The sequence below is a fragment of the Symphalangus syndactylus genome, chromosome 8, assembly GCF_028878055.3.
Source record: "Symphalangus syndactylus isolate Jambi chromosome 8, NHGRI_mSymSyn1-v2.1_pri, whole genome shotgun sequence".
Lineage (NCBI taxonomy): Eukaryota > Metazoa > Chordata > Mammalia > Primates > Hylobatidae > Symphalangus > Symphalangus syndactylus.
Genome location: NC_072430.2, coordinates 135,065,650 through 135,354,007, shown reverse-complemented (window position 1 = coordinate 135,354,007; position 288,358 = coordinate 135,065,650). Strand labels below are relative to the sequence as shown.

At 42.5% G+C, this 288,358-nt stretch overlaps 2 protein-coding genes and 1 non-coding gene across 52 annotated transcripts; 1 reads left to right on the top strand and 2 right to left on the bottom strand.

Annotated features, from left to right (window-relative positions):
- The first annotated feature begins 36,771 nt into the window (after positions 1 to 36,771).
- LOC129488549 (nuclear body protein SP140-like protein) lies at positions 36,772 to 116,657 on the top strand. The gene is made up of 9 exons (XM_063645248.1): positions 36,772 to 37,320; positions 45,089 to 45,162; positions 100,934 to 101,090; positions 101,328 to 101,453; positions 102,676 to 102,844; positions 103,997 to 104,071; positions 107,591 to 107,731; positions 108,387 to 108,470; positions 114,590 to 116,657. The coding sequence occupies exons 1-9, from the start codon at positions 37,234 to 37,236 to the stop codon at positions 114,595 to 114,597; spliced, it is 921 nt and encodes a 306-aa protein (XP_063501318.1). The 5' UTR covers positions 36,772 to 37,233; the 3' UTR covers positions 114,598 to 116,657.
- LOC129488922 (U6 spliceosomal RNA) lies at positions 100,429 to 100,532 on the bottom strand. The gene has a single exon (XR_008659766.1). It is a non-coding gene; the product is annotated as a U6 spliceosomal RNA (small nuclear RNA).
- Positions 116,658 to 150,577: 33,920 nt separating the features above from the next.
- SP100 (SP100 nuclear antigen) lies at positions 150,578 to 282,638 on the bottom strand. Of its 50 annotated transcripts, none has more exons than XM_063645178.1 (30): positions 282,430 to 282,638; positions 281,088 to 281,162; positions 255,812 to 255,974; positions 254,573 to 254,741; positions 252,092 to 252,175; positions 249,833 to 249,895; positions 249,273 to 249,422; positions 248,727 to 248,810; positions 236,153 to 236,305; positions 235,057 to 235,140; positions 233,452 to 233,535; positions 231,202 to 231,255; positions 230,340 to 230,456; positions 228,483 to 228,536; positions 227,789 to 227,872; positions 224,487 to 224,603; positions 223,504 to 223,557; positions 204,259 to 204,312; positions 203,232 to 203,276; positions 199,179 to 199,253; positions 193,329 to 193,373; positions 192,145 to 192,249; positions 190,034 to 190,176; positions 188,455 to 188,493; positions 185,382 to 185,423; positions 157,343 to 157,458; positions 155,729 to 155,849; positions 155,353 to 155,424; positions 154,692 to 154,835; positions 150,578 to 153,366 (listed from the first exon to the last, which is right to left on the bottom strand). In XM_063645178.1, exons 1-30 carry the CDS (start codon positions 282,459 to 282,461, stop codon positions 153,256 to 153,258), a joined length of 2,733 nt encoding a protein of 910 aa, XP_063501248.1. In that variant the 5' UTR covers positions 282,462 to 282,638; the 3' UTR covers positions 150,578 to 153,255. The 50 variants fall into 50 exon arrangements, with proteins under 50 accessions (XP_063501248.1, XP_063501253.1, XP_063501249.1 ...); XM_063645183.1 differs by having other exon boundaries at positions 224,487 to 224,543; XM_063645179.1 differs by having other exon boundaries at positions 230,349 to 230,456.
- Positions 282,639 to 288,358: the final 5,720 nt, after the last annotated feature.

The following is a 288,358-nucleotide window of genomic DNA, read 5'->3' as shown; positions in this document are numbered from 1 at the left end:
CCAGCATTTCAAGGGACCAAGAGTATTACAGAGTCCAGTTTTTCGGAGGCTCTGGCATCAGAAATGAGTAAAGGAGCCTTCATTGTCTTCCCAGGCCTGACCTTGACCTGAGCATGTCTTGCCAGAAGACCTGACATCTGCGTCCCTCTACGTTGATGTCATGGCAGAATACACACCCATATTCTGGCTTTTTCCCCAAGGAACATGCTGGAGGGGTCAAAATGGCAGAGCTAGCCCCCCGCCCCGTTCTCTGCACTTTTGGAATCCCTGCAGAATGGGTGTGGGACCTTGTCTAGGGACGGATGTGGTAGGCATTGGCTTACAGCTGGTATCTGGTTATGCTGGTGGATTTTAAGATTGCTCAGCGATAGCTGTTTCAGGATGGAGAATCTTCTTCAAGTCAGGGTGGTCTTGGCTGACTCCTATTATTTGGGCTTGTATAACAAGGTTTTAACCAAGTGGTTGTCTAGAACCTGGTTGTTTGAAAATTCCAATCGTTCAAAGTTAAGTGCCTACTCTAAGTGGCCAAGACTAAGTTTTCCTGGCTCAAAGTGGTGTCAAGCTGCAGTGGCCATTCCTCAGGGACCTCTGATGCCACGTTTCATCTCTCTAAGCCTTAAAGCCTATTTTTATGTAATTCATGTGCTTGGAGTTGACTTTGAACAGGACTGGTCTTTTAAAAATAAGCAGAAGAACAAAAGTCCTCTAGCAATATCATGGCCCCATGTGCATGGCTGAGAGGTTCCCAAGTCGGCAGGCATGGGTGAGCTGGGTTAGCGTAGGCTTGGAAGAGGGCAAAAGAGAGCAGGTCCTTGGTTTTCTGGGAATTTTTTTCTCACTTTGGGGTCCAAAGTATATTCCTTCTATTTTGAGGAGGCCCATTGACAAGGTGATGATGGAAAAGTACATTTTTGAATATTTATGGTGACTAGAGAAGTTTGATTCTTCCTGGCATTATAAAGGTTTGCTACTTGACTGCAGATATCTGGCCAAGTCAGCCTCACATATTTTTTTGTTTTTTTGTTTGTTTGTTTGTTTTCAAGACAATATCCCTCCGTCATCCAGGCTGGAGTGCAGTGGTGTGATCTCAGCTCACTGCAACCTCTGCCTCCTGGATTCAAGTGATTCTTGTGCCTCAGCCTCCCCAGTAGCTGGGACTATAGGTGTGCACCACCACACCCAGCTACTCTTTTGTATTTTTGTATTTTTAGTAGAGATGGGGTTTCACCATGTTGGCCAGGCTGAACTCCTGGCCTCAAACGATCTCCCCACCTCGACCTCCCAAAGTGCTGGGATTACAGGCATGAGCCACTGCACCCAACCCCAACCTCACGTATTTTGAATATGTATATTGGGCAAAGGATGGGTGAGGCACTAGTCCACATGTGTGCTAAAGACAGCGCCCAGGAAAAAACCATGAGTCAGGACACCAGCTCCTCTGAGTTGGCTCTGTGAGTTGAAATTGATCAGAAGTGAGTGAAGGTCTCTAGTGATGACCGTGATTAGGGCCACCAAGACAAGGTCTGGGCCCTGGCAAGAAAAAGTAGGGAATGGCTAAAAGCATTCACATGGGATTCGCGTGGATGTGAAACACAGGCAGATCCTAGTTCCTCTTCCGGACTTCTCTTGTCTTGCTGGCCCCTGCCTCATTCTAGGCAGTCCTGTTTTAACTCGAGTTCCCTATTTTCCTTCTTTACAAAGGCACCAGTCCCTGGTGGGTGTGATCAAATACCAGCTAACTCCCATAGTGAGTATCTTCCAGATTGTTCTGGATGGAAGACCTGCACTTCAAAAGAGGAACATAACCATTTAGCTGTGCTTCTGGTATAATCTGGATGAAGGACACCTATCTAGGATAGTGTTGGTTGCAAGAAGCTGGATGAAGCTCCATGTCCAACTACCTAAGTAAGGATGAAACCAAAGTCTTCCAGTTAGGGGGCCCAGGAGCAGTTGGGTGTCCAGCAAGGGTTACAAGGAGCAGTCAAGACCTCTGTGGTTATGCTCTTGACACCAATGGGGCACCCTAGAAGCAGGGACTCATCTGTGCTGTCTGTGCATACTGGTGTGTTCCTGAGTTCAGAAGACTCCCTGACATCCTGTAATCTGATGTGACAAGCATTACAGTAACTCGCAGTTCCATAGGTAGTCAGATCCTTTCTGCCCTAGGTCTTAGGGCAGAGGGTTGAGTTTGGATTCCTGGTGGATGACATCATTCTTGATGGTTGGGAGGGGAATAGGAAAGGAGCATCTATTAAGCAGAGGAATGTGCTGTGGTTCCCTTGGGTGATTTGCCCATTTGACTGGTGAGTATGTGTGCTCGGGGGAGGTGCACATAGGTGAATGTGTGGGTGTGTGTGACTGGGTATGATGTGTAAATGTGGGGGAGGTTCAATGAGGGGTGGCCCAGAGCACTTGTATAGGAAGCCTACTGACCACCCCAGGCAGTGCCTGCTGGCTGGGCTGGTCAGGAAATCAAGAAGAGGTAGAGCCCTATTAACCTGGCATCTTCTGCCCTGTTCATCTACGGATTAAAAAAAAAAAAAAAAGTGGGCTGGGTCTGCCGGGTGGGACAAGCACCAATACAGACACACCTGACCCCCCACTAGAGGACAACCAGTGACCTCTGCCAGCATGTGCACTGGCTCACCTTCTTGGATAAGAAGGATCTAGGGGTCAGGGCCATGCAGGAAATGGGATGGAGGCATCAGACCCATACACTCAAGCAGCAGCCATGGCTGGAAGCCAGCCTTCTCAAGATTCTGCTACAGTGGAAGAGAGCCCGGGGAAGCTGCCAGCTACTTGGTTTAGTCCCACTGCTTCCAAAAGGAATTGTTCAGCTGCTCCTGGAGTGATGCAGAAGATGGGCTCTTTCTGGTCCAGGCATGGTCTAGGTGACCATGCATGGACTGCTGCAGCCATGATGCAGCTGATGGGCTTGGCAACTGGCCTCCACTTGCCAGCAGGGCCCCCAAGAAGGAGCTGCGATATCTCCAGCTATTTTAGGACCAATGCAGAAGATTGCCACGGTGTCTGAGGAACAGTACATCACAGTACATAAGGTACATAAAGTGTGTTGGAGATGGCCCAGATCAAATTCATCAAACTGAAACTTGATTTCTTTCAGGCTGAAGATCTCTGTGTACAGTCACAATCTTGGTGCAGCTTCTGCAGACCCTGGTGCATCCAGTCATACCAATTCCACATCCACAAAGGGAAATGCTGTATTTCATCGAATCTAAGATACATTGATTGTAACACTTGCCATTATTTTATGCCATATGAAGAGAAAAGCCCTACCAACTATATTGTAGCCTGCCATTGATCGCTAATTACATCCTCATTTCCACAGCACATGCTACTAGCCACCTCCAGGATCATTAAAATACATTTCTGGCCATTTCTGGACCCAGTCCAAAGACAGAGACTGACTATGCAACAAACAAATGACAGATTAAAAGAGACAAAAATTACTTTCACAATGTATAAAGTACCAACAATGTAACATGTTATTAAATGTGTCTGTAGTCTGCATATCTGATTGACTATCTGTGTTCAGTGGCCCAGGCCTATTTTACAGTGATTATACCACAAACCACCCCACACCCCAAAGCACAAGGCTACATTATGGGTGGACGAGATACCTCTAATAACATAAAATCCCAATGAATTCAATAATCATTTGCATGCCCCTGGTTAAAATTACCAAGCAAATTAACCCTAACACCATGGGATGTTTCTAATTAAAATTACACTGAAACAGGCTGGGTGTGGTGGCTCATGTCTGTGATTCCAGCACTTTGGGAGGCCAAGGCAGGCGGATCACTTGAGACCAGGGGTTTGAGATGAACCTGGCCAACATGGTGAAACCCCATCTTTACTAAAAATACAAAAATTAATTGGACACAGTGGCACAAGCCTGTAATCCTATCTTCTTGGGAGGCTGAGGCAAGAGAATTGTTCAAACCCGGGAGGCATGGGTTGCAGTGAGCCAAGATTGCACCACTGCACTCCAGCCTGGATGACAGAGCAACACTCTGTTTCAAAAAACAAAAACAAACAAACAAACAAAAAAATAAAAACAAAGAAAAGAAAAGAAATAAAAACTGCATTAAAACAGCCCAGGCTGGGTGTAGTGGCTCACGCTTATAATCCCAGCACTTTGGGAGGCCGAAGTGGGCGGATCACTTGAGGTCAGGAGTTCGAGACCAGCCTGGCCAACATGGAGAAACCCTGTCTCTACTAAAACTAAAAAAAATTAGCCAGGCATGGTGGCGGGCACCTGTAATCTCAGCTACTTGGGAGGCTGAGGCAGGAGAATCACTTGAACCTGGGAGGTGGAGGCTGCAGTGAGCCGAGATCCCACCACTGCACTCCAGCCTGGGCAACAGAGGGAGACTCCATCAAAACAAACAAACAAACAAAAAAACCCCACAGCCCAGTTTCTTTAATTTTATTTTTACTTATTTTACGGTTGGAATTGCTTTTATTGGGGTGGATGCCCATGGTCAGGTTAGTGTTCTGCCCTCGAAGAGATGCCAGCAGCCTGACACCTCCACCTGCCACCCGCCCGGGTTAGTGGAACATGCAAAGCTCGGAGGGTGGAGGCAGGGGTGGAAACAGCCCAATTTGTAACCAGCATTTCAGATTAACCCATTTATGCCTGAGGTTGCAATTTTTTGAATTTTTGCAATCAGACCTTGGCAATGACCTTGAGCGGTAGAATACAAATAACTCCCACATATTTAGTGTTCCAATAATGGAACACTAGTCATAAATGGGCTAAGTTCTTTCACTGACTACTTTAACAAATATTATCTCTAAAGACATCTTGATTAAGTCATAGGACAAATTATGTCACAGAAAATATTTATAAACATGTGGCTATTTGCCAAGCTATCTTGGGACCAAAAAATTAGTTCTGCATTTTTGTATTATTTGTATTTTCTGAATAAAACTGTCATGGGACTTTATGCTTAGCAGAATTGGTCACACATATGCAATCATATGCTGAATTATATACAAAACTGAGCATTTGCACATTTGATTTATTTTGTCATAAAAGTGACATAAAATTGGCAATTATACCCCTGAAGTAATTTATTAATAATTCCCTTCTCATAAAATAATGAATGCCCTGAGTCACTACTAACACCATCTCTGCATAAGCTTTTTTATCTTTTTGTTTTTGATGCCCTTCTGATTCTTGTAATTGGGACCTGCAAAACCATAAACATTTGATATACTGCAGAACTTCTCCAGATCAATACAGATTGGACCTTGATTTTACTTTTAAAAATTACTTCACTTCATTAAGTAACGAAATACTTTTATAAAAAGCATTTCAAAAAGCAAATTAAGCCCTCAAATATTAAACTCAAGTACACATACCCAGATATTCACGCACGAACAAAATTTTAACACGTTTTGTGAAAGTCAAATGGGTGCAATTAAAATGGAACAAATCACTTGTGGTGGAGGGTGGGGAGGAGGAACAGTAAGAGGGGAAGGGGCTGGATTCTAAGCCCCAAGCTAAATCCACGAATTCTTTCCAGACCCCCACCTGCTTAACAGTATTCGTTTCTTTCTTTAAAAATCAGTAGAGAGATTTGCACCAAATGACAGTCTCTATCTTTCCAAAAGAAAACATTTTACGTGTACAACTTCCAAGTTTACAATAATCAAGATTCCTGATTTATCAGTTCTTTCAGGTCTCTGCTGCTCTGAGGCTAAGGAATATTTATGTCTTCTTCTGAATGCCCTCTTTGCTCCTGGCTGAGTCATCCGTGAGGCTGGATCACTTTGCCCTTTTCCCAGGCTTGGAACCAGTGTCTCTTACATTTCAGTCACCACTGTAAAGTTCCAAAGAGGCGGTGGATTCATATTTCACCTTTAATTTTTCCTCCTCCTAACCTCTGTGTTCTCTCCGTCTCTCTCTCTGTGTTTTCTCTCTCTTTCTCTCTCTGTCTTCTCTCTCTGTCTTCCGTCATCTAGCCTTTACCCCAGTCCCACCTGCAAAGTCAGTGGGGGACTGGGATAAAGACTTTGCCCAAGTCTTACAAGGGCACCTCCTCATCCTGTAATGACAGTTGTGTAGAATCTGAGGGTAGAAGCCAAACAACTCACAAAGATTTTTATTTATTTATTTATTTATGTTTGAAATGGAGTCTCGCTCTTTCATTCAGGCTGGAGTGCAGTGGCACGATCTCAGCTCACTGCAACCTCCGCCCCCACCCCGGTTTAAGCAATTCTCCTGCCTCAGCCTCCTGAGTAGCTGGGATTATAGGCGCACACCACCAAGCCCAGCTAATTTTTGTTATTTTAGTGGAGCTGGTCTCGAACTCCTGACTTCAAGTGATCCACTTGCCTCAGTCTCCCAAAGTGCTAGGTTCACAGGCATGAGCCACCATAGCCAGCCTATTTTTATTTTTTAAACTTTTATTTGAAGTTCAGGGTTGCACGTGCAGCTTTATTTCATAGGTAAACTTGTGTCATGGGGTTTGTTGTATGGATTATTTCATCCCCCAGGTATGAAGCCTGGTACCCATTAGTTGTTTTTCTTGATCCTCTCCCTCCTCCCAGCCTCCACCCTCCAAAAGGCCCCAGTGCGTGTTGCCGTCCTCTACGTGTTCATGTGTTCTCATCATTTAGCCCCCACTTATAAGTGAGGATGTGCAGTATTTGGTTTTCTGTTCCTGTGTTAGTTAGCTAAGGATGATGTCACAAAGACTTTTCTTAAAAAATTAATTTTATTGTGTGTATTTGAGGTTTATAACAAATGTTATGGGATACATATAAATAGTAAAGTGGTTACCATAGCGAAGCATATTAACATAGCCATCATCTCACATAGTTACTTTCTTTTTTTGGTGACAAGAGCAGCTGAAATCTACTAACGTAACAGAAATCTCTAATACAATAAAGTTTTATTAACTTTAGTTTTTTTTTGTTTTTGTTTTGTTTTGTTTTGTTTTTTTTGAGACAGAGTCTTGCTCTGTTGCCCAGGCTGGAGTGCAGTGGCGCAGTCTCGGCTCACTGCAAGCTCTGCCTCCCAGGTTCACACCATTCTCCTGCCTCAGCCTCCCGAGTAGCTGGGACTACAGGTGCCTGCCACCACGCCTGGCTAATTTTTTGTATTTTTAGTAGAGATGGGGTTTCCCTGTGTTAGCCAGGATGGTCTCGATCTCCTGACCTCATGATCCACCTGCCTCGGCCTCTCAAAGTGCTGGGATTACAGGCGTGAGCCACAGCGCCCAGCCAACTTTAGTTCTGATGTTGCACATTACGTTTCTAACCTTGTTCATGCTACATATCCCACAGAGACTGAAGTTTGGTTTGTTTTTGTTTTTGAGATGGAGTCTCGCTCTGTCACCCAGGCTGGAGTGCAGTAGCATGATCTTGGCTCACTGCAACTTCTGCCTCCCGGGTTCAAGAGGTTCTCCTGCCTCAGTCTCCCGAATACCTGGGATTATAGGCGTGTGCCACCACGCCCAGCTAATTTTTGTATTTTTAGTAGAGATGGGGTTTTGCCATGTTGGCCAGGTTGGCTTGAACTCCTGACCTCAGGTGATCTGCCCGCTTCAGCCTCCCAAAGTGCTGGGATTACAGGCATAAGCCACCGTGCTCAGCCTGAAGATTTTTTTTATATCTTGAAGTAATAAGGTTAAAATTGTGATTTTTCTGAGAATCTACTATGTATAATTCCGTATATTATCTGGCACCGGTTCGCCTATATTATTTCTGATCCTAAAACCAAAGGGAAATGCTGTATTTCATCGAATCTAAGATACATTGATTGTAACACTTGCCATTATTTTATGCCATATGAAGAGAAAAGCCCTACCAACTATTTTGTAGCCTGCCATTGATTGCTAATCACATCCTAATTTCAGTGATGTTAAAATGTTAAGAAAAAAGGTGTGTCTTAGAACTGATGAAGAGGAATTTTACAGGTGAGGAAGCTGGAGCTTAGAGAAGCTGGGTAATGTGGCCAGAACCACAGAGCTAAGAAGAAGCAGAGATTTTAGACCGCTCACTGCCTCTCCAGAGGTTTGAAGGCTTTTCTTTTCCTGAATGGTTTCTTCTTTCCTGCCTGCCTTTTGTCAGGAACCGATGTTAAGCCATCTGTCTGGAAAACACGTTCTCCCCTTTAAACTACCCAGACTTCTACCAGAGCTAAAACAGCAGGCTTTTTGAGACGGCTTCCCCTCTTCACGGAGCCTAATTATAGAAACTGTGCATTCTGCTGTTGCTGCATTATTTTTCACAGCGGTAGGGTCACAGGGGAAGCAGTGGGAGCTAGTGATGGCTGCGAAACCTTCCCCTTCTTCCCCACAGCTCTTTGTGTCTGTGGCACCCAGGGACAGCCACAGTACCAAGGAGTGGTTTAATAAAAGCGGATTTAGGGAGCTGGGCCTGTGGGAAAATCCCCCCATGCCTCTCCTCATCAGATCTTGCTTTTCTCTGTCAAAGTTAGCTGTCCCTGTGATCCCTAACTCAATTTCACTCCTTAGACTTTGAAGTTTTGTTTCCCTCTGAAATGATGCTCTTTGTGGCCTGAAGTGAACTCTCAATTGCTAAGCCCACTGCCCACTTATGCGGTTTATTTATTTAGTGATTCACTCAATATTTCCTGGACACCGATGACACACAGGTAGTCGGCTAGACCCTGAGGGGGAACCGTGAGCCAACACATGCAATTCTTGTCCTCATTGGGGCTCACAACCCTCGGGAGAGAGACAGACACCATCCAAGAAGCTCATAAATAAATGTAAAGTGACAACTGTGATAAGAGGCTTTTACAAAAAGCTGTGGCAGAGACAAGTAGAGCTTCCTAAATATTCATGAGCTGGGCATGGTGGCAAACACCTGTCATCCCAGCTACTCAGGAGGCGCAGGCAGGAGGATTGCTTGAACCCAAGAGTTTGAGACCAACCAGGGCAACAACCGAGACCCCATCTCTTAAAAATAACTAACTATTCCACGTACACCCCACTATTCCCAATCCCTTTTACAGTTGAATTTGGGGCATGTGATCAATTCTGGCAAGGACCTTGAGTGGGTGTGATTTGTGTCACCTCCAAGGATGCACTTTAAGAGCTGGTGTGCTTCCTTCTCATGCTCCGCATTGGTGACATTGGGCGTGGTGTATTGCCAGGTGGCCGGCATAACTACAAGTGAAGGAGGCCTCCCCAAGCCACGTGGAAGTCAGGAGAAATCAGCTTCTGTTGTGCTTGCTCCCTGGGATTGCAGGTTTGACTCAGTGGTTGGTGGTAATGATCTGAAATAATACAGAATCACATATTACTAGGAAGGAAAACAGGGAAAGAACGAACCAGGCAAAAGGCCAAGAAAGGCGTCTTCAGAGAAATGATGTCTAAACTGGGGTGCAAAGGAAGAGTGGGAGCCAACCTGGAGAGCAGGGTGGGGAGGAGCGTTCCAGGCAGACTGATGGCATGAGCAAAGGCCCTGCGATCTGAGGGTGCAGGGCATGCTTGATGGAGTGGACGAAGGGCAGAAAGATGCGGGAGTGCAGCCTGAGGGGCTTCTCTACTCTCTGGCTCATCTGAGACAAAACCTGGTGTCCAGGCCACACACTGGGATGCCATCTTTAAACCATGAGGAAATGGCTAACAGAGGCCACCTTGTCCCCCAAAAGGCTATTGAACCATCACTGCTGCCCAAGTCCCACTGTACAGCTGTAGGCTGCTGGATGGGTCACCTAGGCTTAGCGTGGGGAGTCAGCTTTGCCCTCCTCCTTTCTTACCGCCTCACAACCAGCCAGCAGTGGGCTCTGTGTAGCTCATGATCTGCCCTTGTGTTGCCCTGTCTGGTTCTGCTCATAATAGAGGGCCCTGGGGAGGGGCCAGGAGTCCTGGGAAGCTCTTACCCAGCATTGCTGGGGATGGAACCTGAATGCTGTGGGAGGAGCCAGGGGATAGCTGGGCAAGAGGACTGGGATCAAATGAGAGGACCACGATGAGGACCACAGGGTATAAGGAGGAGACTTGGGGCGGTAGTCTTGAGGTTTCTGGAGGGCCAGTCTGACCTGAGTCCCCTTCTCAAAGGGTGCCACACTTTACGCCTGTGAATGCGGAGCCTGGGTTGCCCAGTTCACGTTTCTGAGGTGCCCAGAGGCCCAAAGGGGGTGCTGGAGGCTGGGCAGGCACTTGCTGCGTCCCAAACTGTGGCTGTGGTCTGCACCTGCCCCTTAGTTTGGCCAGGCCTGCCTCTTCCATCTCCCCGAAGACAGCTCTGCCTATTTCACAGCTGCTCAAGACCCCGCGGAGAGCTCCCCTCTTAGCACAAACACAGGCTGGTGTCCAGGGACTCAGTTCTGGCCTTTGACTACCTTCCCATCACTCCTCTTCCCAGTCCTACCCTCAGCTGGACCTAATAACTATTTCCATCCTTCATTGGCCCGAATATCAACCCTCTAGAGCAGGACAAGACTTTGTTCACCACACAGAGGATGTATCACAGCAGATCTCATGTTGGCCTAATCAATATCCAGCCCCATTTCTGCCTTCATACGAGGACCCTGATTTAGTTCCATGCAGCGGTGTGCCTAGCAGAAGGTGCTGACTTCATCTACCATGGCAGTCCTGTTCCCAGTTCTCTCAGCTCTCTTGCAGCCAAGGGAAGGCCAAGGGACATGGTTCTCTCAACAAGACCCAGTGGGAATATGCTGAAGAGAGGGACTGTTTTCCAGAAAAGCATTTGCTTTCCTGGTAATAAGGGAGTTACACAGCTGGTGCATCCTTTTCTCCTTCTTCCTTCCTTGACTGTAGATGCGATGGCTGGAGCAGGGACAGCCATCTTTCAACCATGAGGAAATGGCTAGCAGAGTCCACCTTGTCCTCAAAAGGCTATTGAACCATCACCATCATCTGTCTGCCTCTAGACTTCTTATCCTGTATATCCCCTACTTATTTAAGCCACTGCAGCCATGTTGCTGTTGCTTGCAGCAAAACTGGGTTCCTATCTGATACACCTATCCAAGAACCTAGCCTTGCATGATTTCTCTGATCTCCTTAATCCCAGTGACCCTCACCTCTGCTCCATTTCAGCTCCGTACCACATTCAAATCCCGGAACTTGTCATCACCTAGAGCTACTCCACACCTGAAATATCTGATACAAGCAGCTCATTTCCCTTCCTTCCTTCTTTTCTTTCGACAGAGTTTCACTCGTGTCACCCACTGCTGGAGGGCAATGGCATGATCTCGGTTCACTCCAACCTCTGCCTCCCAGGTTCAAGCGATTCTCCTGTCTCAGCCTCCCAAGTAGCTGGGATTACAGGCACCTACCGCCACACCCAGCTAATTTTTGTATGTTTAGTAGAGACAGGGTTTCACCATGTTGGCCAGGCTGGTTTCAAACTCCTGACCTCAGGCGATCCACCCGCCTCAGCCTCCCAAAGTGCTGGGATTACAGGTGTGAGCCACTGCATCTGGCCAAGCAGCTCATTTTCTGACTCACACTCTGATCCTTCCTTATCCCTGGGGTGATTATAAGAGGGTGCTATTCTTTGCGAATTGGAAAGTTAGTGTGCACTCCCTTTACAAAGGGTCAGGATCTGCAGAAAGCTCTCATTAATATTTCTTTCTGGTGTTCATCCTGTACTGAACACTGTACGGCTCCCGCCACCCTGCTTTTCCAGTGTGTCACACCCACCCACCCACCCTCCCTTGTCTCTGAGGACGAGGTATTCTTCCTCATGGTCAGGTCCAGCCCCTCACGCTGCCTCAGTTTTGTCCCTCTTGCTCCAATTTGCTCACAACTTGCTGCATTCACTCCTATCTCCCTCTGACCCTCAAGGTACAAACATGCTCAAGTTCTTTCCCTTCCTTTTGCCCTGAGCTTATAAGGGCCATCTTCATTGGGTAATCCTAGCCCTCGTTGCTCTATCATTCCCCGCCACAGTACCCTGGTTCTGTCCCTACCATGCCACTGTAACTGTTTACCAAAGTCTCTGGTGACTTCCAGATTATCAAACCCACGGGATACATTTCAGTCCTTATCTTTCTGGGCCTCTTTGTTGCATTTGAAATGGCAACCACATTCTCCTCCTGGAAACTTTCCACTTCCTTGATTTCCAAGACAGCCTCTGGCCTGCAGCTCTTCCCACATGTCGAGCAATTCTTCTGAGACTGCTTGGTGGAGACGCGGGGTCTTGAGACCTGAGTCTTGCTCCTAGGCTCCCACGCTCAGCTTAGTGCTCTTCTCTGTCTCACACTGTGCCTGTCATTTCTCATCTGTGTTAGAATTTCTATCACCTCTATGCTGTCAACACTCTAATACATACCTTCAGCCCTTATATGGCTTCTAAGGTTCAAAAAATTGCTCTGCAAACTGTGGCTTGCATCTCTAGCTGCCCCATGAACACTGCCATGTGGCGGACCACCAAGTTCAAGTTCCTCAGGATGACTTATGTGCCCTCGGGTCCTGGCTTCTGCTCGTTTCAGTCTGACACCCAGTCTACTCACTCCAGAGGCACGGGACTTCCCACGGCACGCCACGATGCCTCATCCCTCTGAGTTGTGAGGCATACGGCCTGAAACCCCCTTCCACTCCTTTCTTCTCTGCCTCATTCTTACTCAGCCTCAGTGCCCAGCACAGGTATCACCTCTGCCAGGAAGCTTTACCTGCCTGTTGTCCTCGGGCAGAGCCGGCTGCCCCTCTTCTGGGCAACACCTGTGTCACAGCACGTATCACAGCACATTGACTCCAAGGCATCTATTCACGTGTTTCTCTCCTCTGACACTGTCCTTGAGCATAGGGACCAAGTCTGGGTACCTCAAGCCCTTACCTAGCACAGTGCCTGGGGCACGGGGGCTATACCCCTCTGGACTCCTCCTTGTGGTGACATGATGCAGCTCCTGGCTGCTCAGCCAGTTATGTAGGGTTTTCTATTGCTCACAACCAAAAGTATCCTAGTTGATGCATTTAATAAAGGTGTTTGAGTTAAACTGAGCTGCGCACCATCTTAAGATATTTGAAGACAACTTCCTGGCATTCTGAGTTTATATTCCTCCATGTAGACATCCCTGTCTACACCCCACCAGCCACCTCCCAAGCTCTTTATTTTTATTCAACTGAACAAATGAATATTGATCAAGTTGAATTGAATTTGTACATTTCACATGAGGAACTGAGCATTCACTGTGCAGTCAAACCTACTCCTTCCTCGGGAGCTTTGACAAAAATCTCTTGGTTGGGAGAGGGGCTCACAGCATGTTCTCAAAGGAAGCTCTGAGGACCTTCTACTGCCAAATCATCTGGGTGATATTAAAAGTACAGATTCCCAGGCCTATCCCAGAATTAATGGGTCAGAATCTCTGGGAGCCAGGCCCAGTACTCTGCATTTTTATAAGAACATTAGGATATTATAGCGAACACTCGAATTTGAGAACCACTGGTAGAAGAAAGTAAAGATGAGGTCCATGAACCTCTGATTCTCTCTGAGCTCTGGAGCCTGTGCTGATCTCTGTGTTCTGGGTTTATTCATATTGCAGATGATGACAGTACTGGAACCTTCTGCCTATTGAGGTTCCAGTGGGATAGCATAAGGACACTTTACAAAGTACCAACTAATCTTTGCATGCCATCTGTTGGTATTGCTCTAAGGTAAGTTCTGCTTACTTAGGTCTGTTTTTTTCTTAGATGTACTCCCTGAGAGCCCAGAACAATTTATATGACATAGCAGATGCTCAATAAATATTTGTGAATGAAGTAATTTTTCACTGTGTATTCCCAGCACAACGTCAGGCACATGGTAGATGCTTAAAAATACCTGTTGAATGGATACTCCTCAGGCCAACACACCTGCTTATAATCCCCTTAACAGTTTGGGCTGAAGGCTGATACTTTGCCTAACACATCACATGCTGAACTCTTTCTCTTGCAATTTAAGTCCCAGGTCAATTAGGGTTATATCTGTATTAGAAATGGTAGCTTTTGGCTGGGCACAGTGGCTTATGCCTGTAATCCCAGCACTTTGGGAGGCTGAGGTGGGCGGATCACCTGAGGTCAGGAGTTAGAGACCAGCCTGGCCAACATGGTGAAACCCTGTCTCTACTAAAAGCTACAAAAATTAGCCAGGCATGGTAGCGGGCACCTGTAGTCCCAGCTACTTGGGAGGCTGAGGCAGGAGAATAGCTTGGACCCAGGAGGTGGAGGTTGCAGTGAGCCAAGATCGTGCAATTGCACTCCAGCCTGGGTGACAGAGCAAAACTCCGTCTCAAAAAAAAAAAAAAAAAAAAAAAAGAAATGGTAGCTTTTGGTGTATTTGCTGTCAAGAAGTAATATGTTTCCTTAGACCTTCTTGTTTTCTCCCCCTTTCCCCCTCCCTACCACCTTCCCTCCCTTCTTCCTTATTCATAAGCACCGTTTGTCTCTCTCACTGTCTCTACCTACTCTTGTGTGTTTCTCTCTCCCCAGCCTCTCCTGGGAATTTTATTGCTGGAATTGCAGGGAAAGACATGCCATGTAGCTTGTATATTTCATGTATTATCAGTGTCCGTCCCACATACTGTAGGATCTATGTCCCATAAGGGCAGGGTTTATTTTTTCTTTCATCTCTTTTATTCTTTTAGTGACACACCAACATAATTAAGTTACATTGGCTTAAGAACTTTATGGGTCACAGGCATGGTGGTGCATGCCTGTAGTCCCAGCTACTCAGGAGGCTGAGGAAGGAAGATCCTTCGAGCCCAGGAGGTTGACACTGCAGTGAGCTGCAATTGCACCTCTGTACTGCAGCCTGGGTAGCAGAGCAAGACTCTCTCTAAAAACAAAAACAGAAAGAAAAACAAAACCAGATTACTTTAGAACTTAAAGGATCTTCTTGGAATTGTGGACAAGGCTAGGTTTCCATCTGTGGTAGGGCCTTCCTTAAATGTCTTTTTCATGTAATCTTGTGGTTTTTCTAGTTCAGGGGTGTGGCCAGCAGCTTCTGACACGGCCCCCAGTAATTCTCCTCTCCTGGTATTCATGTCCTTGTGAAATACTTTCCCCTTGTTTGTGGACTAGACCTAGCTAATTGCTTTAATTAATAGAATATGGCAAAGGTGATAGGCTAACAATTCTAAGAGTAGGTTATAAAAGATTGTGACTTCTATCTTGTTGCACTCTCTCTGGCTCTTCTCACACACTTGCTCTGATGAAGAGAGCTGTAGAGACCCATGTAATAAGAAGTTGAGGGCAGCCTCAGCCTAACAGCCCTGCCAACAACCCTGTGAGTGAGGCTAGAAGTAGCTCCTTCCCCAGCTGAACCTTCTGATGAGACCACAACCCCAACTGACACCTTGTGTTTTTTGTTGTTGTTGTTTCTTTTTGTTTTTGTTGTTGTTGTTGTTTTTGAAACAGGGTCTCACTCTGTTGTCCAGGTGCCACTCAGCCAATCAAAGTGCTGGGATTATAGGCATGAGCCACTGCACCTGGCCAACACTTTGATTCCAGTCTTCTGAGACGCCCTGAAACTGAGGACCACCTAGGCCACGTGAGGTCTTCTGACCCACAGAAACTATAAGATTAAAAATGTGGCCAGGCGTGGTGGCTCACACTTGTAATCCCAGCACTCTGGGAGGCCAAGGCTGGTGGATCACCTGAGGTCAGGAATTCAAGACCAGCCTGGGCAACATGGTGAAATCCTGTCTCTGCTAAAACTACAAAAATTAGCCTGGGGTGGTGGCGGGCGCCTGTAATCCCAGCTACTTGGAGGCTGAGACAGGAGAATCACCTGGAGCAGGGAGGCAGAGGTTGCAGTGAGCCAAGATTGCGCCACAGCATTCCAGCCTGAGCAACAGAAAAAAACTCCGTCTGAAAAAAAAAGAAAAAGAAAAAGAAAAAAAAGAAATCCATAAAATTAGCTCAAGTTACAAGAAGGAAGGGTTGTCATAAGGATGAGGCACCTCTGAGACAGCCACAAGCAGGACACATTCTGGCCAGTCCCAGCCTCTCTTTCTCTCTTCCAACTCTCTCTCTTGCCTCCCTCTCTGTCTCTCTCTTTCTGCCTCTTGGCCTGCAGCATCACAGCCTCTCCCTCCCTGCATTTGTCCCAGTCTCCTCTTGGCAGCAGGGGAGCTTGGCCCTGCATGCGGTGCTGACTCCACTCCACATCACCTTCTAACTGCACCACCCACAAGTTGGATTTCAAGCATCAGCAGCTTCGCCTCTCAAACTGCACTCACTTCCACATCCCAAGAAGAAAGTGACTGGCCCACTTTGGGTCAGGGCTAATCCACGGGCAGATGGGGTGTGGGCACAGTTGAGGGATCTTCTGGGACACAGGGTTGCCTATCTAAGCTGAGTCAGGAAGGAGGAGAGCATACCCACCTCCAGTATAACTGATTAAAAAATAGGCCAGGTGTGGTGGCTCATGCCTGTAATCCCAGCACTTTGGGAGGCTGAGGCAGGTGGATCACCTGAGGTCAGGAGTTTGAGACCAGCCTGGCCAACATGATAAAACTCCGTCTCTACTAAAAATACAAGAATTAGCCAGGTGTGGTGGCACATGCCTGTAATCCCAGCTACTTGGGAGGCTGAGGCAGAAGAATTGCTTGAACCTGGGAGACAGAGGTTGCAGTGAGGCGAGATTGTGCCACTGCACTTCAGCCCAGGCAACAGAGCGAGAAAATAAAATAAAATAAAAATAAACCCAGTACACTTCTATAAAGCAGCACTAAAGCTGAGCCCTCTTCCTCATGCCCAGAGCCAGCCTCCCTGAGTAAACTGTGGTTCCTATGAAACCATCAGGGCAGCGCTGTCTTCCAGTGCCTCTGTCATTAATGCTATGTTGCAATTCACACATTTGTTGAAAATTAGAATGCTGCATTCGTTGATTTGTTTTCTGAAGTGTTCTTCCTTAGGGCTTATGGCTCTACAAATGATATTGGCTTGACCCCCAGAATTAATTTCAAGAAGGCCTGAGCTGGTAGGTGTTGCTTGCTTAGTCCTGGGAGCCTATCCAAGCCCTGCCTTGCCCTTCTTGGACCCTCCCTCCTTGGTGACCTGTTGGGTGCTCTGGGGAGAAATAGGTGCAGACAGCCCAGGGATCTCTGGGCTGTAAAGGGCAAGTGGTTAAGTATGTGGCAGCACTAGTGAAGAAGACTACTCAGCAGGGTGCCTGGCTAGGCGTGGGGACCCAGAGAGAAACACAATCCCGTGCTTGTTCTGAAGGAGTACGCCGAGCTGTGAGAGAGGCACACACATACGTGACCTCCCCACCATCCCACGTGCCTCACCCCCGTTGCTGCTTTCTTTGTTGTTACAGAATTTTGATTTTGACATGCCATGTAGCTTGTTTATTTCATGTATTATCAGTCTCTGTCCCACATACTGTAGGATCTATGTCCCATAAGGGCAGGGTTTTTTTTTTTTTTCCTTTCATCTCTTTTATTCATGGTGGCATCCCTAGTGCCTAGGACAGGTACAGAGTAGGTACTTAAGTATTTGTTGAATGAATGAATGAAATACTAGGAGCAAGGTCTTTGCAGGGTGCTGGAGAAGCTGGAGGATTCAGAGACAGCTTTCTGCAGCCAGTGTGCCTAAACTGCCTCTCGGAGCCTCAGCCAGGTGAATCCAGGTAGGCAGAGGAAAGAGGCCCGCACAAACAAAGGCATAGAGGGAAGGAACAGCCTGCTGCGTATATGTCTGGTCCCAGCTGGCTGTCCTCAGAGCAGAAGGCTTCATGATATGGCTACAGCCATGATTAACTGGGGGAAAGGGACCCAGGTGGATAGATGCTAATGGAGTGAAAGGAGAGCCTGAGCTACAGGCATCCCCTCTTTGGGTGGTTAAGGCTGGGTGACACACAGGTTCCCATCCCTGTGTTGGGGCTTAGCATAGGATCAGGAGGAGGGCATCTATGTGGGAGCCTCTTCCTATAACTGAACAGCCAAGCCCCTCTGCAGCCAGTCACACTGGACCACAGAACTCAGGTGGCACTTGGCCTAGGATCTTGGTTAGCAGAGGGAGAGCTGGGCCCAGGACTTGGTGACAAGTATCTTAGATGGCACAGCATTCCAAAAGCCAGGGGGACAAGGAACGGATGGAAGCCTCAATCCAACTCCTGGTTTTGGCTGCCTCTGCTCCTCCCCTGCCACACGGAGTTGGTGTTGGGAAGGGTCCTGTGTGGAAGAAGAGATTCCTGTCCTCTGTTGGGATGAGGCCCTGGCTGCTCTACTTTTAGCGCAGATGGCAGAGGAGCCCCTCCCTCGGTTTCCTGAGGCGTGAATGCTCGGTTTACATTTTCATGCTCAGCTGTGGTGTCTGAAGGCCACTCCCTGGGCCCATCCACGGGCTAAGCCCCACCTTCTGAGCCCTAGTGTTGGGCCTTGGCTTGGAGTCCTGTCGCAGGGAGGAGTCCGCACAAGGAGTTTCCTTCTGAGGCCCTTCCTGCCGTCAGTCATCACTGCAACAGTCTCAGTGAATCAGAGATGTTCTTATGATGTCAAAGGTTAAAAGGCCTGGGGCCATGGTCTGGCTTGCTTTGTTCTGGGACACTTCTTGGCCCCTATGCCAAAGTGGCACTTCTTCCCCAGGGCCAGCTCTGCAGAGCAAGGGTACAGCAAGGTGAACTCTGTGGCTGTTGTACCCTCGGGGTCCATTCTGTGTCCCTGGTGATGCTTCGGCAGGGATGCACCACGGCTCACTCCACCCCAGCTCCTACTGGGGCTGGAGACCCCTCTGAGGTCTGCCTGGAGCTTGTGCTTGGTTCCAACCTTAGCAGTTTGCTTACACCCTAACTGTCCTGCTACGATGGACCCCTCTGGAAGCTTCCCATTTAGACTTGCATCTCCTCCAAAGTCTGGCTCATGCTGCCAAAGGTCTAAGGGTGGCTTAGCAGAGCTCAGTTGTTGGCAGCATCCTGCCTAACCAAGACACACTGATGAGGCTGCATCCCAGGCAGGTGCAGGCAGCCTCTCAGCAACCTTCTCCCAGAGGCCTGAGTAGGGAGTAGGGTGGGCTGGGGTGAGGAGGAGAAGGAGTTCCCGCTACCCTCCACCTTGTTTATATCCTATCTGTCCCTCTGACTGGGACATACCTGGCATTGCTTTCCTTCCCCTACCCCCTTCCTCTGTCTTGGCTACTATTTTCAGGGCTGGAGGGGCCAGCTCTTCTCTAACTTCCCCTGTGTAGCAGGACGAGTCACAGACAAAACTCCTCAGACACTGAGTTAAAGAAGGAAGGGGTTTATTCGGTCAGGAGCATCGGCAAGACTTCTGTCTCAAGAGCCGAGCTCCCTAAGTGAGCAATTCCTGTCCTTTTTAAGAGCTCACAACTCTAAGGGGGTGCACGTGAGAGGCTCGTGATTGATTGAGCAAGCATGGGGTGCATGACTGGGGTCTGCATGCACTGGTAATTAGATGGGAACAAAACAGGATGGAGATTTTCTATACGATGTCTGTAATCTATAGATAACCGATTAGGTCAGGGTTCGATCTTTAACTACCAGGCCCAGGGTGTGGCACCGGGCTGTCTGCTTGTGGATTTCATTTCTGCCTTTTAGTTTTTACTTTTTCTTTCTTTGGAGGCAGAAATTGGGCATAAGGCAATATAAGGGGTGGTCTCCTCCCTTACCCGCAGGACAGGGAGAGCACATTTTGTTGAAAAACTTACTTGGGAGGGGGTTTGGATAAAGTAATCTTTATTATATTTTATTTTTTGTGATGAAGTTTCACTCTTGTTGCCCAGGCTGGAGTGCAATGGCGCGATCTCGGCTCACCACAACCTCCGCCTCCTGGGTTCAAACGTTTCTCCTGCCTCCGGATTACAGGCATGTGCCACCATGCCCAGCTAATTTTGTATTTTTAGTAGAGATGGGGTTTCTCCATGTTGGTCAGGCTGGTCTCGGGCTTCCAACCTCAGGTGATCCACCCGCCTTGGCCTCCCAAAGTGCTGAGATTACAGGGGTGAACCACCGTGCCCAGCCTTAAGTAATCTTTAATTATCTTTTGCTTTCAAGGCAATAGGCTGGCCTGCAAGGCTGTTTTGTTTGTTTTTATTTTTGTTTTTGTTGTTGTTGTTCGTTTGTTTTTTCCTATAGAAGTTGAGTTGTACCTAGATTTTTTTCGTAATTTAACATCTGTAACAAATCCTAAAATTTCCCCAAGCCAATGGAACCCAGGCTAAGGTGGAAGTTCAAGATCTCAATAATATTTTTCAAACTCACTGCACACTGTTCTCATCTATTCTTCATGTATGAGTACAAAGTTCTTGCTCAAAAAACAACGACAAAAGGTCTTCTTTGGCTGTTTGAGAAAAAGAACTGAGATCCCCTCTTTATTCCTTCCTTCATGTGTTCTGGATAATGAACCGGTCAAACAATGAAGGCATCTGTTAAGGGCAGCCCTTTGTTTCTTCTTTGTCTCGAGTTCCACTATCCCTGCTTCATTTCTGGCCTTCCCTGTAACCCACACAGCTGTCCTCCGTATTACGGAAGAATGTGGGGTATCTTCCTCTGGTCGTCTGCAGTGGAAAAAATATTCCCCTGAAGACCATGCCAGGATCTCAGGATACAACCTGAGCAACCCAGAGCACAAGCCCTCTCCGCGCAGTTGCTCCCGGGTCAGCAGCAGGAAGGTCAATGGGATACAAATGGGTGGGTCGCAGCATTCCCTTGGACTCCGCCATCTGGACATCTGCTCAGGGGGATGGATAAAGGAGAAATAAATTACATTTCTTCATACCTGACTGGATTCACTGAGTATTTATGGAGCACCTGTTGTGTGAAATCCGAGGAGAAGGCTAGAACAGAAAATAGACTCTCGGCCACGCGCTGTGGCTCACACCTGTAATCCCAACACTTCGGGAGGTCAAGGTAGTAGGAGAGCTTGAACTCAGGAGTTAGAGACCAGCCTGGGCAACATGGTGAAACCCCATCTCTACAAAAAATACAAAAATCATCCAGGCGTGGTGGCGTGTGCCTGTAATCCCAGCTACTTCGGATGCTGAGGTAGTAAGAGTGATTGAACCGGGGAGGTTGAGGCTGCAGTGAGCCATGATGGTGCCACTGAAGTCTTTTTTTTTTAGATGGAGTCTCGCTCTGTCGCCCAGGCTGGAGTGCAGTGGCGCGATCTCTGCTCACTGCAAGCTCCGCCTCCCGGGTTCACGCCGTTCTCCTGCCTCAGCCTCCCGAGTAGCTGGGACTACAGGTGCCCGCCACCATACCCGGCTGATTTTTTTTGTATTTTTAGTAGAGACAGGGTTTCACCATGTTAGCCAGGATGGTCTCAATCTCGTGACCTTGTGATCCATCCGCCTCAGCCTCCCAAAGTGCTGGGATTACAGGCGTGAGCCACCGAGCCCGGCCCGCCACTGAAGTCTGAAATCTTGCCTGGGCAACAGAGGGAGACCCTGTCTCAAAAAAAACCTGTGGGAGTCCATAGGAGGATACAAAGTTCATGCATGAAATAGAACTCTAGGAATGCCGATGTAATGTGCTCCATGTATGGGAGCCTGAAGCATCTTCTCCTTGGCCCCCACCCACCCAATATGCATGGAAAACCACAAAGGGCCCTTGCCCTATAGTCTGGCATCTTAGTGCCTTGAGATTTTTAACCCAGGTTAAAAATTAACCTGTCTTACTTGTTAACTTGTCTACTGAGAGACCAGTTCAGGTCACTACAAATCACCTCTGCTACTTGGTGGCTGTGTGACTTCTGTTAATCTCCGAGAGTCTTAATTTCCTCATCTCTAAATTAGGAGCTATACTAGTTCTCATACAATAGAGTTTTGTGAAGATTAAATGAGACCTTGTTTGGAAGGTGCTTAGCTCAGTTCCTGACACACCAGGGACTGGCATTCTCTGCCCAATCTTAGTGGGCTGGAGTCAACCAAGAAACTCTGACTGCAAGTTCTGAGCCACAGTGGAGAGGAAGACAGTCTTAGGCTAGTATTAGGGAAATAAGACTAACCCACAGGGAAAAATAGAGGACAAATTAACAGCTAACTTGTGACAGTGGTCATAAATGAACTAGAGATTTATATAAGGAAAGCTGGGAGGACTTGGGTGGCTAAGGAGGTCTTCTCAGAGCAGCTAAAGCAGGTGTTTGATGGGATCAGAGAGATCATCTTGTGGTCAGCTAAAGGCCATTCCTGTGAGGCAGAGTCAGGGCTCATTCAGTTTGAGCCATCCCCATTGTATTAGTATTCACACTGCCACAAAGACACTAACTGAGAATGGAGATGGGGTAATTTATAAACAAAGGAGGTTTAATTTATGACTCACAGTTCTGCATAGCTGGGGAGGCCTCAGGAAACTTACAATCATGGCAGAAGGGGAAATAGGCACCTTCACAAGGCAGCAGGAAAGAAAAGAACAAAGGAAGGAGGAATTTCTAAACATGTATAAAACAATCAGATCTCGTGAGAACTCACTATCATGAGAACAGCATGGGGGAAACTGCCCCCTTGATCCAATCACAGATCTCTCCCTCAATACATGGGAATTGTAATTCGAGATGAGATTTGTGTGGGGACACAAAACCAAACTATGTCACCCACGTAGGCTCAGATGGTGGGCTTTGAAGACTTTCTACTTCCCCAGAGGCAAAGTTTGCATTTGAACTTATTAAGCACTTACTATGTGATAAGCATAAATATAGAACAGCTCCAGTTTCTCAAAACATCATTTGGGAAGTATAAATATATGATTTGGAGACTTGCTGTTAAATATGCATCTAGAGACTTCTTGCATAGATGTTTGGCAGAGCTGAACGCTTACTTGTTTTTCTGTAATGAGAACCCAATTTAGATTTCTTTTCTCTTTCTTTCTTTCTTTCTTTCTTTCTTTCTTTCTTTCTTTCTTTTTTTCTTTCTTTTTTCTTTCTCTTTCTTTTCTTTCTTTCTTTTTTGAGATGGAGTTTTGATCTTGTTTCCCAGGCTGGTGTGCAATGGTGCCATCTCGGCTCACTGCAACCTCCACCTCCCGGATTCAAGCAATTCTCCTGCCTCAGCCTCCCAAGTAGCTGGGATTGCAGGCATGCATCACCATGCCCGGCTAATTTTGTATTTTTAGTAGAGACAGGGCTTCACCATGTTGGTCAGGCTGGTTTCAAATTCCTGACCTCAGGTGATCCACCCACCTCAGCCTCCCAAAGTGTTGGAATTACAGGCGTGAGACACCACGCCCGGCCTGAGAACCCAATTTAGAAATTTATCAGAACAAATCTAAGCTTGGTCTGGTATAATTTTTCTCTGGAATCCCTGACCCTCCCTTATTTTTTTAGTCAAGCAAAGCTTCTTTATTAAAAAAAAAAAAAAAAAAGTTGGGTTTTTTTTTTTTTCACTCAGTTACCCTTAAACTTGGTCTTGTGGTTATGCAGGAGAATGCACAATTCTTACGAGATGCAGCTGAAATATTTGGGGCTGATGTGTCATGATTTATGTAACTCACTCTCAAATGTTTCAAATACAGGTAGATAGAGAACAAGGCAAAATCTAAACAGTCGCTGAACACAGATGAAGGGCTCGTGAGTGTTTGTTGTACTATTCTTTCCATATTTTCCATATGTTTGGAAATTCTCAAATAAAACAATAGGAAAAACTCATTGAAACATAGGGAGGAAAATGGGGTAAGAGGAGAAAGCCCCCTCCCCTGCTGGCCTTTTCAGGCTTTAGCCTGGGGCATGTCTCATTTTATGCCTGGAGCTGACGAGTTTCCCCTTTTTCTAGTTATTGGCATACTTCAGGGAGTTCTTCAAAACTTGGTCATTCTGGCTGTTACCAAAGGCCTCTGATTTCCACTGTCTGCGTGGGGTCCCCTCTCTACCACTGGTTGACTTCATTCTCAGCCTGTCGGACTTTCCGAGGCTCCACTAGACTCTGTCCTGGCTGTCATGACAACAGAGGCACAGTCCCTGAGAAGGCTGATGGGGGATGGGAAGGCTCTTACGTCTAAGAGTTCTAGATGTATGTTTTTTTGGAGGCACGTCCCATAAACCTCGGGAATTCCTGAGCAAGGGCGTGTGTTGGGCCAAGGGCTGGAGAGCTGGGCCAGCGGTCCAGGTCCCTCTCCTCAACAAAAGGAAATGTATTTGTACTGGACGTACTGAGGAGATTTAATGTCAATCCCAATAAGCTGTCTTCCTGATGGAGTTGCAAGGGTAATTTAAACTCTGAACTCTTTTAACCTTATTTGCTAACTTTAGATCTAACCTCCATGTAGCATGCTTTCACTGTGTAATAAAATGCTCATTCATTCATTCCACCCACACTTACCAAGGGCTTATTTTGAGCTAAGCACTGTGCCAGGGCTGGGGACACAGGGCTGTACTGTGGTTTCCAACCACAGTTACCCCACACACTGAGAAAGGGAGAGCTCTCTTTGTGAGGTGGTGGTCAGGGCAGATTCCCTGGGATGGGTGGACCTGGGGCAGGTAAAAGAGAAATTGAAATTGAACAGAAAAAGGAGCTTTTTGGAGGGATGAGGGGGCATCATGAGTGAAGACGGCCTCGTCCATGTGCATTCTCTGGCATGGTGGAGATTAGCAGGCCTCAATCAGGCTGAGAAAAACCTAAAATTAGCCTGACCAGCTGGGCCTGGGCTGTGTGGGACTCCCCCTCATCCCCCTTGCCTCCTCAGGTTTCAGAAAGCCCGAGTATGTGCAGGAACGGCATGCTTTGCCCAGGTCATGGCAGGCAGATCAGGGCACCTGGGGCCGTGCCGAGCAGAGGGTGCAGCTCCCAGCAGGATGTTGTTTCCTATACGGGTTCCCCAATTCTGCAGACCTGGCAAGAGGGAAGGGGGAGACTGCCCTTCCCATCTTCTTCTTGATGCCACTTCCTCTTTGACTTGTTCCTTCCCCTTCCAGATCTGCAAAGCCTGGCAGTGTGGCACTGCCCAGGCCAGCAAACCAGAGACACAGCACGGCAAGCCCCACCAGGGGAGAGAGGCTTGGATGGGCAACTTCCTGGACACTGGGGAGGAGCAACCAGAAAGCCTCATTCTCACCCACTTTACCCTGTTCCACCTTCCTTTCTGACCTAGCCTGAAATTCCCTCCATTAGTCACCATCAGCAAAACCGCAGAGCAGGTGCTATGATCAAGACTTAGAAGTTGCTTGAGAAGCTAATCTCACCTTCGAAGGTGCTGGAGCTGGTCTCAGTGGGTGAGGAGCAGCGGTGCATGGCGCCGTGTGCATGGTGGTGGGGAAGGTGGGAAAGAGATGGCCAGCCTGGTGGTGCTGGCAGTGGTGGGGGCTGGGCAGCAGGGCGGCCTTTCCCACGTAGTGTCCGTCCCGTCCCTGTATCAGATATTCATGACTTGTTTCTTCTCCCTAGAAAGCACTGTCTGGTACTCTCTGCCTTGTCATCTTCCTCTAGTCTGGGGTCCCTCCTTCTGGGTCACCAACTCCAAGACAGTTTGCAAATGCCAGCCTCCCTATCTGAAACAGTGCTGGAAGCTTCTGGAGCCAGAAGCATTGCTGAGCATGGGTAGTAGGGGCCCAGGAAGGCTTCCAAAGAGATGGGGCTGATGCAGGGCCCCAGAACAAGTTGCCCGGCCTGAGCTCATGGCCACAATTGCTATTATTTGCAGTTTTCAGAGTCTTACCGTTTGCCCTGCCATGCTAGGCAATGGGTGACCACTGGCCACTTGCAGGCTAGATACCCTCAGATGAGGCCACACAGGATTTTAAAATTTGTCGAATTAGATGCCCATTCAAAAACTGGGAGATTTCACATGAAGTCAGAGCTTCTGACTTCTCTTGAAACATAAGAAGATAGGGCCCCATTTGAGGTGACTAACCATGCTGGTTTCCTGGGACTCACTCAGTTTGGGCACAGAAAGTACCTTGTCAGGAAACCCTGGACAGGCTCCCAGAACCCTGCAGGGCAACAGTGAACTGGGGTGGACTCGCTCACCCTCGAGGGCTCGCCAGCCCTGTTAGGGGCTAAATTGTACCCTCTTCAAATATGCATGTTGAAGTTCTAACTGCCAGTATCTCAGAATGTGACCTTATTTGGAAAGAGGGTCATGGCAGATGTAATTAGTTAAGATGAGGTCATACTGGAGTAGGGTGGGCCCCGATCTGACTTCTGTCCTTGAAAAAGGGGAAATGGGAACACAGACATACACAGGGAGGATACCACGTGCCGAAGGCAGAGACTGGGTGACGTGTCTTCAAGCCAAGGAATGCCAAAAACGGCCAGCAACCCCCAGAAACTCAGGGAGAGGCCTGGAGTGGATCCTTCCCAGTGCCTTTGGAGGGAGCATGGTGCTGCCAACACCTTGATTTCAGGCTTCTGGCTTCCAGACCTGTGAGTTTGTGTGTACTTCGTTACGGCGCCCTAGAAAACCAGTACACGCTCCTACCATGCCCTGCAGTTTGGTCATACATTCACCTGGCCTGCCTGGCCCCAGAGGCATTTGCCTTCTCACCTGCAGAAAATCCCCTGATGAATTAAGCCAGATGTTGATGAGATCACTCCAGGGGTCCTGAGAGGGAAGGAGAAAGGTGGGTCTGGAGAGCATATGCCCCAGCCCTCAGGGGAAAGAGGGTTGGTGTCTTCAAGTAGCAAGTTCTCCAGTACTCACAGTATCCAGGAGGTGACCAGAGACCTGGGGGTGGGAGACAGGTGGGGCATCTGGGCTGGTACCAGGTGGTCAGCCTTGGCAGAGATCTCCCAAACTGTCAGGGACATGAGGAAACCACACCAGTGAGCTTGGGCAGCAAAGAAGCCGGGGCGACTTTGATGTACAAAAGATTAGGAGCCCTTCTGTGTGTTCAAGGCATCAAAGCCTCCTGGGTTCTGGTGGGTGAAAGGGGAGGTCCCAGTGGAGATGGGAAAGGAAATCTAGGTCAACCTTTCCAAATGATGTTGGCTTTGGAATTCGGTTGATTCAAGGGCAATAAAGAAAGTGTGTTAGGGCTGGGCGTGGTGGCTCACACCTGTAATTCCAGCACTTTGGAAGGCCGAGGTGGGCAGATCACTTGAGGTCAGGAGTTCGATACCAGCCTGGCCAACATGGTGAAACCCCGTCTCTACCCAAAATACAAAAATTAGCTGGGCGTAGTGGCGTGTGTCTGTAATCCTAGCTACTGGGGAGGCTGAGGCGGGGGAATTGCTTGAACCAGGGAGTCGGAGGTTGCAGATATTGCCAAGATAGTGCCACTGCACTCCAGCCTGGGCAACAGATTGAGACTCCATCTCAAAAAAAAAAAAAAAAAAAGTGTGTTATTTATCCCCATTATACAAGTAAGGAAACTGAAGCTTGGAGCAGGTAAGGCGCCCAAGCTCACAGTGCTGGAAAGTAGCAGAGCCAAATCTACCCCAGCCTTGGGCCACTGGAGCGGCTAGTTTAACAAGGTCACACTGCTGCCCCCCGACTGCAGCTCCCTGTGGGCCGTCATGAGTCTTCTTGGTGAGAACTCACTGTCTGCTGGCTCTGCAAACCTCATTCTCAACCTGCATTTGAACTGGAAGCTTTCGCTCTGATTCTCTCCCTGTTTCCAGGGTGGGTTATTTTTTTTTTTTTTTTTTTTTTTTTTTTGAGATGGAGTCTCATTCTGTCACCCAGGCTGGAGTGCAGTGGTGCAGTCTTGGCTCACTGCAACCTCTGTCTCCAGGGTTCAAGCAATTCTCCTTCCTCAGACTCCCAAGTAGCTGGGAGGCAAAATTTTTTTGTATTTTTAGTAGAGATGGGGTTTCACCATGTTGGCCAGGCTGGTTTTGAACTCCTGACTTCAAGTGATCAGCCCACCTCGGCCTCCCAAAGTGCTAGGATTACAGGCACGAGCCACCGTGCCCGGCCTCCAGGGTGGTTTTAAGAAGGCAAGTCTGCGGGATCTGCCAAGTCATCTCATGCAGAGTGTTCAGGAAGATCATGGTCCCCTTGCCAGTTCCTCTGGTCTTCTTGAGGTCAAATAATATTCTTGTGGTTCGCTCATTCATTCATTCATTCACTCACTCACTCCGCAAGCACTGAGGGAGTACATGAGGGACTGTGGATATGGCAGTGAACTATAGACCTGGTCCCTCGCTCCAGGAGCTTGTAGCACTTTTGTCTGGTGGCAACATGTGGTGTGGAGAAAAGAAAGCTGATCAGCATGTTAGGGTGTGCAGCAGGGTGGAGAGCCGTTGTCATTAACACAGGGAGATCAGAGGAAGGCTCTGGTAGATGCTAGTGAAATTCTGAAGGGTAAGGGAGGCAGCCCAGGGCTCCAGGGGGAAGGGCCTCCGAGGCAGAAGGTACCAGAAATGAAAAGGCCCTGAGTCAGGAGCACACTTCCCTGTGGCTGAAGTGATCCTGGGAGTCCACAGGAATCCATGGGACCCTGTGAGCCATCATGGAGATTTGGGAAACACGAGAGGGCTGGTCTGGCTGTGTGATAAGGGTGGATGGGGCGGCTGGACGTGCAGGAAGGAGAGAGATGTCATGATCTACGTGAGTTGGGACAAAGGATGGACCAGGGTGGTGGCTGTGGAGGGGGGAGGAGCGGTCAGACTCTGGATGTATGTCTAAGGAGGATGAGGGCTTGGATATGGGGAGGAAGAAGGGAGGAAGAGGGGGAGCCCTAGGTTTTTGGCATTCATCTTCTGGCAGCCTTTCCTTGACTTTCCACCACTAGGGCCGGTCTCTGAGTTCATCCTCACCAGGTTGCTGCGACAGGCAGGGCAGGCTCTGTGTCCTCACGTTTGCCTTTTGCCTTAATCCTCACTCACCTTTACTTGCTTTAGCTCATGGGCTCTGGAATGAGGGGCCCTTGGAGCCCCCCACTTCTGATCCTGAGGTGGGGCGCAGGCAGTGGATGCTGGAAGGAGAGCCTTCCTTAGCACACAGCCCCACACCCCACTTCCTATCCCTTCTTTTGAAGAGTGGAGGGGGATCCTCTGAGAAGCAGCGATGAGGAGTGGTCCCCATCCCCACCCCATTTGCACTGTGCTCCAGCCAAGCCCTGAGAAAGCAGCACAATGTCAGGGAGACCCAAGGGGCGGTGTGGCAGAGGGTGAGAGAAATAAGACAGCACCTCAGCCTGTGAAAGTGGAGGCTGCGTGGATGCCGGTGCACGTGAGTGAGTGGGGAGGAGGAGGGAGAAAATCTTCCCACCACTAGACTACCCATACCATGCAGACTCAGAGACCTGCAGCCCAGGCTCTGCCCCTCTCAGCTCTGGGCTCTCCTCCCGGTCCTGGGGGTGGCCCTGGGCCAGGGCTGTGATGCACCACCCACCCTCACTGCACTTGAGCTCAGCTGAGAGCATATGCTGGGCACCTACCCAGTATCTAGCTTCCTCTTCTTCCTTACTAATAGCATCCTACCTTTGTGGGGTGGCAAGGTGTCCAGCTCAACTACTTCCTTGGATCCTTTGTATGTAGTAGTGGACATGTTGACCCAGTTCTGCCCAATGGAATAAGCGCAGGAGTCAGCAGCTGGAAATTTACTTGAAACAGATTCAACTGGCATGCTCTTTAGCCCTTTCTCTTTGATCTTTGACTTCATCGTTTTCTCCTTCTAACTTTTTGGGAGACAGTTTGGATGCCTGGAGGTGCAGCAGCCATATTCAACCACGAGGGGAAAAAGCCAGCTGCTAAGTGTGGTGGAGGAGAACAGGAGGAGTCCTGATGTCGGCTGACCCCTAAGCAATGGCACCAGCCCTTGACTGCCAACTCTAAACTTCCTTTTCTGTATGAGACGAAAGAAAAAACAAATCCCTGTTACTCTAGTTTTCAGTTACATGCAGCTGATCACAGTCCTAATTGATACCCAGGTCATCTCATGCGAAATCTGGTAGCTACTTCTGAAAGCCCAGCACCCATCCCAGCTAGCCTAGGGCAGCCCAGCCCATGGGTGTCTGACCTCGGGCCATGCCTCTACCCTGACCCCACTGCACAGAGGTGATGGCCCACAGGAGTACAGTGTGTGGGGCACAGACTCAGAGAGGTTGAGTAACTTGCTCAGCATGGCACTGCTAATAAGGAGCAGAGTCAAACGTCAATGTCAGATCTTGTGTCTCAGAGGCACTGTCTCTTCTCTGATACCAGTGTGGGTGGAGGTGGGCAGGGAAACGGGAGTTCAAAGCCCAACAATTCTGATACGATTCCCTAGGAAGAACCATAATAGACCATAGAGCATCTCCTTGAAGGCTTTGCCAAATGTTGCCTCGATGAGGCCTGCTCTGACTACCCTATTCAAAATGCTGGCCCTAGCTCCAGATTCCCCTTACTCTACTCTGTTATTTATTTATTTTTATAGAACATACCACCTTTTAGCACACTACATAACTTACTTTTTAGTATGTCTGACATATGATGTCTCTTGCCCCTTCCTCTACCCCCAAAATGTAAACCCCACAGGGACAAAGAATTGCGCTGCTTTGCTCATAATGTATTCCAAGGGCCTAGAATAATGCTGGCAGAAAGAAGGTATTTGTTGCACTGAATTAAATAGTAATGTTTCCTGAGCACCAACTATTAGGGGCTCAGGAAACATTGCTATTTAGTTCAGTGCAACAAATACCTTCTTCCTGCCACCACTATTTGATGACATTAGGGACATTAGGGTGTCCCCTAAAATTCTTATGTTGGAATCCTAGCCCCTGTACCTCACATTGTGACTGTATTTGGAGATAGGTCTTAAAGAGAAAATTAAGTTAAAATCAGGTCTTTAGGATGGACCCTGATTCAATATGATTGATGTCCTTATAAAAAGAGGAGATTGGCTGGGTGTGGAGGCTCACGCCTGTAATCCCAGCACTTTGGGAGGTTAAGGTGGGCAGATCACAAGGCCAGGAGATCGAGACCATCCCGGCCAACATGGTGAAACCCCGCCTCTACTAAAAATACAAAAATTAGCTGTTCATGGTGGTGTGCACCTGTAGGCCAAGCTACTCGGGAGGCTGAGACAGGAGAATCGCTTGAACCCAGGAGGCGGAAGTTGCAGTGAGCTGAGATCACACCACTGTACTCTAGCCTGGGTGACAGCGTGAGACTCCATTTCAAAAGAAATAAAAAAGGGGGAGATTAGGACACAAACGCAGAGCCGACCATGTGAAGACAGAAGGAGAAGATGGCAGTCTACAAGCCAAGGAGAGAGCTCTTAGAAGTCAACCCTGTCAACACCTGGATCTCAGACTTCCAGCCTCCAGAATCATGAGGAAGTATACTGTTGTTTAAGGCACCGGGTCTGTGGTTCTAGGTAATGGCAGCCCTATCAAACTAATACCACACCTATGTCTAGCTCGGTTCAAAGGGTTTTGCATGGGTTGCTCGTTTGAGCCTAACCACAACCCTAGTACGATACTCATTTCTCAGATGCAGAAGCTGGGTGCCAGGAAGTGATGATGAGGGGGCTGGGGAAAGGAAGAAAGGCTAGATCTTGGGGTTCTGGACCTTGTGAGGTTAGGGAAAGGAGCTTTGGTTGCCTGATCTGCCAGGCCTCTTCTACATCTGAGCTCTGTGGGGAATCAGGCCTATGGGGAATTGGGGTGCTCAAATCACACCCCTAAGCCAGCCCATGCTATAGCCCTCCATGCCCCCAGTATAGCAGTGCCCCTGTGTCTCTATTTGGAACCCTGGGATCTGAGTCGCTGCCTAGCACTACCCAAAGGAACTCATCTCTATGGTGCAGTTCCAGATACTGAGGCCAACAGGGGTGGGGGAGAGAAGACAGCCCTGGGCAGGACACATTTCCCCCGTGTGCCTCGAAGGATTTAGTCATCATGCACTGACTCTCAGGACTGCCTGGAGAGTCAGATTCTCTAATATGAGATTGTGTGGAGCCCACTGGTTCTTCAACTACCATTCTCAGTCAACTTGATAGTATGGCTAATATTTATTGAGGTCCTACTATGTGCCAGGCCCTGTCCTAAGTGCATTCTATGGAGATTCTCAGTAATTATCTTAGCATCCCTGTGAGATGGTCATGAATGTTATCACCATTTTACAGATGAGGAAACCGAGGCTTAGAGAGTTCAAGTGTGGAGCTGGGATCCTGTCTGACTCCTATGCTGGCTGTCTTTTTTTTTTTTTTTTTTTTTTTTTTTTTATGACAGAGTCTCATTCTGTTGCCCAGGCTGGAGTACAGTGGTGCAATCTCGGCTCACTGCAATGCCTGATATGCTGGCTCTTAACCATTAACTGGCACTGACTGTATACCTTGCCCTGTGCTGCCTTTGGCTATAGTTGGCTGGACATGTTCCCCAATCCCCTTGTGCTGGGCAGAGAATCAGGAAGGAAGCTGGGGTGTAAGAAAACAGAAACTGCCAACCAGTACCACAAAGATCTGAACTCTTATTCACGTGGTCTGTAACCTCCTGCCCGCTCTCCCTCCCCCACTCATTGTCTCTGCCTGGGAGCTGAGATTGTCCCCTTCTGTTTTTTTTTTTTTTTTTTTTGGAGACGGAGTCTCGCTCTGTCACCCAGGCTGGAGTGCAGTGGCGCGATCTCGGCTCACTGCAAGCTCCGCCTCCCGGGTTCACGCCATTCTCCTGCCTCAGCCTCTCTGAGTAGCTGGGACTACAGGCGCCTGCCACCACGCCCGGCTAATTTTTTGTATTTTTAGTAGAGACGGGGTTTCACCATGGTCTCGATCTCCTGACCTCGTGATCCGCCCGCCTCGGCCTCCCAAAGTGCTGGGATTACAAGCGTGAGCCACCGCGCCCAGCCGTCCCCTTCTGTTTAACTTGGTGTTTGACCCCGGCCATCTGGTGTTCATTTCATCCAGTTTCACAGGGACACCCAGACCAGGGCACAGGAGGTGGCCCTGTTACCAGTTCTTTGTCATCTGTAGCTGGTTGTGAAATGCCCTGGCTGACCCACACCAGAGGAAGGAGAGAAAATTTCCCTGGGGTTGGAATTGCTGGGGCCCTTCCTAGAGGAACAAGCACAGCCCAGAGACAAATCTGAAGCCACGGCCTGTATGCATGGGTTGGGAACTGCCTGTCCAGGACACCTCCTGCAGAAGACTGGCCCAAGGCCTTGTCCTTTCCTTGGCAGGGACAGTGCGGGGACAAGAGAGTCTCAGGGGGTCATGTGAGCTCTGTTTCCGGAGTCTATCTGGGAACCTCTTCCTTCCCTGCTGGTCCACATTCCCGGAGCTCTGCGAGTCAGCATCGAGGTGAAGGTGGGCCAGCGCAGGCCCTTCCTTGTGGCCTCTGAGTCTGGGGGGGGTGCCATCCTCTGGGTCTGACGTGCCCTCCTTATGTGCAGGGTGGGGGGCTGTAGAAGTAGAGTAAGTGGGCCGGGTGTGGTGGCTCACGCCTGTAATCCCAGCACTTTGGGAGGCCAAGGCGGTGGATCACGAGGTCACGAGATCGAGACCAGCCTGACCAACATGGTGAAACCCCGTCTCTACTAAAAATACAAAAAAATTAGCTGGGCGCAGTAGCACGTGCCTGTAATCCCAGCTACTCGGGTGGCTGTGGCAGGAGAATTGCTTGAACCTGGGAAGCGGAGGTTGCAGTGAGCTGAGATCATGCCACTGCACTCCGGCCTGGTGACGGAGCGAGACTCTGTCTCAAAAAAAAAAAAAAAAAAAGTAGAGTAAGTGTGCCTGGGAGCCCAATTCATGTCTGTTAGGAGCCTGCTTCCTGCCACCGGTCCCTGGGTGGCACACTGGAAGGTGCCTGGCATAGAACGAGGGCAGTGGTGTGTCAGCAGGCCGGACACAGAGGCAGATGGACTGGGGGCCTTGTTGAGAAGCCAGAGGCCATGTGGAGGCTGCACAAAGCCGAGACTGCCTGCTTGAGTCTGGGGAAGCTGCAGGGCTCCTGTTCCAGGTGCCCGCCAGCCACTGCGCCAGGGGAAACGCCTCTGGGCGCACATCAGGGGCTTCTCAAGCTGCAGCCACAGGGGCTGGGCTTGGCACAGAGTGACGGAGGAGGGCCGCCAGGGAGGGGGCTGTTCCTGCAGGTTTAGGTAAGGCGCTGCCTCCTAACCACAGCTGATCCTATGTATGGGCTGATGTCTGGGCTCTTCTTTAGAAAAATTAGCATAACTGTCTTCCCTTCCACCCCTCCCCGCCCCACGACCTGCAATCCCTCTGAGCCCTTATCTTCACTTATCAGACGCCCAACACTCTGCTTCTCATTTTCTGAATGACTCCACAGTTCTAGAAATTAAAGCCTGCTGTATTCTGAGAAGGTGGTTTCTGTTTCCCCCGGCGAGTGGGCAGCACATACTTTGAGACTCCACAGGGTAGAATTAGAGGGCCCAGGTACTGAAATTGACTCACTAGGTGGGGGTGGGGGGCACTGAGACCATCTTGGGTGCTTGGAGAAAAGCTGGACAGGCAGGTGGCACAGGGGCAACAGTGGGGTCTGGAAGGGGAGCACTGGTGTATTCCTGACTGGGGGGATGGAGGAGAGTGGTAGAAGAAAGACTGGAAACCAGGGAGGGCATGGGCAGCCCTGGGAAGACTGCAGAAGTTGAAGATGTGCAGGACACACCAGGGTGGGCGGAGCGGTGCTCAGCGGGCACTAGATAGTGAGGCAGGTTATCAAAGCAGGGACTGTCCCAGGGATGTGGTCACCATGATTGTGGTCAAGGGGCCTGAAGGCATAGCTTAGCCTGCCTGGGCTCAGGCAGAGTGAAGGTACAGGCCCTGACTGCTCCTGCTCCTGCTCTAGAGACTGTTCCAGGGATCACCAGAGGCCTGGCAGGAAGCTGGTGGCTCGTGTGCAGGTCAGGCAGGGCCAGAGGCAGGCGGATGGGGCACTTTCTTCGGGAAGAGCTTGAAGAGGGCTGATGCCTCCACCCCAGGCTGTGATGAGCACTGTACCCAGTGGGGGGCTGGTGGCTGGAGGAGGGAGCATGTCCAGGAAAGGATTTCTGCAGGGCATCTAGCCATCCTCTCACTGCAGGGCTGTGATGGAGACCTGTGGACACATGACCACTGAGCGGACTGCTGCCCCAGTTTATTTATTTTGTTTATTTTATTTACTTATTTTTATTGTTTTGGAGACAGAGTCTTGCTCTGTTGCCCAGGCTGGAGTGCAGTGGCGTGATCTCAGCTTACTGCAACCTCTGCCTCCTGGGTTAAAGCAATTCTCCCGCCTCAGCCTCCTGAGGAACTGGGACTATAGGTGCACGTCGCCACACCTGGTTAATTTTTTTGTATTTTAGTAGAGACGGAGTTTTACCACGTTGCCCAGGCTGGTCTCGAACCCCTGAGCTCAGGTAATCAGCCTGCCTCGGTGCCTCAAAGTGCTAGGATTACAAGCTTGAGCCACCGTGCCCAGCCTGCTGCCCCAGTTTAGGACGTAGACAGAGGCTACTGTTCCTGCAGGGACCAGGGGAGCCCCATACCACTGAATGGCTGGTTTCTTCCCTTCATGAAGCAGTTCCTTCCAGCCACCCACGGGGACCCTGGCATGTGCAGGGCACCTCAGGAGAGAAAGGCAGAGCCCCGTGTTCAACTCAACACAGAAGAAGAACCCGCATTTCTCAGAGCAGCAAAGACTCAGATGGGAGCATCAGGAGGAGAGGCCATCCGGGTGGTCTGGGGCTGTGGAGCCAGGCTCTGAGGGCTCAGTGGGCCACTGACTTTGGGGTGGGGAGAGCAAGGGCTAGCCAGGCAGAGCCACAATAAAAATGATGACAGCTAATGGTAATTAGGGGTTGAAATTTGTACCTCCTTCTCTATGAGCATAAAATGAGATGCTCCGAGACAGTGCGCAGGGCCTGGCACCTGAGCGCACCTGCAGTTGTAGCTGTGATTATGACTCTACTCAGGCAGCCACAGCAAACTGATCACTGTGCCCTGTACCCTGGGTGCCCTTTCTGACTTTCCCTGCCCCCTCACTGCCCGGTCCTTCAGCGCTGGCGAGAGGTGACAGCACGCTGGCAGTCCTCACAGCCCTCGCTCGCTCTCGGCACCTCCTCTGCCTGGGCTCCCACTTTGGCGGCACTTGAGGAGCCCACTGCTGCACTGTGGGAGCCCCTTTCTGGGCTGGCCAAGGCGGGAGCCGGCTCCCTCAGCTTGCAGGGAGTGTGGAGGGAGAGGCGCGAGCGGGAACCGGGGCTGCATGCGGCGCTTGCGGGCCAGCTGGAGTTCCGGGTGGGCGTGGGCTTGGCAGGCCCCTCACTCAGAGCAGCCAGCCGGCCCCGCCGGCACCGGGCAATGAGGAGCTTAGCACCCAGGCCAGTGGCTGCGGAGGGTGTACTGGGTCCTCCAGCAGTGCCAACCCACCGGCACTGTGCTCGATTTCTCACCGGACCTTAGCTGCCTTCCCGCGGGGCAGGGCTCGGGACCTGCAGCCCGCCATGCCTGAGCCTCCCACCCCCTCCATGGGCTCCTGTGCCGCCCTAGCCTCCCTGACGAGCGCCACCCCCTGCTCCACGGCGCCCAGTCCCATCGACCACCCAAGGGCTGAGGAGTGCGAGCGCACGGCGCGGGACTGGCAGGCAGCTCCACCTGCAGCCCTGGTGCGGGATCCACTGGGTGAAGCCAGCTGGGCTCCTGAGTCTGGTGGAGATGTGGAGAACCTTTATGTCTAGCTCAGGGATTGTAAATACAGCAGTCGGCACTCTGTGTCTAGCTCAAGGTTTGTGAACACACCAATCAGCACCCTGTGTCTAGCTCGAGGTTTGTGGATGCACCAATTGACACTCTGTATCTAGCTGCTCTAGTGGGGCCTTGGAGAACCTTTGTGTTCATACTCTGTATCTAACTGATCTGATGGGGACGTGGAGAACTTTTATGTCTAGCTCAGGGATGGTAAACGCACCAATCAGCACCCTGTCAAAACAGACCACTCGGCTCTACCAATCAGCAGGATGTGGGTGGGGCCGGATAAGAGAATAAAAGCAGGCTGCCCGAGCTAGCAGTGGCAACCCGCTCGGGTCCCCTTCCACACTGTGGGAGCTTTGTTCTTTCGCTTTTGGTGATAAATCTTGCTACTGCTCACTCTGGGTCCACACTGCTTTTATGAGCTGTAACACTCACCGTGAAGGTCTGCAGCTTCACTCCTGAAGCCAGCGAGACCACAGCCCACCGGAAGGAATAAACAACTCCAGACGTGCCGCCTTAAGAGCTGTAACACTCACTGCGAAGGTCTGCAGCTTCACTCCTGAGCCAGCGAGACCACGAACCCACCAGGAGGAAGAAACTCCGAACACATCCCAACATCAGAAGGAACAAACTCCAGACATGCCACCTTTAGAACTGTAACACTCACCTCGAGGGTCCGCGGCTTCATTCTTGAAGTCAGTGAGACCAAGAACCCACCAATTCCGGACACACTGGGACCCTGCATGACAGTGTGGCAGCTCTACACCTGTGTGGCTTGTCATGGATTCTGCCACACCACACAGTGGATTAGGATGCCTTGTTCCTTCACGTTCACTGGGCCATTTCTACCAGGGGACAATTAGCAAAGTGAGTGCTGTTCTATGGTACCGGGAGAGGGTCGGGGACGACGGGCTCCCCAAAACACCGGGGCTCTGCTGAGGCCTCTGGAGAGATGTCTTCGCTGTCCAGGAGGGGGTCCTGGGTGTCCTTTCGGTTATTTTTGGGCAGCCCTGAGGCACTTTGGAGAATGCTCCAGAACCCAGGTGAGGAAACTCCACCCATCCCCAATCCAGGGAAGGAGGAACCTGATTCAAATGATCTCTATGCCTCAAAACCTGTTCCTTATCTGGAGGTAACCAGTTATTAATAGCCGTATTGGTTATTCATCTCCTCACCACCTTCGTGACTCCCCAACCACCCACGTGTGCATCCACCTGACCACTGGTCCACTCTGATGCTCCCGTGTCTCCCCTCCTGCCCCCACCCACCCACGGCGTGTCCCCCCAACCACAGGTCCACTCCGATGCTCCCACGTCTTCCCTCCTGCTCGGGCCCTCACCTGCTCCCACCAGTTACTGCCTTAGCCCCTCACTGGCTGGCTCCTTCCAGGAACCCCCTCCAGGCCACTCCCACTGAGCTACACAAGAGGCTTTTAGAAATGCAGGTCCCACAGGCTTGTTTCCCTTAATGGCTTTCAATTACCTTCAAGATAAAACCCAACTTCCTGGGCTGGGCCAGCAAGGCCCCCTCCTCTTGCAGACAGGTTGTTACCTCCTACTCAGTCCTTGAAGCCCCCCACCTCTGAGCCCACTCCCGCTACCTGGAACTGCTTCCTACCCCAAAGCTTTTTATCCCCCGGATTCCTACTCATCCTTAATTTTATTTTCAATGTTGATGTCACTGTCATATCTAGTTTTTTTCTTTCTTTTTTTTTTTTTTTTTTTTTTTTTGAGACGGAGTCTTGCTCTGTCGCCCAGGCTGGAGTGCAGTGGCGCAATCTCGGCTCACTGCAAGCTCCGCCTCCCGGGTTCACGATTTTTTTTTTTAGTAGAGACGGGGTTTCACCGTGGTCTCGATCTCCTGACCTCGTGATCCGCCCGCCTCGGCCTCCCAAAGTGCTGGGATTATAAGTGTGAGCCACCGCGCCCGGCCAGTTTTTTTCTTTTTTTTTTTTTTTTCCACGCCCTCTGCTCACTGCAACGTCCGCCTCTCAGGTTCAAATGTTTCTCTTGCCTCAGCCTCCAGAGTAGCTGGGATTACAGGAGCCCAACATCATGCCCGGCCAATTTTTTGTATTTTTAGTATAGACGGGGTTTCACCATTTTGGCCAGGCTGGTCTCGAACTCCTGACCTCAGGTGATCCACCCGCCTCAGCCTCCCAAAGTGTTGGGATTACAGGCGTGAGCCATCACGCCTGGCCCACTTTCTTATATCTAGGTTTTTAAGTGTTAAATAAAAATGTCTATCGTGTTTGCTGGCTTATAGGAGGAATGCAGGATTCTGCAGCTCAAACGTCGCTGGCTCCGGGTGCCTCCTCAACTCCCCTATTCTGGGTGGCCCTCAAGGGTGAGCACCAGGTGGCGTGTATGGGGTTGCTCATGGCTGCCTCCACCACAGGACCCTATGCTCCTTAGAACACATTTTTAAACATTTAATCCTCAATGCCCAGCACAGTTCCTGAATTATATTAGGTGCTGAATGCACGGGTAGCAGCAAGTTCTATTTCCAAGCTACAGATTCGACTTTGAATCAAAAAAGACCTTAATTATTCCACACCTCAGTCTCTATCTAAGGCCCCATTTCTGTCTCATGGTGGAATCCCACAGTCAGTTCCAAGTTCCAGTTAATCCACCACTTCTGAGACCCCTGCCCCACAATCCACTTTACACTCGATTTATTCCGTTTTCCTTTTCCTCACTTTTATAGCAGAGTCCAAGTTGGGGGGCCTCTGTGAGGAGTCCAGGCATCCTGGGGGGTGTTCAAGGCTTGCTGGCCTGGGCTCCTTCCTTTGTGTCGCAGTCGGCACCATCCTGCGGCCTTTGCTGAGATGCATTTGCCACAGCAAGAAAGGGGACAAGCTCTGGAAGCAGGGTCAGGTGGCTTTATTACAGGAAAGGGGCCCCAATCCAGAGCCCAAGAGAGGGTTCTTGGATCTCATGCAAGAAAGAATTCAGGGTGAGTCCATAAAATGAAAGCAAGTTTATCAAGAAAGTAAAGGGCCAAGTTCAGTGGCTCATGGTTGTAACCCCAGCACTTTGGGAGGCTGAGGAGGGTAGATCACCTGAGGTCAGGAGTTCGAGACCAGCCCGGTCAACATGGTGAAATCCCCTCTCTACTAAAAATACAAAAATTAGCCAGGCGAGGTGGCAGGCGCCTGTAATCCTAGGTACTCGTGAGGCTGAGGTGGGAGAATTGCTTGAACTCAGGAGGCGGAGGTTGTAGTGAACCGAGATTGCGCCATTGCACTCCAGTTTGGGCGATAGAGTGAGACTCCCTCTCAAAAAAAAAAAAAAATAAATAAAAAATAAAGGAATAAAAGAATGGCTACTCCATAAACAGAGCAGCCCTGCTTGTTGCCCATTTTTATGGTTATTTCTTGAAGATATACTAAACAAGGAGTGGATTATTTATGCCTCCCCTTTTAGACCATGTAGGGTAACTTCCTGACATTGGCAAGGCATTTGTAAACTGTCATGGCGCTGGTGGGAGTGTAGCAGTGAGGATGATCACAAGTCACTCTTATGGCCATCTTGGTTTTGGTGGGTTTTAGCTGGCTTCTTTACTGCAACCTGTTTATCAGCAAGGTTTTTATGATGACCTGTATTTTGTACTGACCTCCTATCTCATCCTGTGACTTAGAATGCCTTACCATCTGGGAATGCAGGCCAGTAGGTCTCAGCCTCATTTTAGCCAGCTCCTAATCAAGATGGAGTTGCTGTGGTTCAAACGCCTTTGACAGCTTCATTCATATCAAAGAGCCCCTTTTCTTTGCCAATCCTCAACCTCAACATCCTACCTGAAAAAACAGAGTTGTGAGTAGGAGGTGGTGATGAAGCAGGAGAATAGGGCCTGGAGGCAGGGAACCTGGAAACACTTCAGTGATGACAGCAAATATCTTCTTCGTTCACAAAGGGTGTACATCTAGTAAATGACTTTGTAACTTTACTTCATCCTCTTCATTTACACAGTAACCAGTGGAAACCTCTAGAGGGTATTTAAACCCCAGAAAATTCTGTAACTGGGCCTTAAGGCCGCTGGCTTGGGCCGCTCCCACCCTGTGGAGTGTGCTTTCATTTTCAATAAATCTCTGCTTTTGTTTTTTATTCTTTCCTTGCATTTTTTGTGGGTTTTGTCCAATTCATTGTTCAAAACGCCAAGAACCTGGTAACAGTGACAGGCAGTCAAGTCCCCAGCTCCATCTCCTGCCTCACAGGTGGGGAGAGCAGGAAGAGCACCTTCTCCCAGCTTTGAATATGCAGAAAGGCCTCCTAGGTTTGGGCTGGAGTGGGAAGCAAAGCGGGTGGTTTTTGTAGGTGTCTGCTCGTCATGCTAAAGTGGGGAGGATGTTTAGGTGGTTGGGGGCAGGGGTCGCGGCACCCACCAAGGGGTAGAGCAACTGTGTGGGAGGCTGGCAGAATGGCGGAGAGGCTCAGTAAGAAAAGGAACATCTATTTTGCCACTGTGGGTGGGCTGGGACCTGTCTGTCTTCCCAAGATTTCAATAATGTTGCCTACACCCAAGTTGGAGTGCTCCCCTGGGGAAGGAAGGGAGGTTCTTTCTATCCCAGGTTTGAAACATTTCCCACCCCCTTGCCTTTGGGGAGGCTCTGGGAAAGGCAGCTGCATATACCCCAAGACTTTGGTCCTGGTGTGACCAGCAGCCAGGTGACCAGTGGCCTCCGTGGAGCAGATGGTTCTGGGAAGGGGTCACCTTTGAGGAGCAGAGTCACCTGTTAGGCCTGAGATATGGAGGAGGCAACCACTTCACCCTCCTTTATGAACACATTAGCGTTTTCAATAAGCACCTAGGGTGATTTTTATGTACACTAACAATCTGTAAAAGAAAAACTGGGCAGGTGCCGTGGCTCACGCCTGTAATCCCAGCACTTTAGGAGGCCGAGGCAGGCAGATCACTTGAGTTCAGGAGTTCGAGACCAGCCTGGCCAACATGGTGAAACCCTGTCTCTACTAAGAATACAAAAATTAGCCGGCCATGGTGGCGGGTGCCTGTAATTCCAAATACTCGGGAGGCTGAGGCAGGAGAATAGCTTGAACCTGGGAGGCAGAGGTTGCAGTGGGCTGAGGTTGTGCCACTGCACTCCTGCCTGGGCGACAGAGAGTGAGACTTTTTCAAAAAAAGAAAAGAAAAAAAGAAAAAGAAAAAGGAAAGGAAAAGAAAAAAATTGTCCCCAAAATGGTCTGGGACAAAATGTTTTGTGTGTGATGCAATTAACAACTTCCTTCTGGGAAAAAATAATCAACATTCCTGGGGAAATGCATAAGCCATTTTCTGATCTACTTTAATGGAATTAAAGCTGATTCTGGGAAACCAGTGCCCCTCCCATCTAGCTGCCTTGAAGAAAGGCGGGCTAGTGGACATTTATACGTATAAGGACCTGGAAATGGCTCTTTCTCACCTCCCTCCACAAAGAGTCTATGATACTGTTATATATAAAGTTTCGGTGCTGCAAAAGAAATAGCACTCAAATATAAAATCTTCTTTTTAATTCTCAGCAAGGCAAGTTACTTCTATAGAAGGGTGCGCCCTTACAGATGAAGCAATGGTGAGTGCACACCTGGACAAGGGAGGGGAAGGGGTTCTTATCCCTGACGCACGTGGCCCCTGCTGCTGTGTCGTTCCCCTACTGGCTAGGGTTAGACTGCACAGGCTAAACTAATTCCAAATGGCTAATTTGAAAAGAATGACGGAGTGAGTCCTTTGGCGGGAGTCAAGGCAGAGCAGGTAGCAGGTAATAGGAATGAGTTAGGGTGGAGCAGGTGATCAGAATGAGTTAGGGTGGAGTAGGTAATTGAAAAAGGTTGCTTTATGAGGAAGTTTAAAAGTAGAAGGCAAAGAATTGAACATACTGACATATTCTTTGAAAAGAAATTTACAACTCATATCTAACAATACAAAAAGTATTTGCTGCAATAACAATAAAACACATGGTAGAAGGCCAGCCAGAGTTGAAGCTGAGATAGACAGAAATGGGCATGCGGTGATCTATGTGCTCAGGTGGGGCCTGGAAGGGAATGCCACATCCTGAGGAGTGGGGGAGCCCAACACCAGGAGCCTGGCCCTCGGTTTCCATGTCCATATGGATGCCAGTTGCCTTGCCTCCCCTGCAGGCTGTGAAAATCAAATGAGGGAAGGATTCGATGGGAACATCCTTGGAAAAGTAGAAGGCAGCTTGCAAGTCAGGGATTATTACTACTGCCATCTTATTCAGAAATAACCTGCCCCATGCCAAAAAAGCCCAGGATGACTTCTGGGTATACACCCAAAAGAACTGAAGCAAGGATTCAAAGAGATACCTGTACACTCATGTTCACAGCAGCACTTTTCTCAACAGCTAAAACGTGGAAGCTATCCAAGTGCCCATTGATGGATGAATGGATAAGCAAAGTGTGGTCTCTCCATAGAATAGAATATTATTCAGCCTTAAAAAGGAAGAAGCTTTTGACAGATGGTACAACAGGGATGAGCCTTGAGGACATTATGCTAAGTGAAATAAGCCAGTCACAAAAAGACAAATACCTTATGATTCCACTTATGGGGGTACCTAGAGTAGTCAAAATCATAGAGGCAGAAAGTACAATGGTGGTGCCAGGGGCTGGGGGAGGGGGAGAATGAGGAGTTACTATTTAATGGGTGCAGAGTTTCAGTTTTACAGGATGAAAAGTGTTCTGGAGATGGATGGTGGTGATGGGTGTGAGGCAGGAGAACAGGGTCTGGAGGCAGGGAGCATAAGTCCGATTCATGCTGATTTCCTAGAATGAAATCAAATGGAAACACTTCAGCTATGACAGGAAATAGGGCGTACACCAAGTAACCAGTGGAAACCTCTGGAGAGTACTTTTTGTTTTTTTAATTGAGATGGAGTCTTGCTCTGTTGCCCAGGCTGGAGTGCAGTGGCACGATCTCCGCTCACTGCAAGCTCTGCCTCCTGGGTTCACGCCATTCTCCTGCCTCAGTCTCCCGTGTAGCTGGGACTACAGGCGCCTGCCACCATGCCCAGCTAATTTTTTTTGTATTTTTAGTAAAGACAGAGTTTCACCGTGTTTGCCAGGATGGTCTCGATCTCCTGACCTCGTGATCAGCCCGCCTCGGCCTCCCAAAGTGCTGGGATTACAGGCACGAGCCACCGCGCCCGGCTAGAGAGTACTTAAACCCCAGAAAATTCTGTAACCGAGGCTCTTGAGTCCCTATGCTTGGGCGCTCCCACCCTGTGGAGTGTGCTTTCATTTTCAATAAATCTCTGCTTTTGTTGCTTTATTCTTTCCTTGCTTTGTTTATGCATGTTGTCCGATTCTTTGTTCAAGATTCCAAGAACTTGGACACCTTCCGCTGGTCTCAGTTGCACAACAAGATGAACGTAATTAACACCCACTGAACATTACACTCAAAAATTGTTAAGACGGTACATTTTATGTTCTGTGTATTTTGCCACAATAAAAAAAAAAAAAAAACTTTTTAAAAAGCAAAGAAAGAAAAACTCAGGATGCATGTTTTATGCTGATTTCCCTAAAACAGGCCTTCATTTCAAGAGCATGTGATGCCCCTATCACCTGCTTCAAGATGCGTACATCTTGCCCTCTGCATTTTCTCTATTAATTCTGTCTGCTCCTGCTTGAAGAACTCTGAATCACATAGGCTTCTCCGTCTTCCTGACTTTCCTCCTTGTGGCCTCGCACCCAGAATCTCCACCATTCAGGCCACCGCTGCATCAATTTCAGCAAAGCCTGAGCCACAAGAGCTACTGTTCCCTGTAAGCCCTCTGCAGCCTCTCCTCCGCCTGTCCCCACCCCCAGCACAGGCACCATGTCTGTCTCTCTGCTGATTATGAGATAGCACATGGCTGTTAGGTCTGCTTGAATAAGCTCTTTTGTCCCCGAGAATTTTCCCATGTCAAACATTTAGTTTGTTGTGTTATGGGTCAGTGAACAAGGAGATAAGTCTGAATTCTTAAATAACCTTGTGGACACAAGACATCTGTCTGGAAGGCAATCAAACAACATCTGTCACACTGCCCCCAACTTTTAAATCCCTTTCTTAAAAAATAGACCATTATTTTATGCTTTCAATCCTAAAGAAATATGAAAGTCTCTCAATCTCCCCACTCAACCCCCTTTTCCAGCACCTATTTTTTTTTTTTTTTTTGAGACGGAGTCTCGTTCTGTCGCCCAGGCTGGAGTGCAGTAGCGCGATCTCAGCTACTGCAACCTCCGCCTCCTGAGTTCAAGCAATTCTCCTGCCTCAGCCTCCTGAGTAGCTGGGATTACAGGCGCCCACCACCACCCCCAGTTAATTTTTGTATTTTTAGTAGAAATGGGGTTTCACTATGTTGGTCAGGCTGGTCTCGAACCCCTGACCTCATGATCCACCCACTTCTGCTTCCCAAAGTGCTGGGATTATAGGCATAAGCCACCGTGCCCGGCCCTTCCAGCACCTATTAACTATTGTTAGTAATTTGGTGTCTATTGCTCGGATTTTTTTATCTGCATCTGCTAACATAGTATTATTACTATCATCATCCTTATTATCATGTTACTATAGATATTGTTTTGCAACTTGCTTTTTGACTTAACATATCTTGAACTTTTTTTAGTATTAAGATCTCATTCTTTTTTTTTAGATGGAGTCTCGCACTGTTGCCCAGGCTGGAGTGCAGTGGTGTGATCTCGGCTCACTGCAACCTCCGCCTCCCAAGTTAAGTGATTCTCCTGCCTCAGCCTCCTGAGTAGCTGGGATTACAGGCATGTGCCAGCATGCCCAGCTAATTTTTTATGTTTTTAGTAGAGACAGGTTTCACCATGTTAGCAAGGATGGTCTCGATCTCCTGACCTGGTGATCTGCCTGCCTCAGCCTCCCAAAGTGCTGGGATTACAGGCTTGAGCCACCACACCCAACCTTGGATCTCATTCTTTTAACAGTTATATAATGTTCCATTGTGTCTATTAAGATGTGTTTATTTAATGAGTTCCCTATTGATTGGTATTTGAAATTCCACCTACCCCCTCCCAATTTTTATAATCCTTTATGTAAACAATATTGCAATGGATATCCTTGAATATATATTTGTATACTTGTGATAATATTTGTGGGTATAGGATATATTTCTAGAAACAGAAATATTGGGTCAAAGGTATATATTTAAAATTTAGTAGGGGCCAGGCACTGTGGTTCACGCCTACAATCCCAGTACTTTGGGAGGTCAAGGTGGGCAGATCACCAGAGCTCAGGGGACCAGCCTGGGCCACGTGGTGAGACCCCATCTCTACAAAAAAATGCAAAAATTAGCCAAGCATAGTGGTGCACACTTGTGATCCCAGCTACTCTGGAGGCTGAGATGGGAGAATCACTTGAGCCTGGGAGGTGGGGTTGCAGTCAGCTGAGGTTGCACCACTGCACTCCAGCCTGGGTGACAGAGCGAGCAAGACCCCTTCTCAAACAAAACAAAACAAAGCAAAGCAAAGCAAAACAAAACAAAACAAAAAATTCAGTAGGCATTGCCAAATTGACAAGGCAAGTATAGTTACGGGTCAACTTGTAGATTATTTGAAGCTTGAAAATGCCACTGGACACCTGGAGGAGGAACTGGTACCAGCAATGAGAAGGAAACCATGGTGTACCCTGGGTACATCTGATGGTGTTTCTTTTTTCTTTTTTGAGATGGAGTTTTGCTCTTGTTTCCCAGGCTGGAGTGCAGTGGTGCAATCTCGGCTCATTGCAACCTCTGCCTCCTGGGTTCAAGTGATTCTCCTGCCTCAGCCTCCTGAGTAGCTGGGTGTACAGGCGTGCGCCATCATGCCCAGCTGATTTTTTGTATTTTTAGTAGAGACAGGGTTTCATCATGTTTGGCCAGGCTGTTCTCAAACTCCTGACCTCAGGTTATCCACCTGCCTCGGCCTCCCAAAGTGCTGGGATTACAGGGGTGAGCCATCAAGCCCGGCTTCCTCCAGCTGCTTGTAAGATTTTGTGTGAGTGGACCAATCTAGGAGAGGACCGGGGCATGAACTGTTGGTCTGGGAAGGAAGAAGGCATCAGTTGAATGAATTCCAAGAAGCTGGATCTGAATGGTGTGGATATCTATGAGCTTGTCTGATTAGCACCCATCCATCTTTTGGAAACAGCACATCCCATTGGAGAGGCCTTCTTTGGGAGACCTCTCCCCACCTCCAACTCCAACCACAGGGGCCTCATGGGAGCTGCCTATTCTATTGTTGGCCAGACAAGCCAGGGGTCAGTATTTATAATCTCTGGCTACCCAGAGCGAGACTCCGTCTCAAAAAAAAAAAAAGAAGCCTTCCTTAGCAATCTTTGAATGGGAAGTAAATGAAAAGAGGTCTTGTTCCAAATGAGGGGACTGGAAATACGTGTGTCCAGAGTCTGCCACAGGCCATGGAGTGTAGAAAAAGACATTTGGAATTAGCTGGGCATGGTGGCTCACACCTGTAATCCCAGCTACTCAGGTGGCTGAGGCAGGAGAATCGCTTGAACTTGGAACGGGGAGGCTGCAGTGAGCCAAGACTGCACCACTGCACTCCAGCCTGGGGAACAGAGGAAGACTCTGTCACAAAAAAAGAAAAAAAAAGAAAGAAAGAACGAACGAACGAAAGAAAAAGACATTAGGAGAGACTGAAGCTAACTTCTAAACAGAAGCTGAGACAAAAAGCGAAGAAAATTCCAGAGCCCAGGTGGTGAGTGAGGCCCTAATTCTTGCCATCTCCAAGGCCAACGATTTCTGGTTCCTTTCTATCCTCTTGACATCGGTCAAAAAATTAGCTTTGTCTATTTTTGACTTTCATGTAATGGAATCATACAATTTCTACTCATTTCTCCTAGCTTCTTTCACTCAACAGTAGGTGAATGAGATTTTATCGAAGTTGTCACACATAGTAGGAGACTTTCATTTTTTTTTTGAGAAGGAGTCTTGCTCTGTCGACCAGGCTAGAGTGCAGTGGTGTGATCTTTGCTCACTGCAACCTCTGCCTCCTGGGTTCAAGCGATTCTCTTGACTCAGCCTCCTGAGCAGCTGGGATTACAGGCACCCACCACCGCACCCAGCTATTTTTTTTTTTCTTTTTGTATTTTTAGTAGAGACGGGGTTTCACCATCTTGGCCAGGCTGGTCTTGAACTCCCGACCTCGTGATCCACTCACCTTGGCCTCCCAAAGTGCTGGGATTATAGGCGTGAGCCACCACGCCCGGCCAAGTCTTTCATTTTAATTGCTTCATAGTATTCCAATTATCTTGGGTAGAATTTTGGGGGCCACATGGTAACTCTGTGAACCTTTTGAAGAACTGCCAAACTGTTTTCCAAAGTAGCTGCACCAGTTTAAGCTCCTACCATCAAAATACGAAGGTTTCAATTTCTCCACAACCACACCAATACGCGTTATTGTCTGTCTTTGATTATAGTTATCCTAGTGGGTGTGGTTTTGATTTGCATTTCCCTAATGACTAATGATGTTGAGCATCTTCTCATGTGCTTGTTGGCCATTTGTATGTCTTTTTTGGAGAAATGTCTATTCAAGTCCTTTGTCCATTTTAAAACTGGGTTACTTGTTTCTTTTATTGAGTTGTAGTAGTTCTTTAAATATTCTGGATGCTAGACCCCCCTCCCTCTTTTTTTTTCTTTGAGACAGAGTCTCACTCTGTCACCCAGGCTGGAGTGCAGTGTCCCGATCTCAGCTCACTGCAACCTCCACCACCTGGGTTCAAGCGATTTTGTGTCTCAGCCTCTCAAGTAGCTGGGACTACAGGCACGTGGCACGATGCCTGGCTAATTTTTTGTATTTTAGTAGAGAGGAGGTTTCACTATGTTGGCCAGGCTTGTCTTGAACTCCCAGCTTCAGGATGTTACAGGAAAGGGGTCAGGATTCAGACCCCAAGAGAGAGTTCTTGGATCTTGTGCAAGAAAGAATTCAGGGTGCGTCCATAAAGTAAACTGAAAGCAAGTTTATTAGGAAAGTAAAGGAATAAAAGTATGGCTACTCCATAGCAGAGCAGCCCCGAGGGCTGCTGGTTGCTTATTTTTTATGGTTATTTCTTGATTATATGCAAACAATGGGTGGGTTATTCATGCTTCCCCTTTTAGACCATATAGGGTAACTTCCTGACGTTGCCATGGCATCTGTAAACTGTCATGGCGCTGGTGGGAGTGTAGCAGTGAGGACCACCAGAGGTCACTCTCTTGGTCATCTTAGTTTGGGTGGGTTTTAGCTGGCTTCTTTACTGCAACCTGTTTTATCAGCAAGGTCTTTATGACCTGTATTTTGTGCTGACCTTCTATCTCATCCAGTGACTTAGAAGGGCTGGCCGGGCGTGGTGGCTCACGCTTGTAATCCCAGCACTTTGGGAGGCCGAGGCGGGTGGATCACGAGGTCAGGAGATCGAGACTACGGTGAAACCCCGTCTCTACTAAAAAAAATACAAAAAATTAGCCGGGCGTGGTGGCGGGCGCCTGTAGTCCCAGCTACTCGGAGAGGCTGAGGCAGGAGAATGGCGTGAACCCGGGAGGCGGAGCTTGCAGTGAGCCGAGATTGCGCCACTGCACTCCAGCCTGGGCGACAGAGCGAGACTCTGTCTCAAAAAAAAAAAAAAAAAAAAAAAAAAAAAAGAAGGGCTAACCATCTGGGGATGCAGCCCAGTAGGTTTCAGCCTTATTTTACCCAGCTCCTAATCAAGACAGAGTTGCTCTGGTTCAAACACCTCAGACAAGGTGATCCACTCACCTTGGCCTCCCAGAGTGCTGGGATTGTCACTGCCCTGACACTTCAATACTATCTTGTTTTTTTTTTCTTATTAATATAAGAAGACAGGAATGTCAGGCCTCTGAGCCCAAGCTAAGCCATCATATCCCCCGTGACCTGCATGTATACATCCAGATGGCCTGGAGCAACTGAAGAATCACAAAAGAGGTGAAAATGGCCGGTTCCTGCCTTAACTGATGACATTCCACCATTGTGATTTGTTCCTGCCCCACCTTAACTGATCGATAAACCTTGTGAAATTCCTTAGAAGCTCCCCCACTGAGCACCTTGTGACCCCCGCCCCTGCCCGCAAGAGAAAAACCCCCTTTGACTATAATTTTCCACTACCTACCCAAATCCTATAAAACTGCGCCACCCCTATCTCCCTTCGCTGACTCTTTTTGGACTCAGCCACCCTGCACCCAGGTGATTACAAAGCTTTATTGCTCACACAAAGCCTGTTTGGTGGTCTCTTTACACGAACGCGCGTGACAGGGATTACAGGCATGACCCACCGCACCCAGCCTAGGCTAGACTCTTAATCACACGTGGCTTGCAGATATTTTCTCCCATTCTGGAGCCGATTTGTGTTTTAAAAAGATCTCTCTGGCTGCTAGTTGGACAGTAGATTGTGCAGAGGAAGCAGAGCTAGAAGCCGGGTGAACAGAGAGGAGTGAATGCAGTCATCTAGAGGAGAGATGACGGTGGTCAGAATACGTTTCGACCCTCTAAGTTGTGAGGCACAGCCTTGGGTCTGCTTTAACATCTGGGTCTGCTTCTGGCCCTGGCACTGCCTTTGACCCTGGCTTCTCCAAACCCCTAGACTCTGATGGGTTTTTCCATCCATAGTTTTACTCACCCAAGCCTGATTTCAGTTTATGTCTGTGTCCCCATTTTCCCTTCAATTTCCTTATATATTAGTTTTTTTTTTTTTACAGGGTCTCGTTCTGTTACCCAAGCTGGAGTGCAGTGGCAAGATCATGGCTCATTGCAGCCCTGAACTCCTGAACTCAAGTGCTCCTCCCACCTCAGCCTCCAGAGAGCTGGGGCTACAGGCGTGTGCTACCATGCCTGGCTAATTTTTTAAAAAACTGTTTTTGTAGAGAAGGGGTTTGTGTTTTTCGGGCTTCTTCTATATTAATTTTATCTTTCCAAATTAGATCGTTTTGTGCATCACCTCACATCCCTTTTGTAATGAGGAATGAGAATAAAGCATGAGAAAATAAAGGGGGGTAGATAGGGAACTGGAGGATGGACTTCTGACCTCTATGGACTCACAGAAGCTGAGCCACTGCTCCTTCTCCCCATGCCTGCCCTTCCCTCAGCTAGTCTGGTTCTAACTTAAAGCTCCATTTCCCAGATTTACATTTGCCCATGATGCACTGGGAGCCTGGTAAGTGACTCAGGAGTGGACAGAGGCAATAGAAAGCTTTGGGAGAAAGCCCACAGATCCTTGAAAACACAGACACTCCATTGTTTTCTAGTCTGGAACATCACTTTCAGAATCTGCCTGTCACTGAGCTTTCTTAGGCATGAACCGAATCAGGAACGTCCCACCCTTTATTCTGTGAGTTAAGACTCGGCTGCAAAAGTTGCTGGATATAAAGTCTATATACAAGAATCAATGGGATTTTTACAAGCTAGAAACAAACCAGTAGAAATAATTTTTCTTGGCCAGGCGCAGTGGCTCACAACCATAATCCCAGCAATTTGGGAGGCCGAGGTGGGTGGATCACCTGAGGTAGGAAGTTCGAGACCAGCCCGGCCAACATGGGGAAACCCCGTCTCTACTAAAAATACAAAAATAAGCCGAGCATGGTGGCGCATGCTTGTAATCCCAGCTACATGGGAGGCTGAGGCATGAGAATCGCTTGAACCCAGGAGGATAGAGTTGCAGTGAGACGAGATCATGCCACTGCACTCCAGCCGGGACAACAGAGCAAGACTTCGTCTCAAAAAAAAAAAAAAAATTTCTCACCCCCCTTTTTTGAGACAGTCTTGCCCTGTCACCCAGGCTGGAGTGCAGTGGCATGATCTCGTCTCACTGCAACTCTCTCCTCCTGGGTTCAAGCGATTCTCATGCCTCAGCCTCCTGAGTAGCTGGGATTACACCTGCCACCACACCTGGCTAATTTTCATATTTTTAGTAGAGATAGGGTTTCACCATGTTAGCCAGGCTGGTCTCGAACTCCTGACCTCAACTGATCTGCCTGCCTTGGCCTCCCAAAGTGCTGGGATTACAGGAGTGAGCCACCACACCTAGCCAGTTTTTCTTTTAAATTTTAGAGACAGGGTCTTGCTATTTCACTTAGGCTGGAGTACAATAGCTATTTATAGGCCCAATCATAGAACACTGCAGTCTTGAACTCTTGGCCTCAAGAAATCTTCCTGCCTCAGCCTCTTGAATAGCTGAGATTACAGGTGTGCACCATTGTGCCAGCCAGAAACGATTTTTTTTTTTTTGGAGTCATGCAATCGTGGCTCATTACAGCCTCAACAATCTGGGGCTCAAGTGATCCTCCCACCTCAGCCTCCTGAGTAGCAGGGATTATAGGCGTGTGCCACCATACTTGGCCAATTTTTAAAATGTTTTTGTAGAGACAAGGTCTCTGTGTTGCCCAAGCTGGTTTCGAACTCCTAGGCTCAAGAAATCTGCCTGCCTCCCAAAGTGCTGGGATTATAGGTGTGAGCCACCACACATGGTCCAGAAATAAAAAATTTTAAGGAAGTATTATGTAGAACAACCAGGGCTGGGACTGGAATGAGGCAAGAGAGGTATCTAAGACACAAAATGTGAGGAGGCATTTACCCTCCTCTTCTCTTGCCTCACCCTACTCCTGCCCTTGAGAAACTATCAGAAAGGGTCGGGCGCAAGGGCAGCATGGCTCATACCTGTAATCCCGGCACTTTGGGAGGCCGAGGTGGGCAGATCACTTGAGGCTAGGAGACCAGCCTGGCCACGATGGTGAAACCCTGTCTCTGCTAAAAATACAAAAATTAGCTGGGTGTGGTGGTGAGCTCCTGTGGTCCCAGCTACTCAGGAGCCTGAGGTGGGAGGATCACCTGAGCCCAGGGAGATCAAGGCTGCAGTGAGCCAGGATGGTGTCACTGCACTCTGGCCTTGGTGACAGAGTGAGACCCTGTCTCAAAAAAGAAAAAAAAGAGAAAAAAGACTAAATTTTACTGTAGGTAAATTACACTTTAGTTTTTAAAAAAGGAAAAAACAAATAAGGCCCTTGGGCTATTGGAAACTAGCTACCCTGATCAGCCAAAGTACCCCAGCTCTATAAGCTCACATCATGTGAGCTCGAGCCCTGTATGCACTTCGCCCCACTCTTAAGGGCACCACGGGAGGAAACGGAAAGTTCAAGAGGCAGGAAGAAGTCAGAAGAGCCATGTGATGAGTATCTAACTCTATTTAGCTTCATTTCAAGATGTGGTGAACATGCAGAAGAGAATGAAAAACTCCCACTGCCTCTTGTCCCCAGGTTTTAGGCAGGAAACTTGATTATGAGTAAAATAATTGAGTGATTGGTTTATTGGACAGACAAGTGACAGGAAACATTCCACCACCCGCCCCCGTGTCCCCCGCCCTCCTGCCCACTCGAACCTGCTGTTTGACATCATCTTGTCTATTTCTGCTGTCTTGGTTTGGGTGTCCCTGGAAACAGACCCTGAGACATGAACTGGGTATAAATAGTGAGGAAGTGAGATAGGAAAGGGAATGGGCCATTAAAGAGTGAGTTTTCAGACCAGAGGTCACAGCATTATCCTGACTGAGGGGCAGGAAGCTGTGGTACTTACCCAATGACTTCCTGTCCCTCCTTGGTTGAAGACTACTTCCAGGCACTTGACCACTCCAGCACTTCCTGTTTGCCTTGCTCGAGGGTTGAGCACCCTCCCTGGCCAGATAAAAGCTGTCAGGCAGAGGCTTGGGTATTGGCAATACAAGGCCTTCCTGCATAGGTTGAATGCCTGGGATGTGAGCACAACAGTGCTCATTAGACCTGGTTAAAATCTGGGGATGGCCCATAGTTTTTCCGGGACCTTTTAGTTATAAGAACAGACTCCTTTTAACAATAAAAAAGAGTCTTATCTCTTCTAATATTCAATATTTTATCCTACTAACGCCCTCTACCCTGCTTCAGCTGGGGCCTGTCTTAGTCCAGGAACTATGGGGAGTGGTCTGATCGCTTTTCTGACTCTCAACCTCTGGTCTCCTTCATCACCTGTTCTTTTGGTCTCTGCAGGACTAGATTGGGCAGGGGAAGAGAGGTGAGGGGCAGGAAGGGCTTTGGTTGACCTGCTCTGTTGTAATTTTAGGTGGGAACTCCATGGAACTGGATGACTCCTCCTGCTGCCCAATTGATCACCAATGCAAGGCCCCTGTTTCTGGTTCATTCCCCTGCTTTACTTGCAGCAAGTTCTCTTGGGCAGAGTCTCTCTCAAGGACACCTGGCCCAGCTCCTTTCAGCGAGCCCATCTCTGGCCTCTGGGAGATGCACATCTATCCTTGTCCCACTAGGCTCTGGAAGTGCAGGCCCTTCCCACCACCACCATCATGTCTCTTCCTGCATTTGCCAAGCTGGGTGAGTTCCAGCCATGGCCTCCAGGCTTTAGATTCTTTGGGTATGGCTTCAGTCCCGAGTCCTTCATGTCTATCTCTCCAAGGGATTCCTTATTTTTTAATTTTTTAATTAATTTTTATTTTTTGAGATGGAGTCTCGCTCTGTAGCCCAGGGTGGAGTGCAATGGCGTGATCTTGACTCACTACAACCTCCACCTCCCAGGTTCAAGCGATTCTCCTGCCTCAGCCTCCCAAGTAGCTGGGATTACAGGCGTGTGCCACCATGCGTGGCTGATTTTGTATTTTTAGTAGAAATGGGGTTTCATCATGTTGGTTAGGCTGGTCTCGAACTCCTGACCTCAGGTGATCCACCCGCCGCAGCCTCCTAAAGTGCTGGGATTACAGGCATGAGCCCCCGCAGCCAGCCTCCAACGGATTCTTTTAAAGCCCCTTACTTGGCTTGAGGTGGTACAGTCTGCCCTTGTTGCCAGCTTGTCAGCTGGGAAGCTTTGGGTTGCAAGAATGCCAAATTTCAGTTAAACTGGTTTAAATATAAAGCCTTCGACTGTTAGACATTCAGTGTTTCAGGGCAGACTGATCTTGTGGTTTAAAGACATCTCCCATAATCTGGGACCTTTGAGTCTCTCTGCTCTGTTGCTCACCCTGTTGGCTGCTTCTGAAGATGGCTATTGCCAGATGTAATCCAAGCCTTATGCTTTCTGGTTCATGTCTAGTTGGCTCACATCCTTCTCGAGGAGCCCTCTGTCCCACTATTCTAAAGGAGAGTGCTGAGAGCCACTCTGATCGGCCCAGTTAAAGACGTGTCCACCTCCAAACCAACGGCTTATGGAGGAGAAAATAAAAAATGCTGATTGGCTAAGCCATCTCAATGGTTTCCTGTATGCAGAAGGGGTAAATATATGAATGAAAATTTGGGTATTGTTAGGAAGAGGGGAATGGATGCTGAGTAGTTAGGGAATGGATGCTGAGAATGCATTAGTTTCCTGGGGCTGCCATAACAAAGTACAGTCATGCATTGCCTAACAATGGATACATTCTGAGAAATGCACCATGAGATTTCATCATTGTGTGAACATCATAGGTTGTACTTACACAAATCTAGATGGTGTAGCCTACTGCTGGTACCTAGCACACCTAGGCTGCATGGTATAGCCTACTTCTCCCAGGCTATGAACCTGGACAGCATGTTACTGTATTGAATACTGCAGGCAATTGTAGCACAATGGTATTTTGTATATCTGTTTTCTTTTGTTTCCTTTTTTTTTTTTTTTTGAGACGGAGTCTCGCTCTGTTGCCCAAGCTGTAGGGCAGTTGCGCTATCTCGGCTCACTGCAACCTCCGCCTCCTGGGTTCAAGTGATTCTCCTGCCTCGGCCTCCCGAGTAGCTGGGACTACAGGCAGGCACCACCAGGCCCAGCTAATTTTTGTATTTTTAGTAGAGACAGGGTTTCACCGTGTTGGCCAAGATAGTCGTGATCTCTTGACCTCGTGATCTGCCCGCCTCAGCCTCCCAAAGTGCTGGGATTACAGGAGTGAGCCACCATGCCCGGCCCAATTTTTATTTTTATAGCCTATTTTTACTGTAATTTTCTATGTTTAGATATACAAAATACTACTGGGTGCGGTGGCTCACGCCTGTAATCCCAGCACTTTGAGAGGCTGAGGTGGGCGGATCACGAGGTCAGGAGATCAAGACCATCCTGGCTAACACGGTGAAACCCCGTCTCTACTAAAAGTACAAAAAATTAGCCGGGCGTGGTGGCGGGCGCCCCTAGTCCCAGCTACTTGGGAAGCTGAGGCAGGAGAATCACTTGAACCCGGGAGGCGGAGGTTGCAGTGAGCCAAGATCACATCACTGTACTCCAGCCTGGGGACAGAGCGAGACTCCATCTCAAAATAAATAAATAAATAATAAAAATAAAATTTCGTACACCTCTATAGGGCGCGTGCCATGAGTGGAGCTTCCAGGACTGGAAGTTGCTCTGGGTGAGTCGGTGAGTGAGTGATAAATGAATGTGAAGGCCTAGGACATTACCGTGCACTCCTGTAGACCTTATAAACACTGTACATTCGGCTACAGTAAATTTATAAAAAATAAAGTAATTGCACAACAATGTACAATGGTTATGATATCATTAGGCAATAAAATTTTTTTCAGCTTCTTTATAATCTTATGGGACCAGCATTGTGTATATGATTCATTGTTAACCTAAACATTGTTACTCGGCACCAGACTGTACCCAAAACTGGGTGGCTTAAAACAACAGAGATTTATGGTTTCCCAGTCCTGGAAGCTAGAAGTCTGAAATAAAGACATCAGCAGGTGGTGTTCCCTGGGGGAGAACAGTTCCTTGTCTCTCACAGCTTCTGGTGTTGCTGGAAACCCTTGGGATTTTTTTTTTTTTTTGAGTTCGAGTCTCCCTCTGTCACCCAGGCTAGAGTGCAATGGCGTGATGTCAGCTCACTGCAATCTCTGCCTCCTGGGTTCAAGGGATTCTCCTGCCTCAGTCTCCTGAGTAGCTGGGACCACAGGCATGTGCCACCATGCCCGGCTAATTTTTGTATTTTTAGTACAGACGGGGTTTCACTGTGTTGGCCAGGCTGGTCTCGAACTCCTGACTTCAAGTGATCCATCTGCCTTGGCCTCCGAAAGTGCTGTGATTACAGGCATGAGCCACCGCGCCCAGCCGGCAACCCTTGGCATTTCTTGTCTTGCAGCTGTACTGCTCCAGTCTCATGCCATCTTCTCCCCGTGTGTCTTCACATTATTTTCGCTCTGTGCATGTCTGTGCTCACAGAGTTTTCCCTTATAAGGACATCAGCCATATTGGATTAGAGGCCCACCCTATTCAAGTATGACCTTGCCTTAACTAACCTGCAGTAACCCTATTTCCAAAATGGTTACGTTCTGAGGTAGTGGAAGTTAGGGCTTCAATATATCTTTTTTGGGGGACACAATTGAACTCATGACAACAACAAACATCTACTTAAAACTATTCTCACAGCCAGGCACTGTGGCTCATGCCTTTAATCCCAGCACTGTGGGAGGCTAAGGCAGGAGGATGGTTTGAGGCCTGGAGTTCAGGATCAGCCTGGGCAACAACATAGCAAGGCCTTGACTCGCCAAAAAAAAAAAAAAAAAGCTTATGCCTATAATCCTAGCACTTTGGGAGGCTGAGGTGGGTGGATCATGAGGTCTGGAGTTTGAGATCAGCCTGGCCAACATGGTGAAACCTGTCTCTACTACTACTAAAAATACAAAAAAATTAGCCAGGCATGGTCGTGCATGCCTGTAATCCCAGGTACTTGTGGGGCTGAGGCAGGGGAATCGTTTTAACTCAGGAGGCGGAGGTTGCAATGAGTGAAGATTGTGCCATTGCACTCCAGCCTGGGAGACAGAACAAGACCTCCGTCACGAAAAAAAAAAAAAAAAAAGCCAGGTGTGGTGGTGTATGCCTGTAGTCCCAGCTACTTGGGGAGGCTGAGGAGGGAGGACTGCCTGAACCTAGAAGTTCAAGGTTGCAGTGGGCCATGATTACACTATTGCACACTAGCTTGAGCAACAGAGTGACACACTGTCTCAAAAAAACAAAAAAGCAATTCTGGATTTAATGTGATGAATAAATTACATGATTAAATTAAACAATATTGTGACTGGGCGTGGTGGCTCCTGCCTATAATCCCAGCACTTTGGGAGGCCGAGGCAGGTGGATCACCTGAGATTGGGAGTTTGAGACCAGCCTGACCAACATGGAGAAACCCCATCTCTACTAAAAATATAAAATTAGCCGGGTGTGGTGGCGCATGCCTGTAATCCCAGCTACTCAGTGGGCTGAGGCAGGAGAATTGCTTGAACCCGTGAGGCGGAGGTTGCAGTGAGCTGAGATTGCACCATTGCACTCTAGCCTGGGCAACAAGAGCGAAACTCCATCTCAAAAAACAAACAAACAAACAAAAAACCCCCAAAAAACAAAAAAGAAAAAAACACAAAACAATATTGTGCAAAATAAGCTATGTGAATAGTTTCTTTTTTTTTTGGAGACAGGGTCTTGCTCTGTCACCCAGGCTGGAGTGCAGTGGCATAAGCATGGCTCGCTGCAGCCTTGAACTTCTAAGCTCCAGCAATCTTCCATCCTCCCGCCTCACCCTCTCAAGTAGTTGGGACTACAGGCACGTACCACCACACCTGGCTAACTTTTAAATTTGTTTTGTAGAGAAAGGGTCTCACTATGTTGCCCAGGCTGATCTCAAATTCCTGGGCTCAAGTGATCGTCCCACCTGGGCCTCCCAAAATGTTGAGATAATGAGTGTGAGCCACCATGCCTGGCCAATCTTGTCTATTTCTCATTAGCAGTTTTACTTAAAAGAAATACTGACCATTTCTGAAGTTATTAAAAAATGTATGTTATCTATTCTGAAGAGAAATTTCAAAGAGGAGTATCAAAAATATTTTTACTGGTCGGGCATGGTGGCACACGTCTGTAATCCCAGCTACTCAGGAGGCTGAGGCACAAGAATCGCTTGAACCCGGGAGGCGGAGGTTGCAGTGAGCCGAGATCACACCACTGCACTCCAGCCTGGGTGACTGAGCAAGACTCCATCTCAAAAAAAAAAAACAAAACATACTTTTATTATTGCAGCATTATTAGAATACAGGCAAAGCCTCCAAAGGGTAGCATGGTGGGCACTCATTTGGATGAATACCTTCTGGTGAGTTCGGGAATAGTCACTTATCTTATTCTCCTCCAAGAGGACCTAGAAAAAAAATCAGGAAAAAAATCTCAGTAGAGTGGTTTCAACTGCTTCTTCCCTGCTGTCTCCAGATGGATACTCTGCATGTATTTCTCTCTTATATTATTGTTTCCTTCCCTCCCCTCCCCTTCCCTCCCTCCCTCCCTCTCCTTTTTTTGGGACAGGGTCTCCCTGTCATCACCTAGGCAGGAGTGCAGTGGTGCGATCACAGCTCATTGCAGTCTTGACCTCCCGGGCTCAATCGATTCTCCCATCTCATGTTTTTGTTTGTTTGTTTGTTTTGAGATGGAGTTTTGCTCTTGTTGCCCAGAGTGCAATGGTGAGATCTCAGCTCACTGCAACCTCCGCCTTTCAGGTTCAAGTGATTCTCCTGCCTTGGCCTTTGAAGTAGCTGGGATTACAGGTGCCTGCCACCATGCCTGGCTAATTTTTGTATTTTTAGTAGAGATGAGGTTTCATCATGTTGGCCAGGCTGGTCTCAAACTCCTGACCTCAAGTGATCCACGCACCTTGCCCTCCCAAAGTGCTGGGATTACAGGTGTGAGCCACTGCACCTGGCCTTCCCATCTCATTTTTTGACATAGAGACGAGGTCTCACTATGTTGCCCAGGCTTGTCTTGAACTCCTGGACTCAAGCAATCTTCCCACCTTGGCCTCCCAAGGTGTTGGGATTACGGGCTTGAGACACTGCACCCGGCCTACGTTATTTCTTACTATCTGTCTATCCATCTGTCTACTTGCCATCATTTATCTATTTGTCTATCATCATCTGTATTTCTATCCAATGTTATTATTTTTTATTACATAAACACGTTTTTAAATTACATAAACAAATCATGTTTCCTGTAGATCCAGTGGTTGTGGGGGGTGTGATTTTTGCACCCCAGAAGCAACATGTAACAGTCTGGAAACATGCTATTTGTCATAGGTGGGGGTGCTACTGGCATCTATTAGGGAGAGGCCAGAGGTGTTGCAAAACATCCTACAAGATACAGGACAGTCCCCGGGACAAAAAATTATTTGGTCTTAAATGCCAATAGTGCTGAGGCTGAGAAACCCTGCTATAGAACAATACAAAGTTCAAAGAAGCAGATGGAAAAATAATGACAACTGGGGATTTCCACAGTGAACATTTTGGCTAAATTCTTTCAATTTTCAATGCACAAAAATATATATGGAAATAATTACAGATGTATAAAGAAAGAAATGTGATTATCATATACATGCTGTTTTGAAACCCAACTTTTTTCACATAATAATATTGTTCCAAGTCAGTAATTTTATATCTGTTACATCATTTTTCTCATTAAAAAACTAGCTTTTTAAAGATAAAAATATAACATTCATGTGGTTAAAAATAAGAATTGCAAAAGTTCAAAAGAGCAAATGCGTTTTCACAGTGGTTATGTGTATTTTAGTACACGTAAACTCTTAAACCACAAATTTGACTATGCAATGGCACGGCTGTATATTTTGCTTTCATTTTACTCATATGTAATTATGCTTACTTTTGCACCAGCCTAATATATTAAGTAATAAATTACATTAGGACAATTTCCATACCCACACATAGAGACCCATCCATTCTTTTTTTTTTTTTTTTGAGATGGAGTTTCACTCTTGTTGCCCAGGCTGGAGTGCAATGGTACCATCTCGGCTCACCACACTCTCCACCTCCCGGGTTCAAGCGATTCTCCTGCCTCAGTCTCCTGAGTAGCTGGGATTACAGGCCCTCGCCACCATGCCTGGCTAATTTTACAATTTTAGTAGAAATGGGGTTTCACCATGTTGGTCAGGCTGGTCTTGAACTCCTGGCCTCAAGTGATCCACCTGCCTTGGCCTCCCAAAGTGCTGGTATTACAGGCATGAGCCACTGCACCTGTCCCATCCTATTCTTTATAATGCTGCATAGCATCACCTATTATCCTATTGATAGGCAGTTGGCTCTTTCTGTTTTTGCTATCACAATCACTGATGTGTGGTCATTTGTATACAACCTCTCTGCAGGCTCCTGTGAGCACACCCTGAAGAACTGGAACTGGTGAACCAAAGGATACGTTCTTACATTTTCATAGCTATTGCAAAGGTGCTCTCTAAAGAGTTTGCCTTGTTTATGTCTCCCACTGCCTCTTTCCCCACAGCCTCCCCAATCAAATATTTAAATGTTGCTAACCTGATTTAATAAAAATGGTATCTAGTTGTTTTCATTTGCATTTCTTTAAAAAAACTGATACATAAACATTGTACATGTTTATGGAGTACATATGATATTTTGTCTTATTTTTATTATTTTTTATTTTTGAGAAGGAGTTTCACTCTTGTTGCCCAGGTTGGAGTACAATGGCATGATCTCGGCTCACTGCAACCTCTGCCTCCTGGGTTCAAGTGATTCTCCTGCCTCAGCCTCCTGAGTAGCTGGGATTACAGGCACCCACCGCCACACCCGGCTAATTTTTGTATTTTTAGTAGAGATGGTGTTTCAACATGTTGACCAGGCTGGTCTCGAACCCCTGACCTCAGGTGATCCACCCTCCTCGGCCTCCCAAAGTGCTGGGATTATAGAAGTGAGCCATTGCATCTGGCCTGTTTTGTTTTTAAAAGTTTTAAAATGGCTGGGTGCGGCGGCTCACCCATGCTGTAATCTCAGCACTTTGGGAGTCTGATGTAGGTGGATTACCTGAGGTCAGGAGTTCAAGATCAGCCTGACCAAAATGGTGAAAGCCGTCACTACTCAAAATACAAAAAATTAGCTGGGCGTGGTGGTGGGCACATGTAATCCCAGCTACTTGGGAGGCTGAGGCAGGAGAATCCCTTGAACCCGGGAGGCAGACATTGCAGTCAGTGAGCCTAGGTTGTGCCATTGCACTCCAGCCTGGGCAACAAGAGCAAAACTCTGCCTCAAAAAAAAAAAAAAAAGTTTTAAAACTTACCATGTTGCTCAGGCTGGATTCAAACTCCTAGCCTCAAGTGACTCTTTAGCTCTCAGAGCAGCTGGGAGTACAGGTGCACCACTGTGCCTGGCTTACCATGTTTACAAGCATTACACATGCATACAATGTGTAATGATCTAATGATGGTACTTAGCATATCAACCACCTCAAACACTTACCATTTCTTTGTGTTGGGAACATTCCAAATCTCTTCTAAGCTATCTTTTTTTTTTTTTTTTTTTTTTTTTTTTTTTTGAGACAGAGTCTTGCTCTGTCATCCAGGCTGGAGGACAGTGGCGCCATTTTGGCTCACTCCAACCTCCGCCTCCCAGGTTCAAGCAATTCTCCTGCTTCAGCCTCCTGAGTAGCTGGGATTACAGGTACCCGCCACCACCCCCCAGCTAATTTTTGTATATTTTGTAGAGACAGGGTTTCACCATGTTGGCCAAGCTAGTCTTGAACTCCTGGCCTCAGGTGATCCACTTCATTGATCCACCTGCCTTGGCCTCCCAAAGTGCTGGGATTACAGGCATGAGCCACCACACCCAGCCTGCTATCTTGAAATACACAATAAATTATTAACTATAGTCACCTGTATTTCTTTAATTACTAAAGTTGTGTATTTTTTTCATGCTTAATGGCTGTTTTTATTGTTTCCTATCAACTATTCATTCCTTTACCCATTTTTTTTCCACTTGGTTTATCTCTTTATATTGTTGATTAAGACTTTATTGGATTTAAGTAAAGTAGCCATACATCTGTAAATACTTTCTCCTGGTTTGTCCTTTTCTTGAAGAAGTCTAAAGTTTCTATTTAGACAAAAATTAAACAAAATTTTCCTTTTATGGTGTCTGAATATATCATGCTACAAAGCCCTTCTCTGTGCCAAGAATATAACTAAATTCATATGTTTTCCTCTTTTATGACTTAATTTTTGCATTACATTAAAAAATCTATCTTAAATATATCCTGGGGGTAGGAAAATATCCCTGAGACCATTTATTGAGTCATGTATCCCACGCTACTAATTTAAAATGATACCTTCCTCTTATTCTTTATCCCATATGCACTTGGTGGCTATTTCTGGGCTTTCTGTTTTATTTCATAGATTGGTCTATTTTTGCTCTGATGACAAACTTTTAATTACTTGTGCTTTATAATGTGCTTTTATATATAGCAAGTCTAATCCTCCCATTTTTCTGCCTCTTCAAAAATTTTCTGAATACTTTAAATATTTGTTGAAAAATAATTATATAGGCTGGGTGTAGTGGCTCACACCTGTAATCTCAGCACTTTGGGAGGCTGAGGTGGGAAGATTGCTTGAGGCCAGGGGTTCAAGACCAGCCTGGGCAATATAGTAAGACCCTGTCTCTACCAAAAATTTAAAAATTAGCTGGCTGTGCCTGGTGGCTCACGTCTGTAATCCCAGCACTTTAGGAGGCTGAGGTGGGTGGATCACCTGAGGTCAGGAGTTCAAGACCAGCCTGGCCAACATGGTGAAACCCCATCCCTACTAAAAATACAAAAAAGTCAGCTGGGCGTGGTGGTGCACACCTGTAGTCCCAGCTACTCGGGAGCCTGAGGCAGGAGAATTGCTTGAACCTGGGAGGTGGAGGTTTCAGTGAGCTAAGATCACACCACTGCACTTCAGCCTGGGCAACAGAGCAAGGCTTTGTCTCAAAAAAAAAAAAAAAAAAAAAAAAAAATAGCTGGGTGTGGTGTCATGTGCCTGCTGTCCCCACTACTTGAAAGGCTGAGGTGAGAGGATTGCTTGAGCTCAGGAGGTCAAGGCTGCAGTGAGCCATGATTGTGCCATTGCACTCAATGTGGGCAGCAGAGTGAGACTCTGTCTCAAATAATAATAATAACAATAATAACAAAATAACAATGTAATACATCAAATATATAAAAATGTATAGAGAAAAATATAATGAACAGCCACTTAAAAAAAAAATGAATGGCTGGGCACTGTGGCTCACACATGTAATCCCAGCACTTTGGGAGGCCGAGGCGAGTGGATCACCTGAGGTCAGGAGTTCGAGACCAGCCTGACCAATATGGTGAAATCCCGTTTCTACTAAAAATACAAAAATTAGCTGGGCATCATGGCGTATGCCTGTAGTCCCAGCTACTTGGGAAGCTGAGACAGGAGAATTGCTCGAGCCCAGGAGGCGGAGGTTACAGTGAGCCGAGATTGCGCCATTATACTTCAGCCTGGGCGACAGAGGAAGACTCCATCTCAAAAAAAAAAAATAAATAAAATTACTAATATAATTGAGGCTTCCTAGACCACATCTCCTGCCACTTCTTTCAGTGGCAACAATATTTCTGAATCCAGCGTTTAGCATTCTCATGGATTTTTTTATACTTTTAACCACTCTCTATATTTATCCTTAAGACTATTAAATATACGCAGTACTTTCATTCTGTCAGAGTGGAATGGCTGTAGACACAGTCAAGTTTTCAAATCTTTGGTGATATCCAGAGCCTCCAGCCATCAGAGGCGGGTGGGGCTTGGATAGGCCTTCCCCCTGGCCTGGACCCTGGGCACTTCCCCACCAGAGGCTGTGGAGGTCTCCAGCATCCCGCAACATCCTTCCCAAGTGCCTGGGCTTAACCCTTCTGTGCCTGGGAGATTTCTCAGATGCCATGGGGGCTTGCAGGACTGCAAGCTGGAGAAAGAGAAACTCCCAACAGTTATGGCCCCCGGAACAACCCCAACCAGGGAAGGATGGGAGAGAGCACAAAGAGGCCCAGCAGCCTGCACCCCCGCCTCCCCTACCACGGGTGGGTTCCAGATGCTTACCCAGAGGGTTCCCGGTGGGAGGAACCCCACGTGTCCACCCCCTCACAAATGGTTCGTCTGATGGCTTTTCTCCTACTCCCATCAGAAGTGGGTCCTGAATTTGTCTCTCACATAAGTGCCTGGCTCCCAAGCCCTTGCTCAGGCCTGTCTGGGGAGCAGGGAAACTGAACTAGGCCAGCCTCAGTCTCCCACTCCTCCTAAAGCTCTTACAGTGAAGCAGGTCTTCGAATGAATCCAGAGCGAGTCACAGAAGTACAGGGAGGGGGCCTTGTAGATCATTTTGATGACTTTGGTGTTGACTTTGAGCAAGATGGGAGCTGTTAGAGGATTTTTTTTTTAAATGCCTTAATAGACTTTTTATTTTAAAATTTAATTAATTAATTTATTTAAGACAGAGTCTCACCCTGACACCCAGGCTGGAGTGCAGTGGTGCGATCTTGGCTAACTGCAACCTCCACCTCCTTGGTTCAAGTGATTCTCGTGCTTCAGCCTCCCTAGTAGCTGGGATTACAGGCACATGCCACCACGCCCAGCTAATTTTTTTTATTTTTAGTAGAGACAGGGTCTCATGATGTTGGCCAGCCTGGTCTTGAACTCCTGACCTCAAATGATCCACTTGACTCGGCCTCCCAAAGTGCTGGGATTACAGGCATGAGCTACCACACCGGGCCAAATAAACTTTAGTTTTTAGAGCAGTTTTAGGTTCACAGAAAAATTGAGCAGAAGGTACAGAGATATTTCATACACCCCATGGCCTCACACATGTACAACCTCCCCCACTGTCAATATCCTCCACTGGAGGGTATATTTGTTAGAAGTGATGAACCTACAATGACAGTCATAATCACTTAGAGTCCATAGTTTTAAATTAGAGTTTACTCTTGGTGTACATTTTATGGGCTTAGACAAATGTATGATAACATGTATCCACTATATAGTATCATACAGACTAGTTTCACTGCCCTACAAATCCTCTGGGCCCCACCTATTTATCTCTCTCTTCTCTCTAAACTTTGGTAACCATTAATCTTTTTTTTTTGTTTTAGTTTTTTGAGACTGAGTCTAGCTCTATTGCCCAGGCCGGAGCAAAGTGGCAAGATCTTGGCTCACTGCAACCTTCGCCTCCCAAGTTCAAGCAATTCTCCTACCTCAGCCTCCTGAGTAGCTGGGATTATAGGCACCCAACACCACCCCAGCTACTTTTTGTGTTTTTAGTAGAGATGGTGTTTCACCATGTTGGCCAGGCTGGTCTCGAACTTCTGACCTCAGGTGATCCACCTGCCTCGGCCACTGTTGATCTTTTTACTGTCTCCATAGTGTTGCCTTTCTCAGAATGTCATATAGTTGGAATCATGCAGTATGTGGCCTTTCCAGATTGGCTTTTTTCACTTAGTAATACGCATTTAAGTTTCCTCCATGTCTTTTCATGGCTTGACAGTTTGTTTTTAAGCTCTGAATAGTATTTTAGTGTCTGGATGTACCACACTTTATTTACCCATTTACCTACTGAGGGACATCTTGTTTGCTCCCAAGTTTTGGCAGTTATGAATAAAGCTGCTATAAATATTGGTGTGCAGACTTTTGTGTAGACATAAGTCTTCAACTCCTTTGGGTAACTACCAAGGAGCATGATTGCTAGATTTTATGTTAAGAGTAAGTTTAGTTTTGTGTAAAAGAGTATGTTTAGTATGTTTAGAAACCACCAAACTGTCTTCCAAGGCAATAGTACTATTTTGCATTTCCACCAGTAATGAATGAGAGTTCCTATTGCTCCACACCCTTGCCTGCATTTGGTGTTGTCAGTGTTCTGGATTTGGGTTATTCTAATAGCTGTATAAAGGTGTCTCATGGTTTTAATTTGCATTTTCCTGATGACATATGATGTGAGCCCATTTTTGTATACTTATTTGCCACCTCTTCTTTGGTGAGGTGTCTGCTAAGGTCTTTGGCTCATTTGTCAATTGGGTTCTATATAAAATATATAAATTTTGACCCAGGGGCAATGGCTCACACCTGTAATCCCAGCACTTTGATAGGCCGAGGTGGGTAGATCACCTGAGGTCATGAGTTCAAGATCAGCCTGGCCAACATGGTGAAACCCCGTCTCTACTAAAAATACAAAAAAATTAGTCAGGTGTGGTGGCACGCACCTGTAGTCTCAGCTACTCGAGAGGCTGAGGCATGAGAATTGCTTAAGCGCAGGAGACAGAGGTTGCAGTGAGCCAAGATTGCGCCACTGCACTCCAGCCTGGGCAAAAAGAGCAAAACTCCATTTCAAAAAAAAGAAATATATATATACACACACATATATACATATATATACATATATACACATATATACATATATACACATATACATATATACACATATATACATATATACACACATATATACATATACACATATATATACACATATATACATATATACACACATATATACATATATACACATATATATACATATATACACATATACACATATATATACATATATATACATATATATACATATATATATATATGTATAAACTTTGGAAACAGTCGTTTATCAGATCTGTCTTTTGCAAATATTTTCTCCCAGTCTGTGGCTTCTGTTTTTATTCTCTTGACAGTGTTTTTCACAGAGCAGAAACTTCTAATTTTAGTGAAATCCAGCTTATCAATTATTTCTTTTATGAATTGTGCCTTTTGTGATATATCTAAAAAAATTATTGCCAAAACCTAGGTCATCTAGATTTTCTCTTATCTTCTAGGAGTGTCTTAGTTCACTTTCTGTTGCTCATAACTGGATAACTAAAACTGGGAAATGTATAAAGAAAAGGAATGTATTTCTTATATGGAGGCTGAGAAGTCATAACCTGAAGGGTTGCATCTGGTGAGGGCCTTCTTGCTGTGGGGACTCTCCATAGAGTCCCAAGGTGGTACACAGCATCACATGGTGAGGGGCCTGAGTGTGCTAGATCAAGTCTCTCCTCTCCTCTCCTTTTTTTTTTTTTTTTTTTTGAGACGGAGTCTTGCTCTGTCACCCAGGCTGGAGTGGAGTGCAGTGGCGCAATCTCGGCTCACTGCAAGCTCCGCCTCCCCGGTTCACGCCATTCTCCTGCCTCAGCCTCTCCGAGTAGCTGGGACTACAGGCGCCTGCCACCACGCCCGGCTAATTTTTCTGTATTTTTAGTAGAGACGGGGTTTCACCGTGGTCTCGATCTCCTGACCTCGTGATCCGCCCGCCTCGGCCTCCCAAAGTGCTGGGATTACAAGCATGAGCCACCGCGCCCGGCCTCCTTTTAAAGCCACCAGTCTCATTCTCATAGTAACATATTAATCCATTAACCCTTTAATCCATTAATCCATGAATGGATTAATTCATTCATGAGAGCAGAACCCTCATGACCCAATCACCTCTTAAAGGCCCCAATACTGCCACATTGGGGATTCAGTTTCAACAGGAATTTTGGAGGGGGCAAACATCTAAATCATAGGAAGAAGTTTTAGTGTTCCATTTTCCATTTAGGGCTGTGATCTATTTTGAGCTAATTTTTGTGAAGGCTGTGAGATCTGTGTCTGGATTCATTTTTTGTAAGTGGATTGTATTATTCTGTTCTCACACTGCTATGAGGAAATACCTGAGACTGGATAATTTATAAAGGAAAGAGGTTTAATTGACTCACAGTTTCTCATTGCTAGGGAAGCCTTAGGAAACTTATAATCATGGTGGAAGGCAAAGGAGAAGCAGGCACTTTTTTCACAGGGCAGCAAGATGGAGTGAGTGCGAGCAGGGGAAATACCAGAGGCTTATAAAACCATCAGATCTTGTGAGACTCACTCATTATCAGAACAGCATGGAGGAAACCTCCCCCATCATTTGATTACCTCCACCTGCTCCCACCCTTGACACATGGGGATTATTACAATTCAAAGTTAGATCTGGGTGGGGACACAGAGCCAAACTATATCATGGATATACCATTGTTCCAGCACCATTTGTTTAAAAGACTGTCTTTGCCTCACTGTATTGCCATTGGAGGATTTTAAGCAAAGGAGTGATGAGATATAAATCACACTTTAAAGGATCACTCTAGCTCCAGGTGGAGATGTTAAGTGAGCAGTGGATGTTCAGGTGAGCGGTCTGGCTAGCTGACGTGGGTTTGAGACTCATCAGCACAGAGCTGGAACCTGTAGTTGTGAGACTGGATGAGGTCTCTGAAAAAGAAGTATAGTCAGGAAAGGGAAGAGGTCCAAAAAGTGAGGCCGGGACACCTCCGCATTTAGAGGTCAGGGGTTTAGAGAAGAACCAGCAAAAGAGACTGAAGAAAAAAAAAGCCCAGCTGGGGAGAGGGGAGGAATTCAAGAGGGGTGACGTCCTGGAAGCCAAATGCAAACAATATGTGAGGAGGAGGGAGTGGCTGGGTCTGTCAAGTGCTGCCAAGAGCTTCAGTCAGATAAAGGATGAAAGTCAACCACAGGACTCAGCAATATGAAGTTTGCTTATGACCTTGACAAGAGCGGTATTGGTGAGTGGTGGGAGCAAGCAAGGAGAGGAGGAATTGGAGGAAATAAACAGAGGCCTCTCTTGGGAACAGCTGGCTATAAAGGCAAGGAGAGAAAAGGGGGAGGGGCTAGAGAGGACAAAGGAGCAGGGGAAGTTTTGTGGGTTTTTTTTTTTTTGAGATGAAGTCTTGCTCTGTCTCCAGGCTGGAGTGCAGTGGCGCCATCTCGGCTCACTGCAGGCTCTGCCTCCCGGGTTCAAGCGATTCTCCTGCTTCAGCCTCCTGAGTAGCTGGGACTACAGGCACACGCCACCACGCCCAGCTAATTTTTGTATTTTTAGTAGAGAGGAGGTTTCACCATGTTGGCCAGGATAGTCTTGATCTCTTGACCTCGTGATCTGCCCGCCTTGGCCTCCCAAAATGCTGGGATTACAGGTGTGAGCCACCTCACCCGGCCTGAAGGTGTTTTTAGGATGGGAGACTATAACAGCATCCTACACAGTGCTGCCTGCTCTACAGATAACCCCAAACTGCCAGAATGATTTTCTTTTAAAAATTCATTTCACCACTCAGGTGTTGCTTACCTCTGTTATTTATCTATTTATTGAGATGAAGTCTCACTCTGTTGCCCAGGGTGGAGTGCAGTGGCACAATCTTGGCTCACTGCAACCTCTGCCTCCAAGGTTCAAACTATTCTCCTACCTAAGCCTCCTGAGTAGCGGAGATTACAGGTGTGTGCCACCACGCCCAGCTACTGTTTTTTGTATTTTTAGTAGAGACGAGGTTTTACCATGTTGGCCAGGCTGGTCTTGAACTCCTGATCTTAGGTTATCTGCCTGCCTTGGCCTCCCAGAGTGCTGGGATTACAGGTGTGAACCACTGCACCCATTCTATCATCTATCTATCTATCTATCTATCTATCTATCTATCTATCTATCTATCTCACTCACTCTGTCACTCAGGCTGGAGTGCAGTGGCACAATCATAGCTCACTGCCGCCTTTAATTCCTGGGCTTAAGCGATCCTCTTACCTTAGCCTCCCGAGTAGCTGGAACTATAGGTGCACACTACCATGCCTGGCTAATTGAAAAAAAATTTTTTTATAGAGATGGGGTCTTGCTATGTTACCCAGGCTGGTCTCAAATTCCTGGACTGAAGTGATCCTCCCACCTTGGCCTCCCCAAGTGCTGAGATTACAGGCGTAAGCCACTGCATCCAGCCAAGTGTTACCTCCTTAAAGAGATCTTCCCAACCTCTGCAGCCTATCAGTCACCCCTTTTTATTGTCTTCCAAGCCCTACTCACCATTCGAAAATAGCTTGTGAATCAATCAATCAATCAATCACTCAATCAATTCTTTGATCTTTCCCTTCTATAACATATGCTTTCCTAGGGTTATAACCTTGTCTGTTTTGCTGATTGCTCTTTTCTCAGTATCCAAAATAGTGGCTGGCCAGTGGTTAGTGGCAAACCAACTCTCTGAGGGGAAAAAAGTCCTGATTTGTAGCATTTGCCAATTACTATGGTGTCAATATTCCTACCATGGCTGATTTCAAACTACCAACATGACATAACTAAACGTGGAGTTGGAAAGGAATGTGCACAATTGGTTTTCCTGCACTGGTGCACATTGGCTGGACTGTACTTAGCATGTAGGTGGCACTCAGTTAATATTGGTTGAATAAAAGGATGAATGAATAGTCATTAGCTTGAGCCATTATTCCACTAATGGTAGGCCCCTGGATATTCTTGGAAGGTTTATATTTTTCCTGTTGCTCCTTAGTCCTCTATCTTTTCCTCCCCTGGGAAGTTCTGCCTGTCTCCCACACTGCCTTGTTGAAAACTACCCATAATGCTGCATGTACCAAACTTATACTGAAGGTTTGAGGCAGTGGAGGGGAGTTCTGTTGGGTCCTGAGCCAGGGAGCATCTTCCCAGTTGTCTCTGCATAGAGTGCCAGCTGGCTGGCTGGGCTCTTTCCTTTTCTTCTCTGCCAGCTGCCTCATAAGAAATGAAATGTTTTCCTCCAGTTCATCTCTCTTCAGGCCCACCAGACTAAGCGTAGATACCTATCTTTCCATAACCAAAACCCCTTTAATACGTCCCTTCACCCTAAAGCGCATCTCTTTATTCAGTATCTTATAGCATCACAGTGCAGTAGGAGAAACCCTGCAGTTTTTTGTTTTTTCCTGGGTAGGGTTAAATTTGTCAGCAGGGTTGCTTCCCTGGTTCCCCACTCCTCACTATTCCTCAGTAATTTTACACAGCTTAGATGACAAAAAGTCTTTAGTGACATTATTTTTTCTTCACTGTAAAAATGTCCCTTCCCTCCCCTCCCCTCCCCTCCCCTCCCCTCCCCTTTTCCTTCCCTTCCCTTTTCTTTCCTTTCTCTCTCCCTCTCTCTCATTCTGTCTTTCTTTCTTTCACTTTAAGTTCTAGGGTACATGTGCACAATGTGCAGGTTTGTTACATAGGTATACATGTGCCATGTTGGTTTGCTGCACCCATCAACTCGTCATTTACATTAGTTATTTCTCCAAATGCTGTCCCTCGCTGAGCTTCCCAAACCCCGACCAGCCCCAGTGTGTGATGTTCTCTGCCCTGTGTCCATGTATTCTCATTGTTCAATTCCCATCTATGAGTGAGAACATGTGGTGTTTGGTTTTCTGTTCTTGTGATAGTTTGCTTAGAATGATGGTTTCCAGCATCATCCATGTCCCAGTAAAGGACATGAACTCATCCTTTTTTATGGCTGCATAGTATTCCATTGTGCATATGTGCCACATTTTCTTAATCTAGTCTATCACTGATGGACATTTGGGTTGGTTCCAAGTCTTTGCTATTGTGAATAGTGCCACGATAAACATACGTGTGCATGTGTCTTTATCATAGAATGATTTATAATCCTTTGGGTATATACTCAGTAATGGGATTGCTGGATCAAATGGTACTTCTAGTTCTAGATCCTTGAGGAATCGCCACACTGTCTTCCACAATGGTTGAACTAATTTACAGTCCCACAACAGTGCAAAAGCATTCCTATTTCTCCACATCCTCTCCAGCACCTGTTATTTCCTGACATTTTAATGATCGCCATTCTAGCCGGTGTGAGATGGTATCTCATTGTGGTTTTGATTTGCATTTCTCTAATGACCAGTGATAATGAGCTTTTTTTCATATGTCTGTTGGCTGCATAAATGTCTTCTTTTGAGAAGTGTGTTCATATCCTTTGCCCACTTTTTGATGGGGTTGTTTGTTTTTTTCTTGTAAATTTGTTTATGTTCTTTGTAGATTCTGGATATTAGCCTTTGTCAAATGGATAGATTGAAAAATTTTTCTCCCATTCTGTAGGTTGCTTGTTCACTCTGATGATAGTTTCTTTTGCTGTGCAGAAGCTCTTCAGTTTAATTAGATCCCATTTGTCAATCTTGGCTTTTGTTGCCTTTGTTTTTAGTGTTTTAGTCATGAAGTCTTTGCCCATGCCTACGTCCTGAATGGTATTGCCTAGGTTTTCTTCTAGGATTTTTATGGTGTTAGGTCTTACATTTAAGTCTTTAATCCATCTTGAGTTAATTTTTGGATAAGGTGTAAGGAAGGGATCTAGTTTCAGCTTTCTACATATAGCTAGCCAGTTTTCCCAGCACCATTTATTAAATAGGCAGTCCTTTCCCCCATTTCTTGTTTTTGTCAGGTTTGTCAAAGATCAGATGGTTGTAGATGTGTGGTGTTATTTCTGAGGCCTTTGTTCTGTTCCACTGGTCTATATATCTGTTTTGGTACCAGTATCGTGCTGTTTTGGTTATGGTAGCCTTGTAGTATAGTTTGAAGTCAGGTAGCATGATGCCTCCAGTTTGTTCTTTTTGCTTAGGATTGTCTTGGCTATGTGGGCTCTTTTTTGGTTCCATATGAACTTTAAGTAGTTTTTTTCCAGTTCTGTGAAGAAAGTCAGTGGTAGCTTGACGGGGATAGCATTGAATCTATAAATTACTTTGGGCAGTATGGCCATTTTCATGATACTGATTCTTCCTATCCATGAGCATGGAATGTTCTTCCATTTGTTTGTGTCCTCTTCTATTTCGTTGAGCAGTGGTTTGTAGTTCTCCTTGAAGAGATCCTTCACATCCCTTGTAAGTTGAATTCCTAGTTATTTTATTCTCTTTGTAGTAATTGTGAATGGGAGTTCACTCATGATTTGGCTCTCTGTCTGTTATAGGTGTATAGGAATGCTTGTGACTTTTGCACATTAATTTTGTATCCTGAGACTTTGCTGAAGTTGCTTAACAGCTTAAGGAGATTTTGGGCTGAAATGATGGGGTTTTCTAACTATACAATCATGTCATCTGCAAACAGAGAAAATTTGACTTCCTCTTTTCTTAATTGAATATGCTTTATTTCTTTCTCTTGCCTGATTGCCCTGGCCAGAACTTCCAACACTATGCTGAACAGGAGTGGTGAGAGAGGGCATCCTTGTCTTGTGCTGGTTTTCAAAGGGAATGCTTCCAGTTTTTTCCCATTCAATATGATATTGGCTGTGTGTTTGTCATAAATAGCTCTTATTATTTTGGGATGTGTTCCATCAATACCTAGTTTATTGAGAGTTTTTAGCATGAAAGGCTGTTGAATTTTGTCAAAGGCCTTTTCCGCATCTATTGAGACAATAATGTGGTTTTTGTCGTTGGATCTGTTTATGTGATGGATTATGTTTATTTATTTGCATATGTTGAACCAGCCTTGCATCCTGGGGATGAAGCCAACTTGATTGTGGTGGATAAGCTTTTTGATGTGCTGCTGGATTTTGTTTACTGGTATTTTATTGAGGATTTTCACGTCGATGTTCATCAGGGATATTGGCATAAAATTCTCTTTTTTTTTGTTGTGTCTCTAACAGGCTTTGGTATCAGGATGATGCTAGCCTCATAAAATGAGTTAGGGAAGATTCCTTCTTTTTCTATTGATTGAAATAGTTTCAGAAGGAATGGTACCAGCTCCTCCTTGTACCTCTGGTAGAATTCGGCTGTGAATCCGTCTGGTCCTGGACTTTTTTTGTGGTAGGCTATTAATTATTGCTTCAATTTCAGAACCTGTTATTGGTCTATTCAGATATTCAACTTCTTCCTGGTTTAGTCTTGAGAGAGTGTATGTGTCCAGGAACTTATCCATTTCTTCTATATTTTCTAGTTTATTTGCGTAGAGGTGTTTATAGTATTCTCTGATGAGGTAGTTTGTATTTCTGTGGGACTGGTGGTGATATCCCCTGTATCATTTTTTATTGTGTCTATTTGATTCTTCTCTCTTTTCTTCCTTATTAGTCTTGCTAGTAGTCTATCTTTTTGTTGATCTTTTCTAAAAACAAGCTCCTGGATTCATTGATTTTTTGAAGGGTTTTTTGTGTCTCTATCTCCTGCAGTTCTGCTCTGATCTTAGTTATTTCTAGCCTTCTGCTAGCTTTTTAATTTGTTTGCTCTTGCTTCTCTAGTTCTTTTAATTGTGATGTTAGGGTGTCAATTTTAGATCTTTCCTGCTTTCTCCTGTGGACATTTAGGGCTATACATTTCCCTCTACACACTGCCTTAAATGTGTCCTAGAGATTCTGGTACGTTGTGTCTTTGTTCTCACTGGTTTCAAAGAACATGTTTATTTCTGCCTTCATTTTGTTATTTACCCAGTAGTCATTCAGGAGCAAGTTGTTCAGTTTTCATGTAGTTGTGTGGTTTTGATGGATTGAATTTCTTAATCCTGAGTTCTAATTTGATTGCTCTGTGGTCTGAGAGACAGTTTGTTGTGATTTCTGTTCTTTTACATTTGCTGAGGAGTATTTACTACCAATTATGTGGTCAATTTTAGAATAAGTGTGATGTGGTGCTGAGAAGAATGTATAGTCTGTTGATTTGGGATGGAGAGTTCTGTAGATGTCTATTACATCTGCTTGGTCCAGAGCTGAGTTCAAGTCCTGGATATCCTTGTTAATTTTCTGTTTCGTTGATCTGTCTAATATTGACAGTGGGGTGTTAAAGTCTCCCATTATTATTGTGTGGGAGTCTCAGTCTCTTTGTAGGTCTCTAAGGACTTGCTTTATGAATCTGGGTGCTCCTGTATTGGGTGCATATATATTTAGGATAGTTAGCTCTTCTTGTTGAATTGATCCCTTTACCATTATGTAGTGGCCTTCTTTGTCCCTTTTGATCTTTGTTTTGGTTATGGTTAAAGTCTTTTTTATCAGAGACTAGGATTGCAACCCCTGCTTTTTTTTTTTTTTTTTTTTGCTTTCCATTTGCTTGGTAGATCTTCCTCCATCCCTTTAGTAGAGCCTATGTGCGTCTCTGCATGTGAGATGGGTCTCCTAAATACAGCACACTGATGGGTCTTGACTCTTTATCCACTTTGCCAGTCTGTGTCTCTTAATTGGGACATTTAGCCCATTTACATTTAAGGCTAATATTGTTATGTTTGAATTTGATCCTGTCATTATGATGTTAGCTGGTTATTTTGCCCATTAATTGATGCAGTTTCTTCATAGCGTCAATGGTCTTTATCATTTGGCATGTTTTTGCAGTGGCTGGTACTGGTTGTTGCCTTCCATGTTTAGTGCTTTCTTCAGAAGCTCTTGTAAGGCTGGCCTGGTGGTGGCAAAATCTCTCAGCATTTGCTTGTCTGTAAAGAATTTTATTTCTCCTTCACTTATGAAGCTTAATTTGGCTGGATATGAGATTCTGGGTTGAAAATTCTTTTCTTTAAGAATGTTGAATAATGCTCCCCACTCTATTCTGGCTTGTAGGGTTTCTGCGGAGAGATCTGCTGTTAGTCTGATGGGCTTCCCTTTGTGGGTAACCCGACCTTTCTCTCTGGCTGCCCTTAACATTTTTTCTTTCATTTCAACCTTGGTGAATCTGACAATTATGTGTCTTGGGGTTGCTCTTCTGGAGGAGTATCTTTGTGGTGTTCTCTGTATTTCCTGAATTTGAATGTTGACCTGCCTTGCTAGGTTAGGGAAGTACTCCTGGAAAATATCCTGAAAAGTGTTTTCTAATTTGATTCCCTTCTCCCTGTCACTTTCCAGTACACCAATCAAATGTATATTTGGTCTTTTCAGATAGTCTCTTATTTCTTGGAGGCTTTATTCCTTTGTCTTCACTCATTTTTCTCTAATCTTGTCTTCCTGCTTTATTTCATTAATTTGATCTTCAATCACTGATATCCTTTCTTTCACTTGATCGAATCAGCTATTGAAGCTTGTGCATGCATCACGAAGTTCTTGTGCCGTGGTTTTCAGCTCCATCAGGTCATTTAAGGTCTTCTCTACAGTGTTTATTCTAGTTAGCCATTCATCTAACCTTTTTTCAAGGTTTTTAGCTTCCTTGCAATGGGTTAGAACACGCTCCTTTAGCTCGGAGAAGTTTGTTATTACTGATCTTCTAAAGCCTACTTCTGTCAACTCTTCAAACTCATTCCCTGTCCAGTTTTGTTCCCTTGCTGGTGAGGAGCTGCGATCCTTTGGAGGAGAAGAGGCACTCTGTTTTTTTGAATTTTCAGCTTTTCTGCTCTGGTTTCTCCCCATCTTTGTGGTTTTATCTACCTTTGGTCTTTGATGTTGGTGACCTACAGATGGGGTTTTGGTGTGGATGTCCTTTTTGTTGATGTTGATGCTATTTTTTTTTTCATTTGTTAGTTTTCCTTCTAACAATCAGACCCCTCAGCTGCAGGTCTGTTGGAGTTTGCTGGAGGTCCACTCCAGGCCCTGTTTGCCTAGGTGTCACCAGCAGAGGCTGCAGAACAGCAAATATTGCTGCCTGATCCTTCCTCTGGAAGCTTTGTCCCAGAGGGGCACCTGCCTGTTTGAGGTGTCTGTTGGCCCCTACTGGGAGGTGTTCCCCAGTCAGGCTACACGGGGGTCAGGGACCCAACTGAGAAGGTAGTCTCTCCGTTCTTGATACTCAAATGCCATGCTGTGAGAACCACTGCTCTCTTCAGAGCTGTCACACAGGGACGTTTAAGCCTGCAGAAGCTGTCTGCTGCCTTTTGTTCTATTATGCCATGTCCCCAGAGGTGGAATCTATAGAGGCAGTAGGCCTTGCTTAGCTGAAGTGGGCTCCACCCATTTCGTGCTTTGAGGCCTCTTTGTTTATACTGTGAGCTACTCAAGCCTCAGCAATGACGGACGCCCCTCCCCTCATCCAGGTGCAGCATCGCAGGTTGATCTCAGACTGTCGTGCTAGCAGTGAGCAAGGCTCTGTTGGCATGGGACCCGCCGAGCCAGGCATGGGAGGGTATCTGCTGGTTTGCCAGTTGCTAGGACTGTGGGCATAGCACAGTATTTGGTGAGGAGTGTACCATTTCTCCAGGTACAGTCTGTCACGGCTTCCCTTGGCTAGGAAAGAGAAATCCCCCAACCCCTTGCACTTCCCAGGTGAAGTGACGCCCCACACTGCTTCAGCTCACCCTCCATGGGCTGTACCCACTGTCCAACCAGTCCCAATGAGATGAACCAGGTACCTCAGTTGGAAATGCAGACATCAATTGTCTTCTGTGTTGATCTTGCTGGGGGATGCAGACTAGAGCTGTTCCTATCTGGCCATTTTGGAAGCGACCCTCTCCTCTCCCCTCCCCTCCCCTCCCCTCCCCTCCCCTCCTCTCCCCTCCCCTCCCTTTCCTTTCTCTCTTTCTTTTTTCTTTCTCTCTCTTCCTTTCCTTTCTCTTTCTTTCTTCCTTTGCTTCGTCTTTATTTCCTTCCTTCCTTCCCTCCCTCCCTTCTCTCTCTTTCTTTCCTGTCTCTCTATCTCTCTCTCTCTTTCTTCCTTCTCCCCTCCCCTCCCCTCCTCTCCCCTCCCCTCCCCACCCCTTCCCTTCCCTTCCCTTCTTTCTCTTTTCTTCTCTTTTTCTTTTTTTTTTTTTTTTTTTTTTTTTTTTTTTTTTTTTGAGACGGAGTCTTGCTGTGTCACCCAGGCTGGAGTGCAGTGGCGCGATCTCGGCTCACTGCAAGCTCCGCCTCCCGGGTTCAGGCCATTCTCCTGCCTCAGCCTCCCGAGGAGCTGGGACTACAGGCGCCCGCCAACACGCCCGGCTAATTTTTTGTATTTTTAGTAGAGACAGGGTTTCACCGTGTTAGCCAGGATGGTCTCGATCTCCTGACCTCGTGATCCGCCCGCCTCGGCCTCCCAAAGTGCTGGGATTACAGGCTTGAGCCACCGCGCCCGGCCAAAACGCAATCTTGTATTGCATGGGCCGGGACTCTTTTTCTTTCTCTTTCTTCCAGGCTTCACTCTTTTGACTAGACTGGAGTGCAGTGGCATGATCACAGCTCACTGAAAACTGCCTCCCAGCCTCAAGCAATCCTCCCCCCTCAGCCTCCTGAGTAGCTGGGCCACAGCTGTGAACCACAATGCCAAGCTAATTTTTGTATTTTTTGTAGAGACAGAGTTTTGCCATGTTGTCCAGGATGGTGTTGAGCTCCTGGACTCAAGCAACCTGCCTGCCTTGGCCTCCTAAAGTGCTGGGATTACAGGTGTGAGCCACTGCACCCAGCCAAAATCTCTTCTTATAAGAAGAAAGAGTGTAAATGGGTTGAGAATGACAGTTGCAAAAGGAGTCACTGGGTTTCATATTGAAATTACTTCACAGTTTGGGCTGCAAGTGTTTGATGGTGTCTGGGTCAATATGTCTGTCTTAGCCATTACCTGGCAAGTTCTCTAACTTAAGAGTTTAAAACAACAGGGCCAGGCGCAGTGGCTCATGTCTGTAATCCCAGCACTTTGGGAGGCTGAGGTGGGCAGATCACTTAAGGCCAGGAGTTCAAGACCATCCTGGCCAACATGGTGAAACCTTGTCTCTACTTAAAATACAAAAATTAGCTGGGCATGGTGGTAGGCACCTGTAGCCTCAGCTACTTGGGATGCTGAGGTGGGAGAATTGGTTGAACCCGGGAGGCGGAGGTTGTGGTGAGCTGAGATCACGCACTCCAGCCTGGGTGACAGAGTCAGACTCTGTCTCAAAAAAAAAAAAAAAAAAAAAAAAGACAACAGAAAATTAATAGATATAGGAAGCCCCAAGATGAATTTCTGATTTCTGATTCTTCTTGAGTCAAAACTCACCTGAGCAGGCCTTTGGAATAGTTACTTCTCTGGTCCCACCTGGATTTCTCTTTCATTCTGTTTCAGTTCAGCCCATTTGGTTCCAGGTGTGCTACAGAGATGCTGCCCTGCCCTGTGTAGCTGGGAACTCCCTAACTCAATGTTCAATGGCAGGAACATTTCAGTCTCTGTGCCTGCAGCAGTTCCAAGGGAAATCAAACTCTTTTTCAGCTGTGATGGAGAGTACTTTGCTCTAGTGCTTTCTGCAAAAATACTTGTTGCCAGTTATTTGTAAGTTTGGAAATGAAATGATTTTTTTTTCTTTTTTCTTTTTTTTTCCAGACGGAGTCTCACTCTGTCACCCAGGCTGGAGTGCAGTGGCGCCCTCTCAGCTCACTGCAACCTCCACCCCCCGGGCTCAAGCGATTCTCCTGCCTCAGCATCCTTAGTAGCTGGGATTACAGGCATGTGCCATCACGCCCGGCTAATTTTTGTAAGTTTCACCATATTGGCCAGGCTGGTCTTGAACTCCTGACCTCAGGTGATCCGCCTGCCTCGGTCTTCCAAAGTGCTGGTATTACAGGCGTGAACCACCGCGCCCGGCTGAGGGCATTCCTTTCTTATGATATGTGTTTATTACACACAAATATAAAGTCCATTAAACTTCCTGTGTAACTCCCTTAAGCTTCTTCCCTAAGGCTAGGAGATTTTCTCTTTTAGCATTTTACTCTTGTGAGCTGTTAAAGTCCCTTGGCAACTTTATGAACTGATTAAACACTCTCTTCAACTTTTCATTTCTTCTCCAAACAACAGTGAAAATGGAAATAATGGCAAAAATAGTTACCATTTATAGAGTACTTACCACAGGCCAAGAATTCTGTTTTTTTCACATACTTTTAAAAATTTATCTTTCAGAACAATGCTATAGTTATTTGTATTCTCATATAAGGAAACAAGCATGCAGAAAGTAATGTACCCTAGGCCGGGTGCGGTGACTCACACCTCTAATCCCAGCACTTTGGGAGGCCGAGGTGGGCGGCTCACCTGAGGTCAGGAGTTTGAGACCAGCCTGACCAACATGGAGAAACCCCGTTTCTACTAAAAATACAAAAATTAGCCGGGCGTGGTGGTGTGCGCCTGTAATCCCAGCTACTTGGGAGGCTGAGGCAGGAGAAATGCTTGAACCCAGGAGGTGGAGGTTGCAGTGAGCTGAGGTAGCACCATGGCACTCTAGCCTGGGCAACTGAGTGAGACTCTGTTTCAAAAACAAAAAAACAAAAAAACAAAAAGAACCAAAAAACCACACACACACACACATACACACACACAAATGAAAGTAATGTGCCCTAGGCCACTCAAAGTAAATGACAGTTTTAGAAATCCAACCAATGGCTGCCTGACTCCAAGGTGCCTTGATTCTAACCTCAGTACATTTTGAGATCTGTCTCTTCCAGGGCTCACTGCAGCCAGAATATTTTCTGGGCTGGAGCAATAGTGACCAGAGCCACATTCACCTTCATTGTAATGAAATTAAGTCAGGGGCTAGCATTGCCCAGTGGATGGAGGATTTCTGCTTTCAGATAGCTCGTGCTCTAATGACTTCTGTTTCACTGATCAGTGCCCATCGAGGTTGCCTCTTTAAAATTATTTACAGGGGCGGGGTGCGGTGGCTAATGCCTGTAATCCCAGCACTTTGGGAGGCTGAGGCGGGCGGATAATGAGGTCAGGTGATCGATACCACCCTGGCTAACACGGTGAAACCCTGTCTCCACTAAAAATACAAAAAATATTAGCTGGGCATGGTGGCGGGCACCTGTAGTCCCAGCTACTCAGGACGCTGAGGCAGGAGAATGGCGTGAACCCAGGAGGCAGAGCTGGCAGTGAGCTGAGACTGTGCCACTGCACTCTAGCCCGGGTGACAGAGCGAGACTCCGTCTCAAAAAAAAAAAAAATTATTTACAGGGGCCAGGCGCGGTGGCTCATGCCTGTAATCCCAGCACTTTGGGAGGCCGAGGCAGGCAGATCACCTGAGGTCAGGAGTTCGAGACCAGCCTGGCCAATGTAGAGAAACCTCCTATCTACTAAAAATACAAAAACAAAAATTAGCCAGGCGTGGTGACTGGCGCCTGTAATCCCAGCGACTCTGTGGAGGCTGAGGCAGGAGAATTGCTTGAACCCAGAAGGGGGAGGTTGCAGTGAGCCGAGATCTCGCCACTGTACTCCAGCCTTGGTGATAGAGTGAAACTCCATCTCAAGAAGAAAAAAAAATTATTTACAGGGAGGTCAAAGAGATATCCAACATCATGGAAAGAATTTATTGCTCTGCATTAGATAGTCTAAGATGACTAATGCCAGTGAAATGGATGCATCTCATGATGATTTTTTTTTTTTTTTTTTGAGACAGAGTCTCGCTGTGTCGCCCAGGCTGGAGTGCAGTGGCGCAAGCTCTGCTCACTGCAAGCTCTGCCTCCCGGGTTCACGCCATTCTTCTGCCTCAGCCTCCCAAGTAGCTGGGACTACAGGTGCCCACCACCATGCCCAGCTAATTTTTTTATTTTTTAGTAGAGATGGGGTTTCACTGTGTTAGCCAGGATCGTCTCGATCTCCTGACCTCGTGATCCGCCCGCCTTAGCCTCCCAAAGTGCTGGGATTACAGGCATGAGCCACTGTGCCCAGCCAATGATGATGATTTTTTTTTAGTTGGAGATTATTTCTTGACTTTGCAACCAAAATGTCAGAATCTTGGACTTTTAAAAAAATCTTGGACTTTTATTCCTCTGGTGTGTGCAAGGAGCCGTCTTTCCTGGTTACACTCTGCTTGTAATGAAAAGCCCTTTTCTCAAAACTTGACTAGACTCCAGATGTACCTTCTTCTTTGGGAACTTGAAAGAAATGCAAATTCTTTGGTCTCGAACCAGATGTACTGAATCTGAGACTTTGGGGGCAGGGCCCCACAATCTGTGTTTTGAGAAGCCCTCCAGGCGAGTGAGCTGCGCCCTCAAGTTTGAGAAGCACAGGGTGTAGTCACTCACACAGCTCCTCTTGCCCACTCACCCTCCCAGGCAACATCAGCCACCCCCGAGGCTTTGGTGGCTTCCAGATCTGATCTGCAGCCCAGGCTGTCTTTCTTTTTTTTCTTTTTTTTTTTTTTTTTTGAGACTGAGTCTCACTCTGTCGCCCAGGCTGGAGTGCAATGGCACGATCTCAGCTGACTGCAACCTCCGCCTCCTGGGTTCAAGCAATTCTCCTGCCTCAGCCTCCAGAGTCGCTGGGATTACAGGCATGCGCCACCACACCTGGCTAATTTTGTATTTTTAATAGAAACTGGGTTTCTTCATATTAGTCAGGCTGGTCTCAAACTCCCGACCTCAGGTGATCTGCCCGCCTCGTCCTCCCAAAGTGCTGGGATTACAGGTGTGAGCCACCATGCCCGACCCAGGCTGGCTTTCTGAGCTGTAGACTTATTATAAACACCTGTCCAATGACATTGCTACTTGGATATGTCACAAGGACCTCAAATTCAGCATCTTAGTAAGTATTTATGTTTCAACTTAAGTGGTGTTTTCTCATTGGACTAGGTTTGTCTGACTTGCCATCTCTGCTATTACACTGTATTAAAATTCTTTATTTAAGCTATGCGTTCCACCACACCGGGAGCTCCGTGAGGGAAGGGATGGGATTGGTTTAGGTATGGCTCACTTAGGATCACAGCTAATATTAACCGTGTGAATGAATGAAAGCTCCTGTATTCTCTCTACCAGAGGTAGACAAATTGTGGCCCATGTGCCAAATCCAGCCCATGGCCTGTTTTGTAAATAAAGTTTTATTGGAACACGGCCACGCCCATTTGTTCGTATGTGGTCTAAGGCTGCGTTTGCGCTACAGTGGCAGAGTTGAGTAGTTGCTACAGAAACTTTATGGCCTGCAAAGTCTAAAATATTTACTATCTGGTCCTGTATAGAAAAAGTTTGCTCCAAGGGCCTCCCTGATGTGTCTCCAGGAAGGCCAGGCCCAGGTACTCTTCTGTGTTGTGATTACACTGAACTCTCTAGAATGCCAGCCTGGCTTGCCAGGACTTCAAGCTGCCACCCAGCTAGCAGAAATGCACCCGAGCAAACCCAGTGTTACAGGAGAAAAACTACTGACGGGCTCAGAATTTATAAAGGAGCGTCGGCATTTACATAAACCACATTTCCAGAGAGGAGAAGGCTGGAGACCAATGGCCCAGTTCCTTAACACATCAAGTCCACACGCTTTAATCTATTCATTTTCAAGAACAATTAAGAGATTACTGAGAGGCCAGGCACGGTGGCACATGCCTGTAATCCCAGCACTTTGGGAGGCCGAGGTGGATAGATCACCTGAGGTTAGTTCGAGACCAGCCTGGCCAACATGGTGAAACCCAGTCTCTACTGAAAATACAAAAATTAACTGGGTGTGGTGGTGGGCACCTGTAATCCCAGCTACTCGGGAGGCTGAAGCAGGAGAATTGCTTGAACCTGGAAGACAGAGGTTGCAGGGAGTCGAGATCACACCACTGCTTCCGGCCTGGGTGACAGAGAGACTCCATCTTAAAATAAAATAAAATAAAATAAAATAAATCTGAGTATTCCTTCAATGCAGTGGTTGCCATGTAATTTTGGTTAAGTTTTTATTAGCCAGGGTATTTTACAACTCTAAGAGGTAGAGGTTAACTTGCAGAAAAGGAATAATAATATAAAGATTCTTATTTGAAAGTTTTGTAAATGATTCTAGCCCATAGCAATGAAAATGCATTTTGCATTGGAGAGATATAATTATTTACTGTCTTGTAGAAAAGATGATTTATATAGTCTATTGCCTAGTAGTATATTAACCAATTTTGCATGTATTAGCAAATTTGTTTCAGCATTCCTTTGACTGGACTGACAATGTAAATCTCAATTCTTCAAGTTCTCCTTTGAACCAGTTTTAGCCTATTTCTGGTTCCCTTGTTAATGAATGATTTGAATCAAACCATTGACATGTTCATTTTATATTTGTACGTTTCTAAAGTTTTTGAAAATTATAAATATAACCTAGTGATCCTTCCATGAATTGCTGTGGGGCAGCTGGGCAGGAAGGGCCTCATGGCAGGCAGGGAGGGAAGATGATGCCGTGTGACACTCAGCAGCAGTGGGAAGGTGAAGCACTGTGGTCCACAGTCAGCATTCTTCAAAAAGGCCAAATGAAAAAGAGTACTTACCATAAACATTTGAAAGAGGTCACAGTCTTCATCTAGTAAACATTTAGGATTTATGAAAGATTCTGTGTTGGTGCTGGGGAGAAACATGGTAAGATTTCTTTGTCGCTTGAGATTTGTAACTTTCAGGATTTGTGACATGAAGTTCTCTTGTTTATGGCGGCTGCTTCTCTTTCCACAAAACAGGGATACGGGGCAACTCCAGGTGCTGTTGTACTTGCTGCGAACGCTGAGTTGCCCCGGCAGATGCTATGGCTAGATATTTCCTAGGGCCGCAGCTGTGAGGCCATCTTAGCCATGGCTGTCAGTCTGAGAAGACACACCTTGTTCTGTATACGGGACCCCTCACTAGCGTTTGAGGTGTTTGGTTCTATGTCTGCCAGAGAGAGCTCCCATTGGTGAGGGGTCCCTTTCAAAGCCATCTCCGTCTGGGATCCATTTCCACAGCCAGCACCTCCAGAGCACCGGTCAGATGGCGTGCATTATTTCACGCCGTGGGGATGAATCGCCTCCCCGAGACGGCATCCACTTACAACAACCCACTTCTCATCTCCCCTCATAAAGACAACTGTCTGCCATGGTTAAGCTCACTCCATAACCCAGTATTTTCTTCTCTGCTCAGGCCAGCTCTGAGGCTCCCCTGGAAGGATGCCCTCACAATGTGAGAATCTACAGGGCAGGCCAGGGAAGCTGACAGGCTCTGTGCTCCCGTGGAGGCCGTACAGTTGGGTATCTAGGTGCCACCTTGCTTCTCTGCAACTTCAGTGTCCCCTGCATCACTGCTGTGTGCCCTTAGAAGTCTGAGTTGCTCTAGAGGCTGCGCTTCAGAGCGTTCTAGCCTAGGGGGAAATCCAGGGTGGGCAGAAGTACATTGTTCTTGGAGACACCCTAGGGACCTAGGAGGATGGAAACATCATAAAGGGGATGGACGCGCATCAAAGACACAGTATCCACCTCACAATTTGAATTAAGGGTTCTCTGTGTAGGCCATAAACGCATTTGTGGGCACATGAACTGCCACATATCAAATGCACCTATTCTTTATGTTATTCAACTGTCATTTAGAAGTAAATAATGGCAGTCTGACCTTGATTTTGTGATCTTCGTTTAGAAGGTTGAGAAGAGTTCTATTTTTCCAGGATGGACAGCAGGATGACTGACAAGAAGAAATGTTACAGGGTGCTTTGAAAGGAGACTGTGCAATAGCAACATTTTGCCACCAGAGGGCAGTGTAGACTTTCTAGAGAATCTGGAGAGCGGCATCAGGTTGGGGCGAGTATGGAAATTTTAGGGGAGAGAACCCGTGGTCAAACGCAAATTTCAAGTACAGTTTTACTTGCTAAAGTCAGAATAAAAAACAAACCTTCGCAGGAGACCCTGCCTTTCATTCTGTTCTGTGTGCTCCTACTGATCAGAACTGACACCTGCGGAAGTCAGGGGCAGGTTCCAGGAGGATTCCTGACATCAGGTCGCTGACTGGGAAGGTCTAGGGGAGGGTGTCCAGGGCAGCAGAGTGTGGAGGGAGAACCTTAGGGGGTGTGTGGAGATGAATTTCCCTCTACACTCTAAGGAGTTGGTAGCTGAGTCTATGAAATAAACTATCAGGCCCTGCACGGTGGCTCACGCCTGTAATCCCAGCACTTTGGCAGGCTGAGGTGGAAGGATGGCTTGAGCCTTGCTGTTTGAGAGCGGCTTGGGTAACATCGTGAGACCCTGTCTCTACAAAAACCAAAAAAATTAGTGGGCTGGTGGTACATGCCTGTAGTCCCAGCTACCTGGGAGGCTGAGGTGGGAGGATTACTTGAGCCCAGGAGTTCCAGGCTGTAGTAAGCTATGATGGCACCACTGCACTCCAGCCTTGGCAATAAAGCAAGACCCTTTCTCTAAAAAAAATTTAAAAAATAGGCTGGAGGCAGTGACTCATACCTATAATCCCAGCACTTTGGGAGGCTGAGGTGAGAGGATCGCTTGAGCCTAGGAGTTTGAGACCAGCCTGGGCAACATTGTAAGATCACTTCTTTAACAAAAAAATAAAAAAAATCAGCCGGGCATGGTGGTGGCGTGCTGTAGCCCCAGGTACTTGGGAAGCTGAGCCGGGAGGATCACCTGATCCTGGGATGTTGAGGCTTCAGTGAGCTGCGATTGTGCCACTGCACTCCAGCCCGGGTGACAGAGCAAGACCTGGTCTCAAAAACAAACAAACAAGCAAGCAAACACCTGCCAGTCTCATACCTGCAATCCTAACACCTAATACTTTCGGAAGGCTGAGGTTGGAAGATCACTTGAGGCTGGGAATTTGAGACCAGCCTGGGCAACAAAGTGAAACCCCATTTACACAGACACACACATAGCAGGTCAATTACAGGCGTGAGCCACTGTGCCCGGCTGAGTACCCTTTATTTCTTTCTCTTGTCTGATTGCCCTGGCCAGAACTTCCAATACTATGTTGAATAGGAGTGGTGAGAGAGGGCATGCTTGTCTTAGGCTGGTTTTCAAAGGGAATGCTTCCAGCTTTTGCCCATTCAGTATAATATTGGCTGTAGGTTTGTCATAAATAACTCTTATTGTTTTGAGATATGTCCCATCGATATCTATTTTATTGGGAGTTTTTAGCATGAAGTGGTGTTAAATTTTATCAAAGGGCTTTTCTGCATCTATTGAGATAGTCATGTGGTTTTTGTCATTGGTTCTGTTTATGTGATGGATTGTGTTTATTGATTTGTGTATGTTGAACCAGACTTGCATCCCAGGGATGAAGCCGACTTGATCATGGTGGATAAGCTTTTTGATGTGCTGCTGGATTCGGTTTGCCAGTATTTTATTGAGGATTTTCGCATCGATGTTCACCAGGGATATTGGCCTGAAATTTCCTTTTTTTTTGTTGTGTCTATGCCAGGTTTTGGTATCAGGATGATGCTGCCCTCATAAAATGAGTTGGGGAGGAATCCCTCTTTTTCTATTGTTTGGAATAGTTTCAGAAATAATGGTACCAGCTCCCCTTTGTACCTCTAGTAGAATTTGGCTGTGAATCTGTCTGGTCCTGGGCTTTTTTTGGTTGGTAGGCTTTTAATTACTGCCTCAATTTCCGAACTTGTTATTGATCTATTCAGGGATTCGACTTCTTCCTGCTTTAGTTCTGGGAGAGTGTATGTGTCCAGGAATTTATCCATTTCTTCTCGATTTTCTATTATATTTGTGTAGAGGTGTTTATAGTATTTTCTGATGGTAGTTTGTATTTCTGTGGGATCGGTGATGATATCCCCTTTATTGTTTTTTATTGTGTCTATTTGATTCTTCTCTGTTTTCTTCTTTATTAGTCTGGCTTGTGGTCTGTTTTGTTGATCTTTTAAAAAAATCAGCTCCTAGATTCACTGATTTTTTGAAGGATTTTTCATGTCTGTATCTCCTTCAGTTCTGCTGTGATCTTAGTTATATCTTGTCTTCTGCTAGCTTTTGAATTTGTTTGCTCTTGCTTCTCTAGTTCTTTTAATTGTGATGTTAGGGTATCAGTTTTAGATCTTTCCTGCTTTCTCCTGTGGGCATTTAATGCTATACATTTCCCTCTAAATACTGCTTTAGCTGTGTCCCAGAGATTCTGGTGCATTGTGTCTTTGTTCTCACTGGTTCGAAAGAACTTACTTATTTCTGCTTTAATTTCATTATTTACCGAGTAGTCATTCAGGAGCAGGTTGTCCAGTTTCCATGTAGTTGTGCAGTTTTCAGTGAGTTTCTTAATCCTGAGTTCTAATTTGATTCCACTGTGGTCTGAGAGACTGTTTGTTACGATTTCTGTTCTTTTGCAGTTGCTGAGGAGTGTTTTACTTCCAATTATGTGGTCAATTTTAGAATAAGTGTGATGTGGTGCTGAGAAGAATGTATATTCTGTTGATTTGGGGTGGAGAATTCTGTAGATGTCTATTAGGTCCGCTTGGTCCAGAGCTGTGTTCAAGTCCTGAATGTCCTTGTTAATTTTCTGTCTTGTCAATCGTCTAATATTGACAGTGGGGTGTTAAAATCTCCCACTATCATTGTGTGGGAGTCTAAGTCTCTTTGTAGGTCTGTAAGAACTTGCTTTATGATTCTGGGTGCTCCTGTTTTGGGTGCATATACGTTTAGGATAGCTAGCTCTTCTTGTTGCATTGATCCCTTAACCATTATGCAGTGCCCTTCTTTGGCTTTTTTGATCTTTGTTGGTTTAAAGTTTGTTTTATCAGAGACTAGGATTGCAACCCCTGCTTTTTTTTTGCTTCCCATTTGCTTGGTAAATATTCCTTCATCCCTTTATTTAGAGCCAATGTGTGTCTCTGCACATGAGATGGGTTTCCTGAATACAGCACACCAATAGGTCTTGACTCTCTATCCAATTTGCCCGTCTGTGTCTTTTAATTAGGGCATTTAGCCCATTTACATTTAAGGTTAATATTGTTATGTGTGAATTTGATTCTTTCATTGTGATGCTAGCTGGTTATTTTGCCTGTTAGTTGATGCAGTTTCTTCATAGGATCAATGGTCTTTACAATTTGGTATGTTTTTGCAGTGGCTGGTACTGGTTTTTTCTTTCCATATTTAGTGCTTCCTTCAGGAGCTCTTGTAAGCCTGGCCTGGTGGTGGCAAAATCTCTCAGCATTTGCTTGTCTGTAAAGGATTTTATTTCTCCTTCACTTATGAAGCTTAGTTTTGCTGGATATGAGATTCTGGGTTGAAAATTCTTTTCTTTAAGAATGTTGAATAATGCCCCCCACTCTATTCTGGCTTGTAGGGTTTCTGCGGAGAGATCCACTGTTAGTCTGATGGGCTTCCCTTTGTGGGTAACCTGATCTTTCTCTCTGACTGCCCTTAACATTTTTTCCTTTATTTCAACTTTGGTGAATCTGACGATTACATGTCTTGGGGTTGCTCTTCTCGAGGAGTATTTTTGTGGTGTTCTCTGTATTTCCTGGATTTGAATGTTGGCCTGTCTTGCTAGGTTGGGGAAGTTCTCCTGGATAATATCTTGAAGAGTGTTTTCCAACTTGGTTCCATTCTCCCCGTCATTTTCAGTTACACTAATCAAATGTAGATTTGGTCTTTTCACATAGTCCCATATTTCTTTTCATTCTTTTTTCTCTAATTTTGCCTTCATGCTTTATTTCATTAAGTTGATCTTCAATCTCTGATATCCTCTCTTACACTTGATCAATTTGGCTATTGATGCTTGTGTATGCTTCACAAAGTTCTTGTGCTGTGTTTTTCAGTTCCATCAGTTCATTTATGTTCTCTAAACTGGTTATTTTAGTTAGCAATTCCTCTAATCTTTTTTCAAGGTTCTTAGCTTCCTTGCATTGGGTTAGAACATGCTCCTATAGCTTGGAGGAGTTTGTTATTACTCACCTTCTGGAGCCTACTTCTGTCAATTTGTCATACTCCTTCTTTTTCCAGTTTTGTGCCCTTGCTGGTGAGGAGTTGTGATCCTTTGGAGGAGAAGAGGCATTCTGGTTTTTGGAATTTTCAGCCTTTTTGTGCTGGTTTTTCCTCATCTTTGTGGATTCATCTACTTTTGGTCTTTGATGTTGGTGACCTTCACACGGGGTTTCTGTGTGGTTGTCCTTTCTGTTGATGTTGATGCTATTGCATTCTGTTTGTTAGTTTTCCTTCTAACAGTCAGGTCCTTCTTCTGCAGGTCTGCTGAGTTTGCTGGAGGTCCACTCCAGACCCTGATTGTCTGGGTATCACAAGCAGAGGCTGCAGAACAGCAAAGATTGCTTCCTGTTCTTTCCTCTGGAAGCTTCGTCCCAGAGGGGCACCTCCAGATGCCAGCCAGAGCTCTCCTATATGAGGTGTCTGTTGACCCCTGCTGGGGGGTATCTCCGAGTCAGGAGGCACAGGGGTCAGGGACTCACTTGAGGAGGCAATCTGTCCCTTAGCAGAGCTTGAGCACTGTTCTGGGAGATCTGTTCATCTCTTCAGAGCCAGCAGGCAGGAATGTTTAAGTCTGCTGAAGCTGCGCCCACAGCTGCCCCTTCCCCCAGGTGCTCTGTCCCAGGGAGGTCGGAGTTTTATCTATAAGCCTCTGACTGCGGCTGCTGCCTTTCTTTCAGATATGCCCTTCCCAGAGAGGAGCAATCTAGACAGGCAATCTGGCTACAACAGCTTTGCTGAGCTGTAGTGGGCTCTACCTATTCTGAACTTCCCAGTGGCTTTGTTTACACTGTGAGGGAAAACCCACCTACTCAAGCCTTAGTAATGGTGGACGCCCCTCCTCCCACCAAGCTTGAGTGTCCCAGGTCAACTTCAGATGGCTGTGCTGCCAGCAAGAATTTCAAGCCAGTCAATCTTAGCTTGCTGGGCTCCATGGGGGTGGGATCTGCTGAGCTGGACCACTTGGCTCCCTGGCTTCAGCCCCCTTTCCAGAGGAGTGAATGGTTCTGTCTCACTGGCGTTCCAGGCACCACTGGGTTACGGAAAGACAAACTCCTGCAGCTAGCTTGGTGTCTGCCCAAATGGCTGCTCAGTTTTGTGCTTGAAACCCAGGGCCCTTGTGGTGTAGGCACCTGAGGGAATCTCCTGGTCTGCAGGTTGCAAAGACCAGGGGAAAAGTGTAGTATCTGGGCTGGAGTGCACTGTTTCTCATGGCACAGTCTCTCGTGGCTTCCCTTGGCTAGGGGAGGGAGTTTCCTGACCTCTTGGGCTTCCCAGTTGAGGCAATGCCCCACTCTGCTTTGGCTCACCCTCTGTGAGCTGCACCCACTGTCTAACCAGTCCCAATGAGATGAGCTTGGTACCTCAGTTGGAAATGCAGAAATTACCTGCCTTCTGCATTGATCTTGCTGGGAGCTGCAGACTGGAACTGTTCTTACTTGGCCATTTTGCCAGCCACCCCGACCTAGTCCCTATTTTTAATTTTTTGAGGAAACTTCACACTGTTTTACAGACTGGCAGCACCAATTTACATTCCCACCAACAACATATACGTGTTTTCTCTACATCCTTGCCAACACCTGTTACCTTTTCACCTTTTGATGCTAGCCATCTAACAGGGGTGAGATGGTATCTCACTGTGGTTTTGATTTTCATTTCCCTGAAACTCCCTGGGAGGGGACTGGGGATCTGTCTTTAGGCAGATCGGGGGAGTTCAGGGAAAACATCTCTCTGCCTTTGGTCTTTCTCAAGTGTCTTCAGCTCGAAGTGACCAGCACACCAAAATGGCATATTTTGGGGTGGCATTTCCTGAGCCCTTTCAAGGGGCTCGGGGCAGTGGCTTTTCCCCAACTAGGTTAAAAGTGTGTTAATGCTTCAGTACTGTGTAGGGCTTTAGTGCAGCACCCTAGCTGGACATCAGCCCCACCAGGTATGGGTGGGGTTCTGGGCGAGGGCCTGGGCTCTCAGGAGGCTGCACTTGTGATAGCAGCTGACTTCCTGTAAGTGCACTGGTGCAGGACGAGTGAGCCCTGCTTCCTGTCTGTGTTGCTGGGGGTGTGCGGGGGTGTGTGTGGGGGAACAGAGGGGAAGCCAGGCCCTTGAACTTGACCTTTTGTCATGCAGGCACTGCAGCTGGGGGTTGGCGGCTTCCTGGAGAGTGCCTGAAAGGGACTCTGGCAGTGCAGCTCCTTCCTCGGGGCAAGAACCCTGAGCTGGGGCAGTGATTTCCCTCCCTTGGATTTCCTCACTTTTGTTTTGTTTTCTCCTTTTTTTTTTTTTTGAGATGGGGTTTTGCTCTTGTCACCCAGGCTGGAGTGCAGTGGCATGATCTTGGCTCACTGCAACCTCCGCCTCCCGGGTTCAAGTGATTTTCCTGCTTCAGCTGCCCAAGTAGCTGGGATTACAGGTGTGCACCACCACGCCTGGCTAATTTTTGTATTTTTAGTAGAGATGCGGTTTCACCATGTTGGTCAGGCTGGTCTTGAACTCCTGACCTCAAGTGATCCACTAGCCTCGGCCTCCCAAAGTGCTGGGATTACAGGCATGAGCCACTGTGCCCGTCCTCAAATTCTTTTAAACCATTAAATTAGATGGGTGCGGTGGCTCACGCCTGTAATCCCAGCATTTTGGGAGACTGAGTCAGGTGGATCACTTGAGGTCAGGAGTTTGAGACCAGCCTGGCCAACATGGTAAAAACTCCATCTCTCCTAAAATACAAAAATTAGCCGGACATGGTGGCGGGGCCTGTAATTCCAGCTACTGGGAAGGCTGAGGCAGGAGAATCGCTTGAACCTGGGAGGTGGAGGTTGCAATGGGCCAAGATCACGTCACTGCACTTCAGCCTGGGAGACAGAGTGAGACTCGGTCTCAAAAAACAAAAAACAAAAACCCCCAAACCCCCATAAACTATTAAGTTTTGCAGCCAAACCTCATTCGTCCTGGGTGTGGCTGACTCCAGGGAGGAGGGGAAAGCTCCATTACGCGGGCTTCAGGCCCACACCTGTGCCGCTGTTTTGCAGTCACCTGAAACCAGCAGAAAAAGCAGCTCAACTGTGGCTCTGAGAAACTTCTGATATTGGTCATGACATTCATTCTCTATAAAATCTCACCCTCAACTAAGCTGAGCCTCCCTGCCCCCACCAATTTATTTTTCTGTCCCCAGTTATGCTCAGTGCTATTGTCTGTCCTCACGCTCCAGAGAGCAGCATGTGATAGCTTAGCTGGACTAATTAACACGAAGCTCCACATTCAAATAACATGAGTCCTCTCCCATTATCATTATTGTTATTATTTATTGTAGCAAAGTATACATAATAGTTATCATTTCATTGTTAATATAGATGATTATTTATCATTATCAATTTCTCATTTAGTCATTTGTAAGTGTGCAATTCAGTGGTATTAAATACATTCACAATACATTCGTGTAAACGTCACCACTATTTCCAAAACATTTTTGTCATTCCCAACGTAAACTCTCTACCCTTTATACAAATAACACCACATTCCTTCCCCCTCCTCCCATCCCCTGGTGACCTTGATTCTATTCTCTGTTTCTATGAATTTGCTTATTCTAGGTACCTTAGATCAGTGGAATCACACATTTGTCCTTCCGTGTCTGGCTGATTTCACTTAGCCCAGTGTTTTCAAGGTCCATCTACACTGCAGCACATATCAACATTTTATTCCCTTTTCATGGCTGAATACCATGCCGTTGTGCATGGCCACTGAATGCTCTTGTAAACATGGGTATGCAAATATCCGAGGTAATGCTTTCATTTTTTATGGCTATACCGTATAACTAGAAGTATTGGAATTTATAGGGGTGAGCCACTGCGCCTGTCCTTAATTTACTTTGGATGTATACCCGGTAGTGGGAATTGATGGATCCTATGGTAGTTTTTTTTTTTTGAGACAGAGTCTTGCTCTGTCACCCAGGCTGGAGTGCAGTGGTGCGATCTCGGCTCACTGCAACCTCTGCCTTCTGGGTTCAAATGGTTCTCCTACCTCAGCCTTCTGAGTAGGTGGGACTATAGGTGCGTGCCACCACGCCCGGCTAATTTTTATATTTTCAGTACAGATGGGCATTTCACCATATTGGTCAGGCTGGTCTGAAACTGCTGCCTTGGCCTCCCAAAGTGCTGGGATGACAGACGTGAGCCACAGTGCCCCGCCCGTGTTTTTAATTTTTTGAGGAACCTTCACACTGTTTTTCAGAATGGCTGCACCAATTTACATTCCCACCAACAATATTTAAGTGTTTTCTTTTCTTTACATCCTTGCCAACACTTGTTATCTTTTGAGCTTTTGGTGATGGCCATCTAACAAGTGTGAGATGATATCTCACTGTGGTTTTGACTAGCATTTCCCCGATGATTAGTGATGATGGGCACCTTTCCATAAACCCTTGAACCATTTGTTTATCTTTTTTTGGAAAAATGTCTATTCAGGTCCTTTGCCCATTTTTCAATTGGGTTGTGTGTTTTTTTTTTGTTTTTTTGTTTTTTTTTTGCTATTGAGTTGCATGAATTCTTTATATATTTTAGATATCTAATCCTTATCATACACATAAATACACCTACTCTGTACTCACAAAAATTAAAATAAGTATATTTTAAAAAGATATTAAAACTAAAGAAAAAAACACTTATCAGATATATGGTTCGCAAATATTTTCCCCATTCTGTAGGTTGCTTTTTCATTTTGTTGATTATTTCCTTGGCTGCTCCGAAGTGTTTTAGTTTGCGGCAATTCCCGTTGTCTACTTTTGCTTTTGCTGCCTGTGCTTTTGGTGTCATATCAAAAAAACTTTGCCAAGACCAATGACATGGAGCTTTTCTCTTCTTTTCTTCTAGAAGTTTACAGTTTTGGATCTTACCTTTAACTCTTTAATCTATTTTGAGTTAATTTCTGTGTATTGTGTAAGATAAAGATCCAATTTCATTCTTTTGCATATGGATATTTCATTTTTCCAACATGATTTATTGAAGATACCATCATTTTCTCATTGTGTATTCTTGGTGCCTTTGCTGAAGGCTAGTTGACCATGTATATATGGGTGTGTTTCTGAACTTTCTATTGGGTTCCATTGGTCTATGTGCCTGTTTTATTTATTTATTTATTTATTTGGGATGGAGTCTCACTGTATTGTCCAGGCTGGAGTGCAATGGTGTAATCTTGACTCACTGCAACCTCCGCCTCCCAGGTTCAAACGATTTTTGTGCCTCAGCCTTCCAAGTAGCTAGGATTATAGGTGCCCACCACCACGCTCAGCTAATTTTTGTATTTTTAGTAGAGATAGGGTTTCACCATGTTGGCCAGGCTGGTCTCGAACTTCTGACCTCAGGTGATCCACCTGCCTCAGCCTTCCAAAGTGCTGGGATTACAGGCATGAGCCACCATGCCCGGCCTATGTGTCTGTTTTTTATACAAGTACTATACTGTTTTAATTACCATATCTTTGTAATATACTTTGAAATCAGGAAGTGTGATGCCTCCATCTTCATTCTTCTTTCTCAAGATTGCCTAAGCTATTTGGGGTCTTTTTTGGCTCCACACAAATTTTAGAATTTTAAAAAAATTTCTGTGAAATACATCATTGAAATTTTCATAGGGATTGCCTGAATCTGCAGATCACTTTGTATAGTATGAGCATTTTAATGGTATTAATTATTCTATTTGTGTCTTATATAATTTCTTTCATCTGTGTTTTATAGTTCTTATTGTACAAATCTTTTACCTCCTTGGTTAAACTTATTCTTAAGTATTTTATTCTTTTTGATGCCAGCGTAAATGGGAATGTTTTCTTAATTTCATTTTCAAGCAGTTTGTTGTTAGTATATATTATAGAAATGCAACTAATTTTTTATTTTTATTTTTTCTTTTTCAAATTTTATTTTAGATTCAGTGGGGGAGGCAGGTAGATGTGCAAGTTTGTTACAAAGGTCTATCGTGTGATGCTGAGGTTTGCAGTACGATTGTACCTGTCATCTAGGTAGTGAGCTTAGTACCCAACTGGTGGTTTTTTAACCCTGGCCCTCCTCCCTCCCCTCTCTTTAGTTCCGAGTGTCTACTGTTCCCATCTTTATGTCCATGTGTATCCAATGTTTAGCTCCCACTTATAAGTGAGAACATGTAGCATTTGGTTTTCTGTTTCTGCATTAGTTTGCGTAGGATAATGATCTCCAGCTGCACCATGTGGAGAATCATTTCTTATTGCTGTGTAGTATTCCATGGTGTATGTGTACTACAGTTTCTTTATCCAGTCCACCACTGATGGGCACCTGGGTTGATTCTATGGCTTTGTATTGTAAATAGTGCTGCAGTGAACATGTGGGTGCATGTGTCTTTTTGGTGGAATGATTTATTTTCCTTTGGTTGTATACCCAGTAATAGGATTGCTGGGTTGAATGATAATTCTGTTTTTAGTTTTTTGAGAAGTCTCCAAACCACTTTCCAGAGTGGCTGAAGTAATTTACATTCCCAAGAACAATGTGTAAGCCTTCTCTTTTCTCTGCAGCCCTGGCCAACATCTCTTATTTTTCTTTTTTGAATGATAGCCATTCTGACCGGTGTGAGATGGTATCTCAGTGTGGTTTTAATTTGCATTTCTCTGATGATTAGTGATGATGAACATTTTTTCATATGTTTGTTGGCTACTTGTTTGTCTTTTTTTGAGAAGTGTCTGTTCATGTCCTTTGCCCACTCTTTAATGGGATTATTATTATTTTTAAAAAATATTTATTTGAGACAGTGTCTTGCTCTTCACCCAGGCTGCCATACAGTGGCACAAGCTCAGCTCACTGCAGCCTCGACTTCCCAGGCTCCAGCCATCCTCCTGCTTCAGCCTCCTGAGTAGCTGGGACCACAGGCGTGTAATGTCATCTTTGTCATTTCTGATTGTGATTATTTGAATCTTCTGTTTTTCTTTGTTAATCTAGCTAGCAGTCTGTCTTGTGTATCCTTTCAAAGAACCAATTTTTTGTTTCATCAATCCTTTGTATGAATTTTTGGATCTCAATTTTGTTTGATTTTGCCCTGATTTTAGTTATTTCTTTTCTTCTGCCAGCTTTGGCGTTTTGTTCTTGTTTTTCTAGTTCCTCTAGGTGTAATGTGAAATTGTTAATGTGAGCTCCTTTTAAATTCTTAATGTAGGTGTTTAGCATAATAAACTTTCTTCTTAATGCTGCTTTTGCTGTATTCCAAAGATTTTGGTATATTGTGTCTCTGTTTTCATTAATTTCAAATACTTTTTTGATTTCTGCCTTAGTTTTGTTGTTTACTCAAAAGTCATTCAAAAGCAAGTTGTTTAATTGCCATGTAATTGTGTGGTTTTGAGATATCTTCTTGGTATTGATTTATATTTTTATTCCACTGTGATCTGAGAGTCTACTTGGTATGATTTTGATTTTTTTGAATTTATTGAGACTGACTTTATGGCCAAACGTGGTTAACCTTTTTTTATTTTTTTTTGACATGAAGTCTCACTCTGTTGTCCAAGCTGGAGTGCAGTGGCACGATCTCGGCTCACTGCAACCTTCACCTCCCGGGTTCAAGTGATTCTCCTGCCTCAGCCTCCTGACTGGCTGGGGCTACAGGCATGCACTGCCATGCCCGGCTAATTTTTGTATTTTTAGTAGAGACGGGGTTTTACTATGTTGTCCAGGCTGGTCTTGAACTCTTGACCTTGTGATCCACCCGCCTTGGTCTCCCAAAGTGCTGGGATTACAGGTATGAGCCACTGTGCCTGGCCATGGTTAATCTTAGAGTATGTTCCCTGGGCAGATTAGAAGAATGTATACTCTGGTTGCTGGGTAGTGTATTCTGTAGAAGTCTGTTAGGTCCAATTGGTAAAATGTCAAATTTAAGTCTAGAATTTCTTTGTTAGTTTTCTGTCTTGATGATCTGTTTAAAGTTGTCAGTGGGGTGTTTAAGTACGTCACTGTTATTGTGTGGCTGTCTACATCTTTTTGTAGGCTAGAAGTACTTGTTTTATGAATCCTGGTGCTCCAATGTTGGGTGCATGTATATTTAGGACAATTAAGTCTTGTTGAATTGAACCCTTTATCATTATGTAATGCCCTTCTTTGTTCTTTTTTACTGTTGATAGTTTAAAGTCTGTTTTATCTGATGTGTGATAGCAACCCTTGCTTTTTTGTTTTCTGTTTGCATGATAGATCTTTCTCCATTCCTTTACTTTTAACCCATGACTGTTGTTGCATGTAACATGGGTCTCATGGAAACAGCAGACAGTTGGGTCTCTTTTTTTTATCCAGTTTACCCCTCGGTGACTTCTTTCTTTTCTTTTTTTCTTTCTTTCTTTTTTTTTTTTTGAGACAGAGTTTCGCTCTTGTTGCCCAGGCTGGAGTGCAGTGGCGCAATCTTGGCTCACTGCAACCTCCGTCTCCCGGGTTCAAGCGATTCTCCTGCCTTAGCCACCCTAGTAGCTGGGATTACAGGCAGCTGCTGCCACGCCCGGCTAATTTTTGTATTTTTAGTAGAGACGAGGTTTTTCCATGTTGACCAGGCTGGTCTCGAACTCCTAACCTCAGGTGATCTGCCTGTCTTGGCATCTCAAAGTACTGTGATTACAGGTGTGAGCCACCATGCCTGGCCCACTCTGTGACTTTTAAGGGGGGACATTTAGACTGTTTACATCCAAGGTTAATATTGATATGTGAGATTTTGTTCCTGTCATGATGTTGTTAGCTGGTTGCTTTGTAGTCTTGATTGTGGGGTTGTTTTACAAGGCCTGTGGCCTAAGTATGTAAGGGTGTTTTTGTAGTAGGAGGTATTGTTCTTTCATTTCCGTGTTTAAAACTCCCTTAAGGATCTTTCGTAAGCTTGGTCTAGTGGTAATGAGTTCCCTTAGCATTTGCTTGTCTGCAAAGGATTTTATTTCTCCTTTGCTTATGAAGCTTAGTTTGATGGGATATGAAAATCTTGGTTGGAATTTCTTTTCTTTAAAAATGCTGAAAATAGGACCCCACTCTTCTGGCTTGGAAGGTTTCTGCTGAGAAGCCTGCTGTTATACTGATGGGATTCCCTTTGTACATGATCTGACCCTTTCCTCTAGCTGCCTTTAAGGTTTTCATTTTTGCTTTGACCTTGGAAAGTCTGATGGCTATGTGTCTTGGGTATGGTTGTCTTGTATAGTATCTTGCAGGGGTTCTCTGAATTTCTTGAATTTGCATGTTGACCTCTCTAGTGAGATTGGAGAACTTCTCATGAACAGTATCCTCAAATATGTTTTCCAAGTTGCTTACTCTCTCTTCTTCTTTCTCAGGAATGCCAGTGAGTTATAGGTTTGGTCTTTTTATATAATCCCATATTTCTCAGAAGTTTTGTTCATTAAAAAAATTTTTTTTCTTTATTTTGTCTGACTGGGTTGATTCAAAGGGTCAGTCTTCAAGTTCTGAAATTCCTTCCTCAGCTTGGTCTAGTCTATTGTTAAGGCTTCCAGTTGTATTTTGAAATTCCTGTAGTAAATTTTTCAATTCTACAAGTTCAGTTTGGTTCTTTCTTAAAATGACTGTTATTTTTCAGTCCTTGGATTGTTTTACTGACTTACTTGGATTGGGTTTCAACTTTCTCTTGAAACTTGTTGAGCTTCCTTGCCATCCAGATTCTGAACTCTATATCCATCATTTCAGACATTTCAATCCGTTGCTGGGGAGCTAGTGCAAACCTCTGGAGGCAAGGAAATACTCTTACTTTATGAACTGCCAGAGTTCTTGTGCTGATTCTTTCTCATTGGAGAAGGCTGGTGTTTCTTTATCTTTTTGAAGTTGCTGTCATCTGGATAGGGCTTTTTGTTTATATATTCTGTTTTTCCGATGAGGGTTTGACTGTGGTGTATGTTGTGTATAGTTGATTGACTTTGTTTCTGGGTGCTTCCATGGGGCCAAGGCTCTGTACTTGTTTCTTAGTTGTGGCTAATTTCCTGTATTGTGTTTCACAGGCAATGTGTGTTGAAGGAATTTATTTTTGTTTGGTGTTGTAATTCAGGCTGCGATCCAGTCAATGGTGCTTAAGAATAAGGGCTGGCAGACAGGTCTTACTCAGCTATGTGCTTTTTTTTGTATTTCAGTGTGTTTGCTGCAGTGCTCTGGGGAAGGGGAGCTGGGGGGATGAGAAATGACCCTCTTGCCAAGTTTATTCCTGGGCCTTGGCCAAGTTTATTTCTGGGCGTTGGCTCCAAGGCCCAGGAGGGCTGTACTTCCCCCTTAGGGGCGGTCTAAGCTAAAGGTTAGGTCACTGGGAGACCTGGAAACTTCCTGGGGGCCTGCTGGTTCTCTGTGCTTGGCAGAGTCAGGGCGGGTTGTAGGTATGTCTGTGGGTGGTCCGTTGATGCAGTGGGTCAGGGCGGAGGATTCCCTGGGCAGGGTGGTTGTGCTGTGGGCAGGTAGCTGGTTGGCGCCTGTGGCCTGGGGTTTTACCCAGCAGACTGTTGTGGGACTATGCAGCTCATGCTCCCCCAAATGGATCACCCACCACTGTCTGCCCCTGGGGCAAGCCTGACCAGCTACTTTTACCCTTAGCCTTTTGTGCCCAGATCACTGGGCTTTTAGGTGTTCTGGGCCATGGGGCTCCCTTGGGCAGAGGCTGCAGCTGACCTACACCCTGCCTGGATGGGTCTTGTGAGGGATATATTTCCTGATTTTTTTTTTTTTTTTTTTTTTTGAGACAAGAGTCTTGCTCTGTCGCCCAGACTGGAGTGCAATGGCACAATCTTGGCTCACTGAAACCTCCACCTCGTAGGTTCGAGCGATTCTCCTGCCTCAGCCTCCTGAGTAGCTGGGATTACTGGCATGCACCAGCATGTCTGGCTAATTTTTGTATTTTTAGTAGAGACAGGGTTTCATCATGTTGGCCAGGCTGGTCTCGAACTCCTGACCTCATGATCCGCCTGCCTCAGCCACCCAAAGTGCTGGGATTACAGGTGTGAGCCACGGCGCCTGGCCTCCTGATTTTTTTTATTGGAGTGTTTTACAAATTTGTGTGTCATCCTAGTGCAGGGGCCATGCTAATCTCTTTATTGTTCCAATTTTAGTGTATGTGCTGCTGAAGCAAGCACCATTTCCTGATTTTTAAATGTTAAAGAATTCTTGCATTCCTGGAATAAGTCCCACTTAGTCATGATGTATTATTCTTTTTACCTATTGCTGGATTTGACTTGCTAATGTTTTATTACAGTTTTCCCATCTCCGTCCACGAGAGATAGTAACCTGTACTTTTCATTTTTGTAGTCTTTGTCAGGTTGTATATCAGAATTATGCTATCCTTCTCTAGTGAGTTAGAGTGCGTTCCTTTTTTCTTTATTCACTGGAAGAGTTTGTGTAAGATTGGTTATTTTCTTTCTTAAATGTATGTTTTGAAGAACTTGCAATTGAAGTCATCTGGGCCTGGAATATTTTGGCTGGGAAAGGCATCTGGGAATCTTGATGTTTACTTTCTCTTTGTGTTTTTTTTCCTTAGGATGTTTGCAGTGGTCCAGAAGAAGCAGATTTCCTATCAGATCTTTTCCAATCACTTCAAGGAAAATAAGGTGGAGATAGCAAATGCAATAACAAAGCCATTTCCTTTTCTTGAAAGCCTCAGAGACAATTCCTTTATCACTGAAAAAACGTGTATTGTAAGTGAAGTTTATTACATCACCCACTGTAGTCCGGCCCCCACATTAATTTATATTTGGCATCCTGGATTCAAAGTTTAGTATATTGCTAACTGCCTGAAAGGCCTTTTATGCCTTTTGTGGGAAGACCCTTTTCTGTTGGTTAATTATTGTATAAGGTAGAAGGTAATGGGGTAAACAGGTGTCATCAAAGACATTTCTATTTCTTTTTCTTTTCTTTTTTCTTTTTTTGTTTAGAGACAGCATCTCACTCGGTGGCCCAGGATGGAGCAAAATGGCACAATTATGGCTCACTGCAGCCTAGATCTCCTGGGCACAAGCGAACCTCTCACCTCAGCCTCCCGGGTAACTGGGAGATTACAGGTACATGCCACTATACATTTCTAATTTTTTTTTTTTTGGTAGAGATAGGGTCTTGCTATGTTACTCAGGCTGGTCTCAAACTCCTAGCCTCAAGTGAACCTCCTACTTCAGCCTCCCAAAGTGTTGAGATTACAGGCGTGAGCCACCTTGCCTGGACAAGACACTCCATTTCTAACTGAAGCCCTGTTCTTTTTTTTTTTTTTTGAGATGGAATCTTGCTCTGTCACCCAGGCTGGAGTGCAGTGGCACAATCTCGGCTCACTGCAATCTCTGCCTCCAGGGTTCAAGCAGTTCTCCTGTCTCAGTCTCCCAAGTAGCTGGGACTATAGGCGCTCACCACCACAACTGGCTAATTTTTGTATTTTTAGTAGAGACAGGGTTTCACCATATTGATCAGGCCGGTCTTGAACTCCCGACCTCAGGTGATCCACCCGCCTTGGCCTCCCAAAGTGCGGGGATTACAGGCGTAAGCCACTGTGCCTGGCCATTGTGTTCTTTTGTAGCAAGTATTGGGGTGGGAGTGGATGGTAATGGTGACATGGCTGGAGTGAAACTGAAACTGATGTGCTCTGCAAATATGTAGTGATTTATACAATATACAAGAATAAAACAAAATTAAGATAGCTAAGATGATGGAAGCAATATTTCTTTGTAATGTCTATTTATGTCAGATGAAACCTCCAGAGAATTGTGCCATTATAATTGTTATCAAACAAATTTCTGCCTTGCTGTTGTCTTGTCTAACGTGTTTAAATTTTGTTGGGTAGTTCTGGAGCCTCGGAATTCAGGTGTTTTGAACAGTGCCCTGGAGGGACAGAGAAGGAAGCCATGTCTTTAGTGTGTGATTGTGCTCTTTCTTTTGTGTTCTTTATGGCAAAGGAAGAACCATCTCCCTATCTCTGGGAGCCTGTTCAGGACTTCTCATACCACAGGGGGAAGGTGGGGAGTGTGGGGGGCAGTGACTGCTGTGCAGTCAACAAAATCACTGTAAGATTTATTCCCAAGGCATCCTGGGCAGGATGAGAGCTCAAAAGACAAGAGGAAGGGTTGCCTTGTTTTTCTAACGCAGTGGATCAAATATGTAAGAAGTTCTAGAATATTACATGAAAAATAGTAGCCTACACTGAGAACAATGGAAGTATTCTATGCAATTACATCGTTGATCTTTGTTTAACTTTAAAGCTATTATTTTGTATACTTTTTCCATTGAATTTTTTAACAGGATTTTCAAGAAGCCTGTATAAACTTGATTCCTATACAGAGAGTTGTGTACCAGGTTCTCTGCCACCTGGAGAAGGTGTTTGATTGTTCAGTTCTGTCAGTCCTGTTCAGCAGGATTAACCTGAAGGAGTATCCTGATTTAATTGAGATTCACAAAAGCTTCAAAAAGGGTAATCAATTCTCTCCCCTGTCTTTTGGGGTCTAGGTCTGCTTTTTATTCTTTCATTTGGTCAGTCGTTCATTTAGCAAGTATTCATGAAATGCTTACAATGTGGCCGGGGCGGTGGCTCACACCTGTAATCCCAGCACTTTGGGAGGCCGAGGCGGGCAGATCACTTGAGGTCGGGAGTTCGAGACCAGCCTGACCAACATGGAGAAACTCCATCTCTACTAAAAATACAAAATGAGCCGGGCATGGTGGCACATGTCTGTAATCCCAGCTACTCGGGAGGCTGAGGCAGGAGAATCGCTTGAACCTGGGAGGCGGAGTTTGCAGTGAGCTGAGATCACGCCATTGCACTCCAGCCTGGGCAACAAAGAGTGAGACTCCTTTAAAAAAATAATAATAAAGAAATGCTTACATGTCCCAGGCCGTGTGCTAGGCGGTGTGAATATAACTAACCTGTGCCCTGGCTTCCCTTCGTTGGCAGTCTCTGAGGACCTTGGTCCAGGCATCTCAGGACATTTCCCAGTGCTGCAATATTTACTCCCTGCTTGCAGACTTCAGAGAGTCCTCCCTTTGTTCCTTGGGTCTGGGCCACCCCTGGGGAAGTCTGTCTAGTTCCTCCACCATGTCCTCTCTCTTTGGGAGCCTCTCATCTTTCCAGACCCAATTTAGCCAAAATTCTGCTGTTTTCTAGCCCCACCTTTAAGACTGTTGGGTTTCTCTTACCTACAGGCATCTCTCTAGGATCTTAGCTCTTCTCCTCAGGAAACCCCTTTGTTTCTTCTGTAAGATTTGCACAGTTCACAGAGACATTCCACTTATGGAATTTGTATTGAGATAAGCTTTCACGCCTCTCTGATCATCTTGTTGGATGATTAATTATGGTTTACAATTTTTCTACTGCTCCATCATCCTTAAAACCTGAGAGGCTCATCACCTATAGGATTTCAGTGGTTTTGTGTTGTGTTATTTTCTTTCTCGGCTGCCTCAGAGGAAGAAACAAGCAACACCAAGTCACAAGCCACTGAGACTCAGCGTGACTGAAGAGCTAGGAGTTTCCCATTGAATTATAAGAACACACGGGTGCTTCATTCATGTGCTCATGAGATGGGGTTCCTGGTCACTTGCTTGCAGACTAATTCTTTTCTTTATTCAGTGCTCCCCTTTTCCCAGAAAAGGGATGGAAAAGAGACAACAAAAATGCCCAGCTTGCAACCAAGCTGTAAACAAGGTAATAGTATCTGGATAAAAACTTTGTTTTCTGGTCTACTAAGAAGAAAAGGAGACAGGGAACCGAGGTCTGAGGGAAGACCGCACTGCTGGGGATGGTGGCAGAGCTGGTTGAGGGTCACTTTGTGTTGATTCCAAAGTGACCTGACTCCAGCTGGAATCCAAGAGCACTCTCAAGAGGTGGCAAAAACAGACTTTTCCCCCAATAACCCGGAAGGTGGAGTGAGGATCTGAGTGTGGATTACTAGTTTATAGGAGACCTTCAGCGAGAAGCGGTGAAGGGCTAAGAAGGATGTGCCTATGGCCAACAACGTCAAAGAAGATACTCTTGGTGATGCCAGAAGAAGGGGCCGATTTAAACGTGGGCATGTTGTTCAGCAGCAGGAATATTCAAAGAGACAGGTAGTCATACAGAAAGACACAAAGAGGAAGTGATGCACATGCTGAGAAGAGGATGAGGGTATTTTGAGAGAGGGAGGAAGAAGGAGGGGAAATGAAAGGCAGTAAAGGACAACAATAAAAATAACTGTGTTATGAACAGCTCACTGTGATTGAATGCCTGCTCCGTGGCAGCTGTGGGTTTAGTGCTCATGGCTGCCTTTGGAGATTAGTATTATTTATGTACCCATTTTGCAGATTAGGAAACTGAAACCCAGAGGGACAATGTGTGGGGTTGCCTAGGTCAGATGAGAAAAGATGAACCCAGAGCCTTTGTTGTGTTTTTTGGGAGGGAAGGAGGTAAAATTCAGATGTTAACCATTTTAAAGTGTGGAATTCAGTGACATTTAGTATATTCACAATGTTGTACAACCATCACCTGTCTCTAGTTTCAAAACGGTTTAATCATCCCAAATGGAAACCCTATGCCCATTAACCAATCATCTAATTTCTCTCTGCCCCAATCCCTGGCAATCAGTAATCTACTTTCTGCCTCTACAAATTTGCCTATTCTGGACAGTTCATGAAAATGGAATCACACAATATGTGGCCTTCTGTGTCTGGGCTTCCTTCACTTCATAAGATGTTTCCAGGTTTTTGCCACGTGGTAACATGAATTAGTATCTCAAGTCCTTTTGATGGCTGAATAATATTCCATCATACATCTCTACCACATTTTGTTTATTCATTCATCAGTTAATGATGGGTTGTTTCTATCTTTCCGCTATTGTGACAGAAGTTACGTTCTTCCTGTTACCCAGGGAATCTAATGGAAAATATAGAAACAGAAATGTGAAACAAAAATGGGGAAATATATGCAGAAAAAAAGATCCAGGGAAAAAAGAATACAAAGAGCTGGAAGAAGGGGAGGTGACCCAAACTCTGAGTCCTCATGGAAAGGCCAATGAGAAAGCATGAACAGATGTGGAGAGGGAGGGTGTGGTGTAAAAGGGGGTGGGCATGAGGCAACCAGGACTTCGCAGGAACTGAGCTAAGGGCCCTGGGCAGGGTAGCTCTGGGGACAAAGGCAGGATCACTCTGCCATTGCCAGTTACCAGAATGTCTCATGGAGGACACTCAGCAGGGTTGTCTGGCCTAGGCCCTCTCAGCCAAGGGTGCAGTGACCCAGTCCCCCACTCTCAGGGCTGGAGTCTGACTTCAAGAATCAGGTAGGGCTGGGCGCCGTGGCTCATGTCTGTAATCCCAGCACTTTGAGAGGCTGAGGTGGGCAGATAGCTTGAGGCCAGGAGTTTGAGACCAGCCTGGCCGACATGGTGAAAACCCATCTCTACAAAAAAAAAAATATAAAAATTAGCCATGCTTGACAGCACATGCCTGAAGTCCCAGCTACTTGGGAGGCTGAGGCATGAGAATTGCTTGAACCCAGGAGGTGGACGTTGCAGTGAGCTGAGATTGTGCCACTTCACTCCACACTGGGCGACAGAGTGAGATTCTGTCTAAAAAAAAAAAAAAAAAAAGGATCAGGTAGTATCTACCAGCTCCAGATGGTGAAAACTCTCTCTCTCTCTCTCTCTCTCTCTATATATATATATATATATATATAATATATTATTATTATTTTTTTGAGACAGAGTCTCGCTCTGTCGCCCAGGCTGGAGTACGGTGGCGCGATCTCGGCTCACTGCAGGCTCCATCCCCCGGGGTTCATGCCATTCTCCTGCTTCAGCCTCCCGAGTAGCTGGGACTACCAGTGCCCACCACCTCGCCCAGCTAATTTTTTGTATTTTTAGTAGAGACGGGGTTTCACTGTGTTAGCCAGGATGGTCTCGATCTCCTGACCTCGTGATCCGCCCGCCTCGGCCTCCCTAAGTGCTGGGATTACAGGTGTGAGGCACCTCGCCCGGCCTCTCTCTATATATTTTTAAAGACAGAGCCTCTGTTGCCCATGCTGGAGTGCAGTAGCAGTCATAACTCACCGTAGCCTTGAACTCTTGGCCTGAAGCCATCCTCTCATCTCAGCCTCCCAGTAGCTGAGACCATAGGCATGTACCACCATGCCCAGCTAATTTTTAATTTTTTTGTGGAGATAGGGTCTCACTATATTGCCCAGGCTGGTCTTGAACTCCTGGGCTCAAGTGATCCTCCTGCCTCAGCCTCCCAAAGTGCTGGGATTACAGGCTTGAGCCACTGCACCTGGCTGTGAAGACCCTTTTCAAGGCCGGACGTGGTCATGCTCAGATTCCTCATCTTCTGTTGGTCTGCTCCTCTTGATTGTGCTGTGATCCTCTGCTGTTCTTGCCCCATTCTGGAATGTGCTGGGGATAAGGGAAGGGAGGGTTGCCTCTGTGTTTATAATTGCCCCGAATTTTTAGTGTTTGCATCTGCAGTGTCTCCAAGTTCAGGATTTAAATAACAAGTCCTTATCCTCCAGGTTGCCTGGGAGGACTTCTTCCTCTTACACCCCTTAAGCACACTTGCTGCTGGTTCCTGCTGGTGCTGAGCCTGCTCGTTTTACCCATGTGTCTGCTTCACAGTTTTTCTGCCTGCATCTACTTGAATCTGGCTGATGCCTTGGTGCTTTGAGCTTACATCCAGTGATGGCCTGTGCTGTGGTGGCTGGAGGGAAATGATGGGCACGTTCCTTCTGTGGGACAGGCTTTCTTCCCTGTTGGGTCCTTCACATAGGACCATGGCACCACTGTGCCTCCCATACAAACCCTCTCCCATCATTCCTGGGGCAGGCAGCTAGGAGCTACCTTTCAGATACCAGATGGGCCTCTTCAAAAACCCTTTAGTACTTTTGTGCCATAACTAGCCTCTGTTTCTAGATTCTCAGTTATCTTGTTGCTGTTTTTCCTAATGTCCCTCATTCTTAGACCGTAATGTCCATAACAAATTTTATTTCTTTGTTCAGTGTTTCATGATCACTTTTTCTAAAATGACATAGAAGAAATATAAGAGAACTCTCAGAGCTGTGGAAGGTCATTCTGATGTCATTGATAATTGGGACACATGATCAAAAAGGATATTTGATTAATGTATTAATGCATTTAAATACAAACTTTAGGTTTTGATTTATGACATCACAGTGCCATATTTACAAAATCATAATGTCATCTAGGGGCCATCCATTCTGGAACCAGAACAGAAACATCTGAGCCTGTCTGGGGTGTGAAGTCAACCTATATAAAGCCAGAACGTTCTATCCTTGGCCCAGGTGATGCTCTTGGAACACAGCAAACAAACACATGCACCCAAGTAGGTAAGGCTGATGATGGCCGGGTGTTTGCATGGGTGCCTAGTGGTAGGCGTCTGTAGCACACACAGAAGGGGGAAGGCAGTGCTGTGTCAAATGATCAGTATCTAAAGGGAGACCCCAAGGAGTCCTGAATGACAGTAGAAGGATAGTCCAGTGTCCACTGCAGGCAGACATTGACGTAATGGAAAGATATGCCTTTTAGTTGCTGTGAGGAAGACAGAAAAAGACATGGAGAGACAGAACAGGACTGGAGCCTGATATGTAGGTTGGAAGAGATGTAGAAGAAGAGAGCTGGGAAGGGAAAATGGAGAATGAGGAATGCGTTCTCCTGCAGCATTGCTGGAGAGGAGAGAGACAGACGCACCGGGAGACAAGAGAGAAGCTGGCTAAGTCCACGATGCAGAAATGCCTTCCTAGGGCAGAAGCCTGGGGATTGGATCCTGGCGGAAGGCTGAGCAGCAGAGAGAGAACCAGGTCTGACAAGATGGGAAGAGGCAGAGCAGGGCTGGGCTGGATCTCAGCAGGGGTCCTTGGAGAGGAGCGTCACTTCCCCAGGAGCATTTCACTTCCGCTCCCAACCGCAGCGCTCAGTGTGGTCACATCTCAGTCCTTTTCCCGGCCACTGGATCTGGTCTCTCATTTTATGTTCTCTCTTCAGTGCCTAGGGAACTCGAGGCTCTCCAAGTAAAAAAGGAGAGAGGGTCAGAAGAGATGCCCAGCAGACTGCCACATGGTAGACAAGGTACTGCAACTGAATCCCACCCTTTAAGTGACCGATTACCTGATTAGCTCCTGGTGTGGAGAGAGGAAGTGCTTCTCTTCCTCCCCTCCCTCCCCGACAGGAGCCCAGCCTCTGGTTGCTTTCAAATTTGTGAGGGAAACAAGCAGGATGAGGCATGTGATGTGCCCAGGCTGCAACACTGTGAGAGGCACTCAGTGGCACGACCCCAAGAGTACACGCCCTAAGTCTTCCGGGCAGGAGAGAAAGGAGAGGTGAACGCCTCCCTGGAGCATGGCACCCTGGGTGGAGAAGCTGAGGAGCGCGAGTATAGAAGAGGTGGATGAATGGGCCATGGAATAGCAAGTTTTAGGACGGAGCCCAGTTTTACCTAAGTGGACATGATGTCTAAACTTTCCCAGGTTGGTGGAGGATTGACAAGGAAATAATGTTTGTCCTGTTTGCTAGAAGTTGCCACAAGATCAGGCAAACAAGGTGTGTGACCATCAGATTTGCAAGGAAGAAAGTTCATTGTAGACAACCCTCAGAATGGGGAGGGCGAGGGAAAGGGGCCCTGGGGGTAGAGTTAAAGCCAAAAAAGGAATGGAGGGACATGACTTTTGAGACAAGGAGAAGACACAGGAAGAAAATGCTTGGAAGGGTCAAGGAGACAGAGGATCAAGGGAAGCCCCAGAAACACAGAGACGGGGGGAGGAAGTGAGAGACATGGCAGAGGAGACATAAACTGAAAACTCAAATGAGGGACAGTGAGAAAAATCATATGGAGAGAGAAACATGAGGTCAATGTAAATACCAGGAACAGAGAAAGTGGGGGAGAGGCACGAAGAAGCCAGGAAGTGAGAGTGAGTATAAACAGCAAATAAAAAATTGGTGGGGGTCAGTGTGGCAGCGAGAGAGGAGACACATTCTTCCATGAAACCACATCCTCATCCTTTTCCCCTTCCTCCTCTTCCAGAGTTCCCTTTTTGGTAAAGTGGCCATTACTGTCAAGTTTTCTCAAGCAAGAAATTCAGGAATCTTGCCAGGCACAGTGGCTCACACCTGTAATCCCAGCACTTTGGAAGGCTGAGGCAGGCAGATCACCTGAGGTTGGGAGTTTGAGACCAGCCCTGACCAACATGGAGAAACCCTGTCTCTACTAAAAATACAAAAATTAGCCAGGCATGGTGGTGCATACCTGTAATCCCAGCTACTCGGGAGGCTGAGGCAGGAGAATCACTTGAACCCGGGAGGCGGAGGTTGTGGTGAGGCGAGATCGCACCATTGCACTCCAGCCTGGGCAACAAAAGCGAAACTCTGTCTCAAAAAAAAAAAAAAAAAAAGCAAAAACTCAGGAATCCTCCTGAGTTCTTCCCTCCCTCAACCCCCATGCCCCATTAGCCATTGAGCCTGGTGCACTGTACCTGGTGGCATTTGCCACCTGATCATTTTTCTCTATCCCTGATGCTGTGATGCTAATCAGATCTCTGACAACTCTCCCATGAACTTTAGCTGCTATATCGTACCAAAGTTCAGGTGTGTTTGTGCTGTCTTCCTACCTAACCTCCAATGACTGGCATGACACCTGGGCTTAAGTTGATCCCTTTACTAGACTTCCAAGGCTGGGCAACGAGGACCCTTCCTATTTCTCCAGCCTCTATACTTTCACTCCAAGAAGTCATGCTGGCTTCTTTCAGTTACTCAAGTTACTTTGCCCATGCTGTCTTCTATCAGGGTCTGTTTTCTTGGCCTCTATCCTTCTCATCTTCTCCCTAATCTGGCTACCTCCTGCTCACGTGATATTTCTTCCCATAAGCCTCTTCCTGTCTCTTGGATGGGCCTGTCTGTTCCAGAGCACTTCTTGCTTGCTGTGAGATAAAACTCCTGCCTCGTGATTATGTGCTTAGCATGCGCTCTCTCTGGACCGTAGCTGCTTGTTCTCGCTGTGTCCTTCCAACTTAGCATGACAGTGTCTGGTACGTAATAAAGAGCATACTTCATATTGTCAGGAAATGAAAGTATTCATATTTCTGTGCCCCAAAAACTGGACATATATTTTGGCAAACATGACATCACTTATTTGATGTATTTGTATGGAAAGCTTCACAAAAATAGTTCTAAGAATTTATTTATTTATTTTTATTTATTTATTTTTGAGATGGAGTCTTGCTCTGTCATCCAGGCTGAAGGATGAGTGCAGTGGTGCGATCTCGGCTTACTGCAACCTCTGCCTCCTGGGCTCAAGCAATTCTACTGCTTCAGCCTCCTGAGTAGCTGGAATTACAGGCATGCACCACCAAACCTGGCAAGTTTTGTATTTTTAGTAGAGACGGAGTTTCGCCACGTTGGCCAGGCTGGTCTCAAACTCCCTACCTCGGGTGATCTGCCTTCCTTGGCCTCCCAAAGTGCTGGGATAACAGGTGTGAGCCACCACACCCAGCCTGAGAGTTATATTTATAGGTACATGTACATGTAATAAGCTACTTTTGTGGAAATAAGTATAAGAATTTAGTTAAGAACTTAAGGTCTTTATTTATTTAAATTTTTTTTTTTTTTTTGAGAGGGAGTCTCACTCTGTTGCCCAGGCTGTAGTGCAGTGGTGCGATCTCAGCTCACTGCAAGCTCCGCCTCCCGGGTTCGTGCCATTCTCCTGCCTCAGCCTCCCAAGTAGCTGGGACTACAGGCGCCCGCCACCACGCCCGGCTAATTTGTTGTATTTTTAGTAGAGACAGGGTTTCACCGTGTTAGCCAGGATGGTCTCCATCTCCTGACATTGTGATTTGCCCGCCTTGGCCTCCCAAAGTGTTGGGATTACAGGCGTGAGCCACGGCACCCGGCCCTTAAGGTCTTTATTAATGATTAAGTTAATTAAGTGAAGATCACAAAATTCAGCCAAGACAATTATCAGTTAGTAAATAAGAATGACAGGTAAAGGGAAAAGAGAAAAACACAATAGAGTTCAAGGTAAAAAGATAAACACAGAGAGAAAGACAGAAAGTAAGAAACACGTCTGGAGTGAGGCAGTATGAAAGAAGGTGAAATTTAGCGCTAGAGTGATCCTCTGAAGTCAAGTGGGTAGAGAGAGAGGAAGAGGGGTACCATAAGGCTTTTTTGAGGGAGAAAGATGAAAATTCTTCAAGGATCACTATTTGTTCTAGGGGCAAAGCTATCCAGATCCAAAAATTGGGTGCAACCTAGTTTTGTGCTCCCGGAAGACATCCAGATGGCAAGGAAGGCATGTAACCAAGCTCCTGAAATAATCAGTAGGGCTGGTGGAGGGTGTAATAATTGGCAAGGCTGATGCGGTGACACTGTGTGAGTCACAGCAGAGGTGACAGGCTGGGTGTGTGGTCAGAGTCCCACATGGTGGCCCAGGGAGGCCAGATGAATGCTGGGAGACGTGGATTCTGGTGCTTACTTCAGGGAGCTTCTGCACGACAGAGGAAAGTTGGTGGGGAAAGTACAGAGAGACCTGGGAGAGGGACAAGTGGCTCAGAGGAGACATGGAGGGCAGGTATGTAATGCAAGAAAGCCAGGCGAGAGTGAGAGAGATGCAAGGAGGCAAAAGAGGCAGAAACAGAAAACGCCAGAGAGAGGACATACAGAGACTGAGAAACAAAGAGGGAGAAGCTGTAAGAAAGAAGCAGGAGTGGAGAAATGGACAGAGAAAATGGGAAGGGAAAGAAGAGAGAGGGGGTAAGGAAATGGAGAGCAAGACATGCAAAGCCGGCCACTGTGGCCATTTGCCCCCGGCCTCAGGGTCTAGTTTCAGTGCCTGGAGCACCAGGACCCTGCGGCTCGCATTCCCCAGGAGCACTGCAACTGTGCTGGGCAGGGACATTCCTACCTGCAAGTCGCATAAGCTCCCAGGTCTTTTCTGGTGTCCCTAATTGTGCGTTTGCTGCAGTGTTGGCTCCTGGGTCCCACACTGAGATCCTAAGGGATTTTGTTCCTTTGTGCAGTGATCAGCAGTGAAGACTGATTCCTGTAAGGGCGAAGAGCCCCTGGAAGCCTCCAGCTCAGCATCAATGCCCAGGCCTGGTGAGAAGGGCAAGGACCATTCGTGCGGGGCTCCAGGACCTCAGACATCTGAGTTCAGAGTGTCTGCTTCCTAATGGGTTTCAACTGGAGTGCGCTCCATGGCCATGATCCAGTTATCCCTCGTGCTCTTTTTGTGCTCTCACCTCACCTGGCACTTTGGGAAATGGGGGAGGCAAACTTTGTTGAGTATGTGTGCTCTGGTATTGACATTAGGTTAGAAAGAAGCTAGGATATTTCTGTTGCTTTTCCCTTTCACATTGATCTGGTTTGAATTTGTGTCCCCACCCAAATCTCATGTGGAATTGTAATCCCCAAGGTTGGAGGAGGGCCCTGGCGGAAGGTGATTGACTTATGGGGGTTGACTCCTCTCTTGCTGTTCTTATGATAGTGAGTGAGCTCTCATGAAATCTGGTTGTTTACAAGTGTGTGGCACTTCCCCCTTCACACACTCTCTCCTGCTCCACCATGTGAAGATGTGCCTGCTTCTCCTTCACTTTCTGCCATGATTGTAAGTTCCCAGAGGCCTCCCCAGCCATGCTTCCTGTACAGCCTATGGAACTATGAGTTAATTAAACCTCTTTTCTTCACAAATTATCTAGTCTCAGGTAGTTCTTTATAGCAGTGCGAGAACAGACTAATACAGAAAATTGGTACTGGGAGAGAGGCATTGCTATAAAGATACCTGAAAATGTGGAAGCAACTTAGGAACTGGGTAATGGGCAGAGATTGGAGCAGTTTGGAGAGCTTAGAAGAAGACAGGAAGATGAGAGAAAGTTTGGAACATGGTAGAGACTTGTTAAATTGTTGTGACCAAAATGCTGATCATCATATGGACAGTGAAGTCCAGGCTGAGGTGGTCTCAGAAGGAGATGAGGAACTTATTGGGAAGTGGAGTAAAGGTCACTCTTGCTATGCTTTAGCAAAGAGACTGGTGGCATTGTGCCCCTGTTCTAGGAATCTGTGGAACTTTGAACTTGAGAGAGGTGATTTAGGGCATCTGGTGGAAGAAATTTCTAAGCAGCAAAGCATTCTATATGTGACCTGGCTGCTTCTAACAGCATACTGTCATATGTGTGAGCAAAAAGATGATCTGAAATGGGAACTTATATTTAAAAGGGAAGCAGAGCATAAAAATTTGGAAATTTTGCAGCCTGACCATGTGGTAGAAAAGAAAAATGCATTTTTCTGCAGAGGATTTCAAGTTAGCTGCAGAAATTTGCATAAGTAAAGGGGAGCCAAATGTTGATAGCTGAGAAAATAGGGAAAATGCCTTGAAGGCATTTCAGAGACCTTTGTGGTAGTCCCTCCCATCACAGGCCTGGAGGCCTAAGAGGGAAGAATGGTTCTGTGGGCCAAGTCCAGGGCCCCACTGCTCTTTGCAGCCTTGGGACATGGCACCCTGCATTGCCACTTCTCCAGCTCCAGCTGTGGCTAAAAGGGGCCAAGGTACTGTTCAGGGCATTGCTTCAGAGGGTACAAGCCCCAAGCCTTGGCAGCTTCCATGTGATATTAAGCCTGAGAGTACACACAGTTCAAAAGTTGAGTCTTGGGTGCCTTTGCCTAGATCTCAGAGGATGTATGGGAAATCTGGATATCCAGGCAGAAGTCTGCTTCAGGGGGCAGAGCCCTTATGGAGAACCTCTATTAGGGCAGTACAGAGGGGAATATGGGGTTGGAGCCCCCACACAGAGTTCCCACTGGGGCACTGCCTAGTGCAGCTGTGAGAAGAAGGCCACCATCCTCCAGACCCCAGAATAGTAGATCCACTGACAGCTTGCACCGTGCACATGGAGAAACCACAGGCACCCAATATCAGCCTGTGAAAGCAGCTGAGGGTGTTGTACTCTGCAGAGCCACAAGGGTGGAGATGTCCAAGGCCTTGGGAGCCCACCCCTTGTATCAGTGTAGCCTGAATGTGAGACATACAGTCAAAGGAGATTATAGGTTTGAGATTGAATGACTGCCCTGCTGGGTTTCAGACTTGCATGGGGTCATAGTCCCTTTGTTTCTGCCAACTTCTCCCATTTGGAATGGGAGCATTTACCCAATACCTGTACCCCCATTGTATCTTGAAAATAACTAACTTGTTTTTGATTTTACAGGTTCATAGGCTGAAGGATCTTACCTTGTCTCATGAGAATTTGGACTATGGACTTTTGTGTTAATGCTGAAATGAGTTAAAACTGGGGGACTGTTGACTATTGAGAAGGGATCATTGTATTTTGCAATGTGAGAAGGACATGAGATTTGGGAGGGGCCAGGGAGGAATTATATGGTTTGGATTTGTGTCCCTGCCCAAATCTCATGTTGAATTGTAATCCCCAGCATTGGAGGAGATTCCTGGAGGAAGGTGATTGGATCATGGGGGAGGACATCCTGCTTGGTGTTCTCATGATAATGAGTGAGTTCTCATGAGATTTGGTTTTTTAAAAGTGTGTAGCACTCCCCCCTTCACTCTTGCTCTCCTGCTTCACCATGGTAAAATGTACTTGCTTCCCCTTTGCCATCTTCCATGATTGTAAGTTTCCTGAGGCTTCTTGGCTATGCCTCCTTTATAGCCTGTGGAACTGTAAGTCAATTAGACCTCTTTTCTTCATAAAGTACCCAGTCTCAGGTAGTCCTTTATAGCAATGTGAGAACAGACTAATACACAGGTGATCAGGCCTACTGTGGTATACTTTAAAAAATACGTAGTTGATCTTTGTCCCCAGTTCCTGGCACCATGTCCCTAAAACTCTTGGAAATTCCACAATGATGGGTGCCTTTTAAGTACCAACCATGTGATTGGAAGATTAGAATTTTCAACCCCAAACCTTGACGTCTGGGGAGAAGAGAAGGGCAGAAGATTGAGGTCAATTGCCAGTGGCAAGTGATTTAATCAATCATGCCTACATAATGAAACCTTGATAAAAACCCCTGAACAACAGGGTTCAGGGAGCTTCTGAATCGGTGAATACATTTATGTGTTGGAGGTGGGGTTGAGGCTCACCTGAAGAGGCCATGAAAGCTCTGTCCCTCCTTCCCCACCTTGCCCTATATTTGGTTCTTCCTGAGGTTTTATTTTTTTCCATGCAACAAAACTTTTACTAACATTTTGAGCAGGTCCAACTGTTTACTGAAACTGGTAATTTCCAAACTTAAGTTGGGACAAATGGCTATAGTGCAGAGTAATGCCATCACTGGGCACTGCAAATGCAAGAGTGAAGAATTAACGTGGATCACTTGAAGTCAGGAGTTCGAGACCAGCCTAGCCAACATTGTGAAACCCCATCTCTACCAAAGAAAAAAAAAATAACCAGCTGTGGTTGTACACGCCTGTAATCCCAGCTACCAGGAGGCTGGGGATGCCTTCTTTATCCTGGATCTTGGCCTTCATATTTTTCATTTCTCATGGTGTCCCTGGGCTCCACCTCCAGGGTGATGGTCTTGCCGATCAAGGTCCTCATGAAGATTTTCATTTTGACCTGTGAGCAGATATGAGGATGCTACGAATTGCCAGTCACATCCAGCCACCAGAACACCTCCACACACTCACTCAACAAAGCCAGTCATCCCTCAGTTGTGTTCTTTATAAGAACACTACCTTATAATCATAAGTAGAATACTTTCTGAGTTCTGTGAGTCATTCTAAGGAATTACCCAACCTGAGGGAAGTCCTGTGAACCCCTAAAGTTGTAGTCTTCTCCACAGAAATGTGGGTGGCCTGGTCACCCCATTCATGATTGTTATCTATGGTAAGGCAGTCTTGTGGGACTGACATCTTAGCCTGTGGGGTCAATGCCAACTCTGGGTAGTATCAGAGTTAGCATTGACCCCAACTTTCAGAGATTTGGGTAGGCTATGTTATATTAAATAGACCCTGAACATTTGTAATTGCTAAAATAAATAATTAAATTGAATTGTTGGATACTCAGTTGGTTTCAGAGAAGTTAAAGAACTGATTGGTTTTGGAAGAATATGTTTGTTATTGGAAAAGATGCCACACATTTGGTGTCAGAAAAAAACACATACATATTCATATTGATGTCCTTCCTTTATGTATTGATTTCCACCCCAAACAACCCTCATCATCTAAAGATCACAAAAAAGTAATTTTTGGGCCAGGACCGGTGGCTCACGCCTGTAATCCCAGCACTTTGGGAGGCTGAGGTGGGCAGATCACGAGATCAGGATATGGAGACCATCCTGGCTAACATGGTGAAACCCCGTCTCTACTAAAAATATAAAAAAGTTAGCCAGGCATGGTAGCCGGTGCCTGTAGTCCCAGCTACTCGGGAGGCTGAGGCAGGAGAATGGCGTGAACCTGGGAGGCGGAGCTTGCAGTGAGCTGAGATCGAGCCACTGCACTCCAGCCTGGGCGACAGAGCGAGACTCCGTTTCAAAAAAAAAAGTAATTTTTGATTGCTTGATACATCATAATGTCATCAAAAATTTGAAAAGACCTAAAAGATCCAAACAATAGTCTTTCTGACAGGTGTTGTTCAGCATACCATTGGCTTATCTACAAACTTTCAAAACAATTTTGGAAATAACATATTTTTGTACCTTTACAACATTCATAATGGGTAGGCAGGATAACTGTCATTATCCTTGTTTTATAGATGCAGAAACATAAGCACATAAATGTTTAAAGATCTTTTATGAAGTCACATGGAGAATTGAGGGCAGAGGTAGCACCAGAAACATATATGCCCGAGTCTCAGTTCAGCGGATGTCTGTTTTCTTCAGAAAGAAGAGAGGGAAATAGTAATCAAACATGTTTGCAGTGTTAATTGTTACAGGATTTATAACTTTATTTTAAATTTACTATTATTTTTAATTTTTTTTAGATGGAGTTTCACTCTTGTTGCCCAGGCTGGATTGCAGTGGTGCAATCTTGGCTCCCTGCAACCTCTGCCTCCAGGGCTCAAGTGATTCTCCTCTCTCAGCCTCCCAAGCAGCTGGGATTACAGGTGCCTGCCACCACACCTGGCTAATTTTTGTATTTTTAGTAGAGATGGGGTTTCACCATGTTGGCCAGGCTGGTTTTGAACTCCTCACCTCAGGTGATCCACCCACATCGGCCTCCCAAAGTGTGGGGTTTACAGGCGTGAGCCACCGTGTCCAGCTGATTTATAACTTTATTAACCAGTAGCTGTTTCTCTTCCATGGATTTTGTGAACAAAATTAATTTGGAAATACGTACTAGGTGTGATGTCAAATAAGGTAGTCAATGTAAAAATGTACATGTTTTCCTACAAAAGACTCATTTTAATTGTTTGCTACATTTTTGACAAATAAAAAATGCATTGTTTAAATGGGAGTTTCCACCACGTTTTTTTGTTTTTGTTTTTGTTTGAGACAGGGTCTTCTCTGTCACCCAGGCTGGAGTGCTATAGTGCGAACATGGCTCACTGCAGCCTTGACCTTCTGGGCTCAAGTGATCCTCCCATCTCAGCCTCCTTAATAGCTGGGACCAAAGGTGCACACCACCATACCCAGCTAATTTTTCAAATTTTTGTAGTTATGGGGTCTTGCTATTCTGCCCAGGCTGGTCTCAAACTTAGGAGCTCAAGCTATCCTCCCACCTTAGCCTCCCAAAGTGTTGGGATTATAGGCCTGAGCCACTGCCCCTGGCCTTTACCATCTATTTTTAACAGGTGTAGAATGTCTCAAACACTAGAAGTCTATTTGTTACATATGAAAACCATTCAAATAGGTTCTATTCTGGGTTAAGAGAGGTTGAGTGGGACTGGGGCCAAGGAGGGAGGAGGAGAGATCCCTATACCCCCATTCAGGGATCCATCTTCAAACATTGCCCCAGGCAAGAAATACAGGCAGAAGAAGTGTGTGTGATTTTTGATAGCAAGTTTCCTTAACGAGTAAGAAAGCAGTGTTCATTCAAAAAAGAGGATTCTGGGTAAGCATATTTGATACAAAAATAAAAAGGGGGATTGTTATCACTTTTTTTTTTTTAAATTGCCGTGCAGCGTTTTATTTTCTGAAACCCCCACAGTGGGGGATTGTGACTTTATATAGCTGAAGCAAGTTCTTTTTTTTTTTTTTTGAGATGGAGTCTTGCTCTGTAGCCCAGGCTGGAGTGCATCTCGGCTCACTGCAATCTCTGCCTCCTGGGTCCTGGTTCAAGCAACTCTCCTGCCTCAGCCTCCTGAGTAGCTGGGATTACAGGCATGTGCCACCATGCCCAGCTAATTTTTGTATTTTTAGTAGAGACGGGGTTTCACCATCTTGGCCAAGCTGGTCTTGAACTCCTGACCTCGTGATCCGCCTGCCTCAGCCTCCCAAAGTGCTGGGATTACAGGCATGAGCCACAGCACCTGGCTTAGCTGCAGCAAGTTCTTAGGAGAAATATTGTTTCCTGTTAACTTTGCAACTAACTTTGTATCTATTAATCCAGTCTTATGAATAACAGGGCAGATTTTTACTTTATATTTTCTCATTTTACTTTTTATTTGTCATTGAACACATGGTAGTTTTTTTTTTTTTTTGAGACGCAGTCTCGCTCTGTCGCCCAGGCTGGAGTGCAGTGGCTCAATCTCGGCTCACTGCAAACTCCGCCTCCCGGGTTCACGCCATTCTCCTGCCTCAGCCTCCCCGAGTAGCTGGGACTACAGGCGCCCGCCACCACGCCCGGCTAATTTTTTTGTGTTTTTAGTAGAGACAGGGTTTCACTGTGGTCTCAATCTCCTGACCTCGTGATCCGCCCGCCTCGGCCTCCCAAAGTGCTGGGATTACAAGTGCAAGCCACCGCGCCCGGCGAACACATGGTAGTTTATCAAAAGCTTTTGCAAAACACTCTGATTTTAACTTTACAACAATCATGAAATGTAAGCAGAATGAATTACTGATTGCCCTGTTTTATACATGACAAAACCAAAGCCCACAGATGCTTAAGGTGACTTTTCCCTTGTCTTTTTACAATGCCAAATAGGGAATTAAAGGAAGAGCTGGAATTATCACCTTTGATTGCTAGAATTAATTTTTATAGCTGTCATTTTCCTTAGAAAGGTAGAGATACACAGAGAGAAATGATCATCCCGTGATTTTGTTTCTGTTTTCCTCTCATTGCTTTATAGTTAACTGGTTATTGGGGAGAAATCTCTGAAAATGCATGTTAGGAAAAGAAGCATGTCCAAATCAGAATTCTTGGTATACAAATGAACATAAAAAAATTTCTGTGAAACATTAAATCTGATTGTTTGTGAAATCACAAGTAAAACAAAAAATTCTGAAGAGTCCAGATTAATCTTTTTTGTTAGTTAGGGTATGCTATGTTATATTAAATAGACCCTGAACTTTTGTATTGCTAAAATAAATAGAAATTAATTCTTGCTTTGTGGACAATCTACAGTGTTCCAGGTCATGAGTGGAGTTGTGGGGGCATCAGGAGAGAGGATAGGGGACTGTGACCCCCATAGTCATTGAGACACCTAGGATGCTGGGGGCTCTGCCATTTTTAACATTTTAACACTTATCTTCCAAGATGATCCATGGTGAGAAAAAGAATAAGAGTCAGAAGAGATGTGTAGACAAGTAGGAAGGGTAAGTACAGAATGGCAGTGAGGTGTAGGAACATGGCAAACAGGATGACAAAGCAGAACTGCCTGTGGTAGGTAAAGTTTTCTCTGTCTCTGGCAACAGCGCTGCCGTCACATTAACTTCTGCTGGTGAGATGCCTCTGAGAGTCACACCAGGGTGGTGTCAGGTGGGCCTGGTCCTACTCCTGAGTTCCTGGAGCTCCCTGGGTGCCCCTAGTCTTGTTACGTGATTTCCTTTTGTGTTGGCTCCTTGGGCACCACTAAAACCTCCGAGGGGTTTTATTTCTCTGTTTGGAGTTCAGTAGGGCTTACTCTGCAAGTGACTAATAGGGTAATAGGAAACCTCTGGCTCAGCACCATGAAGTGGTCCAGGCAAGGAAGATGCCAAATGGCCACAAACAGGGCTTGAAATTAGAACTAGTGTTTCCTGATTAAGTTTACTCTGATTGAAATTCATATTATCTTGGTATCTTAGTTTTTTTTTTCCTGCTGCTATAAAAGAATACCGGAGACTAGGTAATTTGTAAAGAAAAGAAATTTATTTCTTAATTCTGGAGGCCGGGAAGTCCAATATCAAGGTGCTGGCATCTGGTGAGGGTCTTCTTGCTATGTCATTCTGTGGTGGAAGGCGGAAGGGGAAGAGAATGTGAAAGAGAAAGGGGAAGTGAGCAGAAACTGTGCTATTATCAGGAACCCACTCTCAAGATAACTAACCTACTCCCAGGATAACGGAATTAATCCATTCATTAAAAACAGAGCCTCGTGACCTAATTATTTCTTAAAGGTCCCAGTTCTCAACACTGTTGCATTGGGATTAAGTTTCCAACACATGAACTTTGGTGAACACGGTCAAACCATAGCACTAGGTGTTTGGGGAAAATAATGATAAACAATAAATAACTTTAAACTCATGTTAACAAAATGATTTCTATTGTCATTTAGTCACAACCTTGAAAAGGTCTCAAAAGACAGCTGAAATTACTATCTAGAATTTACAGAAAGAAATGTTTTAGATGAATCACTTTCAGACAGATATAATAGTTTTGATACATGTCATTATATAATAATTTTAATAATAATTTTTAAATTTGTTTTGCCTTGTAAAAAAAACATTTTTTATTGAAGTATAACATACTTACTAAAAAGGGTACAAACCATAAGCCTACAGAATAATTATCACACAATAACATACCCATGCTACTACTACAGAAATCAAGATAGAAACCGATCACCCCAGAAACCACTCTGTGACCTCTCCCAACCACCAGACTCCCCCTCCTTTCCAAAGACAAAAACACTATCCTGATTCCCAACAATAGAAGCCTGCCACGACGTGGATGAATCTCACAGATGTTAAGTTCAAGTGAAAGAAGTCAGACATAGAAGATTACTTTTTACAAATTCCACTTATATATTAAAATGTACCACAATGTTTTTACCCATTCTACTATTCATAGGCCTTTGGATTAATTTCAGTACTGAGGTATTATGAATAGTATTATTATGAATATTTGCAAACATGCCTGCATTCCTGTTGACTATGTATGCCTGAGTGAAATTGCTGAATTATAGAGTATATGCATGTCCAACTTTAAAAGATTATGCCAGTTTTCCAGTGTGATTGCACCAACTGACACTACCACTATCAGTTTATGGAAGTTCCAATTTTTTTATATCCTTGCCAACATTTGGTATTGGCAATTTATTTTTTTTAGCCAATTTAGGTGTGTAGTGATATTTCATTGTGATTTGATTTTGCATTTCCCTAATTGCTAATGAGATAGACCACTTTTGTGTGTTTAGACTGACCTTTGGAATATCTACTTTTGTGAAATGCCTATTCAAGTATCTTTACTTTTGGGGTTCACTGCATTTCTCATATTGAAGTATAAGAGTCCTTTAGATACCCTGAATATGAGCGCTTGTTTGGATAAATAGGTTTCAAAAATCTTTGTCTACTATTCGGCTTGCATTTTCATGGTCTTAATGGTATCTTTGGGTGAAGGAAAATTTTTAATTTTAGTGTAGTTCAGTATATAAATTATTTCCTTTAGGGTTAAGTGCTTTTTGCATTCTGTTTAAGAAATCTGGCCAGGCGCGATGGCTCACACCTGCAATCCCAGCACTTTGGGAGGCTGAGGCGGGCGGATCACCTGAGGTCAAGAATTCAAGACCAGTCTGGCCAACGTGGCAAAACTCCGTCCCTACTCAAAATACAAAAATTAGCCAGGTGTGGAGGTGCACACCTGTAATCCCAGCTACTTGGAAGGCTGAGGCACGAGAATTACTTGAACCTGGGAGGCAGAGGCTGCAGTGAGCTGAGATCGTGCCACTGCATTCCAGCCTGGGCAACAGAGGAGATTCCATCACAAAAAAAAAAAAAAAAAAAAAAAAAAAATCTTTCCCTACCCACCCAGAGGTTATGAAGATATTATTTTATGTTATCTTCTCAAAATGCTATTGTTTTATCTTTTACATTTTTATCTAAAATCCACCAGTAATTACTTGGTATGGATTAGAGGGTCTGGATTTCTTTTTCTTTTTTTTTTTTTTTTTTTTTTTATTATACTTTAGGGTTTTAGGGTACATGTGCACAATGTGCAGGTTTGTTACATATGTATCCATGTGCCATGTTGATTTCCTGCACCCATTAACTCGTCATTTAGCATTAGGTGTATCTCCTAATGCTGTCCCTCCCCCCTCCCCCACCCCACAACAGTCCCCCGAGTGTGATGTTCCCCTTCCTGTGTCCATGAGTTCTCATTGTTCAATTCCCACCTATGAGTGAGAACATGTGGTGTTTGGTTTTTTGTCCTTGCGATAGTTTACTGAGAATGATGTTTTCCAGTTTCATCCATGTCCCTACAAAGGACACGAACTCATCATTTTTTATGGCTGCATAGTATTCCATGGTGTATATGTGCCACATTTTCTTAATCCAGTCTATCGTTGTTGGACATTTGGGTTGGTTCCAACTCTTTGCTATTGTGAATAGTGCCGCAATAAACATACGTGTGCATGTGTCTTTATAGCAGCATGATTTATAGTCCTTTGGGTATATACCCAGTAATGGGATGGCTGGGTCAAATGGTATTTCTAGTTCTAGATCCCTGAGGAATCGCCACACTGACTTCCACAATGGTTGAACTAGTTTACAGTCCCACCAACAGTGTAAAAGTGTTCCTATTTCTCCACATCCTCTCCAGCACCTGTTGTTTCCTGATTTTTTAATGATGGCCATTCTAACTGGTGTGAGATGGTATCTCACTGTGGTTTTGATTTGCATTTCTCTGATGGCCAGTGATGAGGAGCATTTCTTCATGTGTTTTTTGGCTGCATAAATGTCTTCTTTTGAGAAGTGTCTGTTCATGTCCTCTGCCCACTTTTTGATGGGGTTGTTTGTTTTTTTCTTGTAAATTTGTTTGAGTTCATTGTAGATTCTGGATATTAGCCCTTTGTCAGATGAGTAGGTTGCAAAAATTTTCTCCCATTGTGTAGGTTGCCTGTTCACTCTGATGATAGTTTCTTTTGCTGTGCAGAAGCTCTTTAGTTTAATGAGATCCCATTTGTCGATTTTGGCTTTTGTTGCCATTGCTTTTGGTGTTTTAGACATGAAGTCCTTGCCCACGCCTATGTCCTGAATGGTATTGCCTAGGTTTTCTTGTAGGATTTTAATGGTTTTAGGTCTAACATATAAGTCTTTAATCCATCTTGAATTAATTTTTGTATAAGGTGTAAGGAAGGGATCCAGTTGCAGCTTTCTACATATGGCTAGCCAGTTTTCCCAGCACCATTTATTAAATAGGGAATCCTTTCCCCATTTCTTGTTTTTGTCAGGTTTGTCAAAGATCAGATAGTTGTAGCTATGCGGCATCATTTCTGAGGGCTCTGTTCTGTTCCATTGATCTATGTCTCTGTTGTGGTAACAGTACCATGCTGTTTTGGTTACTGTAGCCTTGTAGTATAGTTTAAAGTCAGGTAGCGTGATGCCTCCAGCTTTGTTCTTTTGGCTTAGGATTGACTTGGCGATGCGGGCTCTTTTTTGGTTCCATATGAACTTTAAAGTAGTTTTTTCCAATTCTGTGAAGAAAGTCATTGGTAGCTTGATGGGGATGGCATTGAATCTATAAATTACCTTGGGCAGTATGGCCATTTTCACGATATTGATTCTTCCAACCCATGAGCATGGAATGTTCTTCCATTTGTTTGTATCCTCTTTTATTTCATTGAGCAGTGGTTTGTAGTTCTCCTTGAAGAGGTCCTTCACATCCCTTGTAAGTTGGATTCCTAGGTATTTTATTCTCTTTGAAGCAATTGTGAATGGGAGTTCACTCATGATTTGGCTCTCTGTTTGTCTGTGATTGGTGTACAAGAATGCTTGTGATTTTTGTACATTAATTTTGTATCCTGAGACTTTGCTGAAGTTGCTAATCAGCTTAAGGAGATTTTGGGCTGAGACAATGGGGTTTTCTAGATATACAATCATGTCATCTGCAAACAGGGACAATTTGACTTCCTCTTTTCCTAATTGAATACCCTTTATTTCCTTCTCCTGCCTGATTGCTCTGGCCAGAACTTCCAGCACTATGTTGAATAGGAGCGGTGAGAGAGGGCATCCCTGTCTTGTGCCAGTTTTCAGAGGGAATGCTTCCAGTTTTTGCCCATTCAGTATGATATTGGCTGTGGGTTTGTTGTAGATAGCTCTTATTATTTTGAGATACGTCCCATCAATACCTAATTTATTGAGAGTTTTTAGCATGAAGGGTTGTTGAATTTTGTCAAAGGCCTTTTCTGCATCTATTGAGATAATCATGTGGTTTTTGTCTTTGGTTGTGTTTATATGCTGGATTACATTTATTGATTTGCATATGTTGAACCAGCCTTGCATCCCAGGGATGAAGCCCACTTGATCATGGTGGATAAGCTTTTTGATGTGCTGCTGGATTCGGTTTGCCAGTATTTTATTGAGGATTTTTGCATCAATGTTCATCAAGGATATTGGTCTGAAATTCTCTTTTTTGGTTATGTCTCTGCCAGGTTTTGGTATCAGGACGATGCTGGCTTCGTAAAATGTGTTAGGGAGGATTCCCTCTTTTTCTATCGATTGGAATAGTTTCAGAAGGAATGGTACCAGTTCCTCCTTGTACCTCTGGTAGAATTCAGCTGTGAATCCATCAGGTCCTGGACTCTTTTTGGTTGGTAAGCTATTGATTATTGCCACAATTTCAGAACCTGTTATTGGTCTATTCAGAGATTCAACTTCTTCCTGGTTTAGTCTTGGGAGGGTGTATTTGTCGAGGAATTTATCCATTTCTTCTAGATTTTCTAGTTTATTTGCATAGAGGTGTTTGTAGTATTCTCTGATGGTAGATTGTATTTCTGTGGGATCGGTGGTGATATCCCCTTTTTCGTTTTTTATTGCATCTATTTGATTCTTCTCTCTTTTCTTCTTTATTAGTCTTGCTAGCGGTCCATCAATTTTGTTGATCTTTTCAAAAAACCAGCTCCTGGATTCATTAATTTTTTGAAGGGTTTTTTGTGTCTCTATTTCCTTCGGTTCTGCTCTGATTTTAGTTATTTCTAGCCTTCTGCTAGCTTTTGAATGTGTTTGCTCCTGCTTTTCTAGTTCTTTTAATTGTGATGTTAGGGTGTCAATTTTGGATCTTTCCTGCTTTCTCTTGTGTGCATTTAGTGCTATAAATTTCCCTCTACACACTGCTTTGAACGTGTCCCAGAGATTCTGGTATGTTGTGTCTTTGTTCTCGTTGGTTTCAAAGAACATCTTTATTTCTGCCTTCATTTCATTATGTACCCAATAGTCATTCAGGAGCAGGTTGTTCAGTTTCCATGTAGTTGAGCGGTTTTGACTGAGTTTCTTAATCCTGAGTTCTAGTTTGATTGCACTGTGGTCTGAGAGACAGTTTGTTATAATCTCTGTTCTTTTACATTTGCTGAGAAGAGCTTTACTTCCAACAATGTGGTCAATTTTGGAATAGGTGTGGTGTGGTGCTGAAAAAAATGTATATTCTGTTGATTTGGGGTGGAGAGTTCTGTAGATGTCTATTAGGTCCACTTTATGTAGAGCTGAGTTCAATTCCTGGATATCCTTGTTAACTTTCTGTCTCGTTGATCTGTCTAATGCTGACAGTGGGGTGTTAAAATCTCCCACCATTATTGTGTGGGAGTTTAAGTCCCCCTGTAGGTCACTGAGGACTTGCTTTATGAATCTGGGTGCTCCTGTGTTGGGTGCATATATATTTAGGATAGTTAGCTCTTCTTGTTGAATTGATCCCTTTACCATTATATAATGGCCTTCTTTGTCTCTTTTGATCTTTGTTGGTTTAAAGTCTATTTTATCAGAGACTAGGATTGCAACCCCTGCCTTTTTTTGTTTTCCAGTTGCTTGATAGATCTTCCTCCATCCCTTTATTTTGAGTCTATGTGTGTCTCTGCACGTGAGATGGGTTTCCTGAATACAGCACACTGATGGGTCCTGACTCCTTATCCAGTTTGCCAGTCTGTGTCTTTTGATTGGAGCATTTAGCCCATTTACATTTAACGTGAATATTGTTATGTGTGAATCTGATCCTGTCATTATGATGTTAGTTGGTTATTTTGCTCGTTAGTTGCTATAGTTTCTTCCTAGCCTCGATGGTCTGTACAATTTGGCATGTTTTTGCAGGGGCTGGTACCGGTTGTTCCTTTCCATGTTTAGTGCTTCCTTCAGGAGCTCTTTTAGGGCAGGCCTGGTGGTGACAAAATCACTCAGCGTTTGCTTGTCTGTAAAGTATTTTATTTCTCCTTCACTTATGAAGCTTAGTTTGGCGGGATAGGAAATTCTGGGTTGAAAATTCTTTTCTTTAAGAATGTTGAATATCAGCCCCCACTCTCTTCTGGCTTGTAGAGTTTCTGCTGAGAGATCAGCTGTTAGTCTGATGGGCTTCCCTTTGTGGGTAACCCGACCTTTCTCTCTGGCTGCCCTTAACATTTTTTCCTTCATTTCAACTTTGGTGAATCTGACAATTATGTGTCTTGGAGTTGCCCTTCTCGAGGAGTATCTTTGTGGCGTTCTCTGTATTTCCTGAATCTGAATGCTGGCCTGCCTTGCTAGATTGGGGAAGTTCTCCTGTATAATATCTTGCAGAGTGTTCTCCAACTTGGTTCCATTCTCCCTATCATTTTCAGGTACACCAATCAGACGTAGGTTTGGTCTTTTCACATAGTCCCAAATTTCTTGGAGGCTTTGTTCATTTCTTTTTAATCTTTTTTCTCTAAATTTCCCTTCTCTCTTCATTTCATTCATTTCATCTTCTATCAGCGATACCCTTTCTTCCAGTTGATCGCATCTGCTACTGAGGCTTCTGCATTCTTCGCGTAGTTCTCGAAACTTGGCTTTCAGCTCCATCATCTCCTTTAAGCCCTTCTCTCCATTGGTTATTCTAGCTATCCATTCTTCTAATTTTTTTTCAAAGTTTTTAACTTCTTTGCTATTGTTTTGAATTTCCTCTCGTAGCTCAGAGTAGTTTGATCGTCTGGAGCCTTCTTCTCTCAACTCATCAAAGTCATCCTCCATCCAGCTTTGCTCCGTTGCTGGTGAGGAACTGCGTTCCTTTGGAGGAGGAGAAGTGCTCTGTTTTTTAGAGTTACCAGTTTTTTTGGTCTGCTTTTTCCCCATCTTTGTGGTTTTGTCTACTTTTTGTCTTCGATGATGGTGATGTACAGATGGGTTTTTGGTGTGGATGTCCTTTCTGTTTGTTAATTTTCCTTCTACCAGACAAGACCCTCAGCTGCAGGTCTGTTGGAGTTTACTAGAGGTCCACTCCAGACCCTGTTTGGCTCGGTGTCAGCACCGGTGGCTGCAGAACAGCGGATTTTCGTGAGACCACAAATTCAGCTGTCTGATAGTTCCTCTGAAAGTTTTGTCTCAGAGGAGTACCCGGTTGAATGAGGTGTCAGTCTGTCCCTACTTGGGGGGTGCCTCCCAGTTAGGCTGCTCAGGGGTGAGGGACCCACTTTAGGAGGCAGTCTGTCCGTTCTCAGATCTCCAGCTGCGTGCTGGGAGAACCACTACTCTCTTCAAAGCTGTCAGTCAGACAAGGACATTTAAGGCTGTGGAGGTTCTCGCTGAGTTTTTGGTTGTCTGTGCCCTGCCCCCAGAGGTGGAGCCTACAGAGGCAGGCAGGCCTCCTTGAGCTGTGGTGGGCTCCACCCAGTTGGAGCTTCCTGGCTGCTTTGTTTACCTAAGCAAGCCTGGGCAATGGCAGGCGCCCCTCCCCCAGCCTCGTTGCCGCCTTGCAGCGTGATCTCAGACTGCTGTGCTAGCAATCAGCGAGACTCTGTGGGCATAGGACCCTCCGAGCCAGGTGCGGGACACAATCTCCTAGTGTGCCGTTTTCCAGGCCCGTTGGAAAAGCGCAGTATTAGGACGGGACTGACCCGATATTCCAGGTGCCGTCTGTTTCCCCTTTCTTTGACTAGGAAAGGGAACTCCCTGACCCCTTGTGCTTCCCGAGTGAGGCAATGCCTCGCCCTGCTTCGGCTCACGCACAGTGCGCTTCACCGACTGTCCTGAACCCACTGTTAGGCACTCCCTAGTGAGATGAAACCGGTACCTCAAGCAGAAATGCAGAAATCACCCATCTTCTGTGTCGCTGGGGCTGGGAGCTGGAGACCAGAGCTGTTCTTATTCGGCCATCTTGGCTCCACCCTCTGGATTTCTTTTTCCTCAAGATTCATTAGATGTAGGTATACAAGGAACTGAGTATTGTCTTTGCCACACAGTTTTGCTGTGTCACCTTTGTAGTAAATCAACTGTCCAAATAGGCATGAATCTTTTCTTTCAACTGGCTTATTTTTCTATCTTTGAGACAATACCATTTAATTAGAGTAGCTTTATTTAAATCTTGTAATCTTGTAGTGAAGTCCTTTAGTTTTGTTCACCTTTTTTAAATTGTCTGGGTTATTCCCAGTTCTTTGTGTTCCAATATTACATGTTAGAATCAACTGGTCAATTTCCACAAAAATGCTGTTGATGTTTAAAATGGAAACAACATGGGTTATTTCTATAGATCATTTTGAGGAGAATGGACAATATTCATCTTCCAATCCCTGAACATAATATATCCTTCCATTTACTTAGGCATTCTTTAATGTTTCTCAACAATGTTCTAGAACTTTCTGTATAGATTTTTACACATCGTTTATTAGATTTGTTTTTCTATATTCTTTTCAGTAGTATGGTAAATGTATATTTCAACACTTTGTGTAGTAACTGTTTTGGTTTGTAAAATGCATTTCATTTTTGTAACTTGACACAGATCTAGAAAACCTGCCAAACTATTTATTAATTTTGGTGATTAACTGATAGGTTCTTTTGGATTTTCAGTGTATTCAATTTCACCATCTGTGAAAAATAAGTTTCATATCTTTGTTTTCAATCCTTTACCATATATTTCTTTTCTTTGAGTTTCTGCACCAGCAAAGACCTCCAGTACGATGCTGAATAAAAGGGGTGATAGGAGCACTTTTTCTTGGTCTCATCATCATCAGAAAGCTTTCAACTTTGCATCATTGAGTGTGAAGTATGCTGTAGATATTTTTTTTTTTTGGGGGGGGATGGAGTCTCGCTCTGTCACCCAGGCTGGAGTGCAGTGGCATGATCTCAGCTCACTGCAAACTCCGTCTCCTGAGTTCAAGTGATTCTCCTGCCTCAGCCTCCTGAGTGGCTGGGATTACAGGTGCCACCACGCTGGGCTAATTTTTGTATTTTTAGTAGAGACGGGGTTTCACCATGTTAGTCAGGCTGGTCTCAAACTCCTGATCTCGTGATCTGCCTGCCTCGGCTTCCCAAAGTGCTGGGATTACAGGCATGAGCCACCGTGCCTGGCCATGCTGTAAGTATTTTATGGATGCCCTCTACTAAATTAGGGAAGTATCCTTCAATTCCTAGTTTGCTAAGTTTTTCTTAATCATGAATGGATATTGATTTTTTTTTTCCAGACAGGGTCTCACTCTGTCACCCAGGCTGGAGTGCAGTGACACCATCATGGCTCACTGTAACCTCTGCCTCCCAGGCTCAGGTGATCCTCCTGCCTCAGCCTCCTGAGTTGCAGGAACCACAGGTGTGCACCACCAATCCCAGCTAGTTTTTTCTTTGTATTTTTTGTAGAGATGGGGTTTCATCGTGTTGCCCAGGCTGGTCTCAAACTCCTGGACTCAAGTGATCCACCTGCCTCTGCCTCCCAAAATGCTGGGAGTATAGGTGTGAGTCACCATGCCCATCTTGATTTTTATTGAATGTTTTTCTGGATCTATGAACATGATCAAATGGCTTTTTTCCTGTAATCTGTTAATGCATTTTATTACATTTATTTATTTATTTTTGAGACAAGGTCTTGCTCTGTTGCTCAGGCTGGAGTGCAGTGGCATGATCTCGGCTGATGGCAACCTCTGCCTCCTGGGCTCAGGTGATCCTCCTACCTCAGCCTCCTGAGTAGCTGGGACTACAGGTGCATGCCACCACACCTGGCTAATTTTTGTATTTTTAGTAGAGATGGAGTTTCACCATGTTGGCCAGGCTGGTCTGGAACTCCTGATCTCAAGTGATTGGCCTGCCTTAGCCTCCCAAAGTGCTGGGATTACAGACATAAGCCACTGCGCCTGGCCCACTGATTGATTTTTTGAATGCTCAACCAATCTTGCATTTCTGAAATAAACCTACCTTGGTCATAAGAATTATACTTTTTAATATATGACTGGCTATATTTTTTATGTTGGGAGTTTTACAACTGTATTCATGAAAGAGATTCTTGTTTGAAATCATTAGGTTCTTGTTTTCCCCTCCTCAGAGTTTGGAATCATGGTTATACTGGTCTCACAAAATAATCAGTAGTTATTTCTTCTGTTTCTATTCTATGGAAGTGGTTGATAAAATTTGGTGTATTATCTTCCTTAAATGCTTGGTAAATACATCACTTAAGCCATCTGGCCTGAAAATTTTATTGAAGAGAGGTTTTAAATTATACATTCAATGTTTTAATAGTTACAGAACAATTATAGAAAAAATAGAAAAAATTTATATTTTTGCATTTGCCTATATTGTAAATTGTGTTTTTAATTTAAACTTTCCAATTGTTTGGCATAAAGCTGATCATAGTATCCTGAGATATTTTAATGTCTTTAGAATATGTATTGACATGTTCTTTTTCCCCCTAATATTTGTTCTTGTGACCCTTGTCTTAAAAAAAGTCTGGTCTTATTAGGAGCTTGTTAATTTTATAGCTGTTTCAAAGAGCTAACTTTAGACTTTAACTTTGCTGATCCCCTTTCTTGAATGTTTGTTTTCTATATCAGTTTCTTTCTTAACTTTTTTCATATCTCTACCTTTGGATGCTTAGATCATTGATTTTTAGCTTTTCTTTTTTTTTTTTTCTCAGACCTTGCAGGGATGGATCTTCTTTTCTAACAAATGCATTTAAGGCTAAATTTTTCCTTCTTAAGTTTTGCTTTTGGTGAATCTCATAAGTTTTGATATGTCATATTTTTATTATCATTCAGAAATTGTTTTCTGAATTCAATTATAATTTTTTCTTTGATCTATTAGGTGTTTATTAGTTTATTTCTTAATTTCCATTTACATGGGGAATTTTCTTTTTGTTATTTTTTTTTTAGCTTTGTTTCTTATCGTCAGAGAATGTACTTGGCACAATTTTAGTTTTTTGAAATTTGAGACTTACTATATGTCCCAACATTTATCATTTTTATATGTTCCATGTGTACTTAAAAAGAATGCACATTTGAAGTTGTTGGGTACATTGTCTTATCTATGTCAATTAAGTCAAGTTTGTTAATGACATGGTTCAGATTTTCTACATCCTTACTGATTTTTGGCTTGTGCCATCAGCGACTGAGCTGAGTTACAAGCTTCTACTTTGGTAGTGGATTTGTCTATTTCTCCTTTTAATCATGTCAATCTTTGCTTTATATATTTTGTGGCTTTTCTGTTAGGTACCAATAAATGTAGAATTATCTTTTGTGTGTGTTGAATTTCTTATCATTATGTAATGTCCCTCTTTATCCCTAATGATGTCTTTTGCTTAAAAGTCTACACCAGTGAAGAAAAAAATTTTTTTTTTCTTTACTCTCTTAGGTTTAATGCCTGGGACCTATAAATTAAACTGACAAAAGACATTAACAGGAGAAAAAGCACAGAAATTTTATTTAATGTTAATATTTTTACATGACAAAGGAAACCTCATAGCAAGAAATAAAAACCCCAAAGAAATGAATTGACTGGAGGCTTATATACTATTTTAACAAAGAGCAATAACTTGTGGAGATGTAACAATACAAAGGAAAAAGGGATTTGGGCTAAGAGTGGTAAATTATGGGGAAGTGACTAAGAAATATATGGAGAAAACTAATGGGAGATAAGGGTTATTTTAGTGAGGTTTGTTTGTACAGATTCATCATGGCTTCAACTGCTTGACTCTGGTGATAAGAATGTTCTATTCCTGGCACAGGGATGGCACTTTTCTTAGGCATAAAGGTGTAAGGAAGAGACCCCTTTCTGCATCTGCTGTTTCTCAATTGCCTTCAGCTCAAAATAATCAACATGGCAAAGTGGCATATTTTGGGGTGATATGTTCTGATACCATTCACTGGCTTTATATTTTTTTGTGATGACTTAGTGTTTGCATGTTATATCTTATTCCATCGTTTTATTTTTAGCTTATATATCTTTGTATATTTAATCATGTCTCTTGTAAGCAGCCTACAGGTTTTCTTTAATCCAGTATGACAGTGTTTGCCTTTTCTTAGTTTGTTTGTTTTTGAGATGGAGTCTTGCTCTGTCACCCAGGTTGGAGTGCAGTGGCACGATCTTGGCTCACTGCAACCTCCACCTCCTGGGTTCAAGCAATTCTCATACCTTGACCTCCCGAGTAGCCAGGACTACAGGCACACGCCACCATGCCTAGCTAATTTTTTTGTATTTTTAGTAGAGATGGGGTCTCACCATGTTGGCCGGGCTGGCTCAAACTCCTGACCTCGTGATCCACCTGCCTCGGCCTCCCAAAGTGCTGGGATTACAGGCGTGAGCCACTGCACCTGGCCTATGTTTGCCTTTTAATTGGAGAAGTTGTTTCATTTACTTTCAATGTAACTGCTGATATATTTAGGTTTAAATCTACCATCTTCCTACTTATTTTCTATTTGTCTTATCTGTTTTATGTTCCTTTTCTTCTTCTTACTTCTTTATTGGATTACATTAAAATTACATTATTATAGTCATTTTTGGTTTATCAATGCCTAATAAACATTAATACTCTTACCATTTTCTAGACAACATAAGGACTTTGCACATTCCTATTTTAGATTTCTCCTGCCATTTTATAAATCTTATAGATATTAGAAGTAAATCTACTTTGGGAAAAGCCACTTGGAAAAGAGAAAAGCCAATAAAACTCTTAATATTCATATAAACACATTTTTCTTTACAAAAGAATTATTCTAATTGTTTGTTGCATATGTTACAAAGAGAAAATAATTCCTTTTGGTTTTGGAAGATTCATATAATAGTAGTAGTTATCTTGCTTTGTAGTAGTTAGATTAGGCTATCTGCTCTAACAAATAGACCCCAATATATATAACATGCTCAAACAAAATTTAAGGTTATTTCTTTTAAAACAGTCTAATGAGTTACAAGTTGGTGAGGTGGGAGGGTTTTTGGGTTGTTGGGGGCTGTCTTCCATGTAATTATGCATGGTCTCAGACTGATGGAGGTTTTGACACTCATGGCTTCCAAGGGTGTCCTTACTTAGAGACTGCCATCCAGTTCATGGCAGAGGAAAGACTGTGGGGCAGTACATGTAAGAAGTTTTTATGGGTCAGCCTTGGAACTAGGCACATGTCTTCCTCAGATGTTCCTCTATCTAGAACTCAGTCATAGGCCACTCCTACCTGCAAGAATTCCTGGAAAATATAGTTTAACTGTGTGCCCTGGAAGAAGTGGAAAACACAGTTTGGGTAAGCAGCTAGCTGTCTCTCCTATATGCTTTCTAACTTGTCCTCAAGTATCACCCTTCTTCCCATCTTCCCACATATAGAACCCCCTCACCTTCTTTCTTCCTGCCCCTCCCTTACAGGAGATAACACAAACTCCCATATGATTACTGTACACAGGCCTATATCCACTTACTTTGTGTGAAGTACAGTTCTCCCTGTCAGGTCTGGATGATGTTCTTTATGTTTTGGTGACCTTTTAATAAAGTTGTCTTCCCTTACCGCACTTCCAATATACAATGTTTGATCAGTGACAGAGTAATCCCAATACAACTACTATCTAGGAAATGGAAAAATGGGAGACTCACAGTGGCCAATGGTCTATTATCTAAATCTACCGGGCTGTGATTAAAGGGGTCCCTCTCCTCTAGCAGTGGAGGAAATTGGAAATTTCTTGACTTTGATTCTACTCTCTTGAAGTAATTCTCCTGACCCTGCCCTCTATTTTTTTTTTTCATTTTCTCTTTCCATTTCCTTCTTGGCCACCTCTGAAGTATCCACTGGGGGACACACCCTTCTATAGCACTGTATATACTCACAGATTTTTTCTGCATGTTTAAGTTTGGATGCCTAAGGGTTTTATTAAGGCTTGAACAGTCCTTGAAAAGTGCTTTATGTTCAGGTTTATGGTTCTTTCAGTGATTTTATTAAAGCTTGATTGGCTTTTCATTGATTTATTGTCCATGAATTCCACATATTTATAACAACATCTAGAGTTCTTTTCTAAACTTAATCCATAAGCCTGATTTATTTCTTAACTTTTCCCTCCCAAACCACATTTCTCTCTTAGTTGAATGGTACTCCCTTGAGGCTATCTGATGCCAGGGGATCAGGTGTCAAGGCTTTGCTTACTTTGAAATTCAACGCGTGTTCTCACTCATAGGTGGGAATTGAACAATGAGAACACTTGGACACAGGAAGGGGAACATCACACACTGGGGCCTGTTGTGGGGTGGGGGGAGGGGGGATGGATAGCATTAGGAGATATACCTAATATAATTGACGAGTTAATGGGTACAGCACACCAACATGGCACATGTATACATATGTAACAAACCTGCACGTTGTGCACATGTAACCCTAGAACTTAAAGTATAATAAAAAATACATATATAAAAAGAAAAAGAAAAAAAAAAAGAAATTCACCTCAGTGCTCAATTCCTCTGTTTAATCAAGAAACCCTAACTAGCTTTTTGTTGCTCAAGGCCTCTTTGAGTCTCATCTCTTACTGTTCGGAGTTCAGAATCTTTTGGCTTCTCCAACCCTACGAGAAGCCACTTTTCTGTACTCTCTTGAGTCCCATTCACTTTTGTTCTCAAATGAGCCAATTATTGCTGGAGCTGATCTCTTAACTGTAATAAGCCTTCAAACCTAGTGAGTAGTAACCAACAGACTCTACTGATACTATTTTCCAATTCCTTTCCCTAGAGCTACAGGACTTAGAGGCATTAAAAAAAGTTTACCTTTTGTGATATATCGTGCAAGAAATCCATCATGTTTTGCCATTGCCTGATAAAAGAAACCATTTTCCATGCTCTGATATCAAATTCCTGATCAATGGAACATATTTTAAGTTTTTATTATGGCAACACCTCACTTCCAGTACTAGTTTCTATTTATTTATTTATTTATTGTTTATTTAGAGACAGGGTTTTGCTCTGTCACCCAGGTTGGAGTACAATGGCACCATCCTAGCTCACTGCAGCCTCGAACTCCTGGACTCAAGCAATCCTCTTGGCTCAGCTGGAATTACAAGCATGGGCCACAGCATTCTCATCACCAGTACCAGTTTTCATTATAACTTCTATATTCAATGTTATAATAGCTGTTAAATAGACCCAGAACTATGTAACAGCTCAAGCAAAATTGAGGCTTGTTTTACATTCTTGTAAACAAGGGGGTTCCATGTTGATAGAGGATGGGATGGATGGGCAAGGCTCTATTTCACCTGTTTGAGGACCGTGGTTGGTGAAGGCTCTAGTGCCTTTAACACAGTTTCCAAGGCTTCCATGTGTGAGGAAAACAGCAGAGGAAGAGGAAATGTGTACAACAATTTGAAAGGGTAGGACATCGGAAGGCAGCAAAGTGTAAGAAGAGTTTTGCAAGACAATGCAAGGTTGCCTATTGTGGGTACGTTTTTCCCAGCCTCTCTGGTCATCCCTCAGATGAATCAAAAAGCAGACTAATTTGGCTTGCGGGTGGGTATATTCCAGCCCGGACTTTTTCCAGGTGTTTCCTAGGTTTCTTTTTTTTCTTCCTTTTTGTGATATGGCATTTTCTTCTGAGTTGGTTATCACCAAAACCCCTAAAGAATTCTATTACTTTCTCCTATGATCAGCAGCTGTTATCCTTTAGGAAATAATAATAAAGAATAGGGTCAAGAAACAAAATTCCCCATCAAGAATTTGGCCAGGTAAAGAAGAAAAAGATTGTAATTAGGAGTCTGAACTTTCTCAATGCATCCACATGAAAGGGATCCAAGCAACTCACTGGATCCATTCTCTGCATAATTATAAACTCCATGTTTAACAAATGGAAGCTTTGAGTCTGTGTATTCATATAGTGATATTTTATTTTAAATATGCTAGCAAAATTATGAGGCTTTTTCACTTTCATTTTAAGTTCTGGGTACATGTGCAGGATGTGCAGGATGTGCAGGTTTGTTACATAGGTAAATGTGTGCCATGGTGGTTTGCTGCACCTATCAACCCATATCCTAGGTATTAAGCCCAGTATGCATTGGCTATTTTTCCTAATGCTCTCCTTCCCCCCACCCCACCCCCAACAGGTCCCAGTGTGTGTTGTTCCCCTCCCTGTGTCCATGTGATCTCATTGTTCAGCTCCCACTTATAAGTGAGAACATGCAGTGTTCAGTTTTCTGTTCCTCCATTAGTTTGCTTCCAGCTCCATGCCTGTTCCTGCGAAGGACATGATCTCACTCCTTTTTATGGCTGCGTAGTATTCCATGGTGTATACATACCACATTTTCTTTGTCCAGTCTATCACTGATGGGCATTTGGGTTGATTCCATGTCTTTGCTATGGTGAATAGTGCTGTAATGAACATACATGTGCATGTATCTTTGTAATAGAATGATTTATATTCCATCAGGTATATATCCAGTAATGGGATTGCTGGGTCAAATGGTATTTCTGGTTCTAGATCTTTGAAGAATCACCACACCGGTTGAACTAATTTACATTTCCACCAACCGTGTAAAAGTGTTCCTATTTCTCTGCAACCTTGCCAGCATCTGCTGTTTGTTGACTTTTTAATAATTGCCATTCTGACTGGCATGAGATGATATCTCACTGTGGTTTTGATTTACATTTCTCTTATGATCAGTGATGTTGAGCTTTTTTTTTTTTTTGACGGTGTCTTGCTCTGTCGCCCACGCTGGAGTGCAGTGGCGCGATCTTGGCTCACTGCAAGCTCCGCCTCCCGGGTTCACGCCATTCTTCTGCCTCAGCCTCCCAAGTAGCTGGGACTACAGGTGCCTGCCACCATGCTGGGCTAATTTTTTTCTGTTTTTTTTTTTTTTTTTTTTTTTTTTTAAGTACAGATGAGGTTCCACCGTGTTAGCCAGAATGGTCTCGATCTCCTGACCTTATGATCTGCCTGCCTTGGCCTCCCAAAGTGCTAGGATTACAGGCGTGAACCACCACAGCTGGCGATGTTGAGCTTTTTTTTATATGTTTGTTGGCCACCTGAATGTCTTTTGAGAAGTGTCCATTCATATCCTTTGGCCACTTTTTAATGGAGTTGATTTTTTTTTTGTAAATTTGTTTACATTCCTTGTAGATTCTGGACATTAGACCTTCGTCAGTTGGATAGATTGCAAAAATTTTCTCCCACTCTCTAGGTTGCCTGTTGGCTCTGGTGATAGTTTCTTTTGCTGTGCAAAAGCTCTTTAGTTTAATTGTGAAAATGTCAGTTTTTGCTTTTGTTGCAATTGCTTTTGGTGATTTTGTCATGAAATCTTTGCCTGTGCCTATGTCCTGAGTGGTATTGCCTACATTTTCTTCTAGGGTTTTTATAGTTTTGAGTTTTACATTTAAGTCTTTAATCTATCTTGAGTTAATTTTTGTAAGGTGTAAGGAAGGGATCCAGTTTCAATTATCTGCATATGGCTAGCCAGTTCTCCCAGCACAATGTATTAAATAGGAAATCTTTCCCCATTGCTTGTTTTTGTCAGGTTTGTTGAAGATCAGATGGTTGTAGATGTGAGGCCTTATTCCTGAGTTCTCTCTTCTGATCCATTGGTCTATGTGTCTGTTTTTGTGCCAGTACCATGCTGTTTTGATTACTGTAGCCTTGTAGTATAGTTTGAAGTTTGGTAGCGTGAGGCCTCCAGCTTTGTTCTTTTTGCTTAGGATTGTTTTGGCTCTATGAGCTCTTTTTTTGGTTCCATATGAATTTTAAAATACTTTCTGCTAATTCTGTGAAGAATGTCCACAGTAGTTTAGTCAGGATAATGTTGAATCTATAAATTTCTTTGGGAAATATGGCCATTTTCACAATGTTGATTCTTCCTATCCGTGAGCATGAAATGTTTTTCCATTTGTTTGTGTCCTCTCTGATTTCCTTGAGCAGTGGTTTGCAGTTCTGCTCAAAGAGGTCCTTCACTTGCCCTGTTAGCTGAATTCCTATGTATTTTATTCTTTTTGTAGATTTGTGAATGGGAGTTCATTCATGATTTGGCTCTCTGCTTGCCTGTTGTTGGTGTATAGGAATGCTTGTGACTTTTGCACATTGATTTTGTATCCTGAGACTTTGCTGAAGTTGCTTATCAGCTTAAGAAGCTTTTGGCCTGAGACGATGAGGTTTTCTAGACATAGGATTATGTCATCTGCAAACAAAGACAATTTGATTTCCTCTCTTCATTTGAATACCCTTTATTTCTTTCTCTTGCCTGATTGCCCTGGCTAGAACTTCCAATACTATGTTGAATAGGAGTAGTGAGAGAGGGCATCTTTGTCTTGTGCCAGTCTTCGGGGGGAATACTTCTAGCTTTTGCCCATTCAGTATGATATTGGCTGTGGGTTTGTCATAAATAGCTCTTATTATTTTGAGATATGTTCCTTCAATACTTAGTTTATTGAGAGTTTTAAACATGAAGGGATGTAGAATTTTATTGAGGGCCTTTTCTGTGTCTATTGAGATAATCATGTTGTTTTTGTCTTTAGATTTGTTTATGTGATGAATTATGCTTATTGATTTGCATATGTTGAACCAGCTTTGCATCCTGGGGATGAAGCCTACTTGATCATAGATAAACTTTTTGATGTGCTGTTGTATAAATGACATATAGTCATGCCTCTTAACACTGAAGTTTTGACTTTATGGTGTGATTTCTACATCTGTTTATACCTTATCTTTTATAGAGCACAGAAAGCTAAGAATTCTACTGGTTGATAATGTCCTTTGGACACAAATGTGGAAAAAGCCTCAGAAGACAACTGGGCCCAGGCACAGTGGCTCATCCCTATAATCCCAACACTTTGGGAGGCAGAGGCAACAGGATTGCTTCAGCCCAGGAATTCAGGACCAGTCTAGGCAATATAGGAAGACTCTGTCTCTACGACAACAAAAACAAAAATTTAGCGGGGTGTTGTGGCACATGCCTATAGTTCCAGCTACTAGGGAGGCTGAGGTGGGAGAATTGCCTGAGCCTGGGAGGTCGAGGCTGCAGTGAGTCATGATTGCATCATTGCACTTCAGCCTGGGCAACAGAGTGTGACCCTGTCTCAAAAAAAAAAACAAAAAGAAGACAATTGCTGCATTATCTAATTAGTGCCAGAAAGAAAAGCTACATATTAAACTATTTCTAACCCAAACAGTAGCTTTGAAAAATTTCCTCCAGCATGTCATTGGCTAATGTAATAATTTTACAGAGTAATTTTACAAATGATTAAAGTATTTTAACAATGCCTTCAGAAGAATTAAGCAGGAAAATTGTTGTCTCTTTCTTTTCTTTTCTTGCCTTTTCTTTTCTTTCTTTCTTTTTTTATAGGATCTTGCTCTGTTGCCCAGGCTGGAGTACAGTGGCATGATCACAGCTCACTGCAGCCTTGACCTCCCAGGCTCAAGCTATTCTCCCACTTCAGCCTCCTGAGTAGCTGGGACTGTAGGTACACACCACTATGCCTGGCTAATTTTTAAATTTTCTTTTTTTTTTTGAGACGGAGTCTCGTTCTGTTGCCCAGGCTGGAGTGCAGTGGTGTGATCCTGGCTCACTGCAAGCTCTGCCTCCTGGGTTCACACCATTCTCCTGCCTCAGCCTCCTGAGTAGCTGGGACTACAGGCACCTGCCACCACATCCGGCTAATTTTTTGTATTTTTAGTAGAGACGGGGTTTCACCGTGTTAGCCAGGATGGTCTCGATCTCCTGACCTCGTGATCCACCCGCCTTGGCCTCCCAAAGTGCTGGGATTACAGGCGTGAGCCACCGTGCCCGGCCTAAATTTTTTTTTTAATAGAGAGGTGGGTCTCACTATGTTGCCCAGGATAGTCTCAAACTCCTGGGCTCAAGCAAACCTCCTGCCTCAGCCTCCCAAAATGCTGGGATTAGGTGTGAACCACTGTACCCAGCAATCTCTCTGTTTTATAAATGAGGAAGTCATGGCATGTTACTATTTAAGGCCATTTTTTTGCAGTCTCAATGAGATTTAAACAATGAGCCAGGAATAAAATCCTGGGCACCCAGAACTCAATTCTTAAATAGAGAAATGGCTAGATAAGACAGAAAATGGTAATCAAAATGCCATTATGATCTGAATACCATTCAAAGTGCAAATTGTTATAAAATGTATTGCTCTTTTTTACTTAACATGTTTTTGCCTTTTTATTTCCTCTATTATTTCTAGATTCTATGAATAGTTGAAACATATCTTCTATGGGAGGACATATTTGGAGAAAATATAAGCAATTATAAACTCATGATGTTACTAGTGGTTTACAGAGTTAATTCTAATTCTTTTTATTTTTCCCAATTGAAAAATGTTTAAACTATAAATAATCCATATTTTATCTTCCTACTTAAATTCTATATATAATATATCGCATATTTTAATTAGTTAGAGGAAGCTATCTGCTTTAACAAATAATCTCCTTCCCACTGTGGCTCAAACATGTAGAACTTTATGCCTCACTTATATAAAAAGTCTAAGAAGGTTACAGGCCAGGTGTGATGGCTCGTGCCTGAAATCCCAGCACTTTGGGAGGCCAAGGCAGGCTAGTTGCTTGAATTCAGGAATTCGAGACCATCCTGGGCAACATGGTGAAACCCCATCTCTTTAAAAAATACAAAAATTAGCTGGGCGTGGTGGTGTGCGCCTGTATTCCCAGCTACTTGGGAAGCTGGGGTGAGAGGATCACTTGAGCCCGGGAGGTGGAAGTTGCAGCAAGTTGTGATCGCACCACTGCACCCCAGCCTGGGCAACAGAGCCAGACCCTGTCTCCAAAAAAAAAAAAAAAAAAAAAGGTGGAGGCAGAATATTGGGTGGCTTTTTCACACACAGTCAGTTGGGGACCTAGGTGAGGACCTAGGCTGATAGAGCCTTCGGCATTCTCATCCCATGGCTCCTGAGGTCACCTGGGGATTGGCGTTGAATTTGTGAAAGAAATACAGGAAGCACATCACCTTTGTGCATACTTCTTTGGCTAGAACTGAGGCAAATGGTCCTACCTCACTGCAAAGGAGCCTTAAAAAGATAGTTCAGCGGCTGGGGTGGTGGCTCACACCTGTAATCCCAGCACTTTGGGAGGCCGAGGCAGGCGGATCACGAGGTCAGGAGATCGAGACCATCCTGGCTAACACGGTGAAACTCCATCTCTACTAAAAATACAAAAAAAAAAAAAAAAAAATTACCCAGGCGTGGTGGCGGGCGCCTGTAGTCCCAGCTACTCAGGAGGCTGAGGCAGGAGAATGGCGTGAACCTGGGAGGCGGAGCTTGCAGTGAGCCGAGATCACGCCACTGCACTCCAGCCTGGGTAGCAGAGTGAGACTCCGTCTCAAAAAAAAAAAAAAAAAAAAATATAGTTCAGTTATGTGTTCTGGGGAAAGAGGGTAAGCCGGGTTTTGGTGAGCAACTTGCAATTTTCACCTCATTTTCCCCTTCCCTTCCTGATTTGCTGTTGCATAATCTTTCCAGCCTCTGCTATGTTTCCTCTGATACGGATTCACTTTAACTTTGGATTCTATTTTCTACATTTTCTCTAACTTCACTGCCTGTTACTGAATCATGAAGCCAATGGCCTCTATTTCAGGTTTTTGTATGGCATCCTCTTCCAATACAGGTTTTTTTTGTACGTCAAGTAGGATAACTGCTGTCAGAAATAGGTCCCAAAACGTTTATTGGCTCAAACACAAGAAGGGGATTATTTCTTGCTCACATTATCAGGATAAGGTGGTTTCTGATTGTCAGGGGTCTTTGGGTCACACAGCCATTTAGGGAGTCTGGCTGATGGGAGTCCTGCTTTCTTTGACGTGGCTTCCAAAGTCTTCATGGTGAAACAGAGGCAGATGTATAATAAACATGTAAGGACAAGTGGGAAGGGAAAACAGGAACAGGAGTAAGGCATAAGAGGGGGAGCCAGACTAAGTGAAGATGCTCCATGTGGACAAATTGCTCTTAATTTCTGGTAATAGTGACTGGAACATAGTGATTCTCCCACCTCAGACTGCCAGCTGTGGATTACCAGTTTCTACCCAGAGATACTGTTCTTGCAGTGGAGTCACTTTAACTGGGGATTCTATTTTCTACATTTTCTTTACCTTCACTTTTAAAATGCAGGGCGACAAGAAATGTGAAGTTTTCACTTCATAGATGCGCTTTATGGACTGAATATATGTAGTCATGTATTTATCTTCTTGAGAAAAGATGAGGCAAAACATTCTCTATGCCTATAAATTGAATGTATATAATGATTTCTTTTTTTAAATTTTTAAATTTTCGAGATGAGGTCTCACTCTGTTGCCCTAGCTGGAGTGCAGTGGCGTGATCACAGCTCACTGCAGCCTCTGCCTCCTGGGCTCAAGTGATTCTCCCGCCTCAGACTGCCAAGTAATGGCAACTACAGGCAAGCACCCCCATGCCCAGATAATTCTTTGTATTTTCAGTAGAGACGGACTTTCGCCATGTTGTCCAGGCTGGGTATATAATGATTTCTGCCATCTGCTGTCTACAATGTTCTGTAGAACACAGATAGCTACACTTTTTTATTAGTCAAAAACTTGAAGGAGCCTTTTTAGACAAAATGTTCACTTTAGTTACAGCTAGAAAGACAATCTTTCAATCAGCCACTCAAAAATTTTAATTATAGCTGTTGAAAGATATCCTCTAGTGTGATATTGGCTTATTATAAGTGATTTTCCAAAGCACATTTGCAACTAAAATCTAACACTATCGCTCCAACAACCTGCCAATCGAGAAAAATGACAAGACAAGTTTCAATCATTTTAGGAGGTTTACTTGTCAAAATTAGGGACGTGTGCCCAGGAGGTCTATGCCTTTCTCTGAAGATGATTTTGAAGGCTCCAAATTTAAAGGGGAAAGGATGGGATATTGAGAAGTACACAGTTTTCATGTAAGAGAGGGTAGGAAAAAGTAGGTTAGGAAAAAATTCATGCCTTTTTCTGGCTTAGTGAATCTGCATTTTTTACATAAGATGACATAGACAAAATGGGGCAGGGAAACAATCAGATATGCATTTGTGTCTGGTGGGCAGGGAGGTGACTGCACCTATAAGGATAAACTATCAATTTACATTGCCATGGTGAGATTTTTTTTTTTGAGACGGAGTTTCTCTCTGTCACCCAGGCTGGAGTGCAGTGGCACGATCTCACTGCAACCTCTCCCTCCTGGGTTCAAGCAATTCTCTTGCCTCAGCCTCCCAAGTAGCTGGGACTACAGACCCCTGCCACTACACCCGACTGGACTAATTTTTGTATGTTTAGTAGAGACAGGGTTTCACCACGTTGGCCAGGCTGGTCTTGAACTCCTGACCTCAAGTGATCCGCCTGCCTCAGCCTCCCAAAGTGCTTGGATTACAGGCGTGAGCCACCATGCCTGGCCTGCCATGGTGAAATTTTAACAGAAACACCTTAGGGTAAAGTTGTTGGAGCTCACTAGGAATTTCCTTGTAGGAAAAATATGGGGGAGGCATGTAGCTTTTCATCTTGTAGCCATTTTATTTAGGAACCAAAAGAGAAGGCAGGTTTGCATGACCTGGATCTCAGCTTAACTTTTCACTTTGGCTTAACGAGTTTGGGGTTCCAAGATTTATTTTCCTTTCACAAACCTGAAGAGGTAGGGCAGGAGAACTGTTGTCGTCCCTGCTTTTCGCCAGACTTTTATTCTCTAAGAGATAAACAGAAACTAGCCCTGGAAAATGAAGAATGGAAGACTTCTCTGCTGGTTTCAACCAATGGCCTGACACTGTTGCCAGACTCCCCTCCCTTTTCAAGATTTCAACATAACAGTTGACCAACTTACAAATCATTCCTTCCTGATAAATGACCACTGTCCACAGACTGGTTATGGAGACTGTGCACATAGTACCTTTATGTTCTGTTTCACCTTTTGACATACGGAGCCTAATTTTACTGCATTTTAATGTTGTCTCCACCCCAAAGTGAACATGGGTCATATGTAACATATATATTTATTTAACCTGCATGCATGTGTGTGATCTCCCTTCAGGAATATTTATAGAGCCTCCTGTAACCTGTTGACTATGTGTACTTGGCCAACTCACTCATTTACCGAGTTGTCCAGCTCTTGATTTTTTTCCAGTTATATTGGTGAAGAAACATTCTTTATGGCTGCCTACCTATCTCACTTCTGGGAACATCATGGCGTATTACCTGTTGCCGTAGATCCCCACAAGACAAGGTGAAGTCACTTGTCCTTTACCTGCACACCAGGCCCATATAGTGGAAAGTATGACATTCTATGGAATGTCTCTGAGAACAAGGTCCTTGAGGAATATATTGTAGCAGAAAACAACAGTTAACATAGCCCTGGGGATATGAATATGTATTCCTGTCTTTTCAATGTAAAAGTAAACTCTTTACTAATAGGGATTGAAAGAAATCTTTTTGCCCTATCAGTAGCTGGATACCAAGTGCCAAAAGGTATGTTGTTGTGTTCTAGTAATACTATCATATTTGGCACACCAGTTGCAATTGGGTTATTATAGGGTTTAATGTTCCCTGTCATCTATGTGACCCATCGTTTTGTTTTGTTTTGTTTTTAACAGAGGACACATAGGTGAATTGAATGGGGATATTATGGAGGCCAGTTGATATTTTTTAGGTCTTTCAGAGTGCTAATCCCTGCAATTGCATTATTTTTGCTTGGGGGATGGCAATTTCAAGGATCTCCACTTTGCTTTTCCTACTACAATGGATATTATGTCACAGGCTAGTGAACCAATGAGGGTTCTGCTAGTTCCTAAGTGCAGTCATTCAAATTATGTACACAGGGACTGGAGAAAAAAATTGAAAGGTCTGTCTATAAAGCCAAGGGACACACCATGAGGCTGACTTAGGCTAGTTCTCTATTTCTCATTTGGCCTCCATAAGAATCTATTGTGATGATCATGGAGGTGATTTTCTTCTCTTTATATTAGTGTTAGCACAGACCCTGTGTTCAACAGCCCTCAAATTGGCTGGTATTCCCTTTTCATGAGTGCACTGCTACTCTGGTAAGAGGCTGCAGGCCCCTTTGGGGAAGGATTGGGTGTTATCTGTTATACATACTTGTTGTGGCATGCAGAGTCTTTCAGTGAATGCGCTATGAGTTTACGAACTAGCTTAGATATAAAATCTGGATGAATAATTTCAATTTTCCTGTGTGGTTGTGATGGTTAATTTTATGTGTCAATTTGACTGGGCTAAGGGATGCCCAGATAGCTGGTAAACATTATTTCTGGGTGTGTCTGTCAGGGGTGTTTCTGAAAGAGATTAGCTTTTGAATCAGTAGAATGAGTAAAGAAGATCTGCCTTCACCAATGTAGGCAGGCATCATCCAATCAATTGAGGGCCCAAATGGAACAAAAAGGCAGAGGAAGAGTGAATTGTCTCTCTCTTCTTGAGCTTGGACATCCTTCTTTGCCTGCGTTTGGACTTTGGAGCTACTGGTTCTTAGGCCTTCAGATTTTAGGACTTACACCAGTGGGTACCCGGTTCTCAGTCCTTTGGACTTGGACCATCAGCTTTCTTGGTTCTCCAGCTCATGATTGGCAGATGGTGGCTCTTCTTGGCTCCATTAATATATGCACATGAGTCAATTCCCATAATAAAACTGTCCCTAGTCTCTTTCTCTCTATATAATCATGCACTGTATAAAGATGTTTTGGTCAATGATATGGTTTGACTCTGTGTCCCTACCCAAATCTCACCTGGAATTGTAGTCCCCAGGTGTTGAGGGAGGGTTCTGGTGGGAGGTGATTGAATCATGGGGTGATTTCCCTCATGCTGTTCTCATGACAAGTGAGGGAGTTCTCATAAGGGCTGATGGTTTTAAAAGTGTTTGTAAGCTTCCTCTTTGCACTTCTCTCTTTTCCTGCCACCTAGTGAAGAAGGTACTTGCTTTTTCACCTTCTGTCATGATTGTAGGTTTCCTGAGGCTTCCCAGCCATGTAGAACTGTGAGTCAATTAAACTTCTTATCTTTATAAATTACCCAGTCTTGGGTATTTATTTATAGCAGTGTGAAAATGTACTAATACGGTCAACGATGGACTACATATATAAAGGTGGCCCCATAGGATTATAATACCATACTTTTACTGTACCTTTTTTAAGTTTAGATACAAAATACTTATCATTGTGTTATAATTGACTATAATATTTAGTACAGTAATATGCTGTACAGGTTTGTAGCCTAGAAACATTAGGCTATATATACATATAATATAGGCTATATATATATATAAAATAAATAATAATAAAATATATAATATACTATATATAATAAATAAAACAATAGGCTATATATATAATATAGGCTATATATAAAATAAATAATAAAAATATATTATATATAATAAATAAAACAATAGGCTATATATATAGACTATATATAAAATAAATAATAAAAACATATATATATAAATAAAACAATAGGCTATATATATATATAATAAATACACACACAGTTGATCCTTGAACAACACAGGTTTGAGCTGTGCAGATCCACTTACATGCAAATATTTTTCAGTAAATGTATTGGAAAATTTTTGAGATATGTAACAATTTGAAAAGACTAACAGACCAACCACATAACCTACAAATATCAACAAAATTAAGAAGTTAACTGTGTCCTGAATCTATAAAATATATGTACATACTAGCCTATTTTATCATTTACTTCCACAAAATATACACAAACTAGTATAAAAAGTTAAATGTGGCCGGGCGCGGTGGCTCACGCCTGTAATCCCAGCACTTTGGGAGGCCGAGGCGGGTGGATCACGAGGTCAGGAGATCGAGACCAGCCTGGCTAACACGTTGAAACCCCGTCTCTATTAAAAATACAAAAAATTAGCCGGGCGAGGTGGCAGGCGCCTGTAGTCCCAGCTACGCGGGAGGCTGAGGCAGGAGAATGGCATGAACCCGGGAGGTGGAGCCTGCAGTGAGCCGAGATCGTGCCACTGCACTCCAGCCTGGGTGAAAGAGTGAGACTCCTTCTCCAAAAAAAAAAAAAAAAAAAAGTTAAATTTATCTAAACTTACACACACAGACACATACAGACTGTACATGGCACCATCTGCACAGAAGAGAAATGTAAACAAATATAAAGATACAATATTAAATAATAACTGCATAAAATTAACTGTAGTACATACTGTACTACTGTAATAATTTATAGCTACCTTCTGTTGCTATTGCTGTGAGCTCAAATATTGTGAGTATTTGCTTCAAATGCTGTGACACTAATCCTGTCTGCAGTTCATCTCTCTAGTAAATTGCATATTGCAGTAAAAAGTGATCTTTCAAGGTTCTCACATATTTTTTCATCATATTTACTGTAGCACTGTATACCTTGAATGATACCATGGGATCCATACAAAATACCACTAGTGATGCTGGAAGCTGTCTCAAAAAGCAGAGAAAAGTCATGACATTACAAGAAAAAGCTGAATTGCTTGATATGTACCATAGAATGAGATCTGCAGCTGCAATTGCCCGCCATTTCAGACAGACCATCTTGTCAATAGATGATGTATACTTACACTATTGATAAATATAGTATAGTACTGTGAATGTATTTTTCTCTTCCTTATGATTTTCTTAGTAACATTTTCTTTCCTCTGGCTTACTTTATTGTAAGATGACAATATACAATATTTGTATTATATATATCATACAAACTATGTGTCAATTGATGGTTTATGTTATTGGTAAGGCTTCTGGTCAGCAGTAGGCCATTAGTAGTTAAGTTTTTGGAGAGTCAAAAGTTATCTGTAGATTTTTGACTGTGTGTGGGAGTGCTTGTGATATTCCGTGCATACTCTCTATGCCACAAATAAAAATGATAGTTTGGAAAAGGACCAATCTTAGGTAATGAGGAAAGAATGAAGCCACATTGCTGAATCTCCCCAGTCCAACAAAGTAAATTAAAAGGAATTGAAAACAAAAAAAGGCCAAAATTTAAACCCTAAATGTAAATGAAAAATATAATTTAGGAGCCAAAGGACTGGAAATAGAATCTGCTAAAGAGACAGCTTCGAGGATAAAATATTTTGCTTGGTCTATGATGAAATTTATTCAGTTACTCTAGATAACTGTGGTCCCAAACAATAATTTCTGAGGTTGGAGCACTTCCTCAAAGGATGCAGTATATGCTTAGAACCAGCTACCTGTATATGGTACTCTGTCTCCCATAACCATAATATATTGAATCTGGGAAATTGTCTAGCAAGGCTAATAGATCTGGATGGTAAAGAAACAGTTGACACATTTTAGATTCAGACAGTTTATCACTTACACAGCCAACAAAAACAAAAAGAGCAAAGGTGCTAGCTCTCCATGTCCTTTGTTCCTCAGGATAGCACTGAAAGAAAAGGGGCTGGATGACGTCTAATGCAACGTGAGTAATGGCCCACATTCATGTCGTGGCTAGCAGTTTTATGGCCTGCAGCTATACCCTAGTGGGGATGAAACAGAAAGCCTCAGACCTCATCAGAACTTAGGAAATGATGAATGTCATGGTAGCCTCAAAAATATGAGCAGAAGAGTGGGGAATGGACTTCAAGCAGCTCCTCTTATGCCTTCCTTGTGCAAATGTTCTGGGAAGACCACAACTATTCTGCCAAGACTTAGATCAGACCAGCTGCAGTTAAGCCCTGCCTCTGGGGTCTATGTGGAGACATGTATGGGAGGCCAGAATATGCCACCCTAGAATATGCCTCTTTGGCATAAGGATTATTTTGAGAAATAGGGGACATAGGAGAAGCTCTAAAAACAGAGTAGAAGTTACTCCTTTGTTAGGGAACTTTACATTTACAAAGGAAATCTCCGTTCATAAGGATGTCTCCCTCTCTGTCCCAGGAAGAGAAGGATGATTCTAAATCACAAGAGACTCTTACCAATACAGAAGACACCTCAAATCTGCACAGCAAACTTTAATCTTGTTTACCATGCTCTTCCTGGTCATCTCCATACCTGGCTTTCCCATACTCTTCTTTCTTTGCCTTTAGCTGGAGATAGTATTTAAGTTTGAAGTCTCAGCCACCTCTTGGAGAGTTATTCATCTCTCTGAGTATCTCTCATGTATACACACACACATATATATATACACACACATATATGTATATACATATGTGTATACATATATGTATGTATATACATGTGTGTATACCTATGTGTATACATAGGTATATACATGTATATACCTATGTGTATACATACGTGTGTGTGTGTGTACATATATATATATATGCTAATAAACTTCTGTTTTTCTCTTGTTAATCTGTCTTTGGTTACAGGGGCCCCAGAGGATCTGGGTAGGGGAAACCTAGAAGGGTAGTGGGAAAATTATTTTTTCCTCCTTTACACATGCAAATACACCAGGGTGCCCTGGCAGAATCATTTTCCAACAGAACCAAGAATTGTCAGAGGTTTTAGTGCTCAACTGAGGAATGCTTCCATCCCTTAAACCAATTATGATTCCATGAATTGAAAGTTGGAGATGCTATGTAGCCACCAGTCTTCCTGATGCCACTGGGTAAAAGGTGAGAATGATGCTATCTAGTATCCAGTATGGTAATCAGTGACAGAATTATATATAAATAACAGTAGCTTTCTGTAATAGGCAATAATCAGTAATACAATTCAATGGGAAAAGATTACTTTCACAGCAACAACAAAAAATACAAAACTGAATAATTGGGAAGATATAACATGATCCTTTATAGAAAGACCTTATGTTATCAGTTGTAAGTTTCATTCCAAATTATTCAATAAGAGAACTTGATAAGACAATTTTATTATTAAAATTTTTTTTTAATGATCCATTTATTTACAATTAAAAAAAACTTTTAGGTTCAGGGGTACATGTGAAGGTTTGTTATATAGGGAAACTCTTGTCACAGGGGTTTGTTGTACAGATTACTTCATCACCAATAGGTACTTTTTCTGCTCCTCTCCCTCTTCCCATCTCCCACCCTCAAGTAGACCCTAGTGTCTGTTGTTCCCTTCATTGTGTTCATAGTTATCATTTAGCTCCCACTTTTAAGTGAGAACATGTGGTATTTGGTTTTCTGTTCCTGCATTAGTTTGCTAAGGAAAATAGCCTCCAGCTGTATCCATGTTTCTGAGACATGATCTCATTCTTTCTTATGGCTGTATACCATTCCATGGTGTATATGTACCATATTTTCTTTATCCAATCTGTTATTCATGGGCACTTAGGTTGATTCCATATCTTTGCTATTGTGAATAGTGCTGCAATGAACATTTGCATGCATGTGTCTTTATGGTAGAATGATTTATATTCCTCTGGGTATGTACCCAGTAATGGGATTGCTTGGTGGAATGGCAGTTCTGCTTTTAGTACTTTGAGGAGTTGCCACACTGCTTTCCACAGTGGTTGAACTAATTTACATTCCCACCAACAGTGTATAAATGTTCCCTTTCTCCACAACTTTACTAGCCATTATTTTTTGACTTTTTAGTAAGAGGCATTTTGACTGGTGTGAGATGGTGTCTCATTGTACTTTTAATTTGCATTTCTCTAATGATGAGTGATATTGAGCTTTTAAAATGTGCTTGTTGGCCGCATGTATATCTTCTTTTGGAAAGTGTCTTTTCGTCCGGACGTGGTGGCTCACACCTGCAATCCCAGCACTTTGGGAGGCTGAGGCGGGTGGATCACCTGAGGTCGGGAGTTAGAGACCAGCCTGACCAAATGTGGAGAAACCATGTCTCTACTAAAATACAAAATTAGTCGGCTGGTGCATGCCTGTAATCCCAGCCACTTGGGAGGCTGAGGCAGGAGAATTGCCTGAACCCGGGAGGCAGAGGTTGCGGTGAGCCAAGATCGTGCCATTGCACTCTGGCCTGGGCAACAAGAGAGAAACTCCAACTTAAAAAAAAAAAAGTATCTTTCATGTCCTTTGCCCACTTTTTACTGGGGTTGCTTCTTTTTCTCTTGTAAATTTGTTTAAGTTCCCTATAGAAGCTGGATATTAGACCTTTGTCAGATGCATAGTGTGCAAATATTTTCTCCCATTTTGTAAGTTGTCTGTTTACTCTGTTGATTGTTTCTTTAGCTGTGCAGAATCTCTTAAGTTTAATTAGATCTCATTTGTCAAATTTTGCTTTTGTTGTGATTGCTTTTGTCTTTGTTGTGAAATCTTTGCTTGTTCCTATGTCCACGATGGTATTGCCTAGGTTGTCTTCCAGAGTTTTCATAGTTTTTGATTTTAAATTTAAGTCTTTAATTGATCTTGAATTGATTTTTGTATATGGTGGAAGGAAGAGGTCTAGCTTCAATCTTCTATCCCAGTTATCCCAGCACAATTTATAGAATAGGGAGTCTTTTTCCCATTGCTTGTTTTTGTCAACTTTGTCAAAGATCAGATGGTCATAGGCGTGTGGTCTTAATTCTGGGCTGTTTGTTCTGTTCCATTGGTCTATGTGCCTTTTTTTTTGGTACCAGTACCATGCTGTTTTGGTTACTGAAGCCCTGTAATATAGTTTGAAGTTGGGTAACTTGATGCCTTCAGCTTTGTTCTTTTTGCTTAGGATTGCCTTGGCTATTTGGGCTCTTGTTTGGTTCTGTATGAATTTTAAAATAGTTTTATCTAGTTCTGTGAAGAATGTCATTGGTGGTTTGATAGGAATAACATTGAACCTGTAAACTACTTTGGGCAGTATGGTCATTTTAATGATATTGACTCTTTCTACCCATGAGCATGTGATGTTTTTCCATTTGTTTGTGTCATCTCCGATTTCTTTGAGCAGTGTTTTGTAATTCTCATTGTAGAAATCTCTCATCTCCCTGATTAGCTGTATTCCTAGGTATTTTATTCTTTTTGTGGCAATTGTGAATGGGATTGCCTTCCCGATTTGGCTCTTGGCTTGGCTATTGTTGGTGTATAGGAATGCTAGTAATTTTCGTATACTGATTTTGTATTCTGAAACTTCTCTGAAATTGTTTATCAGCAGAAGGAGCTTTTGGGCTGAGACTATGGGGTTTTCTAGATGTAGAATCAATGTTGTCTGCAAACAGGGATAGTTTGACTTCCTCTTTGCCTATTTAGATGCCCTTTATTTTTTTCTGCTTCCTGACTGCTCTGACTAGGACTTCCAGTACTTTGTTGAATAGGAGTGGTGAGAGAGGGAATCCTTGTCTTGTGCTTGTTTTTAAGGGGAATGCTTCTATCTGTTGCTCATTCAGTGTAACATTGGCTGTGGGTTTGTCGTAAATGGCTTATTATTTTGGGATATGTTCCTTCAATACCTAGCTTATTGAGAATTTTTAACATGAAGGGGTGTTGAATTTTATTAAAAGCTGAAAAGACAGTTTTAAAATGGCAGTGATAAATTTTGAAGAACTGTGATGTGGAGTTTCCACAGGAGCAGTCAGAGATTAGTGGGACCACAGGCACATTGTGTAGCTAGCTGCCGGAGGATCTGAAGGGAGGAGATAAGAATGGCTAAATGAACATTATAATGTTCTTGCTTGTTTCCTGAATTGCAAAAATGTTTCTGAAATTCTTCTCAAAGATATCCTGTACTTGAATTCCCAGTCTGATGAATTTATCTTCCTAAAAAAGCAAAGAAAAAAACAATATAGCAACAATTATGCAATGAGCTGAGACACCCAGTGTTGCAGATAATCCGGGGCCTCATTTTAGGTTATCCCAAATGTTAAGTGAGAATTAATCTAGTTAAGAGTTGCTTATGTTCCTTGATAATTTAATTATTTATCTTTATCTGGAAGACAAAGAAGTTGAAATAGTACTACGCTGAAATCTAATTTCTGATCCAATGCTTATGGATTAATTTAACTTTTAAAAATTCTACTTGTAGGCCGGGCGTGGTGGCTCACGCTTGTAATCCCAGCACTTTGGGAGGCCGAGGCGGGCGGATCACGAGGTCAGGAGATTGAGACCATGGTGAAACCCTGTCTCTACTAAAAATACAAAAAATTAGCCGGGTGTGGTGGCAGGCGCCTGTAGTCCCAGCTACTCAGAGAGGCTGAGGCAGGAGAATGGCGTGAACCCGGGAGGCGGAGCTTGCAGTGAGCCGAGATTGCGCCACTGCACTCCAGCCTTGGTGACAGAGCGAGACTCCGTCTCAAAAAACAAAAAAACAAAAAAAAAAAAATTCTACTTGTGTGATTTTTATGTACAGCATTTTTTGAGTAACCTTATGATAGTACAGAAATGTTTAAGGCCATTTAATAATGTCTTCCTTTTCCCTTCACTCTCACCCCTTGACATAATCCTTGTTAATTTCTGAAATAGTGCCAGGAAATTCAGATGTAAAGAAATTCAAAATTTTGACATTTGAGACCTTTGATTTGGTATCTTCCTCTAGAGAAGAGAAACACTTTAAATGCCTTTAAAGTGCACTCCTGGGAACATCACACTCCGGGGACTGTTGTGGGGTGGGGCGGGGGGGAGGGACAGCATTGGGAGATATACCTAATGCTATATGACGAGTTAGTGGGTGCAGCAAAACAACATGGTGCATGGATACATACGTAACAAACCTGCACATTGTGCACATGTACCCTAAAACCTAAAGTATAATAATAAAAAAAAATGAAAAATTAAAGTGCACTTCTATTTCCAGTAGAAACAAATGAATCTGCAGCCTACTGTTCTCTATGGGTGAAAACAAACCATCTAGAAGTGAGTCAACTCTGAGGTTATAGCACCATGTTTGCAATGGCACCTTCCAGTTTGTTGTTATTTTCTTCACATGCACCACAGGGCTTTTAGGATACTTCCAGGATTTGTACTTGTATGGGCTTGTGGTATGATAAGGGTGATTGTAACATTTACCTGACCTGAAAAGATGAGAGGGAAAGTGACTTTAAAGTGACGTAATTGAAAGAGAAAAGGAAGCAGGGAGAGCCACTCACCCTGTAAAATTCCTTGTGGTTATGAAAGATGAGACGCATGTCCTGCACAAACTCTTCTACTCGGGAGTACACCTGCTCATTCAGCCTTCTCTTGACTTTGTTTAACCACATGGGCTTCTGTGGGCCCTGAGACCCCTCTCTGTTCTGTTGAGAAAAAGACCAAAGTGAGGCTATCAGCCCAGTGCCATAGACTCCCACTATTATGGAATAAAGGTTTGTGGGGTCCCGCAATCCATAGGTCAAAATCTCAACCCCCCTGTGAAAGTACTAGGAGGTGAGGCCTTTGGGAGGTCATAAGGTAAGAAGGGTGGAGTCCTCATGAATAGGATTAGGACTCTTATAAAAGAGACTCTGGAGAGTTCTCTCCTTCTCTTTCTGCCACTCAAGAACACAGGGAGCAACCCTGTGTTGTCTCTGCAACCTAGAAGACAGCCCTCTCCAGAACCGGACCCTGCTGACACCCTGATCTTGGACATGCAGCCTCCAGGACTGTGAGAAAAACATTTCTGCTGTTTAAGCCACCTAATCTATGATAAATTTCTATAGTAGCCTGAACTAAAAACTCATCAACAAGGCAAGTAGAATGGCACCTTGTACCATGGGATTCAGATCACAGATTTGACAAATGACAGTATAAGCATTTTTTTTGGCTGTTACTTACATAATATGGTTCCTTGGCGAAAAAGAGGCTTTTCGAATCAGAATAGACCTTCAAGAGGAGGAACTCACATTTCTGCAAAAGATGGAGGACGTTTCAAGTTAAATGCAATTTAGAGAGAAAGAGCTCATATGCATGCCCAAAGAGAACACACGACTCCCAAACCTGTGGACTCTTTGAAACAAACATGGCATGCAGAGTTTCTTTGGACCGGGATTTTTCTTTGGAATATGAATTGTAGCGTTAGGTCGTGGAGCAAAGCACACCACAGGCCAGCAGTTTGCTTTTGGGCTCCATTCCTTGAGCGCTTTGTAAGACTGTGCTTCTCCTGCCCAGGTGAACAGAAAGGAAGAAGCTTCACGTTCACATTTTTACTCACCAACTGCTCCTCGGGCAGCATCTGCCTCATCAGGACTTCAGATTCCTGATGACCTGATTGGCTTTCTGGGCATCTTTCCTGAATAGTCTTTATCCTGCAGAAGATGCAACTCCACGGGTTCCTGAGAGATGGGGCATAAAGTGAGCAATGGCAGGTTCTGTGAATCAGCCGCTATTCCTACAGTTGTTCAAGTCCTCTGCTCAAGAATGCCTAGTGGTTTCCACCTTGTATCCAACTTCTCTCCTGGAGGCCTCTGCACTACAGCCCCATTTGGACTCAGTAGCCAAAGGCATGCCCTCCCACCAATAGCGATAGCAGGGGTGATCATCTGTTGGGTGAAGTGCCCTATGAGTGACGGAATCTCATTTACCTCAAAACTTAGGGTTTCCATCTGAGCCACTGGGAACTTGATAATGAGCACTGTTTGCTACAGTTACTGGAAATGAGTACCTTAAGCACAAAGTGTTGGGCCTCTATGAGTCAGTCAGATCATAGAAAAATCAGAAAACAAGTTCTTGTTTCTCAACTTTGCTGAGTAAGCACAGAGCACAGGCTATAGGCATCCTCTCCCTTGGCCCTGCCACATCTTATACCTAGAATCCGTGCTGACGAAACTTCTTGAAAAGGAAATCTCCAGCTAGGTGTCAGATATCTTCCATTTGTTCCTAGATTCATTCTCCAACCTTCTCTACTAGGCTGTCTGTGCTAGGAGGCTCTTGATAATCAGGCAAGCGCAATGACCCATCCTAGTGATGCCAGCATCCCCTTGGCCATGTAGTGCTTGCTCAAGGAGCCTGTTACAAAGTGCTCCTTTGAGAGCACTTTGCATCTCTGGTGCAGAGATAGGGGCTATACATGGGCTCAACCAAAAAGCTGATTTTTCTTCTGCCTCTGCAGATTGACCAACTGGTCAAAAGCAGAGGTTTATGCTGATCCCCTGAGATGACACCCTGGGAGCAGGTGAGTCACATTAGCCTCCTCCATTATGGAAGGGCAATGCTCTGCACTCATAGAGTCAGACACATTCCTGGTAGAGATCATCCTCTCAGCCTTAACAATTCTGTCCACACACCACTCACAGAGCAACTTATCAATCTCCATGGTATCCTGCACACCATCACCTCTGTCCAAAGGCACATTTTTTAGCAAAGGAAGTGAGCAGGGGACTCACACTTGGAGAATTCACAGGTCTCGACATGTGACCTGTGACCCAGAGTCAGTTGGCTTGATAGACTGCTGCAGCACTGACTTTACCAGCTGTGTGATGGTCCCACAGCAGGTGGCATATGCTTTAAACCAGCAGGCAGTGTATGATGGCATCACCTCATCAGACAGCATGGGTCTGGGAGCCAAGTAGAGGAGGTAGAAGTTGACACCTCTTACTATTGCACTCAATAACCACTTGAAGAGTTTTTGCTTCCCATTAATCTGCTGCTGCCAGCACTGTTCAACAGCTCTGGATAATACTTGTGGATCCTGATACTAAGGAGCCTGCTCCTTATGCATCAAGAAACACATAACCAGGTACAGAAACTCTGCAGAGTACTCACGAGTGGCAGGAGGAGCTGTATCACAAGAAGGAAGGGCTCAGGGAAGGGGACACGTCTTACTCACTTGTTAGCTTCCACAGGTGGGATGTGGCAGTGCTCATGAAAGGATCTTGGACAAGAGTCGCAGCAGAACAGCTGTCCCCATTTGTTGCACACCTCACATATATTTGAGTTTTCTGGCTAGAAGGGGAGACGTAGACATCATTGGGATCAGTGAGACCCTTGGACCCTAGAATATGTGACCTTTTTATGTATCAAGGGCACACTTGTAAATTTCTCTCCTCAAAATATTAAGGATTGCTGAGTGGAGATCTCAGAAGACATTTTGGTCTGCGGCAAAGTTCAGTAGATAGTGGCTGTGTGTCAGGCCAGAAAAGTTTTCTTTATGAAACCAGAGATTCTGACATGACGACTAGTGACAAAAATAGGATGAATTAGAGATGATTTGAGCAATTTATTAAACAGCTGGGAAAACCTGGCCCAGAAATAGTGTCTTTTCTGGCCGTCTACATTGTATCCTTTAAACTGACTTGTCAAAGGGTGATTTACTGAGAATTTAATATGATGGAATAAACTTCTGAGATATCACTGCAACCTACACTCTTGCCATATCAAGAATGAGTTGAAGAAAGGGCCTGGGGAGGAGTTCCTGGATGTCAGTTCTTTTCCTGGAGGGCTCTGGGCCTGCAGCAGTACCTCTGGTATGGAAAAACCGTGGGCAAGATGACCAGGTGGGCACCAGGGAGTACAGGGCTTTTTGCTTTTTGCTCTGGGAACCTGGAGGAAGAGTCCCCATGACTTAGTCAACTTGGCATTAAGGTGTTGTAATTTCTCTTCATCTACAAAGTCACTATACAAAGAAGAGACTAAAGTCACATATATAGAAAAAAATTATAGGCTGCAAGATATATCTTGCCCATGTGTTCCCTTTCAATGGCAGAACTTGAGTGGCCTATTAGGAGCCATTTCTTGGGCACATCTCCATGGGGGGTGCCTGAGCTTCCCCTGGAGTGGGGCCATGTAACTGTTTTTCCTTTTTGTTGTAACAGATGAGACTCATCGATGCTGACCACTATTTTTAGGCTGCTGGATCAAGGTTTCTGATCCATCATCCTATAAAGTACACTGCAAATGGGCCCCAAGAAAGAATAAATACCACAGGCAAATCCTATGTTTGAAGTTCCATTGTCTAGAAAGCCTGCAAACTTGATGTATGTCTCTTTAACCTTTTTAGTAAGAATTTTTTTCTTTTGTTTAGAAGTGGTTCTCAACTTGTTGTACAGTAGAATCCCCTGGGAGCATTAAAAAGAATCTCTGGAGCCCCATTACCAGAGATTTTGATTCAGTTAGCCTGGGTTGGGGTATAGGCATCAGTAAGTCTTAAATGTTGTCCAGATGGTTCTAATGTGCAGTCAATAGATGAGAACTCTGGCCTCTAATGCAGTGGTCTCTGGACCAGCAGCAGCAGCAGCACCTGGAACTTGTTAGAAATGTACAACCTTGGGCTCTGCCTCACACTCACTGAATCAGAAGCCCAGGGGTAGCTCCCAGCCAGCTGTGGTCTATGAAGTCCTTCAGGTGGTTCTGATGGACCCTATACAATTGTGGCAATTGTGATTGAACTGTATTGCACTACAGTGACTCACATCTTTGCTTGTGCTAGAAAAACACAAAACACCAGAGGAGCTTTGGAAACACCAATTCTCAGGCAGCACCTCAGACCAATAACATCAGAATCTTTGTTGGGGGTGGGGGGATCCCCAGGTGATTACAATGTGCAGCCAAGGTTGAAAACCCACATTACAGAGTGGTTTCTCCGGAGTAAGGGCGGGGAGGTCACAACTAGAGTCATTAACAGCCTACAAGTTTGTCTAGGAAAATTTTTGAAAAGGGGTGAGTACTTCCTTGCTGGAAGAGTTGCCTTTTCCTCTTCACAGAGGGCTTGGCTGTGGGCTGTAAGAAATGGCCCTATGGGTCTCCCTTAGTCATCAGACAAGTTATGCAGACCCCAGAGGTGAGAGCTGTTTGACTACTGAAGGGTCTCACCTCCAGCAAAGAAACGGAAACAGTGTGGATTGATCTAGATCTTGCTAGGGAAGTGCATTGGCTAAGAAAATAGAGGGCATGGCAACCTCTTTTCTATCCCCTCTCAATTAGTGTCCTGTACGAGTCCAGCTGCATGGCATTTTTGTTTTGAGACAGGGTCTCACTCTGTCACCTAGGCTGGAGTGCAATGGTGCGATCACAGCTCACTGCAGCCTCAACCTCCTGGACTCAAGTGATCCTCCCACCTCAGCCCCTGGAGTAGCTGGGACTACAGTTGTGTCCCACCATGCCTGGCTAATTTTTGGTATTTTTTGTGGAGGTGGGGTTTTGCCATGTTGCCCAGGCTGGTCTCAAACTCCTGGGTTCAAGTGATCCTCTTGCCTCAGCCTCCCAAAGTGCTAGGATTACAGGCATGAGTCACTGTGCCTAGCTTACATGGCATTCTTACAGTGGAAGGTGCTCCTTGCAGTTGTGCAAAAGGCTGACCCTGCCTAAAATGCTCATCTCATTGCAATGAAAAGAATCAAAATGTGACTTTGTTTAGACAGGGAAGTCACCCATGATTTTGTTATTGAAATACCAGGGGTTCAGTTTAGGTCTTGCTGCTTGCCATGCAGAAAGCCAATCACTGAGACAATGAGTATTGCCACAGAAGAAGGCTTTAGTCAGGTGCTGCAGCCAAGGGGTTGAGAGATCAGTCTGAAATCTGTCTCCCTGACTCACTAAAGTTAGGGGTTTATATAGCAGAAATGTATCTACATGCAGGGAAGCAGGAATTAGGGAGTGGTAAGGAGGAGGAGTCGGTTAACAGGAAGGAGATTATTGGTTAGGCAGTCATAAGGGGTGAGGAGTTTGGCATCTCATTGTCCAAATACAGTGATCTGGTGAGTTTCAGTCCCTTGATGTTATATGGGAGGTCTGACGGTTGGTTTCCTGAGAAAGAACTCAGGTAAGACAAATGTAACTCTCTCAAGTTTTAAGACAGAGAGGGTCAATTTGTATGTTTATTCAAAATAAACTGTAAAAATCAGATTTATGGCACAATTGGGTTCATTTTAGTGCCCCCTTTCTGTTTATCAATTCCTCAATCATGGGGAACTGGTCATCAATCTTTCTGGCTGTTTCATGCTGATGAGGAGTGTCGTGGGCAACTCCATACCATGGGTGGCCCACATAGCCACCCAAAAATCAAAAGTTAACTGAATACTATAGGTTTCTTCTGAAACACACTCTTTTTCTCTCCAGTCTCCCACTTCCACTAAAGACAAATCACAGCAGGACCAACCTACCTGCCAAATAAGCTTCAGTCCCATATACTTGGCTTATTTACCCACACAAAGTGCAGCAAGAACCATTGTCCATATAGGCTATCTTAAATTGGCTTTGCTGGAACCTCTCACAAGGCCATTTCAGTCAAAGCCCTGGGAAAATGACCAGTTCCTCCAACTGTGTCTCGTTATAAAAGAAAACATATTCTTTTTTTTTTGAGATAGAGTCTTGCTCTGTCACCCAGGCTGGAGTGCAGTGGCATGATCTCAGCTCACTGCAACCTCCACCTCCCAGGTTCAAGTGATTCTCCTGCCTCAGCCTCCTGAGTAGCTGGGACTACAGGCATGCACAACCACTCCTGGCTAATTTTTGTATTTTTAGTAGAGACGGGGTTTCACCATGTTGGCAGGCTGGTCTCAAACCCCTGACCTCAAGTGATCCACCTCCCTTGGCCTCCCAAAGTGCTAGGGTTACAGGCATGAGCCAACACACCTAGCAGAAAACAGATTCTTATTAAACATACGCAAACACCTTGTGAATTAATAATATTCACAAATAGCTTATGAATTCTGGAGAAATTAGGCAGAGAGAGAGAGAGAAATATGCCTCAAATTTAGTTTACAAGAGTAATGCTCCTCTCAATTGTTAAAGGCAGCAGTGTTTCAAACAAAAAAAAATCCATAAGAAATTATTTCTGGCCTCCATTTGTTCAGTGTAGGCAGCTAACTCCTGCTCTGCTTCATATTAGGTTAGTAAACTTTATGAACGTATCAGTTTTTCAGTTAGTTTCTTGGATGTTTTCTTTCTCTAATCTAATGGAACAACCTCCAAAGTCAACAGAAACCTGCATTCAAGAGTCCTTTTCATGAACTTCCCCAAAGAAGCAAACCATGGACCGTAGCTGATTATAAGTTACTTGTTTTTTTTTTTTTTTTTGAGATGGAGTCTCGCTCTGTCGCCTAGGCTAGAGTGCAGTGGCATGATCTCGGCTCACTGCAACCTCTGCCTCCCAGGTTCAAGGAATTCTCCTGCCTCAGCCTCCTGACTAGCTGGGACTACAGGCGCCTGCCACCACGCCCGGCTAATTTTTTTTATTTTTAGTAGAGACGGAGTTTCACCATCTTGGCCAGGCTGGTTTCGAACTCCTGACCTTGTGATCCACCTGTCTCGGCCTCCCAAAGTGCTGGGATTACAGGCGTGAGCCACCACGCCCGGCCGATTATAAGTTACTTTTTGAGAAGAATCAATGCAAAGTAACAATAGTGGATGTCAAAAGTCTTAAGCAAGCCATAGTTAAAGATACAGTTGATGAGGAAATTTGGTTATTTCTGTGACATATAACAATTCAACATAATAAGCATAATTATTACTGATGGCATATATTAAAACGTAAGAATCATACAATCCTGGAACACATATTAACAACACATCTATATAAATATAACCCAAAAGAAGTTAAACACCACCTCAGATGTGACAACGCTTTCTGCATAATTCTAATGTAACAAATAAGTCAATAAGTCTAATATGTCTCTCTTAAACTTCAGGGAACCTAATATGCAAATAAGTTAGTTTGAGGTCAAAAAGGCTGAATATAAAACATGAAATTTTTACCCTTGGAAAGTCTGTCAAATGTTGAAGTTTTAAGACATTTGATATTACAAAATAGGATCACAGGTCCCTGTAAAGTAGTCATTGATTTAGCCAAGAAGATGAAACAAAACATTCACCTTTTTTTTTGTTTTTTTTTGAGACAGAGTCTCACTCTGCCACCCAGGCTGGAGTGCAGTGGCGCAATCTCAGCTCACTGCAAGCTCCTCCTCCCGGGTTCACGCCATTCACCTGCCTCAGCCTCCCGAGTAGCTGGGACTACAGGCACCCGCCACCATGCCTGGCTAATTTTTTGTATTTCAGTAGAGACAGGGTTTCACCGTGTTAGCCAGGATGGTCTCAATCTCCTGACCTCGTGATCCACCTGCCTCAGCCTCCCAAAGTGCTGGGATTACAGGCGTGAGCCACCACGCCCGGCCAACATTTACCCTTTTCTAGAGAGTAGACTCAGTTTCCCAAACAATGAAACCTAATAAGACAGCATGAGGCCACCTAAATGTCTTTCTTTCCTCCTTTTTATCCACCCTGTAGTTATTCAAAAGATAAACAAAAATCTTTCATTAGCTCTCACGTGAAAATTTTGTTTAAAAGAGAAAACCAAATTTCACCTTTGTATGGTGTATTATTAATATTAAAAGTAATTTTTAAAACCTTATAAACAATTTTAATTTTAATCAGTTTGATCATAACATAAGATCTCCATAAACCTTTTACGATTTCCTATTAAAGAGCAGATTAATGCTCCAAGAAAATGCTGTTATTCTGACACATGGGCCTAGACACTGGCTTTGTATCAGTGTGCTTTTGATATTAATATTTAATTTATAGAAAACCCTCAAATCTCACATGTCCACATCTTCCATGACAGTCCCTTGGCCTAGACAGATTGACTAGTTTTAATTTCTGGCCCAGCGTCTCATGAAAGCAGTTCATTTTGACTGTCATTTTCTCCCAGGTCTGAAGATGAGGCTTAAACTAGGGTAATGTTCAAGATTTAGCAGAAGTAGGTGCCTTTTTTAGACCCAGAAGTCAAAGCCCTGTAACTTAACAGCACAAGGATTGGTTAAGAGGACATTTATGCTGCAGAAAGTCCTATCATTTTCTGTGACATGTCACAAACACTGTGATTTAGTGTCCAGTAGTTATTACTTCCTATAGCACTTCAAACCATTGTATTAAAGTATTTAGGTTACTCCTCGCATATATCTAATTGCTAGCATTCTGGTGACAGAACTGTGACTAAAAGTGTAAAAAATGGGATAGGTCCTATTTTAAACTTATCAAAATAAGACAATTAACTTTTCTCTCCATCATTAAAAAATGGTAAATGTAAATATCAGTTTTGGAAATTTAGCATGAGGATAATAATCTCCTTTCATTTAGATACTATGCAACAAAACAGGGACAAAGTGAGATTAAGCACACACACAGTAATTTCTTTTTAGCTATTTTAAAAGAGCATCAGGGCCGGGCACGGTGGCTTACGCCTGTAATCCCAGCACTTTGGGAGGCCGAGGCAGGTGGATCACATAAGGTTAGGCGTTCGACACCAGCCTGGCCAACATGATGAAACCTCGTCTCTACTAAAAATACAAAAATTAGCTAGGCATGGTGGTGGGCGCCTGTAATTCCAGCTACTGGGGAGACTAAGGCAGGAGAGTTACTTGAAGCCAGGAGGCAGAGGTTGCAGTAAGCCAAGATGGCGCCACTGCCCTCCAGCCTGGGTGAAAGAGCGAGACTCCGTCTCAAAAAAAAATAAATAAATAAAAATAAAAATAAAAGAGCACTAGCACACATTTCCATGATTGGTAATACAGTACTGACAACTAATTAGGTAACTTTCTAATCAGTTACAGTACTGACAACTGATTAGGTAACTTTCACCGCTAGACTCTTCAAACCAGTGAAACACTGTGGATATTTTGTTTTCAAGTACACACATGAAAGACTCAACAGTGATAGAAGGTTTGGGATCAAAACTCACTAGTCTCACATCTTTTTTTTTATTACTACTTAATCCAGGTGAATGTCACTTAATTTTAATAATGGTAAAGACAACTAAAGTAATTTAAGAGAAATCCCGATTAGTATAATTTCCTTAAGGATAGGCCAATATTTTCTGAACATTAAAACTTTGTACCTATATCACAATTTTTCCTCATTAAAGGACAAGATCTGAAACTAACTGAAATTATTGATTGAATTAAATTACCTTGGAAAAAAACACCATTTAAACATTTCTATTCTCACCTACTTTTCAAATAACAAAATACAAAAGTGCTATTACTTTTCAGAACTTGTATGTCTTTTATTTATTTAGTTTTTGCTAGGAACCTTAAAGCTCTTACAGCCCTCTAGATCGTTAGAAATAAGCAAAACCATCAAATTTTAAATGGTTGGTGTCCTCTATTAATTTTTGGAGGCTTGACAGAGGTAGATTAGGAAGTTTAGATAAATAGAGAAAATAATGAATTGTTGGAAATGCATAGGCAACAAAATGACTATTCATAGAACCAAATAAAAGCCTTCCATTAGAAACTAAAAAACATAAATTTATATATGTATATATAAGTAAAATCCAAAGGATAACAAACAGCAAATACATGAAAATTAGAAGCTAAAACAAATAAATAGGAAACCAACCTCCAATTTTTCTTCTACTCAGTTTACCTTGGAGGCTATAGTATTATTCAGAGCCTAAAAACATATGATGAATATTTTGTTCCTGATACACAGTTAAATGTCCTTAGGTCCACCACACCCACGATATGTTTTGTACAATTAAGAAACTCACTTTAGGTATGTAACTAGGAAGTACTTTAGTGCTAGTACTATCTATGCACAATAGCAGATAGAATGTGAAGCAATGCAAGCATGTATGTGAAATTCGGCTCCACACTACATCTGGCTTCATGCTTAATTATATTAAAAAAAAGAAATGCCAAACTGCCAATGTATTTCTTTTTTTAATTAATTAATTTATTTTTATTTTTTCTTTTTTAAAATATACTTTAAGTTCTAGGGTACATGTGCACAACGTGCAGGTTTGTTACATAGGTATACATGTGCCATGTTGGTTTTAGCATTTCTCCTAATGCTATCCCTCCCCCAGCCCCTCAACCCCCGAACAGGCCTCGGTGTGTGATGTTCCCCACCCTGTGTCCATGTGTTCTCATTGTTCAACTCCCACCTATGAGTGAGAACATGCGGTGTTTGGTTTTCTGTCCTTGTGATAGTTTGCTTAGGATGATGGTTTCCAGCTTCATCCATGTCCCTGCAAAGGACATGAACTCATCGTTTTTTATGGCTGCATAGTATTCCATGGTGTATATGTGCCACATTTTCTTAATACAGTCTATCATTGATGGACATTTGGGTTGGTTCCAAGTCTTTGCTATTGTGAATAGTGCTGCAATAAACGTACGTATGCATGTGTCTTTATAGTAGCATGATTTATAATCCTTTGGGTATATACCCAGTAATGGGATTGCTGGGTCAAATAGTATTTCTAGCTCTAGATCCTTGAGGAATTGCCACACTGTCTTCCACAATGGTTGAATTAATTTAAACTCCCGCCAACAGTGTAAAAGGGTTCCTATTTCTCCACATCCTCTCCAGCATCTGTTGTTTCCTGACTTTTTAATGATTGCCATTCTAACTGGTGCGAGATGGTATCTCATTGTGGTTTTCATTTGCATTTTTCTGATGACCAGTGGTGATGAGCATTTTTTCATATGTTTGTTGGCTGCATAAATGTCTTCTTTTGAAAAGTGTCTGTTCATATCCTTTGCCCACTTTTTGATGGGGTTGTTTTTTTCTTGTAAATTTAAGTTCATTGTAGATTCTTGATATTAGCCCTTTGTCAGATGGGTAGATTGCAAGGATATTCTCCCATTCTGTAGGTTGCTTGTTCACTCTGATGGTAGTTTCTTTTGCTGTGCAGAAGCTCTTTAGTTTAATTAGATCCCATTTGTCTATTTTGGCTTTTGTTGCAATTGCTTTTGGTGTTTTAGTCATGAAGTCTTTGCCCATGCCTATATCCTGAATGGTATTGCCTAGGTTTTCTTCTAGGGTTTTTATGGTGTTAGGTCTAACATTTAAGTCTTTAATCTGTGTTGAGTTAATTTTTGTATAAGGTGTAAGGAAGGGATCCAGTTTCAGCTTTCTACATATGGCTAGCCAGTTTTCCCAGCATGATTTATTAAACAGGAAATCCTTTCCCCATTTCTTGTTTTTGTCAGGTTTGTCAAGGATCAGATAGTTGTAGATGTGTGATGTTATTTCTGAGGCCTCTGTTCTGTTCCATTGGTCTATATATCTGTTTTGGTACCAGTACCATGCTGTTTTGGTTACTGTAGTCTTGTATTATAGTTTGAAGTCAGGTAGCATGATGCCTCTAGTTTTGTTCTTTTTGCTTAGGATTGTCGTGGCTATGTGGGTTCTCTTTTGGTTCCATATGAACTTTAAAGTAGTTTTTTCCAATGCTGTGAAGAAAGTCAGTGGTAGCTTGATGGGGACAGCATTGAATCTATAAATTACCTTGGGCAGTATGGGCATTTTCATGATATTGATTCTTCCTATCCATGAGCATGGAATGTTCTTCCATTTGTTTGGGTCCTCTTTTATTTTGTTGAGCAGTGGTTTGTAGTTCTCCTTGAAGAGATCCTTCACATCCCTTGCAAGTTGATTCCTAGATATTTTATTCTCTTTGTAGTAATTGTGAATGGGAGTTCACTCATGATTTGGCTCTCTGTTGGTCTGTTATTGGTGTTTAGGAATGCTTGTGATTTTTGCACATTGATTTTGTATCCTGAGACTTTGCTGAAGTTGCTTATCAGCTTAAGGAGATTTTGGGCTGAGACGATGGGATTTTCTAAATATACAATCATGTCATCTGCAAACAGAGACAATTTGACTTCCTCTTTTCCTAAATGAATGCCATTTATTTCTTTCTCTTGCCTGACTGCCCTAGCCAGAACTTCCAACACTATGTTGAATAGGAGTGGTGAGAGAGGGCATCCTTGTCTTGTGCCAGTTTTCAAAGGGAATGCTTCCAGTTTTTGCCCATTCAGCATGATATTGGCTGTGGGTTTGTCATAAATAGCTCTTATTATTTTGAGATACATTCCATCAACACCTAGTTTATTGAGAGAGTTTTTAGCATGAAAGGCTGTTGAATTTTGTCAAAGGCCTTTTCTGCATTTATTGAGATAATCATGTGGTTTTGTCATTGGTTCTGTTTATGTGATGGGTTACATTTACTGATTTGCGTATGTTGAACCAGGCTTGAATCCCAGGGATGAAGGTGACTTGATCGTGGTGGATAAGCTTTTTGATGTGTTGCTGGATTTGGTTTACCAGTATTTTATTGAGGAGTTTCGCATTGATGTTCTCAGGGATATTGGCCTAAAATTCTCTTTTTTTGTGCGTCTCTACCAGCCTTTGGTATCAGGATGATGCTGGCCTCATAAAATAAGTTAGGGAGGATTCCCTCTTTTTCTATTGATTGAAATAGTTTCGGAAGGAATGGTACCAGCTCCTCTTTGTACCTCTGGAAGAATTTGGCTGTGAATCTGTCTAGTCCTGGACTTTTTTTGGTTGGTAGGCTGTTAATTATTGCCTCAATTTCAGAACCTGTTATTGATCTATTCAGAGATTCAACTTTTTCCTGGTTTAGTCTTTGGAGGGTGTATGTGTCCAGAAATTTATCCATTTCTTCTAGATATTCTGGTTTATTTGCATAGAGGCATTTATAGTATTCTCTGATGGTAGTTTGTATTTCTGTGGGATCTGTGGTGATATCCCCTTTATCAGTTTTTCTTGCATCTATTTGATTCTTCTCCCTTTTCTTCTTTACTAGTCTTGCTAGTGGTATATCTATTTTGTTGATCTTTTCAAAAAACAAGTTCTGGATTCATTGATTTTTTGATGGGTTTTTTGTGTCTCTATCTCCTTCAGTTCTGCTCTGATCTTAGTTATTTCTTGCTTTCTGCTAGCTTTGGAATTTGTTTGCTCTTGCTTCTCTAGTTCTTTTAATTGTGATGTTAGGGTGTTCATTGTAGATCTCTCCTGCTTTCTCTTGTGGGTATTTAGGTCTACAAATTTCCCTCTACACACTGCTTTAAATGTGTCCCAGAGATTCTGGTACATTGTGTCTTTGTTCTCATTGGGTTCAAAGAACATCTTTATTTCTGCCTTCATTTCGTTATTTACCCAGTAGTCATTCAAGAGCAGGTTGTTCAGTTTCCATGTAGTTGTGCAGTTTTGAGTAGTTTATTAATCCTGAGTTCTAATTTAATTGCACTGTGGTCTGAGAGACAGTTTATTGTGATTTCTGTTCTTTTACATTTGCTGAGGAGCGTTTTACTACAAATTATGTGGTCATTTTTAGAATAAGTGTGATGTGGTGCTGAGAAGAATGTATATTCTGTTGATTTGAGGTGTAGAGTTCTGTAGATGTCTATTATGTCTGCTTGGTCCAGAGCTGAGTTCAAGTCCTGGATATCCTGGTTAACCTTCTGTCTCATTGATTTGTCTAATATTGACAGTGAGGTGTTAAAGTCTCCCATTATTATTGTGTGGGAGTCTCAGTCTCTTTGTAGGTCTCTAAGGACTTGCTTTATGAATCTGGGTGCTCCTGTATTGGGTGCATACATTTAGGATAGCTAGCTCTTCTTGTTGAATTGATTCCTTTACCATTATATAATGGCCTTCTTTGTCTCTTTTGATCTTTGTTCGTTTAAAGTCTGTTTTATCAGAGACTAGGATTGCAACCTCTGCTTTATTTTGTTTTCCATTTGCTTGGTAGATCGTCCTCCATCCCTTTATTTTGAGGCTATGTGTGTCTTTGCATGTGAGATGGGTCTCCTGAATACAGCACACTGATGGGTCTTGACTCTTTATCCAATTTGCCAGTCTATGTCTTTTAACTGGGGCATTTAGCCCATTCACATTTGAGGTTAATATTGTTATGTTTGAGTTTGATCCTGTCATTATGATGTTAGCTGGTTATTTTGCCTGTTAATTGATGGAGTTTCTTCATAGCATCAATGGTCTTTACCATTTGGCATGTTTTTGCAGTGGCTGGTACTGGTTGTTCCTTTCCATGTTTAATGCTTCCTTCAGGAGCTCTTGTAAGGCTGGCCTGGTGGTGACAAAATCTCTCAGCGTTTGCTTGTCTCTAAAGGATTTTATTTCTCCTTCACTTATGAAGCTTAGTTTGGCTGGATATGAGGTTCTGGGTAGAAAATTCTTTTCTTTATGAGTGTTGAATATTGGCTGCCACTCTCTTCTGGCTTGTAGGGTTTCTGCTGAGAGATCTGCTGTTAGTCTGATGGGCTTCCCTTTGTGGGTAAACCGACCTTTCTCTCTGGCTGCCCTTAACATTTTCCTCTTCATTTCGACCTTGGTGAATCTGAAATTTATGTGTCTTCTGGTTGCTCTTCTCAAGGAGTATTTTTGTGGTGTTCTCTGTATTTCCTGGATTTGAATGTTGGCCTGTCTTGCTAGGTTAGGGAAGTTCTCCTGGATAATATCCTGAAGAGTGTTTTCTAACTTGGTTCCATTCTCCCTGTCACTTTCAAGTACACTAATCAAACGTAGGTTTGGTCTTTTCACATAGTCCCATATTTCTTGGAAGCTTTGTTCATTTCTTTTCATTCTTTTTTCTCTAATCTTGTCTTCTCACTTTATTTCATTAATTTGATCTTCAATCACTGATATCCTTTCTTCCACTTGATTGAATCGGCTATTGAAGTTTGTGCATGTGTCATGAAGTTCTCATGCCATGGTTTTCGGCTCCATCAGGTCATTTAAGTTCTTCTCTACACTGTTTATTCTAGTTAGCTATTCGTCTAACCTTTTTTCAAAGATTTTAGCTTCCTTGTGATGGGTTAGAACATGATCTTTTAGCTTGGAGAAGTTTGTTATTACCGACCTTCTGAAGCCTACTTCTGTGAACTTGTCAAACTCATTCTCCGTCCAGTTTTGTTCCCTTGCTGGTGAGGAGCTGCAATCCTTTGGAGGAGAAGAGGCGCTCTGTTTTTTGGAATTTTCAGCTTTTCTGCTGTGGTTTCTCCCCATCTTTGTGGTTTTACCTACCTTTGGTCTTTGATGTTGGTGACCTACAGATGGGGTTTTGGTGTGGCTGTCCTTTTTGTTGATATTTTTGCTATTCCTTTCTGTTTGTTAGTTTTCCTTCTAACAGTCAGACCCGTCAGCTGCAGGTCTGTTGGAGTTTGCTGAAGGTCCACTCCAGACCCTGTTTGCCTGGGTATCACCACTAGAGGCTGCAAAACAGCAAATATTGCTACCTGATCCTTCCTCTGGAAGGTTCATCCCAGAGGGTCACCTGCCTGTTTGAGGTGTCTGTGAGTCCCTACTGGGAGATGTTTCCCAGTCAGGCTACAAGGGGGTCAGGGACCAACTTAAGAAGGCAGTCTGTCCATTCTCAGAGCTTGAATGCCTTGCTGAGAGAACCACTGCTCTCTTCAGGGCTGTCAGACAGGGATGTTTAAGTCTGCAGAAGCTCTCTGCTGTCTTTTGTTCTACTATGCCCTGCCCCCATAGGTGGAATCTATAGAGGCAGTAGGCCTTGCTGAGCTGCAGTGGGCTCTGCCCAGTTCATGCTTCCCTGCCTTTTTGTTTACAGTGTGAGCTACTCAAGCCTCAGCAATGGTGGGCGCCCTTCCCCCCACCAATCTGCAGCATCACAGGTTGATCTCAGATTGATGTGCTAGCAGTGAGCAAGGCTCTGTGGGTGCGGGACCCACCGAGGCAGGCACAGCAGGGTATCTCCTGGTCTGTCAGTTGCTAAGACTGCAGGAAAAGTGCAGTATTTGGTCAGGAGTATACCGTTTCTCCAGTGTACTATTAACCAGACAGATAGTCTGTCACACCTTCCCTTGTATAGGAAAGCGAGATCCGCCGACCCCTTGTGCTTCCCGAGTGAGGCGACACCCACCCCTGCTTCAGCTTGCCCTCTGTGGGCTGCACCCAGAGTCCAACCAGTCCCAATGAGATGAACCAGGTACCTCTGTTGGAAATGCAGGAATCACTTGTCTTCTTCAGTCTCGCTGGGAGCTGCAGACTGGAGCTCTTCCTATTCGGCCATCTTGGAGTGCCAATGTATTTCTTCACAACATTTCTTAATTTACTAATTCACCTTCATCAAGACTAAGAGCTTTAACTGTGAGCAATGTTAATTGGTCAAGTTTCTCCAATTTTCTGTCAGGTTTTAAATAATATTTTATTATCTAAACTTTTCAACTTACTGTTTTTTCTGTATGCTCATGAAGATAGACACACAGGGAAACAGGGAAAAAAATTACCTATGGCTTACACAGACCATCTATGACATGGTTCAACTTTCTGTTTTGTCCTAAATTTTCTTTTTCTTTTTTTAAAAAAATAAGTCATTTTACTTTAGGACAAAAATTTACCATACAAAATCCTTTCTCATACAAAATTATTCTCCTTTCTTTGTAACCTTCCTTACCAAAATTATATCTTGATATCCATAACTCTCTTTACATCTCTCTCCTCTACTTACTGGTTCCTTTTTACCTTGTTTCATAAATAACCTTTTCAAGCCCATAATTTGAAGTAACCTTCAGATAACCTCTGAATTAGACAAAATTATTCTTTTTCTCAATAAAAACACATCTTCTTTGGCACATTTTATATACAGAATTACATATTAACTAGAATTCTTGTCCTTAGTAATGTTAAATTTTAGTGAAAACCTAGGAAGCAAGAAATCCTGAGTTGCCTATGAGATACTAGCGTTTTATAGATGAGAAACATTCCGCAATTTTTAGAAACATGTTCCCCCATATCATAACCTTTTCTTAATTGGAAATTACCAGACATCCAATGAGCATCCAAAATGACTTTAAGATTTTAAATTACACAAAAACTTTATCTATAGCACTTACCCATTTATATTTTATTTTAGTACTTTATGAGATTATTTATGCATCATTTCCCTGTTAACCATTTTATAACCTGTGAATATCAAACGTTCACCTAAGTAAGAACTTTAACTACATGGGTATTTTCACCAATAACTCAGAAGAGTCAACTGTTTTGATTAAATAAACATTAAACTAGTCTTGCTTATTAAAAGAATGATCATTTTGTTTTGGCTGGGTTTATACTTCTTTTTTTCTTTTCTTTTTCTTTTCTTTTTTTTTTTTTGAGATGGAATCTCACTCTTGTTGCCCAGGCTGAAGTGCAATGGTGTGATCTTTGCTAATTACAACCTCTGCCTCCCAGGTTCAAGTCATTCTCCTGCCCCAGCCTCCTGAGTTGCTAGGATTACAGGCACCTGCCACCACGCCTGGCTAATTTTCTTTTTTTCTTTTTTGTATTTTTAGTATAGACAGGGTTTCACCATGTTGGTCAGGCTGGTCTCGAAATCCTGACCTCAGGTGATCCACCTGCCTCGGCCTCTCAAAGTGCTGGGATTACAGGCATGAGTGACCACACCCGGCTGGTTTATAGTTTTATAACCTTCTGTGCCAAACTCTTGTCACCTCAAAATATCTAGCAGAGACAAATATAAAATCCAGACAGAAATATATGCTGACAATTCTAAAGACATTTATATTTTTATTTTACCAATTTTTTTTTTTTTTTTTTTGAGATGGAGTCTCACTCTTGTCACTCAGGCTACAGTGCAATGGCATGATCTCAGCTTACTGCAAACTCCACCTCCCAGATTCAAGCGATTCTCCTGCCTTAGCCTCCTGAGTAGCTAGGATTACAGGCATCCACCACCATGCCTAGCTAATTTTTAAATTTTTAATAGAGACAAGATTTGTCCATGTTGGCCAGGCTGGTCTCAAACTCCTGACCTCAGGCGATCTGCCTGCCTTGGCCTCCCAAAGTGCTGGGATAACAGGTGTGAGCAACCACGTCCAGCCTATTTTACCAATAATTGTAAAGCCAGATTGTTTATTAAAGATGTTCTTAAGTCATATGAACTTGAAAAACACTTCGAACTTAATTAATGAATACTGTTTTGCTTTTATTTATTTATTTTTATTTTTTATAGAGATGGGGTTTCACCATGTTGCCCAGCCTGGTCTCAAATGTCTAAACTCAAGTGATCCACCTGCCTTGGCCTCCCGAAGTGCTGGAATTACCATGAGTCACCATGCCTGGCCAGCACTTTTTTAAAATAAGCCAATTTGGTAGGTATATCATATAACATAACATAGGTACATACACATAAACACATCTAAACGTGTATATGCACAAAGATCCAATTGCTTTTACTTCAGAATTATAGCCATGAGATAGCAATACAAATTCACCAGTCTACAAACATGTTCACATGGCTACACTTTGCCCTGATAGGTTATCCAGTGAAGGTTGTGAACCAAAATTTTGGGTGAAGCAGTTTTCAAGGCAGTTTGATTTTTAAAGGCCAAATCTCCCCAGGCTCCAAAGAACACTGAGGCCAGCATTTTGGGAGGCTGAGGCAGGTGGATCATTTGAGGTCGGGAGTTTGAGACCAGCCTGGGCAGCATGATGAAACCCTGTCTGTGCTAAAAATACAAAAATTAGCCAGGCATGCTGATGGGTGCCTGTAATCCTAGCTACTTGGGAGCCTGAGGCAGGAGAATCACTTGAACCCAGGAAGTGGAGGTTGCAGTGAGCTGAAATGGCACCACTGCACTCCAACCTGGGCAACAGAGTGAGACTCTGTCTCAAAAAAATTAATTAATTAAAAAATTTTTTTTAAAAAATAGAACACTGGGGCTGGGCGCCAGTGGCTCATGCCTGTAATCCCAGCACTTTGGGAGGCCGAGGCAGGCAGATCATGAGGTCAAGAGATTGAGACTATCCTGGCCAACACTGCGAAACCCCGTCCCTACTAAAAATACAAAAAATTAGCTGGGCGTAATGGTGTGCACCTGTAGTCCCAGCTACTCGGGAGGCTGAGGAAGGAGAATCACTTGAACCTGGGAGGCAGAAGTTGCAGTGAGCTGAGATCACACCACTCTACTCCAGCCTGGGTGACAGTGCGAGACTCTGTCAAAAAAAAAAAAAAAAGAAGAATACTGGGGCCAAAGAACACTAAAGGAGAACATCACATACTAACCAGGCCCAACTCTGCTTAGAATAGCAGCTTAAAAGCCTGGATACATGGAACTCCATCCCACTTTCTCATTTAACAACAAACTCCAGATTCCAAAGAATATTGGGGCTAAACAGTATTATGAAAGGATATCAGTTTCAAATTCTAATTTCCCATGACTATATCAACACACACACAATCACCAAAACACAATGATCCATCTGCTGCCACAACAAACAAGCCCCAAGACTGTCCCAACTAAAACAGTCAGAGTGTTTTCCTCTCTCCATTGGTTGGGTTTTTTCAACCTGCAAACAGAAATTCCTTTGGAATTTCCCAAATCGAGAGGAGCCAATCCCACTGTCTGGTACCTGCAATGAACACTCAGTTGCTGGAACACACACACAATTACAAACAATCCATCAAGAAAGTCCATATCAAAACAATCAGGGTGCTTCCCTCTCTCAGTCATTTGGGTTTTTTCAACCTGCAAATGGAAATTCCTTTAAAATGTTCCCCAGTAGAGAAGAGCAGGTCTTGCTGTCTGGGCCCACAAAGGATACTCATCTATCCAGATGCAGATGTAGAATTTCAAAGGCTGTTCTTCCTAGGCAATCAGGAATGTGGTTTGGGCCCATAGCAGCAGGGCCAGAGAGAATCCAAAACTCACCTCCAGTCAAAACTGAGTGGGCAGCTGCTTAGGAGTGCTTCTGAGACTCGTGGCCCATGGCAGCCAAGCCACAAGCAACATGTTTACTGTCAGGAAACCAAAATCTGTTGTTGAAACACCCTGATCTAAGTCCAGCTGCTCACTGCACAGAAAGCCAATCACTGAGACCACAAGTATTGCCAAGGAAGAAGGCTTTAATCAGGTGCTGCAGCTGAGGAGATGAGAGATCAGTCTCAAATCCATCTCCATAACTGACTAAAATTAGGGGTTTATAGGGCAGAAATGTAACTACATGCAGCAAACCAAGAATTAGGGGTAAAGAAGCGGAATATGTCAACAAGAAGCAGATAGTCAGTTAGGCAGCCACTGGGGGTCAGTTATCTGGGTTGCATTGTTCAGATGCCGTGGCCTGGTGTGTTTCAGCTCCTTGATACAATCTTAGAGGCCTGATGGTTGGTTTCCTGAGAAACGGCCTCTGATAAGACAAATGGAGCTTTCTGAGATTTTAAAACTGGGGGGCTCAAGTTTCACATTTGTTCAAAAGAAACTGTAAACATCAGTTGTGTGGGACAATTGGGTAACTTTCAAGTTTGGCAGACGCCCTTTTCTCTGCATCCACATGGCAAGCAGAGAAAGGACGGTGAAAACCTACAGGCCACTTTTGACCGTTTAACTTAAAAGTAAACAGGCTTCCAGATTAACCTACCTTGGGAAGGTCTTGTGATTCATGGTGAAATCCTGTCCCTGAATCTTGTGATGAGTTCCTCAAGTTGTTGACATACTGACTAATGCATACCCCACTGACCCTGAAAAGGGTGCTGACTTATTTCTGAATCATAAAGTTTTACTGATTGTCTTACATGAAGACATTTGAGCCTGTATGTTGCAATCTGTATCCAACGATTGTAACCTCTCTATTGTATCCTCCAATGAGAAAGGACAATTCTGGTTTGAAGAGTCCCTCTTCCTTCTCCTGACCCTACCTATAAAATCATTCCAACTTGTAACAGACTCTGGAACACTCTCAACTTTGTTGGTGTGTTTTCTTTTGTTGATCCTCACATTTGGCCTTCAATAAACCATTATCAAATTATTTCTTTCTCAACAGGCTTAATTTTGGTCAACATTCTGGTGTAGTTGGCAGAATCTTGTAGTGACCTCCCTGGACCACATAGTGCGGCCTCTGACCTTTGTGCAGGTACTGGCAATGAACACATTGTGTTCCTGAACTTGGATGCCCTGGCTGGGTATTGCAGATGAGTTCCTCCCAAAATCAATGAACCTCCCATCATGGTGGAAGTTCTGGTTTTTTGAAGCTGGTTTTCTCCTTGGCTAGACAGGAGTTTTTGTTGAATCCTAGGGCAGTGTAAAATAGGAGCTCTGTGAATTGTTTCTCTCAAGGTTTTGGATGGCACAAGCTTTCCTTAGCTTTCTCATTTTTAAGTGCATGAGGGAGGGCACTCTTGCTCTGAAGTTAAGAAATGTTCTCTGTCTATGACCAAATGGTTTTTAGGAAACCCACAATAGCAGAGGTGTCAGGGCATACCCCCCACAACATGGAGCAGTCTTATAGGAAAATTCCCACACTGTTAACTTTTTGCTCAGCTGGCAGGCTTCATAAAAACTGATTATCTCTTGCCCATGAATATCCTGAAACTTCTTCAGAGGTGACTCTGGAATCAGAGACATGTAAGAGAATGTTTTCAGCCTATTGAGTGAAATTTTGGGGAAGAAAAATTCAAAACCACCACACTTGATCCACTACATTACTTGTCTCATTCAAAACAACCAAGATGGGAAACATGTCTTCTAAGGCTCAGGGTACACTGCCTCTATCAGCACCAGCTGGTTTGATGTGTAACACTTAGGGTTCTTCTTGCAAGTACTTAGATAAGTGGACCCATGTAACCCGGGATGGTCATAAGCAGCAGTGGCCAAAATGGGGATCTTTTGAAAATGCCTAAGCTGATGTATTACCATACACAATTGGAAAAAGCTGGTTTTAGAACCAGACAAATTGACTTACTTCTGATAGCAGTGAGATGCTCCTAAAAGAAATTCTGGGAAAAAAAAATGGCCTTCATTGAAGAGATAAGCAAAAGGCTATCCCACACTATTTCTGATTTGAAAAAGACTTCAAAAGCTTTTTCCCTTTCATTCCAATTGCTTCTCCTCCTTCTACCCCTATGCCTTCATATTCTTCCTTAGCTGAATTTATTCATTTCTACTTGTTCTCTTGGCTCCCATCTCTCTCTTAGGTAGAGATTTTTGGAATGTCACAATACACACATTTCCTTCCCTCAAAAGGGGGAAAACATATTTATTTACATTTGGAACAGAAGGAGCAAACAGAACAACTAAAGAATGAAAATGAAACAATTAAAATTATCACAATTATCACCAACAATTTTTTCTGACCCAAGACTAACGAATGACACTGATGAGTTATTGCAAGCTTTGCTGGATCACTTATGCTCCCAATCTCTCACTGACTTTGGTAAAACATATTCAACTACCCCCATTAAAGTGGAAGTAAACCCAATTAAACCCTTCATCCAATATCAGACAATACCCTTTAAATGCCCTGCTGGAATTCACAGTCCCTTGGAGATGTAAAACTTCATTAGCCTTATGGAAGGATTAAATTCTTTCTCTGTGCTTTGAGATATAAATTTGCTACACTCAGTAAGGGCTTCGGTCATGTAGGACAGATAACTTTAACTTGTACCATTTTGAAAGGCACAATTTAATTCAATTCTCCTTTTAAAACTAGTGAAATTTACCTGATTCATGACCAAAATTTTAAAATCAAAGCTATAAAATCTCCATGTAGTACCAGATTGACTTATAAATACATTAATGCTCAGGAATTAGTAGTCTCAAACATCTAAGTTCACATGACTTGAATAAATCTTTTGATAAGTATGACTGATTAAATATTTTTGCTTTGATAAGAACAACTATCTTCTAAGTTATCAGCAAAATATTCATATATTTAACTTTAAGGTTCTTTCTCAGGTGAACATCTGATATTCACAGGCTATAAAATTGGTTGACAGGAAAATAACTTGAAATGATGACTCGCTTTGTCTAATACATCAGTTTTCATAAGTAATCTCGGTAAACTGTTAAAAATAAAGTAAATGTAAATGGGATAAACATAGATAAATAAACTTTTAATGTAATTTATAATCTTAAAGTTTTGCTAAATTAAATTCAAAAATAGATGCTCATTAAACGTCTAGGTCAATTCCAATTAAGATAAAAAATGTTTTTGTTATGGGAAAATGTCTCTACAAATTATAGAAGAGTTCTCATTTGTAAGATACTGTCACGTGATAGACAATTCAAGATTTGTTTCCTAGGTTTTCAATAAAATTTGAAGTTACTGAAAGTTTAAACATTCTAATTAATATATATAATTCCAAATTTAAAATGTGTCAAAAATAGTAAGATGTGTTTTTGATGACAGAAAATTATAAGAAGGCATAAAAGTATGTTCTTTACTGAGAAAAAGTAATTGTGTTTAATTCAGGGGTTATTTAAGGTTGTTTTAAAATAAGGCGCAATATAGAAAGGAACCAGTAAGAAGAGAGAAAAGCGAAGAAAGTTATGAATATTTTTGTTAAGATAGGTTAAAAGAGAATAATTTTGCATGAGAAAAAAGTCTCGTATGGTAAATTTTTGGTTGTAAAGTAAAATGTCTAGTTATTTAAGAAAGTACAGAGAAAAGCAAAAAGTCCAAGCATTTCATAAACAGTCTAAGTCATAATAAGGTTTGTGAAAAGAAACCCTATGAAATAAATTTTGTGTATGATCAAGTTGGCTATAATTAAAAGGAAATTATAAGTCTTTCTAAAGATTGAGATTTGATATTAAAAATACACTAATAACAAACAAAAAATTTGGTCCCCTATGTTAGAACAACAAAGTTTGCTTAAAATATTGCTTTGCTTTTAATAAAATTTAAAGAGATACTGATTTTTAATTCTGAAATCTCTTTCTTTTTAAAACTTTTTTTTTTTGAGATGGAGTCTTGCTCTGTTGCCCAGGCTAGAGTACAGTGGTGCAATTTCGGCTCACTGTAACCTCTGCCTTCTGGGCTCAAGCGATTCTCCTGCCTCAACCTCCCGAGTATCTGAGACTACAGGCACATGCCACCATGCCTGGTTAATTTTTTGTGTATTTTTAGTAGAGACAGAGTTTCACCATGTTGACCAGGCTGGTCTCAAATTTCTGACTTCAGGTGATCCGCCTGCCTCGGCCTCCCACAGTGTTGGGATTACAGGTGTTAGCCACGGCGCCTGGCCCAAAACTTATTTTTATTAAGATAATTCCTGTATTGTCTTTATTAAGTTTTTGATTACTCAAGAAAACTGAGCTTTAAAAGGGCTAAGATTTTTACATCCATGTAACTTTCTGTATAGCTTTTGAAGTCTTTTGATTATAACTCTGGTTAAATGAATAATTATTATTTTACAATGATCTGTGATTCCATTTTGATCAAGTGTTTTATATCTTTCTACATCTTTGGCAGGTTTCTCCAAGATCAAAATCCTAAATTGTTTTTTTGGCCTAAAATTTACTTTGCTATTTTCCAGTTGGACCTCTGAGGGACCTCAAAGAATGTATCTCTCCTCTTGCAGAGATATTAAATGATTAGACTGATTTGGTAAATTGTATGGGAGAAACTGTCAAATGATACATAATACTAGATCTTCTTTCAGTTACACTTATGAGTATGTTATTGATAAAATGTTCCCCTAATTATATAAATTTATAAAAATCTGTTATCAGTCATAATTTTGATTAAGTCTTTTCTAAAGTAATATTTGTATAGATATGTTATTAATGTGAATATCCTAAAGATTATATGACATTTGTAAAAATCTAATAGTTTTAATGGGATACTATCAGTCGTGATTCTGGTTGTTATCTTAAAATGCTGCAGGTAATCAAAATATCTAAATTTCCTTGTACTTCTATTAGATTTTAACCATGGCTATTCTAAGTTTTTGACATCCATAGTTATTGTTTTAAAATTTTCTCTACAAGCATTTGAAGTCAACTATAATCCAAAATTGCTTTTTTATGGAAAAGGCTCTGAGAAGTACTCTTGAACACAGGTTTCTGAGAACTTTGGAGATCATATAGTTAGACTAGATAAAGCTTCCAGAACTCTAATGAAAAACTGATGTCTTCATGAAGATTGCTAACCCAACACCAGCAAAATAAGAATTACATGAGACTAAATTGATGGAGGAATAAAGTGACTTTTATGACTTTTTGTTTGAAACATTGCGGATTCTTTTTATCTTTTGTTTTCAAAAGTCAAGAAAACTTCTCTTTCTTTTAAGTTACTTGTATCTGACAGCACTTAGGTAAAGTAGACTTTTGTGAGCAAAACCAAAACAGTTACTTTTCTCTCTCTACATGAATTCGCCATAATTTGGAAACTATTCATAAACATTCTTATGACAATAGTTATTTGCATAAGTCCAATAATAATCTGTTTCTTTTGTAACAGGACAGATTGGAAACACTGATTATTTTACCAAGGCTTTGACTAGAGTGTCATATTTTCAATTATGAAGAGATTGTTTTGAGGGATTGAGATTGGCTTTGTAGAGCTGATAGACATGGAAGAAGACTGACCTGGTACCTTGTCTACACAGTTCCCTCATACAGTTTTTTAAAAATTGTATTTACTTAGAAGCATTCAGAATGTCAACAAAACAGCTGCAACTGTTTTTTTTTTTGCAATTACAGAGTGGTATTCAGTTAACAGAACAACAATTGTTTGTTTTGTATAAGCTGCATCAGAGACAACTGAATGTGAAAAAACTACCATCCTCATATATAACTAATTTGTGCTGTGCGCTAACAAGAACCTGCTTTAAATTTCCATGCCAATTTACAACCCCCATACTGTACCAGGCAAAGGTTAGTGGCTATTGAAAATACCACCAGGACAGGGCTATCTAAAGACACATTCAGTAGTGTTTAACTACACAAAAAAACACAGTGTACAGTTTAAAAACAAATCTTATACAGTCTTACATTTAACTTTTTTTCTTTAAAAGGAATGAGTTGTGTACAGGCTGCTTAAATGCTTTATAGACAAGAAAAAAACTGCACTGGAATCAACTTATTTATCACCATCTTCTTCATTTTCCTCCTTTTGTTCATCCTCTTCATCTTCTTCCTCTTCCTTCTTTTTCTTGCTTTTTTCAGCCTTGACAACTCTCTTTTTTGCCGAATTAGGCTTTCCTTTAGCTCGATATGCAGCAATATCCTTTTTGTATTTTTCCTTCAGCTTTGCAGCCTTCTTTTCATAAAACTGCTTGTCAGCTGCAGCAGTGTTATTCCACATCTCTGCCAGTTTCTTCACAACATCATCAATGGACAGGCCAGGATGTTCTCCTTTGATTTTTGGGCGATACTCAGAGCAGAACAGGAAAAAGGCCAAAGGAGGCCTCTTGGGTGCATTGGGATCCTTGAACTTTTTTTTCTCCCCTTTAGAAGGGATATAGGTTTTCATTTCTCTTTCATAATGGGCGTTGTCCGCCTTTGCCATATCTTCAAATTTTCCTTTCTCTTTAGCAAAAATGGTCTTCCACATCTCTGAGCACTTCTTTAAAAACTCTGAGAGGTTGACTGAAGCATCTGGGTTCTTCTTCTTATGCACCGCCTGACAAGTTTGCACAAAAAATGCATATGATGACATTTCGCCTCTCAGCTTCTCAGGATCTCCTTTGCCCATGTTTAGTTATTTTTCCTCGGTAAGGTACAGAGTCGCCCAGTGCCCGTCCAGCTCTCACTTGCACCAGCACTGTCTCTATGGAGCTCAATGTACTGCAATCCCTTGTAGGTTTTTTGACCTCATGTTAAGTAATGTCCCTTCCCAACAGGCCCAGAAACCTTGAGGTATTTGGGGGACTTCAAGAAAGGAGGAATTTACCCAATTCTTACAAGTAGCACAGGCACAATCTGATGATAAATCCTTGGCTTGGCTTTCTAGCCTGAAGAAGCTTTTAAAAGTCTAATCTAAAATGTCTAATGAAAAAGTTCCAGCAAAGCCAACTTAAAAGGACCCTATATGGGCAATCACTATTCCTGTTGCCTTTTATATAAATAATCAGGTCAAGTACAATAAGACTAAAACTTCTATTGCAAATAAAATTGGCCTATGCTTTTTCTTTGGCAGAAAAGGGAGATCGAAGAGAGAAAAAATATCTTTCAGAAGAAAATTATAGCATAGTTGTTATTAGATTCTAGCCCAGACTATTGTTTTTGAGTTTCAAAAATTATTATTTGCTTGCAATTTGGACTTAATTTTATTTCCTGGCTATAATAAGTCTCCAAAGAAGAACCTGGATTTAATTTTCTTTCTTAGTTGGCTCCATAATGGAACAGGTTTTTTTTCCCCATTCTTGTACACAAATTCTCTTTTTGATTATAATTTTTGTGTGCATTATATTTCTGCTATTCAAATTATTAATGCTATGAGTCACTCATTGTTTTACTTCTTCCAAGAAAAGTAAAATTATGAAATTCTGAAAACTAGAGATAATTCAACAAGCAACAGCAACTATACATTGATGGCTTGTTCATTTGGTTACTCTTAGGACTAATTTCTTTATTGTGTTTTCAAGTTGTTATGATTATAATATTAGATTCGTTCAAAAAAGTAATTGCGGTTTTCACCATTACTTCTGATGGCGAAAACCGCAACTACTTTTTTGCCCCAACCTAATAATAAACATAGTTTATTTTCTTGGCTATTAAGTCACTCATGATTTGCATTGTGCTTGCTTTAGATCCATGGCTAAGGCCAAAATACTGATTTCCCGGTGAGATGATTTATCATTCAGGAGAATAGCACGTAGCTGTGTGTCATGACCTACCTCATCTTGTCAGTGAACTGGCCTGGTTGCAATAACAAGGTTTTTTTTTCCCCACCGAGGGACATGATGACCTCCTGGAATAAGCCTTCCCATTGACAAGGAATGAAGAACATCTACCCCCTTAACCTAGCAGATTGATCAGCAGTGCTTCCATGGGAAGATTTTTTTTTTTTAATCAAAAAGAGAATGTGATAATCTACAGGTCACATTTGGCAGTTTAGTTTAAAAGTAAACAGGCTTTCCAATTAACCCACCTTGGGAAAGTCTTGTGATTCATGGTGAAATCTTGTCCCTGAATCTTATCATGAGTCTCTCAAATTGTTGACACAGTGATTAATGCATAACCCAGTGACCCTGAAAAGGACACTGATTTATTTCTGGATCTTAGAGTTTTACTGATTATTTTGCATGGAGACATTTGAGCCTGCATGTTGCGATCTGTATCCAATGATTGTAACTTCTGTATTGTACCCTTCAATGAGAAAGGACAGCTCTGGTGTGAGGAGTCCCTCTTCCTTCTCCTAAACTCCTCTAGAAAACAAGGGTTTCCAACTCCCAGGGTAAGGACCTGTACGAACCCATGGCCTGTTAGGAAATGGGCCACACGGCAGAAGGTTAGGGGTGGGTGAGTGAGTGAAGCTTCATCTGTATTTACAGCAGCTCCCCATTGCTCGCATTGCTGCCTGAGCTCCACCTCCTGGTAGATCAGCAGCAGCATTAAATTCTCATAGGAGCACAAATCCCGTTGTAAATTCCACATGCGAGGGATCCAGGTTGCGTGCTTCATTTGAGAATCTAATGCCCGGTGATCTGTCCCTGTCTCCCGTCACCCCTAGGTGGGAACGTTTAGTTGCAGAGAAACAAACCCAGGGCTCCCACTGATTCTACTTGATGGTGAGTTGTATAATTATTTCATTATTTCATTATCTATTACAATGTGATAATAATAGAAATAAAGTACAGGATAAATTTAATGTGCTTGAAACATCCCAAAATCATCCTGCCCCCAACCCCATCCCAGTCTGTGGAAAAACTGTCTTCCACAAAATTGGTCCCTGGTACCAAAAAGTTTGGGGACCTCTGCTATAAAAGCATTTCAACTTGTGGCCAGTGCGTTGGCTCACACCTGTAATCCCAGCACTTTGGGAGGCCGAGGCAGGTGGATCACAAGGTCAGGAGTTCAAGACCAGGCTGACCAGCATGACGAAACCCTGTCCCTACTAAAAATACAGAAATTAGCCAGGCATGGTGGCACACAACTTTAGTCCCAGCTACTTGGGAGGCTGAGGCAGGAGAATTGCCTGAATCCAGCAGGTGGAGGTTGCAGTGAGCCAAGATCGTGCCACTGGACTCTAGCCTGGGCAATGGAGAGAGACTCCATCTCAAAAAAAAAAAACAAAAAAAAGGCATTTCAATTTGTAAAAAACTCCAAACACTCCCAACTTTGTTGGTGTGTTTTACTGAGTCACTCCTCACATTTGGCTTTCGATAAATCATTGTCAAATTATTTCTTCCTGGCCAGCACTGTGGCTCATGCCTGTAATCCTAGCACTTTGGGAGGCTGAGTTGGGAGGATCACTTCAGCTCAGGAGTTCAAGACAAGCTCGGGCAACATAGTGAGACCCTGGCTCTACAACAAATTAAAAAAATTAGCTGATGTGGTGGCATGCACCTGTAGTCCCGGCTATTTGGGAGGCTGAGGTGGGAGGATCACTTAAGCCCAGCAGGTTGAGGCTGCAGTGAGCTGTGATTGTGTCACTGCATTCTAGCCTGGATGACACAGCAAGATCCTGTCTCAAAAAATTTATTTATTCCTAAACAGCCTTAATTTTGGTCGATAATAGAGCCTGTGGAATCAGGTTTGTACATTACTGAGCACCAGTCAAGAAGTGAGAGTAAACGTGCCTCGTCAGTTGCCAAGCGGTGATGGTTTTTGTCCTAACCAGCTCAGCACACTGAGCCTAAACCTCCCTCAAGAGTGGCAATAGGGGCTTCATAATAGACTCACTTTTCCTGTGTGTGTTCCTCTGCAGAACTAATGACAGAGTCCACAGCTCGAACTCACCAGCTTGGCTCAGTCTGTTCCTTCTGGCTGACTGAGCTCCGTCTGCACCTTGGAGCGGATATTTGGGATTTTCCTTTCCATTCACACCACCTACTTGAAAATGCTTTTATTTTCTGACATTTGATCCTTCTCCCTAATCAGCAGGCCAGCCCTGCCCATTACTACTTCCAGTTCTTGTCTCTGGAGGCCTGGGTGATCTAGAGCTCAGCCTCCCACACTCACTTTCTAGGGGAAATGAGGAAATTTGAAGATTTCTACTGAAACAAAAGGATGCTTTTGCACGGAGACACCCAATCCCAGAGCCAGGTACCTGGCTTGCATCTGCTTATCACACACAGCAACATACTCCAACTAAGACTGAGCACGCTTCGGGGAAAGGCAGTCATGACATAGTGTGCCTGGAGAAAGGCCTGACTTATTTTGGGGTCATAGTCGGAAATTTATACTTACACAAGGGTCAACTGAGGTATTGTTGTGGGACTTCAGTATTCTCTGTTGGAAAAAAACAGAAAGATTGGTACAAATTGAGTGTGATTTTTCATTAACCCCACATTCGAACAGACTTCTTTATTTTTAAGGGATTCATGCCACAGCCCTTCTTTTGTTTCATGTCTGCTTTTATGGGCCTGTACATCTAACTGAAGAATAAAAAAGCACTAAATTATGTGTCAGTGACAGTTTGGCCCAATGCAAGTGCCATTTCCTGGCTGTCACACCCAAGGCAGGCCTTCGTGAAGCCACTCAGGAGACTGAGCTGGAGCAACTCTATTGGTCCTCCTACTTCAAGGGGCCTGCAGGCATGTTTGTCTAAATTTGGAAGTGTCCAGGTGCAGTGGATTATGCCTGTAATCCCAGCACTTTGGGAGGCTGAGGAGGGCAGATCACAAGGTCAAGAGATCGAGTCCATCCTGGCCAACATGGTGAAACCCCCTCACTACTAAAAATACAAAAATTAGCTGGGTGTGGTGGCGTGCACCTGTAGTCCCAGCTACTTGGGAGGTTGAGGGAGGAGAATTGCTTGAACCCGGAGGGGTGGAGGTTGCAGTGAGCTGAGATTGCGCCATTGCACTCTAGCCTGGTGACAGAGATAGACTCTGTAAAAAAAAAAAAAAAAGGAAGTGTCATTCCATCCAGAGAAGCTGCAAAAGGAATCGGCCGACTCTTCCTCCACAGCTCCCAGTGACCATAGGGCCCAGAGTCCTGGACGCCATGCAGGTGTCCCAGGAATAACTCCACCCCTTTCTGCAGCTCTCCAGGAACACATCTTTGAAGACAAAATGCCTCCAAGATCCCCAGTACTGTAGCTCTTCTGAAGGTAAGCAACTCTCCACTTTCTCCTGAATCTTAAGAGCTTGCTTTGACCTAGGGTATCTGTGGAATGAAGCAATGACTGCTTAAGCTTTTACCTGTAGCTCAGGGCAGAGAGGGCTTAGACAAACCACTCAGTGGGATCCAAGGCATGATGATAGAAGAGGTGGCCATATTACCACCTGCCAGAAGCAATCTGGGCCTTTTGGCTAAGATAAAGTATAGCAGCTTAGCGGCCTAGAATCTCCCACTCCATCCCATTAGTTATTCACCCAGGTAAGACAATGAGGTTGACAGAATCCTTAAGGTTCATCCTTTTGGCCTCCTTTGTTTTGCATTATTTCATTGGCCAAGCCCATCACCTGGAGCTTTGCAGTGGCTCCACAGTTGTTTGTTTAATGGATACATAAGTGCATGAACAAATGAACACAATTGTCACTTGGGAGAAGAGGTTTCTTAGCAGCCAGTAAATGATTAGCTTGGACTTTTATATCTTATTATCCTGGGGTATCTCAGCTATCACCAGCAAGTTTAACAAAAAACTTATAAGCAGGAAAGCTGGCAACAATAGCACTTACCACGCAGTGCTGAGAGTGACACAAGCATTAGAAACCAAGGGGAGCGGCGGGAAGATAGACCCTCCGGGGAGATGCTCTGAGAACTGAGGCAATTTCACCTCTAGAGCTGTGGGCCCTCAGGGAATGGAGAGAGGGAGCCTGTGATGAAGGGATGGGAGATGGCCAGCTCAATTGATTAGCCCAGACTGCATCAGCCTTGACTGTCTGGCAGTGGGTAGACATGTTTGGTTTTAATAATTATATCAAATGGTGTCTCTTTCTCCAGAAAACCCAGTGGATACAGAGCCTAGTCACTGAATCTCTAGTCGTAAAGCCAGTGGAGCAGGTAGCCCCAGGAGCCAGCTTTGTAAAGATTGTGACTTCCTGGTATGGCAGAAATATCCAAGGTCACCCATGTCAGAGCTTAGGAAAATGGAAGTTCTTCCATCTCCTTCCTTCACCAGGTTCTCTCTTATACCCAGCCTTGGAGAGGCCATGGAAGGCATCAGTGATCTCACCATTTTTCCATAGAATACATATAGTATGAAGACCACTGGTCTATGAACTCCACATACTACCTCCACGGAGGGAGAATTCGCCTTCACAGATAGAAGTGAGGTCTGTGCAGCCCTTTTGCTGGGGCCAAAGAGCCTCTCTACAAAGGAAAAGATTTTCCAGGTCAGCAGCCTCACAGGGCAGTCTGCCTCCCACTCAAAAATTTTCACCTGAAGAAGTGTGTGTGTGTGTGTGTGTGTGTGTGTGTGTGTGTGTGTGTGGTGGAGGTAAAAGATAAAAGAAAAGGAGAGAATGTTTTTTGTTGTTTGCTTCCCTGGGTGATATATGCCTATATATACATTTTAGGGGGAATTCTCCTTTAGGTCATGTGTAGTGACCATGGGATGTTTCCAGGGGAACTTTTGCTTCATATTAATTTCTAAAATATAGAATCCAGAAAAACCAGTGAAAAACAACCAGTGTTTATACTGAGGTTGCAAAGGCACACTGTTTTGTGCATTTCAAACTCATGCTTATTTTTCCAATGCCAGCCCTATCTTTTATATTTAAAGTATGGCGCCAGGCATGGTGGCTCATGCCTGTAATCCCAGCCTTTTGGGAGGCTGAGGCGGGCAAATCACATGAGGTCAGGAGTTTGAGACAAGCCTGGCCAACGTGGTGAAACCCCATCTCTACTAAAAATACAAAAAAATAGCTGGGCGTCATGCCACACGCCTGTAGTCCCAGCTACTGGGGAGGCTGAGGCACAAGAATCACTTGAACCAGGGAGGTGAAGGTTGCAGTGAGCCTAGATCGCACCACTGCACTCCAGCTTGGATGACAGAGGAAGACTCTTTCTCTTAAAAAAAAAAAAAAAAAAAAAGTATGGCATTTAGCTCCTTTACTAAAAAACACATACAATTCAGTTCTGTCTTTTAATCTATTTCTGAGGATTGTTCCTACCTCTATCTCAAACGTTTTGATGCTCAAAGGAGCCCTGGACTTATACATTGAATCATGTTTGAAAGCAGCAACTGCAAAAGCATCATATTATAAAATCAAATTTTATGATGATGGGTCAATTTAAAAACTGTAAGGCCACAGAGATAGAAAATCAACAACATAATAGACGAGACATTGGCAGAAGATCACTTGATCATCACCTTTTTTCTTGTGGTTGGTGGTTCTGGCAGAAATTTGTTCTAAAAAAGAAAAGAGATAAATGATTTGATGGGTTTTTGCTTTTATTTTGTGAGCTTAGTATTTCTGACTGCCTTCCAAATATTCTTACCTGGGTATCCCACTATTAACTCAAATTCAAGGTGTTTTCATGGGAATTACTTTTCATGATTCTCCAGGGATTAAAGGAAGCATTTCAATGCCCTCCTCTGGCCTCATGACTTCTACAATCAGTCCAGAGAATGTAGCCACCTCATTACTCCCAACTTCTTGACATGTTGTGGAGCAGATTTGCATGCTGTCCTTTCTATATATGTAGAATGCCCCATTCTACATTTTTGCTAGTTGTTCATCTTTTTAGACCTAGCTCAGTGCAAGAGTTCCACAAAATCGTCCTCAACCTCAAAGCCAGAAATGACTTTCTCTTCTCCGATCTATTGTACCTCTTCCTGCAGGTGTCCCTTGTGAGAACGCTGACACCTTGTCCAGGCCTGTAATTATGAAAGCACAGCCTTCCTTCTGGGAAGGGGCTCACACTTTGTATACCCTCCATAGCTTTAGATGTTGGTTCAGTAAGTATTTACTGAGGTCAGATCTTTCATTTGTGTAATAGTTATTTATTTATTTTTAGAGATGGGCTCTTGCTATGTTGCTCAGGCTGGAGTGCAGTGCAGTGCCTATTCACAGGTGCAATCCTACTGCTGATCAGCGGGAAAGTATTAACCTGCTCTGTTTCCAACCTGGACTGGTTCACCCCTCCTTAGGCACTCTGGTGGTCCCCTATGTTGATGCTGAACTTAGCATGGATACCTCATTGGCATAGTACACTAAGCCCAGAACCCCTGGGCTCAAGTGACTCTCCTGCTTCTGTCCTCTGAGCAACTGGGACTACAGACATGTGCCACTGTGCCTGGCAGATCTTTTTCTTTTTTTAATTGTTAGAGTGGCATGATGAAGGACTGTCTGTGGGTGTGCAACAGAAAGCACTGTATTTGGAGTTGAAAGACACAGGTTCATCTGCAGCAAAGACCCTGTGCCTGCTTTGTAACATCAAGGGGTTCATATGAGAAGCAATGTTACTTTAAAATGCAATTTGTTTATATTCTCTTACAAGAATAAATTTGAGGTGGCCTATCCAAAGAAATCTTGTTGAAATATTTTGTAATCCAGGAACTACATATATATATATGTTAAATATATATGTGTGTGTGTGTGTGTGTGTGTGTATTTAACATTTACCTCCCCCCCAAATTTAAGACCTCCCCTCCAACTTAAGTTACTTTCATGTGACCAAATTCCACAGTTTATTAATGGCAGAGTCAAGGCCACAATTTACTGTGCAACCTTCAAAAGCATAAGAAATAAAGTACTTAGAGGATTAAGCTGTAATATAAGCCAGCCAACGTAATGTTCAGGTGAGAATGTTAGTAATAACATATGCATCGAGACCTGGGCAGAGGAAGTCATGATGAATTTCTGGGCACTGAGAAATTCTGCTAAAGCTTGGTGTTAGTGAAGCATGACAGCTAAATCCTTGATTTCAGCCATTTGTCACTAGAATACCTCCATCAGGAATTTCAGGGTATATCCACCGCAGCGTATACTTAGCTTCCAGTTCTTGGATGCTCTGCGGTCTCCTTCAATTTCAAATTCCCTGGGAGTGAACCACTTTTTATCCTCACTCTGTATACACTTCTTTGAGGTTCCTGTAAGACCAAGGCAAGGTGAGCTCCCCAACTGTGAAAACACCTGAACTTGGCCTCCCCCCATGCTGGGGTCTGGAGCCACCCACTTTGGGCTTAGGATTGTAGCAGTAAAGTCTGAATTTTCCTGTCAGATATCAGGGGCTTCATACCCAGCCTGAAGGAACAGAGATGAAGGGGATTCTCTGTTGTGTGTGTACATTTCTTTGACTATCATGCAATGAGAAGAAATATTACTACCAACATTTACCTTTTCAACATATTTTGCTATATTCCAAAGGTGGGGGTGGGTGCAAAGAATGGCCCTAAAGAATGAGCAGAATTCTTCCTCTTGCCTTCTCTGAGACCCGATATAGAGTCAGCCTGAATTTCAGAGAGGTGGATGAAGGCACGAAGCCCTCTACCATGCTCTTGGGTCCCCAGGTGGCCATGTGGAAGCTGTTACTACAGCCACATCTGCCTTGTCTTGTACCATGTTGTACATGTGGTACAATCAATTATGTTTCACATTTTGAACTCATGGCTATTTTATATTAAAAGTCATTATGGAAATGTTATATAGTGGGAGAAGTTAAATTATGCTTATGCAACATAGTCATGGGGCAAACATTTATATTTGTTGGTGCTCAAAGAACTGTGTCGTGGGGAGGTGTCCACCATGACAGATGAACTTTAGTTCTGTAATTTAACAATTGTAACTTGCAAAGTATTTTATGTCTTTTTTAATTTTTTTCTCATAATAATACAGTGAGGCAAGTTATATTATTGTTCTGATTTTGTAGAGAAGGAAGTTCAAGGTTAGAGAGACCAAGCACCTGGCTGTAGATGAATCAGACACTCTTGGTATAGCTGAAACTTGAATGCAGGTCTTCTGATTCTAAACCCTGTGATCTTACCATTTAGCAGAAGGCTATACAGATGTTATGGGAAATGGGGCTGTGAAAGTTACTGCTGAGATTCTCAGATGTGTACATTTTCCACCCAAGTACTGAGGTGCTTGCCTTTGTAGTGGGTGCTAGTTGGATGTCTTGTGGGCCTTTCACATAGGGTAAGAGGAGATGGCCTCATAGGTTAATGTTTTATGAATTTTAAAAGTGTGAAAATGTCATTGTTGTGCAAAACAGAGTTAACAGAGTGGCCTGAGACTTTCCTTAGAGGCCTATATGCAAGGTTGGCCATTGTCTATATGCAAGGTGGCCACTGGCATTTAGGAATTTGGATTTTAGGAGAGTTCTATCATTTCCAGAACACACTGTGGGCTAAACTGTTCGTAATAAAGCCCTTTAGAGATAAATCCCTCTTATTTATGGTTATAAACAAATGTAATTTATTTATATTCTCCTACAAGAATAAATTTGAGATAGCCTATCCAAAGAAATCTTGTGAAAATGTTGTGTAATCTGGGAACTACCTATCCTGATGTATTATTTTCAGACATATGTCAATCAATTGCAGTTATCTATAACCATAAGTGAAGAAGAGGGCTCACTGTGCCTAAACTGTTTGCACAAATGATATGGTTTATGCTGAACACCCGCTTTCCTTCTGGGAATCTGGAATTTTGGTATGTGCTAGGCAGAGGGCACCTATGTGACTGGTAAAAACCCTGGACTCCTAAACTCAGGCTGGTTTCCCTGGTAGACAACATTTTACATGTGTTGTCACAATTGGTTGCTGCAATAATTAAACGAGTCCTGCATGACTCCACTGGGAGAGGACTCCTGGAAACTTGCTTTTGGTTGTCTCTGAATTTCAGCCCATGTGCCTTTTCCCTATGGTATGTTTTGCATGCTTCACTCATAAACCCTAGCTGTAAATGTGATGATGTCCCAAGTCCTAGGAAAGCTCCTAGCAAATCATCAAGCCTGGGGCTGGTTTTCAGAACCTCAAAGCAGGTGTCTACTCCTAAACAGTATGCTATCTGTGTGGATATTTTCCAGCTGAAAATCATAGATGGACCAGTAAACTCACCTTGTTTGAATCGCTCCTTATACAGAGTGCCCTTCACCTTACCACAGGTCACAGGAAGTTCAGGTTGTTTAAAATTAATATTTTCATCTTTGGGAATTCTTGGACCTGCAAGGAAGCATTTTTTTTTTCCATTCCATCTACTTTTACAACTGTGCATTGTCCCTCCCCACCTGTCTTGAGAGCTTTCTTTTATAATTCAAAATGTATTGGAGGGATTTCCCCCATGAATCAGTTACATTTCAAAGTCTTTCTTTCATGGCACATTAGATAGCTGTAGATACTGTTGTCCTCCACTCCACCCTCTAAAATATGACACAACAGCCTGGCATGTGGTAGGATCTCAACTTTCAAGCTGGTTGGTCATATCCACCTATCACACAATGATTTTCCTCCTGATGTTTTGAAGGGAGATTTCCACTCATATTATTGTTTTGACATTATGTTAAAAAAAAAAAACTCTCAAATTTTAGCCTCATCTCCCCACTCCAGGCATTGACTGAGGGGACAGAGGGCAGGATGACAGAGTGGCACCTAATGGGGCACCTTTCAGGGTGGCATCTGTCTCCCTCTTTGCCAACTGCTTTGCTTCACTTTTTCACTTGAGCTTTCTCTGCTGCTAAAAGGGAAGCTTGGTGTGGGGGGTTCTAGAAGAAACTGCACATTGAGAGAGGAGGGATAAAGAGAGATTGACGAAGCATTCAAATATACAGTTAGATAGAAGAAATAAAACCTGGTGTTTTCAATAGATCAATAGGGTGATTATAGTTAGCATGAATTGATTATACATCTCAAAATAGCTAAAAGAGGGTAATCTGAATGTTCCTGGCATCAAAAAAGGTAAATATTTAAAGTGATAGATATCCCAATAACTCTGATTTGATTATACGAAAGTATCAAATTGTCACACGTGCCCCCCAGTATTTCTATCTATTATGTATTAATCAGTCAACAAAAAAGAAAGTGCACATTACTCAGGGAACCCTGCATGAGCACATGACTGGGGCACTGGGGATCTGGTTCCACTGAAGCAGGTGTTGAGGATCTTAAAATGAACTGCTGGCCAACGTTAAGGCTCCAGTACTAGCTCCATATGCCAATTAAGAAAACTGACTTATTACTCACAGTACAGAATATTAAATATTAAATGTTTAATTATGAAAAACATATCGATCACTTCTTTTTACCTCTTTTTCTTCTTCTTTTCAAAGGTCCAGTGTTGGCTTTTCTTCCTGAAAAAGTTGAAAAACAACATAAATGTCTCTTTCCATTGCAAATAGTAGTGTTTTACAAAACCACCATTCAAATGCAACTTTTCAGGATCCTGTCTAGAACTTAAAGAAAAATATCAAATGCCTAGATCAGGAGTCGGGAACTTTTTTTGTAAAGGGACGGATAGTAAGTAGTTAAGGTTTTTCAGTTCATAACCTCTGCTGTGACTACTCAACAGTTGTGACATGAATGCATCAAAGGATGCGACAGTGACTGTGTTCCAGTAAAACTTTATGTACAGTCAGCAGGATAGATTTGCCCTGCAGGTCATACTTGGCTGACCTCTGATCTAGACTTGGTTACAACCACGATGCTTAACTGAGATGCATCCTATATTTCTCTATTAATATCTCCAAATCATTCCAAATAAATTTGAAACAGTATTTTACCTGCTTCCCAAGCAACAGGAGGAGAGCAAGAATGAAGTTGAACACGTATTCAGTGCTTGTCGTATGCCAGGAGCTATCCTTAGATCTTTGCCTCTATTAACCAACTTCATCTTTACAACAAAATCTATTAAATAGGCACTAGTACTATCCTCACTTTACAGATGAGGAAACTGATGCTCAGAGATAAATATATAAATTAAAGTGTTGGCAATTTTCTTTGGGAAAGAGTCAGAGATAAAAAGTAGAAACATAAGGTCTCAAGACAGACCTCACGGTAGACTCTACCAGTCAGATAGGTAAACTTGGAAGGTTTTGTACTGAAAATGGTGAGGAAAATGACCAAGGACTTAAAAACTAACCCAATGAAGGCTATTCAAGAGGAACTTGTAGAAATTAAGGCACAAGGCCTAAGAGTTGTATGGTTAAAGATAGCACAAAGGATTGACTTAAAAGATATCTCAGGGCTGGGCCCGGTGGCTCATGCCTGTAATCCCAACACTTTGGGAGGCCAAGGCGGATGGAGTTCTGAGGCTGAGGTCAGGAGTTCAAAACCAGCCTAGCCAACATGGTGAAACTCCGTCTCTACTAAAAATTAAAAAAAAAATAGCCGGGCGTGGTGGTATGTGCCTGTAATCCCAGCTACTCGGGAGGCTGAGGCAGGAGAATTGCTTGAACCTGGGAGGCGGAGATTGCAGCGAGCCAAGATTGCGCCACTGTACTCTAGCTTGGGCAGCAGAGCGAGACTCCATCTCAAAAAAGAAACAAACCTTGGAAGCATGTATCTATGTGTTGATCGGTGTGTCCAAACAAAGAGCCAGTCATTCCAGATGTATGTTTAGATCTGCATCGTTCAAACGTGTTTGCTGAAGTCAGGGACACAAAGTGGATGCTCTTTCTTTCTAAATGTCTGTGCCCATTATTCTGTGCCCATGGCTGGATTCATAGGGTGCGGATTTGGGTCCTGCAAGCCCCAGGAGAAAAACTCCTCCAGATACTCAATCATGAATGCTCCTTCCTTTAAGCAAATTATGACCAGATTAAGCTGGAAAGGCATCTTTCCTTCAATCCAGCATAAAGAAACCTTGGGATTGATGATACTGTATTTTCTGGACCTCTGTCATAACAATTACTTAGAGGTTTTTTTTTTTTTTTTTCTTTTTTTTTATTATACTTTAGGTTTTAGGGTACATGTGCACAATGTGCAGGTTTGTTACATATGTATCCATGTGCCATGTTGATTTCCTGCACCCATTAACTCGTCATTTAGCATTAGGTATCTCTCCTAATGCTGTCCCTCTCCCCTCCCCCAACCCCACAACAGTCCCCGGCGTGTGATGTTCCCCTTCCTGTGTCCATGAGTTCTCATTGTTCAATTCCCACCTATGAGTGAGAACATGCAGTGTTTGGTTTTTTTGTCCTTGTGATAGTTTACTGAGAATGATGTTTTCCAGTTTCATCCATGTCCCTACAAAGGACATGAACTCATCATTTTTTATGGCTGCATAGTATTCCATAGTGTATATGTGCCACATTTTCTTAATCCAGTCTATCATTGTTGGACATTTGGGTTGGTTCCAACTCTTTGCTATTGTGAATAGTGCCGCAATAAACATACATGTGCATGTGTCTTTATAGCAGCATGATTTATAGTCCTTTGGGTATATACCCAGTAATGGGATGGCTGGGTCAAATGGTATTTCTAGTTCTAGATCCCCATGGAATCGCCACACTGACTTCCACAATGGTTGAACTAGTTTACAGTCCCACCAACAGTGTAAAAGTGTTCCTATTTCTCCACATCCTCTCCAGCACCTGTTGTTTCCTGACTTTTTAATGATGGCCATTCTAACTGGTGTAAGATGGTATCTCACTGTGGTTTTGATTTGCATTTCTCTGATGGCCAGTGATGATGAGCATTTCTTCATGTGTTTTTTGGCTGCATAAATGTCTTCTTTTGAGAAGTGTCTGTTCATGTCCTTTGCCCACTTTTTGATGGGGTTGTTTGTTTTTTTCTTGTAAATTTGTTTGAGTTCATTGTAGATTCTGGATATTAGCCCTTTGTCAGATGAGTAGGTTGCGAAAATTTTCTCCCATTCTGTAGGTTGCCTGTTCACTCTGATGGTAGTTTCTTTTGCTGTGCAGAAGCTCTTTAGTTTAATGAGATCCCATTTGTCAATTTTGGCTTTTGTTGCCATTGCTTTTGGTGTTTTAGACATGAAGTCCTTGCCCACGCCTATGTCCTGAATGGTATTGCCTAGGTTTTCTTGTAGGATTTTAATGGTTTTAGGTCTAACATTTAAGTCTTTAATCCATCTTGAATTAATTTTTGTATAAGGTGTAAGGAAGGGATCCAGTTTCATCAAGACAAAAATGGTACCATCAGACATTTACTGATAATTCACATGTCAAGAGGAATCATATCCCAAGAAAAAGCATGCTCTACCGCACAAGATGTAGCCCTTAGGAAGTTTATTAAAATATTATGGAGATACATGGAGAGAAGAGATGACTAAACCCATAGAAAAGAATTATAAACTTGGCTATTGAACTGAAGGTTTCCCCCCAACCCCCCCACTTTTCTTTTTTGAGACTGAGTCTTGCCCTCTTGCTCTGTTGCTCAGGCAGGAGTGCAGTGGCATGGATCTCAGCTGGCTGCAACCTCCATCTCCCGGGTTCAAGTGATTTTCCTTCCTTTGCCTCCCAAGTAGCTGGGATTATAGGTGTGCGCCACCACACCTGGCTAATTTTTGTATTTTTAGTAGAGATGGGGTTTTACCATGTTGCCCAGGCTGATCTTAAATCCAGGGCTTAAGCAATCCACCTGCCTCAGCCTCCCAAAGTGCTGGGATTACAAGGTGTGAGCCATCACACCCGGCCTGAACTAAAGGTTTAAAAAAAAACATGTAAAATGTGGAAAAATGGAGACCTCAAGGAATTAGATGAAGCTTTTTTACCACTCGTTCCTTGTTTCTCAGACAAAATTGCTCTAGATTGATCAGTTTCAAAGACCATGATTGGGCCAAGTGTGGTAGTTGATGCGGTTGCCACAGTAAAATGTCATCCACACAGGGGTGGTTGTCTGTGTGGGACTCTCCTTCCTGTCACTCATGATGCTCAAGTTGCAGGTGCACCCAGGAAAACTGGCCATTTCTAACTCTTCTCTCCTCCTTCCCCCAACTCTCCCTTCTCCCCACAGTTCCATCAAAAGACACTTGTGTTCTGTCTGCTTTCTTCTTTCTCATAAAGTGGTCAAACTGGAGATCCAGCTCTGGCCATAACCTGGGTCTGTTCAGCCCTAGCCATTATTGGTCAATGTATATTCTCTTGCTCTCAGTTTATCTCTGTTTAAATCCTTCTTGGACTGCAGGGATTTCCTTTTAATCAAAACCTATTGAGGGCAAACAACTTCAGGGCAAAACACCAGAAGCTCATTGCACTGCTTCCCAGCTCTTGGCATGGAGACATCTGGACTGAGGAGCAGATCATGTGTAATGAAGTGCTGCAGAACAGTGCTTTCCAGTGGTTCTTTGTGTGTTCGCTGGCTCCAGCACCTCACTACAATTGTATATCCAGGCAGTCAAATGCCTGGACAAAGTAGGATTTAACTGTTCTTGGGTCTACCAGTTTTAATTCTACATTAACCATGTAAAATAATCATATGGTTAGAAAAAATTAAAAGTTTTTTTAAAATATATATTTTTTCATAGCAGGGACTAATCATTCTTGGCAAGAGTATATCACCATGTTTAGGTGACTCTTTGGTTATCTCAGAGTATTAGCAGAAGCCTCAACATCCAAGAATGCCACAATAGGAGTCCAGCACTCCTATATCCTAAGGCAAGATGCCAGTCAATCTGCAAAGAACATGGTAGGGGATTGGGAGCCTGGTTCTGCCAGCATCAGCCTTCCCCATCTCCAGGCCTTATGAGAGAGGCCACATTTCTCTGGAGAGAATTGTCAGATATCTTCTCTCAAGCCAAATGAAGTTTAAAGACATCTAAGCAGGATATGGACCTCTGTCCCTGGGAATGTCAGGGAATGAGAGACTCTCAGACTCACCTCTGAGAAGCGTAAAGGTGAAGGTCATGGCTAGCGGGGTCAAGGGTGCCAGAGGGCTGAGCTGGGAGCCAGCAGGGGAATAATGAAGAAGCACGATTCCCATGGTCTGGTGGAGACCTTGTGGATGGGAGCTGGACTGGGTGTTTTTAAGAGATACTCTCACTGAGGGAACAGCAGTGGGTTGTGTATCTTCTAGAAGGACCAACCAGTGTCTTAATTCCCAAGCAGGTTGGCCACCACCAACTATGGAGAGGCAGTTGCATACACTGCTTCTGCCATTCTAGTGGGGGAATTCATAGCCAAAGGAAATACATACACACATACATACATATGTGTATATATATATATATATATATATATATAGAGAGAGAGAGAGAGAGAGAGAGAGAGAGACTCTATATGAAGTTATATGGCCAGAGAAAGAGTTTCGGGTGTCAAAACTCTTTTAGATGACAAATTTGTCTGTAAATTTGAACAGGATAACAACAGGGCAGTCTGGCAGGAGATGATGTCTGTCTTCTCTGCTTGCCTCCTCCTTCATGCACCTTTCTCCTGGCTGAAAAAGCAGCTCATCAGAGTTTCAGAATCATCTACAAATTGCACAGGGAGGAGGCTTTGCATTTCAGAGCCTCTATGTGGTGAGGTGGGGACTGAAGAGCTGACTTAGTAGAAACAGGTGTAAAGGTCTTAAAATGAACATGAGGATGCTGAGCTGCTGTTCCAACCCTTCCAGCCAGCGACACTGTGGAAGAGGCACAGTCTACAAGGGCTCTGTGCTGATGATGCAGGAGAGGGGGCTGTCCATGGTTTTTACCAAGTCCTGTAGGAGATCCATGGAATGAGAAGCCACATGGGAAGCTGGGATGGGCATTGGGCAGCCAGTCTAGTCTAACTGACTTAATTTCACTTCACAGGTGAGTAAATTGTAATTTACTTGGGGCAGACCCAAGTCCACACAATTACCACATGGTGATGGGCAAGAGGAGGGAAAGCTACATCACTTGTGAATTCCATAGGTTTTGTTTGTTTAGTTTTTGTTTTTATGCCAACAACTATTTCCAGCCTTGAAAGTTATCAGTTCAGCAGAGGAAGCACTGCAAGCAGCTCCTGGGCCCTGGGGTATGGTTGCAGATTCATCACCTAGCTACTTGTTTGTGGTGTTATCATCTTTTTTTCCCTGACATTTTGGAACTTGACTAAATCTGACATATTTCTCAACAGTAAGTACAGCTACATAAAGCATTTAGGAAAAAAATGTTTCTTACTAAGAGCATGAGAATTTAGATGTTATTTATTTAAAATGTATATTTTTTTTACCTCTTGGTTGCCATCTTTTCTTTTGGAGTTTGTTATTCAGAGTTAAATGTTTTCTAGGTCTGTCTTTCTTTCTCCCTGAGAAAATAGGAAAATATAAATATAGATGGTGTAAAAAACTCACATTATATATAATAGTGCTTTCAAAAATTTTATTTAGCTATAACTTTTCCAGAGCCTAACACACAAAGAAAAATATGTAACACATAGCCTTGCAATTACCAAGCCTTTGATGGTTAACCTGGGTTCATCCTAGATTTTCTTTTCTTTACCATGACCTTAATCCAAATTCATTTGCCTCCCCCCAATATTAATTTTAAAAAGAATTTACGAGTTTCATTTATATCCCAAAGAATACTGTAAGAATAATAATAATGAGGGCTAAGACTTAAGTGCTTATTATGTGCTAGACACTAACACAAGATATTTACATCTACTAATTCATTTACAAGATACTTTTACTACCCCTATGACCAATGAAGAAACTTCAGCATACGGATATTGCAAAATGAAGTGAAGCATTGCAGGTTTCCTCTGGTTGTAGGCAGAAATCAATGGCAGCAATGCAAGAATTTGGACTGTCCTGCTCATTATGATGGTGAGACACTAGCCACCATCTTAGCCCTCAGTGAAGGCTTTGAGGCTGAAAATACAGTGAAAATGACCAAAGACCTTATTCACATAGGTTTGGCCAAAAAATTAGGATCTAAGAAACTAACCTAGAGATTATTGTCCAAGGGGAACTTGTATAGAGATGCAAGTCCCAGAAAGCCTTAGGGTTAGGACTAACAAAGGGTTGATTAAAACCCTATTTCAGGAATATGCTGTTAGATTCAGCAGGTGTTGGGGGTAGGTAGAAAGACAGTGAGGTATGTGGAGGAGCATCTCATGAGTGCCATGTTTAAAGGTGCTGATCCTTTCCTTTCCTTTCCTTTCCTTTCCTTTCCTTTCCTTTCCTTTCCTTTCCTGTCCTGTCCTGTCCTGTCCTGTCCTGTCCTGTCCTGTCCTCTCCTCTCCTCTCCTCTCCTCCCCTCCCCTCCCCTCTCCTTCCCTTCATCCTTCCCTCTTTCCCTCTTTCCCTCCCCATGCCATCTCCCTGTATTTTTCTTTCTTTCTTTATATGGCCTGGCCACAATTTTAACTTGTCCAGCCATAAATATCTTAGACAAACAAAGACTCTTTTTCTGTTCGTCTATGTCTTTGGTCCTGTTGTAGTCGCCTTTCATCAAAGTCCATTGAGGACAAACAAATTAGAGGTATACAAGTAGTTTAGTTCAGTTTACTCAAGCTCTACTTACGAGAAGATTTGGGGCTTAAGATCTGCTAATACTATAGAGCTCTTGGGACTTCCTTTGTAATTATTCTTTGCAAATTATCTTGCTCAAATACCCCACACGAGGTGATGTGGCTATTCTTGGATTTCCTATCCAAATACTAACGGTTAACACCATGTTATAGAAGTTGAGTAAAGTGTTCCTCCCTCCTTAAGGGAACTGAGAAGACTTCAGCTTCAAGGTAACTGATCTTCACCTTCAGGAGTTTGAGGAAGGCAGAGACATTTATAGACTCAATCCTAGAATGTAGAGAGGGTATGAAGAGTCATAATTCCTATAGGTCTCCCTAGGGAAAGGAGGAACTCACTTAGTTCTTCTCGAGAGATATTCTGTCTGGGAGAATCACTTGGATGGATGAGCTGACCCCAGCAGGAGTGTAGTGTGGACCTCCCAGAGGTGGGAGACTGAGGGAATTGGTAAGCAGCCAGTTGAAGTTCCTGAATTAGGGGAACTTCGGTTGAGAGGGTCTCTCTAAGTTAAGTGTCTCTGAAGAACTCACAAATGAATACGGCTCATGCATCCACCATATCTAGGAGACACCAAAATCTATAAGGTTGGTGCAAAAGTAATTGCAGTTTTTGCTATTCTCTTTTTTTTTTAAAAGGCAAAACCCACAATTACTTTTGCACCAACCTATATACTAGGAGGGCCATTCCTGCTCCTGTCCACTTCCTTCTCCCCCTCCTCCAAGACCCAAATTAGCTGAAAGCAACAGACACTGAGTGGAGTTGGAGCGGAAGTGTAGATAAAAGTAAATGCTGACTTCACCTAGCTTCCCTACCACATATTTCCAGTTTTAATATTGTATCAGCTCAGGCTTTTTAATATTAAATGAGATATTACTGCTAAAAGGGACTAGCATAGCTCTAGGGCTTACCTAAGACTTCATCCATTGGCAAGAAAAGAACTATTTGAGAAAACAGGTTTGAAAAGGAAGTAGAAGGAATAAATGTGATTTCTGCTTAGACTTAACAAATCCAAGTATTTTAATAAAATAGTTAAAGTAGAGAGGCTTCCATAGAAACCAGTGAAAACATGAAGGAAAAAACATCTTAGACCTGAGTAAGTACAAACTGGAATATAACCAAGATGACAGATAGGTATAGAAATAAAAATGATAGAGATGCTAGAAATATTATATGCATATACTTATTTATAGTAGAGTTATATTTAAAGTTACTTATACTTGAAAATATATCATTTACATAAACATATGTATCTATGTATATGAGTGACAGACAAATAATCAGAAGTAATGGGAAAAAATACATCCAAATATGCTTTAGCTCTAGAGGAAAAAGTGCTACTATCTCTACAGTGCCATATCAACTTGCCAGAAGTATTTTACAAGATGTAAAAATAAATAAATAAAAGAAATAAAGTATGCAGGAGAAGCATACGTAGAATGGGAGATGGAAGGAAATAAAAGAGAGACAAAGAAGAGGAAGAAAAGGAGGAAAGAAAAGGAGGAATGCAATAAGCATAAAATTCACAAGATCTGATGAAGAGAATGGATTGTCACATCTTTTTTATCTTCACAGTGTGGCATATGCTCTGATTGAGTTTGGTTCACTGCCTGTAATCCCAGCATTTTGGGAGGCCCAGGCAGGTGGATCACCTGAGATCAGGAGTTCAAGACCAGCTGGCCAACATGGCGAAACCCTGTCTTTACTAAAAATACAAAAATTAGCCTGGCATGGTGGTATGCGCCTGTAATCCCAGCTACTCGGGAGGCTGAGGCAGGAGAATTGCTTGAACCTGGGAGGCAGAGGTTGCAGTGAGCTGAGATATAGCACTGTACTCCAGCCTGGGTGACAGAGCAAGACTCCATCTCAAAAAAGAAAAAAAAATAATAAAATAAAATAACCCCGTGTTTCTCAGGCTTGGAACTGATGTGGCACCAGTACTGTGACTTCCACATAATTGATTCAAGTTCTCTCTGTCTATTTCTCCATGTTCTGTCCTGGACTGTATTAGTTACAACACACCTTTCTAACACTTCCTCCTGTTTCCTCATTTCCTAATCAAGGCTGGCATGTCTCTGCCCACATATCTCTGTAATGCATCTCAGCTTCCAGCTCCTGACCTTGCCAAAGAGTCTCAGGTGACAAAAAGGCTGGATCTGAATCAGTGGAGAGTCTGAGTTTTCCTCCTCATTTAAGGGAATCAGTGACTTTGGAGGCAAACATAAAGGGCAAGTAGGCATATTTGCTATTTGTCACCCATAATCATTCCTTCTTCCATAAGAATAGACTTACAGCTGAACCAAGGACTGCCTGGCCAGCGTTACATTTCTCAGCCTCACTTTGCAGCTAGCTCTGGCTGTGTGACCAAGTTTTGGCCAATGGGATGTGGGCAGAAGACTTTTGAGTCTTTCTATTAAAATAAATAAATGGCTGCTTCTTTTGTCAATTTTTTTTTTCATTCCCACTGGTTGGGAGACAATGTCAACCAGATCAGCCCTTGTGGACCCACAGTTGGAAACTTCATGTTAAGGAAGGCAGACTGCCTACCACTTCTGGGCTCTTAGATTATTTGGTTTAAGCCACTGTATTTTGGGATCCGTTTGTTACAATGACTTAGCTGGTACTCTAAATAATCCATTAGGTCTGAAGCTACCGTGGCCCATAGGAGATTTTGAGGCTGCAGCAAAGATGGGGTCTGGCAGGAAGAACAGGACCACAGCGAGTTCGAAGGAGTAAATCCCCACATTTCTTCTTACCTCTTTGGAGACCATTTACTTTAGATCTGTGTCTTCTCTTTTTTCCTGCAAACAGAAAAGAAAGAAAATAATCCTTTAGAACTATAAACAAAGATTTACACACTTTATATGTCAATAGTTTCCAAGTATTTAATTTTGTTTTCCTTCTACTTTTGTGGGGCTAAGTCCTCGGCTACCAATATGCCATCTTGGTTGTTGTCACGCAGAAACCAATAACCACAAAGCAACGTGTTTTTACACAGTGCTAATCATTTACACTATGCTTGTACATATCCATATGTGGTCTTATCATTCACAATAAAGAAAGTTTTTAAAGTAGCTGAAATCAAGCAGAAGGTGACAGCAGCAGCAGAAGAGTACCAAGAGGGTCAAGCAATAGTAGGTCTAAGAAATCACCAGTGGTGGCCAGACACAGTGGCTCGTGCCTGGAATCCCAGCACTTTGGGAGGCCAAGGTGGGTGAATCACTTGTAGGCCAGGAGTTTGAGACCAGCCTGATCAACGTGGCAAAATCCTATCTCTACTAAAAATACAAAAATTAGCCTGGAGTGGTGCCATGTACCTGTAGCCCAGCTACTTGGGAGGCTGAGGCAGGACAATTGCTTGAACCTGGAAGGAGGAGATTGCAGTGAGCTGTGACTGCACCACTGCACTTCAGTCTGGGCAACAGAGCAAGACTCCGTCTCAAAAAAAAAAAAAAAAAGAAATAAAAAAAGAAAGAAATTACCAGTGAAGTACACTTCGTGGAATTCAGAGGCATGCTTTGAATAGCTAAAGCTGTAATTGTGTTTATAACAGCCAGAATTTAAGAAATAAGTAGAAAAAAAATCAGAGAAATGAAGACAAATTTAGAAGGCAAATAAAGAAGATTAGGCATTTCAGAAATTAAAGTGAAGGACATAGAGTACAGAAATAGGTAAAGGAAACAGGAAACTTTAAGAATGATTAAACAAATTAGAAAATAAGCTGGGCGCAGTGGCTCACCCATGTAATCTTAGCACTTTGGGAGGCCAAGGCAGGTGGCTCACCTGAGCTCAGGAGTTTGAGACCAGCCTGGCCAACACGGTGAAACTCCATCTCTCCTAAAAATAAAAAAATTAGTCGGCATGGTGGCACATGCCTGTAGTCCCAGCTACTTGGGAGGTTGAGGCAGGAGAATCACTTGAACCTGGGAGGTGGAGGTTGCAGTGAGCTGAGATGGCTCCACTGCACTCCAGCCTGGGTGACAGAGTGAGACACTGTGTCAAAAATAAAATAACATAAAATAAAAATTAGAGAGAAAATAATCAATGTAAGTGAACAAATTATTGGAGTTCCCAAAGAAGAAAATCAAAATAATAGAAAAAATATTTGATGAAAAAAGTTTGTGGAATTATAATATAAATTGAAATGTATACATCAAAAGTACCTATCTCTTCACCCTGTCACAGAGAAATTGACCCAAAACAGCCAACACTGAGATATATTTCCAACAAATTTATTGGACTTTAAAGATAAATAAATAATTGAATGGGCAGTGTAGGCAATAAGTTATTTTCAAGGGAGACTTATTGGCCACAGAACTTTCCACAGCAACATTTAATGCCACAGGAGAGTGGAGAAAAACCTATAAGATATTTCTAGAAACAAAGAATGAGCAAACTATTTTTCAGGTATAAAACACAAACACATAATTTTGAACAGAAAAATTCTTGGAATGTAGTTTCTGAGTCCTTACTGAGAAAATTACTAGAAGATATACTTCAGCAAACTAAGGTAGAACTGAAAAATTCTGGCAAAAGGACCAAAACAAAAGTGGACAGTAGGGTGACAGATGAGAATATGAAATGCATATGCTCTGACAATATAGAAATAGTATAATAACAAAAAATATGAGGAGAAGGTTTAGATGCAGGGGCTCATGCCTGTAATCCCAGCACTTTGGGAAGCATAGGTGGAAAGATCACTTGAAGCCAGGAGTTTGAGACCAGCTTGGGCAACCCAGTAAGACCTCGTCTCTACAAAAAATTTGAAAAATTAGCAAGCTATGTTGGTGCACACCTGTAGTCCTAACTACTCTTGAGGCTGAGGTAAGAGGATCACTAGAGCCCAGGAGTTAGAGGTTGCAGCTAATATTGCACCACTGCCCTCTAGCCTGGGTGACAGAGTGAGACCCTGTCTCTAACCAAAACAAAACAAAACAAACAAACAAACAAAAAACAGAGAGGAGAGAGCAAAAATAGGCTGTAGGGCAAGTTCTTTGTTTATTTTATAGGTAGGAATCCAAAGGTATTGTGTTGACAAATCCAAGAGTGGATGTAAAGCAAGGTTAATGGCTGAAAGGTAAACATGGTAATGTCATGGCCTAAAATTGGCTGGGAGAGGAAAAAGACTGGACAGTGGAATGGCACACAGGCTGATTTTATAAATCTTCTGGGTAGGAAGCTAAAGGATACTGTCTAAAATACAGCACCAAAGCAATCATATAAAGGTAATCCTAAAAGTAATCACTAGAACAAAAATGCAAACCTTCTTTAAATTGGAAGTATACACTCCTAACCTCTGAAAAAATAGGAAATGAGTGTGGGCTGCTTACCCATTCATTTATTTCAAGGGAAAGACTCAGAGGTGGCTCACATATCTTCTTTTTATATGCCATTGGTTAGAACCTAATGACATGGTCAGAGCGAACTGTAAGGAAGGCTGAAAGTATCTTGATATGGTTTGGCTCTGTGTCCCCACCCAAATCTCATGTTGAATTGTAATCCCTGTGTGTTGGGGGAGGGGCCTGGTAGAAGGTGATTGGATCACGGGGGCAGATTTTCCCCTCGCTGATCTCATGATAGTGAGTTCTCACAAGATCTGGTGGTTTACAAATGTGGCACTTCAGCAGCCAGCACTGGGACTCACAACTGCCTAACACGCTAAGTTCCCTGGGCAGGGGAAGGGTGGCATCCATCTCTGTAGCTCCAGGCCATGCTTCTCCTCTGCTGGAGCCAGGGAGGCTGGATGGCTTGGTCCCAAGACGTGTTCCTCACAGCCCAACACACTGGCTGTGGCCTACTGCAGCCAGAGTGCCTCTTCAGGCCTGACACTGATTCATCCTTCCACTGGGTGGGGCTTCCCTGCAGGAACTCCAATAACTCCAGCCAGAGGCTCAGGGACAGAACCCAGATCTCCTTGGGCCTGAGCCCATAGCGGAAAGGCCGCAGTCTCCATGAACCAGCAGACTTAGGCTTTCCTCCTGGTAGTTCTGAGGAATCCGTGCAGCCCAGACAACTGGGTTTCCCCCCTGCAAAGCACACCTCCTACACCAAGGGACAGTCAATGTGCTTCATTGAATAAAGCCTCCAAGAAATATGGGACTTTGTAAAAAGACCAAACCTACGATTGATTGGAGTACCTGAAAGAGATGAGAAGAATGGAAACAAGATGGAAAACATACTTCAAGATATTATCCAGGAGAACTTCCCCAATCTAGCAAGGCAGGCCAACATGCAAATTCAAGAAATACAGAGAACACCACCTAGATACTCCACGAGAAGATCAGTCCCAAGACACATAATCATCAGATTCTCCAAGGTCCAAATGAAGGAAAGACTAGAGAGAAAGGCCAGGCCACCTACAAAGGGAAGCCCATCAGACTAACAGCAGACCTCTCAACAGAAACTCTACAAGCCAGAAGAGATTAGGTGCCAAAATTCAACATTCTTAAAGAAAAAATTTTCAATATAGAATTTCATATCCAGCCAAACTAAGCTCCATAAGTGAAGGAGAAATAAAATCCTTTTCAGACAAGCAAATGCTGAGGGATTTTGTTACTACTAGGCCTGCCTTGCAAGAGCTCCTGAAAGAAGCACTAAATAAATAAAGAAAAAGCCAGTACCAGCCACTGCAAAAACACACTAAAATATAAAGACCAGTGACACTATGAAAAAACTGCATCAACTAGTGTGCAAAATAACCAGATAGCATCTTGATGACAAGATCAAATTCACACACAACAATACTAACCTTAAATGTAAATGGGCTAAATGCTCCAATTAAAAGACACAGACTGGCAAACTGGATAAAGAGTCAAGACCCACTGGTGTGCTGTATTCAGGAGACCCATCTCACCTGCAAAGACATGCATAGGCTCAAAGTAAGGGAATGGAGGAAAATTTACCAAGCAAATGGAAAGCAAAAAAAAAAGCACAGGTTGCAATCCTAGTCTCTGACAAAACAGACTTTAAACCAACAAAGATCAAAAAAGACAAAGAAGGTCATTACATAATGGTAAAGGGAAAAATTCAACAAGAAGAGCTAACTATTCTAAATATATATGCACCCAATACAGGAGCACCCAGATTCATAAAACAAGTCCTTAGACTCCCACATAATAATAGTGGGAGACTTTAACACCCCACTGTCAATATTAGACAGATCAATGAGACAGAAAATTAACAAGGATATTCAGGACTTGAACTCAGCTGTGGATCAAGTGGACCTAATAGACATATACAGAACTCTCCACCCCAAATCAACAGAATATATGTTCTTTTCAGTGTCACATGGTACTTATTCTAAAATCGACCACATAATTGGAAGTAAAATACTCCTCAGCAAATGCAAAGAACTGAAATCATAACAAATAGTCTCTCAGACCACAGCACAATCAAATTAGAACTCAGGATTAAGAAACTCACTCAAAACCACACAATTACATGGAAATTGAACAACCTGCTCCTGAGTGAATCCTGGGTAAATAACGAAATTAAGGCAGAAACTGAGAAGTTCTTTGAAACCAATGAGAACAAAAAGACAACGTACCAAAATCTCTGGGACACAGCTAAAGCAGTATTAAGAGTGAAATTTATAGCACTAAATGCCCACATCAGAAAGCTAGAAAGATCTAAAATCTATACCCTAATATCACAATTAAAAGAGCCAGAGAGACAAGAGTGAACTAATCCAAAAGCTAGCAGAAGACAAGAAATAACTAAGATCAGAGCAGAATTGAAGGAGACAGAGACATGAAAAACTCTCCAAAAAACCAGGATCTGGTTATTTGAAAAAATTAACAAAATAGATAGACCGCTAGATAGACTAATAAAGAAGAAAAGAGAGAAGAATCAAATAGACACAATAAAAAAATGATAAAAGGGATATCACCACCGACCCCACAGAAATACAAACTACCATCAGAGAATACTATAAACACCTCTACACAAATAAACTAGAAAATCTAGAAGAAATGGATAAATTCCTGGAAACATACACCCTCCCAAGACTAAACCAGGAAGAAGTCAAATCCCTGAATAAACCAATAACAAGTTCTGAAATTGAGGCAGTAATTAACAGCCCACCAACAAAATAAAGCCCAGGACCAGACTGATTCACAGCTGAATTCTACCAGAGGTACAAAGAGTAGCTGGTACCTTTCCTTCTGAAACTATTCCAAACAATTGAAAAGGAGTGACTACTCCCTAACTCATTTTATGAAGCCAGCATCATCCTGATACCAAAACCTGGGAGAGACACAATAAAAAAAGGAAACTTCAGGCCAATATCCCTGATGAACATTGTTTCAAGAATTCTCAATAAAATACTGGCAAACTGAATCCAGCAGCACATTAAAAAACATATCCATCATGATCAAGTAGGCTTCATCCCTGGGATGCAAGGCTGGTTCAACACATGTAGATGAATAAATGTAATCCATCACATAAACAGAACCAAAGACAAAAGCCACATGATTATCTCAATAGATGCAGATAAGGTCTTTGAAAAAATTCAACATCCCTTCAAATTAAAAACTCTTGGCTGGGCATGGTGGCTCATGCCTGTAATCCCAGCACTTTGGGAGGCCAAGGTGGGTGGATCATGAGGTCAGGAAATTGAGACCATCCTGGCTAACATGGTGAAACCCTGTCTCTATTAAAAATACAAAAAATTAGCCAGGTGTGGCGGCGGGCACCTGTAGTCCCAGCTACTTGGGAGGCTGAGGCGGGAGAATGGCGTGAACCTGGGAGGCGGAGCTTGCAGTGAGCCGAGATCATGCCACTGCACTCCAGCCTGGGCAACAGAGTGAGACTCCGTCTCAAAAAACAACAACAACAAAAACAACAAAAACCCAAACAAACAAAAAACTCTCAATAAACTAGGTATTGATGAGACATACCTCCAAATAATAAGAGCTATTTATGACAAACCCACAGCCAATATCATACTGAATGGGCAAAAGCTGGAAGCATTCCCTTTGAAAACTAGCCCAAGACAAGGATGCCCTCTCTCACCACTCCTGTTCAACATAGTAGTGGAAGTTCTGGCCAGGACAATCAGGCAAGAGAAAGAAATAAAGAGTATTCAAATAGGGAGAGGGGAAGTCAGATTGTCTGTACTTGCAGATGACATGATTTTATATTTAGAAAACCCCATCATCTGAACCCCAAAACTCCTTAAATTGATAAGGAATGTCAGAAAAATCTCAGGATACAAAATCAATGTGCAAAAATCACAAGCATTCCTCTACACAATCAGCAGGCAAGCAGAGAGCCAAATCATGAATGAACTCCCATTCACAATCACTACAAAGATAATAAAATACCTAGGAATACAGCTAACAAGGGATGTGAAGGACCTCTTCAAGGAGAACCACAAACCACTGCTCAAGGAAATAAAAGAGGATATGAATAAATGAAAAAACATTCCAACCTTATGGCTAGGAAGAATCAATATCATGAAAATGGCCATACTGCCCAAAGTAATTTATAGATTCAATGCCATTCCCATCAAACTACCATTGACATTCTTCACAGAATTAGAAAAAACTACTTTAAATTTCATTTGGCATCAAAGAAGACCCCATACAGCCAAGACAATCCTAAGCAAAAAGAACAAAGCTGGAGGCATCAGCCTACTTGACGTCAAATTATACTACAAGGCTACAGTAACCAAAACACCATGGTACTGGTACCAAAACAGACATATAGACCAATGGAACAGAACAGAGACCTCAGAAATAACACCGCACATCTACAACCATCTGATCTTTGACAAACCTGACAAAGACAAGTAATGGGGAAGGGATCTCCTATTTGATAAATGGTGTTGGGAAAACTGGATAGCCATATGCAGAAAACTGAAACTGGACCCCTTGCTTATGCCTTACACAAAAATAAACTCAGGATGGATTAAAGACTTAAAATGTATAACCCAAAGCCATAAAAACCCTGGAAGAAAACACAGGCAAAACATTGAGGACACAGGCATGGGCAAAGACTTCATGATAAAAATGCCAAAAGCAATTGCAACAAAAGCAACAATTGACAAATGGGATCTAATTAAACTAAAGAGCTTCTGCACAGCAAAAGAAACTATCATCAGAATGAACAGGCAACCTACAGAATGTGAGAAAATTTTTGCAATCTATCCATCTGACAAAGGTCTAATATCCAGAATTTATAAGGAACTTAAACAAATTTACAAGAAAAAAACCAACACCACCGTCAAAAAGTGGACAAAGGATATGAACAGACACTTCTCAAAAGAAGACATTTACGTGGCTGATGAACATGAAAATAAGCTCACCATCACTGAACATTAGAGAAATGCAAATCAAAACCACAATGAGTTACCATCTCACACCAGTCAGAATGGCAATTATTAAAAAGTCAAGAAACAACAGATGCTGGTGAGGCTGTGAATAAATAGGAACGCTTTTACACTGTTGGTGGGAATGTAAATTAGTTCAACCATTGTGGAAGACAGTATGGTGATTCCTCAAGGATCTGGAACCAGAAATACCATTTGACCTAGCAATCCCATTACCAGGTATATACCCAAAGGAATATAAATCATTCTACTGTAAAGACACAGGCACACGTATGTTTATTGCAGCACTATTTGCAATAGCATCGTCATGGATCCAAACCAGATGCCCAACAATGATAGACTGGATAAAGAAAGTGCGGTACATCTACACAATGGACTAGTAGGCAGCCATAAAAAGGAATGAGATCATGTGCTTTGCAGGGACATGGATGAAGCTGGAAGCAATCACCCTCAGCAAACTGACCCAGGAAGAGAAAACCAAACACTGTATGTTCTCACTCATAAGTGGGAGTTGAACAATGAGAACAGTTGTACACAGGGAGGGGAACACACTAGGGCCTGTTGTGGGGTGGAAGGTGAGGGGAGTGAACCTAGAGGACGGGTCAATAAGTACAGCAAACCACCATGACACATGTATACCTATGTAACAAACCTGCACATTCTGCACATGTATCCCAGAACTTAAAAAAAAAATGTGGCACTTCCCTTTAGCTCACTCTCTCTCCTGGGTTACCATGGTAAGATGTTCTTGCTTCCCCTTCACCTTCCGCTGTAATTGTAAGTTTCCTAAGGCCTCCCAGCCATGTGGAACTGTGAGTCAATTCACCTCTTTTTTTAAAATAAATTACCCAGTCTCAGGTAGTTCTTCATAACAGTGTGAGAATGGACTAATACAGATAGTCTCAGCTACGTAGCCACTAGCTAGTTGTAACCACTAGAAGAAAAATGCAGATCTTCCTTAGTATCAGAAGTACACACATGCACATAAAATGCATAGAAGACAGAAAGCAGAGTGTTGACTTTCAAAAAATCCACATCCCTAGAGTATATAATATAAACCAATGTGACTAAAACAAGATCAAACATCTTGGTTCTATCAATAAAAGTAAATGGGCTTAAATCACTTATTTAAAAAAGAAATTTTGAGAGATTGAATTACAAAGTAAAACCCAACATTTTATCATGTATAAAAGACTCATTTCAAAACATATAAAACATTGAAAATAAATATATAGGCAAAGATATATTCAGTATACATCAATAAAAGAAATCAGGGACCATGTAATTCAGGCCAAAAAGTTTTAAGAAAGTAGAAATTATAGGAGATGCAATAAGAAATGGGTAGAAACACACTATTAATAGAAGACTTTATTTTTGCTTCTTTTAGCCCATGAGAGATCAGTGTAGAAAACAGAAAAGGATGGAAGACCCAAATGATTTGTTTAACAGGATCAACATGATTGATACATATTGAACTCCATAGCCAGAAAATAGAGTATACACACTTTCCCCACCCTTTCTTAAATAACTGAGTCAAAGAGGAAATACAAATCCAAATTGCAGGATATTTAGCAAATGACAATAATAAAAAACATTGCCTATGAGAAGCTATGGAAGACTGTTAATACAGTGCCCAAAGGGAGGGGAAAAGTCTTAGCTGGGTGTGGTAGCTCATGCCTGTCATCCCAGCTACTTGGGAGGCTAAGATGGGTGTATCATTTGAGACCAGGAGTTCAAGACCAGCCTAGGCAACATAGTGATACCCCATCTCTAAAATAAAATAAATAATAAAATAAAATAAAATAAAATAAAATAAAATAAAATAAAATAGTGGGACCTGGTGCCATGTACCTGTATCCCAGCTACCTGGGAGGCTGAAGTATGAAGATCACTTAAGCTGAGGAGCTCAAGGCTGTAGTGACCTATGATTACACCACTGCACTCCAGCCTGAGTGACAGACCAGGATCCCTATCTCCAAAAACAACCAAACCAAACCAATAAATAGCCTTAAATAATGAACCAGTGGGAAAAAAAAGATACCAATTAAATTAAATATCTGCCTCAGAAAAGTTAGAGCAAGTACAAAAAAGCAAAGCAGATTATATGATTATATAGCTGGAAAACCCAAGGGAAGCAATTAAAAATATACTATCATAATAGGAAAATTTAGTAAGCTTCAAAATTAAGATATAGAAATGAGTAGCTTTCCTATATGGGAGTAAAAACCAGTTAAGAGATATAATGCAAGGGAAGACCTCATTTATAATAACAACGAAAGCACACTGCCACCAAAACTCAGACTAAGTGTAAGGAAGTCTGCATCACCCACCCACATGCAGGAAATAAATGTAAAAGCTCCACTGAGGGCACAGAGGACCCTTGAACAAATGGGTCATCATGGCGTGTTCTTGGAGAGGCAGTCTAGCATCATAAAGATGGGAGTTCTCCCCATGTTTATTTATAAATTTAACACAATCCCACTAAAAGTACCAACAGATTTTTAAAAAGTTGAGTAAAGCAAATTGACACACAATCTTCATTATTCACAGATTCCATATCTGCAAATTCGTCTATTAGTTCAAATTTATGTGAACCCTCCAATCAATACTCATGGCACTTCCCTGGTCATTTGTAGACATGCAGTGTGGCAAATTATTTGAGTCACCTATGCATGCTCTTAGCTGAGGTCAAACAAGGTGATGCTTTGCCTTCTTGCTTCAGCTTTCACACTGTAAACAAGAGTCCGTTTGTGGTCTATTTAGTGCCACTTTTCTGTGTGTGTTTTTGTGCTTTTTGTCGGTAATTTCACTATATAAAGTGGCACCCAAGTGTAATGCTGAAGAGTTGTCTAGTGTTCCTAAGTACAAGAAGGCTGTGATGTGGGAGAGAAAGTACATGTGTTAGATAAGCTTTGTTCAGGCATGAGCTATAGTGTTGTTGGATATGAGTTCAATAGTAATGAATCAATGTGATATTACATAAGGTGTCTTTATACAGAAACACATATAAAACAAGGTTATATATTGATCAGTTGAGCAAAATATGACCAGAGGCTTCCAAAAACCTTATTCTGTATTTCTACTAGAAGCAATGTTCCAATATTTGCTGTCTATGTTCATGGTGACTTTATAGAATATAACTATCAGGAATAATGAGAATTGACTGTATATGTGTATATGAATACATACACACACATATCCGTATTTTCAGAATCTACCCACTTTTGAATGCTTCCACTGCTACCAACTTAGTCCAATTCACTGTCACCCTTCCAAGTCCATTGCAATAGCCTCCTTACTCCTGCCCCATCCTTGCCCTCCTAAAGTCTATTATTCATGTAGAATCCAGAGCATGTCCTCAAAACATAATTCAGATTATAGTCCCCAGCTCAAAACTCTCTGATGTCTTGTCTTACTTAAGAATCCAAAGCCTTTGTCATGGCCTATAAGTTCTATATACCTCTGAGAAACCACTTCCCGCTCAACCCCTCTCTACCTCTCCAGCCAGTGGCCTCCTTGCCATTCCCTAAAGGATCATTATAGTCCTCTCTCAGGTCTTTGCAACTGAGGTTTTCTCTGCCTCAGCTCCATGGCTTAGTCCCTCACTGCATTTAGATTTTGAGTTACAGGCAGCTTGTTAGCAAGGCTCTCCTTGGACACCCTACATAAAATGGCACATTTCTGTCACTGTACACCTCCATTATTCTTTATTTTTCTTTATGACATTATCACTATCTGAAATATTATGTACTTATTTGTGTACTCTCTGTATACCCTAAGTAGAATGTAAGCTCAATGAGATTTTTCTCACTTCTTTATCCCTATTGAGCAGCACTGGAAATAAGGATTTGCTGAATAAATGAATAAAGGGTCTAAAAAGGAAAGAAAAATAGTGAGATATCTCTATGTTCGTGAATAGAAACGGTCAATATTTTAGAGACGTCATTTCTCTCCACATTTATTCTATGCAATTTTAATAAAAATTCAACAGGGTTTTCAAGGGTTGACAAAATGATATTAAAAGTTATAAGAATGATAAAATGGCTGTAATAGCCAAGACAATTTTGAAAGAGAAAAAAGTTGAGAGAATTTACCCTACCTGATATTAATATGTTATAAAATTATAGTATTTACTAGAGTGTGATATGTATTGATGCAGAATAGATAGGGCAATGGATCAGACTAGAAAGCCCAGAAACAAACCATATATATATATATATATATATATATATATATATATATATATATATATATATATTGTAAATGGCAGCTTGATGCATGCTATGTGTGACATTACACATCAGTAGAGAAGCTAGGACAATTGGTTATCCAGGTTGGAAAAATTAGACCCTTACATTATGCCACACTAAAAAAAAATCAATTCCAAAAGAATTAAATATCCAAATGAGAAAAAAATAAGAATGTCTCCACCTAATATTCCCAAAAGCAAATCTTGAGATAGGGTTTTGTTTTCAATAGGTTTATTTTTCAAGTAATCACAAGGATTAGAAGTGAGGAACCAGGAAGAGGGAAAGGGTGAGAAGGGAAGCCAATTGGGCTGGTCACCACTGTGGTCAACTGAGCCTCACTCTTGCTGGGGAGTCTCTGAAGAACCATAATGAATGATCTTCAGGCTGCCCATCTTAGGAATGGAAGCGAGAGTATTTATTCACTGGATCTGATTTTACTGGTCAAGATGTTCAATAAAGTAAGAAAAGTATTAAAATTTCTTGGCAACCTGAGATTAGGCCAAGATTTCTTAAACAAGATTAAAAAACATAATTATAATGATAAAACAGACCAATTACACAAGGATAAAATATTCCGTACATCAAAAACTTACAATCAAGTGAAAAGACAGGTCAAAAGGTGATATCAAAGAGGCTGGGGGAGTTTTTAATAAATGGAGATCAGGCAAGGCCTCTCCATGGAGGAGACACTTGAGCTGAAACATGAATAAGAAGAAACCATTCCTACCAGGTAAAAGCATCTATGTAGAGTCAACACCAAGTGTAAGGGTTCTGAGGCTGAACACTACTTGATTTATTCAAGGAAGGCCAGAGTAGCAAGTGAGGGGGAATCATAAAGGATGAGATTTAAGAGCTGATCAGGGGCAGCCTGTGTAATGCTTCACAGGCACGATAAAAAGTTTAGACTTTTTTTTTCTAGGTTCAACTGGAAACTTTTCTAGGTTTGACTGAAAACCACTGAAAGGGTATAGCAGTTGGGTGGCCAATTGCTGAATGGATAATAGGTTCTAGTGGGCAAGAATGAAAGCAGAGAGACCAGTTAGGGGGACTCCGTGGTATTCCACATGCAAGATAATAGGGCTTGGGCCTGGGCAGTGGCAGGGGAGATAAAGAATGGACAAATCTGATATATAGTCTTGGAACCTGATGATGGAGAGAGTGTGAAGGGTTAGGATAGAGGGAAATGAAGCATACCTTCTACATTTTTGGCTCAAATTTAGTAACTGTAGTGCCATTTACTGAGATGAGGATTACTGATGAGGATGACAAGTTTGGGAATGAGAATCAAGAAATGTGTTTGACACATCAGATTTAAGACACCTGTTAGACTTCAAGTAGAAGTTTGGAGTAAGAAGTTGAATTTATGACTTCGCAGTTGAGGAGAGAGAGAAGAAGAGAAATATAATTGGTAGTCATTCACATATTGATAAAATTTAAAGAACAGGACTGGATGCAATTCCTAGGGAGAGAGCATAGAGACAAGGAAAGCACTCAGGTCCAATCCGTGGGGCACTCCAGTATGTAGACATCAGGAAGCCACGAAGGGACCACCACCACCACCACCACCAATACCACCACCAATACTACCACTATCCACACTACCACCCACATCACCAGCAAATGACCAGGAAGGAGCTATATTAGCCAGTAGGAGATGGGGTGTTCCAGAAGACAAGAGAAGAGAACGCATCCATCCACATGGCCCAAAGGAGACCACCTTCTCCCAGTTCACTCACCTGATCACCATCATGCCAATACTTGACAGGTGTTAAGAGGCAAAGGGCAGCCAACAACTCCCAGTCAGAAAGGCCATGAGCAGGTGATCACTGAAGGCCATTCTCAGACAAGCCACACCAGCTCCATCTCTTTGACTGGAGGAACCAGATTTTTGGAAACAGATCCTTTCAGGCCTCAGACCTCAGGCTCCTGGCAGGAGATTTGCCTCCCCTTCCACCATTGCTCTACACACCTGTTGTCTACCCCCTGCCTCATCTGTGAAGCCAGCAGGACGTCCACCCTTGGCCAATCTGTATAGTCCTCCTAGGGAGAAGCCTGGCTGCCTGCTGAGAACATGTAGTCTAGAAGCAGCCTGGCCCCCATAAATGAGATCCACAGAGAACCTGAATTAGCTGACAATATTGATTACCATGTGATTACTTATGACAAAGAGCAAGCAATGAAAAATCCCTGATCTTCTAATTTATAGGTCTCGACATTTCTTTACCATCCTTTTATTTTTAATGTTTTTTTCTTTGCTTGCTTTAAGTACATATTTTGTACAATCATATATTTGGATTAAATTTTCACAAGCTGGTAGAATTAATTTATTCATGCAAATTGCTCATCCAATAACTATTAATCGGGCATGTACTGTGAATCAACCCACTATCCTAGATGCTGAGGATACAGTTGTGAATAAAACAAAGTCCTTGCTGGCATAGAGCTTACAGTCTAGTGGGGAGACAGCAATGAAGAACTAAACACAGAACATGGCAGAGTGTTTTGTGGAAAAGTAAACCAGAATAAGGACTTCAGGGAGTGGTGAATGGAGTTAGAAGTGTGTGTGGGAGGAGGATGTGTTATTTTATGTAGAAGAGCCAGGAAGAACTTCTCATAAGTCAGCATTTGAGGAGAGGCCTGACAAAAAGTCAGAGAGTAAGCCATGAATCCTGTCCTTCATTGGTCAAGATGCCCAAATCATGCTCTAGAAAGACTATCGCAGGCTCTGAGCACACTGCCTTATCCTGTGGAACTGGGAGTCACTGTGAATTGTCTTGCCATGTCCTATAGACTGAGCTATGGTGACTTCATCTCCAACCAAAAACATTCCACCATCTTCACTGTGAGCATGGGGTTGGCCAAAAATCTCTCCAAATCTTGGCATCTGTGCTGAAGCCTTCCACACTACTGGTTGGGGGATCCCTTTAAATCTGGCTGTTTCTTCCATTTCACTGGATTTCCTATTTTACTCCAATAGTGACGGACAGTTTTGAAGCCCGTTTGTACGTCCTAACCCAAAACAAGTATCCTGAAGAAAGACTGAGTCTTTAGTACAGCTGTGGTCTAATTTACAAGGAAAGAAAAGTTGTGGGAGGGTTGGGAATGTGGAATAGATAAGTAGAACAATAAAAAGGGAAGCGTGATGAGGTCCATAGGATGAGGTATGGCAAATGGAAGTGGTATAAAGAAAGGCCATCAGTAATTTGAGATAAAAGAAAATAAAATGCAGAAAGTATTTTAATGATGCTGGGAATAATAATTAGCCTATAAACAGTAGCAATGCCTATAAAATATTATACAAGATGTAGTGTTAAAAGAAAGACACCATCATCATCTTCACCTAAATACTGAACTAACTTCACGTTATGTATTTAGGTGAAGACAAGACAGGAAAGGAAATCTGAAAATAAAATGATATGGAATCTGGAGCTCATTCAGAATGGAGAATGGGAGAGCTGTAGTTGAAAAATCTATATGCATCCTAGGCCGGGAACAGTGGCTCACGCCTGTAATCCCAGCGCTTTGGGAAGCCAAGGCGGGTGGATCACCTGAGGTCAGGAGTTCAAAACCAGCCTAACCAATATGGTGAAACCTCATCTCTACTAAAAATACAAAAATTAGCCAGGCATGGTGGTGGGCACATGTAGTCCTAGCTACTCAGGAGGCTGAGACAGGAGAATTGCTTGAACCCGGGAGGCAGAGGTTGCAGTGAGCCGAGATCGCACCACTGCACTCTGGCCTGGCTGACAGAGCTGGACTCCATCTCAAAAGAAAAAAAAATCTGTATGCATCCTATTTCACTGTTTTTAGGTGAAATTCATTTCAGGCACCTCTATTTTTCCCGGTAACATTGAGCTCCACAGGCTTACATTTCTTGTAAGGCTAACTAATGAATTCCACAGACCAGATTTTAAAAATGTAAGTCTTCATAACTAACAAAAGAAATTGCTGAAGGAGATGAAAGGAAAGGCCCCTTGACCCACAGTTGTGGAAGGAGAGAGAACATTCTGCACCACAACACTAACATAAAGAATCTGATTTGACAAAGCGTTAAATTGAGAAATTTCAAAAGATCAGTCTTACTCTCTTGCAAAATATGGAAGTGTGTCTTTTCATAACCATTACTGATTTGTTCTGTTCTATGCTAACATAAACTTGTCCTTAGGAGAGCTACTTGAAGAGGTCTTGTAATAATCCCACAAAATAGAAAATTATTGCCACTTCTCATGAAATCAATTTCCAAAGAAACCTGTAATTCTGACCAATTGTTTTATTTGATAATTTTTGGGCCTGGCCATAATATTTTAAGTGATATCTGGATCCCTAAACTTATAAATGCTTGTAAAATTTTATATTAACTCAGTGGCATTCTGATTCTCTCATATGCAAGTAGGTAATAAATTGACTACAGATTTCCTTTTAAATAAGGATTTTGAGAGTCTTGTCTCATTTAAATTCACTCCAGTTATTATGTAATAGAAAAAAATATTCATAGCAACACATAAATTTATACAACGTATAAAACTTTTTTAAACTGCCAGAATTGTACAAAAAGAATTTTAGTGGAAGAACATTACATAAGACATGAATAAAAGAGTAAAAGTTTCTGTTCTTCCCAAATTAACCTTTAAATTCAATGCTCTTTTTTTTTTTTTTTTTGAGACAGGGTCTTGTTCTGTCACCCAGGCTGGGGTGCAGTGGCGCAGTCTCAGCTCACTGCAACCTCTGCCTCCCGGATTCAAGCAATACTCCTGCCTCAGCCTCCTGAGAAACTGGGATTATAGGCGTAAGCCACGATGCCTAGCCAGTTCATTGCGTTTCTAATCAGAGCTTTCAATGGACTTGGGAAGGAGTTGGGAGAGATCGTCTTGAGCTCATTCTAAAATTCACCCCAATAAGGCATCAGGATGGTTCTGCCTCTGAGCTCTTCTTTCTTTTCTGTAGTCCCTTCAATTACAAAAGAAGAACATAGAATATAGACAGGTAAAGGCACTGTGTAATCAAAGTGGTGATACAAATCACCATGCCATATTGTGGAGAATATTTTTAACATTCCCACCTCACTTACATAGAAAGGCAAACCCCATGTAGATTACATATGTAAACATTAAAAATGATCAGTTATGGCCGGGCGCGGTGGCTCACACTTGTAATCCCAGCACTTTGGGAGGCCGAGGCGGGCGGATCACGAGGTCAGGAGATCGAGACCATGGTGAAACCCTGTCTCTAATAAAAAATACAAAAAATCAGCCGGGCGTGGTGGCGGGCGCCTGTAGTCCCAGCTACTCGGAGAGGCTGAGGTAGGAGAATGGCGTGAACCTGGGAGGCGGAGCTTGCAGTGAGCCGAGATTGTGCCACTGCACTCCAGCCTGGGCGACAGAGCGAGACTCTGTCTCAAAAAAAAAAAAAAAAAAAAAAAGATCAGTTATATCAAACTTCTAGAATCAAATATAGAACAATATTTTTAAAATATTGAGGAAGAAATAGCTGTTGTAAATATGATATGGAACCCAAGAACCAGTCAGAAAAAGGCTAACAAATTTGACTACATAAAAATTTAAAACTTCTCTAGGACAAAAGATTCCCTTAACAAATCTAAAAGAAAAACAACAAATGGACAAAATACTAGAACGCATATGACTAAGATTTAATATATATAATATTTAAGAGTTCTGTATTCATTCAGAATAATAAGAAAAATACCATGACTTAAAACACCGAGAAGGCCCGGCACGGTGGCTCATGCCTGTAATCCCAGCACTTCGGGAGGCCGAGGCGGGCAGATCATGAGGTCAGGAGATCGAGACCATCCTGGCTAACACGGCGAAACCCCGACTCTACTAAAAGTACAAAAAATTAGCCGGGTGTGGTGGCGGGCACCTGTAGTCCCAGCTACTCGGGAGGCTGAGGCAGGAGAATGGCGTGAACCTGGGAGGCGGAGCTTGCAGTGAGCCGAGATCACACCACTGCACTCCAGCCTGAGCAACAGTGCAAGACTCCATCAAAAATAAACAAAAAGAAAACAAAACAAAACAAAAAAACACTGAGAGCATTCTCTGACAAAGAGTTCTATGAAGAAGAAAAAGAAATGACCGATAATAAATGAAAAATTCCTGACGGCACTAAAAATGAAAACAATGCACATTAAAGCAGCCCTGAAACAAGACTTTTTATATTTCAATTTAAAATGTTTTTATTGTCCAGGTATATTAGTTTAAAAAGCAAGAAAGGACAAGTGTGTACAGAATTACTCATTTAAATAAATAAAACTATATTCCAAAACGTGTTAATACATGCATAGTAAAATTCTGGAAAGATAGACAGCAATGTTCACGAGAACATCTATTTTCAAATCAGAATAAAAAGCGAGATGAAGACAGAATAAAGCAACATGAGCATTTTGAAAAAAATAAATGGCTACTTTAAAAGGCATTCAGGTTTTATCTTACGAAAGGTGTAGAAAAAAATGCTTCTGGAACTGACAAACAAATTTAGTAAAGTTTCAGAATACAAAATCGATGCATAAAAATCAGTAGCATCTTTATACACTAAAAATGATCTAGCTGAGAATCAAATGAAGAACACAGTCCCATTTATAATAGCCACAAAGAAAATGAGATCCCTAGGAATTCATCCAGCCAAGGAGGTGAAAGATATCTACAAGAAGAACTACAAAACACTGCTGAAAGAAATCAGAGATAGCATAAATAGAAAATTATTCCATGCTCATGGATTGGAAGAATCAATATAGTTTGAATGACTATACTGTTTAAATCAATTTATAGATTCAACACCATCCTTATCAAAATAAAAGCATCATTTTTCATGGAATTAGAAAAATCTATTCTAAAACTCAGTTGGAACCATAAAAGAGCCTGAATAGCCAAAGCAATTGTAAGCAAAAAGAACAAAGCTAGAGACATCACATTGCCCGACTTCTAACTATACTATAAGGCTACAGTAATCAAAATGGCATGGTATTGGTACAAAAACAGACACATAGACCAGTGGAACAGAACAGAGAACTCAGAAACAAACCTGCTCACCTACAACCATCTGATCTTCAACAAAATCAACAAAAATAAACAATGAGAAATGGACTGTCTATTCAATAAATGATGCTGGAATAACTGGCTAGACATACGAAGAAAAATGAAACTGGACCCATACTTCTCATCCTATACAAAAATTAACTCAAGATGGATTAAAGATTTAAATGTAAGACCTAAAACTATAAAAATCCTATAAACCTAGGAAATACGCTTCCTGACATAGGCTTTGGCAAATAATTTATGGCTAAGTCTCCAGAAGCAATTGCAACTAGAACAAAAATTGACAAGTGGGACCCAATTAAACTAAATAGCTTCTGCACAACAAAAGAAATTACCAAAAGAGTAAACAGCCAGCCTTCAGAATAGGAGAAAATTTTTGCAAACTGTGCATATAATGAAAGTCTGATATCCAGAATCTACAAGGGACTTAAACAAATCAACAAGTAAAAAACAAAAAAAATCCAATTAAAAAATGGGCAAAGGACATGAACAGACACTTCTCAAAAGAAGACATACAAGTGGTCAACAAACATGAAAAAAATGCCCAACATTACTAATCATCAGATAAATGCAAATCAAAACCACAGTGAGATACCATCTCACACTACTCAGAGTGGCTATTATTAAAAAGTCAAGAAAATAACAGATGCCGGTGAGGTTGTGGAGGAAAAGGAATGCTTATACACTGTTGGTGGGAGTGTAAAATTAGTTCAACCATTGTGGAAGACAGTGTGGCAATTCCTCAAAGACTTAAAGACAGAAATGCCATCCTACCCAGCAATCCCACTACCTTTAGGTATATACCCAAAGGAAAATAATTTGTTCTGTCAAAAAGATACATGCACTCATATGTTCCTTATAGTGCTATTCACAAAAGCAAAGACATGGAACCAATCTAGTTGCCCATCAACAGTGAATTGGATAAAGAAAATGTGGCACACATATACACCATGAAATACTATGCAGCCATAAAAAGAATGAAATCACACCCTTTACAGCAACATGGATGGAGCTGGAGGCCATTATCCTAAGCAACTTAATGCAAGAACAGAAAACCAAATACTGCATGTTCTTACTTACAGTGGAAGCTAAACATTGAATACACATAAATGTGAAGATGAGAACAAGAGACACTGGGGACCACTAGATGGGGCAGGGGGAGAGGGTGGCATGAGCTGAAGAACCATCTATTGGGTACTAAGCTTTCTGCCTGGGCGATGGGATTTTTGGGACACCAAGCCTCAGCATCACACAATTTACCCATGTAACAAACCTGCACATGCACCCTTTAATCTATAATAAAAGTTGAAAAAAGAAAATAATGATAATAAACCTTAGCATTAAAAAATAGTTCATTTGTAACATAAAAATTAAGTAAATTCTTATTTGTTCTTACTTCTTTTCCCACTGTGTTTTTCCAAAGTAGAATTGTTTTCAGCATCCATGGTATCTAGAAAGTGACAGGTAGTGGTCAGAGAACTGTAATTTATAAGTAAAATTTATAAATCTTATGACAATTCACACTGCATGGAAGGCTTGCGTTTATAACAATATTCTGAGTATAATTTATCTGTCTTCCTTCCAAAGGAAATAGACACTGAATTGATGTCTAAGGTCTTCCTCTAGTTCTCTGAGACTTTGAAACAGCTCTTCATTGCTTTTATGCAGCAATTTCCTCATTTATGAAACAGGGACAGCAACAGTTATCCTGTTCAGCTTTAAAATTTTTATGAATATTTAATATCTTACTTGCAAGAGTTAATAGGAAATCACTATATAAATCAATAACAGTCCAGAAGACATCTTTCAAAACTATGTATTTTTAGCTTAAGAGTAGGTATCTGATTTTTTTTTCCTGACAGGTAGCAGGACTATTTGTCTTTTTAGGCCTTTCCAAAGTTGTGACAAAATGACACTATTACCTGTGAGTGGAAGAACATGCTTTTTTTTTTTTTTCAAGAACAAAGTGGAACTCGCTTTATAAATTCAACACTTTACTATTGATATGCTAATATAGTGAGATACTACTATGTTTACCAGTGTATTTTTTTTACCACCTCACCAAGAGAGCCCATTCTGTTACATACGACTTTATAATGATCTCTTGCCTCCCTGCAGTTCCCAAAAGGCTCAGGTTAAGCAACTGTACAGAACAGGATTCTGGCAGCACCAGACCTGTTCTTTGTCACAGTCTGCTCACAGTCAAGTGCAGCAGGAAACGGGCACTATGATTTCCGACTTGAAATTCTGCAGCTTCCTGTTGGTGATCCAGAGGCTGCTTGATGCTTTGCTTCAACTCTGATCACTTCCCACATCCCTACCCAGTGTCTGTGATATCCACTGAGCCACTTCCATCCCAAGACCCTAGGGTAGCCTTACCCATCATGTCAGATGCTTGACTACTTTCAGTCCTTGCTTCTTGGCTTCTTGGCACACCTTTTGGAAAACACATGACACAGGAGCACTTCTCATTTTCAGGTTCTTGTGGCTCTGATCCTAAATTGTGATTTGTAAACATTTTTATTTGTGCCCACTCCCCTTCAAAGATTCTCCTTTCCCCCAACATTAGTGACTACCCCCTCCCCACAGCTAAATTAAGGGATGGGCTCTACATCTGAAACCTCTTTTTCTTTTGTGGTTCCTCACTGTATTTGTCCCTTCTGTTCATAAATAACCCTGAGAATTTCATCTTGAAATAAAGGGACAATTAATAGTTTGTTTCAGTGATGAAGAACACTGGAGGAGCAAAGGCTGGTTTTAGGGAAAAAGATGATGTGCTCAGTTTTGGAGGTGTTAAGTTTGAAGGTCTTGAGTAACATCCAAGTGGTGAAGTCTAAGGCCTTCAGGACCTCCAACAGGAGCCTTCTGACACTTGGATGAATGAGTTTAGAAGACAGGGCTTGCTGGAGATACACATGTAGGAATCATGAGGTTGTGGGTGGTGACTGAAATCACAGGAGTGGATGAAATGCCTGGGTGAGGCCTTTTGTAATCTGGGTGAGTCAGAGGGGCCAGGGGACACCTTATTCTGAAAACTTACTGCTATTATGAATCATGCCTTGTGCTAAAGTTGCTTTTATCTCATGGTCATTTCAGATCCTACAATTTCTCCATCATTCTATTCTCTCCCTTTTACACTTCCCCCTTCTTGCCTCTATTTTTCTCTCATCTTTTAATTCTGTCTCTACATACTTCTTGTTGTACCTAATTTTTTACACCACTCATCACCCTTTGAATGTATCTCATTCCGCCTGTTTTCCTGTTTATATCTTTAGATCTAGTTTTATTATTGAGGTGAACTTCTTTCTACTATCACTTCCTCCTTCTGTTCTCTCTTCTAGCTTGTTTCTCTGAATCTTACTTTTTCTTTTTTTTTTTCGAGACAGAGTCTTGCTCGATCGCCCAGGCTGGAGTGCAGTGGCGTGATCACTGCAAGACCTGCCTCCAAGGTTCACACCATTCTCCTGCCTCAGCCTCCTGAGTAGCTGGAGCTATAGCTGCCCGCCACCATGCCTGGCTAATTTTTTTTGTTTTTAGTAGAGATGGGGTTTCACCGTTTTAGCCAGGATGGTCTCAATCTCCTGACCTCGTGATCCGCCCACCTCGGCCTCCCAAAGTGCTGGGATTACAGGCGTGAGCCACTGCACCTGGCCCTTATCTTGATCTTGACTCTTTCTGCAATTTCAATCTTTGTCTTTATCCACGTTTTCTTCATCTATATTCATCTTTATCTCACAGGTTATTACTTTCATCACCAAATGTCTGCTGTTTGGACACTGACCACATAGCCATCTCTATTACCTTTGTCTCTTCCTTATGAGCTTTCTACCTTGCAAGGCTGTCAATCAATCAGCAACTTTATTTTCACATTTCTGGTACAATTTCTGAGAAGTATCTTGAAAATTATCCCCCACTCCCCCACAAAATTCCCCTACCTGGAATATTTGAATTCCTTGTCCACTTAGAAAAACTTGAAGCTGACTCTTATATCTTTTCATTTGGTGACTCTAGCCTACCTTTCTCCATTCTTTCTCCTTACTTTATCCACTCAGTGTCTCCTCCCTCCATTCAGGAGCCCAGCTCTTCTTTTTCTTTTTGCTCCCTCAAACCTGTTGAAAGCAGCCCGAGTCTGTGTACAAGTCTTTGTGTGTGTGGTGTGTATGTGTGTGTGCATATGTTTTGGGGGAGAGGTAAGGAATAGAAAAAAAGAGCTTTTCCTCCATGCAAGTAGGAAAATAAAGATAATTAATAATGAACATCATAACTGGCTTCTCCATCACAAGCTAATGGGCTGCATCTCTTCTGACTCTCTTTGTGTATTCATTGGAGGAGCTTTAAATTCACAGGACAATGAAGACAAACAAGGAAATAATAGACTATAGACAGTGACCAGGAAACCAGAGAACCTGTCTCAATGTGGGCATGCTGAACTATTTTCAGAGCTTAGACGGACTGACAAAAAAATACACCTACATCAGTGAGTACACCTCATAGCCCTACTCTATCTGGCCACACCTCATTCTCCTCACTTCTCATTTTTCTGCCCATTGCCCTGCTGCTGTACATTTTTGTCTCTGTCTCTTTGATTCGGTGAGCTCATCTCCCTTTGATTTTTCTTGTCTCCTGTGTTGCTTTTTCTGTTTCCGTCAATGATGTTCTGTTCTTCTTTATTTCTGTTTATCCATTTTGCTTCTATCTTTCTAGGTATTTTGTGTATTATATAGCTGGTTCCATTTCTATTCTGTCTCTTTGCAATTTTTATTTTTTCCTTCCCATAAAGATTGTATGTATTAACCAATATATATACACACACGTGTGTGTTTATGTATGTATACATGTTATATGTAACAAATACATGCATGTATACACACACACACACACACACACAGTGGTTGTTAAATAAGCTTTCTTGCATCAGGCACTGGTATAGTCTCTTGTGAATATTCTGAGTTCCTTGTGCATCTTCTTTGGACTTTGACTTAAATGACACAGCTCTTATCCTCCTATCTGTTACATACAACAGTCACCCACCGTGAGACACCTATTGCTATTGTTTCTTTAGTTTTTTTGGCCCTAATACTTTTGTACATCTATTGCCTCACCCCAAATGGGTATAGTAAGTGTTAGCCTGCCTATGTCTTAAAAATTTTGTGATGATAAAATAAGATCTTATTTGCCAAAATACATTGAAATAACACAATATAATCCAATTACATGATGAAGGACATCTGCCAAAAACTATACTAACGTTTGAGAGTGTTTCAGCTGAAGTTTTTATTTCTGTCTACAATTACATAGTAGGAACAGTTGTCTTTCGAGGCTTTACAATTACAAACGACATTGATGTCAACCCATTTATCACTATAAAAATCTAAGATCTTAGTGTTAATAGGAATGAGAGCAGGTTTAAAAAAAAGGATACCACAAATTTGCTATTTATTTCTTCTACAACAGCAAAATATAAGTACATACATTTAGTCAGTGGAACTCTTTCTGTTAAACATGAGTTTATCATAATTTCCTGCCTCTTTCCATTTTCTAAAATGCAAAAAGGAGTTCCCAGATGAACTGGATACAAAGTAGTCAAGGTGCTCAGAGTAAAAAGCATCTGGAAACAGCAGCTTTTAATTCACATTCCTGACATTCTGCAGGCCAAGTCTTGGCATCCTAATCTTCTTTACCTGACCCACTTCTTAGGGATGAGCTGCAGGTTTTCTGAAGCTCTTCTCCATTACTCAGGTCTGAAAAGTCACTACTGCTGAAACCTGCAGAAAAAAATAAAATTCCTTAACAGTCTTAGTCTGAGTCTTAGGAACCAGCAGGGAATTCTTTGAAAGCAAAACTGAACAAAAGAAGCTTGTGTAGGAGGGAGAGAAATATTCCCACCACTAGGCCACCCTTTGGCTTTGATCATCTGACCTGTTGGTGAAGATTGCTCCAGGAGCCCTCTCTGAGGCTGGGGCTGGGGACGACATTGTTTCTTACGCATCTTATCCTTTCATTATTAGTTTGCACATACCTCTGCTTCCATCTCAGTTTCTTATCCAAGGGAACCATGGAAGCAACATCTTAAAGATGTCAGAGCCTCCATCAGCTGGGCCCTGAATGACTGTGTGGGCATCCCCTCCACTCAGGAACTACTTTATCCTATTTATGTGAGTGAAAAATAAACTTATGTTGCACTTGTGCCTTTGAACATTTTGAGGCTTATGTTTTATACCAGCCCAACTCATCTAATTGAAAATGTAAAATGCAAATCATCTAAAATCCCAACAAATTAATTTTTTATTTTAAAGAATATAACATAAAAAGTGACTGTAGCTTTTGCAGCAAAGAAAGACATTTGTTACATCAAGAGTTTTTAATTGCTCTTACGTCTCTTCCTGCTGGGTATTCTCCAAGTAGATGTACTTCTAGAAGTCATAGGATCTAGAAAGTAAAGGAAAACCAAATCAGTAGTATCTAACTAAAAGATCTATAAATCTTATGACTGCTTACACTGTTGGCAGAATTTGGACTATAAATATTCTATGAGGATCATTTCTGTCTCTTCCCATCTAAGGGAAAGAGATTACTATCAAATGGAGCACAGACCCACAATCCTTTAGCCCTAATTGCAAAATCAATGACTTATTTTTTGAGACAGGGTCTCACTCTGTCTGCCAAGCTGGAGGGCAGTGGTGCAATCTTGGCTCACTGCAGTCTTGACCTTCCAGGCTCAAATGATCCTTCCACCTCAGCCTCCCACATCATTGGGACTACAGGCATGCACCACCACCATGCCCAGCTAAATTTTTGTATTTTTTGTAGAAATGGGGTTTTGCCATGTTGCCTAGGCTGGTCTTGAACTCCTGGGCTCAAAAGATCCACCTGCCTCAGCCTCCCAAAGTGTTGGGATTATAGGCATGAGCCTCCACACCTGGCCTCAAAGATATTTTAATAACCAATATTGTTTTCGTAGGTTTGCAGCTAACTAATTTGGCAGTGAATCTGGACTTGAGTTGCCATGAGTCCATGTAAAATCTTACCACATTTGGTGTGAATATTGATATAATTTGCTGTATAAACATTAGTATATTTGAGAATGCGATTCTTCCCTGGATCCTACTGGGGTATTTTGTTGTATATAGAATATAAACCACATTGTCTTTCTAAAATAATAAAACCTTTTTTGAACTTTGAAGTACATCTGGCTTTGAAGGTTTTATAGAGAATTATGAATGTTTATTAGGAGTTTGGGTTGTTAGTCTTGTCTCCTCCTATAACTTTCCATATGTGATGTGCAAAGAAAAAAGATCCTTAAGTGTGCCTTAGTTTCCCCATCTGTCAAATGGGAGGAACAATAGTTATCTTGCCCACCTTTTAGGTTATTGTAAAGATGCAAGTAGATCTTATTTGCAAATATATTTTCAAGTATCACTATTTGGCCAATTTCATGTCGGGGGCCATCTGTCAAAAGCTATGAACTGAATTTGATGGTAAGAAACAGGGGTCTTTCTTTCTGTCAATAACTAGAGAGTATGACCAGAAGCTTTGGAATTTTGAACAAGTTTGTGACAAAATCAAGCAATAACAGACTAGTGTACTTTCTTTTCTTTACAAAACAGGGGACGGGCAGAAGTAGAAATCACTACATAAATCTAATACTTTGGAGTTAATAGGTCTGGCAGTGATATGGTTTGGCTGTGTCCTCACCCAAATCTCATCTTGAATTCCCATGTGTTGTGGGAGGGACCCGGTGGCAGGTAATTGAATCATGGGGGCGGGTCCTTCCTGTGCTGTTCTCGTGATAGTGAATAAGTCTCACAAGATCTGAATGATTATACAAGGGGCAATTTCCCGGCACGAGCTCTCTTCTCTTGTCTGCTGCCATGTGAGACGTGCCTTTCACCTTCTGCCATGATTGTGAGGCCTCCCCAGCCATGTGGAACTGTAAGTCCATTAAGCCTCTTTCTTTTGTAAATTACCCAGTCTCAGGTATGTCTTTATCAGCAACGTGAAAATGGACTAATACCGGCAGTATGTAGTAAACAGGGCACTGCCACTCAACCACAACCATCTTGTTAAGCCTGAATTTACAGTGACTTCTTTCTTTGCATTTTTCAAAATGGCCACATGAGGTAGATGCAGAGAACTGGCTCCAGGATAGCTGTTGTGCGTGCTCAGAGCGCAGTGCACCAGGGAAGAGGGGCTCTGAAGGCAGAGCCCTGAAGTCAAGGGGGCTGTTCTTACCCTTCTCACCTTGCTTGCTTCTCAGTGCCCCGCTTGAGGCTTCTGGGGGCGCCTCCTCCTCACTGGATTCTGAAAAGTCGTGGTCTTGTCCTATCACTGCAGAAAGGAGCAAATGTCCTTTGGAGGTCGCAATGTATGATAAGGGAACCAAGTCAGAAGAATATTCTATGAAAAGGAAACTAGGAAAAATTTGCGATGCTCTGAAACTTCAGGGCAAGAATATCCGTGCCCTCAAACCTCCATGATCTGCCTTTTCATTCAAATTTGTGTAGTTCAAGGTTAGTACTTTATCCCTCACTGTCACCTGAGCCTGAGGCTGAGAAAATATTAGCCCCAGTGGGCATCACTGCTTTGTCTTGGCCCTCTGTCTTCTTACACCACATTATCTTTCTTTCTTTACTTGTCCCTTTATGGATTTGTTGTGGTTTTTGTATATGCATTTGTATTTATTTGTAAATTTGCTTCTCTCTCAGGGCAACCATGAAAGTCTAGGATGGGAGAAGGCAGATCTTCTACTTGCCTGCTTCCCTGAAGAACTGCTTGAAACAGAGCCCAACCTTTCCCCCATCTAAAAATCCTTGAAATATTCAGTTAAAAAAATATAAACTTCTACTAAAAAAATAAAAAACCTTCTGCTGTGTTGGGGTCATTGACTTCTTTGGGTTCATATGTTATAGCAGTTAGCCAACCTACCTAATACAAAAGCTAAAATAGGAACCATTGAAATTTAAAGCAAATTTATATTTTACTTTGAAGGATTTAGCAAGGAATTAGACTGACTCTTTTGTAGAAAATATTGTTCAGTTATAACCATGAAGAGTAGTTATTTTCTCTTACCTCTTTTCCTAAAGCTTTCTCTTACCTCTTTTCTTAACCCTTTCTCTGAATATAGATAATTTTCTGAAATCCATGGGCTCTGTAAAGTAAAAGGGAGAAACCCGTTATTTGTATGCAAGAGACTTATAAATTCTACGACAACTGACATGGCAAATGGGCTTGGGTTAATAACAAAGTTTTTTTTTTTTTTTTTTTTTTTTGAGATGGAGTCTTGCTCTATCACCCATGCTGGAGTACAGTGGTGCAATCTTGGTACACTGCAGCCTCTGCCTCCCAGGTTCCAGTGATTCTCCTGCCTCAGCCTCCTGAGTAGCTGGGATTATAGTTGCGCACCACCAAGCCTGGCTAATTTTTGTATTTTTAGTAAAGACGGGGTTTCACTGTGTTGGTCAGACTGGTCTCAAACTCCTGACCTCAGGTGATCCGCCCACCTCAGCCTCCCAAAATGCTGGGATTACAGACATGAGCCATCGTGCCCTGCCAATAATGAAGTTTTGATGAGCATTTTTCTCTCTCTCCTTCTAGTGAATCCAGTTCTGGACGTTCAGGGTCATAATGTTGGGATCCTGCCCAGCTCTCCCTGTAATCCTCTGTGTGTATTATTTGGAAATGCCTCTTTTTAATTAATTTTTTTCAACTTCTATTTTAGGTTTGGGGGTATATGTGAAGGTTTGTCACGTGGGTAAACGTGTGTCACAGGAGTTTGTTGTAGAGATGATTTCGTCACCCAGGTATTAAGCCCGGTACTCAATAGTTATCTTTTCTGCTCCTCTCCCTCCTCCAACCCTCCATCCTCAAGTAGACCCCAGTGTCTGCTGTTTCCTTCTTTGTGTTCATAAGTTCTTATTATTTAGATCCCACTTACAAGTGAGAACATGTGGTATTTGGTTTTCTGTTCCTGCATTAGTTTGCTAAGGATAATAGCCTCCAGCTCCATTTATGTTCTTTCAAAATACATGATCTCGTTCTTTTTTACTTATTTTTTCTGAGACAGGGTCTTACTCTGTCACCCAGGCTAGAGTGCAGTGGCACAATCGTAACTCACTGCAGCCTCAACTTCCCAGGCTCCAGTGACTCTCTCACCTCAGCCTCCCGAGTAGCTGGATCACAGGTGCACACACACTACCATGCCTGGCTAATTTTTTTTTTTTTTTTTTTTTAGATGGAGTCTCACTGTCACCCAGGCTGGAGTGCAGTGGCATGATCTTGGCTCACTGCAACATCCCTCTCCTGGGTTCAAGTGATTCTTCTGCCTCAGCCTCCCGAGTGGCTGGGACTACAGGCAAGCGCCACCATGCCTGGCTAATTTTTGTATTTTTAGTAGAGACAGGGTTTCACCATATTGGCCAGGATGGTCTCGAACTCCTAATCTCATCATCTGCCCGCCTCGGCCTTTGGGAAGTGCTGGGATTACAGGAGTAAGCCACCGCACTTTATATTTTACTTTGAAGGATTTAGCAAGGAATTAGACCTATGCCTGGCTAATATTTGTATTTGTGGTAGAGATGGAGTTTCTCCATGTTGTCCAGGCTGATCTCAACTCCTGAGCTCAAGCCACCTACCTGCCTCAGCCTCCCAAAGTGCTGGGATTATAGGTGTGAGCCACCGCACCTGGTCGTAAATGACTCTTAAACACCACTAGCTCCCATTTTCTCACATATAAAGCAGGGATAAACTAGTTACCCTACCTCCCTGTTAAGGTTTTTGTGATGGGGAAATGAAGGTTCATTTTCAAAAGCCCTGTGAAAAATCACAATGTAAGCCAATGAGTGAACTATAATTTGGGTTTGGGTGTAGTTGAAGTCACTTTTTTTTCCCATTAATAATTAAATAGCAGCACAAAGTATTCTTTGAAGACTTTCTGAGCTTGTGATTAAGACAATATTATCAATGAACAAAGGAAGACTGTGCTTATCATGCTCTATCAAATATAAAGGGTAGTAGGAGAGAATAAGTACATTATTTCAACTCTTGAAATAATAACTCTTGATAGTTTGTTGTTAAAAAGACTGTTATTTTACTAGCATATTTTTGCTACATTTTCAATGTATCAATCGATTGAACAAATCCAGTTAAACAAGAGTTTATAACGCCTTTCTAATGTCTTCCATTTCTCAATAGGGCCTGAGAGGTTAAATGTAGAAAGAGATATTCTAGAAATTATGGAATCAAGGCATAAGGAGACCACGCAGAATGAAATTAATCAAGAAAACAGAGCTCTGGATTTGTACTCTGGATATTCTGCAGTCTCGGGTTGCAACTCTAATATTCTTACCTGGTACAATCTGGGGTCGCGAGCAAGTGGCTTCTTGGCCCTCCTTTTCCTCATTGGATTCTAAAGGGTTGTCATTGTTGATCACTGCACAGAAGAATGGGATTCTTTAGAGGTCTCAGTGTGTGACCAAGGAATCAATTCAGTAGGAAATTCCCTAATAAGAAAACCTAGAAAACCTTGAAAATCCACGCAGGTCCTCCCCTGTACACAGGCCGTGCTTGTCTTTCCTTTCAAGTAACCTGCATCGTGGGTTAGTGATATTCCATTCTTGTCCCCAGAGGGAAACTTTGCCTTGCTTGGCCTTTGCTTTTCCACGCTTCTTTTACTTCTTATCCCTTCTGCTTGCCATTCCACATTTCCTTTGTTTCTGCTTCTATTTTTCATGCAGGGAGACCTTGAAGATCTTCTGTTAAATATGTGAGCTTCTTCTACCTCCCACCAACCCAGTGCCTTCCTGAATTGTTTACAAGGCTGAGAAACAATCTCCTCATGTATTTGAGCCAAAGACATATTTTGGGACTATTTTTTAGAGCAGATTGCTTACATTAAGTTCAAAGTTAGAGTACATATTGTCTAAAAACTAATGCAAATTTACATTTTACTCTGAAAGATACAGTGAGCAATTAGAATGAATGTATTATTACATTGTCATTTTATAACACCAAGATGAGTTCTTCGTTGCTCTTAGGTCTTTCCCTAGTGTATTTTCCCTAAAGTGGCATGTTTCTAATATCCTCTGGATCTAGAAAGTAAAGGGCAAAACAATTCAACCAGTTTGCATACTAAAAAGTTATAAATCTTATGACAACTCATGCTGCAAATAGGATTGAGATAATACAAGATTTTAATACTGTTTCTCTCTTTCATTTCACAAAGGAAGTAACTCAGAATCCAGGATGCTAGTCTTGTCTTTCCTTTAATTTACCATGAGATTTTGGAGATGACTTTGAAATATTTATGCAATTGTGTTCTCTCATCTAGGAAACAAGGACAAGAATCTCTCTTCGGTTTACCCTTTTAAGGTTATTGTAAATTTAAAAATAAGACACTTTGCAAAAGTCTTTCAAAAAGTCACTAAATGTGCCATGACTTGCTGAAGAACTCTATCAGAAACAATACTTCGGGTTTCAGAATACTTTATCTCAGGTGTTTGTTTTTGCCAACACCAGATAGTTGGATGAGATGTCTTTTGACCCTATTCAAAGTTTGTGATCAGATGACAATAAGATCTTCCCATAAAGGAATATTTAGTTTTCTGTTCTCTATAAAAATCACTATATAAATCTAACACTATATAGGCATAGCAACTAGTTAGTTTTAAAAACAAACTCATCACTTGGCTAGCCTATTCCTACTATATAATCAATGTATGGGGATTAATAGAATCCATCAAGAAAGAAGGCCAATTCTCAAAAATAAGTTTATAACGATTTCTTGTCTCTTTGCATTTTCCAAAAAGGTCAAGTAAAATTAATGCAAAGAATGGGATCCCAGGATAAACTGGACCCATTGTACAGAATGAGCTCAGAATAAAATGCCTCAGGAAACAGTAGCTCTTAAATCAGATTCCCACAGCCCAAGCCTTGCTCTCCCAAACTTCCTTACCAGGCTCATTTCTTGGTGCTGAGATGAAGACTTCTGGGGGCTCATCATCATCAGTGGATCCTTCAGAGTCCTCACTGCTGATGACTGCACAAAGGAGCAAAAACCATTAAGAGTCTCAGGGTGTGACCAAGGAGTCCATGCACCAGGAAATTCCACAATAACAGGAAATTCCACAATAAGAATACTAGGAAGACCCAGGAAACTAAGTTAACTCAAGACCCTGGAGTGTTCCTTGAGTGCATGCCACCTGCAGTTTGTTCCAAGTTCTTAATCAAAAGCTGATAAAATTGACACACAGAAGGCAGTTGTGCCCATCCACTGACACTGTTCTTACCCCAACCCTCATTCTATTTTTTTCGTTCACTCTCATTTTACTTCTCATCTTTCCTCTTTGTTCTGCCATCTCCCTCTGTTTCCAGCGATGGTGTCTCTTTATACCTCTCTTTGTCTTGATGTGTTTCTCTCCCCATCTCCTCTTGTGAATATCTTGGCTCCCTGATCTTTTTTTTTTTAAACTCCTCTCCCATGCCTTCCTCTCTTACTTTTTTATTTTTTATTTATTTTTTCCTTTTTTTTTCTTTTTTGAGACAGTCTTGCTCTGTTGCCCAAGCTGGAGTGCAGTGGCGGAACTTCCGCAACTTCCGCATCCCAGGCTCAAACGATGCTCCTGCCTCAGCTTCCTAAGTTGCTGGGACTACAGACATGTGTCACCTTGTCTGGGTAATTTTTATATGTTTTGTAGAGATAGAGTTTTGCCATGTTGCCCAGGCTGATCTTGAGCTCCTGGACTCAAGCAATCCTCACAAAGTTCTGGGGTTACAGGCATGAGCCATCAGGCCCAGCCCTCTTTGACTTCAGAAATAGCCTCTCTGACATTCTTACTGATTACCTCCGTTTCTGTCTTCTGGTATTTTCCCAACTCCTAAGGACTTTCTTCTGTCAAGCTGAAGACTCACTGCATCAGGTGCCAGCCCCTTTCCTTTCCTGCCTCCATCCCAGGCTACCTGCACTGCCCTGATGGTCCCTGATGAAGTCCCTGAGCCCCTTACCTGGTAAACTCTGACTCACAGTTACAAATTCTCCCAGTCAGCCTTACCTATTATGTCAGATGCCTGGTTATGATGAGTTCTTGCTTGGGCTTGGCACTCAACTTTTGAATTAGAAAATGGCTTTTCCTTTTTTATATCCACCAGTCGCACAGAACAGGAATTAATTTGGATTCCATGGTTGTGTAGCTCTGCCTCTGGGCCTAATTGTAATAAATGAAGAATTTTCATTTGTCTCCCCAGTGGACCTCCTTCACTGTCATTAATAACTCCCCCTCTCTGCAATTTCACTGCTGGGGCTAGACCTTCACCCCACCTCCCTGTTTTTCCTTTTGCTTAACTCTGTCCCTTCCTTTGTGCCTCTCTTGGCTCTGTTTTGTTTTTTACCTTTCCCTTTACCTACTCTTCTCATTCTTTGATGGTTAATATTTTGCTTTTTTTAAAAAAAATAAAAATTATAATTGCAGTATAAGACACATGAATAAAAGTGGGTTTTGAATGATCACGAAGGAAGTAAATCACTTTGATCAAGAAACAGATTACCAATACCCCAGACACCTCCTAGTGACACTTCCCACTAACTGTTTCCACTAACTTGCTCAAAGACAAATACCATCGAGGTTTCCAACACCAAGGTTAATTTTGCTTGTTGTGTAATTTATAAAAATGGAATCATCTCTTTTCTCTCCACTCTTTCTCTCTCCCTTTACCTCTCTCTCAATATATATAGATCTCCCAAAAGAAGCCAAATACTCCAAAATTGTATGGATATTTTACTCAACATGCTTGTGAAAGTCATCTGTATTCATTTTGTATAATTATTTTCACTATTAGATAGTATTCCATTATAGAAATAAGCCATGAATTATTTATTCATTTGTGCAATTTCAAGCATTTGGCTTCTATGAATAATGCTGCCCTGAGCATTCTTTTCTATGTGTTTTGGTGACATAATACACATTTCTGTTGGTTTCTGCTGAGGAATATAATTGTTGGGTTATAGGGTATGTATATTTTCAGCTTTGGAAGATTACCCCAAACTCTTTTCCCAAAAGCATATATAAAGGCAGAGATGAAAGAAAGAGAGCTTGGCAAATTCCAGTAAGTACAGGAGCTTAATGTGGTGGGAATGTGCCATGAAGGGGCGAGAAGTGGGTGATGGGGAACGCACAGGTGCATGGTAGACATCCTTCAATTCACCACTCCAAGCAGTGTTGACCTACTGCTAAGGGCCACACGAAGGCACTGGGTTTCAAACAGGAAAGTCATATCAACTGGTTTCTATTTTGGAAAAGTCCATTCAGCTGAAGCGCAGACTTGAGAGGAGCAAGATTGGGGGCCAGACAGGAGACTGTTCCTCTAATTTTAGTGAGAGTGACAGGGGTCTAGATTAGGGTGTTCGTGCTGGGGATGAAGAGAAATGGACAAGTTAGAGATATTTTAAAGTTGGGATTGACACAAGTGGCAAATGAAATGATGATTGTTTTAAGCCACTAAGTTTCAGGATAGTTTGTTACATTACACAGCAATAGATGACAGATGCAGCTTCCAAAGAGAGATGTTCTTCGGGTCTTTAAATAAAGGTCTTCAGGCAATTGGGGAAGGGAGTCAAGAGGACAGGTCTGAGCTGGAGACGTATGTTTAGAAATCAACAGATCCTAGATGGTGATTGAGCCATGGAGAGGAAGTGATGCCTGAGGAGAGGCCTATTGTAATCTGGGGGTGGAGGTGGAGTCACAGGGGCCATTTGGATAAGGGGTCAGCTGGTCCTTCTCCATAGTAATAGGAGACCCTGTGCCTCCTTTCTAGCTCTTGTCTCCTCAGATCAGAGAATGTCTTGATTTGTCTTCTCTCTTCCCTTCTTTGCATGCTCCACTCTCTACCAATTTTTCATTCGTTGTCCTTTAACTCATTTTCTGCATACTTCTTTTTGTGCCTCCCACCATTTTTCCTATTTCTTGGTATTTATTTCCCTCTATATTTTTTCTATTCATATTCTTTTTATCTACACTTTTTAAAAATTATTGCCTCTTAGAGACAGAACTAGGGTGAGGTGAAGGTGGTGCTATGGGGTGCCTAAAATGTAAGGAAGCTCAGTCTCACATGCCAAGTGAGATCTCCTTACATGCTGTGCCCTGAGGGCCTCCCTGCCTCACCTCATGCCAGGCCTGTTGTCCCATATGTAATGTTGCATCTCTGTTACATTTCCTACCTGCTTTGAGTTGGCCTTTATTTCTTAATTATTAATGTTACCTCTGCAAGCTTCTTCTATGTCACTTTTTTTTCAAAAATACTTTTGCATCTGATGTGTGAGTGCTATATCACTTTTTGTCTCTTCAAGTGCCATTGTCTACCACACCAGAGTCCCTCCACTTGCCATTCCTTCCTGAAGGTCTTTCACCTGGGCTTCCTTCCTTTGCAAATCTGACAAGCAGCATCATGCATAATTTCTACGTTTTCATGATAACTTCTGAAAAGTAACTTGCAACATATTTCTATTCAACAACTCCACAACATGGCAATGTATGGATACCATGTCACTTTGTCTAAAATCTGTCTCACTAATATACAGTTGACCCTTCAACAATGGGGGCTTGAACTACATAAGTCCACTTGTATGCAGATTTTCTTCCACCTCTGCCACCCCTCAGATAGCAAGACCAACCCCTCCTCTCCTTCCTCCCTCTCAAACTACTCAATGATGAGGATGAAGATCTTTATGATTATCTATTGCCACTTAATGAATAGTAAATATATTTTCTCTTCCTTGTGATTGTCTTAATAACATTTTCCTTTGGAGATCTTACTTCATTGTGAGAATACAGCACATAATACATATGGAAAACGTGTTATCATCTGTTTATGTTATCAGTAAGGCTTCTGGTCAACAGCAGTTAAGTTTTGGGGAAGGTAAAATTATGTGAAAATTTTTTACTGTATAAGGCATTGGTACCCCTAACCTCCCATAGTGTCCAGGGGTCAACTGTATTTTGTTATTTAATATTCCCTAGTTGACCTCTTTTGTATTCTTTCTTCTTGCATTCTCTAACCAGGGACAGTCCCTCTGTTAAAAAGACTCACTCTCTTTTTCCCTTCCATCTCACATCTGTTAAAAGCAGCCAGAGTCTGTGAACAAAGTCTGTGTGTCTTGGGTAGGCATATGCAGTTAGTATGAGAAAACAAAGGAAAGTTTTGTGCTTATAGAAAAATAAAGATATAATTAGAAAATTGGGGAGAAGTAGAGCAAGATGGGAGACTAGGACTCTCCAGCCCTCCTTCCCCTGCAGAAACACTGATGTGAACAACTACCTATGCACGAAAATACCTTTGCAAGAGCTGAGGAAACCAGATGAAAGATCACAGCACCTGGGTGTAACACAGAAATAAGAAAGAGCATATTGAAAAGGGCAGGAAGAAAAGTTTCACTGTGTTACCTTCCCTAACTCCAGGAAGCACAGCATTGAGAGAGATACCATATGCCTGGGGAAAGGAGAAGGAAGTGAGCACCAGACTTTGCCTTAGACCCAAACCACAGAACCATCTTCAGTAAAAGCTGGCTCCCAAAGCCCCAGACTCTAGACAATACCCATGGTCTGAACCTCCAAGCTCACACTGACCCCAACCTAAATCCTGCAGCCCTAGGATTCAGGCCAGCCCTGCAAACTCAGTCTCCAGCCTCCTACAGCACTATTTCAACCTCAGTGACCCCACAATCCAGACCAGACTGAGTGCCAAACTGGACCCAGTGGCACTGGGCTTTAGGACCATCCCAGCAGCAAGCTGGTTTCAATAGCACCGGTCTTCATGCCTACTGAAGTGCCTGAAGAAGCCTGCACCAGTGATGTAGAGCCCTGCAGATTTTGGCTCAAGGTTCCCCCCAGCACAGATCTGCCCACTGGTTGTCCTAGGCACCAGACTAGCCTGCTTGAGGACTCTAGCAGCAAGCTTGCCCTTGCACCATGCCAGATGGCCTTCCTAGAATCTTTAAATAGGGTGAAAGGCTTTCACAGACAAAGTCACCCTGCAAAGACTAGAATAATTCCTACATTCTCAAATGCACAGACATAAATGTAAGGCAACAAGAAACATAAAAACCAAAGAGACATTACATGACCAAAAGAACACAATAATCTCCCCATAGCAGACCCCAAAGCAATGGAGATAAAAAACTGCCTTACGCAGAATTCAAAATAATTGTTTTAAGGAATCTCAGCAAACCTTAAGAAAATATAGGAAACAATTCACTAAAATTAGGAAGACAATAAATGACCAAAATGAGAAGTTTAACAGAGATATTGAAATTATTTAAAAAATCAAACAGAAATTCTGGGGCTGAAAAATACAATGAATGAAATTTAAAAAGGCATCAGAGAGCATCAACAGCAGAATTGATCATGCAGAAGAAAGAATATGAACTCAAAGACAGGTTATTTGAAATACAGTCAGAGAAGAAAAAGAAAAGAGAATGAAAAGTCATGAAGAAAGCTTACAGGATTTATGAAACACATCAAAAGAGCAAATATTTGAATCACAGGAATTCATAAAGGGGAAGAGAAAGACAAAAGTAGAAAGTTAATTTAAAGAGATAATAGTATAAAACCTTGCCAATCTGGTGAAAGATATAAATTTCCAGGTACAAGAAGGTCAATGGTCTCCAATCAGATTCAGTGCAAATAAGACTACACCAAAACATACTATAATCAAGCTGTCAAGATTCAAGGACAAAGAGAGAATCCTGAAAGCAATAAAAGAAAAGAAGCAACTAACATATGAGGGAGTTTTAACAAGGATAGTGGTGGGCTTTTTAGCAGAAACCTTACAGATCAGGAGAGAATGAAATGAAATATTCAAAGTGCCAAAGGAAGAAAAAAAAACCTGACAACCAAGAATACTTTTCTTGGCAAAGCTGTCTTTCAGAAATAAAGGAGAGATAAAGACTGTCCCAGGAAAACAAAAGATGAATACATCCATTACCACCAGACCTGTCTTACAAGCAATGCTAAAGCTGAAAGAAGTAAATGCTAACTAATAATATAAAAATAAATATAAGAAAGTAGGCCGGGCGCGGTGGCTCACGCTTGTAATCCCAGCACTTTGGGAGGCCCAGGCGGGCGGATCACGAGGTCAGGAGATCGAGACCACGGTGAAACCCCGTCTCTACTAAAAATACAAAAAAATTAGCTGGGCGTGGTGGCGGGCGCCTGTAGTCCCAGCTACTCGGAGAGGCTGAGGCAGGAGAATGGCGTGAACCCAGGAGGCGGAGCTTGCAGTGAGCTGAGATCGCGCCACTGCACTCCAGCCTGGGCGACAGAGCGAGACTCCGTCTCAAAAAAAAAAAAAAAAAAAAAAATATATATATATATATATAAGAAAGTATAAAACTCACTGGTAAAGTAAATATACAGTCAAAATATAGAATACTCTAATACTGTAATGGTGGTGTGTAAATCACTTCTACCTCTAGTATGAAGGTTAAAAGACAATTTTTTTTAAAAAAGTAGCTACAATAATTTGTTAAGGTATAGACTATATAAAATGATGTAAACTCTTTCATCAAACATTTTAAATGAGGGAGTAAAGTAAAAGTGCAGTTTTTGTAGGCAATCAAAATTAAGTTATCAGCTTAAAATAGCCTGTTATAAGATGTTTTGTGTAAACTTCATGTTAACCACAAAGCAAAAACTTACAGTGATTACACAAAAGATAAAGAGTAATCAAAGCGTATCACTAGAGAAAATCACCTAATCACAAAGGAAGACAGTAAGAGAGAAAGAAAGGAATAAAGAACCTACAGACAACCAGAAAACAATAAACAAAATGGTTTTAGAAAGTACTTACCTATCAGTAATTATATTAAGTGTAAATAGATTAAATTCTCCAATCAAAAGGCATAGAGTGGCTGAATGAATTCAAAAAACATGAACCAAGTATATGCAGCTTACAAGACACTCACTTCACTTTTAAGGACACACAGACTGAAAGTGAAAAGATAGAAAAAGATATTTCATGCAAATGGAAATGAAAGAAAGAAAGCATAGGTATACTTACAACCAAAACAGCATGGTACTGGTACCAAAACAGAGATATAGATCAATGGAATAGAACAGAGACCTCAGAAATAGTGCCGCATATCTACAACCATCTGATCTTTGACAAACCTGACAAAAACAAGCAAAGGGAAAGGATTCCCTATTTAATAAATGGTGCTGGGAAAACTGGCTAGCCATATGTAGAAAGGTGAAACTGGATCCCTTCCTTACACCTTATACAAAAATTAATTCAAGATGGATTAAAGACTTACATGTTAGACCTAAAACCATAAAAACCCTAGAAGAAAACCTAGGCAATACCATTCAGGACATAGGCATGGGCAAGGACCTCATGTCTAAAACACCAAAAGCAATGGCAACAAAAGCCAAAATTGACAAATGGGATCTCATTAAACTAAAGAGCTTCTGCACAGCAAAAGAAACTACCATCAGAGTGAACAGGCAACCTACAAAATGGGAGAAAATTTTTGCAACCTACTCATCTGACAAATGGCTAATATCCAGAATCTACAATGAACTCAAACAAATTTACAAGAAAAAAAACAACCCCATCAAAAAGTGGATGAAGGATATGAACAGACACTTCCCAAAAGAAGACATTTATGCAGCCAAAAAACACATGAAAAAATGCTCATCATCACTGGCCATCAGAGAAATGCAAATCAAAACCACAATGAGATACCATCTCACACCAGTTAGAATGGCGATCATCAAAAAGTCAGGAAACAACAGGTGCTGGAGAGGATGTGGAGAAATAGGAACACTTTTACACTGTTGGTGGGACTGTAAACTAGTTCAACCATTGTGGAAGTCAGTGTGGCGATTCCTCAGGGATCTAGAACTAGAAATACCATTTGACCCAGCCATCCCATTACTGGGTATATACCCAAAGGATTATAAATCATGCTGCTATAAAGACACATGCACACGTATGTTTATTGCGGCACTATTCACAATAGCAAAGACTTGGAACCAACCCAAATGTCCAACAACGCTAGACTGGATTAAGAAAATGTGGCACATATACACCATGGGATACTATGCAGCCATAAAAAATGATGAGTTCATGTCCTTTGTAGGGACATGGATGAAACTGGAAACCATCATTCTCAGCAAACTATCGCAAGGTCAAAAAACCAAACACCGCATGTTCTCACTCATAGGTGGGAATTGAACAATGAGAACACATGGACACAGGAAGGGGAACATCACACACCAGGGCCTGTTGTGGGCTGGAGGGAGTGGGGAGGGATAGCATTAGGAGATATACCTAATGTTAAATGACGAGTTAATGGGTGCAGCACACCAACATGGCACATGTATACATATGTAACAAACCTGCACATTGTGCACATGTACCCTAAAACTTAAAGTATAATAATAAAAAAATTAAAAAAAGAAAGCATAGGTATACTTACATCAGATGAGATACAATTTGAATCAAATAATATAAAACAAGGCAAAAAAGGTCATGATAAAACCAGGCATGGTGGCTTACATCTGTAATCCCAACACTTTGGGAGGCTGAGGTGAAAGTATTGCTTGAGCCCAGAAGTTTGAGACCTGCCTGGGCAACATAGGGCAATCCTGTCTCTATAAATAACTAAAAAAAATTAGTCAAATGTGATGGTACACACCTGTCATCTCAGCTACTTGGGGGGATTGCCTGAGCCCAGGAGGCTGAGGCTGCAGCAAGCCATGATTGCACTAGTGCACTCCAGCCTGGGTGACAGAGCAAGACCCTGTCTCCAAAACAAAAACTAAAACAAAAACAAAAGAAACAAAAAGAAAAACAAAAAGATGGTCATTATGTAATGATGAAGGAGTCAACTTATCAAGATGATATAACAACTGTAACCATATGCACGCAATATTTGAGCAACTAAATATATAAAACAAATATTAATAGATCTTAAGGAAAGAGAGACTAATACAATAATACTAGGGGACTTCAACACCCTACCTTCAGCAGTGGACAGATTGTCCAGGGAGAAAATCCATAAGAACACATCAAACTTAAACTATGCTTTAGACCAAGGGGACCTAACAGGTATTTATAGAATATTTTTTCTACAAGCAGAAAAGTACCATTCTTCTCAATTGTACATGGGACATTCTACAGGATACATCATATGTTAGGTTACAAAACAAGTTTTAACAAAGTAAAGAAGGCTGAAATTATATCAGATATATTTTCTGGCCACAATGATACGAAATTAGAAATCAATAATGAGGAATTTTGAAAAATTTGCAAATACATGGAAATTAAGTACACTCCCAAATAACCAATGGGTCAATGAAGAAATTAAAGTGAAAAAAATTTTTAAATCTTGAGACAAATGAAGATAGAAATGTAACATATCAAAACTTATGGGATATAGCAAAAGCAGTTATAAGAGGGGAAGTTTATAGCAATAAACACAAGAATACATCAAGAAAGAAGAAAGATCTCAAACAACCTATGTTACACCTCAAGAAACTAGACAAAGAAGAAGAACTAAGGCAAAAATTAGCAGAAAGAAGGAAACAATAAATATCAGATCAGAAATAAATGAGTTTAAAACTAGAAAAAAATAAGATCAACAAAACAAAGCATTGGCTTTTTGAAAAAATAAACAAAATTGAGAAACCTTTAGCTAGACTAAGAAAAAAGAGAGAACACTCAAATGAATAAAATCAGAAATGAAAGAGGAGACACTATCTTTCTCACACCACATACATACAAAGACTCATAAGACACTGCTATAAACAATTTAATGCCAACAAATTGGATATCCTAGAAGAAATGGATAAATTCCTAAACACATACAGCCTACCAAGACTGAATAACAAAGAAACAGGAAAATATGAACAGACCAATAATGAGTAAGATTTAATCCATAATAAAATACCACCCACCAAACAAAAGTTCAGGACCAGATGGTTTCACTGTTGAATTCTACTAAATATTTAAAGAACAAATAGCAATCCTTTTCAAACTCTTCTTAAAAATGGAGTAAGAGGGACTACTTCCAAACTCATTTTATGAAGCCAGCATTACCCTGATACCAAAGCTAGACATGAACACTACAAGAAAAGAAAATTATAGGCCACTATCCTTGATAAATGTATATGAAAAAATCCTCAACAAAATACTATCAAATCAAATTCAACAGCACATTAAACACCATGATCAAATAAGATTTATCACTGGGATGCAAGAATGGTTTAACATATACATATCTAAAAGGTCATACATCACATTAATAGAATGAAGGACAAAAACCATATGATATGATCATCTCAATAGATGTAGAGAAAGCATTTGACAAAATTCAACATTTTTTCATGATAAAAACTCTCAGCAAAATAGATACAGAAGAAATGTATCTCAGCACAATAGTGGCCATACATGACAAGCCCACAGCTAGTACCATACTTAATGACAAAAAACTGAAAGATTTCCCTCTAAGGTTAGAAACAAGAGTAGGATGCTGATATGGTCTTGCTGTGTCCCCACCCAAACTCATCTTGAATTGTAGTTCCCATAACCCCCACATGTCATGGGAGGGACTTAGTGGGAGGTAATTGAGTCATGGGGGCAGTTACCTCAATGCTGTTCTCACAACACTGAGTGAGTTCTCACAAGATCTGATGGTTTTATAAGGAACTTGCCCCTCCTTTGCACTGCACTTCTCCTTCCTGCTGCCATGTAAAGAAGGACGTGCTTGCTTCCCCTTTTCTGTCATGATTGTAAGTTTCCTGAGGCCTCTCCAGCCATGCTGAACTGTGAGTCAATTAAACCCCTTTCCTTTATAAATTATCCAGTCTTTTATTAGCAGTGTCAGGATGGACCAATACAGATTGCGCATTCTCACTTCTATTCAACATGTTACTGCAAGTCCTAGCCAGAACAATTAGGCAGGCAAAAGAAATAAAAGGCATTCAAATTGGAAAGGAAGAAGTTTTAAATTGTCCTTATTTGCAGATGACCTGATCTTATATCTAGAAAATCCTGAAGATTCCACCAAAAAAAAAAAAACTGCTAGAACTAATAAACAAATTCAGTAAAGTGGCAGGATACAAACGCAACATACAAAAATCAGTTGCATTTCTGTGCACTAACAATAAACTATCTGAAAAAGATATCAAGAAAACAATCCAATTTACAATAATTACAACAAAATACTTAAGAATAAATTTAACTAAGGAGGTGAAATATGCACACACTGAAAACGTTAAGGCATTGATGAAAGAAACTGAAGAACAAAGAAATGAAAAGATACCCCATGTTCATGGATTGGAGGAATTAATATTGTTAAAATGTCCAGACTACTCGAAGTCCTCTAAAGATTCAGTGCAATCCCTATAAAAATTCCCATGGCAGCCAGGTGCAGTGGCTCACGCCTGTAATCCCAGCACCTAGGAGTTTGAGGTGGGTGGATCGCCTGAGGTCAGGAGTTCAAGACCAGCCCTACCAATGTGGTGAAACCTTGTCTCTACTAAATACAAAAAATTAGCTGGGCGTGGTGGAGTATGCCTGTAATCCCAGCTACATGGGAGACTGAGGCAGGATAATTAGTTGAATCCGTGAGGTGGAGGTTACAGTGAGCTGAGATTGCACCATTACACTTCAGCCTTGGCAACAAGAGCAAAACTCCATCTCAAAAAAAAAAAAAAATTCAAATGGCATTTTTTGAGAAATAGAAAAACAATTTAAAAATTTGTGTGGAGGCACAAAAGACTCCAACTAGCCAAAGCAATTTTAAACAAAAAGAACAAAGCTGAAAGCATCGTACTACCTGATTCAATATATACAACAAAGCTATGTTAATCAAAAGAGCATGGTGCTTGCATAAAATAGACATGTAGAAAAATGGAACAAAATAGAGAGCTTGGATCCATGCATTTATGGTCAATTGATTTTCAACAAAGGTGCCAAGAATATGCAATAGGTAAAGGATATCTGTCTGTTTAATAAATGGTGTTGGGACAACTGGATATCCACATGCAGAAGAATGAAATTTGACCCCATCTCATGCCATATTAAAAAATTAACTCAAAATGGACTAAATACTGAAATGTAATACCCAAGGTTGTAAAACTACTAGAAGAAATATAGAGGAAAAGCTTCACGACATTGGTCTGAGCAAATATTTTTTGGGTATAACACCAGAAGCACAATCACAAAAGCAGAAGGAACTGGGATTACATCACTTCTGCACAGGCAAGGAAACAATCAACAGAGTGAAGAGACAACCTACAGAATGGGAGAAAATATTTGCAAATCATGTGTCTGATAAGGGTTATTATCCAAAATACATAAGGAGCTCAAACAACTCAATATTAAATACAAACAAACGAACAAACAGGTTTTAAAATGGGCAAAGGACCTGAATAAACATTTCTTAAGGGAACACATGCAAATGGCTAACAGGTATGTGAAAAAATGCCCTGCCTCAGATATTATCAAGAAAATGCAAATTAAAACCACAATGAACATCACCATATACTGGTTAGAATGGCTATTATCAAGAAGATTAAAGATAACAAATGTTGGTGAGGATGTGCAGAAAAGGGAACCTTTGTACACTGTTGGTGGGAATGTAAATTGCTACAATCACTAAGAAAAACAGTATGGAGTGTCCTCAGATAAATAAAAAGTAGAACTACCCATATAATCCATGAATTTCGCTACTGAATATATATTCGAAGGATATGAAATCAGTACAGATGGCCTAGAGTTACGATGGGACTACATTTCCATAAACCTACCATCAATTGAACATATCATAAGTCAAAAATGCATTTAATACTTCAATAAACCCATTGTAAAGTTGAAAATCATGTCTAACCATCATAAATCAGGGACCATCTGTATACGGAAGAGATATCTGCTCTCCCATGTTCATTGCAGCAGTATTCACGATAGCCAAGATACAGAAACAACCTAAGTACCTATCAGTGGGCGAATGGATAAAGAAAATATATACACAATGAAATACATCTACCCACTGAAATACTATCTAGCCTTTGAAAAGGAAGAAATCCTGTTATTTGCAATGACAACCATGAACCTGGAGGATATTATGTTATGTAAAATAAGACAGGTATGGAAAGACATACATGACATCTCACTTATATGTAGAGTGTAAAAAAGATGAATTTATAGAAGTTGAGAGTATACAGTGGTAACAGAGGCTGGGGATATGAGGAAGAGGACTGGGGAGATGTTGGTTAAAAGATACAAAATTTTAGTTAAATAAGAGAAATACATTAAGAGATCTATTATACAACACGATTAATATAATTAATAATGTATTGCATTCTTAAAAATTACTGAGAGAATAGATTTTGTGTCATCACCACAAGAATAAGTACGTGAGGTAATATTTATGCTAATTAGCTCTAATTAGCCTTTTCACAATGTGTACATATTTCAAGACAACATGTAATGATAAATACATCCAGTTTTTAATTTGGTAATTTTAAAAAGCGGTTACGATGGTAAAACAACAACCAACCAATCAACCAAACAAATGTATAGCGTTTGAATAAGAAAGGAAAGAAAATAGGTGAGGTAAGCAATAATTACTTTCTTCATCACGGGGCAATGGGCAGGGTGTCTCCCTTCCGGCATCCCCATTATTCACTTGGACAGTGACTTGTTCACAGGACTCTGGAGATAAACGAGATCACAGCTGAGATCCAGTGGAGCCTTGCTCTGTCCTATTTCCATTTGGTTAGACCTCACCCTGCTTCTCCTTTCATCTCCTGTTTCTACTTATACCCCTGTCTGCATATATTGCTACATGAAGGTGTTTGTGCTTCATTGATTCCTGGCCAGTCTCTCTCTACTTTCTCCTTTTGCCTTTTGTCTCTGTCTCTCTTCTTTGGTGAGAATCTGCAACTCTTCCCCTTTCTCTCTCAGTTTTTTGCTTCTAGCTTTCTTCCTCCAGGTCTTTATTATCAGTATGTCAGTGTATCAGGCTCATCTGTATATCAGGCCCCCTCTGTGTCTATGTGATTTTCCCCTGCTTGTTAAATAGGTGTCTCCTTGCGTTGTGCATTAGACTCTTCCTCTGCCACCAGCCAGGGCCCCTTGGCTCCTCCCCATTCATGTGAACCCAGTCAGTCTTACCTGTTGGCTCAGCCTTTTGAGCACGTTGTTCATTTGTTTGTTGGCTTCCTAGCGAATCATTTTTGTCACTGGTTGTATCTTTTCTATTTGCATTTATCTGTTCTGTTTCACAGGGGTGCTCTGAGAGTCCATTTTCAGGTGGGGTTGTACCTAAACCATGGTTTGATTCACAGGTATTTTATTTGCCCCCTGCTGCCCGTCACTCCCCTCCAACCACTACAGCACGGGCCACTGATGGACGTAAGGTCAAGGCACCAAGGCAACAGCCAGATTCAAGCAGATGCAGGCAGAAAATGGTGAAGCAGGCACATGGGTAAAACGACCAGGCTCAGCGGCAGCAGGAACCAGCAGCAAGTGTGATTAAGGGGTGTGGGAGGAAGAAACCCTCCTAGGCAACCTAGAGGATAAGGACTTGTTATTTAAATCCCAGAAATGGAAAAACTGTAGATGCAAAAACTGAAAATTCTGGGCAATCATTAACACAAAGAGGCAACCCCACAGCACATTCCAGAATGGGGCAAGAATAGCAGAGGCTCAAAGAGTAGTAAACAGGAACAAACCAACATGAGATGGGGAACCCGAACGTGGCCAAGTCAGGCTTCGAAAAGAGTTTTCACCAGTTCCTGGCAGGAAGAAATTAGAAGTTTATTTCAGAAATCGAGGTATGGATTTTGCCATTCTCCCCTAATCCCTTTTTGGTCTCTGTAATGTAGGAGTTAAAGACCCCTTCTAAGTCTCAATGCAAAGGCCACCTGGAACTGGCAGATGCCACCTCATTATTGAAGTCAGACGCCAGCCTTGAGAGTAGGGGACTGGGTCAGCTGCACCCCTGGCTGACAGGGGCCTTGGCCAGACAACTCTGCTGCATGTCCTCTGTGAGACACTCTGGTAACTGATGATGGCAGAGTGATCCTGCCTTTGTCCCCAGAGCTACCCTGCCCAGAGCCCTTAGCTCAGTTTCTTTGAAGTCGTGGTTGCCTCATGCCCACCCCCTTTCACACAACACCCTCCCTCTCCACATCTGTTCATGCTTTCTCATTGGCTTTTCCATGAGGACTCAGTGTCTGAGTAGCCTCTACTTCCTTCAGCTCTTGGTATTCTTTTTTCCTGGATCTTTTTGTCTGCAAATATTTCCTCATGTTTGTTTCATTTTTCTGTTTTTATTTTTTTAGATTGCCTGGATAGCACAGGGTTAGGAATGCAGGCTGTGGGGTAGAACGCCTGGGCTTTTCCTTGTTCATCTGACCCTAGGTAAACTCCATTTGTGGTATGTCTGGATTTCAGTTACCTTATCTGCAAAATAGCCATATAAGTAATATTAATCTCCAATGTCTGTCACGAGCATTAGACCAACTGCCACAGAGCAGATGTTTAATCAAGGTGAGCTGTTAATGACACAGTTATTTTTGTTTTCTTTTACTCCTTTTCACGGTTTCATTTCCCTTCCTTTGTCCTTTAGGTACTTACATCCTCTTCCCATGTGCATCACTTTCTTTCTGAGTCTCTCTACATGACCGCCTTTCTCTTTGAATATTCCTGCTCTTGAACAACATCCTCATATTTAAATTTGTCCCCTCTTCTGCCATCACCAAGTTTCTTCCGTGATATAAGAAATACACATTTCAGTCTTCATTCCCTGCTCCTGGCCAGAGCTCCTAAAACCCTTGAAACATCGTAAGTCATAACAAGTGAAAAGAGCACTTTCTGTTATTCATAACGAGCCCCTTTCGACCACACCTGGGTTTATGTTAATGAGGTAACTTTTGGAAAGCCCCTAAGGGTTGGGTGGTGGTTGCCAGGGGAGCTGAACATGAGATTAGAGGGGTGGAACTTTCAGCTCCATCTCCTGACCTCCAGGGAGGGGAGAGAAGGGATGGAGCTTAACTTAATAATCAGGTGCCAATGATTTAATCAATCCAGGCTGTATACTGGAATGTCCATAAAGAACCCTAAGTGACTGGGTTCAGAAATCTTCTGGGCTGGCAAACACATGGAAGTGCCAGGAGAGTCATGTCCCAGAGAGGGCAGAAGCTCTGTGCCCTTCCCCACGCTTTGCCCTATGCATTTCTTCCACTTGGCTGTTCTTGAGATGTATCCTTTATAATAAATGTCAAATATAAGTCAACATTTCCATGAGCTCTGTGTGATCTACTAGGAAAGTATCAAAGCCAATGAAGGGCTTGCGGGAACCTCCAACTTACAGGCAGTTGGTCAGAAGCACAGGCCACAACCTGAGACTTGCAACTGGCATCTGAAGTGGAGGGCATTCTTATGGGAACGAGCCTTAACCTGTGCAGTCTGTGCCAAGTCTGGGCAATTAGTGCCAGAATTCAATTAAATTATAAGATATCAGGTGGTATCTACAGAGAATTGGAGAACTGATTGATGTGTGGAGACCACCGACATGTTTGGTGTCAGAAGTGTTGTGAATATGACAGTACAGGTAAAACAGGAGCCTTTCTTTCCCCAGGGGTCTCCTCTTTGATGTTGACCTTGGGCCACAGGCTGTGGTTCTTAACCCTTCGCAGCTTTACACCGATCCCCTACAGGGACCTTTCTAAATCACAATTACTTCTAGGTAGTCGGCATCTGCAAATCTGGCCTGCTGACGCGTGGTTCTGATTCCCTCATGGTTATTGAGCCAACTATGCCTTGTCATGGCCACTTCTCCAGGACCCTGCACCTGGTTAAGAGCTCATATAACCCCCTCCTTGACTTCTCCAAAGTCCTTCCATATGTCTTCCCTGATTCACAATCTCCACTCAGAACCTCGGATCCCTAACCTCTCTTAGAAACAGTTTTTATTCTGTCATTTTTACCTTGTTCAAGACTTAGTTGGATGCCAGGCCTCTCCTCCCTCTCTTCTCCTTCACTTTCTTGGAGAGGCAATTTGTCATGGATTACTGAAGAGCGGGAGAAAGAAGAAGCAATTAGAGATCTACAGGGACCAGGGACAATGTCTGGAAATCATGCTTTTAGGAATTTCCAGCCCTTGGGTGACTCAGAGCTCAGAGGGTTCCACATGACCTAAAGTTCTCCCGTCATCCCCTGGGACAGAGAAGAGACCACTACAACAATGAAGCCTTCATTGTCCTACACAGAAAGGAGACACTCAAGATTTAAGGATAAAGGAGTAATGGAAACATTGTGAGCTGTGTTACCCTCAAAATTGTCAGATGGCACGGTAGGCATATATCAAGTGTAAGGAAGAAACTGGGGAATTCCCTGGGGAGAAGGTCTCAAGTCCTAGAGAGATTCCTTTTTTTTTATAATCAGCCAGGTGCAGTGGCTCACACCTGTAATCACAGCACTTTGGGAGGCCGATGCAGGAGGATTGCTTGAGCCCAGGATTTTGAGACCAGCCTGGGCCACATAGCTAGACCTCATCTCTGAAAAGAAAAATAAAATTAGCTGGATGTGGTGTTGCACACCTATGGTCCCAGCTACTCAAGAGGCTGACTGAGGTGGGAGGATCACTAGAGCCCGGAGGTTGGGGCTGCAGTGAGCCGAGATTATGCCACTGCACTCCAGCCTGGGCAACAGATTGGAACTGTCTCAAAAAACATAAATAAACAAAAAATAAGTGAGAAAACCTCAACATCTTTAAAGATGAGGCTAGAAACAGGAGAACGTTGTCTTAATTGGGTCAGGGAGGATGAACAGTTCTCAAATAAACATAACAGAGGACACAGGGGCAGCTTGTGTGGACTTCAGGGTCCAAGAGTCAGCAGCATCTCCCTGATGGTGGGTGGGCTTGCTGCGCTGGGTGGGGCGGTGGGCGGTGCTGTCCCAGTGAGTTGTGGGCACTGGAGCTAGGAAGGGGGATCCCTGCAGTCCATGGAGAGGAATACAGCCCCTGAGAATGTGGGCAGTAAAGGTAGCACCGTTCCCTTCATCCCCACAGCCTGGACCATCCTGGTTACAAACATAACATTGACTCGAAATTTGTGCCCAGGTATTTGATTTCCTTTTATTCCTTTTCTGACTTTTTTGCTATAGAAATTATTTTATTATTAATTTAGATAAGGTTAGTATTGACACGAATCAATAAGCCATATACAACTACTGCTTACACTTCTTTCCTTGTTTATAAACCTGTAGTATTTCTTGATTGCCTAGCAAGTAAACTTCAAATTCCTTAGCTTTAAATTCCAGAACTTTCAATATCTTCCTCCAATTGATCTAAGTCAACTCCTATACTGCTTCTCACTCTCAGATTTAGCCAAATCTAATTTGTCCTGTTTTGCAGACATGTTTTCACACTTTTATTCCAGTTCCCATAGCATCCGCCATCTTCAGGGCATGTGCCCATTTTTCTTGTGATGTCTGTATCTCTTATTTGGAGAACTGGGTTGAGATCAAACTGTGTGGGAATAAAAAGTTTTCCAGGCAAGTAAAAAAAATTGGAGGATGTCTTTAACGTGTACCATTTTAATAGTATAAATTATGCATTCTCAGGAAAAAGGTCAAGAATGAAACCTTTAGTTTGGTATAGCATCAAAAATGGTCCCTGGCAGAGTAATCAGTTTTATCATTGCTTAATTAATCTTTGTTTCACCCCTTGTGGATAAAGGGTTAGCAAAACCACTTTTGCTTCATTGAAGGCAAACTTGACCCAGGGTTAACTTTCTTGCTTATATTCTGGAAACCTAATAAAGGTAGCCTTTTTTGCAGTGTTACTAGGCAAACATTGAGGTTAGAAATGACCCATGACTGGTTGACTGGGACTATATATGGACAACAAATACCTGTGGGGAAGCCATAGTTGTGGTCTTCCTTCAATTGGTAACTCTTGTAACTCAGCTTGCTCCTGTAACGCAGCTTTCCCCTTAGGGGGTCCTGAAAGCTGTGACTATGGAGTTGTTACAAGAGATATACTCCCACAGGCATGTGGTGCTGAGCCAAGGTGGATCTTGCACCCACAGCTAAGTTGTCACTCAGGGCAGGTAGTAGTCAATTTGGTGGACTGCTATGTAGACCACTGCAAGGGCTCCCACTGAAGATAAGAAGCTGCCCTGTTGGGATTCTGTTTCTTACCCTATGCTCTTCTAAGTAAATCTGATGCCAGTGTGGCTCTGGTTGTCCTATGAGTCTAAGTGGCCAGTGAAACAGACCTCCAGGTACTTAGTTTACCATAGCCATATGCCATGAAGTTCGAGAAGACTCATGACATGTCTGTTTTGTTAACTACTCTATGCCCACTGCCCAACACAATGTGTCACACATGGTAGGAGATCAGTATATGCTTATTGAAAAAAATTGGCCCTGGAAATCAAAAGGTAGATAATAAATCTAATTACCGTTTTCGAAGCTTTTATAAATGGGAATTAAATCAGGGTATTCCTGCATGTTGACCTCGCTGAACAGTGCTTCCAGAACTGGCAGGTTAAATATCTTCTCCAGTTCACTGAGAATATGGTACACCACTCTTTGTACAGGGACCAGGTTTCTCAAAGAATCTTGAGAATCCTTAAAAAATATTGAATGGAGAAAATATAAATACAGACTTCCAAGTTACAGAAGAGCTCTAGAAAGGAATTCTATGGTTACTGTATTCTAATTTCTCTACATAGGTATTTTCATGTGAAGTTCCATAATTTTTACTTATTTGTATAGCCAGTAATGAAAGAAGTAAGTCCCTTCTCCTTAAAAATACCCACTGATGAGACTGATTGCTTCACCTTCATTTACATTAGATGCAAAAAGGGGAAACTTGGAAGGATAAAAGTGGGCTCAAAGTCCTTTAACAGCCTGATCCATATGTTTTTAGGATAGACGTGGCAGGCAATTCATGAGTGGCTGTTTTGTTGGCTGGACAACCCCTGCTCTTCCCCCAAGACTGATTAGGCCTGAAGGGCCCAAGGAAACCAGGCAACCAGTCTCCCTTTGCTGTGAACTTGGCCACAGAGGAAGCATATTCACAGCCAGAGATGACTTGCTGCTCTCTATCTCCAACAGGACCTATGGGTGGAATTTACCCATATTCCAAGACTCCAGAAATGCACAAAAAAAAGGAAAGAAAAAGAAAACAAATGTGTTGGAGAAAGAATAACAAGCACTACCTCCAAATTTGTCCTCTCTAGACACCACTTCCCTGTGGGTTTTAATGTTCCCAGATCTAGGTATTTTAAATTGATGTTAACTGGAAGAAAATGCCGTGTCAATTGCTATTTCAAGTAAATCACTTCATTAAAATTATTTTTAAGTTTTAGTTTATGTTATAGTATATGAATTCTACAAAACATTGTACATTTATGGAGAACACCTGTTTCCGTTCCAGTTTCTCCAGTACCATTCACTCCAACTCCAGAGGGCACCATGGAACACCATTCCCTCAGCTGGAAGTGGGACCATCTCTGGCAACCTCTTCTTCTCCTCTCCTTTTCTACTTTACAGGAGCACTTACAGAAACACTTGAAAAAGTTCCCCACTCACAGGAGACCTGTCAGTTAGCAAATTGTACCCTGAAGTTTTGGTCTAGGTTATCAAAGCATAACTTACTTTGGGGCTGGTTTACCAGATTGTGACATAATACTTACTTCAAACATTTTATTTGTGATGAGATCACGATCACGGAGGCCCTCAAGGAATGGAAATGTCTTTTTTATTGCATTTGAAATCTCCACCTTATGTCTTTTGAAGTGTTTGAATACAATGTCACAGAGCAGCCTGTCATCTACATCCTGTTCTTCCATGAACATCCTAGGGAAAAAGGACACCATGTGAAAATGGTCATCAAGATTCTGACATGTTTGTGGAGGCTGTAAGACTTTATATATGAAGGACAAGCTACAAAGAACGAACATATATAAAATAGGTGGTCCTCAGTAGAGGCCAGAATAAATGGAATTGAAGTAACAAAAAAGATGTAATAGAAGAAATGGAGGCTGTGAAAAACTATATAGAGGACTGAAAAAGTTCTGTCTAAACTGAACAAAGCCATTGTAAAGATACCTTCACCTAACCATATATGGAATATTTTTTGAAATAAAAATTAAATTCCTACAGAATCTAGATGGAATAAGCAGGTCATCCACAGAGAAATGAAAAACAATGGAATAAAAATAAAATCTAACCTTAAATATGCATCTTAATTAACAACTGAGAGAAAACAAATCTGAGAAAGATGAAAATAAGATGTCCTTCTCTAATCTGTAGCTGTTAAGAAATATAATCCTACATCATTAATTCATAAATAATACAATGCAGCTTAATAATAATAATGATACCGCATTATTGAGAATTTCATGAGAATATCAATGATATCTCCTAGAATGCCTGATTCTACTTTGTATTAATATAAATCTCTCTGTATTATTGTTATATATGGTGAATCATTTTAGGCATCTGAATTTCAGAAATTGTTGCCGTTTCCAGTGAAAGTAATTTTAAAGTGGAATCTCTAATTCTGGTTCTTAGTTGATTACTTTATTGCCCTGATAATGTTTTAGTCAACATCTCAGTATTTCTTAATATTATGAAAACTTATGAGCCCTTGCTTCCCAACCAGAAGAGAATTATTGGCACTTTCCAGTATCTAACGTGAGGCAGGAAACAATAATGTTACATTATTGTTTCGAATTTCTGTAAAAAAAGTTTCTGGCTAAAGATCACTAAAATGATAACAAAGGAATTAGATTCACAATGACAAAGAGAATGGCAGAGGACAATGAGCAGATAAGAGATTTCAAGTAAAATCTTGAAGGTGAAAAGTGGTCAGAAAAGTGCTAGTTGCAATAGCAGGTAGGGGATGGATGCTTTCAGAGGTTAGGAATCATGGTGCCCTACAGAATTTGTAAGAAACAACGGAGATTTGAAGGGAGACACAGAGCCAAGCACTGATGTGTTATTTGAGAAATGAACAGAACAGTGTGTGCCCTGCCCGTCAACCCACATGCTGACCACATGCAGCCAGGCAGCCTCTCAGGGCAACCATTGCTGTCATTTTTACCATCATATCTTAATACTGCCTGCTACTGGATTTCGTATAAATGGGATAAAAGATATATATGCTTTTGTGTCTCTGCCTTCTTTTGCTTATCATTCATGTTGATGTGTTGAACAGTAGTTTGTTCATTTTTGTTGTTGAGTGGCATTCCATTGTGTGAATATACCACAATCTGCTTATTCAATTTTCTGTTCATGGTCATTGGAGTTGATTCCACTTTGAGACTAGTATAAATAAAATTGCTGCTCTTGTACAAGTCTTTTTGTGGCAAGATGTTTTCACTTATCTTGGGTAAATATGTAGGAGTGGAATTGCTGGGTCATTGTGTAAGAGTACATTTAACCATTTTAGAACCTGCCAAACTGTTTTTCAAAGACTATCAGAGATAGCCTTTCTAGTTTTAGCCATTCCAGTGTGTGTGATGTGATATGTCATTTTAGTTTTAATTTGTATTTCTTTAATGATAAAATGATGTCAAGCATATTTTCATGTGTTAATTGGCAATTTTTATTTTGTAAAGTGTCTGTTCAAGTCTTTGGCCCATTTATATTATTCAATTTTACTTATTGATGGGTAGGAGTTTTTTAAATATATTATGGATAGAAGTGTTTTGTCTGATTTATGTATTGTGAATATTTTCACCCAGTCTGTAGCTTCTCTTTCATTTTCTTAATTATGTCTTTTGATGGGAAGCAATCTGTAATTTTGATGAAATCCAATTTATTATTTTTTCTTTTATGATTAATGACTTTAGTGTACTATCTAAGAAATATTTGCCTACTCCAAGGTCATGAAAATATTCAAAAAACAATTTACGATATTAGCATGCATTTATATATGTACTTTCTATGTTATACCATTGATCTATTTGTCTACCCTTATACTGATAAGATTTTGCCTTAAATGTCATGGCTTAACGAAAGTCGTGAAGTCAATTAGAAAAGATTGTCTTGGATTTTCTAGATTTTTTGCTTTTATACATTATCTTTTCAAATCAATTTGTCAATTTCTTCAAGAAAAATCTTTAGGACTTTTTTTTGGATTTGAATTGAAGCTACAGATAAATTTGGGGGAGATGACAACAATATTGAGCTTCCAATCTGTTAACATTGTATATCTCTCCATTTACTTAGATGTCTTTAATTTTACCCAGCACTGCTTATAGTTTTTAGAAGTCATGTACATCTTTCATTAAATTTATTCCTCTCCAAAAACCTATTGAAATAAAAAATTTAATTTAATTTAAAAAATAATAAATTTATTCCTAGTTATTTTATTATTTTGGTGTTACTTTAAATGATAATGCTTTTCAAATTCCTCATTACTGTTATATGAAAATATAATTGGTTTGAAACGTATTAACCATGAATTTATGGCATTGCTAAATTCATGTAGTATTTCTAGTAAATTATTTATAGATTTCCTTTGTATTTTAAAGAAAATAATTATATCATCAACAAATAGACTGATTTACTGTTTCTTTCCAAACAATTATTTCCGTTTTTTGGTCTTATTTCACTGGTTAGGAGTTTGAATACAATGTTGAAGAGAAGTGATGAGAGTGGACTTCCTTGCCTTATTTCCGATTTCAGGGAAGAAGCACTTAGCAGCACCATTAAGTGTGATGTTTGCTATAACTTTATACATATTCCTGCTTCTTTCTTTCCTTCCTTCCTTCTTTCCTAAGATTTGAAAATAACTACTGATTGAGTGAAATCAGACCTTATAAAACCTTATGTAACACTGAAAATAAAAATAAAAAGCAGACATAGTTTGCATTTTTAGAGAGATAAAACAAGGAAAACAATGAGTTGTAAAAGATAAAACAGGAAGTCCTAGCCCGAGCAGTCAGAAGAAAGAAAGAAATAAAGGGCATCCTAATTGGTAAAGAGGAAGTCAAACTTTCACTGTTCACCAACGATATGATTAGTATCCTAAGATATAGATCTGATAAATGAATTCAGTAAAGTTTTGGGACACAAAATCATCAGTAGCACTGCTATACACCAACAATGATCAAGCTGAGAATCAAATCAAATCCCTTTTACAACAGCTGCAAAAAATAAATAAATAAAAATAAACCAAAAAAAAGCAAAACAATAACAACAACAACAAAAATCCAAAAAACCTTAGGATATACCTAACCAAGGAGGTGAAAGATCTCTATGAGGAGAACTACAAAACACTGCTGAAAGAAATCATAGATGACACAAGCAAATGGAAACACATTCCATGCTCATGGATGGGTAGAATCAATATTGTGAAAATGATCATACTGTCCAAAAGCAATCTACAGATTCAATGCAATTCCCATCAAAACACCATCATCATTATTCACAGAACTAGAAAAAACAATCCTAAAATTCATATGGAATCAAAAAAGGGCCCACATTGCCAAAGCAAGACTAAGCAAAAATTCCAGAATCTATAAATAACTCAAACAAATCAGCAAGAAAAAATTCAGATAATCTTATCAAAAAGTGGGCAAAGGATATGAACAGACAATTCTCAAAAGAAGATATGCAAATGGCCAAGAAATATATGAAAAAATTCTCAACATCACTAATTATCAGGGAAATGCAAATCAAAACCACAATGTGATACCACCTTACTTCTGCAAGAAAGACCATAATTAAAAAATAAAAACATGATAGATGTTGGCATGGATGTGGTGAAAAGGGAACACTTTTACACTGCTAGTGGGAATGTAAACTATTACAACCACTATGGAAAACAGTATGAAGATTCCTTAAAGAACTATCATTTGATCCAGCAATCCCACTACTGGGTCTCTACCTAGAGGAAAATAAGTCATGATATGAAAAAGACATTTTCACACACGTTTATAGCAGCACAATTAGCAATTGAGAAAATGTGGAACAAGCCTAAATGCCCACTAATCAATGAGTAGATAAAGAAATGTGATATATATATGTATATATACACATATATGTATATCTATATACACACACATATATATGGTATATATGTATGTGTATATATACATGTATGTATATATATATACCACGGAGTACTATTCAGCCATAAAAAGGAATGCAATAATGGCGTTCTCAGCATCCTGGATGGAGTTGGAGACCATTATTCTAAGTGAAGCAACTCAGGAATGGAGCCAAGTATTGTTATGTTCTCACTTATTAGTGGGAGCTAAGCTATGAGAATGCAAAGGCATAAGAATGATACAGTGGACCTTGGGGACTCAGGGGAAAGGGCGGGAGGGGAGTGACAGATAAAAGAATACACATTGAGTTCAGTGTACACTGCTTGGGTGACAGATGCACCAAAATCTCAGAAATCACCACTAATGAACTTATCCATGTAACCAAAACCACCTGTTCCCCCAAAACTACTGAAATAAAATAAAGACAAAATGGAAAAAGTATGAAAAATTATTTAAACAGAATGAAAGGAAAAATGATATTGAAGGGCAATATTAATATCGAAAAAGAATCATCAATATTGATGATATCGATATTGACTGGAATCAAAGAGAATCCAACTAAAGACACAACTAAGAAAAAATGACACAAAAAATGTTGAAATTGAAAATCAGCAAGTTATGGTATGCAACCGTAAACAAAACAAAAAGCAAGACTGTTCTCATTTAATGTCAAATCAAAATTCAAGAAACAAATCATGAGACAAATGTTTTACAGGCATTGAAAACCAATTCACCCCTGTTTTTTGATTCTTTACATATACAAAAATGTACAAAGTATACAGGCTCTGGATAAATTAATGAGTGATTTAATATTTAATCTTGTGACTTAAAAACAGAGAACATGGCTGGGCGTGGTGGCTCATGCCTGTAATCCCAGCGCTTTAGGAGGTTGAGGTGGGCGGAACACGAGGTCAGGAGTTCAAGACAAGCCTGACCAACATAGTGAAACCTCGTCTCACTAAAAATACAAAAATTAGCCAGGCATGGTAGTGCATGCCTGTAATCCCAGCTACTCAGGAGGCTGAGGCAGGAGAATTGCTTGAACCTGGGAGGCGGAGGATGCAGTCAGCCTCTGCACTCCAGCCTGGGTGACAGAGCAGGACTCAGTCCCAAACAACAACAACAACAACAACAACAACAACAACAACAAAGAAAAAACAGAGAACACATATTTCTCAATATCCTTGAAATATATATCAATATTCAGCATAATCTTAGCCACAAAAGAAGTCACAAAAAGTTATAATCACTAGAAGTGAAACAGACTTCATATAGAAAATAAATTACTTAAGATTTTAGAAAACAAAAGAAAATGCACTGTGTTGGATCAAAGATGAAATAAAACTTGCAGTTAGAGGTTATTTAGAACCAAGAAGAAAGAGAAAACTAATGACAATGAGATTGAATGAAACAAAAAAATAGTTCAACTTTAGAAAGTCTCTATAATTTTATATCAATAAATAAAAGGAGAAAACGTATTTAAACATATTCGAGAATGGGTTTAAAAGGGAATTTGGTAAGTCCTAGCAGCTATTTTTTAAAAATTAAAACTCTTTATGAAATAAAAACTAACACAACATGAAGTCTCTAAAATCAGCAAATGTTGTAGTAAACATTAATGGTGAAGTCATTTAAATAGAAAACAATATGGGGATGTCTACCATTACCACGGTCTTTTACATATATATGTGTGTGTGTGTGTATACACATTTACATATATATGTGTGTGTGTGTGTATACACATATACATATGTGTTCACATATACATATTTTAGAAGCTTTAGCTAATGCAATAGGATATGAAAAAAAATAATTGGTAGAAATACTAAAATGGTGTACAATATGTTCTATAATTATATATGTAGGAAACCTACAGACCTAATAAAATTCATAAGAACTAGAAAAAGAATTTACTGAGGAGTATATATTAGTCCGTTTTCACACTTCTATAAAGAACTGCTCGAGACTGGGTAATTTATAAAGGAAAGAGGTTTAATTGATTCACAGTTCAGTGTGGCTGGACAGGCCTCAAGAAACTTACAATCATGGTAGAAGGCGAAGGGGAACTAAGGCACCTTCTTCACAAGGCAGCAGGAAGGAGAAATGTCAGGTGAAGGCGGAAGAGCCCCTTATACCATCAGATCTTATGAGAACTCACTCATTATCATGAGAACAGAATGGGCGAAATTGCCCCATGATTCAATTAACTCCATCTGGTCTCTTCCTTGACACTTGGAGATTACGGGGATTACAATTCAGGATGAGATTTTGGGTGGGGACACAGCAAAACCATATGAGAGTATGAATAGAAAATAGATATATAAAACTTATAGTTTTTATTTGGAACGACATACGTTGAAAAAAGACTCAATGGCAAATACAAATGTATATATTTATAAACATCTGAAAGGTATGAGACCTATATGAAGAAAACTATAAAAATCTTATTGAAGAAAATTAAATAAGATCTAAATAAACAGAGATTATGAAAGGCCTCCAATTACAAAAAAGGTAGTAATTTTAAAACATCCATTATTCTGAAATTATTATGTAAGTATAGTGCACTTGCAACCCGGAACCCCATTGAAACTGGATAAAATATTCCTGCATTACTTTGCTAAGGATAATGGCCTCCAGCTTCATCCATGTCCCTGCAAAAGACATGATCTCATTCCTTTTTTATGGCTGCATAGTATTTCATAGTGTATATGTACCATATTTTCTTTCTCTAGTCTATAATTGATGGCCATTTAGGTTGATTCCATGTCTTTGCTATTGTGAATAGTGCTGACTGCATGTTCTCACTTATAAGTGGGAGCTAAATGATGAGAACACATGGACACAGGAGGAACAATGCACACTTGGGTGTGTCAGAGGGTGGGGGCTGGGAGGAGGGAGAGGATCAGGAAGAAGAGCTAGTGAATGCTGGTCTTAACACCTGTGTGATGGAATGAATCACACAGCGAATCACCATGGCACACTTTTGGCTATGTAACAAATTTGCACATCCTGCACACGTGCCCCTGAATTTAAATAAAAGTTGGAAAAACAGCTGAATCAAATAATGTAAATATTTAAATGACAGAACAAATATCTGAGTCAGACAAGAAAAATTTGAGAAGAGAATAGTTAAAGGAAGATTTCTCTTAATAGGTTAAAATGTTTTTAAAAAGCAATGCAGATATAAAAGAGTGTAGAAAAGCATTTTCAATATATATGACAAAGGGTTAATATATCTGATATTAATGGGCAAAGACTACAGTCTATTAATAAAAAGCAACAAATAACCCCTCCAAAATGGACCTGAACAGGCAGCTTAAATAAGAGAAAATGAAAATGTCTAATAAACATATGAATACATAAAAACTAAAATATCAATGAGAAACCATTGCTCACCCATTAGATTGGCAAACACAATTTCATTAGTGACACTATGTCACGAGGGAGAAGATTCAGAGAAACAGACACTTACTCATCCCTGGTGTAAGCATGAATTACTACAGCCTTTTCAGAAAAGATTTGGCAACATCTACTAAATTTTAAGGTATACTACAGACTGACCCAGCAGATCCACTTTCGGAATCTATCCTATAGAAATAAAAAGACAACATCCATCTTATAAAAACAAGAACTGCAGAACTTTCAATTCTCCCAATTTCTTCAAGAGTGAAAGCCAGATCCTTACACTGTTCAAAGGGTCTGAAATGATACATCCTTTGCTCCTCTCCTTTTGCTCATGTCTGTTGGGCCACACTCACCTCTGCTGTTTCTTGACTACACCAGAGATTCTCTAGCCTTAGGGACTTGATACTGGCTATTTTCTCTACTTAGCATAGACACATATATCTATGTAGTGAACTAACTCCCTTGTGTCTTTTAGATCCTTGCTTCACTATCACCTTCTCAATGAGGCCTGCTTTGACCAACCTATCTAAAAATCACAATCACAATCCCCCTAGCCTGCCCCCATACTCCCAAGCCCCTAATCTGCCTCTATTTCTTTTTCTCATGCCCTTACTACTCCCTAACATGCTAAATGAATTACTTATTTGTTTATTTATTGTTTATCATATTCTTTATTGTCTCTTTTCCCCCAAAAATATATATGCCATGAAGGCAGAGATTTTGTCTGTTTTGCCCACTGATTTTCCTTGAGTATCTGATATATACAAGGTGTTCCATAAATATTTGTTGATTAGATGCTCATAAATGCAAAATTTTTGTTGAAGCATTGTTTTTACCAGCAAAAAACCCTCAACAATAACACATACTCCTAAACCTGAAAACAACCTAATTGTCTATTCAGCTGACTGGTTAAGTACATTATTGTAAATATACACTGTTGAACTATTACATAGCTATTTAATTCTAGTAATTTGGATAGACAGTCATAGTTTTGTTGTTCAATGAAAACATCATGTTTAGATCAATATATTATGATCTCATTTTTATATAAATTAAACTAAACAAGTCTTTCATTTGTATATAAAATTCAGAATAAATATTAGGGAAGGCATGGAACCACTACACCCCAGTTGTCAACACTGGCTTAGTGGATAGTTTCAGGGTTCTAACCAGGTCCCCTCAGATCTTTCTTTTACCATTTTTTAGGTAATATCAGAGAAAAGAAATAATACAGTAAACAGAACAAGACTTTTGAGTAAGTATATTTAATAACCCCATAACTTATTCAACAATATTGAGACCTAATAAGTTACAGGGTTATTAAATATACTTACTCAAAAGTCTATTACTCAATATTAGGTCAATATTATTCAATAATATTGAATAAGTTATGAATAATATTCAACCAACTAGGAAACTTAGAAATTTAAAAGTTAAGTTTGTAAATTCAAACATAAAGGTAGGCAAAATAATAAAATATTTAAAAATAAAAAGGGTGAACAAAGAGAATGCAAGGCTTGTGTGCTGAAAATGGCAAAACATTGCTGAGAAAAATTAAAGATCAAAATAAATAGAGATGCCCATGTTCATGGATTGAAAGACTCAATATGTTTAACATGGTAATTCTCTCCAAATTGATCTAGAGACTCAATATGATTCCTATCAAAATCCCAAATGGCCTTTTGCAGAAATTGAGAAGATGATCCTAAAATTTACATGGAATTGCAAAGAACCCAGAATATCCAAAACAGTCTTGAAAAAGAAGAAAAAAGTTGGAAGACTCATACTTTGTGATTTCAACACTTATTGCATGAATCAAGACAGTACTGGCATAAATATACATAAAGATCAATACAACAGAGCTGAGAGTGCAAAAATAAATCCTTAGGTTTTTGGTCAATTGATTTTCAACAAAAGTGCCAAGGCAATTAAATGAGGAAAAGATAGTTTTTTCAACAATAGTACTAGTACAACTGGATAGACACACGCAAAAATATGAAATTAGACCCTTACCTCACACCATATGCATAAATCAACCCAAAATGGATCATGGATCTAAATGTAAAAGCAGGATGGCTTTATGGGCATGCATCCTGTGCAGTCACAAAGGACTCTGTGCTTAGTTTAGTGTTCTTCTTTCACTGTTTTGAAATCCTTAATAATTTTTGAACAAAGATCCCCCCATTTTCATTTTTCACTGGGTTCCCCAAATTATGCAGTAGTCTTGTAAAACAGCAAAAATGATAAGACTTTTGGAAGAAAACACAGGCAAAAATCTTTGTGACTTTAGGTAAGACAAAGAATTAGCTACAACAAAAGTATAATCTTTAAAAGAATAAATGATAAGTTAAAATTTAACAAAATTTAAATCTTTTGTGCCTCAAATATACCATAAAGAGAAAGAAAAGATTAGTCACAGTCTGGGAGAAAATATTAGCCATCATATTTTTAATAAAGTACTTGTATTCAGATATGTAAAGAATTCTGACAACTCAATAAGAAAACAAGCCAATTAAAAATGGACAAATGATTTGAATAGATATTTCTCCAAAAGACATATGAAAAATAAAAACATGTGAAGAGATGTTCAGTAGCATTAGTTATTAGAAAAAAGCAAATCAAGCCACAACAAAATACCAAAATATATTCACTGGAATGACTACAAAGACATAAAATAATAAGTTTTAGCAAAACTTGAACCCTTATACATTGCTGTAAAATGGTCTTTTGGAAACACTGTAAGATGGATTTTAAAAAAGTGAAACATAATGCTACTATAGAACCCAATAGTTTCACTCCTAAATATCTACCTAGAAATGTAAATGTATATCCACACAAAGGCTTGTATGCAAATACTTAGGACAGCATTATTCATAATAGTCAAAAAATTAAAACAATACCAATTTCCATTGACTGGCAAATGAAAAAATACATTGATAGAGCCATATAACGGAATACAATTCAGCAATAAAAAAGGAACAAAATATAAATACATGCTAAAACATGGATGAACTTCAAAAATATCACGTTCAATGAAATAACCCAGATGTAAAAGACCATATAATATATGGTCCATTTACATGAAATGTCCAGGAAAGGGAAAACTACAGAGATAGAAAGTATATTGGTGGTTGCCTAGGGCTGGAGAATAGGAGCAGGAACTGATCCCAAATAGTCATGAAGAAGCTTTTAAGGGTAGTGAAAATATTCTACGCTTGGATTGTGATGATGGTTGCACAACTCTGTAATCCTATTAAAAATCATTGAGATACACACTTAGGAGAATTTTACAGTATGTAAATTATACCTCATTAAAGCTGTTAAAAAATAAAGGTGGGTTGCAGAATAGACTCAGTTGAAGAGTAACTTAGTGAGCCACATTTTTCTTTCTGGAATACAGGCAGGGAAAGACACAGAAAATGTGAAAAAAGAAGGTTAAACTGCATAGGATGTTTCAACATTATTCCAAGGGGAATTCCAGAAAAGAATAGAAAGAACGAGAACACGGAACTCAAGTAAAAAAAAAAAAGTTTTCCAGAGCTGAAGCTAGAAACAGATTTAAAAGGCACATCTAGGATGGGATGTCACTAAGATGGCAGAGTAGGAGGTTTCTGGCTTTAGTCTCTCTCACAGAAAGACTCAGTAGCAACTATCCATAGACAAGGATGCCTTTGTGAAAATTTCAGAACCCAAGAGTGAGGCTGAACCACCTCCCTTGGACCACAAAACCTGAGAAAAACCACATTAGAAGGGGTAAGAGGAATGGTTTCACTTTGACTGTGTTGCTCCTCCTCCAGTCTCACACCACCACACCAAGAGGTTTTCCCTGAGCCTAAGGTTTCTCCAGTGGGGAAAACAGAGCCTGAGGAGGACACCCAGCTTCCCTGGCATTCTGGGCTACTTCTTAGGAGGCCCAATTCTGTCTTGCCTCATGGGAAACAAATGGGAAATCAGTGCGGCAGGACCACCTGGGTTTGATTAGCAATGAAGGAGTGCGGGCAGGGCTCAGGGTGGCCAATGCATAGATCACCATACTGGTACTGTGCTCTTGCCATCAGAACCCTATCAGAGAGTTCAGCCAGCAGCTCTGTCCACCTGCAGAGGCAAGCTGGTGGCCCTATTTGGCCAGGTAGCATGGTCAGCAGTTCTAAGTAGCTTGGGTGCCTAGCTAGCAGCCCAGCCCACCTAAGGCGTTTAGGTTTCCGTCTTGCCTGACCAGGGAACCCCCAAGGAGATTCTGCCCAGCCTCAGATCCTAGCATATGTCTTTGCCCAGGCAAGTAATCAAGCCAGCCACCCTGCCTAACTACAGAGTATGGTCTCTAGCCCTGTTAACCAGGAAGTCCAAATTGAGACTCTGCCCAGGCGCAAAGCCCAGCCAATGACCTGCATGGCCAGGAAACCAAGCCAATGACCTCTCTCAATGGTGGGCACAGCTTTAGGGCCCCAAGCAACCAGAGATCCCAGCCTATGGCCATGCCCAGGCAGGGAGTAGAACAAGTCACCCTGTCCAAATGTAGAATGTAGCCTGTGGTCCTACCCAATCACACAGCCCAGCCAGTGACACTTCTGAACTGTGTGGCACAACTTGCAGCTTTGCCTGACCAGGGTTTCCAGAAATTTATGCTACCTGACTGATGAGCCCAGCTTGTAGCAAGGACCTAAGGGTGGGGCATATTCTATGGTCCCACTGAACCTGGGCACCTGGCAGCAACTCTGATAAACCTTGAAGCACTGCAGTGGCCTTACTCTGGAGAATAACTAAGCCAGTGGCAACACCCAACTGTGGAACACAGCCTTCAACCCTGCCTACTCACAGAGCCCAGCCTGTGACCATACCTAACAGTAGCTTAAGTCCTTGTCCCATCTTAGAGCCTGGCCATTAGCCGCTGCCCAACAAAAGGGTCCAGTCAAAACATCCAAACAACCATAGAGACCAGCAGTGGCCTTATCCAACCTCAGACCACAGGCAATGATCTGACCCAGCTAGAGATCTCAATAGCAAGCTCTCCCTGTCCGTGGATGCTACCAGCTGACCTGCCCAGAACTCCAGGCTGGACTGACTAGTGAAAGGCTTTCCCTGCCAAAACAAACTTATAAAGCCTGGAAGAGGTTATTGTTTCCTCAAATGTGTAGACACCAATGATAGGATGCAAGGATCATAAAGAATCAGGAAAAAATAATATCACTAAAATAAACTAATATGCTCTAATAACTGACTCTAAAGAAATAATGATCTGTGAACTTACTGACATATAATTCAGAATAATTCTCTTTAAAAAGTTCAGTGAACTATAAGTAAACACAGATAGACAACTCAACAAAATTAGAAAACAATATATAAACAAAATTATAATGCCAAAAAGGAACAGGAACCATTTTTAAAAAGCTGGAAATCCTAAATCTGAAAAACACAATGACTGGACAGAAAAATTTAATAGAGAGCTTTAACAGCTGACTCAATCAAGCAGAAGAAAGACTAAGTGAACTCAAAGATAGGTCATTTGATATTATTTACTCAGAGGAGCGAAAATAGCACAAAATAAAAGTGAGTTTAAAAAAGCCTTATCGGATTTATGGGACACCGTCAAGTAACACAACATAAAAATTATGGGAATTACTGAAGGAGAAAAGAGAGAGAAAATGAACAGAAAGTACATTTAGAGAAGTAATGGCTGGAAACTTCCCTCATTTGGGGAGAGAAATGAACATCTAGATTCATTGGGCCGAAAGGTGCCCAAGCAGATTGAACAATAAAATTTGACATCGAGAAATATTATAATTAAATTATCAAAAGATAAAGACAATATTTTGAAAGCATCAAGGAAAGTCTAACTCATTACGTATAAGACAGCTCCTATAAGACTAGCAGCAAATTTCTCAGCAGAAACCTCCTCCTGTCAGCCCAGGAGAGATTAGGGTGATATGTTCAAAATGCTGAAAGAATAGAAACTCTACTGACCAAGAATGTTATACCTGGTAAAGCTGTCCTTTAGAAGCAAAGGAGAGATAAAAACCTTTCCAAACAAATAAAAGCTGAAAGAGTCCATCATCACGACCTGTCTTACAAGAAATGCTAGAGGGAGTTCTTCAAGCTGAAATGAGATGGTACTAATTCACAACATAACAATATATAAACATACAAAATCTCACCAGTAAAGGTAAGTATATAGTCAAAGTCAGAAATCTCTAATATTGTAATGATTGTGCATAAGTCACTTTCAATTGTGGTATAAAAGTTAACAAACTATTAAAAATAATTATATCTATAGCAATTAATATAGTTGGCTCCATGTCCCCACCCAAATCTCATGTTGAATTGTAATCCCCAATGTTGGGGGAGGGCCCTGGTGGGAGGAACTGGATCATGGGGGTGGATTTCCCCCTTGCTGTTCTTGTGACAGTGAGTTCTTATGAGATCTAGTTTAAAAGTGTGTAGCAATTCTCGGCCAGGCGCGGTGGCTCACACCTGTAATCCCAGCACTTTGGGAGGCCGAGGCAGGTGGATCATGAGGTCAGGAGATCGAGACCATCCTGGCTAACACGGTGAAACCCTGTCTCTACTAAAAATACAAAAAATTAGCTGGGCATGGTGGCGGGCACCTGTAGTCCCAGCTACTCGGCAGGCTGAGGCAGGAGAATGGCGTGAACCCGGGAGGTGGAGCTTGCAGTCAGCCGAGATCGCGCCACTGCATTGCAGCCTAGGTGACAGAGCGAGACTCCGTCTCAAAAAAAAAAAAGTATGTAGCACTTCTCCCTTCAGTCTCTTTCTCTCCTGTCACCATGTGAAGACGTGCTTGCTTCCCCTTCGCCCTTCCACCATGATTGTAAGTTTTCTGAGGCCTTCCCAGCCATGCCTCCTGTATAGCCTGTGGAACTATGAGTCAATTAAACCTCTTTTCTTTATAAATTACACAGTCTCAGGTAGTTCTATTTTTTTTTTTTTTTTTTTGAGACAGAGTCTTGCTTTTGCTCTGTCAACCATGCTGGAGTGCAATGGTGCTATCTTGGCTCACTGCCTTCTGGGTTTAAGTGATTCTCCTGTCTCAGCCTCCTGAGTAGCTGGGACTACAGGCACATGCCACCACACCTGGCTAATTTTTGTATTTTTAGTAGAGACAGGGTTTCACTATGTTGGCCAGGCTGGTCTCAAACTCCTGACCTCAGGTGATCCACCCACCTTGGCCTCCCAAAGTGCTGGGATTACAGGCGTGAGCCACTGCACCTGGCCTCTGGTAGTTCTTTAGAGCAGTGTGAGAATGGACTAATATAGTAATTTGTTATTGGAGACCAAATATAAAAAGTATGTAAATTGTAACATCAATTGACTGAAATGTGAGGGAGCGGAGAAGTAAAAGTGTAGAGTTTTGTATGTGATTGAAGTTGTTGGCTTAAAATATGATGGTATAGCTATAAAATATTTTATGTAAGCCTCATAGTAACCACTAAGTAGAAACCTGTAGTAGATAAATAAGATTAAGAGAAAGGAATCAAAGCATATCGTTTCAAAAGTGATCAAATCACAAAGGAAGGCAACAAGAAAAAAAGAAAGAAAAAAGTACTACAAAGCTGTCAGAACACAATTAAGAAAGTGGCAATAGTAAGTTCTTACCTATCAATAAATGGATTAAATTCTCTAATCAAAAGAAATGGAGTGACTGAATGGATTAAAAAAAACCCCACAAGATCAAACAATCTGCTGCATATAAGAATCTCATTTTAGGCTGGGTGCAGTGGCGCACACCTGTAATCCCAGCACTTTGGGAGGCCCAGGCAGATGATCACTTGAGGTCGGGAGCTCGAGACCAGCCTGGCCAACATAGTGAAACCCCGTCTCTACTAAAAATATAAAAATTAGCCAGGTGTGGTGGCAGGTACCCATAATCCCAGCTACTCGGGAGGCTGAGGCAGGAGAATCGCCTGAACCCAGGAGGCAGAGGTTGCAGTCAGCCGAGATAGCACCACTGTACTCCAACCTGGGTGACAGAGTGAGACTCTGCCAAAGAAAAAAAAAAAAAAGAGAGAGAGAGACTCATTTTAGCCCTAAGAACACAAGTAGGCTGAAGGTGAAGGGATGAAAAAAGATATTCCATGCAAAAAGTGACCAAAAGAAAGCAGAGGTGACTATATTTATACCAAATGAAATATACATTAAGTAAAAAATGGCCGCAAGAGATACAGAAGATCAATATATAAAGATAAAGGGGACAGTTCATCAAGAGGATACAACAACTGTAAATATTTTTGCATACAGCACTGGAACACCTAAATAACTAAAGCAAATACTAACAGAACTGAAAAAAGAAAGAAACAGCAATACAATGTTAGTAGGAGACTTTAATACTCCACCCTTAATAATCATAGATCAATCAGACAGAAAAATATAAGGAAACATTGATCTTGAACCAGACTTTAGATCAAATAGACATAACAAACATATATAGCACACTTCATTCAACAGCAGCAGAATACACATTCTACTCCAGTGTACATGAAACATTCTCCAGGAAAAAAATCATATGTTAGGCCACAAAAGAAGTCTTAACAAATTCAAGAGTGAAATCATATCAAGTGTCTTTCCTGGCCACAATATTATGAAACTAGAAATCCATAACAGGAGGAAATTTGAAGAATTCATAACTTCTGTATGGAATATATAAATAACGTAAGGACATTAAACAACACATTCCTGAATAACCAATAGATCAAAGAAGAAGCCAAAAAGGTAACATAAATACCCTGAGGCAAACAAAAATGAAAACACAACATAGCAAAACTTAATGAGATGCAGTAAGAGCAGTTCTAAGAGGCAAGTTTATAGCTATAAACACCTACATTAGGGAGAAAAATCTTAAACCATTTAGCTTTACAGTTGATGAAGAAAGATAAGGTAAACCTAAAGTTAGCAGCAGAAGGGAGAAAATAATGTAGATTAGAGCAGAAATAAATAGGGAATAGGAAAACAATAGAAAAGATCAACCAAACTCAGAACTGGTTCTTTGAAAAGATAAACAAAATTAGCAACTCTTTCACTAAACTAACCAAGTTAAAAAAGAGACAACGCTGAAATAAATAAACTTATAAATGACAGAGGAAACATTACAACTGATAACATGATAATACAAAGAATCATGAGATTACTATGAACAATTATACATCAACAAATTGTATAACCTAGAAGAAACAGATGAATTCCTAGAAATACACAATCTATCAAAACCAAATCCTGAAGAAACAGATAATCTGAACAGACCAATAATGAGTAAAAAGATTGAATAAGTAAACAACTTTCCATTAAAGAAAAACCAGCTGGCTATGCTAGTGAATTCTACCAAACATTTAAGAAGAAACTAATACCAATCCTTCTAAAACTCTTCCAAAAAAAATTAAGAGCAAGGAACACTTCCAAACTCATTTTATGAGCGTTACCTTGATACCTAAGCCAGATTAGGACACTACAAGAAAAAAAAATTACAGGCCATTTCTCCTGATACACATAGATGCAACCATTCTCAACAAAATACTACCAAACCAAACCAAATTCAACAGTACACTAAAATGATCACTTACAACGATCAAGTGATTTATCCCTGGGATGCAACGACGTTGCAACATGTAAATCAATAATGGTGTTGTGCAACATTAACAGAATGAAGGACAAAAATCTTATGAACATTTTAATAGACACAGAAAAAGGATTTGAAAACTTCAGCATCCTTTCATGATAAAAAACATTTGACAAATTGGGTATAAATGAAATATACCATAAAGGCCATATATGACAAGCCCATTGCTAGATTAGATTCAGACTGAGGAATCTAAAAGAGTTGAATCATAGAAACAGAGAGTCAAATAGCAGTTGCCAAGGGCTTGGAAGTGGGCGGAATGGGGAAATGTTGGTTAAAGGGCATAGACTTTCAGTGATAAGATGGGTAAGTTCTGGGTATTTAATGTGTAGTGTGGAAACTATAGTTAACAATAATGTATTACATATTTGAAATTTGCTGAGAGAGTAGATCTTAAATATTCTCATCACACACGCAATGGTAACTATGTGACATGATGGATATGTTAACTAACTTGATTGTGGTAATCATTTCACAATATAAACATATATGAAATCATCATGTTTTACACCTTCAATTTATACAATTATACCTCAATAACACCATAAGAAAGGTAATCACAACTAAATATTTTAACCTTAGGAGACTTTTTAATTCAAGCAATTATATCATGATCTGTGTTCCTAAAGTACTGGATTGTATTTACACATGTAGATGATTTCTGTAGGACGACAAATGTGGCTACATTATGCCCCTATTACCATAAAACTTCCCTGGGGAAACCTCCCACTCCCATCATGGACCTGACACCACAGCAGTTCCAAATTAACCATATTTAGTTAAGAAAATGCTGGCACCCCAATTGGGAATTGCCCACTCATCACCCAGAAAATCCCTTCCCTGCTCCAGCCCCGCTTTTTTTTTTTTTTTTGAGATGGAGTCTCACTCTGTTGCCCAGGCTGGAGTGCAGTGGTGTGATCTCAGCTCACTACAACCTTCACCTCCTGTTTTCAAGCAATTCTCCCTGCCTCAGCCTCCTGAGTAGCTGGGATTACAGGTGCCTGCCACCACGCCCAGTTAATTTTTGTATTTTTCATTAGAGATGTGGTTTCACCATGTTGGCCAGGCTGGTCTTGAACTCCTGACCTCAGGTGATCCGCCTGCCTCAGCTTCCCAAAGTACTGGGATTACAGGCCTGAGCCACCGCACCCAGCCAATCCCTCCCCTTATTATGGAATATTCCATGACTTCATTATGCTTATCCATATAGCATGTGAGCTCTGGCCAGGTTGGGCATGGCTCATTCTTTTGAGCGTACTTGCAATCCTTTCTTGAGTGTGTGTTTGCTTTTGCTCTGCAATCAATCTTCTGTACTTTCACTTTGGTCTGGCCTTCAAATTCTTTTCTGGGGCAAGGACAAGAACCTGTATCAGGCTGCTGGCAGCACCATTATTAATACCGTCATTTTACAGGGAAGAAACAAGGCTTGCCCCACCTCTACATGTATGCGGTGGCAGAGCTGGACTTCGCATCACTCTTCCCCAATCATCCTAGTGTTGATCCTCCCTGCTCCTACCCTCTCTACTATCTGGCATTAGTTACTACACTCTTAATCATTGCACTATATTGCCTTTCAAATGTGGTGACGCCTCAAAACTGATTATGCACTAGGCCACAAAAGAAACAACAATTGACTCTCACAAATGGAAATCTTGAGGAACACATTTTCTAACCACAATGTGATAGGATCAGAGTAAACAACCAAAGGACAGAGGACGACTTCCCCCACTTGTTCCACTGAGAAATTTTAAAAGCTGCTTCCAAACACTTCTTAGATTAACCAGGAAATCAAAATCAAAATAACAAATGGCTAAGAAATAAAATCCAATGAAAACACTATACATTATAAAGGCCAAACATTTCCAAAGTGGCACAGAGGTGAACACTCATGGCCTAAAATGCATTTATTAGAAAATAAGAAACACTGCAAGTAAATTAAGTTTTAAACCAACGTATTAGAAACAGAACACAAGGTAATCCCCTCAACAAAGGAGAAGAATTAGGAAAGAAATATATAGAAAAATATAATAAAGAAAATCAAGATTTAATCAAATCTCAAACAGAAAATAAGAGTAGTGGATCAATAAAACCAAAAGGTGGTTCATTGAAAAGACCAACAAAACGGAAAGATTGATCAAGAAAGCAAAGGAAAAAACAGTAACAATGGTAGGAATAGGAAAAAGGACACATCTTCAGAGAAGGAAAGGATTCAAACTTTATACAAGAAATTCCTGTAGAACTTTCTACCAATAAGAAGAGAATCTAGGGAAATAGTTACTTTTTAGGACAATATAAACAATTAAAACTGGCTCAAAGGTCAGCATAAGAACTAAAAATAATAGGAGAAATGCATAATATACTTCCAGAGCTACACTAATCTACTTTCTCCTCAAAACAACACACACAGACATCAGTTTCAAATAATTTAATGGACAATTTTCTGCCATCTTTCAAGGAACAGATGATGTCTGTATTAAACAAATCATTCTAATACATATATGTGCATATATATATAAATATATTCAAAATTTCAATCACACTCAGTTATTTCATGAGGCTGCTATAGTTCTGCTATCAACCCTAGACAAATACAAAATAAGAAATGAAAATTGTAGGTCACAAAGTTGCTTATAAACACATGAGGTAAAATCCCACAGTAAAATATAAATAAATCCAACCCAGGAGTGGATGAAAGAGTCATATGGCATGACCATGTAGGTGTTATCCCAGGGATTCCAGGAAAGGTCACATTAGAGAATCAATCTATGCATTTGGTTAAGCCTGGCAGGTTGAACACACCTGCATTTATCTGTGTTCCTTCTGAAATCCCATGAAACCACCTATAAGAGAGAGTTAGAGGCAGAAAAGAAGCAAAGATCAGGGAATATGAAAGGGCATCAAATAAGAGATAATCAAACATTTTGGAAGATAGGTGCATATATGGTAGCTAATTTCACAGAATGAAAAAATAAAAATCCTGATTACTTGCTTAGGGGAAGCTGACAAGGAGTAAGCCAGTGTAGACTTTTGAACTCTGGAAGTTGTCAGGAATTAGAGGCACCATTCCTTTAGGGTGAGTTGGAAAATGAAAAATCAAAATGAGGCACAGTCAATGAGAGGCATTCCTTGCACAGAGCTCCTAATCAGATTTTTAGTGTCTCATTCCGAAATGTGAATGGACACCCAATGGACACTTGATGAATTCTTTCAGAACAAGCAAATAATGGAGCAGGAGCTGGGAAAGAAACCTGGAAGGAACTAACACTTAACACAACCTTAGAAGACACATGAAATTTAAAAAAAATTATCATCCTCATTAGTAGAGAGAAAATTTCGGATTTCTTGAAACAAGATGCTATAAAAGAGAAACAACTTTTCAAAAGAGCTTTTGGAAATTAAAAATATAATGGCAGAAGTTTTTTAATCACTAGAAGGAATGAAGTTCCTCAGAAAATGTCATAGAAGTTAGATTCAAGAAAAGAAGACATATAAGATTTTCAAGAAAAAAAAAAACAGGGAGTTTCTGGAGGATCAGTCTAGGAAACCTAACATCCAACTAACAGGAATTCCCAAAGATAAAACAGAGAGATAAAGCAGAAGGGAGAAAACAATCAAATAATATCACAAGCAAAATGGTCAGAATTGAAATAAACTTGTCCATTTGAAAGGGCCCTGGAGAGCAAAGCACAACAAATGAATTTAACACCCACATCAAGGCAAACCATCATGAGATTTTAGAATCAAGGGATTAAAGAGAAGAGCCAGAAAGTTTCAGACAGCCAAAACAGGTGACATAGAAAGACAGGATCAAGAATCAGAATGACATAGAAAGACAGGATCAAGAATCAGAATGGCTTCTTATTAGCAATGCTGGAAGTTGCAAGACAGTGAACTAAATTAATTTCCAAACTCTGCATTTATACTTACCAAATATTTATGCAGTCATGAGGATTAAGGATAAAATTTTTTTCCAGACATGTAAAATTTATATATATATATATATAGTATCTCTCAATTGAATCCCAGTAAGGTAAGATACATACATATATATATATCTTCTATAAACTCTTAGGAGGCTACTGGATAATGTGGTAAACCAAAATGAGATAGTAAACAAGAAAGAGGTATACATGTAATCCACAAAACAAGACCCAACGCAGGAGAGATGTCAGGCTTCAGAAGGTCAGCCTTGGAAGTTGAAACTAACCAGAACTGATGGAATCAGGGGAATGGATAATTCCAGGAGGGCTTCCCCAAGAAAGTAAAATGGAATTGATAAATTACTCAATGTGCCTTACTGTACTGAGAAGAATTTTAGAATTCTGCAGAGTGCTTGGGAAGAATTCATAACGAGGACACACAAATCCAAGCAAATATATAAAAGGGCAATAGTTATTTGTGGGGTGGGGGGGAGGGGCGGGGGGATGTTGCACAGGAAAGAAAATGTAATCATAATCATCCTTGGTTATGAACAACATGTAAATAGTCATCATAACGGTAACACTGATTACTGATGAACCTCCAACTGTGATGTATTATGAGAATGGACAGGGAATGAAAAGGAGTGTTATGGAAAAAGTCTTCATCTTCTGTCCTATTATGTGAACAGATTAATGTCTGAAACTTGAAAAATTACAGAGCTGTATCAGCATATCATTTCAAAATACAGAAGTAAATACAAAAGGAAGAGCCAAAAAGTTAATCCATTAGGAAAACTGGACATGGACTGGGAAGATGGCGGAAAGTACTACTTGTGTTTTTAAAGGCCTTATTGACTGATACTTTAAGCCATATATATGTTTTACTTTGGTGAAATTAATAACCGAATTAATAAAATGTTTCAATATAATTTACTCTGGATAAATCAGATTAAAAGAGAAAAATGATACAATTCTCAAAGATTCTTTAGGAGGCATTTTGATAAATATCCTATACACAGGCCTGATTAAAATAAATAACTTTTAGTAAACCAGAGCCAGCAGGAAATGTCCTTAACTTGAAAAAAGGTGTCTATAAGAAAGCCTCAATTTAAACATTATAAGTATTCCCCTTGAAATCAGGAACAAAACTAAAATGTTCATTTTTACTGTTACTATTCAGTATTACACTGGCAGTCCTGGCTAATGCACTAAGGCAAAAGAGAAAGAAAAAAGTAAGAAAGAAAAAGAAAATTATACAGGTATAAATTCTGAAAAAGAGGAGACGAAGCTGCTACTATCTTTGAAGATGTAATTATTTCTCCAGAAAAACACAAGACAATATTAAGAGGGAGAAGACCACTTAGTAAGACCCCTATGCACAAGATCAGCGAACTAAAATGAATAGATTTCCCTTACGCCAGCAAGAAATAACTAGAAAATGTAAAAGGAAAATGAATTCCCGTTTACAAATACAATTTTAAAATGCCTAGCACTAAAGCGACCCAACAAGGTCCCAAGTTCAAACAATCATGAATAAATGGAGAGACTTACTATGTTTCTAACTGGGGCCATTCAGGATTTTTTTTAAAACATAAATTCTTCCTAAATTTATCTGTTCATTTAGTGTCTCTCAATTTAATCCCAGTAACGTAGGTTACAGAACACTACCTATAAAATCATAGTAACTAAAACATTTCCGTATTGAAACAAGAGTGAAAAATAGAAACACGGATCAGATCATGGGTCACGAATGCAAATTCATACGTAAAATTTAGTACACTAGTTCCCTTCTATCCACAGGGGATGCTTCCAAGAACCCCAGTGGATGCTTGAAACCACAGATAGTACCAAACTCTGTATATACCAATCTATACATAAATTAGGCACAATAAAAGATTAATAACAATATCTAATAATAAAGTAGATAAACTATAACAATGTACTGTAATAAAAATTATGTAAATGCAGTCTCTTTTTCTCTCTCAAAACATCATACTGTAGATATTAACAACCTCAGCATATTATTTTTTTCTTTCAGGAAATTTCACATTTTCACCTAAAGGAAGCACTTGACAGCTTCTCTTTGGCATATTTGAATTGCCAGCATCAATCTTCTTGTGCTTTGGGGCCATTATTGACTAAAATAAGGGTTCCTTGAACACAAGCTCTGTTATACCAGGACAGTCGTTCTGATCACCAGGACAGCTACTCAGCAACTCATGGGCTGGTAAGTGTCTACATTGTGGATACCCTGGAGAAAGGGATGATTCACATCCTGGGCAGGATGGAGAGGGACAGCACGAGATTTCATCACACTCCTCAGAACACCAAGTATCTTAAAACTCATGAATTGCTTTCTGGAATTTTGCATTTAATGTTTTTGGACCAAGTTTTACTGCAAGTAACTGAAATCTCAGAAAGTAAAACTGTTGATAAGGGAGGACTACTTCAGTTAATAATGGCATAAAAATATCAAATATCTATGAAGGAATCTAGCGGAAGGGCAAAACCTTCAGAGAGGAAAATATAAATTTTAATAAGAAATATTTTTAAAGTAATAATATACATAAACCATATTCATGAGATGGAAGTCATAATATTGTAAAGATGTCCGTTCTCTTCAAATTGATTTGTAGATCCAGTACAGTTCCACACAAAATCTCAAGACTTTGACAGGTGAATTTGGGAGTCTAAGACATTCTGGAGGAAGAGGAAGAGATTTGCTCCCTCAGATGTCAAGAGTTCCTGGGAAGCTGCCATCACTATGGCAGCGTGGTACTGGCATAAGGAGAGGCTGTCACAGACCAAGGGCAGAGAAGAGAGAACACAGAAGCACACCCTGCCTCTATACTCCCAAAAAGGGTAGCACTGGGAATCAGTAGGGAAAAGGATAATTTAATCAATTAAGGGTGTCCTCAGAAAAACTGATAAGAATCAAAACAAAGACTTCAAACTGTAGCTCAGACAAAAAACAATTTGATCTCAGATAAAACAGGAAATGTAAAACAGACAAACAAACAAACAAAAAAACAGTTCATCCAGATTATGACTCAGCAAGCGGGAAGTTTGGGGTGACCGGCCCTGGCCGAGCCTGGCTAGGGGAGCTGTAAAGCCACCACAGGCACGTGGAACACAAGATCAGACAGAATCAGTCTGGAAAAATACCTAAGAGACAACAAGGAGAAGACCCCAAAGTTCTTAACAGCACAGGCAAACCTAAATAAAGCAAGACTGTGAAGATTGAATGACAGGAGGTTATGGAGCTTGCAGGGGTACAGAAACAAATTAAGATCCCCCCTCAAAAATAAACACTATCAGTTTTTAAAAAATTAGAAATGACAAGAAACAAGAAACCGACTAGAAGGTAAATAATTGTCATGGAGGAAAAGTTTGAGACAACAATTATGAACACAAAGTGAAAAACTGAAAGGATGAAAACATAGGGGGCAAGTAGAAGCTGTGAAGGCTAAAGTGGCTCCAATGTAAGAATATTTTTGTTTAAAAATTTAAAAAATTTTCAGAGATATTAGAGGAGGAACTCTTTCTGGAATAACAGTAACAGCGAATCTGCCACCTTAACACAGGAACAATTGTAAAAACTAACAGTGCTCACGGAGGGTGTCAGCATCACCTCATTTATAACAAGGGTGCATCTATCTTAAAAAATCCATATCACAAGAGGCCTATATGTTAAATTTTAAGCTTTAATAAGATAAAAGTCACCATATACAAAGGTAATGGACAAGAAAAGTATATTTATACTTACAGAATATTTAGTGAATTCTCCCATATCATGAAAAAAAAGGACAAACACCTCAACGGAATCATATTGGCAAAAAATAAACAAGCAATTTATAGAAGAGGGAATTTAAATGGCCAAGAAACATGAAAAGCTGTTCAATTTTCCCATCATAAGGAAAATACGAATTAAAACAAGATATAACTCTTAATTCATCACCTTTGCAAATCGTGGCTGTGTGCAGGAAGATGGTTCGTCTCATTTGCTGTTGGTGAAATACATTCATTCAGCCTCCTAGAAAGACAATTTGGCAGGACCAAGTAAATAACTGGACCCTTTGCCTCAATAATTCAATTTTTAAGGTTTAGAGACAAGATAAATATTTGTATAGATGTAAAAACCCAAAAAGAAACATATAATCATTGTTATGATAGCTTATTGGTAAATGTGAACAATTTAAAAACAATCTAAATGTCCTTCAATTGGAGAATAGTTAAATAATTATCATATATCTATTCTATGGAATAGCATGTATAAAAAGAATGAGGCAGATCTATATGTATTAAGGTTAAAAGATCTCTAGGTTTTCCACTATTAAAATCAGCAAAAATGCAAAATGCAGACTAGCACATGTAATGTAATTTATTATAAAACAAGAACACAAATTATGTATTTACAAAAAATGCATTAGATATATAAATGCATAGAAAAATATAAGAAAAGCTGTGCCCAAGACTCTTCACAGGACTGGGAAGGGAAGCTACAAGAATGGGTGAGTGGTAAAGATAACTTTTTCCTTAATATACTTCTCCACTGTTTTAAATTTTATGAACAATAATGTACAGTGTATTTCTTTTGTATTAAAAAATTTAAAAGATTAAGTAACGTTATTTCTCAACTCACTACTAGAGAAAAGATAGGATTTCCTTCTCTTTTCTGGTCAGAGGTATCCCCCATCTTGGGACAGGAAATTGAAGTAAAAATGAAAATACTTAGCCGTTTGCCATCCTGGGCCTTTTTCTTCCCTTTCCTTCTTTTGATCAAGGTTGATGGAATAAGAACTCACACCCTGAGCCAGTCATGGGAACAGCCGACAGCTGCCCCTTGCCCGGACAGGTGAGACCACAGCGTCTGATGTTTAAAAGTAAGCCAGGTGTTTACCCTGGAGTGTTTATTTTCTAAAGCACCTTTTTTGACACGACATATTTGAAGGTAGAGGAAGGCTGAGGGGTGAAACGGTTCAGAGATCATGAGGAAATAGTTAATCCCAGCCGCCAACGACTGCTATGTTCAGAGTGTCCCGGTCAGCTGAGCAGTAGTTCCAAAACAAGAAAGTCACGTGTGTTATGGCAAGTTGGACTCACACCAACAGCTGTCCTGCTCCTGTTTAAAAAATCTGATTTCCTCATTACTTGCTCTTTCATTTCATTATATTACATCGCATACCTATGTTCTTGCAAAGAAGGATTAAAGTGAAGCCTTAGGCACAAACTGAACTAAAGGCATGAGAGCTGCAATATAGCCAGAGACAAAGGTTAGAGGAAGGGAGATAAAGACTCACCTGGTGCTCAGGTCGCCGCCCCTACCTTCCATCTTCCCACCCTAGGCCCTGTGTGGGCCTCAGAGCCTGGCCTCTGAGCCCCTCAGTCAGCCCAGCCTGCGTGCAGTGTGGCTGCCCAGGCCCCAAGCAGGAAGTCGGCCGACTGACTCAGGAAGGGCTCCGCCCAAATGGGGAAAAGAGAAGTGAAAGTATTTATTTAACCTCCTTCTGGGCTACGGACACTGTGTTTCTCCTCCTTTTTAACTCCAAGGGGTTCTCAGCTTTTCTGAAATGTGGCAGAGGGTTGGAGGAGAGGCCTGACAAGCAGCAAGACCTGCAGGACCAGGGAAGGAGGGCCCAGGGGACGAGCAGGGCCGGCTCCTGGGAGTCCACTTGTTTGTGCAATAGACAGCAAAAAAAAAAAAATGTCCTTGAACCAAAATTGTCCTTAGCTGCTCTGCCCTCTAAGAGGGGGCATAGTTTACATGGGAGTCAGGGGGAAAACTCCATGTTTGCCCCTTCCCCTTGCTGACATGGCTGGAGGTGGGGGATGGAAGGTTGGAGAGTTGGAGGGAAAGCCAGAAACTTCAAATCTTCTCTCAGGCCCATGGGAGAGCATGGACTGGACTAAGGTAGGTCCTGACATTGGGACCCAGGGCTGGAGAGAACCAAAATGCTCGGCATTATAACCTGGGGAGAGTGTTCTTAGCCTTCCTAGAAGTCAACCAGAGGCAAGAGAGAACTCTCCACACCCCTGGGACCAGAGGCTGCAGCCAGCATGGTAAGAAAGGCAAATATTTTAGGTGCAAGGGTTTAAGGAATCTTGACTATGGGGCAACCTTGCAACAGCCAGGGGTGAAGAGAACTTCGGAGAAGTCACTGGAATCTTGAGAGGACAAAAGCTTCTCATTGGAGGAGGATGGAGGTTGGAACCCAGATGATCTAGACATGGAAGGGCAGGGTGGCTCGCGCTGGGGGTTCTATCTCTGCCCAGATTTTCCATTTAGATTCTGATTCATCATTCCTCAAAGAACAAGAAGTGACCGAGAAGACTTGCTTTACATCAGTATAAAGTCATAGGTAAAGAAATAGAAGCAAAGGGCGCATGAGAATGGGGCCACAGGACACAACCGGGGACCAGAACTACAGGCAGAACCATGGGGCAGAGACAGGGAGGCAGCTGGGAGCCTGGGGGTGCTGGAATCCAGGGCCCAAGGTGAGCAGAGGGTGGAAGCCGGTGAGGATTCAGGGGCCAGAGGGGATGGCGCTTCAGAACGATGTTTTCCAAATGGCATTCTACTGAATCCAGCTTTTTCCAGCTGTGAATAAGGATGCTTGTCCAGGTACATTTGAAAATGTGGGGGAGGGGGCTTTCTACCCTCACTCTACTTCTGCTCTTCTTTTCCCCATGAGTGAATGACCAGGCACCAGGACACTGGTGAGGACAGCCTTTCCGGTGGGCAAGGTCACTGTTTCTATCAGGCACTGCACACCTGTAGGTCTCTCTCTCTTTCTCTCACCTGTAGGTGTCTCTCTCTTTCTCTCACTCTTCCTACCTCCGATGACTCCCCAACTTTATGGGGCTGAAGGGCTGGTAAGCTGAGCCTCTGTTGGGCACAGCTGTCCTTCGATCCCAGTCTCCATGAGACACATTGGCCCCAAGAAGGCCTGGCACGGACCACACCAGTATGCTGTGGTGTGGTTCACGTTCTCCCGTCTCGCTGCCTCTGGGCAGCAGGCAGGCCCAGGCCACTGAGCGGCACTGACATAAACGTGCCAGCTTTTCCCTGGATGTGCTTAGGGGCTGCTAGGAGCAGCACCTGGAATTCCAGACCAATGAGCCACAGGTTGGCAGGGAATTCCTTAAGGGTTGAACTTCACGGGCAGACATGCCCATGCTGGGGCACCTCCTGGCAGCAGGGAAGGAGGTGTTCTTGTCCGATGAGGTTGGAGACAGATGAGCATGCACCATGTTCCGCTGGTATATGGAGAATCTGTAGGCCTCTGTGAAGAAAGCAAAGTTTCTCTGATCCAAAAAACAATGTCAGACACACCTGGGTTGGGAAAGGGACAGGACCAAATTAAGAAGTTGTGTGAACTTCTAAAAATCCTGCTGGACTGTTTAGAAGGAAATAATGGAACTCCTGGGGCATTTTCCATGGCTGCAAAGAGCACAGGCAATAGGGAATATTTCTGTTGTCACAGAAATAGTTCCAGTTACTGGAGCCTGGAAAACTCAAAAGCAGGGGAGGCAGTGACTGAGGAAGGACCACAGGCAGGGCACCCAGCCAGATGATGGGCCTCATAACATTTCACCAAGAGCAGCTTCAGTTCAGACTTCAGTGGTGTGGTTGAGGCAGGAGAATAGGTTCTGGAGGCAGGGAACCTAAGGCCATTTCATGCTAACTTCCTAGAACTAAATTGAGAGGAAAACCCTAACTTTCCATGCCTAAGTAACAAAAGGTCCAGAGGCTACTCCCTTTGCAAACCCCCACCTTTTCTGTGAGGGGCAATGGGAAATTGAAAGTACCTGTGTATAGTTGCTTTTTGCAATCAATCAGATGTTTGCATAGGAGTGTAACTTTGTGACGTCAGCCTCTGATTGGTTGCTACCTGCAACCAATCAGACTGATTGCAGGCCAAGTCTTCCTTCGCATAGAAGTGCAACTTTGTAACTTCACTTTAGCCTCTGGTTGCTTTCTGCAACCAATGAGATGTTTGCATAGGAGTGTGACCTTTGTAACTTCACTTCAGCCTCTGGTTGGTTGCTTTCCGCAACCAATCAGACTGATTGCAGGCCACCACTTCATTTACATGAGGTGAGCACCAAGTGGTCAATGGGAAACCTCCAGCGGGTATTTGGACCAGAGAAGATTCTGTATCTGGGACCGTTGAACACTGCTCGGGCCTGCTGCCACGCTGTGGAGTGTACTTCCATTTTCAATAAATCCCTGCTTTCATTCTTTTGTTTGTTCATTCTTTTCTTGCTTTGCTGTGCGCTTTGTCCAATTCTTTGTTCAAAACGCCAAGAACCTGGACAACTTGCAGTCAAGACCCTCTACTGGTAACATGGTGGGGGGTGATTCTTCAAGGTGATTCTTCAACCTGGGACCCCCATGTGAGAACCAGAGGTCTGTACCTGAGATGAGGTCATTGGCATCATGGACCAGAGAGTTTCAGGGCAGGAGGCAGCTGCAGCAACAGTGCCACTGGGGCATGAGAATAGAGAACCTAGCCACCCTCCAAGGGATGTAGAAGTGACTAGTGAAGGGCAGGCGCCTGGGATCTTTAGTGGGAGCACCCAGTCCTGCCGAACTGTCTCCTTCTAGGAGGTGGAATATCAATCAATCAAGGCCTGGTCCCTTCCTGTCCCTGCCCTCTTCTTGGGGACACTCTCTGACTGGGAGTGGGAGTGAGCCTGCTCCTTGCTGGGTCTCCCTGGAGTCATTCTGCCTGCAGAGACCAAGACTCTGTTGGCTCCTCCAAGCTCAAGTGCACAAGGACAGGGGCCTGCATAGTTTGGGGGAGGGTTGGAGCAGCCTGAGGCCATGTGGATAAGCCCAATTCTGGAGTTCAGTGTTGGGGGTCCCTTTACTGCCACATATCTAAGCCACATCCCCAATCCAGCTTTTTTCAGGAATAAAGCTGGTATTTCGATCGCCATCTGTCTCTCCATTTTGCCTATATTTCAAAGGGCTCAAGCACATGGGTATACATCTCTCTTCTCAGGTTCTCTTGTATCTGAGCCGCAGATGGGTAGAGGCTGGGGTCATAGCTCCTTGCAATTGCATGATTGTGATGCAATTATCCCCTGGGCTCAGCGGGCATTTGGTGGCAATATTTCAGCTTTTAGGAAGTTGGGTGAGACCAGGCTGGTCTGACCCTCCCTGGCCCACTCACCAGGGTCCCCTGCTCAGCAGAGCCTTGGTGACTGGGCTCCCAAACCTGCAACACTGTAAGATGCCAGTGGGATTGTTGGAGATGGAAATGTGATTATTGCTGTTGGAAGGGAATGAATCCTTGGAAAATGGGCGAATGGGAAGAGGTACCCTGGCAGGGGAGGAAGAGGCTACGGGTGAAGGCTTGTAGGGAGTCAGAAAGACAAGGGGAGCATTGGACAAGACAGAAAGTCCCTCTGGCCACCTTCTGAAGGTGGGGACCATTCATGAGAAATCCCGAGGATGCCCTCAGTCCTTGTGCAGCAACAGGAGGAAAAAGACTGGCTCAGGGCCACCCCTGAGTCCGCATCATCACGCAGGGTCCTTCAGCTGAGCCCCTGTTGTATCCGCAGCTGAACATCCGCAGATCCCTGTCTCCTGGTAACTGACGGACTGCACAGGGTCCTGGTGGCCCATGGACGCCACCTCATGCCTCCTTTCCGAGGCCAAATAGCTGGCGAGGCCCGCCACGGACACACCGTGAGCACGCGCAACGAGCAAGGGGCCCGTGACCGCCATTCCCCGTGTCCGCCTCCCGCGTTCCCGTTCCCGCGGCCGCCCCGCGCTCCTCCGGGCTCCGCCCCCGCCGGGCCGGCGCCCCGTCTCCCGGCCGCGCATAACGCTGAAGCCTCTTCAGGGCTGGGCGGAAACAGAAACCGAAAATCCTCCTCTTATCGGGATACTAGCTCACCAAACACTTCGAAATGTGTGGTAGAAGCGCCGTAGTTCCTTCTAAATAAAGTCGAACCCATGTAAGGACTGGGTTCTGAGATCATTTTGCCCTCTGGCAGCTCACGAGCACCACCGGGTCGCCCCTGCCCTCTGTTCAGCTCGTGATGGGCGGGGGACTCTGCCCTTCGCGCCTCCTGGTCTCTGTCCTCTTCCCTAAGAGTTTCATTCCGTCCGGAGCCACAAGCGGCCCTGCCTTCTGCACCTCCCCGGAGGCTGAAGCCCTTAAGCCTGCCCCGCACTCTAACGCCCCGCAGGACACTCCTGCTGTCCTTGCGGGGCACACTGATGTGACTCAATGCTGAGCAGTTGGAAGGATTAAAAAATAGTGGGCAAACGGCAAAAACGGGTGGCATGGAGTGAATTAGAAGACACGAGACTTCAGAGAAGTGCGTTTCATGCACAGAAGTTTGGCAATTCCCCCCACTCCAAAACCCAGGTTCCCTGAGTGGGGGGGGGGGGCTTCACGTTCCCTTTCGTTTCACTTTGAGCTCCAACTGCTGGACTGCAACAGAACGACCCTACAGGCTCACTGTGTTTCACATTCTGGGGATTCCTGTGTTCTGGGGATTCTGGTGGCATCTTCCTGTGTTCACCAGTGGGTCCCCGTTAGTACTTGGGACAGTCACCTGACATATGGAACCAGGCAGCTCCATGTTGGATGCCTCCACAAGCATGGAACTAAGGCTGCGGGGTCAGACCTACCCTCAGAAAAGAGGAGGAATGTCTTTCGAGCTGTGGTCGGCCTGGGGTCTCCTTGTGAGCCTCAGGGTGCCAGTGAGGCAGGGCTGGACACCGCCAGGAGCGGAGGGAGCCTGGTGGCTGCGGCTGGAGCCAGGAAAGGCTTGAATGAACAATGCAGCCTTTTACTAAGTCTGCACTCCTAATATTTCTGCAAACCTCCATATGTCTATTACTTTTACCATGGTGAGCTGGAAAGGGCCCCAGACTGTCCTAGATCTTAGGACTGCCAGGTGATGCGTGTGTGGCGAGGGAAGGAGATACCTGGTGGCCCCTCCAGATGGTCTCCACCAGCACCTGCTGGGCAGCAGCTTCTGCTTCTTTGGGCTTGCAAGTAGGTGCTTCTATGAAGAGGAGGGTCTCTGGCAGGTTCCTCAGTATTGCTGAACAGAATGAAGGAAGGGCAGGGTTGGAAAGTGTAGCTTCATGAAGATTTAGTGGTTACGAGACAGGTTATGAGACAGGAAGTACAGTTCTAGCAAAGGCCAATGCCCATCTGCCAACCATTGTCTGGCGGAGATGTGCAAGGAAGGGGTGGAGTC

Bases quoted from the DNA above. Each gene is read 5' to 3' on its own strand.
- LOC129488549 (XM_063645248.1), top strand. From the start codon at position 37,234: ATGGATTCTGCCACACCACACAGTGGATTAGGATGCCTTGTTCCTTCA. The intron at 37,321-45,088 runs GTGAGTGCTGTT...CTTTTTTTTTAG, and splicing joins ACCAGGGGACAATTAGCAAA to ATGGAGTCTCGCACTGTTGC. The intron at 101,091-101,327 runs GTAAGTGAAGTT...TTTTTTGTTTAG, and splicing joins TCACTGAAAAAACGTGTATT to AGACAGCATCTCACTCGGTG.
- SP100 (XM_063645178.1), bottom strand. From the start codon at position 282,461: ATGGAAGGTAGGGGCGGCGACCTGAGCACCAG. The intron at 254,742-255,811 runs GTAAGTATTATG...ATATTTTTTAAG, and splicing joins TCACAAATAAAATGTTTGAA to GATTCTCAAGATTCTTTGAG. The intron at 154,836-155,352 runs GTAAGTAACAGC...TTTTCTCAACAG, and splicing joins TCGCCAAGGAACCATATTAT to AACAGAGAGGGGTCTCAGGG.